The sequence below is a fragment of the Puntigrus tetrazona genome, chromosome 14 (assembly GCF_018831695.1).
Source record: "Puntigrus tetrazona isolate hp1 chromosome 14, ASM1883169v1, whole genome shotgun sequence".
Classification (NCBI taxonomy): Eukaryota; Metazoa; Chordata; class Actinopteri; order Cypriniformes; family Cyprinidae; genus Puntigrus; species Puntigrus tetrazona.
This window is the reverse complement of record NC_056712.1, coordinates 21,721,697-21,950,982: the sequence shown is the minus strand read 5'-3', so window position 1 is coordinate 21,950,982 and position 229,286 is coordinate 21,721,697. Positions and strand designations below refer to the sequence as shown.

Sequence of the window (229,286 nt, the reverse complement as noted above, 5' to 3'; positions counted from 1 at the left end):
TTAAAGATACATACTTGTATTACGCTTTGGACACACAAAAGCTGTTTATTTATTTCCACTACGAATACCCATGAAAAATGTACAGTTCATTATAAGGCTGTCACAATGGAATTTTCCTATCAGTCAGTTTTGTATTATTTTCAGTAAAATGTGAACAGCATAGTTCAATTATGAAACAGGGCTATCCATAAAGAGTGAAATGTAAAATGAGCAGACTACTCAAGACTACTATTTTTGCCAACAAATATTAATGAATTGTATACATTTATGTGTGCAAAAGTTATTCTAATTTTTAATTTTGGTAAAACACATTTGTGCTAACTTGACCATATAATTATGGAAATATAACCCCCGGACAACTAGCCCCATTTGCCTATATTATGACCTACTATTACGTATTACGTAGTTCCATGCATGATTTTATGTGTCGATGACAAATGCTTTCCTTTACCCTGAAACCCTTTAAACCTTTGAGAGTTTCTACCACAAGACTTTATTGAGTGAAACTGAGCTTTCACATACATACAAAGCAGAGACAAGAGAGAAGAGAAAGTTTACTTCCCACATTTACCACTAAAAGGGAAGGTGACATGCACCTTTAGCATGACAACAGTGCTCTGCGACACACTGTCCTTTCTGAATCTCATTTACATGACATGTAGTATAACTTACAGTTGCTATACAATACGTATGTGTAGTATGCCGATGTAGATTTGCAGTCTATTTAGTTGTTTTTCATTTAGCTATTTGTTTATTTTTATATGATCATCTTTTATGAATGTTTTAACTACAAGTATAAGCTCTTTTGGATATTCTACATTACAGTCAGAAGAGGGCAACAGTGTGCCAGTGCTAGCTTCCTGGCCTGCTTATAACAGTATTTTTTTTTTCTGTATCTGTGCACTATACATGTTTTTTTTTTTTTTTTTTTTTTTTTTTTTTTTTATGAACGACATGAACGCTTTTATTCAGATACAGTTTGCTAACCACAGCCACAAGCAGAAAGCAAACGAAAACGGGAAGCATGTAACAAGACAAATCTTTTACCGCTCACTTCACTTGTCCTCCACACAACGAGCTAGTGAAATGGGGAGGTTTAAATGTCAGTATGAAAGTAAAACAGCCAAAGTGCTGAATATACTTAACATTTGTACACAAATACACAGATACATAGGCCTATCAGTCATTATAAAAGAAAAAAAATCCCCTAAAATAGCCCATATGACATTTTTTTATATTCTATATATCAAGTCTTGTAAAGCCTCCATAAGTCTCAGAGTACAGTTCAGTGCAGTTTATGTTGAATTTAATGTAGTGTTATCATTGAAATGCTAGAAGTGGCCTTTACAATGACTTTTTTTAACTAAAAATGATTGATGTTGAAGATAAACCAAAAAAAAGTTAAATGAAATGGAAATTACCCCATCTTTTTTCTAAAGGCATGTTACTGATAATATTTTTTTTATTACAGTATCATAACATGAACTACCACTGAAACAACACTTTTATTGCTTAAAACTCTCCTCCTTAAAATCAACTGCAAGCTTGAATTCAGATTATATCTGCCATTAAGTAAAGTGTAGATGGATAGAACCAAGTCCCTGAACTATTATGCTTCATTAATCCATTCACTTAAATATACTTACAGTGTCTAAAATGTTACGCATGAGCACAGGCACCGTCACTAAAAATAGATTTGAATGAAAAGCTGACAGATCTTACAGGTTTGCCAAAACAAAATTAAAACCATGTAAAAGTGAACTCTCACTTTTGAGTAGATGGCTATTACAGAATTTGTATTTATTAGTGAATTTTTAGGTGTCCACTTTTAGGTGTCCACTAGATGGCAGCAATCACTAAAGGGAATCGGTTGGTTGACAACATCTGCAATATCAATCATGAGTTACATAATGCACACATATAGAATATAGAAAAAATAGAATAAAGCTCATAAGACATTAGTGAGTTTTTGAACTAAAATTTAACAAACCATTTAGGATGTCACACTTTGAGGAGCATATGACTGATCTAAATATGCAGGGCAACATTCGGTAAATTCACAAGGATTGAGAAAGCCTTAAGATTAAGTTTGCACATTCAAACAAAAAACGTCATTATGAAGCAAGGGAGCTCTCTTTTAAATAAGAGGGGGCGAAGGCTCTGGGAAAGGCGGTGCTTTACCATCTGTCTGGTGCTATGACTGACAGATAAATCAATAACTGTAGGCTTATTATGGTAAAGTCAAAGACGGCAAATCAGGGAGATTCAGAAAAGATCCTAATGAAAAGCAAAACCTCACCCAGTCACTGACCACACGTGCATCAAAGGCATAACGAGAGTCGTCAGCGCCATATGCTCAAAGCGGTATATTATACAGCCATTGCCAGAACAGCCGTCACTTTTGCCATTACAACTAATTAAGATTTCTAATATATTCAGACTGACTAAAAAAAAAAAAAAAAAAAGATCTATAACTAATCTGAAGTGTGCAAACAGTGGGTCCTTTGAGAAATTGTTTTTATTTTCACACAAATTGTGATTACAGGTCAGATTACTGTAAAATATGAGGCTATGTGGAACAAGCAATATTGCATCATTTTGTAGAAAATTTATTTTTTCTTTGAGACTACTATGTGGGGAACCACACAGTAGGTCTATCTTTAAAGCACTGCACTAACCTCGTTGGAAAACATAATGAGAATCAAATAGCCTGCTACAGTTGACTACACTTTTGAATATGCTTATTTAAATGCTCACATAGTCATACCGTCATAACTTTTCATTTCCTTACTAACTTACGCAAAGACCTTTAAAGAGCTTTCAAGGCTGATGACAGCAGATTAATCACAAGGTACGCTCATATGAGAACAAGTTGGTACTTGACAGCACTGGTCATGTCAGAAAAATTCACGTTATGTATAATTAATGTGGAGATATTTAAGGCTCAACAAGACACAGATCAAACTATGAATCCATCACACGTAAGTGAATATATCAGCACTGTGATAGGCTGTAAAATCCAGACCTCAGATGGATATTTTATCCCTCCAAGCTGAAAACAGGCTTGGAAACCCCTGGCCTCAGCGGTTCTGTAGAAGAGCAAATCTGAATATTATACTTCACCGAAAGTGTGAGGCATTTTGAAATGTGAGAACAAAAACAACAGTAAAAACAGAATATACTGTAGGAAAAACCTGCAAAGTCCCACGTTGTGTGAAAGGTATTATAACATGAGGTAAGGTGATGCTAACCCATCCGTGATGACCTGAGCTAGTTCACAAGCACTCCCTGTATCCCAGAATTCACTTCTCTTGCTGCATAGCTGGCCAGCCGTCACTGGGTACTCACTTTTCCATTTGGGTTTGTTCCAACATCAACCGGACAAAAAAAGAGGACAGGACACAAACATTAATATTTGCTTCTTTAACCACCAAGATGATATAAACTAAATCAAATAACAAGCTACAAAACTCGAAAGAGATATTTTGCATATTAACAGTTTATTAGATCGTGAATACATCATCAAAATATGTCATTTAAATGAAACAGAAAAGAAAAACAAACCATTTGTACCATTTCCCCTTTGCTTTGTGACATGATCTAACAGTATCAATCAGTCAAACCAGAGGTTTTCATTTGAGGTCCGTTCACACAATGAGTGTTTGTGCATGAGGGATTTGGTTTTTGTCTTAACTGCGGTGGCTAAATGTTCCCAAATGACAGCGAAACCTGAAATGACCTACATAACATGTGAAACATCATTAAAAAAATGCAGATTAATTCCAGATTGCAGAAAAATATAATTAGCTCAGCATAAAACAAGACAATCATAGAAAAACTGAAGGGTATAATGCTGCAGGGTATGAGCGTGTGACGCTTAACTTGTTACGCAGAGTCATATGACGTGTCATGTACTGTTCAGGATCATTGAAAACAAGTAAACGTGATGCACTCTAAATGAAAAAGTTACTTGTTAGTTTTTCGAATCAAACTTTTGTTGTTTAGGCACAGAGTTAGTGAAAAACCAACTGCTTCCGAGTCAAGTTTTTTTGTATTTTTACGCATTTCATTAGTATCACGAGTGGAGGAAGACAAAACGAAGCACTCGCCGTCTCTCCACGAGGGAGTGCTATAGACTTATAATTAACTTACTGTTAACATGCTTTCAGATCATCTTTGTGTTTATTATAGGTGCTGACTGATGTCTTGGATACAACTTGGGTCATGGGTACACGTCACGTTTCTTAATTTAGAATTATTTTTCTGAATGAATGAATGAATGAATGAATGTTTTATTCTCCTACACTCATGCCACAATGCATCTGCAAAATATTTTTATGTTTGCTGTTACTAAATATGTAGTGAAATCTTTACAGTGATTTCACCACAAGTATAAGAAATACATAGGTTACAATCAAAGAGAGAAAGAGAGAGCGAGAGAGAGAAAGCATGTTGACTGTTCCCACCAAGCTTGAAAAAAATGTACATTCTGTTTTGATGACATATGATGTCAGCTGAGTAAAGGCAGATTGGCACCACAGAGAGCCTGAGGGGCTGGTCCAGGAACAGAGGCCAAGAAAGTGGCTGCCTGCTTCGTACTGCTGCAGACGGAATGAAAAATGGTATTCGTTTGCTCAGGAAATATTTAGGCCAGACCACCAGCGATGACTCTGTAAAAAAACAGACCTTATCTAAAGTGTGTTGAAGTACACAGTACTTTACCCAAAAATGAATATTATGTTGATGGGGACCAGGGAAATCAGTTTCAGCTAAACAGATCTTATAGACTACAGTGTGTTGCAATGACCTTACAATGTAGTTAGAAGTTGCAGGAGAAAAGAAGTGGGAAGAGAAAATGAATGTAGAGACTTTGATGGAAAAAAAAGGAAAAAACATTTCTGGAGGACATTTTAAATATTTTGCACAACAAAGTTTGGAAATTACTCTAGGCAGGTTTGAAAATGCTAATTCCGTTGTATATCTCCCTCTGCCAAGGTGGAAAGTCGTTGAGGTGTGTTGTGCTGTAAAATACGGTTTTGAAAGAGAGAGAAACTTTTTTTTATCACACTGCGCCATATAGCTTGAGAATATGGTTTGACAGAAAAGGGACAATATTGACTTCCCCAGCAACTACAAAATGTACCTACCTATTCTGTGCATCTTTTGGAATACAAATTGAGCACACCATAATACGTTAAAATGGCAGAGGCATCAATTGGGTATTAGATGTGAGAAATCAATGCGCGGTGAGAATCAGAAATGAGATGTACGAGCACAAGATGACTATGCGTATGGTAATTATATGTCAAGAACAGCCTAGAAAGTGAGCAAATGTTTGATTTTTCAAGGATCATTTATATGGCTATTTAACAGATGAGAGAAGGCATTGACTGCTAATTGCAGTTCCCGTCTTCTTCGACGACTCTGATTTGTTCTTATTGTAGATTGTAACTCAGTGATGATTAACATACGTTACCTAGAATAGCGACTGTAGAGTTCAGTGAAGTTTACTATTTCATAATCAATGACGTTTTCAGCTAAATGTAATATGATAGAATTTGATAAAACTCAGACAAATCTGCAAGGATCTGATAATTGCAAGCTGCTGGACCCCTAAAGGTACAATGTTTACTTATTTTTACAGGGTATAGGATTTTATATTGACATAGCTGACCCTGTGATAGCTTAACCTCATCTACATTCAGAACTTGTCTTTTTTTACTGGGAGCTGTCCAGGCTGTTACTGAAAATAAGAACTTGTTCTTAATTAACCTGCCTGGTTAAATAAATAGAACACTTGATGTGTGTGTCATTTCAGATTTTAAAGAGTGTTCTCACAATCAATGAAGGCCACAATGTCAAGGTATTGTTGAATGCAAGTGGCCGTTCCTACAGCTGGGTGCCCTGAGGCCTGTTTCACAGATACCGCGTCTGTGGTGGGTGAGCATAGCTGTTATTGTGCTGAAAAACAAAATAAATAAAGTGATTTCTGAGTTTATTAGTTCCTCAAACAGTACCCATAACTGTAGGATGTCCCAGGTTAAAGATCACGCATCTCTACTGAGTCCCTTTTCAAAGCTTGCATTGGTGCAAAAGTCAACATTGGATCGTTACAGCCCATGTGGCAGAGTATACAAAGGAGAGATGAGGGTGCCATATGGGACAGAACCGCGGAGGAGGACTGCGAGGGCTGAGGGTACCATTTGGGACACAGCCTTTGAGCGGCTTTCATGCCCTTTAACTTCTGTTGATCAGGATGTGTAAGAGAAGAAACTCTAGCTCTTCTGCAACGCCAGCACTAAATAAACACACAAACACATGAATTTAATTTCCCATGCATTCCTTACCCAAATAACTTCCCAGCAGAGACATGAAGTAGCAATGATGTTTTAATGAAAAGAAGCCGGTGAGACGCTTATTTTTAAGCAGAAGTGCGACTGATGTTAATGCACAGCGCCACTGAAGATGACAGATTTGCTTTGTGCACTTAGCACTGGGATTTTTAAAACATACTTTAAATAGATTTCTTCTAGAGACGAAAGCTTATAAGATAGTTTATAATCAAACTTAATATAACCTCAGAAAATGCATATCAATAGAACACCAAATAAAACATGAACTTGTGATATTGATATGCTAAAATGGAGTTTGGCGTATATATAAAACGCACATGTTTGGCGTGCATATAATATGCAGTTTTCACACACATTTGATGCGAGTCTACTCCACAACCCAAATCCTACCCATTTTGTAGCATAAACATGCCAAAGTTAATCTTTTTTGTATCTATACAAGAAGTTTTCATTTTTTATTTGGCGTACTATTTATATGCACATTCATGAGATAGTGTGTAGTAGCATTATACATTGTAATTTTTTTTTTACATTGTGATTGTGTGATTGAGGCTTCCATCACTTGGAATAACATCGTAATATCAAGTCTTTCTTAAAAACACAACATTTCTTACAGAAAACAGAAACATTGGTCAATGACCCTGAATGTGCAATGGATTTATGCTCTTGTGAAAGCAAATTTAGATTTATATCAAAGCATCTACAAAATCACTGGAGAATCTTAAGCCTGAAGTCAAACATCCAGGCTAAATCTTATGACTCAATTGCATCATGAGTAATAAAATTACTGCAAATGTTAAAATGTCCTTGCAGCTGTGGTCACGTTGCATGAAGTATTATCGTACTTCAGCATCAGTTTAGCAATGAACATTCAAATTAGTCAAATAACTTCTTTGATAAAATCAGGTTCTTTGATCCAAAAGACAGATTTGTAACAGTTTAATGCAATGATGCCTTTAAAATCATTGTAAGCTGAGCTGTTTGTGCTATGCAGTGTGTTGTCTCCCCTTCAGCTCTTCAGGAGTTATGAGGAACATTGAGAAAGCCAACAAATCAAAAAAACCTCTGGATAGAGCTTTCTCTCCCTCTCTCTCTCTCTCTCTCTCTCTCTTTCTCTCTGGCCTCATGCTGTACTAATGCTCCATCACCTCTCTTTGAAGCTTTAGATGCTCAGCATGGCATTTCTTTGTACTGAATAAATACAGGAACCAGATTTCTTAGATCCACTGCATAAGGATGGTCTTTCAGCAACTGGAATCTCTCTATTTTCCATGTACCTATTAGCATATGACAGGTACAGAAGTACACTGTCATATTATCTTAAGGCCATAAAAGGATGTTTGTTTTATGCAAATTAATTAGGTTTTGCATGCAGTTACGATAACAAGGTAAACAAGTCCTTCCTATTTTGGAGGTTGGGACATAAACAATACAGATAAAGCATTTGGTACAAAGCACACTTTCTTCCATGCAATGCAAATGTGTTGAGCATACAAAAGAACACGAGCAAAAAAGAAATAAGTGAGATGTATATATACTTGGAAGGCAGTGGTATCTTGAGCAGAGCAGAAGAGAAGCTTTGTATTCAGAGAATTTATTTTGCTCCTTATTCTATACCGGTTGAATCATTTCAGCCAATGAAAATGTGCTTTTCTCATTATGTCTGAACTGATTGCAATACTGTTGATTGATGAGATCATTTTACTTTCAGTCAGTTAGAAAGCTATCAGAGGTCCAATTTGCATGCTTTAGGAGTGTTTCTTTTTCTTTGCACCCCTAAATGTTTGGCAGCAATCCCTACTTTCAGAAACTTAGATCATCTGACCTCAAGTACATTAATGAATCACTGCATCTCACTATGACTTTTATATTGTGCATCTAGTTATCCATTCAGTGTAATAGCTGCACAGTTTAATGTATTAGATCATCGCACTCGTTCATTTTACTTTTCCCAATTGTCTACATTGTTTTTAGCCACAAAGTATAAAAACTCATTTCACTGTTTTATTGAAATGGCAACATTATCAGAGCCAGACATTCTCTCAGAAATTAGGGAAGTTGCGAAAATTACTTTACCATAATAGTCGGTCATTTGCGTGATAGGCTACATGCCTTTTACGGTCAGAGTTTCCAGCTATTATGCCACATATCATATTAGTTGTGTATGTGTTGGAAGCAATGCAATGCAGGAGAAAGGTTTTATTTTAGATCCCTCAGTCTAATTCATAAAGAGAATCTTAGTAGAGACCCCTTATTATCATCTCCATTCATGTTTCATAAGGCATCAAAGATAATGTAGAAACACATATAATTATCTCATCAGCACCTCTCATGGTTTGGTGTTAATGAAAGATTTTTGTTCCAAAATTAAAATGTGTGAATTATTTATTGGCAGGATAAATGATGGTGGAAAAAATCACATTGTTTAGATGTTTTTGTCACAGACACAATTGTGTGAGGTTTGCAAAAGGAAAAAATGACTTATAATAATATATAAAACGATAACTTAGAACAAGAACCACAAACCCAAACCAGAAATATGGAATGGTATTTTGGCCAGAAGGGATGTTTTTTTTTGCTTGTTAATTGTCATGTGATTATGTAAACTATTTTGATCTTTTCATTAGCTATTTTGACTTTCATTCTCATGGCACCCATTCACTGCAAAGCATCCACCATTAAGCAAGTGATGCAATGTTCAATCAATCTAAATATGTTCTGATCAAGAAATAAATTCTTCTACATCTTGATTTTTTTTTTTGTGAATTATCCTTTAATTAACTGGCAAATCAAAAGGAAGATGAATTGAATTTCATATGAAGTCAATTTCTGTAAACCAGTAATACCATAAAAATGGTAAGGTCTATACATTTAATCGTAAGGCCTCCACTAGCAAACGAGAGGTGCAGCATGATGTTATATTCACACGTCTCTCTGTGACATATGGAGGTAATGGTCAGTGCTACGATTTCTGCTTTTGGTCCTTGTTACATTAGATGCCTCACTTTTTTCTCAAATGTGTTAGAAAAATGTGTGATCGTGAGTTGAATTTAATTCATTTCCAAGTGTAAAAAAATGTGCTGATTATTACAGCACATATTGAAATAAAGTTCAGATTTGTAGGCACCAGACTCTGGTCGCTTTTCGCAGTGTTTGTTTTTTTCATCTTAAAGTTCTGTAACAAAAGTTTAATATAGTTCTGTTTTCTTCAGGAGTCTTCATTGATGTCTAATCTTTGAGGTGTGGGCTGAGAAAACAGGTTTTTCATCTTTCGCTAACAAGGTTAACCAAAACCACAAACACTCACGCTTTTTAGAACTGGTAAGTGGAAAAAGCCCACCACAGCTGCTCTGTTTTTTTGCGGACCAATCTCTTGCACCAAGTCAGTCATTGTTAGCACCGTGAAGGATCCAAGGTTACAGCGCCTTCTATACATTTTGCTCTGAACAATTACTCTCAATCTCACGATATCACACAATCTCCTCCGGTTTGTCATGTTTAATGGCCAGGCCACATCGAGGGACAATGTCTTATTGCTCACTTCATAATTGGTAAATCCAATCTCAAAAAAGCTCTGTCTGTTGCCAATGTATGAAAAATACATTTTATAACTGAATTAATGTAATAAGCGGTATTGGGTAAGTTGCACACAAAAAAGCAATCCACTACAAATGACTACTTACTTCCTTACAGTGCTTTGATGCAACCTGTGTTGTTAAAAGCGCTATATAAATAAAAATGATTGATTGATTGATTAAAATTGTAATTTGATTATATCACTCATTACTACCTTTTAAAAAAGTAATCAGATTATTTATTACTTTCATGTTACTTTAAATTTTACTTTACTTTTCAAGTTGTCTACCAAAAAATATACTACAAAGTGAAACTCACAATTCTTTTAATAACTTTTAATACATTGACTAGATGAGTAGGCCTATTATCTATAGACTATATCCCTGATTCACTCCAAATATCAACAAAACTTTTTTTGCGTTATTTTGTAAAATAAATCAAATAGGCTGTGCTTTTTTGCATTCTTAGTCTCTGTGAATAAATTCCTGAAACAAATCATTAAAATGTCAGTATATCTTAAGAAAGCTGTGTGTCTATAAATTAGTAATGTTGAAAACAAATATTCTCTGACAAAATAAACCAACATGAGTTACAGTATTTCCCACCTTATCTATAATGTGATTACGCCCACCAGCATCGTGCGCTATAAGATAATCTTAATTTAAGACTTTTTTCACATTGCACAATACGTCATGACCTCAAAAAATACCATAGTGCATGAGTGTAATCTACTACATTTCAATTTTTGTATCACATAATTATGCATATGCATGGCTTTTCAGATATAGTAAACTTGCTTGGTAGCTCACCTGGTACAGCACTAAATGAAGTTCTGTGAAACACGATTGGCAATACTCTACAAAAGAGTTTAGATTGACGTGAGCATTTATTTTAAAATGCAATAGAGCATTAACCTAATGCACTTTTTTTTCAAGTTTCGCAGAAATACGACAAATGTGATTAATTTCAAGTTCTCAATGATTCTGTTCAGAAAATCTGGAAGCCCTTTACAGTGGATTTATTTCCCTCCAGTTTCATGCTTCACGTCTGCCAGCAAGAGGTAGCTTAATTTATTATACTCACACCTGTCTCTCATTTGCCACATTAGTCATAACTATGCAACAGGGCTAATTGGTATTCATGAATGTGCTTGCTGGAAGTTATTCATTATTGCGATACATTAACATGAATTAAAAAGTAAATGAACAAAAGGACATGGAATTAAAGGATAAATGGGACCTTTGGTCAGGCGCTTTGTATGGTGTGTGTCCTTGTCTGTTACCAACTCTGACCTTTTTCTCTATCAGATTGGATATAATGAATTTATGGAAGTGGATGTGAAAGAGGCGCATTTATCTGTACTTTGGTTTCGTCTGTGTTTCTGAGTAGAGAGCACATTTAATTTGGAGAACAGAGAAAACAAGACGATAAATTATCTTTTGTGACTCTAAAGTCTGTGGGTATAAATTTGAGTAATAAATCCCAACAGTGCAGGATATTTTTAAAGGAAACATGAAAAAATCTTCATTACGACTAATCAAATTAACCTAATACGCTACACTAACTGAATTCCTTTCTATTGGGTATAAAGGTGAAATTGGACTCCATGGTGTTCGTGTTAATTATAGTTTTGTGTTTTGTCTCTGAGGGAACACTGCTTTGGCTATCAATATGGTGTTTTGAATAGAGGTTTCATTGACACGAAACAGTTTATTGAGTTGGCATGAAACTTCCTTAGGTTTTGCTTCCTTTACTAGACAGAATAAGGAACAAGGATAGGATGATAACCAAAGCTCTTTCTGCTCATAAACTCTCACACGCACATAAACAAATATAAACAAAAATTTACCACGTTTTCTTTAAAAATGTCTCCACAGGGGCGAGCAGTAGCGATGGATTTCCTCGTTTCCCCACCAGCTTTGATTATAGACTAAACTCCAAACAACTCTGCGTGAAGAGCATTTTTTTTCTAAATAAGCCTGCTGCTGTCCTGATGAAAAAATACATACCGTTCACTGAAGTCACTTACATTCAGAATATATTCCAGACTGTTTTGCAACTGTCTGTATTTCTGACTTTCTCTTCGAATCAGTTTCCGTTCCTCTTTTTGAAAACTTGCTGAAATGCCACATGGTTCTTCCAGCAGCAACCACAGCATATCAGCAGGCGATGGTGTTGCGTGACATTAAACATTTCTAGATACGATGGAAGGATCGTTAATAAACAGCATGATAAGTACGGCCTTGTCCTAGTGTGGACTGTACGGGAGATTGTGTCATATGGAAAAGTGTTTAACTAGAGCACACCTCTCCAGCACCATGTGCCTCTGCTGGAAGGCATTCGAAGACTCTAGATAAAGTATCATGTGATTGCAGAAGGTGACTGTCATAAATCAAACTAGACTGGTACATGGGACATACTGTACACACATTTACACGCAAAAGCATGTGGGTGCTTCTTCAACTATGGCATTTGTGGCCCTGCAGATGGAAAGTAATCACACTTTAACCGCTCTAACAGTGTTCATCGGTGTGCACTTCTATTGAAAAGATATTTTTTGCCCAATTACTGTACTTATATAATTAAAACCTTTATTCAGGACACATTAAATTTATCAAAACAAACAAAAATAATTAGAATGTTAAAATATATTTATATTTCAAATAAAAGCTAAAAAGATAAAATAGATTTAAGTATGTCTCATGAATTGGCTTTTATTATAAAAGATTTAATACCTGGTTAATTGTTGCTTTGGCTAAACAAAGATACGTGTTGCCATGCCAACCATTCATCAGCTGGTACAGTTTATCTCCTTTCTGCAGCACGTGTCCATGTCTTTATTGAGTTTGAGATGAAGTTCACGGCAGTTCACTTCCAATCACGGCACATTAGTCATCCATCTGCCCCCTTCGAACTCACTCGGTCACCAATACATTAACCGTGCCAAGAATTCCACTGTGTTGGCAATATAGCCTAGAATCACTTCAATCTGTCTGTGAATTAATCTATCCAGCTATTCAACCAAGTCTGACCATATTAGAGCGGGAAAAAAAAAATAATAATCGACCGCCATTCTGAACGTTGGGGAGCCCTGCTTTTAACAAGCAATTTTCTTGATCAATCCACTCCATACGTCCTGTACTAAAGGACCTCTGATTCATCTAACAAGATCTCCTTTTCATCAACTCTCCTTTGTTAAAAGACGAGAAAAGGTTGTATTGTTCGCATTGTACCAATACATATGGACCAGAATGTGTTTTCATTCATTAGGCTTCTCATTGGTCTTTACAAATGACATTAGTGAGGGCTTCTTACCTTGCTCATGCAGTGCTTGTGTAATGGTGCGCTTTGATAGGGTGCTGTTGAGATAACAGACAGCATTCCTGTAGATAATGGCAGGCCACTGAGGTAACGGACCACTTGTGCCGACTGCCTGGGTTCTTCTGCTGATGATATCAGCTATGCTGCTGGGAAAAGGTTATTTCCATCTGCTTAAAGTACAAGAGCTGAGCCTGGCACTGCTGCGCTCTCTCTTTCTCTCACTCCCTCTTTCTTTCGCTCTCTCTGGAGGCACTACATGTTTTGTAAGATTGGATTCAGGGGAAAGAACAGGCCATATGGCTTTTTACTATGCAAACAAACAAATGCCTCATTTATTTACTATTCATAAGAGTGATCAAGTGATCAACGAGGGTGACAAAAAGACAAAGAGCTCAGATAAATGAGCTTAAAACTTTTATTTTGCTATTTATATTATTATTATGTTACATTACAGTACCTAATTGTTGAATAAAGATCATTATTTTTTTGTTTTATTTGCATACAAAAGTATTTTCGTACCTTTATAACATCACGGGTTGAACCACTGATGGCAGATGGAGCATTTTGACAAAATTTTTTATTAATGACAGTTTTCATTATTTGCCAGTCAATGGGATGATCACAAGCCTCCCATTTTTCATTTTGTCTATATTTATGTAGAACTAATATATGGCACATTGAAAAGAAAAACACTGTTAAAATGGTAAACTCATTATAACAAGACTGAGCACTATCAGTTTTCTGGTATGAGGGATATGATGTTTGTGACTTATTACATTAGCAGTTTAATTGTCCTCCCATCAAACGTTTGTCTCATAGATGTTGTGATGTCTGTCTATTTTAGTATCTGGAGCCATAGTGACTTGATTAACAAGGTAAACTACTCCCAGAGGCATGAAGAGTACCTACCCTAACTGCTTCTGCATTCCCTTCACACACACACACACACACACACACACACACACAAACAGCAGATCTCAGAGAAAGATGCCTTGGAATGCAACACATGTAACTTCAGAAATGTCATGCATGGGAGGATTTCATAAAGTGTCACTGATCCAAAATTGTTTCAAAATTAAACACACCAACATGAGGAAGTGCAACAAAAACTGACAAATAAACATAACTTTGATTTGGTCTGGGTTTGAAGAATCGATTAGCAGGAAAAATGATCAGGATTTTGGTGTGTCATGAGTGAATAATGGAATGATTCATTACAACAATTAATTGAAATGAACACAAATACAAACAACTGTAAAAAAAATTATTTGTTTGCTTCATAGATTCATTTAGAAAAAGCTTCAGATTACGACTGAACTCTCAGCCTGGCAGAGTTTTTTAAATTGGACATCCAGTTAAGCATCTATCTTCATTAATGACAGTGTTGCTCTCCATTTGCTTGTTTTGCTTGCCCTGAATGAAACTGCATTGAACTATGTTGCTTGTGCCAAAGTTGTTAAACAGGACAGCTACTTTCCCACAGCAAACAATCTACAGTAAAAATAACATCTGCAGTAATAAAGTAAATAAAAGGCACTCTCATCTTCTTTGGAAGAATACTGACTGAAAGAATATAATCTTATTGACTCAAACATTTTAATATGTTGAGTTTTAGTCACTCCTCCAAAATCACCAAGCCATTCAAGACAGCTCTATGTGTATATATATATATATATATATATATATATATATATATATATATATATATATATATATATATATATATATTCAGAAGGACTATATAGTCCAGTTTGGCATCCCTATGACCTTCTGAATGTGAACCGTAAACATATACTCTACTTCAAAAAACCGTTAACATGTCACACTGCCCATATTGTGTCTCATAATGTTTTGTTTACTGTCAAGCACTGTCTTGTGTGTACTATGTATACTGTTATGTGCTGTACATATTCTGTGGTTGGCATTTACATTTATTCATTCCTTTCTAAAGTGGCCAACAATTATGTAGAACACTTTTCCATTTTAAGCACAAGCTACTCAAACTGCAGAAAAAGAACAGAGAGAACAAGAATATTTTTCAACCATAAAACTCATCATGAAACCTATCTATAAAAAAATACATTAGATGAGTACATCCGATATTTTTCACTGATTCTGTCACATATTTCAGCTAGATCCTTCCCACAAAGAAATTGCAAGCTATTTGTTGATCCCAGAGGCTGAAAAGTTGGTAGGACCATTAACTCAGCAGGAAGTTGAGTTGGCGTTAGTTGGATGATTTAGCTTTTCAGCTGCTTTTGTAAATTAGGCTAACAGCAGAAAATATCTAAGCTTTTTAAATCGTATGACTTTTTCCTTCATTTGTGGAACATGAAACAGAGAAATATCTTCTTTTCTGTTCTGCAAAAAAAAAAAAAAAAAGCCAGTCATACAGGTCTGAATCAACATAAGGTTCATCAATGGGAGAACTATCGCTTAAAGTTAATGATATATATGTGACTGCAAATGTTGTGCATCTATATTAAATATCAGTTCCACTTTATATTAGGTGGTCTTAACTACTATGTACTAACATTTAAATAAATCATTATTCATTACGTGCATGTTCTTACATTGTAATTATGTTTTTAAAAATATCTATATGTATTTACATCTGTAATTAATTTCCGTAATTAAGTTAAGCTACCCTTAAAGCTACCCATAAGTACATAAGTAAGATGTAAGTACATAGTAGTTAAGGCCACCCAATATAAACTCTTTCCTGTTTCTTTGCCACACTGCACTTAATTTTAAGTGTAATTATTACCTCTAGAGAGTCTTTGCATCCTTATTGAGAAGGCTGATGTGTCAAAACAATGCCTTGAATGTTGTATGGGGTGAATCAGAAAGCATTCGTTTTTAAACTACAAATGTGATGTTACCACGTGTGTCCTTGACCAGCTTCGAAAGTGGTTTCTTTAATGGATCACATTTAGACCTGTATTTATTGCCGTCCACTTGGACGAATGCCACAAATTCCCTGTGCAAATAGTTTTTTTCCTTAAAACTACAAAAAGTACAAAAGTACAAAAGTAGGTATTCATTAGTATGTATTGCTATTTATTCATACTATCGGCTAGAAATTCTAGAAGCTTGCTAAAACAACTGAAGACTGATTATATTCCAAAAAGACTGATTATATTCCTCAGACTGATTAGTCTCTGTTTGGCGTTGAATACAGATCAATGGAAGACGTTGCACTCGAACACCTTTGGATGGTTTGACATTTAGAGAGAGATAATTGAAGGTCAGTGATATGACACATCATTTTATCGTTGCTGTAAATGCAAGGGCATAAGTTAGCCTGATGATATTTCTGAGGACTAATCAATGGCCATTACGCAGACACTTTATGGGCTCCTCACCACTAAGGCAATCAGGATCAATTTAGAGTGGCCTGAACTATCCTTCAATTCATTAATCCAGCTCAACATAAATTGAGCTCCAAACTCAATATTTGTGAAATATTCACCGAAACACTTTTTCCTTCTCCCAAGTATCCATCTTGAGGCAAGAGAGGGCATTCGATTGCTTCAAGGACTATACTTAGAAGAAAGGAAAGGCCATATACTGACTAAACACACAAACATAATGATATAGATAGAAGGACCTCTTTCCCATGCCCACCGAACTGTGAAATAGATGTAAGTCAAATAATCCGCTGCTAATATAACACTCGGCTGTAGTCGAGATACGTTACGTTGACATGTAACGTCACTCTAACACAACTCACGTCTCACACGATCTCTGCACTTGCCTCAACTGTTTCTGCAGATGGAGGGTTTTTCTCAAACTCAAAGATGCCTTATTTCCTTCCAGCCCCTTTGAAACAGGAAGCAGCCATCCTCTGCTCACAGGCACTGGGTGGGTATGGATGTTAAAGCATGCAAATGCTTACAGTCGAGGCAAACAAAGCAGCAGGAATTAAACAAGCGGCTGTGTGGAAGGAGGTAGAGAGGCCTGGGCGGCTATGTTATGGAATTCATGCTGTGAAAACGATGTGAAAATAAATCCTGCCAGCTTTTTTAGCAAAAGTGAGTCTTTCTAACAGAATTTAAAACTACAATGACAGAGAGGATCTTCTTTAAGTTATATTGTAAAAAGTCTTATAATTAGAGTCACACAACAATATTTATGTCTAATAGAGTCACAACTTACACTTGTGCTTTCACTTAGTCAACATTTTAGGATTTTGAATAGACTATTTTGAGAGCCTGTCTGTGTTCAAAGCAGAAACTTTGTGGCTGGTGTGTGATGACTGTTGCTATATAATAATATGCATGTCGGGGAAGCAATTTTTGAATGGGAGCTTCCTAAACGACAAGCTGATTTAAATTGCAAACAAGTGCGAGGAACCACAATACATGCAGTCTTTAGTAATTAATAATCTGCCCCTGTAATCACAAATTGTGTTAAGAGGAATAAAAGTTGGTGTTTTACTGCCACTCATGTTTATTTCAGTCGTAAACTGCAATGAATTGCATGTGTACATTTTTTGAGGTATGCATAAACGTAGATAAAGATTTTTCCAGAAACCCTATTAAATTTTATGTGCGATGCATGTGACAAAAATGGCATAGCAGTTGGTCATGCAACACTGAGAGATACTGTTTGATGAAAAATGTAGTAATTTAAAAAAATAACTCAAAAAATGTAATTTCCCTCCAAAAGATATTTTTGCCCACAGAATGAAAACCAATGGTCACCAAATATTTTAATTACCAACATTCTCCAAAATACCTTCTTTTGTTTTCTAACATGTTTCCTAAATCTGCAAACATATTATGTTATGTTTTTTGGCTTTAGAAGAGTCAGAAACTTACATACAGCATGCACCTTCAAGTTATTTTAAATGATTTACTCCATCAGAGGTCAAACCACATGCAAACAAATGTTTTGCTCAGAAGTGGTTGGATGTTCACTTCTATCTGCGGCTTATCAGCAGCTTGTAAAAAGTCTGTGCGTGAGAGAAATTTGTGATTTAGATGGAAGTGGAGTATTTCAGCAGCATTCAGATTTACAGGCACAAAGTGAATTGACTGCTTTGGAAACGCAAACATGATAAATAAAACAAAACAAAACAAAACAATATCCAATCAAACATCCTATAATATCCAACATGTTTGCAACGTTTTTTAAAAATTAACCAAGCTGAAATTGAAGTTTTGCACCTCTCAATTATAATTATAAAAATCATCCAAATGTTGTCAATTATATAAATATGCTCCTTACAAAAAGTACTGGCTTAAAGGACATTTCTTTTAAAAGCCTTTTGTGTGTTTTACCCTTTCTTCTAGTTTACAGAGTTACACACAAGATGATGCTTGGCAGACAACAAGTTATTCATTACCAGCTCCACAAGCAAGGAATCCAATGCATTTCAAACACAGCAACAGAACGAACTAAACTAGAGAGACCATGTGACCCACCATCCACCGCAGACACAGACAATCTATGTGTCTATGTGTTATGTATTTAGGCCACACTATTAGTTGCCAAGTACACAAGGAGGAGTACAGGAACCACATCCTTCTCAGAAAGGCCAGATGACATCTGGTTCATCTTAACACTGTAAGGCAGAATACTTTACAATTAATACTTTAATAACATTTCAGACAGCTGTGCAATGCTTCACATCATTGACTTTGCTTCCAGACAGAACTTCAAATACCAAATACCTAAACCTCGTTGTATTTACCATGGAGTAAGTGGCATAATTTACATGTCAATACACTGTAACACAAAGTTACATTTTGACAATCCGTCGCTCCAGCAGTGCTTTGTGAGCGCCATTAAACAAAACAAGACAACTCTGCGGTTCTGAATTATTAATATCTTTTTAATGACCGTCTTTAAGCAACCTCAGCGCACAAATCGATACAAATGTTCCACGAAAATTTTCCATTGACTTCATTCTTGATGATCTTCATTGCATGTCATTTGTTTGAACAATATCAAATGGCTTAATTCAACCAGCCAGATGAAATGCTCTCTCAACCTATTACCATAACTTAATTCATTCATGTCATTGATCAATTGCACTCGATGACAGAAAGAGGCAAATAGAACTGTTTAACGTTGTTGTTCCATCAAGCTAAAAATGAAGGCCTGATGTGAGGCATCTGGCTGAGATGGCATTAATTATAGACATCGTTTGGTGCAGATAATTGATGAAGTCAATAAGCTTTTGATTCCGGCAAAACTAAACAAATCATGCACTCAGAGCTGCACAATGCTCATAAAACAAGGTCTTTGCAGGCAAAAAAAAATACGGTTAAGATTAACATTCTTGAGAAAATGGCTTCAGAAGACAGACCAATTTAAATTTCCTATTAATTTTCTTGCTTAAAATCCGGACCGCACCCAAAAAAAACTAAAACGGAGGAATTAAAATGAAAGTGCCAAAAATAGGAAAGCATTCGGTAAACAGGTGTGAACTCCCTCAACCGTGCCTCAGGTAGAACAGGTGAAGCCAACAACACTTTTCACAAATCATTCCAAAACATGACTCATATATAATTATCATGACAATGTCTACACTGTTTTTGAGTTCCAGATAATATTTAAGAACTTGTATTTTGAGTTTATGATCAAATGAAACCCATGCTAACATAACCCCCAAATGGGTTGGACTAGATTAGGCATGACCAAGCATGAAATCAGCATGCATGGTATGAAATAGTATGAAGGAAATGAAAATACACTGAGTAAGGAGCTTGAGCAGTATTGATGGGGCTGTGGGTGAACGTACGACGAAACAGCTTTTGGAAACATGGCTCTGTTGCGTAAAAAATCTGGCGGCAATAAATCTCATGAATTCTGTCTCAAATCCAATCCAGGATTAACTTGTTTAGGTGAGTTAGAAGCCTACAGCACTACAGTCCAGCATTTGTTATAGAAAAACTTGTAAAAGGGCTTTGCGAGCTTGCGTCCATCTGTGAAACTTCACAGAACTTCTCCTCTGCAGTATTTCTAATTATCCAAGCCAGTGAACTCCTCCTGCTGCAACTCTCCGCTAATGCCATCTTTAGACAAAACTTTCTCAGTCAGTTCAGTTGGTTTTTTAATATAAATGTCCTGCAGATCCTGTAATGATGCTCAGACGTGCCTTTTCTAAGAGTATAAAAATGGCAGCGGGGCAATATCTAATTTCCAGATATTTCAGATGAATGGTGACCGAGGGCCATTCCCAAGCTGCAGCCCGCCTCCAGATATGCCTGATATACCACCTTTATTCCTGAGGTGATTTGTGCCTTCCCTAGCAACACATCTATGATTGGACTATGCCTGCGTTGTCCCATGTCATGACTGTGTGGCACACGTGACCCATATTTACATCCACTTGCCAAAAAGTGAGCTTTGTGCAAAAAAGAAAAAGTAAGCTTCTTTTATATGGGTGTTTGCAGGATATTGTAAACACAAGCTGTCACCGGTTAAATACATAAAATAAAAAGTATTTAAAAGCATTATGTAACATGCTTAATATCCTTCTGTAGTTTATCATGTAAATTACATTTTGATCAATTTTGTAATACAATCGCTGGAAGCTGATTTCACATTTAGCATTTTATGTGCCCTACATAATGTATAATTAACAATTTTCAAACTGCAGATTTGCTTGATGTCACAATTTATGGACAATTCATAACTTAAAATAATAAACCTTAATGCGCTAAAGTGCCTTTCATTTACAGATAACTTAAAAATAAACTACAAGACAATGCTTTAAGCTTAAAAAGAAATGTTAAGACACATACAATGTACACACTGTCTGTAAAACTCAACGGATTACATACAGCACGTGGAAAGTTTTCATTAAATCAGCTTGCCTAAACTAATCATAAATCTTTCCACAGCTTGTAGCATTAAGCTTAGTTAGATTCATGATGTCTTGTAATCCGGAGAATGTTATTATAACTGTAAAGTCTGACATATGTGTTTATAATGCTCACTTCTAGTTTTATAAAATATAGATGTTGACTTTCCCAAGCATAAATTATTTAAGAAAGGAATATCGAAGGCTTATGGATGACATTAAACACTTATAAAATACTACAGGCATGTTCTGATCTTTCTTTCTCTGGCATGACTTGGTCTTCAGATATTTTGCAGATAAATTCTGAGCATTGCCAGGAAACATCTTTCCCTTTGCAAAATGATCTAATCAAGTCGCATTCTTTCCCTTACAAAAACGAGAGGAAAACTAAAACTTGTGATCACCATCTGAAGAGTGTTTGATTTTCATCTATGAGAGACAAACAAAGCTTTGTGAAACCTCAATAGAGAAAGCTTAGTGATTGCTTCAAATAATCACATGATAACTTCTCTAGTAAACTAAATGCATACATTTCTCTTGTAAAAGCTAGCATTCGAGACAAGCATTTAAATGCATGTTCTGTTGACTCCTTCTGTTTAAAATCAATTTTCCCTTAATTTTGTTATCACTCATTTCTTCTTATTCTTTTGTCACTTGTATCTGTGTTTGTCATGTTGTTTTTAATTTGGTTTTATTATGGTTTCCTTACATGCATTGTGAAGTGGGTTTGCAAAATACCAGGAATTAAATTGTAATTTTTTTTTATATCCAGTGAGTGTCGCTAAAATTAATGCTGTATCATGCTGGAAATATCCCCTGAACCAAACCCAAACCTAAACCTACCCAATAGTGTTCACAATTGCCAAAGTAATATAAAAATATATTCGCTGATGCACACGTGTTATTTTTATGTCCTTATGCAGATTTTAGTTGTTTTGTTGCACCATAGTCAAACTGCCGCTTTTTATTGCCAAAGTGCAATGCCGTGTCACGTGAGCTACTGAGTAAATGTACTGAATTAAAAAACGTATGCATATGAAGCTGTATATGTGACGACAACATTCAAATTATGCAGGATGTTACAATTGTTTTGAAGTCATAACATTTCGCAAGTTATTGTGTGAAAATGAGCCTTTATTACTGACAAATGTATCTGTAAATCATACTTTTATGTGAAAAGGTATTCTAGTATTCATTTCGACTGGAAGCGATTCACATGTATAGGTACGTTCTTTCAGTTTTGCAGAAACCGGCACGCATTTATAACGTTTATAAGATTTATGCGCCAAAGCAAGATGAGAGACTGTTGTGTAAATGACCTCCTAAAAACCATACCACATGACCACATGCTTTCATCAGCACCCTTAATGCCGCACGCAAAAATGCTAATAAACTCCTTAAGCACGAAACATCTAAAATACTTTCTACTTATTTTAAATGCATTTAATGATATTAACAGCGTAAGAACTTAAGTAACGTTTAATAAAGACAGATATCATTGCCAAATCCACTTCTGAATAGAACCCTTTGAAGATATGCGACCCGATACAAGCTGTCAGCAGTTGCAAAGAGGAAGCAAAATGTTCTTTTTTTAACACCCACATGTTCTCTCTTTACGACACTTTGTGTGGGTAGAATTTTATCAAAACGTATGAGATCACGTTGTGCACAAAAAACTATTCACGGTTTCTGTAGACAGCTGATTTGCATTGGTTTCATGATACAGTGTATGCACAGTAATCAGAGAAGTTATGCACATTCAGAACTTTCTGAACAATCGCTACATTGATCATTTCAACAGTACATCTGATTGTAAACCTTCTTGCCGAAAAGCCGAAGCCTTAACACAGCCAAAAACTTACGTGTCATAACATAACAATATGAAAAGTGCAATGCACCTTCACCTTTTGACTCTGAGCAACCTGCCAGGCTCCCAGTGCTGGTGCTGATCTAGCATGCCTCCAACTCCATTACGAGTCACTTCCTGTCCACCTATAAAGCTCTTCCGCACCACTGCTCCCACCGTACTTACAAACAACGAACGTCCATGACCCCTGGCTTTGGGTGTGCCGGGAACCAACAGGGTTTAAAGGGAAGACATATAAAATGCAAATACAATGACATTGTAAGAGGACAGGAAATCAGGATGTTCTGCTTGCTTAGGTTTGTCTTCATATGGAGCTTGACGTAATTGTCTGCAGGGTCAACAGGCTATCATACTGTATGCAATTCGAACATTTGCTTAAATCACTTCTTTTCACCTAAAGGTCCAAAAAAAGATTTGAAGATGGATTCAAAACCTAGTAAGTAAAACTAAAGCAGCACATAACAGCATGCAACAAGCTCTGTGAAAATAATAAAAGATGGCAAAAGGGAAGAATCGTAACAAACTTAACTAAAGTTTGCAAATACTAGTTTATCATCGTTAGCATCATTTCAGGGAAATAATTATGGTGAAAAACACAGTATGAGTTTTTTCTGTAATAAAACTTGATAACACTCTCTAGAAAATTCTATATGAGCTGTAGATACAGACTGCTGACAGATGGTTTATGCAAACCAGGACAGACTGTCTGCTAAGAGATGTTGGAACGTATTCTATCCAGACAGCAGGCTGAATGAGGTGACTGTTCCGGTCGCTAGCTTTTGTGACCATTATATGCAGCAGATGATTATAATACCTTTATAATTTCAGCCTAAATTTTCAGAAAGCACAGTAGTGTAATACCTTATTGTAGAATATGGAAGTAGCATATCTGAGGACACAAACTTTCTTTTGTCACGTTGATCAGCTGAATCGTGCCATTGTCGTGACACATCATTTTAATGTTTTAGTTGTATGCGTGTTAGGAGGAGCCAATTTCTGTTTAAGAGAGTATTTTCTAATGTGATGTATGAAATAACATCTTGTTAAAGTCGCTCCACACCACCCTAGACATAAAGTGATGATTAAATAGGAAGTAGAGGTGTGACCAATGCACAGTATTAAGTATTAAAGTAATAGTTCAGTCATGAAAATGAAAAAAATGAAAATTCTGTCATAATTTTCCACCCCTTCAGTAGTTCCAAACCTGCAAAAGTTTGTATCCAGGCATTTTGGGTCACCAATGATTTCCATAGTATTTTTTCCTACTATGGAAGTCATTGGTGACCAAAAAAGGCCTGGTTAATTTTTTTTTTTTTTTACAGAACAAAAAGCTTTAGAACTACTTTAGGGTGAGTAACTGATGACAGAATTTTCATTTTTGAGTGAACGCTCTTTTTAAGTATTGGTTTTGCATTGTTCTCTTTTAATGCAAGCCGGCCTAGCTCAGACCTCATCCCACATCCTGTTCTTGTTCAAGGCAAGAGTAAGCGTCTCAACACAAAATTATCTGCTGCTGTTGTATAAAAATAATTGATAAACTAATAACTCGATTACTTTGATCAAAAAGGTGCTTTGTTTTTAACATCAAAGTTTCACTACTATCTGAGGAGATAGATAATAATGCTCTGTGGTTGGTTTTTGTGGAAAAGGGGTCACCCATTATTCTTCTCATGCCATGCTTTGCACACATAATCCACAAAGAGCTTTGTTTTTAAAGCACCAACCTGTAAAGGTTACAGATGCTCGAGCTAAACAGACTACTGATGCGCCCTTCTTGGACGTCTGACAAGTCTAGTATTAAACAATGTTAAACACAGGTCAAACAAGATTGATTTACTTAGAGACAACAAACAGATAAATAAATGACAATCACAACACTATCTGGCCCTCATGTACGTGAACAAAAACATCAAAAATTTGCATTGAACTCTGTTTTTCATAGAAACTTCAATGCTGTTCAATGCACTTGCAATTCAAGCAGTGCTAATTTAGTCTAATTGCTAATTCTGTTTTGCTGGGTGCATGAGATTCTGTGATTAGCACATTCCTTCCCATGCCTTGGGTATCACTGTCATGATGCACAAATCTAACGTGATGATGATGAGCTGGAGCAAGTTCCATCATGTTCTGTCATTGCTTCTTTAATGATCCTGTGTGACGTGTCAACAAAAAATGTGTTCTCACAATAGTATGAACATTACATTCTCAAACAAACGACACAAGCATTTGAGATATTATCTCTGAGTACATTAAGTTCTCCACCGCATAGTTTTGAAAATTTTAGAAAACATTGGTCGGCATTGGAAATTCCAAATCTGATTTGACCCATCATAATTATAATAACTAAAAATGTAACCGACAGTGGATCACTCTGATATTTGCGCAGTAAACTGCAGTCTGCATTCTTACATCTATTTGCATGATGAACTGTGACTTCTTGTCTTCCTTCCATATAATTTAATATTCTCACACATTTAAACTCCAAAATGACTTGCATGCAGGTAAGCTACATGCATGCTCGATGACAAAGCAGTTCTGATAAAACATTCTTTAGCATGCACTTGAAATCACATGCATTCTCTTTAGGGAACACGTCTGCATACGTGATCAGGACTTTGTAGATGATTACGAGGAAAAACATGATTACAATAGCAATTTTCATTAGGACAAAAGGATATTTTTATGCTTTCATGGTAAAAAATGATCCTATTCACATTCTTTCATCATTTTTAAACTGATGTGAAGAATTACATGAATGCAAGGAGGCAGTGCTATTTCTTCTCTATGTAGGTTCGCTTATGCAGGTGTTATGCTGATATCGCATGAAACAGATCTTGATAGCGCCACTTTCATAGAAATGAATTGAGCGTGGTAAGCTTTTCATGCCTAACACTCTTACTGCACTGTTTCCTCAACTGCTCTCAATCTTTTTAAAGCACAACCAACATATTAAACTCCCAGGTGCCGAAGGCTGAAAGATTTACTGCCATGCTCTAAAAAGCCTTATAGCTATATTCTGGAAAATACACTAGAAATGTTTCACATTCCATTTAAACTCTTCCTGGGTCACCTGAGGTCACAGACCTCTAATTTCAAATAATAAAAGTGCAGAAATTACATGTTCCTTTTTTCATGGTAAGACCATTGTATGTGAGATGGCTGTAAAAGGGGACTTGAATGCATGGCTAAAGCTAATGAATAGAGACACAAAGCTGAATACTACAATCTAACTGGTCTGCACATGGAGTGAAAATACATACTTTTAACTCAGAAATTTGGATGTTTTACTAATAAATACCTTAATTTGTGTTTTGAAGATGGACAAAGGTCTTACGGGTTTGGAAAGACATGAGGGTGAGTAATTATTAATTACAAAATTTTCATTTGTGGATGAACTAACCCTTTAGAAGTATTTTGCTTCAAATGCCACTTAAGCAATTATAATCAAGGACCGGATCTCTTCCAATTATAAATGAAAATGAAAGATAAATAACTAATCACATTACTGCAGAGTGCGAGGCGTATGTGGTTGGTACTCAGCAGTGCTGCATGCACAATTACCCATACGCGCACTCACCCACTGAGAGCTCACCTCAACCTACAGCAAACCCTTCCTCTACAGAGAGGAACTGCACGAAATGGCTCACTGCTATTTATAAATGTTGGAAAGGCGCCTGTAACATAGCAACAAAAACAACCTTTTAGTGAGCTGAAAAAACAGAATGCAGCAGGGTCAGGAGGTAAGACTGGGTGTGGCCACTTCGAGGAAGTGTCTGATAGACAGGGAAGTTTGAGAGAAAATGGGAGATATCCTATTTCCACAACACAGGGAAAGGAAAACACGAACACAATAAAAAGACCGAACGCGTTTCATCAGCTCTGACAAAACTGAAATATCTTTTCATGGCTTGTGCACATAAATTAATGCCCTTGTTTATTTCTTATCCTTAATGGATCGCCTCAGTCTGTGCAATGACCAAAACATTAGATGTAATTATTAGATATGGCTAGAATATGTTTCAATTGATTGGCGAAACAAACGGGAACCACTTTATCTGTCCCCACGGGCAGACAAAAATCTATATGCAACAATTTAAAATGAATAATGAAAATCAAATAACGTAGGTGAAAGGCTGAAGTAAAGGCGCATTCATAATGTATGTCCTCACACAAGCCTTTTATGAAGTCCATTCTCATCTTTAAATGTTGGAAATTTATTCATTGCTCTTTCATTTCAGAGTGAGACAAATATTGGTGAAGACACTGAGAGCGGCACTGTCGAGGGTACATCCCCACCCCAGGTCGACTCTTGAGAAATGAAGTGCTGTTTATTTATTGATAGTCCTATTTATTCTCATCTACGTCAGTTAATCATGACCGCTCCTGTCATTCTCATAAAACGCATTACAGATTCACACTTATTGTGCGACTGCTCCTCACTCAGTATAGCCTCCTCTCATTGGGATCTGAATTATTTTAGTCCAATTCGATAACATTTTTTTCCCATGATTATTTTCATCTCTGAGGGATACAATGCCTTTATGGGAGCTCCATGAAGAGTAAATGCCAAGGATTTTTGAACACCGTCCAGTGCAAATAACACATTGAACACTATAGTTTGTACAATTTGAGCGCTGACTACTGTTAAAGTCACCAAAGCATTCAAATTGACCAATGCAGCTTTTTAACAATTTATCCATGGTTATCATTCTATTTTTTAATTAATGTGCCCCTGTAATCCTTAAACTAAAACATATACAAAAAATATATGATAAAATGTAGATGTCACTCAAATGAGATTGCAGCAATTACTAAACGACAAACGGAATTGCATATTAGAAGAAATAATGCAGGGTGGGATTTGATTGGATAAGGTAATTACCTTATCCAATCAAATCCCGCCCTGCATTATTTCTTCTAATATGCGATTTCATTCAGACATGCAGACAAATTTCATGCCAATTGTAAATGGTAAAACAAATATATACTATTAAAAGGCTGAATCTGGTATAATTTGATACAATTTATATTGCAGACAAAACTGAAATAGGAAGTGAAATGTGTTTATCTCTCAAACGAGTTCTATACTGAGGCATAGTTTTGATTCTTATCAAGAGCTTGTGCTTTTGGACGTCGTTTAGAAACAGAGTAACTTAAGCAATAGGGTTAACTAGTAACTAAGTAAGATAAGTGCACATTTGTCCACAGTACACTTTGTGTGTTCTAAAAATAACATTTTTGAGCTAAGAGGAGTCTGTTATTTCAATGTGATGGACTTGGAAAAGGCTACCAAAACGACACTAAATACAGGTGGTGTTTGTTGACTTTAGGTTAAGCCTCCATGTAGAAACACCCAGTTGTTACGTGGTGTTCGCTGCCTCGGGCGCCATTGAAAGAATTTGAGGACAATCTACCTGCAACATTGCCAATGAAGGAATGCAATGCAGTTTTTGTCCTTTCTGCATTGTCTGTGATACATGTAAGGAATATTTCTTTTAATGAGAAAAAAAAACAATAAAAAAATTATAACCTTTGTTTGACTACACCAATGTCATTTCCTTGGCGGAAGAAAAACTTCATCACAATATAATAGGAACATTAGCCTGTTTTAATTTTTTTATTATGGAAGTATACTGAGAATGAATGAACGTTCCAACTCTGATCCAAGAGCGGATATTTCCCAGGTATCCTGAGAGAATGGGGGAGGAAATGACTCGACCATCTGTCTGCTACCCCAGCACATTTGCTTATATATCTCTCAACAACTGTTGCAGAAACTAGAGCAACACTGTGACACCTCACACTTGTTTATACTGTCTTTCCCTTTCCTGCATGGGCCCATTACTGAGCTCATCTTGGCTCCCAGACCTGCCTCCACTGTCATGCATTCAACCAGTCTTTTGTCTATTTCGTGGTATAAACTGCATCTCACTTTTCATGATGCACAGTACTTCTGTGACATCATTGTTTCATTCCCCTATATGTGACCTCACAATCATTAATTCCTGCCTGACCTCTTACCATCACTAGTCTCTGAAAATCACCATGTACAGTGAAAAATTATCATTTAATAACGATACAATAAAATTTACACATTTTGCATTCTGTATAATGTTTTTTATAACGCTATATACAAAGTCTAGTTACTACACTGCAATACCATTAACAATCAATAAGGATAATCCTTTAGCAGAGATATTAAGACATTTAATTTTTATTCCTTGAATATGTAAAAGTGGAAAGTGGAAATAGCAGCCTTAAAAACATAGACAAGAAAAAGTTCTACCGGTATATCAAGGCAGCTGCTTCAGGTGATATATTCATTCATGTAGTTCAAGCAAGACTAGAAAGTGTGTGTGTGTGTGTGTGTGTGTGTCTCCTTTAATGTGTATTCAATATCAGTAGCACCTTCATATAAAGGCCTTATAAGGACCAGACATAAGGAAGTCTACTGAGATCATATCATAACCATTAATGTCAAACCCAGCTCCAGTATATTAAAATCAGCTGATAGTTTCAAGGGAATGGCAACAAATGATTCAGTGCTTTTGAAATAGTTATGCAGTTCACGAAAGCAGTGAGTAATGCTGCATAAATGACTCTGTAAATGTGCTTACGGGGTTTCCTGTAGACAACCTCTGTTTGTCCAAAACAAACCGACTGCCTCTCATCCACACGCCATCACCCTATAAGGTGCTGATAAGACTGGAAAAGGAGAAAATTCACCAAAGACTCACAAGCAAACTGACTGAACAGGTGCAGATAGACATTTACAATAATAAATAATATATGTATACATATATGTCTGTATGAGCATGTGGTTTTTAACTTGTTAGTTTGCTCGGTTCTTCTGCAGGAGATGTAAAATATAATCTAGTGTCACAACAGTCTTGCAAATGGCAAGTTATTGTTACTGCATTCTGTTCGATGGAAACTGCAGTTTGGGCGCTCAAGTGGTATACAACAATCCTTCATTCAAATGCCAGTAATGGCAGTGTTTCAGCAAGGCGGGCCAAAGGCGATCAATTATGAAGTTCATTCATAATTGTTGATTTGTTATGGAACATTAGCTTTCGGAAATTAGAATACAGGAACAAAAAAACTAATTTAATATTTTCTTACTTCGCACCTGCAACTGTCCAACTCATCATCTTATAAACAACTTCTCTCCTCTAGGACATTTCCACACACTCCTCCTCTTCATGAGGAATTTAACTCTCATACTTAGAAAGTATGAATGCCTACAGCAAGATACAGTCCCTATGATGTTGAGCCAATACATACCAAGCCAATTAGAACCAACAGGAAAACACAGCTCCCACTGCAGTATTCACTGGTGGCCATGTGTCCATGAAGACCACTATCCATTTTTCACCAGTGCCCTTTATAATTTTGCCAGCCAGTATCTGGATTTTCTAACGGGGGTGTTGGAAATTATCTGGAAAATCACAGAGATATAAAGAAAATAAACAGTTTATTCCAGTGAATCTGTCCTCATGCACCTCAGTATTCAGCACTGAGACTGGTTACGATTAGTCAAAGAACATATAAGGCATGTCTAGTCCTACTCACTATGGAGCAAAGCCAACTGTAACAATGATAAGGTCACCGATTCCCAAAACCACAATATAGAGACTTCAATGTAATTTATTCTTTTATAATGAGTCATGGATTATTCCATGATAAAAATAAGCCTTTGTACAAGTTAGGACAAAAATCCTGTGTAATGTGAATATTTGTCCTATTTTTATTTTCCTGCGTTGCCAGATTGGGTGGTTTTGAATTTGATTGTATGAGTAAAAATTTGGGCTGGTTTGGGGTAATTTTTGTGGTCTTTAAACATCTAAATTGTATAGACTAATTGGTTTAGAAACAAAACCCAAATGTGCATATACTGCATCCAATCAATCATCATAATGGTACGATTCACGATTGTGCAGAGATCTGTATTATGTTCACAAAAGGCTTCCTCTAATTCTGCTTGAAGTTAAAGTGCGGCACGAAGGTAAGTGCATGACAGTTTTAGAACTATAAACAAATGAATCGATTTATTTACAAGAATGCATTAAATTGATCTGAAGTGACTGTAAAGACAAATGATTTCTATGTTAGATAAATGCTGTTTCTTTCAACTTTTTATTTATCAAATACATGCTTGTTTGCATAAAATTTGATATGTAAAACAATTTGGTTGACATGGTTATGTTTGACATTCTCAGTCTGTCTCACTTGAATAAATAAATAAATAAATGTTCCTGTTTAAACTCAGGATGACCTGTTTCTCCAAAGGGATTAAATTAAATTTATAAACTGTATCTTATCTAGCAGACACATTTTGTTACCCAGAGCACTTATCAGTACATTTACTACTCAGTCCTCAAACATTTTGTGCTTAAGAGCTCCACTGACAATGCATTCTGTTATTTTTCAGTTCATAGATCACTCGTACCACAGTTTTTGGACCATCCATCCAGACTGAACCCTTGGCGATTATGGTAACATTTTAAAGGGTTTTAAAATGTTTTAACCCTTTTAAATGTAGAACATGCAACTGGTCAAAGCATTAAAATTATGGACCTTTGTGAGCTGGTGGTAAACAAGCTACTTTTTAATTGTCTTTCAGGAACTACTTGTACCAAGCATTACATAAACAGAAGTCTCAAATAACGCGGAGACAATGCTTCACTGTACTAAACAGTGCTACAGTAACCTAACGTTAAAACATTTGCAATAATACAAGAAAATTATGAAAACAAGCAATGTTACCTTGGCAGTCTGAGGAAAATTAATTAATTTTAAGTTACTAAAATAACTAAAAACTACATAAACATATTATAGCCATAGAGAAATATAACAAATGTCAATCACAAAAAAAATCAACACTGGTACTCAATATTCAGTGGCTTGAGAAAAAAGAAGATTTATGGATTCCAACATAACTAATCATTAAGTTATCACAGCTTTATTCAACAACTGTACAAACAAGCACCACACCCTGTGTTGTTGGCAGTTTCTTCATTCAGTCTGAAACCACAGATGGCAAAACCAATTAAACTTGAAGCTCCCATGAAATCGCTAGTGTCTAGTGTCTAATGATCTTGAAGACCCTGATTAGCTGGTTCAGGTGTGTTAAATTGGGACTGCAGCTAAACTATGCTGGAAGGTGGCCCTTCAGGAGGAGGATTGGTCACCCGTGCTGTAATCCCATTGATTCACATTCCTACTCCTAAACACCTACTACTTCTCCACAATAATGTTCAAAAGAAGCCAACATACTGAAATTCACAGACATGTCCTTTAATATCTCTTGACACAGGCACATCTTATCTGATCTTTACCTTACATCCACATTGTAAAACACAGTCCATGGTCATCAGAGAGCACACAGAAAAAATGCACATCGACAAGAAAGCAACTAATCATTACTTATATCTCCATGTTCCAAGGGTACTCAAAGTCCATCTGCTTATTTTCATTCAGTCAGACTAATCATACTCTACAGGACAACTTATAGCAAGTGGCCAGATACACATGTCTACATGCTGTAGCTTAAACCTCTCTCCAAAAAAAAATGTGCAAGATTCACAATAAAGTTTTTTGTGTCATGTGGATGTTATGTGGATAACAATTTGTGGCTCCCATTCCACTGGTATTTTTCCCATAACATGGAAGACAATGGGGACCAGCAACTGTTGGTTACCAACATCAACATAAATAAATGAATACACACGCTAAATAAACAAAGAAACACAGGTTTGAAGGTGAGTAAATGATGAGTTTTCTCTTTTTTGGATGATTTTCATAATTGTTTGATTCATTTCATTCAAGTTATACGACAAAATTAATACGATCAAGTTATCAATAATTTGACCTTTCTGGTGCTGGAGTCAGGATTCTGTACATTCACATGATACATCGATATCACTAATTGGCACTACAACCTTTACTCTCTCTAGCATATAAAAACTGTTCTGACCTGCTTAGCAGGTCTGACCCACAGGAAGCAAAGCCAGCAACTCAAACAATGTTATGGGCATTGTTTCAAGAAATCCACAAATGAAGACGTACACTGAGTTTTATCTCTGGATCATGGACAAACCAAAGCACTAAAATGTTAAGCACAAAAACCCACAACCTAAGTGCACAACCTCAAAGGCATGCACACACACACACACACACACACACACACACACACACACATACACACTTATTTCTGTGAATTGTGGGGACTTTACAAAGAGTTCTATTACTTTTATTGTGTCCAAACTATATTTTCTGTCCCCTAACTTAAAAAAATCAGATTTTACTATCCTTGTGGATGCACACACACAAACACAAACAAATAAAAAAAAAATCCACAAATATTTTTTCATTCACCTCTGGTCTAGCTTAATTCCTAGCTTCCCAATAAACCTGGCATTGTAAACTATGGATATTGTTGGCTAGGTATCCTGTGTCAAAGCACTTACACGAATGAGTTTATTCAGGAGTTACAGAACAGAGACATACATAAAGCCAGAAACAATGTATAAAAACTGAAAATATATTTAAAACTAGCCTGCATGAACTGTTTGAAATACATTTCAAGTCTCAGTGTAGCTGTCAGAATGTTGTTACTTAATTCTGTAGCAGCAGTGCAGCCTTCATCTCGCTCTCAGCTCATTGGCTGGAAGTCAGCTATGATGTCATCACAGAATGTTATAAGGGCTCTGACAAATAGCCTGGGAGCCACACTTAACGTAACACCGCTCAGCAGTGTGACTGTGTGTGAGAAAAGTGCTCTAGTGACAGAGGAAGAGAGAGCAAAAGTGAGAGAGAGGGCGCGAGAAAGAGAGATAAGCATGTAAGAGAAAGCTGGGGAGGATCTACTCGTTCGTAGCAAACCTAAAAACCTTAAAAGCATACTGTAACTTTGCATGGAAGAAGTGGAAGTGGAATTCATTTTTGGAGGTTTGTAAAAAAAGAAAGAAAGAAATTGCATTATCTTTGCATTGATTTGCACTGTTTACTTAGTCTTGTTTACTTAATGTTTGCATTTTTAACTGGTTTACCACTCAGTGCACAAGCCTTTGTGTTAATCTTTTCTTAACTAATTCATTATATATCTGCTTTTCCTTTTCAATCTCTTAGGTCATGAATAACACCTCTGTATCTCCAAACGAGTGTCAAAATGACACGCAGCCTAACACTGGCGAACCACAGATGGTGCTGTTGGGCACACTCATGTCCGTTCTTGTGCTGGCCATCGTCTTTGGCAATGTGTTGGTGATTACAGCCATTGGCCGCTTCCAAAGACTTCAGACCGTCACAAATTGTTTTATTACATCACTTGCGTGTGCAGACCTGGTCATGGGATTGGTGGTGGTACCTTTTGGTGCCATTTACATCATCCTGGGTACTTGGCACTTCGGCAGATTCTGGTGTAATTTTTGGACGGCCACTGATGTTCTGTGCGTCACGGCCAGTATTGAGACGCTTTGTGTCATCGCTCTGGATCGTTACCTCGCCATAACATCCCCCTTCCGCTACCAGTCCTTACTGACCAAAGGCAGAGCTCGCATCGTTGTGCTGCTGGTGTGGATCATTGCCGGGCTCATTTCCTTCCCACCCATCTATATGGATGTGTGGATTTCCGATAGCGAAAAAGCAAAAAGCTGCTTAAACAATGTCTGTTGCTGTGAATTCCATACCAATACCCCCTATGCCATCCTCTCATCAATAATCTCGTTCTACTTCCCCCTGGTCATCATGATTTTTGTCTACAGCCGTGTCTTCCAAGAGGCAAAGAAGCAGCTGAAGAAGATATACAAAGTTGAGGGACGATTTTATGCTCAGAACAACGGCAAAATGCAAGAGGAGGCAAGCAGCCACTGCGAAGCAAGGACCGCCAAGAAGCCCAAGTTCTGTCTTAAGGAACATAAGGCTTTGAAGACTTTGGGCATCATTATGGGTATATTCACGCTGTGTTGGCTTCCGTTCTTTGTACTAAATGTGGTAATGAACACAAATGACATTGAATTGGATATTGCATTCAAAATCTTAAACTGGATAGGCTACGCAAACTCAGCCTTTAACCCAATGATCTACTGTAGAAGTCCAGAGTTTAGGTACGCTTTCAAGGACATCCTATGCCTTAACAGGTCACATTACCCTAATGTTAGGCCAGTCAATGGATATGTATACAGTGGGCACAGCTGGCAAAGTGAGCACCGAGGACGAAGCAAAGGCAGCTCAGAGGACAGTGACCCAACTGAGAAAGAGAAACGCATAACAGCAGATAAAACAGACTCTAATGGGAACTGCAGTAAAATGAATGCGTTGTAAATCAACAAGTGAGTTTTGACTTGTTCCAGTGTGACCTCTGTGTCAGGTTAAGCCTTCTCTGGTAAGTGACCAATGCTGGGTGTTTGTTGAAAAAAGGGACATTTGTTTTCCTCATTTACCTCATCGCTTTCTCTTATCTCGTTCTCTTAGGTTAACCTTTTATCAATTCAGTTTTAAGTGAAATGCTCAAGGAGATTTGACAGCAATGAAAAAAAAGATAGTTTGAAGTGGTTTTGAGGTAAAGGGACTTCCCTCCTGAGTCATGTTTCTGTCATCTTGCATAAAGGAAGTGAGTTTCAGTTTTAAATAATGTTTTCTTGCATTAGGTTAACAGATTAAAACAGGTAGCATTAAAACTGAAGCATTTTCCTTCAGTTATTCGGGCTCACATACTGTATGCACAAAGAAACAAGCATTACTTCACATAAAGTATCAGATTTACTCCTCCAAATTAGGCCATTTCTGATGATACATAGAAAAAATACACTTCATAAAAAGTCTTACACCAGCCACAGTTCTGTTCTAACTAGTCTTAAATACATTTAAAAATGTCTTGGTTAAATTTTTTATTTTTTTTTTAACTCGGTACAGAAACAACACCTCTTACCACAATGAAAGAGGAAGAGAAACTACATGTCCATACTAGCTTGTTTAAGGAAATTGCTTAATTATATAGTTCAGCCATTTGATCATATGCTTAAGCTGAGTATCCTTAGAAATCAACAGAAACAAACCATTGTATGCTAATGCACAATATCGCATTTTCACAACGTAAACAAATTCTCTATCTCTTGCTTAAAGTGTGTAAGATAACAGAACTTCTCTGGTGGCATGTTTTAATCTGCGTTATATCATTTCATTTCCCTCAGCAGTCCTGAATGCTGCCAAATCAAAATTATTTACCCTAGGAATGCTCTTAACATTTCCCAGTACAAATGGGCAAAGTCCATCAAGCTTCTGTGTAAATCCCTGAGATTCAATGTTTATCAAAGTCATTATGTGACTCCCTCTCAAAAAAAAAACATTATCTAGAAAGATAAATAAATTAGGAGGCTTCGAGTTTCCTGTCAGGTTCAGCTAATGCATGCAGTGCAAAGAATACAGCAATTTCCCTGTTCCTCGCTCACTCATATTTCTGACCTAGGCGTTTAATCTAATGTTCCATGCATATCATAAACTGCGTAAGTGGTAAAACGTTTCAATACTTGTCAGTGTTTGTGAACTATTAATTTAGGGCAAGTGTCTCTGTTACTGTGCAGCCTGTTTATGCGGTCGAAAACTGTGAACTTTGCTCTTTAGAATATCTCTTAGTATAAGTTGTGGCTTTTTGTGGTCTTGATCGATTTTATGTGCAAAACAAAATGCTTTGAGCATTTCAAACATTTCTACCCGTTTACTTTTTATGGATACAATGTGGTGATAAAAATATTTCTGTTTCACTGAAGCATTACATCAAAGTGCAATTTAAAATCAGCTTCTTAAAAGGGTGCACCATAAATCTGTCCAAGATTTTATATTGGAACCATAAATCAAAGATTGTTTATGTACCTGTAAAAAAAACTGTAGAGATTAAAAAAACGCTCTGTCACTGTAAACACTGGACTACCAAGCAACAACATGCATGTCCTTTTTCAGTAAACGAAAGTGACTGTGACGGCTTGGACAGATTTGTTAACACTGCACCCTTCTGGGAACAATTTTCTCTGCATGTAGATCACAGTAACCTCCTGTGTGAAACTCTGACCTAGACCACCTTGTGCTAATGAAATATTTGTGCAATCTTTGCTTTGATTGTGGCAATGTGATTTACTGTTGTGTTAGAATTTTATATTAATGCTGCCTTTTCTGTGGACATGCTTAACCTGTTGAGTGAAGTGTTTACATTCATTAATGTCTTTCATGGGTCACAAATTATTGGCATGCAAATTGCCAAGAATTGCACTTTCATTTTAGTAATTAAGCAATGCTCTGGAGTTAATGTCACGCTACAGACATCATATTGATGTCACCTTCAGCATTTAATGTGCACTAAGTATTTTTTTCAACTGCAAATTTAACAAATTCATACAGACATTTTATTGTACGCAAGGGACGTCTCCTTTTAAGTTGGCCACCATTTTGAAATCACATGCCCAGCCAAATACTACTTATTTTATCTTGATAACCACCTCTTATTGGACACTTTTAGTCAAATAATAAATGAACCATGAATAACACAAGTGGCTCTGTAAAGGGGATTTATGCTTATATATGCTTTTGCATAAAGCTGCATCGATGCAAACAGGTGTTCAGTGTCATACTGGCCAGTTAAATATAAACCAAAAAATTACTTAGTGCGCATTATAGTCCATCATCTGTGTCTGTACAGTTGAAAAGGGAACAAGGTATTTCATAGTCTCGTTTTGTTCTTAAAATGTTCTGTTTGAAACAGTTTGAAATGGCTACTTTGGAAAGCATACTTTGCACGGAAGGAGATTAATGGTCACATTTGTAAGTACAGACGCAGTGTGGACAGCCTCTTACTGATGCATGAAGATGTGATTAAAAATGCCCTGAATATTGCTTTAATGATATAAGAGCGGATTTCAAATTCATAATGCAAATGAACACACGGTAGGCAAAAGTTCAAAAACGCTTCTCACCCAACAATTCATGACATGTGTGGTGTATATAATGTTGTTCCAGTTTGATGTTTACTTACATTTCTTTGAGCTACTTTCGCACAAGATTTATCACTGTTTTGTTGAACTACAGTGAAGTACGTTCAACCATATTTGTCTATATTAATGGTATTTATGAAATACAAGTGTCATGCCATTTGTATTCTGTAATAAATGATGTATTTAATGTATGCCTGGATGTGACAAATCTTTTTTTCAATGTTTAGAGCAAAGGCGCAAAGCCCTTGGATGAATTCCTAGTGAACAAGCAAAACAAAAGGATAAATCACGGCCATTACGGCACAAGAAACAGCTTTAGGGTTTGCAAAGCATCCAAAATGATCCTAAAGTGTCTACTAAGCATAGCTGCATACATTTCGAATTCATTTCTGATGCAAAAATAGCATTAGTCTGCCAGTACAAGTGCTTTTACTGTATGACTTTATTAAAGTATTAGATCCGGCGCCCATCAGCCGCCTTCTCTCTATTCTGCATGTCATCAGAAGGCATTTCCCTCACCATTGAAGAGTAAATCAATCAGTGAATCGCCATGAGTATGATTTGTGTCCATCTGCGCTGCATGGAAAACATCCCCTTAAGAATAACTTCACCCTTTGCATGCGTAGCTGCAACTCAGCCGTGTCTATTTCAGTATGGGAACGAGCCCCTGCAGCATGTGATTGGAATAGACTGTGATATTGTAAAAGGTTTCCATTCTAAGCAGAGGTTTATTACTATATCAGATTCCATTAGAATTCATTCGCATTCACCTCATATGACTGTGAACAAAAGTGCAGCCTGGACACAGTAAATTAGGTGGCATATAAATGTCTAGTTGTTTGACCACACAGAACCTCTTTTGGCTATAGATATATATAGGAAGAGTGAGGCTATATGACATTAAAATGATACGTTAAATTGTACATTAAAAAGCCAATGATTCATGGCGATATAGTGGTAAATGTTCCCTTCATTGACTGGTTCATATGCCTGCTGTGACATTCAGAAAAGAGCAAAAAAAAAAGGAAGAGAGAATAGATTCATTTAATGAAAGGGAAATTAGACATAAATGGAACCACCAGAGAGGAAAATATAGGAAGGGTTTTACCCTGAACCCCATTAGTCATGATGAACTTGAAATGGACTGATGAATGTGTGTGATGAACATGAAAGTATAAAAGTGGTCTAACCCCTTAAAATCCCAATACTGTACTATATTAAAAATAATGCAGGTTATGGTATAATACCCTATATCCTATCTAATGCAACAGAGCATGTTACTGTGATCTTATAGTGATCAAATAAATACAAATAAAATAAAACACTGGTATGAATAATAGCACTGAAAAATAACACTGGTATGACAAAAATTAACTGAAACAGTGACAAAAAACATGTTATAATAATCTGCAGCAGCTAACCTTAGCTGTTACAAAGATTTAGAGGACGTGATTTCCAGAGGTTTGACATTAAACTAGTGTACCTGTGAGAAAGAGAAAACATCGGACAACACAACCTCACCTAACACCAGCAGGCTAAACCAAACAGACAGCCACTCAGAACAACTCATTCTTTGACCCTCTCACCACTAAATCAAAGTCTATTCCACCGTGAGAAGGTTTTATAAGGACACAAGATTTTAACCAGCTTAAGAACGGCCTGGTTATTAAATGTGATTTAGAACTACTGAACAAGAACCGCTGGTTGTTATTCACGAGTGCTCTTCAAACTGATCCGATCATTTACCTCAATTACACTTGAGCCTCGGCTGAGCTATACGCAGCACGTCTCAGTTATTAAATCATGCTCGGCTCTCCACCACAAATAAAACTGTTGCATCAGTTGGCGCTTCTTTAAAAAGTCTTAAAACGTCTGCCAGGCACACATACGGCTTCTCTGTCAATATACAATTTGGAACATAATGTCTTTCTCTGGATTCCACATGCTCATGTCACGGGCCAAATCTCCTTCTCTGCAGTATCTCAGCTCCTTAGAAGCTTCCCAGATAATGGAATCATGTTGTGAGTGCAAAAGTGCACCATCCTTTTTTTCTAAAGATTTTTAGAAAAGAGCCAACACTGACGGCGAAGAGCAGGTTTCCATACCTCCAGCAAAAGAGCGGGGTGCCGACCATGGCACCACACAGTCTAACAGCACCGGTCTGTGAGAGACCTCCATGGCTCACCCCAATAAAGTCATTCTCCTGCCCTGGGGGTTAAAACAGCACAGCATCAGAGCACGGTTTAATTCAGCCTCAGGAGTCCAAGAAAAATATCAGAAAAATACTAGTCAAACAAACAGCCCACGGCTACATGCCTTGTTCCTTTCCCACGTTTGATACATCTGCCGTTTTTTGCTATTAGCCTGCAGCACATTATATAAATCTCTAATTCCGACAGCAACATGCCACAGCTGTCATCATGGCCGTGCAGAACAAAGAACTTCCGAGCCATAATAGTGCCGTAATGGTCTGAACATGAGGAGTGGGAGACATCACCAGAGTACAACATAAACACTAGCTATCACTACAGACGAGCTGCATGACGCACGTGGACACATAGACGAAGACTAACGCTGCTGCATATGCAGCGAAACACAAAAACAACTAGCCGCGTACATAAACGACCACAGGGGACCTGAAATGAGACACCACAAAAGCACTCCGAGGAGAGATTATGGAGTCACTCACAGGAGCCATTTTCATAGTAAGAGCCGAGGGTCTCTCTTGTGCTTAATGATTTTGCCATTAGAGTAATCCAGTGTCTCATTTTCTCTCTCTAGAACAGAATGTCCGCTGTGTGGTTTTAACACTACAGTCGACCAGCTGTGACTCGCAGTAATGCCATGCATCTATGCATTTTTAATTGACGCTGTATGCTAATTTACACGGTAATGGAGAAATAACATGGTTTATACATGGAAAAGCTCAAGTTCACTTAGTTTAGAGCATCAGAAAACACGAAAAAACAGAATGAACTGAAATAGCGAGAATGTGCATCAAGGGCACTGGTTAGTAATAATTCAATAAATGTAGAAAAATAGGTCTGTGGAGATAATTAGGCTTTTAACTGAGGTGGAAAAAAAAAAATCAAATGTATTTCACAAAATAAATATATTCCAACAAAACGTTGGACTCTACCGATATTGTATTGTATTATCTTTCACTGGATAAAAAAGTTAAATATTGTCTTCTTTTGCAGTAAATAAAAAATTTAAATATACACATAATATAATTAGTGCTGTCAAACAATTAATTGTGAATTGTTTGTTCATACTAATGAGTATAATAATTATGTATATATAAATACCAACAGATGCATTCATTTATAGAAATATATTTATATATAAATTATATAATGAATGTAAATATACATGTAAATATTTTGTAAATATATGCTGTATGTGTGTGCTTTAATATATGCATAATAAATATGCACAATACAAATATGTAAACAAAAACTTTTATTTTGGATGTGATCAATCTTTTGACAGCACTAAATATAATAGTTTGGTACTGTACATATGTTTGGTCATGTCAAGAATATGTGTTTTAGATATGTCAATAAAATTGCTAATCAAAAAATACATTTAATTCAAGATATATTCTCTTTAAAAAAATGTCTTGCATTTCAAGTAAATGTGGATGTTTAAATGGAAAGGAAGATATTTATTTTATTTTTGTAGTGATGTAATAGTGTCTAGTGTGTGCAAAATTACAAGCATTGGTTGGTGACCTATATTAGTTTATTTTAGGCTTTTGTGTCACAAATGATCTTGCATTATCTTGAAGCACTAAATGAGGTTTGCTCTAATTAATGTAAGAGGCAGATGGAGCAGTGATCCGGTTTAAACTGGGTTCTGCATACAAAATCTATAAAGCAGGATTTGTTTGTCAAAATGGATAATCAATAAGGCTTCCATCTGTGGGGGTTAATAATGAATGACTTACATTAACTTTGTCCCTTTTTGTTCAAGGTTTTCAAAGTACTTCAAAGAGTGACTAATTTCCGGTCCCTATTGACGTACAGCACAAAAGACCTGCTTCATGCACTGCTCTCCACATTTCACAGAAATCTAATGCTAAGACCCTGCTTTTACTGTGAACCATTTGAGCGCATGAAAAGAGCGAATAAATGTAGATCCAAATCATCCTATGAGGTATTTAATCTACTCCGCTTTGCTCTTCACGCATTTCAATGACACGTATACACAATGCATATTAAAATGACTAAAGATGCATTTTCTCTCATTTTAAATTTGATTATTCCGCACATTTAACGCATTAATTCAATGTCATACCTGAAAAAAATTCAATTAATTAAGCAAAGTATTTTTTTTTATAACATGACTGTTTGGCATAGGTTAAAAAACAAAGGCAGAAACATTAATACTGCTTATCGTATTATTAAGCCTTTTGTTTCCACTTTAGATTCAGACTGTCTATATCTGACTAATACAGTCCTGAATGTAATATTTTGGCTTTGTGAAACAGGACTGCTATTATTTATTAGTGTAAATTACTTGCTGCTGTCATCATACGACCGTATGTTATGCTGGATGTCTGCCCATACTGATATCAGACCCATCCAGCGCTGTATCCCGATGGTATGTGTCATTCTCTCTCACTCCCTCATCCCTTTCTTGTGTTTACGTCTCAGATACAAGCCCTACAGCTCTGAAATGCAGAATGAATAAATGCCGGGAATTCATTGTCATAAAGCAGTACACAGAGGCCATACATGGTAACAGAAATGGAGACATAAGTGTCCGTGGAATTACTCAAAGAGACACTAAGTGGAGGAGGCTGGCAGGAGGTATCGCACTGGACGTCTGTTACATCATGTGGGGACTGATCGCCAGGAGTATCCAGGTTTTGCAATCGCTGCTTTGATGTCCATCGCACAGACTGGAGACACATAAAACAAAACATTTCACCAAAAGAAAATGTCCTGTAAATGCTGACATTAATTTTTAAGTCTTTTGTATTGTCACTGTAAAAAATGTTTGCCGAATTTTAAAAAGCGACCTCTCTGGACTTAGATTAAAGAAATCAGTTATTATTGTATGCTAATATGCACACGCGGTTCTACAGCAAACACTTCAAAGATGTTGGGAAATAATATTGTAGTTCCCACAAAAGTGATAAATCTGTCATCATTTAGTTGTCTGTGATTCAGTGTTGTTTTAAACCCCACTTACTGTACGTCCACTGAATGCATGCAAAATAGATTGTAGCTGTTATAAAGTCACAGTAAACCATGGCTTCATGGGGGTTATTGCTTTTATAAAGCGGTTATGCAATATATGTAAGGTTTCACGCGGTAAAATAGCAAATAAATTGTAATGATATTAATACAAACAATTTTTCTTCAGCCAAACACAAAAGTTTATCCTTAGGCCTCGTTTCTGTTTTAAAACAGAGTTTTAGAATGAAAACAATCCTCATTTACACTGGCGTTTCAACATGCGTCACATGACCATGACTGATGCGTCTGTGTGCTTGAAGCGGTCGAATGGGGGATCTACCTATACATCTATCTATGGGTACAACAAGCATGAGGTTATTGTTTACTCGGTCGTCAAGGATATGCGGAGAGAATGTGGGCAGTCGTGCCATTTTTTCCAAAGGGTCCATGTTGCTCCGTTCACACTGAAACGCATCCTCTAAGTTTTCAAACTAAAACGGGGTCTACAGCATTTTTAAAAGTCTCAGTTTACGACCACAAAAACACTGGAGTAGTTTAAACGATAGGAATTACCATAGCATAAGTTAGACATTTTAAACAAAAATGCACTATCATAATATATGTAGAGTAATGCAATTGCGTATGCTTGTAGAGTAATTTGGCTCAACCAATTATATTCAAGGACCGGAACTATCCATTTATACTATTTAAAAAAAAAAAACGGATATTATTTTAAGTGTTTTTTCTTCATTGTTCTTTGTTTTATTTCTCAGATTAAAGAAAATACTGGCTTGCAATCACATGAGTGATTAAGTAAATAATGGCAGACATGTTTGGGTGAACTATCACTTTAAGAAACAGAGCTCGAACTAAGAAGTTAACTGTGACTTCAGTTTTCTTCATACTACTGGATGCAGTTCAGTCATTTGATGTTTTACCATTGTATATAAAACAGACACTCAGAATCATTGATTCAGAGCAGAAAGCTGTTTTCAATTAAACGCTAGACCTTTGCACACGTCTTATACATCTGTTTTTCATCATTTACAGAATAATGTAGGAATGTGACAGGTAGAGTGATGTCATAGCACAGAAAACAGGTGTTAATGAAGCGGTTTATCCAATTTTAGTGTTTTATTTGCCTGGGCAAAAAAGACAAGCACAAGAATAGAACAGTCCCAGATGGGCTGTTGAATGGTCTTCCAATGATAACATGTTGAAATTTCTATCTTCATTTCACTTTTACCGTAGCTTGCAGCAACACTTTTGTGTTGCATCTTATGTTTTATTATAAAGAACCTATTAGAAAGAATCATGTCTAAACAGAGGATTTTAAACTTTTTATCCACATGGCTTTAAAAAATTACTCTTTTTATAAAATTAATTATTATATGAGGACAGCTGTAACACACTGTTTTTTTTTTCTTTTTGTTATAAATAAAATAAATACATTGACAAAATTTAAGACATGCCTTTTAGAAAAGAGTGTATAAGTTGACCCCTAAAAAAGCATGTCACTTTCCCCTAAAACACCTAAACAGATTTCTAATAACCTGTTTTTGTTTGTTTGTGTGTTGTGTGTTGTGTGTTGTGTGTGTGTGTGTGTGTGTGTGTGTGAGAGAGAGAGAGAGAGAGAAAGAAATAGAGAGAAATAGAGAGAGAGAGAGAGAGAGAGAGAGAGAGAGAGAGAGAGAGAGAGAGAGAGAATACTACTGGGTCTAATGACAACAGGAATCTTTATTTTTAAGAATTAATTAGCATGCATGTAATAAGCAGTAGTGTATTCTTGTTTTGTGGTCCAACAACATTTTCATGCTTCATTTACAGAACTAATGTCTTAGTTGAGATTGCATGATATTAATTCAGCAATGAACAATCAATGGGAAATCCCAGTGTGACGCAAGTGAGGAGGTCAGAAAACACACGCCAAATTAGAGGTGTCAGCCCTTCCTGAACATAACCAGCTAGTGTGTAACATCTTATAAGGGGTATAAAAAAGAACCCATCACCTTCCACACACACACACACGATCAGCTGAACTGCAAACCTTATCTGCAGATGATAAAACACGGATGAGGTCTATAATGACTATAGCTAATCATAATGAGTGCTCAATGAACTTAAAAGCAAGGGGTCACCGTTAAGATGTAATTAGCATCCTCCTGGTAGCCATTACAAGCAAAGAAACAATGCTGATTTCCCCCAGGAATCAACAGCCGTTCAGTGTGTTGCTAATATGTTTTTCCTCCTCTCCACTCAAGTTCATTAGAAGCAGACTGTGACAAATCCAACATTCTCCCACATATATTTTACTGGGTCCCTCCATTTTTTTAATCAGTAACATTCAAATAAAATCACACGGTGCATGTTTTCGTTTTTTCGAGATCAGTGGAAATCAACTGATCCACAGCTAAAGGTAAGGCTCTGCGTATCTCTGGCTGTGGTTTATGGAGTGAGACAGCCCTGGCATACAGTGATAAGAGGCACGCTGCACTAATATGGAGTAAGAAATTTATTGGAAACCAACTGCGGCTCATTAGAGGAGAACCTGTCTCCAGAGCTTTATTTGAAGTCTTTAACTTAGTTTATCAGTCCATGACACCTCACCGAAATACCTGCTGTCATAAAGCATGAGCATGCTTGAGATTAGTGAGGACAGTCAGTAGTGTGATTTAACTACAGCCCTATTTTTATACTGTTTGGAATAGGACTAATTACAATTTTTTAAGTTGTTGAAAGAAGTCTCTTATGCTCACCAAAGCTGCAATTATTTAATCCAAAATACAGTAAAAAAAGAAAGTAACAACGGATAATACTTTACACCAAATATAAGTTTTTACAGACAAATACTAAGCAGCAAAACAATTTTCAACAATCAGAACCATAACTGTGTATCACTAATAACAAAGCACAGAAAAGGCATATTAGAATGACTTCTAAAGGATCATGAGACAAATTATATTTCACATGCAAATCTTGATATGCATAATGTAAAAAAAAGTAATAAAATGTAGCATAAAGTCTTTTTTCACATAATTTCGTGAATAGTGAATATTCAGCTGCAGTATGCATGATTGATGCAGGCACTTGGAGCCGGTACACAGCACTAGCTTGGTTGCAATTCAGCCTTTTACTCAGCTGGGTATCCAATTCACTCTGCATGTTGTATGTGCCAGGTCGAAATGACTCCCATCCACTAAAACAATTACTGAGAGAAAGTTTTCATATAGCGCAGTGAGTGCTGATAATTGGAGGTGTTTGAGAACGAACGACCTGCATTCTGGTTTCAAAGCTCGGATGGTGTGGGAGTTGGACCTTACACTGCATTACAGTGGCAGAAAGCGCAGAAATTCATTAAGAACTTAATGTTCCTATTAATTTGAAGCCTGATGAAAAGCACTTTTTAACCAAGTCCCTTCAGAAAGCTTTTAGCCCTCTCTCTGTGCCTGGAATACATTATTTGTTGGCTAAAATTATGAAAACATGATATTTACCAGGGTGAGTTAGCCACGTACTCATTATGAGATATACTGAAAAGGATGGCTTTAATTAAATGAGGCAAAATGGGATGTTTCATTTGTAACTTTACGAATGTCCCTTGGATAAATAATTTCTAAGGTAATTAGGTTTCAGTGCAATTTAGGACCAATGAAGCTTAAATGATTAAGTACAGTGAAGTGTCAGGTCCTTTAAAATGACATTTTATAAATGACAGTTGTGTATCTTTTGAATGCCAAAAATCATCATTAGGACTTTCATTTGAATATGTAACGCATAAAAGGCTTAAAAGACCATATTTTTCCCAAGATGTGCACACAATAATAATTAACACTACTGTAAAACCATATCAGTACAGCATCAGAAATAACACATGCAGTGAAAAGACAGTTTAAATATTAAAATTCATATTAAAATAAAAAAGAAGCTTTAACACAGCAGGGTAAGAGGGCCTGTGATATTCTTTGTTCGAGAGAGAGAGAGAGAGAGAGAGAGAGAGAGAGAGAGAGAGAGAGAGAGAGAGAGAGAGAGAGAGAGAGAGAGAGAGAGAGAGAGATGCCTCTTAAGAAAACAAAGTCAATAAAAAAAATTAAAGTTAATTAATTATAACACTCACTCACGATGAAGCTGACTTCCGGTTTGAATCACGTGGAACTTCCGCGTTCAGAAGAAAGGTTTATTATAATCATCTATGTCATTAACAACATTACTAAATGATGATCGATTTAGACATGTATCCAGAGAAAATATTTCAAAAGAACGTCACATTTTAATATATTCAAATTAAGGACGTTACTTTAATCAATAAAATCCAGCTTTTTGTCAGCCTAATCACGGAAGTGCAATGAATTACATAGCCAATGTTTCCCTCTAGTGGAGGATAATGCTAGTACAACACAATTATTTATTGAGTGTACGCTTCAACAGCTGAGTTTTAAGACGATACAACCGATAGAGTCAAAAGATGCGTAACCATACAGTACATATCTTTCTGACTCATGTATAAGCTCTTCATGAAAACTCTTTTATGGGCATTTCAGGCTTACGATCTATAAGTGGTTAATGAATGAGTGTACGAATGAATGAGGCCTATCCGGAGAGGCCGTCTGTGTTTAAAGTTAAGATGATGTTTAATGGTTAGGTTTGACGTTTAAGAAGTTTGTTTCAAGTGCCAAGATAACTCTGACTTCATTAAAATGCATACATAAATACATACAGGCTGTGGGCCTAACTGATAATCAAGCAAGTCCGTTCGAGGTAAGATTAAAACTTTTTGTGATCATGCACATGCCATAGAATCAGTATTTTGGCCATGGATGTTAACAGAATTTCTTAAGTTTTAATTAAGTAAACGTTTTAAGAGCCCTTAGGGAGGGTAGACAGATAAAAAAAAAAAAAAAAAAAAAGGAACAAACAAACAAACAAAAAACAATCATATTTACAAATATAAAAATTCATTTACAATTATGCAGTATCTTTAAATTCACTTTGGAACTCTAATAGAAAATATATTATAGAATTTTGACAAAACATTTGACAAAAGGAAAAGAAAAAGTCTTATCGCTGGTCTTAAAATAAGTAAATTTGGGTCTGATTCACAATACAACGATCAAGCTTCCTTCAGACTGCTAGTCTCTGGATCGGTTTGTTCAGGAGGCCCTGCGTCCGTTTCCTCAGATGCGTTAGTATTCGGGTCAGCTTTCTGGGCTCCGTTAGAGAGTATGTGCTCAGACTCTGCATTGATTGTGAGGCTGCTGTTGGTCATGCTGGACTCGGTTAGAGTACTAGTGCCACTGCTGGAGTCTGACTGGTCTTTGGTGTGAGTGTCAGGTTCTGCCTCAGCTGGGTCCTGATGGTGTGCTTCTTCTGTGTCACTGGAGTCTGTGTATCCTGCTAGTTCCTTCCTTAAACTCTGCGCTCTTTCCATGTAGCTTTTACTCAGGTCGGCATCGGGTATGTAGTTGGCATGGATCTCTGCAAGCTTCATGTAGATTATGTACAGTGTGCTTAGGCTCTCTTTGTCTTCCAGAGCTGACGCCAGGGCTAAGTGGAAGTAGCCCATGGCATCGAACGCATCCTAAAGGCAGAAAAAGTAAACATAGCGTTCTTCAACAGTTACTCTGAATGATGCTGTTAAATTTATTTTTGTAGATACGTTGGACCTCTTTCACCGATTTCGCACAACTTGTGTTTATATGTACAGAAAGTTTCTCAGAAAAGATGAAACATCACATTCATATAAAGTTTAAAAAAAATGTGTAGGTGATAGCATATTTTTCTATTTCTTTATTTATTTCTTCATTTTTGCATGCGAAAACATGTTGCACACTTACGTTAGACAGGACTGGGCCTTAGTTAAATTAAGATGTTTAATCAGCTTTTATAAAAACGTTACACGTGTGCATCTTGAGACAGAACAATGGATCTGACATATTTTAAGATATGTCACAGCAAGATATTTTCAGTTGAGAAAGCTCAAACGTGCATTTTAGTTTGGGACTAGCCTTAAACCATGTCTGTGAAACCGGGGGTATGAGTCTCACCTTTAATCTGTATAGGGTCAGATCAGCCAGTCTGCAGTACACTTTAACATAGTACCGAATTTCAATGGCATGTTCAAGTGCACTGGGGCAGAGCGAAAGAGACTTCAGGTAATAGTTCTCGGCCATCTCATACTTCCCTAAAGAGAAGTACACTGATGCAAGACGGTGGAAGGATGCTCTTTCATTCAGAGGAACACCTGTAAGAAATGCACATAGCACTTAATATTAAAATGGCCAGACTTTGTCTGGTTATTGCTTTTCCTTTCAGGAAAGTATTTCATCTTTGAGAATAAATAGCAAGTTATAATCAATAAAAACATGTAAGAACATAACATAAAAAAATATTTCATGTTGAAATCTAATATGATTTATGCTGTAGGGGACATGTGTCTCCAGCAGGGGGCAACCTAGGATAAGCTCTAAAAGCAAAGGGTGCAGTCAAACTGGCTTTCATTATTATTAATAATAATAATAAAATAATTTCACATGATTCATAGTGAAAATTTGCTAAACAGTAAATAAAATTTCCAGGGTTAGCTAAAGCTTTTTTTAAACTGAGGAGTATTAAGGTCTTACCAGTTGTGGCGCTGACCTGCACAGCGAGTGTGGCGTATTGCAGTGCCTCTTCGTACTGCTTCTGCTTCATCAGGAGCTCTGTGAGTTTGCTCAGTAGTCTGAACTCTGAGTGTACATCCTTTATGCTGCGTGCAAATGGCAAACTCCCATCCTATTGTTTTGCAAAAACAGCAGATAGATTCAGATGATTACCATGTGATTCAGCATGGTTTCCTTGACAGATATCAAACTGTCTTGGTAACATCTATTTTATACCCAAGGTGAGGCCTACCCTGTAAAATGGTAGTGCAGCCAGTTGATTTCTGTGTCCTTTGAAGAACACATCTCCTGCTTCCTCATAAATACTCATAGCAAAGCATGGGTCATTCATCCTCAGGGCTGTCTTTACTGCAGCCTGTAGACAGTTGTTTAATTATGTTTAGTTATAGTTTACATTTAAATTAATCAGCTGTTATCAGTTGTTATTTATTGTCTACATACATGTTTTACATTATATTTAAATTTTAAAAATACAACATATAAACAACACATACATTATTTTATAAAAAGTATATAGTAGATATTGCCACCTAATATAAAGTGGACAGATGCTTTTACCACAGACCAAAAACAATTGTTAACATACTCTTTCAAGTGCATATGCAAAAAAAAGTTAATGCTAATCAATAATTAACTAACTCCTTTCGCAACAATCTGTATTGCTTTTTTATTTTATTTTTTTACCTGTAGGTACATGTCAGCCAGTTCATCTTCATGGATAAGATAGTAGATACGGCCCACTTGAAGCCATGTCTCAGACTCTTCCTGTTTTTTCCCCAAGTCTATGGAGATCCTTAAACTTTGCTTTGAATAATCAAGAGACTTCCTTGATGACCTGCAAAGTTGTTGTTGTTTTTTTAGCAAATTATACTTTAATTTGCTGATTCATTGGATCAAGTGTCAAAGTATTGGCAATAATGCTTAAAGTTACCCTTACTTCTCAGTGTTGAGTGAGAGATAGAGGTTGCTGAGAAGTTCCAGGTACTCTCCTTCCAGCTGTTTATTCTTTAGCATTCTGCACAGCCCTACGCAGTGCTCATAGTAAACAATACACTGTCCATACAGCAGCAAGTCAGCGTAATGCTGACTTAGAACTTTTGCCACAGCCATTTGACCTACATTTGAAAGGAGGTTGTTTTTTAATTCTTATACCTTATATTTTGTGACAAACAAAAAGTTTAAATCTATTAGGTGATCCCAAAAAGTAGTTAGACACTGTTGGACACTTAAGTCACACTTAAGCATGTTTAATCGAATTATATTTAAAATGTTATTATATTTAAATTATTATATTTAAAAATAAACTTTTAAAAACTAATTATAATGTCTTTACTCAGGATTAACCAAGTGCCCTAGCGGCATAACCACCAAGCGTAGTTTGTCATAATTATGATTAATATAATAATAATAATAATAATAATAATAAACATGCTCCACAATGTCTGACAACCATAAAGTGTTCAAAATTTAGAATTGATATAGAATATATATATATATATATATATATATATATATATATATATATATATATATATATATATATTTTTTTTTTTTTTTTTTTTTTTTTATAGGATACAAATATAATTAGACATTTTAATTGTGGCTTAAGAGTCCAAATACTTTCTGAGACCACTACTGGTATCAGGTAAAGATGCAACAATTTTGGATGCAATCCAGAAAAGTCAATTCTTACTTACTATGCAGATTGTTGGCACTAATAGCAATAAGGAGGCCCATTTCAAAGCATATTCTGACTTCCTGACTCCCTCCCCTATCCTTGTAGCTCCTGCCAAGCCAAAGCAAAGCCTGGACATGCTCCTGATCTGCTGGGCTCTCTGAGAGAAACTGGAATAGGTGCAGGGAATTGAGCAAAAAACACTCTGCTAGGCCCGAAGCCCCAACAGATAGAGACAAGCAGCCCAAGTTAGCCAATGCTAGTGCTTCATTACGCTTGTTTCCATTCTCTCTGGAGATCTGCAGAGCGCAATAAAAGTTTCTTGTTGCCTCCTGGACTCTGCCCTGTTTCCGGAGGCATAAGGCTAGGAGGTTGTACACTACACCACGCTGTGTTGGACTGTCTGTTTTATCCAAAGACTTAAGCATAGGTTGCAGAGTATTCTGAGCTTGCATGGGTTCCTCCGTTAGCACCAATAGCCAGGCCAGCAGTACAGATGCCTCAAAGCCCTCCTCTTCATTAATTTGACTTCCAGTCTGTGCTGCTTGTTGGGCAAAGGGCACGGCCTTCTCTAAAGCTCCATGCTGCTGGTAAACACTAGCCAGGCATAGGCACAGGTCCCTCTGAGTCTTAAAGTCTTCCCCTTGACTAGCTATTGACAAGGCCTGTTGAAGGTAGACCACCACCTGTGCCGGAAGCACTGAAGTACTTTCCTTCCAGTGAGGATTAAGCCTAACTGAGTTTTTGATAAAGAGTTCAATTTTCTGGAATGCATCATCCAAGGAATGCTCTTGCCCTGAGTCTAAACTTAAAGAAGCTAGCGTGAGGTAGGGCAAATACTTTTTATGATAAAGCCTGCACAACATCCAGTTGAGATCAACAGGGGCAACTGGCCTCCCTTCTTCCGCAGACATAGTTATGGTAAGGAACTGAAGTCTCTCTACAAAAGGTAATGCATCCTCTATTTTTCTCAGACGGAGAAAGAGACAGAGAGAGAGGTAGCACGTCCGTGCTTCTAGGTACTTGTCTTTTTCAATTATGGCTTTGCGCATGATTGGTTTGAGCAGCTCAAACTCATCCACAGAACAGAAGTTGTGACAAGGAAGGCACGTAATTAGAGCACTTGCCTTATCTAGGGTTAATGGTAGCTTGTCCATCATCTTCTGTTTGAGGTAAACAGCAGTGAGATTGGAATACAGGGCAATCAAAAGAGGTTTGTCATCAAAACCATTTACAGGGACCTTTAGAGCCTCCTCAAAGTACACTCGTGCTTGTGAGTACTTCAATTTCTTGGCACATAGCCGACCAAGAAGGAAGCAGGCTCGCCGGTGGGCCCAGAGCATCCTGCCTTTCTTAGCTCCTTCTCGCAAGTTTTCCAAATGTTGAAGCACCTCTTCCTCTGGAAGGCCATGGAAGAAAGTGTCCAGGAAAGAGTAGGAGAGGTCGTAAAGAGTTTGAAATGTGTCCTGGAAATATTCCAAATTTAGAAGGGTCAAGATTGGGTCACATCTTTCGGCTTCATCAGCCTCCCAGATACCCTCATCCATGAAATTTGGAGGGTCTTCCTCATATTCATCCATTTCTCTAAAGGTGTCCTCCAGGCTGAAGGAGAAGACCTCAGAGTCCCGGTCCAGATTATTCCGAGAAGCACAGAATGACTGCCGTGGGGACGAGTGGTAGGGAGTTGCATCACTTTTCTCAGATATGGTGCTTTTTCTTTGATCCACTGAAGATTTCTGCTCTGCAGATTACACAATGTCAGAATTGGTGATTGTACATAGAGTTGCAAATGGGTGTAACATTTCCAAATAAAAGATTGGAAAATTTGTTTTTTAAAATATCTTGAGCGTTTCCAAAATTTAGTAAAATTGTTTAACCTTTTTGCAACCCTAATTTATTATATATTGTTTAAAAAGAATATATTGATTAAAAATAATTAGTTTTGTAGGAAGGAAAAGAAAATGGGCAAGGTTTGACTATGTGATTAAATGAAGAACAAAATTGGTGATTGTTAATTGTTAATTCCATACATCTTGAAGTTGTAGTAAGACAGCTGTGATAAAAGAATGTAGCAAAATTTTGAAAGAAGAGACTTAAAAAGGGGCTTACCTGACTTTGGATGATTTCTTATGTAAGTGAAATCAGAGTCATCAAGTCTATCTGCAGTGTGAAAGAGTAAGAACATTTCTCAACCTAATGTATTCAACCCTTTATTGAATATGAACTATCTTTATTTAAACATTATTTGGGGTCTCCCAGAGAAACAATGTTTCATCTCTTACCCAGTCTATACACAGTGCTTATGTCTGTGGAGAAGAGATTTTCAAGTACATCAGACTGGCTGGGCTCAAAGCAGGGGTTAAGTTTAGACAGGGCCGCCCTTTCCTCCTCACTGAGAAAGACCAATTGTCCATCACTGTGCAAAGCCAACAAAGACAACATTATCAGCCACATGACTCTCATTCGGATAGCTTCATCACATCATCACATAACTCTACTAGCCCCCCTTCCATCACCCTCATCACCCACAGCTAGACAGAGGCACATTCACAAAGGTCAGCAGAATAAAATAGCGTTTGCCAGCTGGTCGCTTTCAATTGGTATGTTAGTATTGTCGAGAGGCACATATATAATTATATTATAGATTAATGGTTTTACAAAATGAAGAGAAGGTCATTCATTTGAACACATGCTAAGTCTATGAATATAAATAGTTGAACTGTTTACTTACAGAGGCTCAATACTCTGAGGTTTTACACTGGCCTTGTGAACAAATCCTATCTCTCCACTGGTGAGGTGTCTTCCTATGAACATGTTCAGAGTATTGAAAAGAAATCCCTCAATCTTAATTATGTCTCCCTTGCATAAGTGCAACTCATCTTTAACCACTGGGTAATGGTCCACCACTGCTACACAAGTCCCCACCACTGAAAGGGAAGCAAAAATTAAATTTTAATTTGTTTTATGTAGTGAGTATTTTATCTTTTATGTATTGGCCAAATTTATTCCACTGCAGTTGTCTAACTGTAAGCCAGATATTTGAAAGGAGGGACACATTTTTTGTGATACGTTACAGCATGTCACACATTCTGTTGACTGAATTCTAAATATTAATTTTATGGGTTATATTGACAATTGGTTTTCAAGATACTTAGTATCTAGAATCTCACCAGCAGGATGATTGAAGAGGCCTTCTGTAACTGGAATCCCTCCGGCATTTCCAGGATATTTCTTAAGGAACCACCTAGAAAAAAAAATACTTGAAATAAGTGTGTTTTTTTTTTTTTTATGAGAACAAGTGTAGAACAGAAGTAGTCATTGAGGCAGACAAATCTGTTGTTACTATTCTTTTCAGCTCCCAAAAAAACCTCCCATATTTGCGTGAGATTAGAAAATCAGTGTCACGTACTGATAAAATGGATAAGGCAGAGGCTGCATATCATGCACAGGCACTAGACCATGTTGGCCCGTAGACAACAGTGTACCCTCCCATACAGCCTCTTGTCCTATGTCTTTAACCATCACCAGGTCATTCCTCTTGTAGGTCAGCTCTTCTTCCTCCTCTTTGCAATCACTGTTGTATAAAGTCTTGGCAAAGAATGCACCTAAAACAATAATGAAAATCTTCATATCCCATGTACACAATGGTACACAAGCTGTCACTGAGGTGACATCCTTTGAAAATGTACTTTTACGGTATTACTACAGTATAAACCCTTTGGTTTAAATAAGGTACAAAAGTGTAACTTTTGAAGAGTGCTGTGACCATGGAATGGCAGCAAACTTCCTTGATTATTATGCTGGAATGGGAATATAGTTCTTAGTCATATAAGCCTAGAAAATCACAACTTTTCATTTTCAGCTGGTCTTAGTATACAATATAACTACAGCAGGTCAAGTTTTAAAATAGAATCTAGTCATTTATGAATGCCTTGCTACTGGTCTAATTGGATTTAATAATCTATGCTAGGCTATGAATTTACAGGAGAGAGACTTGGGATGAAAGAGGTGGTTTACACTGTAACACATTTCTTAGAAGTAGGATAGTTTGTAAACAAACTCCAGGAAATGTTGAGACTTCACTAAAAACTCCTCTCCTTGAAAATAAGATTTCAGTCTGTTCACATTTTTACCCAAACTTGTTTTTAACGTTTGTGACTTTTGAATTGGTTAAATAGCAATGCTTCAAAAGTGTACTTTAGAACAGAGCAGAGATGTGCAGAGATTGTCCTGTCAATTTGTCAGTTAAGTGTGTGTTCACAGGTGATTTTGTTGTGGAGGCTTGTTACCTTCCTGTAGCAGGAGTCCTAAATAGAGTGTAGCCAAGTGGTCTTCATCCACTGTTACACAGATCTCCACATCACTTAGCAATGCAGGGTCCAGCCAGAATGACTGGTCACAGAGAAAGTTCTCAAGACATCTTGCTACATATCCTAGAATACAACAGCAATGCTTGTTAAAATAAGATTTAAGGATTTTTACTGTAGAAGTACCAGAAAGTTGGTTCAATTGACTCTAACCGAGTGCCAGGTAGGTAGAGAACTTCCAAATTTCCTCGACAGTCTTAAAGGTGATGACAAAGCTGTCTTTCTCAGCATGAACAGACACTAGTCTTGCAGACAGATCCTGTGTGGACAGTATCAGCAGTCACTTAAAGAAGACTATGTAATCAATAGTAATAATTTCATCAGTGGTGCCAGTGCATGTTTTGTATGAATACTTCTGTGTCTGACCTTGAAGAGTTGCACAACATCCTGGCTGTTGCTTTCAACTACTCGGAGTCTGGTTCGTAATGCCTCCTGAAGCTCACCGTCAGGTGTTACACCAGATCGTCGCTTACCGCTAAACAACAAAATGACATCTGCAAAAAGCAAAAGGCAATGAAGTTAAGTATCCACCACAAAGAAACCGATATCTACGATCAACAGCATTACCATTAACAGGGATGCTCTAGCGATGTTGCATGTGATTTATTGTTATACAGTATTACAGTAGTAGTATACTTAAACATGTTTTTTCCTTTTTTTTTGCAGAAACAGCACTATCAGCGACCACATCACTAAAGGCATACCATTAGAGCAAGTGTACACATTAAGGAAGTCTGGCATTAGTTGTGAGAGTGTGCTTAACAAGTGTAGCCATTAAAGGCCATTATGGAGATAGAGGCCATTATTTCCACGCAGGTCTACGGGACACAGAGATCCATGATGCAGATACCTGGAGAGAAGCGTTCTCCTGCTGAAGATACTGTGCTGCTTCCGCTGAATGTTTCCTTCCTCCTCCAGTAAATCTCTCTGCTTATGCCTTCTGCCTCCACCTCGGCCTCAGCCTCTGCTTCCTCATCTCCAATGGCAAAACAAAGGAAACTGGGGTCAACAGAGCTTTACAGAACACAATTGCATTTGGTATGTAGTTCAGTGAATTTAAATAGTACCTCATAACTACTGCATGATTAAGTTTATGATCAATCTGTAAACTTATAGAAAAGTCACACAGAATGGCTGATGAATTACTGAATAATTAAGGACATAAAGTTCCCTTTTCAGAATGCACTTCCCATGTTTGAATATGTATGGTTATCACCATATACAATACTTCCTTGTTAAAAAACATGATACAGTTAGTACTAATTAGCATGTTTGTAGATATAAGAATATCCAAGATGTGTTTACAAACTCATAAAGTTGTGGACATAAACAGGAAGTGCAAGCCATATCATAATGGCTCTATAAATATCAGCCAGATGGCTTAAATAATAGCTTCTTCCTCATCTCCGAGTTGGTATGAGCTTTCCAGATTTGCATTAAAAAGAGAGGATGTTTCAAATGGTTGTTTAGTAAAATTTATAAAACACAAGGTACATTTATAATAGAATCATGTAAACTCTGTACTAGACTTTTTTTCTGAAACACTCATGCTTGACTCAAGAAATCCTCTTACCAGCTGTCATGGCGTCATTGGGCGAAAAGAGCTCACTGACGGCTGCTAAAGCGTATGGAGGGTCATTCCATAAGGCATCAAACTCAGCGGGTGATATCGCTATTGAAAGGGAGGGTGATGTTTAGGGGAGTGTTATTAAATTAGCTATATGTCAAGAGAGGGAGTGTGCGCATGCAAACAGAAACAAGCATGGTAAAACACCATTAACCCTCATACTGAATTGACCTGACATTTGCATTACAAACCCTAATGTACTTTCAAACTGATACAATCTTCTGTCATGACAGGACATATTTGCTAGATATTAGTCAACAGCCGATAGCAAACAATCTGAAATCACACAAGCAGCAAAACAATTTACCAGTAACTCACACAGCGACAACAGTACGTAATTAGTCACAATAGGCAATCACAGCATTACGCACAATAACAAGACACACAGACTGCACTCCTAAGGGAAGTACACATCCTGCATTACCTTCATGGGTAAATCTATTACCCATGACTGACAGAAACACTGTGATGTCTCCCTGGGAAAGTTACTCTCTCTTCTCATGGCAAAAATCTATGAAAGCCAGGGTGGGACCAACCTGAAAACAAGAAGCAGTTTCTGAGGCACGGAATCGGACAGCAGCAGCAGCAGCATGCCATGACGTACACGGCCAGCTTCAATCTCAGGTTCAGTACTGCCCCGCTTGACGATAGATCCACTTATCGATGGAGTCACTCCTCTCCCTCTCTCTTCCTTTCCATTTTCGTCTCCTGCATAAACCGCACTCTCTCTACTGCTCATTTCTAACTTCCATCTATTCTGTACTCTCCCCTTTCCTCTCTGCGTCCACTCGGCAGATGAGTGAAGCACGCTGAAGCACTGCTGGCATGTTTGTGTGGGCTGGTCAGTGCCTCTCTGTGCCAGGGGTTCTTGTGGAAAGTGAGCAGCAGCATTCTCACATCGCTGGCATCCGGGGACAAAAGGCCCACTGAATTAAAGGCCATTGCTTATAGCAAGTAAGCATTGTTTTTATTTGCTGGAACTAAATTTCACTTTTGTACTAGACATAATATTAGGGGGGATAGCTCGAGGTTGGCCATTCTAACATGTCTGGCTCTCAGAAAATTGCACCACTCTTAAGGTTAAGGTTTCTATCAGTGCAAAGATAGACTGAATGTAATGAGGAGTAAATACTACTCGCTCATAATGATTTTAATGTATTGCTCATTTAATAGAATCAAATAAATAAATATGTACCAAACTTGTTTATTATCCTAGAAAATTAAGACATTCTTTAGGACAAACTTGCTGCCTGGTCTGTTCATCTACTCTGTAAGCTTTTTAAAGCAAGAATGAAGAATAATCTCTGAATTTGGCAAACGTTTTACATCATCAGATGTTGAGAGGAAGAATAATCAGTTTACCATTTTATGCTCCTTTCACTGCTCTCTTAGAAGTTTGCTGGTCTCCCGGTTGGAAACTGATTTGTAGGGCAATTGTGTTAACTGAGCAATACTGAGTTTTCAGTAAGAATCAGTTTTCAGTAAGAATGCAAAGAATCAGTCTTTTAGAATGTAACCTCTGCTATATCCTTGCATTATATCGCGTTCTCAAATCTCACTGATGAATCTTTTTTTAATGTGCTGTCTGATTGTTTAAACTACATTAAATGTGTTTCACTGTCACCATTACTGTCTCTGTCTTGGGGCTTAACAAAGAGGGTATTTATCTATACAGAATAATCTTGCTCATCTTAATGTTTTGTAAAGAGAGAACCCAGTCAGATTCTAATTGAATCTGTGGAGATCTTGTGAGCAGCTTTAAACAGCCAGGAGGCATTTTTCAACATAACTCTTATACAGCATCTCTCTGAGTCTTCAACACTACAGTCAAGTGTTTTGCTGTGGGAATACCCAGTGTGTGAATAATACATTGACTTTACTACTTGAGGACATTTCTTTTATATATTTATCTGATATCTTTTCTTATTATGATCTCTTAAAATAAAAGATTAAATACAGTTGAATGCATTTTCTTGTTGTGAATGTTTGTTTATCCGCAGGTCAAAATTTGTGTTTGGGCTAACTTGTTATAACAACACAAGTTACCAATTACAAGTTAGCCCAAACACAAATTTATTTGTGCACATGTCAGTGCTTACAACTATGCATACAATGTTTTAAAAGTAGCTTGAACTGTTGTAGCTTGGCAGCACATTGTCTGTTAAATGTGATATAAAGAGGTTAAACTGCCCTATCCGTCTGAGATGGTGGCGTTAGCTGTGTTTCTTTGGGTTACTGGCTCAATGTGTGGTGAAAAGAACGGGGTAGATTTGTAACCTGAGTATAGGGTTTAGACTCTAAGTTTAGAATGGCGCCTAAGCCCAAGCAGCACATGCTGGTACTATTAAACTGAACAAAAAACAAGTTCTTAGAATCTATACTTAATGAAAAACCTGGTAAATTGTTATAAAAAAAATACAAGTGTTCTACATTTTAATAGACAGAGTCATTGAAATACTACTAGTATACTGCTTAAAACATATGTAGAGACAACCAGGAGTCTCAGTAACTAGTTAAAAAGTAAATATACTACATCTCAACCACTTGTCCTACTTCTATTCAAACCTTGATATATATTAACACAGCTAGTACACGCTCACTTGCACACTGAAAGAGAGAGAGAGAGAGAAAGAGCATACCTCTGTCCTGGTGACTCCGGGCAGTGTGTTCGTTCCTCATAGATCTGTCAGTATGTGCCAAAAGTTGCTTTCAAACTGACTAAAACCAACCATTATAGTCTGTAACGCTTTGTAAGGGCAAGGGGTGTGTGTGTGTGTGTGTGTGTATGCGTGTATGTCCTTGTGGCATGAGTTTAGAGCTTCAGCTGAGGGAAGTATGTAAACTCCTCCCCTAAATGATATGCCTCTTTTTCATTCCCTCAGTTTCTCTTTCTCTCTCTCTCTTTGAGCCCGGCTCTCTCACTACCCTCTTCTGTTGGGACTCTAGATCAGGTCAGAAGTTCTTCTGTTAGTTCATAAGATGGTAGATGACCATAAAACAGACAATCTTTAATGATTCAGCAAATGCAGAATATCTTTTTACTTCTCATCTAATAAGACTCATGATTCCACTGAATTGTCCTTTCTTTGAAAATCAACCAAAAGGAAAGGAATTCCACACGTTATTTTCCTTGACGAAAAAAAGAGAGCAATCCATCTGGTCTGACTTGTTTTTCATAGAACACAGCAAAATGCCTCTAGAGTCCCTATCAACTTCATTACAGTGAAAAACGCCCTCTTGCTCACATTCCAAAGGTGCTTTCTACAGCATATCCAGAAGTATGTTTTTGTTTGCGCGTGCATGAGCATTCCCATCATGCTTTTAGAGCGTGTAAGGATCTTTAAAAATTCTCCTTTTTTCCTTTAAATCATTATTATTTATTTTTCCAAGAATTTCCTATGCTTATTGTTGGGTTTTTATCTTGTTAGTAGGTCAGATAACAGACAAGGCCTTGGCTCATTTCTTGCTTTTCTCTCTCGGTTAAATATAAACCTTGGAACAGACTCCAGGTTCTACAGACTGTTATTTAGCTATTGCAAAAGTCACCCTGAGATGATATATGGCGTAAGACATGTGACTGGCTGCCTTAACTATGAAAGAAGACAGTATGTACACTAAGGTGTGGTTAATTCCTGCCACAGGTCTCAGATGGTCTGGGTAAATGGATTACATGCCACATCTGTGCTAGAGAATAAAACCCCCCACATAGGTGGAGGCCTCAGGCCATTTGCCCAAACCGTAGTCACGGCATTAACATGGCACACAAGACAAGCAGCTGATGGCCTCCGCAGCACATGTTCCAAAGCTTTTTGAAATGCCTTTGCTTTTTGTAACTAGCATATCACAGTGTGTACATCTAATTTGTAAATTACATTAATAGTTTATCCAAAGTCATTGAATCAGTCATAAATTAATTGTCGTTTTATTTTCATCTACAAAAAGGCAAAATAAATAATTTCTGAAATGAACTGATTGACTTCTCAAGTTGAACTTCCCTACTCAGTGTATCTCTTTGGATAATTTACATAAATATAAGGATATTCAATATATCCATCTCAATATACCTCAGCGATCAGTGTATACTTTGTTTTTAAAAGCATAGTTCATCCAAAATGAAAAAAGCGAGTCAGTGATTTGAACTTGGAAGCGGGGGACAATTTATTTATTTTAAATTTTTTTGTGAACTGGTTGATTCACAGACTCAGAATGATCTGATTCTCATTTCACTAACTGGTTTGAGATTCATTAACAGCTCACTTTTGCCTGGCACTATCAATAAATAATACATAAATATTGTGCGTTTACATAATACATAAAATTTGTGTTTAGTATATACATCATTTTAATCTGTGTTCATAGTTTTGGTTTAAGGTAAGGTTTTACCCCAAAAAATCCAGAGAGAATAAGTCATGTGAACTCAGGAGCCACGATCAACTTTTTTTCTTTTCTTTTGGATCAAACTGGTTTGATGTTTTTTTTTCAATTTTAAAATAACTCTTTTTAGAGTGGCATTGTATATTCTGTCCAGTTACTACTGTGCCTATAATTCTGGCACATTTACAGTACTTTTATGTGGACTGTATTTGCCATATATATACAGTATATATATATATATATATATATATATATATATATATATATATATATATATATATATATATATATATATATATATTTGACAGGTAATCCTTTAAAGGACTTTTCATAGAAACAGCATGTTGTGTAGAAAAAACTCATAACAGGTTAATAACGCTCTAGCTAGTGAATATACCTCAGGGTAACTCACAGAGGGGGTAGTTCAGGGAGGCATTGCGTTCCAGTGCCCCTTTGTACCAGTGCCCTAAGGAAGAGCAACTTCCTGTTGTTGTGGACTCTGTCATATTTCAGTACAATGGTAAATCCAGAACTCTGACCAGCAGTACAACCCACGATATCCGCTAAAATCACACAACACACGTACTCCTGGTACAGATTACATTGTGTGCACACTCCAGTCAAGATATGCAAGCTGTAAAATCAAAGCTATGCAGGTTATAAAACTCTGTGACAAACATCTATAATATAATACACCTCATAAATGATCCCCAATTATGCAGGTTGAGTCAACCAGTGTAATTATGCTAAATTAATAACTTCATTATAGGTTATAAACAGCAAACGCTTAACAAATAACTGATATCTGTCTTAGAATTTGACCTGGTTTCTAACCGGTGATCAAAATTGGTTTAAAAAATAATGAGATGTTTAAAATTGAGTATCTGCTTATCTAGGAAGTGCTCATCTCATACAGATGGGAGGGGAATGTAGAAATGCTGATGCTATGACAGGCAGAACAATGCTGACTGCTTACACTGTCTGTCTCAGACACTAACCTTATGGCCCTGTCAAAATATCTGACTGTCAGAATGAGAGTACTGCATGGTCAGGCAAAGAGAGGAGAGAGGCAAAGAGAGCAACCGGAGCGAGATAGACAGACTGAGAGAGGAAGAAACGTAGAGTGTGCGGGGCTCCTGTCACATCCCTCCATTGTGCCGTTTCCTCTTGGCCTTTGTTTCTGTATACACATGACAGTAAAATAGTTGTAACACAGAGAGCCTTTAGGTTAGGACACACAAAAGAGAATAACTTGCAAATAAGAGATTTCCTGTTAAATCCTACTCAGTCTCTGCCTGTCCAAAGGCCGAAACTTTTCAGATTTAAAAATTTGAGATAAGAAAATAGATTAATCAAAGTGTAGTTCATGGGCCTACAAGCCTGTGTTGTGCTGAACAAACACTGAACTTGAGAATGTGATTTCTTACTGTTCTAAATGGCACTGCCGTAAGGTTTTTTATTTATTTATTTTGTTTGGGGACTGCAGTGTATTCAGAATGAAAGTACTTTTCTTTCACAAAAGAATGCATGCCGGATTGATTTGTGAGGTTGTGCAATAAGCGCAAACCACCGAAACGCAAAGTGATGAAAGAGTGACTACTAGTGTATGTCAAGAGTAAAATAAATTGGAATTTGCCAGGTAAGAGTTTTTTTTCCCCTGACCTTGATCTGAGAGTACTTCAGTAACAAATCATTTCAAAAACTATTTAGTGTGAGATAGAAAAAAAACAGAGAATCGGTACGTTAGCATCTCATTTTTATTTCTGCTTATAAAACAGCTTGAAACTCTGTTTTGATATTTTTAGGTAGTTTTTTTTTAAGCGTTTTAAAAAAAAAAGCATAGGCAAAGACAAAAACATTCCCACCATTTTTGCTAATATAAGATTCAGTTCACCGTTGTCCATAACAATTAGGTTAATGTTAAGTTAATGAGTCAAATTTTAGATTTGAATTCTACTTATGATATATCATTAGTTTAGAAGCTGCTTAAATAATAAGTGAGCATCATTAATTTTTCATCTTAAAATCATATTTGTGAAGTTCTATTATGTTGAACTACAGTTGTTGTTTTTGTAAGTTAGTTGTTTTGGCAACGCCATATGTTTTATTTAACCTATATAAGATGATTATTAGAACATTATCGAACTGCCCATCATTTGTGGCCGCAGTTAAACAGCAGAGATCAAGCGTGGATGTCGTTTTTGTATTTTTCTAAAACATAATTCGGCTCTAAACGGGTTATTGTCACAGTAAGACGCTTTTGCGTGGTTGGCGGGTTCCTAATGAAGCCAATTTTGCCCGCTGTATTTACACTGTGTTTTTTCTAGCTCTGCATTAGAGGGCGCTATACATCAATATACAGTAAATGCAGTAATCCGCGAAAATCCACCCTACCCTTCAACTTTCCCCCCGCGTGACCTCGCACCTCAAATCCGCCGCAGGCGACAAGACAAAAAAAAATCTTGCGCTGCCTTCTAATCAACGAATCTGTCCCCAGCTTCGCTGCGCGCTCGCGGAGTAGATGTTGTGAGGAAACACGCCGCTCCGCGCGCGCTGACGTCACCCCGGCGAGCGCTCCCATAGATGCGAGCGCGAGAGTACAGTGACAGCGCCTCGTCCACTGTACGCAACACTGAGCGCGGCTCAGCACTATCTCAGGCTACACGCGAGAAACAGCAGCAGATCATGGAATGTGACTAGGCAACATTCCGCTTTATTTGAGGCCGGTCGTCAGCGCTGCGCTCACGGGGTGCAGTACTTTAAGACCACCGTTCCCATTATTACCAAGTGATCACTGCCCTCCTGTGATCCGGCAATCACGTTAGGAGCTTTAATATTTTGGCTAATTATTCCTCGAGTTTCTATTCCACTCTAACGGTTCGACTCTGACTTCAAGCTGAGGCTCAATAACTGGATTTTATCGGTGGAACAATAGGCGACCGCTGCTGTCTGGATATTAAATTTTACTCTTGGATTATTGTCTCAGCATCATGAGCACGAGTGGTGAGTAAATGCTTGCTATTGTTACCTTGGTCTGACTGCAAAGACTAATGAAACACTAATGTGAAATAATCGAAGCAGATAAAATAATAAAGTTTATCTTGACCTTGTAAAATAAGAGCAATTTGTCTTGTTCAAGCGTTTGACCTCTTGCTCCTTACCTGTCCCAAATACATTCTCACTGAATCGGGTATTTAGGATAATAATAATAATAATAATAATAATAATAATAATAATAATAATAATGCTTTCTTCTTAAATATGTTAATCATTTACTTCAATGTGACGTTTAGAAAAAAAATAATAATAAGTTTATTTTTATTGCTATTATTGTTGCTATTTTTCTTTTTTTTTCCTTTTTAAATAAGCCTTCAGTGCTCTGGTCTGATAAGGAGGATTTAATCTCTCCTTTAATCTCTGCAGAAACTGACTTTGATCATGAAAGAAATTGCACGAACTGTCAATTCAAAAGGCAGCACAAAACGATTCGGACAAACCTATGTTCATTTGGAGATAAAATGTGCGGAGAAATGTTATAAAACTTCAGTGTCTATTTCAATTCTCGTCAAATACGCTCGGATGCATTCATTCAGCTCTCATCCGTTCATCGTAATGAAATCATCATTACTGATTACATGCTGTAGAAATGTATCGGATTAAAAGAAGGAGACGAGCTCATATTGGTGACCAGCTCTCTTTTGATGCTTGTGATTCAGTCAGCTGATGTTGCAAGGGCATGACCGCTGCTTTTCATAATGATCCTTTTATGGGAAAAGTTGAGCAGAACGTTAAGAACAAAGGGTAACCCATGGGTAACACAGAGCTTTTTTTTCCCCCTGTTTGTTGTACCTACTTGGCAAATGCCGTGCTGTTCTGCGATTAGAAATGGTTCGCATTATTACAGCAAGCTGCTAAATTGCATTCTCAGCTGATGAGCGGATGGACAAGCTTTGCCCACATGTGTCCAACGCTCCGAACTAATCCCCCTACTATTCTCCCCTTAGTTCAGGACGCACAGCTCACGGTACCAGCGCACTCTGATAAAACAATGTCACATTAACCAATTGAGCTTGCCTTGTTCATTCTTTCAAAGCTTTTTGCCTGTCAGCTGGGGATGGGTTTGCTACCAGCGTGCTACCGTATGGAAAGCGAGTGTTTTCAGCTGCAGACAGATGGCGAGGGAATGAGTGCAGTGGCCGGGTTGTGTCTCATGGCAAAAAAGGTCTAGCTGGAGAGCTACCAGCAAAATGAACATGCATGCTTGGTCCACAAGAGACCTGGAGCGTTTTGTAGAACATGCACGTAATCAGATATTTTTGCTTTGTAAATAGGCGTTTTTTTAAAATATTTTTTTAAGTAGAAAGCCCCAACCAAATTGGACGACTGACATCAAGCCTCAAACTTACCTGGTAGCCACTCATGCAGGCATATGGCATTTGAATGGAGTGGTGGCTGTGCACAATGGCGTGTTGCACACTACATTTGGCATGATTGCCTTGAGCCAGTGAAAATGCCGAGCAATTACACTGAGGTCACTTGGTCTCTCTTCATTTGCTGCTCCCTACATTTCTTATGGTCAACTGCCATTATCACCTGCCCTCTATTTTCTGCACCGCTGAGAGAACAGACAAACAATTGAGTAGAGGAATGCTCTTTCAATCTGTTTTCCATTCCCTGTGCTTTCTGTCTGCCGTTGTTCTCCCGTTTGATCCTCCTGAGTGAATATCAAGGGTTTCTGTGCCTTGGAGATTCTAGTAAATGATAGATAGTGATTGTTTATTATCAGGGGCGTTGGAAGGATTCGAAAATAAGAGCAAGGGCACATGTTGTATAAGCCTGACTAAATTAATATTATTTAAGTGACATAACAATCAGCCAGTGAACGTGGCTGTGAGTCTAGCCTAAGGTTCCTGAAGTCATCCTATTCTGCTCTTCCTGTGTCAGCATTCACGGCTCGGCATCCCTCACATCAATCACACGCTAGCACACACATTTACAGAAGTGCCTCCGTCACCACTGTCCTGTCATGCCAGCCCTGTGGAGATCAATGTGGTGGAACCCAACTTGCCTTAAAGGTTCAAACCTAGTCAACAACACTTTCCGTACGACCGTTATGTGCAATCACAGCATTCTTTTAAGCCTTCTGTAAAATGAATGCACTTTTTTTTTGACAGTTTGTGTTAATAAAATGAGCATAAATCAATATTAGGAACAAACAAAATCATTTTAATTAACTGTCATTGTATTAGCATATAGAATTAGCTTATTATGTGGGTCGTGCTCATGAAAGAAAACATTGGATTCATTTACTGTCATTATGACAAAGCCCATTATTAATCACAAAAATTGCTTGGTAAATTATATGCAGGAGTGATTTGAAAAGTGGGTAGGGAGGGCACATGAATATGAATTAAGTGAGTGAAAGTTTGCTCAGTAGTTCAGTTTTAAAACGAAAAGTTCTTTATTGAAATCTTTAAAGGGATTATTCACAGAACAATGAACATTTTTTGTCATTAGTTAAGCACTCTCATGTCATTCCAAACCTGTTAGATCTTTGTTCATCTTCGGCAAACGAGTGGTTGTGTTACTGTCTGTGCACAGTTAGAAAGCTCTTCGATTTTATCGAAAATATCAATAAATATAATTTGTATTCCAAAAAAGGCCTTAAGAGTTTGGAACAGCATTAAGGTGAGTAGTTAATGACAGAAGTTTAATTTTTGGGTTAACTATCCTTCCATTCAAATATTTAATTTCCATAGAAACTGTTTTTCACCATAAACATGATTTTCACCAATGGGTGTGAAAAATATAATAATAGACTGACAATAGGTCATATAATAATGGGTCATTCGATTAAATTTTGGTTTTGCAAGGTGGGCAAAACTCTCAAAACTTTACAATCTAATAATTATTTAAATTAAATAAAAAGTAGTAGATATAAAGTGTAAAAATGGCCTGTTTCAAGTTATAATGGTGTCTTCCCAGATTAAATGCTATGCATCTGCCTTGATGTTACTCTGTAGCATCTATCTGCATAATGCATAAGCTCTACCTGGGAGTTGATTTGATCTGAGCTAATGTGTCAGCAGACGTAGACCCACTATGGCACCGTAAACACACTCTCATCCCATCTGGAGTGCAGTCCGGCCCAGCGTCAGCACCCATTTGTCATTCGTGTAACCCACCAGTATGATTTAGCAGCATTGGGAACAAAAGAGAAGCACCAGCATGCTAACTCTTGTCAGCATTGAATTTCCTACAGCTCCTTTGGAAAGATTTAATTCTCCACGCATTTCCCTTGGCTTGCATATAAGCTGTAATATCTTTGATGGAGCTCTTTCTATAGGACCACATAGATATGAAAGCCAGTAGATGGACACAGAGTGGCTTTTCACTCTCAATCCAGTACAATAACTGTGGGGCATATGCTAAAGAAAATGCTTTACAAAGAAATAATACTACTTGTAGTGTCTGAATGTGCTAATTGGATTGAGGTTCCTTGCTATTATAACAATGTACAAGAAACTGGTACTTAATTAAGATGCTTAGCTTTAACAAACATTTGTATAGAGAGGAATAGTTTTAATAACTACTTCAGCATGGTCTCTCGATCATTACTCAGCATTTTTATTTTTGAAACTGGTAATAATGATAAGAGTAGATTTTGTACTCCTCTGTGTTATTTATCTTCTCTATAGTCTCCTGATTCCTATATGTCGGAGTGATTTTGGCAGGCTCTGTTAATGGGCCAAGCTTACATCTTTGGTACAACATTTTGGTACCGTCTTCCAGCTCAGTGAGCAAAAATAAAATCCAGCTGATTCTCTGTTATTTTAAATGTTTGCAATCCAGCTTCCTAAAGCTACTCTCCATTAAAGAATCCTAGGAATCTTCTCCTGTTGAACACATAAAGGTAGATAATTCATAGAGTGACATTAGGGGCGTTCATCAGATGACCCTGACCCAACACATTTCTCTAAACTAAGTTGAAATCCCAAATGATTAGTAACCCTGAGAGCAGATCGAAGGCCGGAGCAAGTCCTTGAAGCCCTCAGACCTCATTCTGTCTGACCTTGGGTTTGGCTTATTTGAGTGATCATTTGTCTGACAGGGTCAGTTAGCTCCTGTCGCTGCAGCAGTGTTGGGTTGAATGTAACAGTAGTCATATATCATATTTGGTCAGGTTCTCCGGAGGCCCACATACTGCAAACAGGTCTTTGAACACCCACACATTTCTTAAGCTGGTTTTAGGGGAAAGGATTTCAGTTGTCCTTTTAAAAATTATTACTTTCAAGCAAAAATACAAATAATTGTAATGCAAAATAAATAAAGATTAAAAAGGAAGGATACACCAAAATTTTGGATGCCAAAAATTATTGGCAAAAAAGGTAATTTAATTTTTCTGAAAATATAGAAAAACATTACATGCAAAAACACATGCTTACCAGAATAGCATTAAAAAATCTATTGTATTTGACACTATTGCATAGAACATGTTATTGTTTTACTGTCCATTTATTTGTGTATTTTATTCAGGGGCCATTTTTGACCCATCGCCATATTTCTGCCCTTGTGAATGAACATCCAGCCAATCACAAGGCAAATCATACGGGTCTGCTATAATCTTCAAATCTCCTGTTGCTGCCACGATTTCTTTCATTCATTCACTTCTTTGCTCTGTAGTTTTCAGGGGTTAAATGCACCCCAGAAAAAAAGCAGAGGACAATTACGTCCTTATTTCAAACACAGCGAGTATCTGTTATGTCGCAATGACCTGTATCACAAGATCAAATAATCATATTTTATGATTTAACCTACTGTAACGCAGCGTAAAAACTGGATCAAAGAGAATAGAACCTCGTCATATACCTCATCATGCAACGGATCCAATGTGTGTTAAATGTGACTCTGGACTGCAAAAGCCTGGGTGTTGTAGCAGTAGCCAATAATACATTGTATGGGTCAAAATGATTGTTTTTTCTTTTTGATGCCAAAATCATTAGGATAATAAGTAAAGATGATGCCCCATGGAGATATTTTGTGAATTTACTACTGTAAATATAGGCTATCGCCCTTAAATTCCAGGGTCTCTCAATTAAACATTGTCCTCTTCTTATACACCATACATCAATGAAAATCTTATTTATTCAGCTTTCAGGTGATATATAGCCCAAATCTCAATTTCAAAATGAACCTTTATGACTATTTTGAGGTCCAGGGTCACAAATGCTCTCTTATTTGTTGCTTTGGATGAACGTTTATGCTAAGGCCTCTCTGATCTCTGTTTACACAACCTCCTTCACAAATTCCTTATTATTTAGATCGTGGACCCGATTAATCACTATTAATCTAAAGGTTTTTGCTCACATAACATATGTGTGTATAGTGTGTATTTTCATTATATAGATATGTATGTATATATTTGATAAAAATAAGTTATTTATATATATATATATATATATATATATATATATATATATATATATATATATATATATAACAATTACAATTATTTTATTCAGTATTAAATCAAAACTGACAGTAAAGATAATAATAATAAAATTGGTCCTTTCTGTTTATGAAAGAAATAACAAGAAGAAAACCTGGTTTCCATCCAAAATTTTAAACAGCACAACTGTTTTCAACTTGAAAACATATTTCAGCCACATGTTTAAACTAAATGCAGCTGATCCTATTTTGTATGGTTTTAGATAAGCTAACTCTGATTGTACAGAGCAAGTAATGAGACAAATTACTTAAACATTTAAGTAATCCATGCTGTTAACAACCACCAAGCACTGGTCAGTATTATTCGTGTCACAAGTAAGTATTCTGACTCTTATAGAAGCAGAAGTGTTACTTAGTCATTAATTCTAGCACTGGATTTAAAGGTCTTCACCCAGTGCTCATTACTGTGAAGGATAAGTGGACTCTGTCTGGCCACAAGCTCGTGTTTACACCTCTCTTCTGCCTGGCTATGGAGGAATTGAGAGCAGCCCTGTCACCTCCACTCTCTCACAATCCTGTGTGACTATAATCCGCGGGAGGCTCCTCCGCTGAGGGCAGAAATAGCAGCGGCCCCTTAGGTCCCGTGGTTATCACCTTACACCTTGGGCCGGATGTTAGCAGTCCTTTGCTATATATTGCTTAACATTAGTCCTCTGAAGTTTCCCAGAAGAACCAGATCTCTCTGAATCTCTTTTTTTGTATATCAAGCATTTAATTTACGAACTGAGTTTTTTGTGTCTGTGTGTGTGTGTGTGTGTGTGTGTGTGCGTGTGTGTGTGTGTGTGTGTGTGTGTGTGAGTACACGCAAACCAAGAGGCATTTGTGGCAACACATGTTTAAACTATTGAAAATGCAATAGGAGTGACCTATTTTGGGGTTTGGGGATCTTCTTGTTTTTATTTGAACTGCGAAGACTGTGAAGTCTGTATAAATAATAGACATTTTCTTTTTAAAATTAATTTGAATCTGGATTTTGTCTTCCATTATAGTATTACTTTCTACTAAAACATGAGTGGTATCATTAGGTATCTAATGTAGGTGCCATTAAAACCCTTAATCCTGTGTTCATGTCCTCCTATGATCTCTCTGCATGCAGGGATTACCCACCATCCTTTAGCACAGCGGCACCCATAAATGACAGATGAGTGATGCCTGAAAGACATATTGTCTTTTAACGGCATGTAGTTTATTCTCTTTTGAGCTGTCACCTCTGTTTATTTGAACATTATTGTATGTGAAAGCTCATGGGCCACTTTGAGGTACAAAGAAAGTCAAAGCTTTTGGGGAAGTAGCTCTAACACATTACCATAAATGCTCCTGGTTTTGTGATACTACAAAACATCTCGCATTTTCTCTTGTGTGGCTGTTATCTGTTTTTAACAGCATCACGACTGTACTGCACTCTACACTGACAAAAGACTGTGGGCTCAGAGCGTCTCGCAGAGCTGAGGGCCACACACAGAATTCAGAAAACAGCTCTGGAAGTCGGCCAGGCAGCGTGACGCTCTGCCAAAGGAATAAGTGCTTACAATATTACCAGTGTGAGATTGAGCCACTGGAGGAGGCATAACAGCAATAATGGATCATTGTTCTTCAGCTGTAGATGAAGAAAAGTCAATGAATCTCTCTATTCCAGCAGAATGACAATATGTGAAGCTATCTTATAGTACAAGTCATTGTTTGTTGAACTGAAAAATGCTATTTACAGCTATCAGATGCTAACTGATATGCTATGTATCCATTGCACAGGTAATTTTTGTAATATAATATATATTTTTTTATTTTTGTAGTTGATTAAATGATTTGTAGCTGTTAAATGTAATCTTTTGCAATTCTCAAAAGTAATGCAACGTTGCATTTTGTTCATTATCTACTGCAACACAGTTATCATTGTTTTGTTTTATTTTATTATTCGGACAAAATAATAAATTCAGTTCAAAATGCGTTATCTTTTAGTAAAAGATGTTTTTTTGTTGCAGAAAAAAACCTCAGATACTTCACCGATACATCAGTATAAGTTTTTTTGTAGACATTTCAATATTTTTTCTTTATTAATTATTCCCTCAAGCATACCTCAAAATGAAATTTTCATATTCTGTTCACTATCATTTTAGTTACATTTAAAATGGTTGATTAGCACCCATTGTTGATTTAGTTGTTAGTGTTTTATTTTTTGTTTATTTTGACAGAAAAAGTATTTTTTCAGTATCCACAATTGATTGGTTATCTGCTCAAATATGAAAATATTTACAGGCTTATATGCATTTAGTTTGTCTTTTGCTACATGCACAGAAAACTCTCATTAAAACCTAGTTCCCAGTATGCTCTACCAAGTCAGTGACTATTTTAATCCGTGTTCCTGGCTGTCGCCGGGATCTTTTTCTCAGGGAGCTGTGGGAACATGGTGCTGATGAATCTGATCGCAGGCCCGGCAGTTCTGCCCTGCTGCCAGCATTGTAACTGAAACAATGGAGATCAGGGTAGGGCATGTGCCCTTGCTGTTTTCAACATTTTCCCCCAGTTAAATCCGTTTAGACTAAAGCGATAGCAACACTTGCTACAGTGATTGCACAGTAATTGATTTATTCACTGGCTGAGTGTTTGAACGACTGTTATGCATCTTTAATAGGAGAGCAATCAGTACCAAACCTCCAGCCATCAATATACGGGAAGAAAGAGCGAAGGAAATTATTTAGGTAACCCTCCGGCCCATTATAATGACAAATGCAGAAATCACAGCTGTAGTACAGGTACAATAAATACAGTGCAAAATGCATCACTTTTGCCATAACACATACTAGTCTAGACAAACGCATGACCAATATTAAAATTCTTGCTGATACAGATAAGACTGTAATTATTTTTGTGGCTAATATTACAAGGTGACTACTTTCACTTGACCGAATGAACAGATTTTTAGAGGCAATTTAAAAATAAACATAAATATTTTTCTCTAAATTAAAACTAATTGGTTAAAAAGTCAGATTAGGCATCACAACATCATATTACAGTATGAAAACAGTGTTATAAACTATATAAAAAAAGAAATATGCTATTAAATTATTAGTGTTTATAAAGATAAAGTGAACATGAGATGATTTCAGTGGTAAGTATACAGGGGAGAATATAAAATAGAAATGAACATGCACATATAAATATCTGAATATCTGCAGATTTGGTATATATTCAGTATAAGTATTATTTATGCACTTTTATTCATTATTATTATATGTTCATTTGTTTTATCATTTGGATGTTTGTGGGCAGATCTCGGGCTCTGCTGTAAAATGTTATAAATCAAAAATGTTTAATAAAGAAAGCATAAAAAAGGAAATATTTTACAGTATGTTTGCTTTGTTAAATTTGCAATATTTGTATTTTATTTCAGTTCATTAAATAGTATTATTGTTAGTTAGCAACAACAATGTCAACAACAATGACTCAGTGTCAATGACAATACTAATAAATAATGATCATTCAAAAATGAAAAAAAAAAAATCTAATAAACAGTGTTGGCCAGTAGCTAGTTATAAATAATGCCTTGCAGTAATAATATTACTTTCCCTGGTAAGTAAAGTAATAATATTTGAAAGACTAACTAGTAATTTTTTGAGTAATGAACCCAGCACTCTCAATATATAATGTAACATGCATTACTTAACATTACTTAGTGCCTTTTTGTCTTTTTCCTAGTAGTACCCTATCAGCAAAGCTCATGCAGCAGTGAACGGAGCTCCGGACCAATCCACTGCTTTCGCTGCCGAGAGGTTTGCAAAGGAGAGGTGGTACGAGTGCAGCATGTCCACTTTCACATCAAATGCTTCACCTGCCAAGGTAAGCGTCTTTTGCCCATATGCTATCATTCTAAACTCTGAGCCATCTTTTAATTATTGTGAGAGCTTGCATACAGCCTTGGATTTGTGTCAGATATACAATTTCCAATAGATTCCGTTCAGTAATGGCACTTCATTAAGAACTAAAGCAGAGCTCTCTGCATCTGACCTAATAGCAGTTTGGCATGAGTGGTTAGAAGCAGTGGATTTCTGATTTAATGATGCTGGCTGTGCTCCTGGGGCTGTCTGAAGTAGGGACCTGTTGCGTAATGAGATCCTCTGGCCTCACATTGTCAAGACGGTAGCTTTAGTGGTGCCCCATGGCACTAACCTCAATTATCAGTGACATTAGTGACGTCAAGCAATTAAAATCTAAAACGAATGTGGATGTGATATGACCAGATACCATCACCTTTAGATTATGTTAGATTAAAAATGTGGAAGCAAAACCCTTGAGAGATAGGCTCATTTGTGGTTTAATGAAGGTTGCGTTTGTGCTACTTTTCCCTGCTTACACTCAGACTAGTGTTGCCACGTGGTCCCTGCGTTGCATTTAATGGGTTGCTGTGGAAACCGTGTGGAGGGGCACCCAGCCTCTGGTTGGCGGTTATTCTCAGCTGCACTATCAAACCGACAGCCAATGGCAGCCCCCCATAGCAAACCCTAGGGCATAGTTGTGGGGGTTGAGGGGGCTCATAGATGGAGAGATGAGGCGGGAAGCGACTGAAAGAGAATGGCAGTTTCTCTCCCTCCATTATGACATCACGAGTTGCCTTGGAGCACATGAAGTTACTCAACAATAACAGTCCTTTTCCCCTTTGCTTCCCCTCTCTATCAAATTCACCCACTCTCCTTATCCTTCATAAAAATTGCCTTGAGCAATACCGTTTTTCACCTCTAACTCAACCCCCCAACCCTTATCTCGCGATTCGCGTTATATGTGTGCGCGTGTTAGCCGCGCGCTATATGTGTAGGAAGTCCAAACGCTGCTTCGACAGCTCGTATCTCCAACATCGCTGGCCTTTCATTGTTGCGCGGTGGTTTGTTTACAGTTCTGTGATTGACTGCTCGGCTTCTGTGCGTGCTGTGAGTTTTGTTTGGATGGGAGAACCGAGTGTGCTGATGAGCCGTGGGGCTTTGAGGCCCGGTTAATTGGATAAAGGGGCAACATTTGTGGGGTGTTTCACAGGAATCCCAGCTCACGCAGCATGTGCTGTCACAGGTCAGAGGGGCCCCGTTGGAGTCGCAGTTGCCGGTGTTCGTAAACATGTGACAGCCTGTGTACCGCAGCTGCAGCTAAAAACCAAACGTAGCTGATTTGTATGATCATGGTGTTATTTTTTGATTACCGAGTACATGTTATTTATTACAGGTTTAATAGTTGTGACATTTCTGCAAAATATTGCTATTACGCTGGTTCTAGCTTGTTTCGCGAGACTTTTAAAGGGAAATTTCTAGAGCTGAGTGGATTACTTACGAATTGTAGTCTGTTATTGATTTAAGGAATACTAATGAAAAATGTAGTTAGTAATGTTATCTAGTTATTAATTTTACCATTACCATTAAGTGACATCAAAGAACTGTAAACGTATGAATGTGTTGTTAATTTATTAGGGTTGGTTGATAGAAACATTTAGGAGTATAATATAATATTATGAAAAATTGTCATTATGTATATAATATGTGATCATGAAACAAAGAAAAAAAATCACTGTAATCTGATTATAAGCATTTTAAAATGTAATATGCTATATACTAAAACATACTGAACCACCAATACTAAATGTAATGTGTAATATGTAATATGTTTGCTAAGTTAAAAGTTATTTTTAGTTCATAAAATAATATTACACAGTAAGTTAAATAAGTCTTAATCAATAATCAACCTCTGTAATCACTTTGTGTGTGAATTAAAAGTTGCTGGTGTTCATTTCAGTATGTACAGGAAGGTTTTTTTGTTTGTATGTTTTCCAAAAAAGGTATGTTTTTCAGTTGACCCTAGCTTTATTGATCTGAGTTGTGCTTTTATTTCAAAGGCATGCGAGATGTATGCTTTGGCGGTTGGAATGCATGACTGACTTGGAAAACCGGTGTAAAATCAATAATTTGTAATAGAACTGTTTGGTCTGGGCTACAATCAAGTAGATTACATTGGTTGGCTTTACTTGACGACATGCCTTTACAAACAGGAGGAGATGAAGAAAAGGATATGCCTTTGGATTATAGTCTAGTTAACTGAAACAGCAAGCACTTGAACACACATGTGGGCCAAGGTCATGTAGATACAGCTGAAGCTGAGGCAGTGAAGACAATTTCAGGGGGAGTTTACACAGGCTTTGGCCATGAAAAGAGGCGGACGCTGTACACACAGGTATGAGAGAACCAGCTGTTTCCAAGGACACACTGAGGGTTAGTTTGTGTAAAGGAGAGGCAGCCAGGGATATTAGCAGTGCTCACGTCCTGTGTATGCACACACATGTCCACAGTCAAACATAAACAGTCATAAGCTCCATTAGAAAGAAAAAAACATAGCGAGCCTAGTGACCATTTTAAGCTATTTTGGACGTAGTACTTATGCTAAGACTGCTTTAAATAGTATGTTGTCCTTCATTTTGACCTAATATTAAGGTAGAATTGCAGGTAGAGGGTAATCAGTGAAAAAATAATTCCAAGATGGTGGACAAAGTCTATGGACTGATATTTTTGTTGAGTTGCTAAATGTGTAGAGTGTTTTAAATTACATTTGATTATGATGCCACCTTAAAATGCCTGTTCTGTCTACATAGACGGTGAGGCGGCTTTTGCAACAACTCTAGAGGGTTATTTTTTATCATGTTGTGTACACACACCCTCTCCAATACACACACATGCATGCATCTTTATACATGTACATTTATGTTCATGCAAGGGCAAATTTTATTTGTTTCTGAACTACTATTGTGGGTATCCTGTTAGATGTGCAGGCACGGAAAACTCATTAAATCTCTATTTGGTTGTGCATTTATTTCCTCTTATTCTAATAAACGTCAGATTGAAGTCTAAGAGCTCTCAGCGGGGAATGGAAGTCACACACTTGTCCTGACCCCCTGACTCTTTTCTAGCTTTCTAGTTGGCTCTTCTCTTTATCTTACATGAATGCAAAGAGATAATGAACACAGCTGTGATATAATTGAAACATGGTGGTATTTGGACAGCACTTATAAAAGTATAAATGTCATTGCATTACATAACATGATATGAAAATAAGTGATACTTATAAAAATGGGACACACAGGTGTACTTTTAAAGCAGTGACATTTAAATTCTCATAATTTGCTGTAAGTGTGCTGAAGTACTTGTAGATATGGTGTTGTTGTCAAATAATTTACATTTTGTATGTATTGCTTCAATAAAATTACTTGTACATTACTAAATTATCACCCTAAACTTTCATAAATCCATGTATGCAGCAGACTGAGGGATTTAAATATATTTGAGAGCTAGAAATTAATTTTCACCGGTTTAAATTAATAATTTTCAGTTAGTGGCCACTTGCTATTTAAATCCATTTTAAATGGCTAATTAATTGAGTAGACAGCATGACAGTTGCAAAGATAAATACATTAAGAGAGAATATGTTTGAATAATCTTATCTTCTCTCAGAATACATTTTTCTGGTCTTTAAGCAAATGTGCTGCTTTTTCACTAGAAGTGTGTGGCATTTGAGCTGAATGCTTGACAGTATGTCTGAGTAAAACGTCATGGAACAATAAATATCCAGACCAGCTCCCCTACACTTTGTTTCTCTAGTGGGTGACTCACAAGTATGAGCACCATCCATAATCTGTCAGACAGGTTAGTTCACAGAAAAATGAATATTATGTCATCATTCACTCACCCCCGTATGGCTTTCTTTCTTCAGGGGAACATAAAAGTAAATATTTTGAGAAATCCTTCAGTGTTTTTATCCACACACTGGACGTGTTTGTGACAAAAACTGTCAGGTACCAGCATTTTTCGAAATATGTAAAATGAAGAGTAATGACAAAATTTTCAGTTATGGATGAGCTGTCAGTTATTGTTACACTTTATTGTTTCTCTCACCATTGCTTTATTTTTTAAATTCATTTAGACAAAATAGAATACAATTAATACTGACAGTTTATGTTATATTGGCCAAAACGCGTAAATAATAGTGATAATCTTTTAAGCAATCTGCAAATTTAATTTCAGGGTTTGCCATAGTCAACAAATTCTTCTCTGAGCTGTAAGTCATGAACAGTTAGTTTACAGTGCAAATCAAATAATGCTGTTCAGCACTGCTTCCTCTGAACAGGAGTGGCAGGTCATTAAGATGTCTGTCAAAACAGATCCCTTTTAAAAGCTGTGTAAAATGTTAATTTATTCTTTCTCCAGGCATATGCAATTTGTCTCATCAGTTTATTAAAATGAAAATTATATCTATCTATCTATCTATCTATCTATCTATCTATCTATCTATCTATCTATCTATCTATCTATCTATCTCTCTCTCTCTCTCTCTCTCTCTCTATATATATATATATATATATATATATATATAACTTAAGATTGTTTGGAAAAATAGATATAGATAGACAATTGTCTCATTATATATATATATATATATATATATATATATATATATATATATATATATATATATATATATATATATATATATATATAATTTTTATTTTTAGGGCTGTTGATCTATAAAACTAGAAATTCTTGAATGGTTAAGAAAATAAAGCAAACAAACAATTGACAATTAAATGACAAACTTGCTAACGTGGCTGTGATGGAGTCAATAAAAGGTTCAGTTGCTGTGTTGTGTTGTGTAGATCCGCTCTTTTCCAGAGTTGTCAGCCGCTAGAGAAGGAAGACAGAGCAGGATGGGAGCTTCTCGTAACTATGGCAACATATGCCCGTCCAATCATTAAGCCCATGCAATAGTTGCTGGGGAGACATTCTCCCACAGATGAAAGGACAGTGGCAGTATTAGAGACCGAATTCCCTATGAGGGTGTAGATAAGGTGTCATGGATTATCTTAACACATGTCAAAACGCCAGACTGGAAATCGGGCAGTCTATATTGATTTCGAATAAATGATTATGCGTTTATTCTACAAACTGTGGATAATATAGATTTGTAACAGGCAAATTGCTCTTTTCAGAGAAACATTTAGTCTAAAGCAGTGTAGATTAAAATAGTTCAAACAAGAGAGGTTAATCTTGGATTGAAGGAATGAGTATTGCCTGTCTCCTACCTGAAGGGTTCCCGCATCACTAGGCATTTTTCAGAGGGGTTAGTAGGTTAATGAAAGCAGCTGAAGGAGAGGCACAGCCTTGGAGCGAGACAGAAACAGAGCAAGACCTGCTGAAAACATTATATCTGTCTGTGTAAATCAAGTTTTAGAGGTTTAGCAGGAAGCAGGAAATCGCAGTTATGTGTGTGATATTTATATATCACTAGAAATTAAATAGAATATTGTAAGACCGTATAATACTACACTATATACTGTACTACACCACACAATATTAAAAATATATAATTTTTACTTGTGTGTTTTTTATTTAAAATGTATGTATTTTAATATACACATTTTAATATCAGTGGGGTTGTTTTGTGTGTGTGCATGACTAACTCTTTGTGAGCAGAAAAAAAATTACAGAATAAAAGTAAATAACAAAAAGGTGGAGTCTTTGTGGGTGCTGTGTTGTCATTTGTTACTGTATTAGTTACTTAAGTTTACTTATGTTTGGGACTTTAATTATGCCCTAGATAGACTACAGAGGATCAGTACTGAGGTGAGATGCCTAATAAACCATGGTCCCTTAGATTTATTTATCTGTTGTCAACATATGCATAATTTCTTTGTTGTCATTCTCTTGATTTCTTGCTGTTACTCACTGACTCCACAAAAGACCATCTGGTTGCTCAGTGGAGGGCCGTGTAGGGCCCTGAGGGGACTAATCGCTTCCTCTTCTCTCACTAAACTCTCACTCCATCTTTCATTCAGTCAAAACAGCACATTAATTACAGTTGATGAGTTTCCTATTAGCACCAGCAAGGTAGAAGAGAAGCGACGCGGTAGGTAGAAAGAGGCACAGACAGGTGTGGGCAGGAAGACAAGGGAACCGTTGTCATACAGAGCCACACGCTGTGCTGTGAATCATAGAGCATCATCTACAAAGCCATTACTGGCACAATCCTAAATTAATTTTAAATTGCAATGTACTATAATATGTAGTAGGGGTGCAACAGATCTTAGATGATCTGTGTTCAGTACAGTACAGAGCAGTCTCCACAGTTCAGCATAAACATGATGCATTGATTAACTGTTAAGTTTAACCATCATAGAGTTAAAGTCATTTATTTGCGAGTGTTTTGTCTTGCCAGTTTATACATTTAAGTAATTTCAGACCATTCAGATGAAGTCATTAAATCAGGACTTACAAGCGGGCAGAAAGAGAGAGAGAAAGAGCTGCGCGATTCAGACACCACATTTCAGCGCCTCCACAGATAGATACATACACACACAGTTAAGTGAAAATACCCTTTAACAGTAAGTTATGTCCATGCCTTAACTTAAAGTATACTGCTGACAGGGAAAAAAACTATTTATTCTTTAAAGAGACAGCAGCCTAGAATAACACCACAGCTTTAAAAAAGATTAGTCTGTATTTAACTTACGTAATAAGCGTTTGTTGTGTTGTTTTACACTTAATTATTACATTTCTGTACCTGATTACTACTGTTACTGTCTTTAAATAGCCTAATTTATGTTGTAGGAATGTTCATCTTGTAATTTGTGCAACTGTTGTTGTTGTATTACTGACCTTCATCTAATAGTTTCTGCTGGAGTATAGACATCCTTAAAGTAAGCTTTTTAGTAATAAACTTTTCTTCTTTTTTTTGCTGATCCGAAAAACGATCCGATCCTTGACTCAAAATCCATAGTATGATCCAAACTGTGAGTTTTGTGATCCATCGCACCACTAATATGTAGTGTTAATTACTGTTTTAAATTGAAATACTCAAATGCTCCAACTGAGTGAAACTAATTTTTACAAATTTTATAGCTGCATAATTATCTTTCTTATTTTACATCACAGTGCATCTTTGTATATATATATATATATATATATATATATATATATATATATATATATATATATATATATATATATATATATTTCAAAAATAATATATATTACCAGGTTTAAATTACATTTTGAATGTACACTTGCATTGATATTTCCTGACAGTTCAACACTTTTGAACCCTACTTTATAAGTATGAATAGTTTTAGAAATACGTACATTATAATATTTTTAAAAGAGAAGGACGACAGTGACAGAAAGAGTGAGACAGAGAAGGAGACATATACCTGTCTCTCTGACTCACCTCAACATGTGCTGAGGAAATAAAGATAATAAAAATGTAATTGTAACGCTTTATGCGATAAAGAGAAAATCTTCGGAACAAAACTGTGGAGGGATGAAGAATGAAGAGAAGGGGCAGTAGGAGTGTATCAAGGGTTCCAGGGTACTAAAAAGTCCTGAAGAAGGGAATTTTAATTGCATCTGTTGGCTGCTGATAAATACATAATCAGCCATCCCTCCCGCTGGTCTTTAATCAGTTCTGTTTTAATGACCACAGTTCTGAGCAGCAAATGCCTCAATACAGAGAATAAAAGAGAGAGAGAAAGAGAGAGAGAGAGAGAGAGAGAGAGAGAGAGAGAGGGAGGAAGAAACTCTGCAAAAGCTTCTATATGAATGACATTCCCAGAAATATAGCTTGAAACAAGCAAATGCGTCGATTCTTCTAAAGAATTTTTCTTTTATTTTAGTAACATTGTGATTTAAAGCAGGGATTTTTGATGTGAAGTACAATTTGATATGATAATCAGCTATGTTAAAACTCACTGTAATATTATGATAAACATGTTGCTTTAAAAAATTATATAAATATTGTTGGAAAAATATCTGTTCCGATAAAGATATAATATGGAAGAGAAACATAAACCATTAAATACTTTCATTTAAACTCACATTTATTTGTATTGCATTTGTCATAACTGTCAACGTTTTTCACAGACCCTATCTTATTTAATTTTTTTAATGTTGCTATGCTATTTTTATACATTTTTAATTCTCAAATATCATCTGAAAAAGTGAGCATTCCGTAATGCACAGTTTTAAGTAAAACTGGTATTTAGGAAAGCTTAACTGTCCATGTGCTTCTAATTTAAACATCTACAGAAGTTCCTCCAAGCCCTCAAAACCCCTAGTGAATTTTCAGCATCCCGAACAGGCACACCCTCATCAGAGCAGGATCCTGAAGCCAACTTGAACGCCACTCAACGCCAAGTCAATATAGACTTTACTATTAAAATCAATGCATATGCATATAACAGGAACATGGTCTTTGCATGTTGTCTAAAAGGGACTCGGACAGCCACACAAATAAGCAGTCTCACACCTCAGGCGTTTTGTATGGGACCCCGCTGTCTCTAGGGCAACCGTGGAAGGTTTAGGTTTCCTATGGCAACTGTGAAAGAGGACGTCCCTCCCAACAATCTCTCAGCCAATGAACCGCAGTTCTGAGCACCTTTTATCAGAACTGAAATGTTCTTCACTAATTACTCGACCAGTCTATTTTAAAAGCATTTAGATTTGTCTGATCAATCCATTTCAGTCAATCATAAATGCATTAGCTTATTATATTTTTTGTGGGGTTTTTTCCTTATCCCTTTATTGTAAAACTTACTTCAGGGCACATCTGTATTTTACTGCCGTAGGTACTCTATACCTGCATTATATCTGTAAATAAATCCATTGATATAGAAATATATTTAATAAAGTCTCTGTGAATAGGCGCTCATAGTGCAATCCGAATATTCACAAAAATGTCATTACCCTATCTGGCCTCTCAGTGCCTCTGCAGGGACCAGCAGTGACCGGTTCATCTTTCTAAAAGGCCTCTGGTTATATTGTTCATGCTGAGCCTCGAAGAGCTCCATCGTCTTCATCCTTCCAGTTGAGATCAGGATTATTGCCTTGTGGTCAGGGATACAGGAAGTAGGCAAGGCTCCAGAACAAAGCACGGGCCCTCTGGGTCTCTGTTTGTGCTGTATTACCCACGTGGCCCAGCATTCATGTCTGTTTGCTATATCTCAGTGAAGAGCTGTCGGTTTGGGAACTCCATGAGCCAACAGCAACATAGATGAGATAATGAGTCCTCATTTCACTTAGCAGCTATTCTCTGACATTCGGGTCAGAAGTAGCACATATTGTGCTTGAAATGGAGACAATTAGAGAAAAGTACCATTGGTATACTTCGAATCTAGCTGTATTATTCTGTTTATATATTTTTATACTGATAATAGCTGTTCAAGTTTGAGGCTGGCTTAACTGCTTAATTTTTGGCCTTGGTGCAGTTCTTGTGGTGTTCCTGGAATTGATCGATAGGCCTTGTTGATCTGAGCTTAATCACCTCAGTTTTTGCCCAAATTATTTACAAATGATTGTTGTTTTTTAATTAAACACCAAGGTGCATGTGAAAGTGATTCGCAAGTAATTTTTAAAAGGCTGGTAATTTGTTAGGCTAAGGATAATTCAGCACAGCACAAGGATTAAAAACATACCATCGTAGTCAACTACTATTTCAAAGATTTGACTAAAGCTTGACATAGCAACTTCCCAAACGACAAAGCACTTTGTATTTCTGCTGTCTCTTTTTTGTTTGTTTGTGACTGCTTTATAGTGTTTGTTTCATGTGTCGTGGATTTGGTATTACAGTTCATGTTTTTTGGGTATTTTTGAAGCAGAAATGTTAATGCTGCCTCTGGAAGTTATTTGAGTTTAAAAGGCATTGAGGCTTTTTTTTATTATTAAGCTTCAAATGTCATGTGCTCTAGAGTTTTCCTTTTTATTGCTGGGTTTCAATCCAGTTGGGCCATTTGAAGCAACATGCCATTGTTTTGTGGTTGTCTGAAATGCGGCTGCCTGGCACAGTGTCTATCTTATACACACACACACACACACACAGACACACACACACATACACACACAGAGACATAGACATTCACAGCAGGGCTATAATTTCCCTGCACATGTGGTTGCACTGCCAAAGACTCCAGATTTCTGAAGAAATCCCAGTTCTGCTGAAGCTGCTGGCCCACAGTGAAGATTTCAGTCTTAGTGCCTACTGGCAATATAAAGTTTTTGATAAGTCTTTTGGCCTCTTTTATTCCTTCATTCTGCTTTGATTCACATAAGCCTATTCCTTTATAGAGTTATACATTTGTTATTCCATTTCTGGAATGATAGCTTACTAGTAATATTCTTTTTAAAATATACACCCAATCACGGTATATGGCAATGTATAATTTAACATTATAAGCATTGTCATATACGAGAACATTAAACCATTGAATGTTTAGACAGACCTGCCTTCAGATTGCTGCCTACAATGCCAGTGCACCACTACTGGTTAACCATAAAGATGTTCTGCGAACAGAACTCTGTTTTTTCTTAAGATCTTGGTTCTATCTTGTGAAAGGATATTTGCTCTTATTGTGTATATAAATATAGCGAACCGTATTAATAAAAATAAAGTTTAAATTATGAAAAGATGTTTCCAGGGATTTTTGTAAAATGTTTAAGTAAACAATTAAATTTAATTGACTGATCTTCTGAAAATGATTCAGGGAAATTAATCAGTGACCAAATCTTACGTGTCTCAAACGAGAAAGGAAGGGTCACGAAGGGTTTAATGACACAGTTTTTAGGGCAATTAATGTCCATTTGGAAAATGCAGTAAAATCCCAATGTCATTGCAAATATATTGTGAAATTTTGATATATGCGGCTATTAATAGTCACAGAAGCAGTTCAATGACATTGTGATAGCATCAGGACAGATGAGCGCTCTGAGAAAGTCTTTTCACTCCTGCATTCTTATGGTTTCTATCAGTCAGAGGCCAACCAATGAGAATCATAGAGGCGTTATCATGATCAACGAGCATCAGACTTCATCTCCTAATTTACTATTATTTCTCCTAATGGCCTTTCTGAGTTTCTCACAGAATGACTTATTTCTTTCCTTTTTCACTAGAACTCAGGACATGCGAATGACTTAGGGAGGATGCTTGACTTTGAATTAATGATTTACAATGACACATTTTGCGAAAGGCAATCATTGCCAATTCCATGAGCCAATAACAGCCGTTATTGCAAGGATGATGGATGCTAAGGGCTGGTTTGACTATGTGTGTGAGCGCGCACATATGTGTGTGTAATGTAGTATCAGTATGACGTATGATTCCTGCTGAGATCAGGGAGATCTCCGGCATGCTGAAACGGTCACATCTCACTGTAATCCGTTTGTTAAAGAGTTACGTATATCTGTCACAATATGAAATTATGATATTATCATTGTTAAGACTGTGGTGCTTTAATAAGTGTTCTCACATGATATTTAGATTATATGTTGGATATTTTGTTCTTTCCAGTAAGAAAGCCGTCATTCTAAAAGCCTTTATACCAATGCAGGAGTTTTTCACATATATTTCAGTTGAAGTAAATAAAAGAATGTTTAAACATTTTATTTTGTATGCACCAATATAACAATATCAGCAAGATTTACGTTCCTTTAAAATCAGTAATTGAGTTTCTCACAAGCCAGCATCATTTTGTTCCTTTTTACTGTTTTTATGTTGTTAGTTGCGTGTAGTATGCATGCATGTTTGAGTGTATTCACACGTTTACTCAGGAAGATATTCTTCAAAGTACAATCCATTTCCCATTAACACCTAATTATTAGGAACATCTGAAACGAATCTTCTGGGAGGATTCATGAAAATCCTAAAAGATTTACTAGATTAAATTAGTTGTAATAATGATGTCAGCACCTTTTTTTGTTTATGGCAGAACATTTACGGTCCTACTGCGTAACATAATCCCTGTTTTTACTGTCAGGATGCCTTGTTACCCCATGGAAGACATTACAGTACATGTACAGTCTATCATGTTGGAGAACCTGTGTGGCTGTTGTCTCATAATTTTCACAGTGCTCCTCTTAATGCAGCACATCATCAAGCACCCAAGATTTTCAGTCAGTCTTCTATCTTACTTTGTGTTTTGTGTCATCTTCATTTGTCCCTGATAGGCAGTGAGGGAGCAATTGGTTTTTTTCCCTGTCTAATTGAATTCAGGTTTTCATTACAAATTACGGTAACGTTTTACAATAAGATTCATTAGTTAACTACATTAGATAACACGAACTGATAACGAACTAATGTTTGTTGACATTAGTTAATGCACCGGGAACTAACATGAGTTAGTTAACATTGAACAACTCTATTTTTATTAACTAACATTAAGAAAGATTATTAAAGAGTGTAATAAATGTAGTGTTCATTGTTCGTTCATGTTAATTAATGCATTAAATATTGTTAACAAATGACACCTTATTGTAAAGTGTCACCGAAATGATATAATCAGCAATCAAACAACCATTGAATTTAAACTTCATCTAAAATGAATATGCATTTCAGAATGAAGTGCTTGTCCTCTGTTTGCTGTAATGACCGCAGTACTTGGGCTGCATGAACTCCAGAAGTTAGTGTAAAATGTGACGATGTTCAACTCTGCGTCTTGATCGTCAGTGGAAGTAAGAGCCTTTGACCATCTCTAAAAAAAGGTCATGTAATAAGTGTCACAAATGTACTTATTTTATTAGAGAGCTGCAAATAGAAGCTTGTATTTTTCTGATTTGTTTTTACCATGGCTTTCTTTGTTGTATTGTTTTTGGGGTTTTTTTTTCCAAGGATCCAAAGATTTACTTAGATTTTAAATCCCAGATTTCCAGTGTGGCCATGACTCTGAGGAAGCTAAAGGCATTGTCATATTGTTTTGTGTATGTGTGTGTTTGATGTTTGTTGCTGTGACACTTTATAGGCCCAGCTGAAATAAAATGCTCAGGCAGTGCCTTTGCTCTTTTGTGCTAATAGAATTATCCTCAGATTACTTTTAAGTACTGCAGGAAGCCAAGCAGAACCTCATTCCACAACCATTTTGCTGGATCTAATTTATAAGGGGTGTGGTTTTAAGTTCTTTGCTTAAAATTAGTAAAATCAACAATTCATTTCCTTGTTAAAACAATAAGTGCTGTCAAACAATTAATTACAATGAATCATTTCCAAAATATAAGTTTAGTAAATGCAAGTGTACTTTGTATATTTATTATGTATACACCCCCATGAATGTATATATTTGAGAAAATGTTATATATTAAATATATTCATATATAATAGAAATGGTAGGAATATAAATATATAGATGTACATACATGTAAATATTTTTTTAATATATACTGTGTGTATTTACGTTTATACAAAATAAATATACACAGTATGCACAGATATATTTTATAAATAAAACCTTTATTTTGGATGTAATTAATCATGATTAATCATCTGACAGCACTATTAATAACATTTTATTTCAGTTTCAGATTTACTTATTTTTTAGTACATCAAGGTTATTTTTTTATTTAAATAATTGATTTAATTTTAAGTTAAAGTTTAGTTTATTATAGGTATAAAAATGGTTTTAATGCACTGCTCTGTATTACTCTCATAAAAGCCATTAAAATGGCTGTTTATCTGTCTAATAATTTCAAATTTATGATCAGCATACCAAAGGCATTTCAAATAGAGAGCGTCTGTAGCTTTTTATTGTTTCATCTGTTTAAAAGGATTCACCTTAAAAATTTCAAATTGAATGCAAGCCAAATTACTGCAGTGTTGAACCATGGTGCTCATATAGACATGACAAGTTCAATCCTGGCATGCAACGTTTCTCGTTCCCATTCTTTTTTCCTCCCTGTCGTTTCCTGTGCTATAAATAAAATGGTAAAATGATCTCATGTTGATTTCTCTTCCTGTCTCTCTCTCTGTCTTTCTGCCAGTGTGTGGCTGTGATTTGGCACATTCCGGATTCTTCCAGAAGAGTGGCGAGTACATCTGCACAGCAGACTACCAGCGCCTGTACGGCACGAAGTGTGACAGCTGTGGGGACTTTATCTCAGGGGAGGTGGTCTCTGCACTGGGCCGCACATATCATCCACAGTGTTTTGTCTGCAGCGTTTGCAGGTGAGCCCTCTATACAGATTACTAAAATAGACCCATCAGACAGATAAAATGTGAATAGTCTTGGTGGGATGCTGGTAAATGATGCTCATTTGCTAATGTGCTGATGACTGAATATCATTAATTCACTTCCTGACAGCTATATGCTCATCTATATACTAAAGCAATTATATTGCAGTTAGTTACAGTATTCTAATTTGATCGGCCAAGAGACATTTCAAGACCACTCATATATAATTTTCTTTAAAAACAAATTCAGTGTCTGTTATGGATGAAAACGTTTAGGCTTAAGGAATATCTTCAGTTTAACTGAATTTAAAGTATTTGATGGACCACATGTAGAAAATGGGAAGGCACTCTGACTTCTTGTGCCACATTCTCTCTTATCAGTCCTTAAAACAGGGCAAGTAGGGCAGTGCTTTATAAATAACATCTTCTGCAGACATACACTGTCAGGGTTGATGTCCACCCATATGCTCAAAATGAATGTTATAAAATTAACCTGCCAATACTGAGAAAAAATGTACTTGCCATAAAATCTTACCAGCCATAAACTGGTTTACTATATCCTGCCAGGTCACATGGCATAAATGTACCTTGGTGCACTTTTTAGAGAGACTCAAAATATGTACCAACAAGTGAAATGAAATGGCATGTTTGCATCAATAAAAGCATTTTTATATCAGTTTTGCATTTGTAAAAGGTAGGTTTAGGGTTGGATTTGGTGTAGGCCATATTTCCAACATGATAGAGCATTTTAGCAACAGTCCATGGATATTTCAATTCCGAACTGCCACAATGCATATTATATATACGCTATACGTATACAATATACATATTACAGTTGCAATACATATAAAAATAATGTTTACATATTACAAAACCAATACCAAAATATGAAGACGCATTGTTATTTTGTTTAGTTTAAATATTAAAACAACAGATTCAAATATATATATATATATATATATATATATATATATATATATATATATATATATATATATATATATATATATATTTCATAATTTTAATGTACTAGTCAAAGCCAATTTTTACTTGAATTTGCCGTTTGACGGGTATTTATTTTGGACCATGTGTGTAGGAATCTCTTTTCTTCTCTTGACTGAATTGCCCTAGAGAGTATAATACCACAAGTGGAGAAGGAGCGATCAATGCAGAACTGAGCAGGATATTGTAACATGAGTCAAGGCGGAAGAAAGCTGAGGTTTGGAGCTCAAAATATGCAATAATGCCCAGAAAGTAAGCAGAGAAGGGAAGAAAAGTGTAAATGGAGAAACCGCTGAGTCTGAAGGTGAATATCTGCCTCAGACTGAAAGGAGCAAATGAAGAAGTTAAAGGCAGTGGTGGAAAACACCATCTCTTGTCTTTTATATGTGGCCTATTCTCAGACTGACAAGCAAGAAAATGAGAGGTACTGTAAGATATCCCTGCAGGGACACATTATCTGTCTGCCCAACACTGAAACACTGTTATTTGAATCCCGTTTCTTTTTTTAGTGAAAAAAATGGCCTTAATGCAACTGGATATTTTCTACATTTACTACTATAGTATTCACATTTATAGCTACTTTTTTCTTTCCTCTTATCTTTTTCGTTTCTTTTTGTTAAGCTTGTGTTGACACTTTACTGGACTCTGGTGCTGAGAGTTTAGCTGTTAATGTGTTTCTGTTATATTCCATTTGTAATTACAGTGTGTTTGCTCTGCTCTGATCTAAAGGAAATTGGTTTCACTAAATAACTTGCCCGTCCTCTTTTAGTTCATTACTACTCCGAAAGAGAGTTTGATGAATTTATGTGGGTAGGAAAAGGCATTTTCATGGAGGACAGGGAATGCTTTGTTGGAATGCATTGCCAATTGGGCTACTAAATGGCCCAATGGGATGCTCTTGGCAGGAGCAACCTAAACATTTATCGGCCTGACCAAGAAGTAAACAGTCAACAGGAGAGCTAGATTATGTTACATTTAATATTTAGACCATCTGTGTGGAGACCAAGCTTTAGTTTAGCGGGCTATCATCCCAGTAGCACTGTAAATGATTATTCATAAGTCGCGTTACAGCCCTTAGGAATATATTGTATACTTTGATTATGGTCGATCTCATATTTCTGTACAGCATTCTAGACCTGTAATTGATATTTTGAGGAACTTTTACAATTCACTGAGAAGAACAGATTTATTTATTTAGGCTGCAAAAAATTCAAGATGCACTTCCTTTATATTCTGATACATGTAATTGCCAGAAAGTAAAAATATGTTGTATAAATAAAGATATATGTATACATATGTATAGATGTAGTACATTACCAGGCAAAAATGTGTGTACATATACAGTACATACAAATAAAATGGCAAGCTGACAACTCAATTTAATATATATCTTGTCTGAAAAAAAGACATTATCTTAAACAGTTTTCTATCTACTTAAATCTCATTTTTCATTGTTATCAGTACAAACCAATATTTATTAAGATATTACTTTTGTGCAGTACTTTGAGAAATTTCTTAAAGTAGAAGGCACAGTCTAATTTTAGTGTCCTGAAAGAGTTGGAATATTGTATACGTGTACAGAATAAACGCAGCAAAACAAGAAAACTGTAAATTTTTAAAGAGCAGGAAAAGCTGACAATGCTGTGTGTGTCTGGAGGGAGTGTGATGTGGCAGTAATGCCAAGGTCACGTAAAGACTGCATGGAAAGACACGCACAGAGCCTCACGAGGAAGCCCACACAATTTTCACGTATAAATATAGAATTAAGTAGGTTGTGTGAAAGAAAAGGAATAAAACACAGAGAGAAAGACAGAATAAAATATATGAGAAAGTAAGATTAGACGGTAGTTTCTGCTCTCATTGGCACCAGCTATACTGAAACACTGGAGAAACTAAAGGAATTATTCCACCCATGTGTCTGACACAGACTTTGTAAGTGCTTCTGTTGTCTGCCCACTTACCCTGTCATCTTTCACTCTCGATTTCAAAGACATCTTTGTGTGTGGTCTCAAAAGTGGAGGAGTTTGTCATGCCATACTTCACATAGCCCTATGAATAGCGTGTTGGTGTTTATGTGCAGAAGTGTGACATTTCTCTATAAATGCCCTCTTCTATAAGTTAAAAGTGATCGATATTAACAGCGACAGATATAAAGCGTGATCTGTTTTTAAAGGACCTGTTCTGTAATCTTGTAAAGTGGCAGAGCCGGTGCTTCTCTAAGGTCATGGTTCAATGTAAATGGATTGTTTTATAATTGCTGCATTAGTAGAGGAATAGACTACTGTAATAGGATTTGTCTCCTGGTGTAGAAGCTTCCAGTCATGCTGATTACTTAGAAGATAAAGCAGTGCTATGGACACAATGGATTATGCGAGCAGTCATGAGACATGGGGACATGTGTGCTAAAGAGACAAATACACTTATCTGCATAAAAAATGCAGCCTTTGGTATAGGATTTGACAATAATTGTGAGACCGACTATAATGAATTTCCACATAGGGTCAGGTTGAAAAGCTATGTTATTTCGGCATAACTAACATGAGGAGAGATCCCACCTTGTCCGCCTTCGTCCTTATTATCCACATGATTTAAAAATTTCATGTTGTTATGTGCTGTGAGTCACATTGTCCACATTGTCTTTAGCGTCAGTGTGTCTGAAGGGAAGCTCTGCTTAGTTATAGCTGTGCCATCATTACAGGATGGCTCAGGTCTGTGTTTAATGCTTGTGGGTAATGCGGCCTTCCTGCACTTTATTTGGGGTTAAATGTTACTTGAACCCTGTCGTGTCTCCTCTTACAGAACTCCTGCTGTTATTCTTTGAGATAAATCCTTATACTGTTGACCCCCATTACCATATTAGTCAGTAAACATACAGATGTTTTTTAAAAAAAATTACAATTGTGCTCAACATGGCTGCATGATCTGATCAAATATACAGTAAAAAGAGAAATGTGACAATTTAAAATACTTAAACAGTCTTATGTGTTTAGTTAAGTTTGTGTAGGTCAGGACTTCCTTCATTGTGAGGACCTGCCAACAGTTTTCTCTACCGTGCAATTTAGTCTTCTCTGTAAGCATTACAGATTTATTTGAGTGGATCATTTTTTATTTGGACTAATTTTAGGCTTTGGTTTACTTATGCGTGTGTGCTAGGTTTAATAACATGTTGTCTATCTGTCTGTCTGTCTTTCCCTCTCTAGGAAACCTTTTCCAATTGGGGACAGAGTGACGTTCAGTGGTAAAGAATGTGTCTGTCAGCAGTGTTCCCTCAAGCTGGTTAATTCCAATGAGCCAATCAAAATCCACGGGCCCAGTCGTGAGTCCCAGCCTTTAATTTAAACATTTGCCTATGTTTTTGCATAACATGTGGTCCACATATGTGTGTCTTTGTGTAGAATCTAGACAGTAAATCATATGCAGGTATTTCGCCAAGAATTTTTTTTTCTGTGTGCGTTTGTGTGAGCATGTTTGGATGTTCTCATTCATATTTCTCCATTTCTTGAGTGTTTTCAGTAGTATATATATATATATATTAATCCCGAAGGCTTGGGAGCTAAAAACCCTCCATATGGCTGTATTGGCTTGCATGTTTTTGACGGGAGAGAACAGACCCCTGTTCAACAGATTAAAGTGTGTGTAGTGTCTAGGTAAACAGGCAGTATTCTGTGATGTTTTAATAAAGGCCAGATGTCAAGAAAGTTCTGTGTCTGTGCTTGCTCTTTGGGAGTCTGAACATGATTTTTTGCCATGCCACCTGTACCTTCTAACATCAAAAACTGATTTAATATGAAATATTCAATCCCTCTCTAAGCAATGGCTAACTGTGGCTTTTTATTTCCATCCTCTTAAGTTCCATCCTGTTTGAAATCCTCTTATTAGTCTTGGCATTGCGTTGATAATCAAATTTAAGTGCCCGAGATTAGGTTTTTGAAAATCTGGCAACTCCTTTTATAGAAATACCTGTTTAAATAACAACAAAATCATATTAATTTTTCCCCCCAAGCTACTTATGAGTTACTAAACAAAAATGAGCCATTTTCTGTTACTTTTAAACACTAACAATCACAGGGAAATAGTGGAAAGAAATTGTTGGCATATAAGAGTGATCATCTGTCTCTCTAAAGATTGACCCGACTGATCATGAAGGTGAACTGAAGAAAGCCGAACTCTGTGTCACGGTGCAAAAACATAGCTGAACATCCTCCAAATAAAAACAAACGATGCACTGACCTTTCTGTGCTCAAAATCCCGTTACAGCCATACATCATATGCTGGCCTACTCTGCCTACACAGTTCAATAAAATGTGTGTGTTTCTGCTAACTTAACCTTAATACCGATTTATTGATTTGTATGTCATGTGTTTTTATAAACCTGTCAAGGCTCACTGGACACAGGAAAAACTTTGGAACCTAAATCCATTATATAACCTCTCTTCTTTTCCTCGTGGCTTTTTTTAGACTGTGCAGGTTGTAAGGAGGAGATCAAACAGGGTCAATCTCTGCTGGCTTTAGAAAAACAGTGGCACGTCAGCTGTTTCAGGTGTCAGACCTGCGGCCTGGTCCTGACGGGAGAGTACATCAGCAAGTAAGTCAACACTCCTTCTGTTGACCTGCTGGCTTTCATTCAGCCACACATTGTGTTGCTAAAAGAAGCCCTTTTAAAACTAGATTCAATCTGTTCATTTAATAAATATTTAATCACAATTTCTCTTTATATTTTACACTTACACTTCACTTCTGGTGATAGACCTTTGTATAGATGGATATAAAATATGTAGATAAATATAAAAAAAATTGTGTGGATTCTCTCTAACTGTATATATACTACCGTTTAAAGTCACTAAAGACCTGGAATAGTAATATAAAATCATAGTTAATTTAAATTGTGATAGGGGTTTACCATATTACTGTTTTATTGTATTTTTGATCAATAAATTCAATGCTTAAGACTTCTTTCAAAGATGATAAAAAGCCTTGCGGACCCAAGATTTTTGAACGATAATGTATGTACATATAAAATTGATTTACTGATAAGCAGGTGCTCCTTTTGTGGACTTTTGTGACAGTGATAATAATAAGTCACACAGGACATGGTTTTTCTGGTTTTGTGAAACCTATGCACCTGTATTCTATTTTTAGTAACAGAAAAAGAATGTGTTTATTCATGTGAGTCTTAATTTGCATGCAGAGACGGCATTCCTTACTGTGAGTCTGACTACCATGCCCAGTTTGGGATAAAGTGTGAGACATGCGACAGATACATCAGCGGACGTGTGCTGGAGGTGAGTCTACATCCCACCACAGGGCCAGTGTCTAATGTACCCACCAACTTAAACTCCCAGTCAGGAATCCCCAATACAGATCTGCCAATTATATGATACCTTACAAGGAAGTTTAAGAAATAAATACTTAGCAAGTAAATGCAAGTAAATAAATAAGTCAATAATTATCAAGGATGCATTAAATTGATCAAAATGACTGTAAAGTAATAACTTATAATGCCATTCATGCTGTTCTTTTGAATTTCTATTCAGTAGAGTACTGAAAAAAATGTATCAGGGTTTTCACAAACATTTTAAGCAGCAACGATTTTCAATATCGATGATAATAAGACTTTCAAAAGCATAAAAAATTAGTAACACTTCACCTAAAGTCTTTATTTATAATGCATTATAAAGGGTTAATATGGGTATAATGCATTCTAATTACCCATGATTGCGTTGTTTTACATTATAGATTGTCGTAAATGATTATACACCAATTTAATCTGCATAGTTTAACAATGAATTGATAAGTGTCATTTACTGTGGTTACAGTTATTCACAAGATCCAAAAAATCTTACTGACCCAAAACGTTTGAATGTGTAGTGTAGTGTTATTTATTACAAATGTAATAAAAGTTTCATTCATGTCTGCAAACCACCTGTAATACCTTTGTGGACTCCCTGTGGAGAATATTGAACTTGAGCAGTTGATTCAATATGTTTACTTACACACGTACTGTAGCATTTTTTTGTGATGAGTGACTCATCTTTGATTGTTATTGACTCTGAATTACCTCAGAACTCTGCGGAATAGACAGCGATTACATTGAGTTATACCTGAAAAGAACATGAATTGATCTATCAAGCAGGCCAGGCAGGAAGCCTCCGTTATAAAAAAGATCAAGGGCTAAGAACGAGGAGATGGATGAAGAAGCCCAGACAGACGTGGGAATAAAACCACCGTTTGAAGCACTCTTCTCTCAGAAATACACACTCTTTTCTCTCTCACAATGCTTTCACCATTTATGGAAATACACCTTTGAGAGACTAGTAGAGGATATTGCTTTGAGAGGATAACAAGTAAGGACTATTGCTTCTGATATTTATCTTTCTCTGTCTTCCTCCAAAAATATATATTTATTGTATTGTGTATATAAAACTATTTATATTTATATTGAAAAAGGTGCATGCAGTTTATTACAGGTGGTTTGAAATGGAGGTTACCGGTACTGCTTCAATGGGAAAGTTACTGAGAGAATGACTGATTGAGCTAATGAAGAGCCAGTGGGTTTCCTTGCCTTTAGTTTTGCTCTCCAGTGGCTCATCCTTCGGAGGAATGGTCTAATATTCTGGCCTTTGACGCTTCATGAGCAAAAATGGTTATTTTGGCAGGTACCCCTGGCACCCTTTCTTTTGTTGACTTGCTATTTTCTGACACTCCTGAGTAGGGTTGTGGAGTCATGGAGTTTGAGAGAGAAACCGAGGACGTGAGAGACTTTGAGTAATGCGTCGTGCGCAGGGGAAGTGAAACATGATGAGGTAGTTTACATACAAATACGAAAGGAGATAATTTGCCATCCGAGAGTTCCAAAGCTGATGAAGCTTAATGCTAATACGCACACATTTGAAAAACATTCGAGTGAGATTGTGTACTCACAGACACTAACTCATTCCTGTCGCTCTGTTTGCTCTTATCAGTCTGAGTGGCTGGTGTGAAGTGCTCCGTGTTCCAGCGAGAGCTCAAGTCAGGTTATTTATAGCTAGTGGGACACAGGCTGATTTATCTTTATCTGCCTGTTTGATTTGCACTCATTCCCCCTGGGAGACACCTAGTAATACCACATGTCTCTGAGCACTTAGAAACTGACAGCTCGCTGATTCCTGGAGCAATGACAGCATACACTATGTAGCTCATAAACTGGCCTTCTTTCGCCACCTGCTCTGTGCCTCCTCTCCAATATGCCCCTTCCTTCTCAGGGCTTCCTAATGAGACAACATTTGGTGTATTCAAAGCGTTTGTCTATAAATAGCAACTGTCATACTAGTCTAAGAACTTACATTTTTGACACATAATGGCCAGTTATTTTGCCTCTTTGTTTTTTGTCCTAAATAGCTTTAAAGAAAGCTGCAGTAGAATCAGTGGTTGTGTCTCAGAGCGGCTCAATTAGGGTTTTTGAACAATTCATTTGAGCGAATGATTCAAATGACTCACTGTAAAAGACAGGTTTGAATAAATAAAGGGATAAAGACAGTTTTGAATAAATAGTGTAAGTGACTGAATCAGTTTAGTAAGTGATTAAATGGTTCAATCAAACATTTCATAAAGACAGCCATATGTATTGTTGCTTAACCATTTCTCAGTTAATTTGTTTTGAACAGATCAGCTGCAAGAAAGTAATTAAATGATTCAATGTTTTCTTTACAGTCAGTAACATTTTAGTTCCAGATCTAATCTGTATTTTTGAGTGAATCAATTGAGTGAATGATTCCAATGACTCACTTATAAAGGAAGTCACTTGTCGCCGCAACATAACTATAAACTGTGACTATATATATATATATATACATAAATATAAACTGTGATATATATATATATATATATATATATATATATATATATATATATATATATATATATATATATATATATATATTACATTACAGATATTGCAGGTGTGACACATGAATTAATTTTTACACCATTCACTTGGGGCACATCTCTATTCTATAATTTTTTTCCTCAACTACAACTCTAAACAAACAGCAAAAATGTTTTAAAAAAGTGTCCGTTCTTTCCAGTTCCATCGACAAGCTCTTATTTTTTTAACTGGCCCAGGGGAAGAATTCTCTCAATTACTGATTCTTGGCACTGAAGGATCTGCGTAAGCTTTAAATGTGTGTACGGTGAGCAAGAGAGTCATTAAACGTCTGTAGAGCTCAAATGAGTCTTGAGCAGTATTAAAACAGCAATAAAGAAGGAGTGCTCTGTTGCTTAACACGAAGGACACTTTTGAGACAAGTATACATTGACCGTGTTTATTGCGCTCATGATAATGGGTTTAACAGGTGGAGCATTTATGTGATGTACGTGTTGTTTTAAAACCTTTTTAAAGCAACCTACAACATTTTCTGATCATTATTTGTCTCTGTCTTTCTCTGTCCAGGCTGGAGGGAAGCACTACCACCCCACTTGCGCTCGCTGTGCCCGGTGTCAGATGATGTTTACAGAAGGAGAGGAGATGTATCTCACAGGTGAGGGGAGGTTACAGAGGCCAACAGCCGGCACTTTCCATGAATAGGGTGCAAAACAGGGCCTGACAGCAAATGGTCAGGGAAAGTTGCTTAACTTTCAGAAAAAAGTGATTGTCAACCTCAGGTGGTCAACTACTCAGTATTATAGAGGAGTTTTAATTTCTATTCATTTTCAGTTAGCTTTGTAATTACTATAGTTTAAACGCTTTTAATTTAATTTTTAATAAATATTAAAAGTATTTAGAAACGAAACAAAAGGAGACCAACATTTCTAAAATGAATGAGTTTTGACGTTTTTCTTACAGACAATTCTTGTGACAGATCTTGTGAATGATAAAGTTTCTTTAGAATATTTTTACGGAATTCTCAAACTACACTTAATCTATTGAGATATTCATTCACAAGTTGATTCAAGGTCAAAAGTTCATCATTGTGACAGAGCAGATGAGCAGTTAGCTAATAAAAGAGCTCTTTTACAATATTACATGACAATTTTTCAACATTAGCTTCATTTCCAGAACATCATGAACAATATGCAAGATTCATGAGGGAGATAAAGGCTGTAGTGAGAGGACTTTAATGAAGAAACTGATGTTGTTCCCCAAAGAGTCACAGAGGCTCATCTTGATCCATCTTAATGCCCCATTCAGTAGATTTCTTCTGTGAAACTGTGTGATCGCTCATATGACTTCCAGTGCCAGCGGCTGGTGGACATTAGAATGCACCGCAGGTCTTTTTCTGTGTTTGTCTGTTCTGTTTCACATTCAGCGCTGAGATGTGTAAGTGTGTTACAGGCTAGCGAACACGCCTCGAGGTAAATGCATTTAAAAGTCAGCAGAGCCGGCCTTCAGCACATTACTATCATGCAAAAAAAGGGAGAGGTACGTTAGGAATAAGAAAGGGAGAGAAGGAGCCAGTCCGAGACAGAGCATCGGATTAAAAACCCATCAATCTGAAATTGAAAATACTACAGTTGAATGAATGCATTCTGGACTTTCTTCTCGTAGAGTGATTATGTTAAATGTATTTGCCTTCGCTTGAGTTATCCATCTGCTTCCAAATCAAACTCACCGATGAGGTCAGGAGGATTGTGATTGGCAGGTAGATGCCAAAGATGCCAAACTGAATAAAATATACAATAAAAATCTCAGTGAAAGTCCATTAGGTCCATATTTTCTTCGGAAAAGCCATGGTGCCAGTGCCTACTCAAAAATGATTTCAGTTTATAATATAAATCAGATTAGGACTGTAGAAGTATGATTTAAACTTACTACAAATGTTTTATCCTACCGATTAAAAGTTTGGGTTCAATAAGATCTTTTGATGTTTTAAACAAAGTCTTTTATTCCCATACTATATACATATGCTTTGAAATATATTATATTTTAAATGGTGCTGCTTAAGATATTTGTGCAAACAGCATTTATTTTATTTTATTATTAGAATTATAAGATCACTTTTGCTTAATTTAAGGTGTCCTTGCTAAATTTATTATTATTATTTTTAATCCATGTGGCTTAATTTTATAATTCCTTCTTTTTATGTCTAAAATTAATTCATTTTAAGGTGTCTTGAATGAACACATGGCTGAATTTTTAGGTTTTGTGTGTTGTATCTTACATTCTCCTCTTCTTTGTTTGGCTGTGTTTCTTAGGTTCAGAGGTGTGGCATCCTGTGTGTAAACAAGCATCTCGAGCAGAAAGGAAACTAAGAGTAAATACCTCTTGTTAAAATTTTTAAGAGTTATAGGAATTTCAGAATGCCTTGAGATCTCACTGTTTTCTTCCTTTTCTTAATTTTACAGCTCAGGCGCACATCAGAAACCTCCATCTCTCCCCCAGGCTCCAGCATTAGTTCACCCAGCAGAGTCATTTGTGTAAGTAGCCCATCGCTGTCCAGCCTCAGTGAAGATGACAGACCTGTAAATGATACAAAATCAGATTTTGTTTCTGAAATTATGATTTTAATGATAGATACAATTTAAAGGAACAGTTCAACCAAAAAAGAAGTCATGTTGATCTGTGACTGAATTTATTTTGTGGAACACAAAAAAACACCAATTTACCAATCAATGACATAAAAAGTGACAGAACATCAATTTTACGAACTGTTGTTTTACTATTACAACGTTTGACTTACACTAACATTAAAAGTTTGGGGTCAATAAGGTTAAACAGATTAAAAATGTTAAAAGGTTTCTATTTTTTAAAAAATGCTGTTCTATTTCTATTTCTATTCTATTCTTTTTATTCATCAGAGAATCCTAAAAACCAAAATACTGATCAACACAACTTTTCAACCTTAATAATTTTAGGAAGTGTTGCTTCAGCACCAAATCAGCATATTACAATAATTTTTGAACAATCCTGTGATACAGACGACTGTAGTAATGGCTGCTGAAAATTTAGCTTTGACTTCACAGGAATAAAATACATTTAAAAAAGCATTTAAATTGAAAATTTGTAATTTAAATTAAAAAAAACAAAAACATTTCACAGTATTTTTGATCAAATAAATACGGTCTTGGTGAGTGTAATAGGCCTCTTTTAAAAGCATTAAAAAAATTGACAGAACCCAAACGCTACAATGGTAGTGTAAAGTGCCGTGAAGATTCACTTCAAGCTCAAACGTTATAGGTTTGATTTTCTAGAGAATGCATGAACTGATTAAATGTGTAGCTTGAATGCACTGAAGGTTGCTTTGGATAAAAGCATCTATCGAATGCATAAATGTAAGTATTATTGGTCACCGAAAGATGGATGACTCTCGTGCTTGAGTTTATTGGCTTGTTTGTAATGTGTTCGTGCACGTTCTGCAGTGCTGCAGTCATTAACATCACATGTGGAAGTAATGGCCGGCCCGAGTGTGTAACCTTTGTGCTGTGTGTGTGATTGATGTATGCATAACGCAGAGTAAGCATATGTGCTGTCAAGCCCTGCAGGTCCATACTCTGCTGAAGGTCAAGCGTGAGACTCTGCACGTATGAGATTCGAATAGCGAAAACCTTAAAATGCTTTTTGGGGTTACTTGTAAAGCAAGGCACAAACCTAAAAGTATTAAAGGGATAGTTCACCCAAATATAAAAATGTGCCATCGTTTATTCTCTCTCCTGTCGATCCAAATTAGTACGGCTTCTTCATCCTGCTGAACACAAAATAAGAAGTTTTGGAAAATGACATTTTTCAAAATATTTTCAGATTTACAGAACAAAGTAAGTCATAAAGGTTTTAAATAACATAAGGGTGGGTATATGATAATGGTAGGTTCATGAAATAGTATTTGGGTCATGTTTATGCTTCCAAAATAAAAACCTTTATAATACTTACTCAAAAAAAAAAGTCATAAGCAGACTTCTAATCTAATCTAAAAATCTAATATGATATTTTTGTAGCATTTATCTGCTCTATTACAGTTTCAATCATGAGCTCAATTGTATTCTAACAGCACTTGCTTTAAAGTGTGCCAACCGTGCCGCAGGCTTATTCCCACACTTAATTGTGTTGTTGATGTTGTCGTCGCCTGTCATTATTGCTGTTTTTTGCAGGCCTGCTCATTGCGTTTGACGTGTGAGTGTGTGTATCTGTCGTGTGTCCCTCTCCTCAGGCAAAAATGGAGAACGAGATCCTTGATTACAAAGACTTGGCAGCGCTGCCTAAGGTTAAAGCCATTTATGAAGTGCAGAGGCCAGACTTCTGGTCCTATGAGCCCAGTCACAGATACTGCTCCGATGACAGGCTAGAGCGTCTCAGCTATGGGGAGGTATACTGCCCTAAAGGACCACTAGAGCCACTCTGGGTCTACTTTTAGCATGTCTCCCCCTGTTGCCAGATCTACTGGCCTGGTCCTAGCCGAGCTTAGCTTTGAGTTTCTCATTTGTGTTGCATTCGTTGGCTGGCTGTATGCTTTTATTTGCTGAAGCACTATGTTTGTGCCTTTCTCCCACTATTGATAGTGAATTTGGTTGAGCCACCTTGCTTTAGTTTGCTTTTGGAAAGCCCTCTGATGCTAGCGATTTATGTGATGTCGCTTGAAGGAGTATTTCACCTAAAAATGATCATTGTGTCATTTGCTCACCCTAATGTTTTTCCAAAACCGTGTGATTTTTGATGTGTGATGTTGATGCTACGCTGGTGACCATAAACTACTTATAATAATTTAGTTTGATGTAGTCATAAAAAAACATAAGTTTGGAAAGACAAGAGAGTGAGTAAATGACAAGATCTTCATTTTTGGGTGAACTGTCTCTAGAATTTATGCTTGCTGAGTAGATAATGTTGAGTTCTGTAATTCTGTAGGCGATACAAAATAGGTTGGTCTAATCACAGTGTCTCCTTCACCTCCGTTCCCTTGCTCTTTTCACATCCCTTACACATCAGATGTCTTGGAGGATGAGACTGAAGGTTTATCTCTGATTAACTGTCTCCTGTTTTTGTCTCCACAGTCCTTGGGCACGCTCTCCCCTTATTCTCAGGTAAACGTTTTGACCTTAAATCTACTTAAAAAGTCTAGTGGTCAACCAGTTATTTTCTGGCCGATATTTAGCATTTTTATGGTTATCATTATTGGTCATTTCCAAACCTGATTAGCCAATAAAATAATTTAAAAGCATTTAAAGAAAGTATATATATATATATATATATATATATATATATATATATATATATATATATATATATATATATATATATATATATATATACAGTTTATCAGTTCAAAATATTGGTTGTTGGCCTACTTGATCTGTAATAATCAACATCGACCCTGAAAGACAAATAACGGTAAACTCCTTGATGTTTCATGTGACTAGGACATGTATGACAGTATGGACATAAGGATGAGAAGATCCTCTAGTCCTGGGTATATAGACTCCCCCACCTATAGCAGACAAGGCATGTCTCCCATCATGCCCCGCTCTCCACAACACTACTACAGATACGGTGAGTACTTTCTGCTGAGCATTACAATAACCAAAAATACACTCTCATCCCTGATATATGGGATGCTGGTGTAACCAGCTTCCAGCTTCATCAGAAGACTATGCAAGTTGACCAGCATTCGTTGCTGGTAAACAACATGGATAGTGGACCAGCATTAACCAGCTTGAACCAGCATACTGGCCTAAGCTGGTCTTTTTTCAGCAGGAATAGCTTGAGAACTATACTGAATATGTAGTATATTGGAAAATATACTATATATTTCTTGCTTTGACTTCCTTATACATTTTATGAAGCGTGGTTTCCAGTTACATAGCAAACACAAAGAAAATCTACAAAAGATTTCACTGGAGCAGTACCCTTACAAACTGGACATTTTAGATACTTATACGTATATTTAAGGTGTAGTTATACAGCCTTCAGGGGTAAATAAAGTAAAGCTTTTTGAAACGGTACCAAACCAGTGACAGCTTTTGTACCCTGTGTAGAGTGTAGTGACTTATAATGATTTTAAAGTCAACATGAATCGTGATTTTTTTTAAATAAAATGGGACATTCAGTAACAAAAGGAGAAGTGTTATTTTCCTAATATTGTAGTATTTAATACGTATACATATTTAATAAGTAGTTTTTATGTTTATATTTTTCAGTTTTCATTTTTATTTTAGTTAGTAATTTTTCATGTTTTTTTTCTATTCTATTCTATTATAATTGTTATTTTTGTATTTCTACTTAATTTAGTTGTAGCATTTTCTGCTTCAGACCTTATTTCAGTTTGTTCAGTTTTTATTTGTTTCGTTATTTTTGTTTTATTTAAATTAATGAAACAAAATGAAATGAATTTTTTATAGCTTTAGTTAACAGTACCAACAGTGGCGAAGAACAGGACTTTATCCATCTGGAAGTTGTGATGTCAGCCAAAAAGTTATAAAATTTTGATGAAATACATTTTGTAAATGATGAGAATATGATGAATTATTTACAGCAAGACGACAGTACGATATTTCATGTTGACTTTAACCAAAATAAGCTATATAGGCTTTTCACGTGGGACATGATATTTTTGAGCGTGTCTTTGCCATTCCACCCACATCCTATGCACCCCTCTGTCTGGCACAGTATGTCTTTTCTTCTGTTTTGAAATGCATACTGTCCCTGCCTGGCTAATCTTGGATCATTGATCTGATGATCGTCGGTGTGATGATTGAGTGTGTGTAGTTAGGGCACACAGGACGTGTGCACTCATGCTCTGGTTCTGTTACTGTCATTGGCTTGGGGCTTGCTGCAGGCACTGAGAGTGGCAGAAGTTCACCCTATTACAATCAGCTAGATGCCCGGTCCAGCACGCCCACCACAAACCAAGCTCCCAAGCATTTCCATGTGCCAGGTAGGCCAGGCCTCGACATTCACCTCATTGGCTGCTGTCATCACTTTCATATTCATCCAGCAGTATATTTGACTATAAGTTAAAGTCTTGTTAATGTATCAAAGTCTCTGTAACTGTTGACTCTGTCTATACTATACATCTATAGTATGGCTCTACACCATTTCTGTGTTCTCTTGAACTGTTCCACTCTCGCCCACCTTACCCTAAAGGTCCCTGGAAACTTGAAGAGGAAGAACAAAAAAGCATTTCCTGCCCCGTTTACTTTGCTTTCTTCTGCCTGTCACTTACATCTCCTCAGTGTTTTATTTCTAATCTCTCCTTTTCTTCTCAGCCACAGGGGAGCACAATATCTACAGGAAGCCTCCCATCTATAAGAGACATGGTATAGTGTGCTCGGCCTGCCCCGGCCTGTTTTCCCTCACTCTCGGTCCTAAGGCAGTTTGGGCTCATGGGAAAGATGTGTCTGATTAGTGTTAGTGTCCTCCATAGCTGTCCTCCAGCAGACCCTTTAGCCTAAAAGCCTTTAAGAGAATTAGTGAGCAAATGAGGAAGAAAAACGCCTCATATTAAACTACAGAGTGCCTCCTGCTTTCCGTTCCTTGCATGAAAGAAGAATGTAGAACTGGCACGAGCTCATCATCCTTGCTTCTTACAGGAGGGTGATGAAAAAAGGATGAGGCTTGCTGAGGCATGATTAAAGCTTGCCATGCCCTCCCCCCTCTGCTTTAGATTGACTGGGAAATGGCCACATTAGATGCCACAGAGAAGCACCACTGAACTCTAAGTTAAGCTCAACCCTGTTGAGAAACCGCTGTTAGGAAGGCAAACCTGTTTAAGCATGAAATGAGCAAGCGTGAAAGTCTAAACATCTTACGGAGGTTCATAGAGTTCAATTGGCAGCCATATTGTTTCTCTGACCGCTGATGACATATAGAATGTTGCATTTTATGTACTGTTTATGTATTTAGGTAGTCCCTAGACTGCTTCTGTTAGTTATTGGTGGTGGATCATTGATAGATGGTTTTTTATGTGCATATCTATGTCTGTTCATTCATAAAATTACAATCTCACAACTTATTGTCACAAGTACATTGGTTAGTATGTCTTCAAAATGCCATAAACTCTAACCCCTTTAACTCAACAATAGCAATAGTACATCTTTCCCTTAACTGCATGTGTCTGTGTTTGTATTTATATGTGAATATACTGTATATATATATATATATATATATATATATATATATATATATATATATATATATATATATATATATATGTATGTGTGTGTGTGTACATTACAGGCTTGTGCCATTTTCCATAGAATTAATTATGATCATTGATTACAAGTTGATTTATGGGTAATAAAGTGCTTAACCTTTCACATAGGCTCAACAGTTTAGATCTTTTCCATGTCAATCCCTGCCAAAAAAGTGATGTATTTTAATGTGTGTAAAAATATTTTAAACTTCTTTGTTTTCAGAAACAAAAACATAAAGAAAATTAAAATAATAATAATAATAATAATAATAATCAGTGTTTTAAGTATTACAAGTAACACAAGTTTACTTATTTACTTATTCATAAGTTAAGTCATAATTAGATTACCCTTTTCATGCAACTAATAAAGTTACTTTTAATTTTACAATGGAGCGTAGCTACAATGAAAAGTTACTTTTTCAAAGTATTTCCAGTTTGCCTCTTTCATTCCTTATTAATTTCACTTTTGGCATACAAAGGCCTTTTTACGATTGCCAAAATTATAGCTTTAGACTTTTGTTGTTGTTTTGTTGTTGTTGTTCCAATACTACAGACTTTTTCTGTGCAGTTCTGACCTTTTTTGAGGGATACAATCTGTGGAATGAATCCAAGCATACTAAATGGTATTTATTGAAATGGAGCACGCTATTGCTTACTGACCATCAAATTAGCTAAAATGTTTAAAAGACAAGCACACAGCGTGCAGGGGATTATAGAACTTTGTGAATGATGTCTGTTTGAGTTCTTCAAAGCTTTTGGCAGAGATTCTGTGTAGGCCTGCCAATTAGCAAGGGCAGCGCACAACCACAGAGATATAGAGTGCATAAGGGAGATGAATTTGTCTCAGAGTTTTGCACAGAGCTGCACTAATGCTTCAGATTTATTTACTGGCCAGTTCAGATACTTGCACAGTCCATCAAGTTATCTCCTAGAAAGGTCAGAATCATCTCTGAGAGCTTGTTGGCTCAGTTTACGTTTTGTGTAGTCAAGTGTGTATTTGTGTTTATCCTCGCGTACAAGCCTGTAATGAACACTTTACAATGAATATTTTGCTACCCATATGGTGGACCTGCATGTGTAAGTAAAACGTGTTATGTTGTTGTAGATGTCTAGCTGTGTTTGTGCAAAAGACTCATACTATTGTAACGCAGATCATTTGCATGTCTGCCATATGGGTACCAAAAATCTCACTGAAGACTTTATAGGATGCAAATATTTCTTCCCTTATTCTTTTTTCCCTGTTTTTTCCCCCTCACCACCTTAAATACAAAATTCCTTCCACCTCTACTTTCCTCGGTCACCATTCACTCTGTAAGTATTCTCTCTCCCCGTGCACATCTGTCAGTCCACGTTTTGGTTTGTGTGTTTGTTCGATTGATCTCTAGTCCCTTGCATTCCGTCTTTCATCCCTGTGAAGTCTTTCCATTAGGGACTGTTAATATTCTGTGAGGGGTGTGCTTCTGTATTTGTGTTGAATCTTCTTGTGTGTGTTTTATATAGATGGGAGTTCAGTGCTGTTTTTGTCTGGTTTTGCTGTAGCACTGAAGGCAATTTATCAATATCTGTGTCGTTTCTAATAATACAAAGAGTTTTAAAGTGTTTTTTGTGCTTCTTCGATATTGCATTTATATGAACGCAGATGCTTTATATTGAGTGTTGTGGATTTTGCGAAAGTCATTGTGCTTTCTTTCTTTCTTTCTTATGCCCCCTTAACACCTAGCATTAGCATTATCCAGGCTGAGTTCCTATGTTTAGAGTGATTGGATAGACATCTAGTCTCCCACACAGTGTCTGATTTTTTTAAAATGGATAATTCAAAAATGCAAAACAGTGTGTTTGGCAACAATTGAATGTTATTGATCTTGTGTACTGCGTTTGCCTTCATCAAACCATTTTGCTAGTAAAGGATGTTAATATGGATTGGAAGTGAAGAAAATAAGGCAAGAAAACTTTTAAAGTGTCCACCTTAGAATGGACTAGAAGAGATATGAGTGAATTTTTTGGAAATAGACACAAGATTCCAGATGCAGTTCAGTGGAATAATGCAGTGAATATTGTTCAGGTGATGAGATTTACTTTTAGGAGCTGATAAAAGTAGGTCATGTTCATGATCACAAAGCATCTTGGGTGCACTTACAGCTGGTTTTTGATGTGAATTGTGTGATCACTGAAAATGCCTTCTGATGTTAGATGTAAAGGGGGTCTGATTGTACCGCTGTGTGCCGTTAAATCACAGGCTTTTCCAAAGATGTGATCCTAAATTTCTTTCCCCACAGACAATCACTGCAATCCAGCAACTAAGAGCAAGACCAGTGAGGACATTGTCCAATCTTCCAAGTTCCCATCAGCCTACTCGCCTGAACACTACCAGCACTCAGAGTCTGATTACTACCATTACACCAGCTCTCCTAAATGTAAGTGATGAATGTATAATGTATGTGTCCTATGTGTTCAGTTCACTGGCATCACGGCACTTTCTTGTCCTTCACACCAGACACGATCATTCCAAACGTTTCCACCAGTAAACATCATATAGTCTTTGAATGTGGAAACATTATATAAACTAGAATATATTTAGCATGTCATAAATATTTGTGACATGTTGCTGATAAGTCAAGTGCACAACACAGGAGAATTCCAACACACGGTCTTTAACATATTTATCGAACAAGAAAGCAGTGGAGATTGTAGGAGCAGATGCAGCACACAGAACAGGTGTGGAGAAGTAATTAACAACAAGAAACGGGAACACCGAAAACAAAAGGGTGAAGAAACTAAACAGGGGCCGTAAGAGCATTATATTGCAGTGCAATTTTCCTATTGAGCTGTCTCTGATGCATTGTGGTGATTTAATACAAAATATCTTAATTTGTTTTCACCTGTTTCCACTAAATTATGTTTTATAATAACCCATAATTTACAATAATAAAACTAATCTTGTAAAGAACATTTAAACAAACACAACAAAAGTTAATTTTCTTTTCTTACTGAATTGTTTTATAGAAATAGCCATTTTCATCTGATTTAAGTCGTTTTTTCTAAATGTGTGACGAGCATCTACTGGATAAATCTGAAGACAACTTCAACTACATTTACTAAAAGCAGAATAATACAGGAACTGTCGTGAAATGTATGAATATGCATGTATGTATATTCTAATATGCTTAAAGTGCTTAATATAAACAAGGGAACACACATTACATTATCAGTATTCGGTTAACATAAGCTTTGTTTATTATTAGCTGTGTTATTTGGAATGCCAGACTAAACTAAATCATAATTTTTCGCAGATTAGAAGTATGCAAGGTTTAAGTTTAGTAAGAGAGTGCTTATGTGTGTGTATAAATATATAACCGAAATTACAAATGCAACACTTTTATTTTTGCCATTTTTCATGAGCTGAACTCAAAGATCTAAGACTTTTCCTATGTATGCAAAAGGCCGATTTCTCTTAAAATTGTTCACAAGTTTGTCTAAATAAGTGTTAGTAAGCACCAATATCGTCCATCCACCTCAAAGGTATGGCATATCAAAATGCTGATTAGACAGATTATTGCATAGGTGTGCCTTATGCTGCATTCCAGGCAACGCGTAACCCGTGTTTTTCCAACCTTCTACCCGTGATAGTGCTTTAAACGGTAGTCAAACCTGTGACTTCCAACCCGTGAACTCGTACTACATTGAGGTACTCCTAGTTTCGAGTTCTGATGTCACATAGCCAGCAAAATAGCAATGGCAACCCCTACAGGTGCAGTGTTTATGTAAGTGGTACACTAAAATAAAAGGTATAACAGCTTCCCTTGCCTTATGTGCCATTTTTCCTCCTCCGTTTCCAAGTAGGAAGCAAGGAAAGCACCTTTGGCGATAGAAATAATTGTAGATAAGCAAGCCCCTTACGGTCTGCCATGCTGGTTTGTTAGCTACCACAGTTCCTTGTGCTCTGGGAGTTTGGCGTGGTTTGCCTTGCAAAGTTGTGAATCGTGGTTTAAAGTCATGCCTTACGGGTTCAAAAACCTGCCAGGAACGCAGCATTGGGCTGGCCACAGTAGAAGGTCACTCTAAAATGTGCAGATTTACTATATTGGGGGGTCCAAAACTCAGTCAGTATCGTGTTATTTTTTGCACCTCAGTTGCAATATTTGAGAGAAACAATATTTGAGAAAAATAAACCTTTTGTGTACAGTGAAAAAGTCTTAGATCTTCGAGTTCAGTTCATGAAAAATGGGGGCAAAAACAGTGTTTCATCAAAACCCCTTTTATGTCCTTTTTCACACACTTTCTAATTTCTTTCCCTCTCAGCTTTACGTGCTCCTCGCAGAAGGTACTCATCAGGTGGAGAAGAGGATGGCTGGAGTCACGGCCTTCAAAGAGTAAGCCAATAAAGCATCCTGTCTCTTTATATTCACAATGCCCTCTAACCTGTAATTAAACTTGTGTTAATTAGATAATGAGATAAAACTTGCCTGGTTTTGATTATATGTGATCACTCATCAAGTTACAGCCCATCTGTCTGCTCAGTGATTCACATCTAACATTTTTTTTTTATATATTTAGCCAATAAGTGATAAATCTTGCTATCACGGGGTGCTCGCTCATAATTTCTTTTGTTTCTGTCTTCCCATTTCTCTGCGTCTCAGATTCAGGGTGGTATCGGTAGGATGATCCTTAAGGAGGAGATGAAAGCCCGCTCCGGTTCCTATGACAACGACCCCTGGGGCAGCGCGCGGAACTCCCGCAGTGGGAGCAGGGAGATGTTGCACAGCATGGGCCACAACAACACAGTTAACGGCTGTAAGTGCTCCGCTAGAGCTGCTGTATGACGGCAGATTACAGAGATGTGTGCTCGGAGGGGGTTGCTGGAGGGTCATCAAAAACAGAGCGTTGCATATCGCATTGGTCACTGCATTTGATCCTTCAAAGCTACTGTTTGTGTTTGTCTAAGACCACCTTTTCCCTTTCCACAATCCTCTCTGGGGAAAATGCATGACGGCAACAGGTGCAGTGTGGTTTTGACTGCATGGGAATTGCTTCGCCTGTCTTCAGTGCGACTGTCATTATTCCGCGTAGGGCGATGTGGTCAATGAAGATGTGGCACCGAGCCATCTAATTAAGCCAGTGGAGCTCTGGGACGCTTTACAGTGAAGGCAGGCTCGAGTCAACGGTGACACAGCCAGCATATGCTGATACAGTACTGTGATGCTGGGAGAGGGAATTCTGAGGGGTTTCAGGGATAGTGCAGACACAGCAAAAAAAAAAAACTATTACACTACAGCGATGCAGTGCCGTGCACCTGTTCTTGTTCTTTCTCTTATGCTTATGTGTGCTCACAAACACACACACACACACACTTCTCTCTGTTGCTGTTTTTTCCTTATTTTAACACTCAGTGGGACCTTTGTATATCTGACACCCTAATATTTTAGTATATGCATGTTGTGTGTATGTATGCAGGCCGATATGCATCTTGATGCATAACCTATGATACATTAAAGATGCATATAGATCAACTACTAGTGCAATGAGATACAATTCACCTCGTTATGATGCAGGGCGATCCTATTTTTGTTTGAGTCAAGACAACAAGATTCAATGCAATGTATAAAATATATGGTATAGATGGTATAAAATTGAATATAGTACAAATAGTGTTCTTTTGTTCAGATAGACAGCAAATTATAAATTAGCTTAAGTGCCTTCTGACTTCTAACGCCTCAGTCTCTGTAGTGTTGTGATACATCAAACTCATGTAGCAGCAGTGATGAGAGAACAAGATTAAGAAATCAATCTACATGTAAAATGTTAGTCGTAAATTATTGGTCACTTTCTAAATAATAAATTATGCAGCGCAAAATAATTTGCATTGCATTGTTTTTTTTTATTTACAGACAAAATAAGGTCGAATTTTAACCATTTATCAACCATTTATCAGTTATCGTCTATGATTAGTTTATCTGTATTGTACAAACTTGTTATATTGGTGCATCCCTAGCTAAAATTAATTTTTTTAAGACATTATTTAATCTATATTAGTAAATCATATAGACATGTTCATTGCATCATACATTTTCAATATGTATTCGATTAACAGGGTTGGAAACTTTAACTCTCTTTTTGTTCTCTCATTTTTCCTTTTCCTCTTTCTCCATCCCTCCTCTTGTGCATGCGAGCGGGCTGCTCTCCTTAATTCTATTTCTGTTTATCTCATGGGGAAGTGCATGAAGCATCTGGAATTTTCCCTTCATCCCCTCCCTCTCTTTAGTTCCCTGTTTTCCTCCTCTTTCGTTACATGGATCTGGCTTCACTATTCCTGCTTTGCCCTCCCCCATATACATCGCTTCTCTTCACAATGCTTGGTACAGCCCATGCTGGTGTCCCATGTCTTCTTTTATTCATGAATAGAAATGGGTGGTATTTACTGCACAGCACATGAAATAGATCAAGGGGAAGTCTGGGAGTGACAACATAGATCCAATTTATACAACAGTTCATCCAGTTAACACACTGGATTACAGTGGTGACTTCCTGGAAGGTTTAGACAGACGGGTAATAAACACCTAATGCTGCTGATGAACAGACAGGGAAAAGTTTTCAGAGATTAATAAAACCAGAAAGTTATGACTGTGGATGATCATTATAATTGTAACAGGGTGACAGGAACGAGAGACGAGCAACTTCTGTCTTAATTTGTATATTAATTAAATATAAATGAAATACGCTACTATTCAAATGTTAATTTATTTTATTTTATTGTGTTTTTGAATAAATAATGCATACCAAGAATTCCAATTGGTCTGGATTAAAGCATTAAATTGATGTATTTAATAAACTAATTGGATCCGAGTAATGCATTTAATGCAATGCTTAATTCAGAATATAGTTTCATGTCTGGTTTCATAGCGAGAGTTTGTTCCTTTTCATCCATAACTTCCCTTTTGTTTCCCTCGCGTTCTCTTTTTTCTTTACACTGCCACGGCTTTTTTTCCATTCATCAGCATTCTTCAGGCTCATTGAGCACTTTGATGTGCCGTGTTTTAGTGTGGCTGGTGAGCAGCTTGCTCCCTGCTCTATTTGTTGACAGTTTTGAGACTTTCTCAGAGGTTCTTTCAGCGGTCCCAAACCTCTGATGGCAGACATACAGTAGGAAGCCTCAGTATCGGTCTTATCTCATTCCTCACCACGCACATGACAGTTAGTTTAAGGGGAAATGTTTTGCTGTATTGCTTTATTCACCCAAATTAGAAATTTGCATTTATTATTTACACAAAATACATTTTCATTATACGTAATTATGATGCTCTCTTTCCTTTAGCTCCTCGGACAAACTTTGCAGCGGAGAATGGTGAGTGATGAAGTTCTTTCTTTGTCTAAAAAGAAATATATAAAGGTTTTATTATAGTAAGAAGTCTAAAATTGACATTTAACAGCTGTTGTAGTATTATGTTTAATTATGTAAGTTTCTAAATCTTGTGGAAGTTCCTAAAGTTTTTCTAAATTTTTAACCTGAAGATCAGAAAATTCCTGAGAATTTCTGGGTGCTCTTGTTTTTAGCAAGATATATAATTCTCTAGGTTTTTGGCAAGGCTTTTAACCCCAGGGAGACTATGTCTGTACGCTGTAGTTAATTTGTTTTGGATAAAGGTTCTGCATAAATAAAAGATCAGATAAATATTTGCAGTGTCGTCAACACAGATTCAAGCCTGGTCACTAGCGCCCTCTTCTGTGCACTCATGTACAAAGCAGTCAAAAATTGAACAAATCTGTTCTAATATACTGGCATGATTGTTCTTTTTTTATTACTTGAAGACTACATATCCAAATCAGCCTCTTTGCCTGGATATGGCAGGAATGGACTGCACAGGGTAGGTTTCTAAGAAAACTATTTTTACTCGTGAATTGCTAGTAAAGTTACAAATAAATGGCACACATTAATTAAACATGAAATTATCTCCAATAATAACTGTTTTTATAAAGCACGCCTGAAACTACAAATACTATGCTTGTTTTGCTTTATATTTGTTTTAATGTTCATCAACTGGATAGAGGAGTAAAAACAGATTAGATATTTAGTTAAAACTTTATTCCACATTTTATTTGGCTGTATATTTGTTTTCCAGCCACAAAGTGCAGACTACTATCAGTACGACAGCGGCAGCGAAGTCAACTGGGGAATCAGAGGTAAGTAAAGGATTTTTTTTATTATTATTATTTTAAGGAGTATATTTAGGAGTGAATTTATTTGTATAAAAATTAGTTCTGACTTTCTTTTTCTTTCCCAACAGAGTACAAGGTAAGGAAGATGGTTTAGCTTTACCAGAGGATTAAAGGGGGCCCAGAGAGACACTAAAACATCCTGATACAGAGGCACCTCTGAAACATTAGCCCGCTGACTTCTCCAGAGGAAAGCCCAGATTTACAGTATGTCAGTCTAATGAACCCTGATGGGTCAAAGCAACGTCCTGCTGGTCAAAGCATGTGGAAACTAGAGGATGGAGAAATTAGTGCTTCCAGGTCATAAGGCCACCGTGTCCTTCCCCAGCTGGCCCTTAGTGAGTTAGAGACTGCAGGGGCCGTTGAGAGGGCAGGGGTTCGTCTGACCCCTTTGCTCCTGGTTGGTCAAGAACTATATTGTTCTGCTTTGTGCCGCTTCCTGTTTCGGTTGCAGCTACTGTGCCAGAGGCTCTGTGATTTCCTTTCACTTCTGCAAGTGAGAGGAAAAAGGAGGTCCACCAATGCACGGCCTGCCCTGAGAACAATGCTTAGCTTTCTATTACCAGCCTATGAAGGAAGTTTTAGTCAGGACAATTACATGTAAATAAATACATTTCAGTTTCAGTGTTCACGTAGTTTAAGTTTACAACGAAATGCACTGCTAACTTTCGTTGCAGGTCTACCCATATGAAGCACTTATTGTGACCACTAGGGGGCGTAACAGATTGCCAAAGGATGTAGACCGGGCTAGATTGGAGGTAAAACGTTTATGATATCATAACAATATGTCAGTACGATTTTTGTTTGGAAGAAAATAATACTTAATATAATTAATTCCTACTAAATTAATACTGTGACAGTAAAGAAATGTGCAATGTTACAAACAATTGCTTTTTGTTTACATTTTTAAATATATTATATTATTTTTAAATTATATTTAAAGCAGGAAACAATTGTTATATTGCCATTTCTCAACATTACTGTTTTACTGTATGTTTTATTAAATAATTGTAAATAGTTTTGAGAGTTTTATCTATCCATATATCTATTTATTTATCTATCTATCTATCTATCTATCTATCTATCTATCTATCTATCTATCTATCTATCTATCTATCTATCTATCTATCTATAATAATTGCTTGCTTGCTTGCAAAAAAAAAAAGAAAATAGTTGAATTGATGGATATGCCGAGTACTATGTTTCCTTCACATTTCAGCGGCATCTTTCCCCTGAAGAGTTCTATGAGGTGTTTGGGATGACGATGGTAGAGTTTGACCGTCTGGCACTGTGGAAGAGAAACGAAATGAAGAAACAAGCCCGGCTCTTCTAGTGCTCCTGTCCCACACACTCACACACACACACACACACACACACACACACACACACACACACACACACACACACACACACAGAGACCTGAATACCTGTTCCAGTCTAACTAAACATACACATCCTGTGTCTCAGACACATATAGTCATGCCTGGACTGTACCTGGAAATTGTGCAACTGTTCATTGTGACAGAGGCACATAAACGATCAGGCCGGCTAGAATACCTGACAAAGACATAAATAAATAACAGAAAACACAGAATGGTGGGAACATTTTAGTTTTTACTTGAGTGTAAAGTGAATACGTTTTATTTTGTTTCTGAATGACAAAAGTGAGGAATCAGGAATTGTAAGGATTTAGAATTTTGCCTTATGTTCTCTATTAATTTATGCACCAGCAAAGTAAGTGAACAGAATGTAAATACGATTAACGCAACTTTAATGAGAGAGGATGAATCATTTTATGTCATCAATCAAGTACATTATTAAGTAATATTTAATTTTAAAGGTTATACAAATATTTTTCAGTCCTTTTATTTCACTGTTATACAAGGACTACATAAGCTTAGATGGGCTGAAATAAGCGATGATTTGCTTGACAATGAATACCAAAGTCTGACTGTTATTTGTGAAGTTAGAAGATGAAATTGAGCGCTACGGTGCTGTACTTTGTTCAGGTCATTTACAAGAAGTAACGAATACTGAATGTACACTTTTCTCACAAGAAGACTTTAGGATTATTAGACTAATATTGATGAAACATACATTGTATATTGTGATGGTAGAAAAAACATATGACTTGTGTCTCATACAGACGAAGACAAAACAGATAAGAATTATGGTGCAATGTTTTTTTTCTTTCTTTCTTTTCTTTTGAAATGTTACGCTCTTAAAAAAAAGAGATCTGATGGTTAAGATACCACAGTTTACTTTCATCACTCCTGTTAGGATGGATTAGGAAATGCTGTGATACCTTAAGTTGGTTAATTACATTTTTAGGTCATTGCCAAGGTGATTATGTCACCTGATTTGGTAATAAAATGAATGCAGAGGAAGTAAACATGGATTGTAAGGCCAATGACAGGGATAACTTGTTCACACTCACATATTACTTGATGAAAAATACATTACCACAACACTGAAGCAAGTGACAAATAACAAACTGTAACCTTGATTAGGACCTAACATTAACTGTGGGGTCTTTCATGCCAAGGGATATCGACAGTAGTTTTTGTACCTCACTGACAAACAGGTGAAACCATCATGTTTTCTGCCTTTGTGTGTAGTGTTTACAACCTGTTTGCCCAATAGATTGTTATGAAGTGTTCTATTAATTTCATAGTGAAGGAAGAGAGCTAGAGTATAACCATATTTTTGATTCTCTCTTTTTTAATCACTACTGCTACCTTCCTAACTTTATTTATCTGTCAGTTTCAACAGACTATGTACATCTTATATTGCAATAAAAGTTTGTTTTCTTCTGTAAAACTGTGTTTTTGTGAGGCGATCAGTAGATATGTGAGGCAGTATATCGTCAAACCCGGTCAGAGGGAGCATTAGGACCCAGCAGGATAATGGAGGGAAGTCGGTCTGTGTAACTTCATTGAGAATCTTTCAATGCAGATAGTGTCTGTCACTAAGTACATAACATCGATGGGTGCAAGGGCTGCAATGTGTGTTTCCGAGAAGTCGGGGAGTTGTGTTTGATTCTTCTGATATGGAAATAAACAGCAAACGTGAGTAGCCTAAAATTACATCCAATACTCATTCACAAATGATTGCATCAAAAGTTTATTTACCTAAACTAACAACATCTAATAACGCTAGATGAGCTTACACTGTTAGTTTAGGATATATTTGTTTACTCGTCGCCGCTGCTGCTCTTGTTTCACACAGACTATGTAACAATGATTTAAAAGACAAAATAAACGGTTAAGTTCACTATTAGCGATGCTCGAATTAGCAATGAATCGTTCGAGTCGGTTCTGTTGAATTCAAGTAAAACCGTTCGCTAAACCATAACGAACGATTCATTCATTGATCGAACTGAACTGAACTGAGTCAACAAACTGACTGAAACCTCCTTTTCGGATGTGTACAATACATGGTCAGGGCTAACTGATGGGGCAAAAATATGTTACTTATTATATTTACATTTAGTCATTTAGCAGACACATTTATCTAAAGCAAGTGGAACAGTGGAAGCTAGCAAAATCAACAAAAGAACAACAATACACAAGTCCTATAATATATCTCGGTTAGCTTAACTCAGGAGGGAACATTTCATTTAAAAGTATGTTTAATTTAGTTAAAGTAAAATAGTAGCATAATATCAACTTAATAAAACAAGCTGAAAATAAATATTTAGGACTTAACGCATAATGGCACGTGATAACATATTTACTGAATTGCAAATAATTTCCAAATGATTTTTGTAACGCGTTGTACTGAAGAACTGATTTCCTTTACTCTTCCCATCAATCTCTTGCATCTTTACACTGAAGATCTGCTGTTGCCTATATGATCGAACTCTGACTTCAAACTGCTGCTCTCATGCGATGTTTCTCGTAATTTTCAGCAAGAATTTTCTGTTTTCAGCTTAATATTAATCTATTTCATTCAGACCCTCAACTTCAAACATTCAGAAGGAACTGCACCTGGGAAATAAGCCTGCTGTGGGTGGCACAGTGATTCAGAGGCTTGTAGCAAGATTTAGTTTTCAATTTCTCTTGGACCTAGGCTCTCAGATCTTTCTTTCTCTTGTGCTTCTTTGTTTATAATAAGTGAAATCTCTCTTTATAAGGAGCTGAGTTCTAACAGGACCCCTGTGTTGCAGTGGTAGTAGCCTACTTCTCTTGATCTCCTGAAAGTCCTACTGTTTTGATAGTTGCTGTTTTGGCATGGTGCAGGAATGAGAGCACTGCCTATTGCTTGTGGCGTTGGCTCATGTATTTTTCTTTCCCTCACTGAAACAATGAGATGAATCCTGCTGGCTCTCTCAGAACAAACCGGCTGCATCTGGTCAGGCATTGGTTCGGAGACACAGATTGCTGTAAATGTTTTTGTACAGTTCCTCCCCCAATGCTGCTCCCAAGTCTTCTACCTCTAAAAGACTGAGTTTACACAACATATCAAAGATAAAAGGAAAGATTAGTAGGTCTCCTGTTCACAAATCATAGCCTAGTCTAAACCCAAAGTTAATGACTCCTAAAAAGGTAAAATGTAAGACATCGTTAGTTATATTTTGAGGAGCAGATTAGTTAATAATAGCTTTGTAAGGGGAAGCTAAGAGCACTACTTTTGCATGCCACTGTCTTTGGTTTCCATTCTTAGCATGCACATTTATCTTACAATAAATGAAAAGCTCTTTTAACTCATGACACGATTCCTTAACCATCTAGGATTGTGTATAGCATCATAAAACACGCAATTTCACAAAACAGAGACAGCTAACCAGGTAGACACATGCAAGTAATTACAGAGCAGAGCTTGGCTTGGGTTCGAACAGTATACTCTCTTCCACTTTCTCCTAAGACATTCAATCCATCATTAAATCTGGCAGTATTTCTGTTTGCCACCCTGTTATTAGGTTTCCACAGGTGTATTTCTGAACCACCTGCCTCATCTGTTTGCAGAAGGCAAAGGCTATGTCATCGGTTACTGTTACTGTTTACAAGATACAGCAAAGTTCTCCCTTGCTTCCAGATTCCTGATCTATCAGAGTGTGAGTGTTAACACAAACACAGAGGATGGAGAACAGAAGAAAAAAAAACACATCCAGCAGACATCCCCTTCGGGGGAAGCATGTTGTTCTGTCACTATTTTTATCATACTGCTTAATGTCTCCCTGGTGTATAGGAATGTGAAGATCATCATGATGTTGTTGTTGTTTCAGTCAGTTATTAGGTTCATATGTATATAATGATTTGTTTTTAAAGGGACAAACATGAAAGATAATTGTTTTCATGTTGATCCAAATCTTCGTCTACCATACAGTGGGAGTAATTGTGGACCAAAATAACACTAACAAGCAAAAACAAGCAAAAAAAAATCTGAATATAATCTTTTGTGAACAGAAGTTCACTTTCATTGTCCAAAGCTGACTTTTCGAAGCTCCCAGTTATCGCAATGTATTGATGTAGTTTACTGATTAGATTGGGGGCATTTCTGATGGGTTAAGCCATTTGCTCTAGTGTGAATCATTAAACTTGGGATGGTTTTGAGAGTAGAGAGTAAAAAGATGCTAGAAGCCAGAGAATCAGGTAGGCGTGAAGGGGACTCTACCTCTCCCCACTGACTCGTTGAGTATGTGGGATTGTCTCCTCATGTAAGACTCTGCACTGAATCATGATTATTATTTCCCTCAGACCGTGAGCATGTGGAAGAGCTTAGGAGTGTCAGGAACAAAGATCATTTGTCTTGTAAATCTTATAATGAAACATGAATTTGCACTACCGCTCTCATCCAGAGTTCTTAAGATCAGCAAAATGAATAGCAACAGTGTTTTCTCGGTGCAGAATCTGCAAGCCTGGTCTGGCCTTGATTGTAGTATGTCACGGTTGCAAGTCAGTACAAAGCAACCTGTTCCCTCCGGCTTACGGGAATTCCACTTCGTATAAATACATGGATATGGGTAAGCAGGATTTAGTGCAATAATGCGACCGCCCGTCAGCCGTCAACTTCAACTTGAGCCCTGACAAGGGAAATGCACGGCACGCATGCTTTTGTGATTACAGAGTTGACTTGGCTTAGAAACATCTTTGTTTGCTTTGACCATTTTACGTCCTGGACCACCCATTCAATCTCCATGAGCATCATCTGCCTTCTTGCCAATGACAACTCAAGCAGTTGAAATGGACTAGACATTGCACACCCACCAGACTCTCATGCATGATAATGGAAGCATTTAACAAGGTGTGTGTCAGTATTTAAGGCCTTTAACAAGTCTCTGGCGAATCATAGTGCAAGCTGCTCTCACTGATCTCCATGGTGAAGTTGTGGAGCTCTGAGGTTGCCACAGTGACACCATTTGACACCGTTAGAAAACATTCTGTTTGCCACATGCACAAGTTCTTCTGGCTATGAAGAAATGTGCAGAGTGAGAAGAGCTTTAAATATAATTTGTGTGGCATAGTGGTTATAAAGTTGCGGGTTTGAGCTTTGCCTGGTACACAGTGGTGCCTTTGAGCAAGGTAGCTACCCTCAGGTTGTTTAGGGTGGTCTGTCAATGCAGCGTCTGTAGTGCAGGTCACTCTGTATAAAAGCTTCTGCTAAATGACCGCTGACTAGTCTAAGTACTAAATGTCTTGTGAAAGTAGGCAGGGCACTTTAAGTTATCAGACTGTACAGGTGCAGATGGTGTTGGCGTGACAAGCTTGATTTATCTACATGGTTCAGATGGAATGACTGTTAATCAAAGCAGAGTTTGTAGGGTTGACACGGTAGTGATCTACAAAACCTGATTTGTAGGTTGTGTATCTGAAGCTAAATCTTGCTGACTCTTACAATATTTATCGCTGTTTAATGATTCACCTTTTGCTTGCTCAGGAATATGCACTGGTACTCATGAGCTCTATTCCAAAACTAAGTGAGCTGTAGTTTTGTCTACTGCCTACAAAAACAGCTGCCTTTTAAATAATAGAACCTCATAAGTGATTAATGAATGTTCTAAATAGGCGACAACTCCACATGCCACACAAATAATGCTCATTACCTGAAACACATGGAGACTTGGCGTGTAATTTAATGTAATAGAGAAATCTTAGCATGTTGAGATCATTCTATGCTGATATTGTGCTTAAGAAATATTTCTTTGTATTATCAGTGTTGAGAGAGGTTATGTTGGTACTATTTTTTTGTGGCAACCATAAACATTTTTAGGGTTTTTAATAAATACAAAGTTAACAAGAACATCATTTTTGATATTGCTGATTAAAAGTAATATATTTTTTTTCCTTCACTATTGAATGGTAGTGTATATTACAAATTTTATTCATTCATTGGTCTTTCTTGAGCATTAGTGGACGTTTAGTTGTGCATTTCTCATTTACACTAACCTTCTTCTAGTGAAGGTTAGGAGCATGCATTTAGTATAGAAATTGCATATTACAATGCTACATCTATAAGCAGCTTACTAGATTTAAAGCAGAGCAGTGGTGTCAGTGCTCCACCCAAGCTTCTCAGCTCTGTGTCTGTCTGTTGACGGATAGGCAGAGGTCAGAGGTCAGGGTTTTGCCCTAGCTCTTGGAAGTCTTCCATTTTTCTGCATACCCAGACACACACACTCCAATTAATATCCCTTCCATGAGGATTCCCAGACAAAGCATCCAGTTATTCAGCAGCCACAATAGTGTAGAGGCCTGCACAGTCTTAATAGTGTCAGCGAAACACTGCATCTCTTTACCGTGGAAAAATGGGCTGAAGGAAGGCATAGCTGCAGCGTGAAATCATGGGGGTTTTCGGGTGATAAGCAATATGAATTAAGCTGGCAAGACTGAAGGCATTCTTTGTATTGGAGATGGGCTGACTCACCCTCTTCGTGCCATATGGCATGGGTTTGGTGTCCGGGTTTTTTTTTTTCTGCGGCTCTGACCTTCATGGGCAGGCTGCATAAAAGTGAGCGGCTTTTATTTCAACATACTAGTCACTCCTGACCCCTGCAGCTCACCCCGCTACTCTAGGGACGATTTGCTTTACTGTACTGGTGTGAGCTCCAGCACCTGCCTAACTCATTTATTCGCTGCTTCCACTCACTGTTTGTGCCAGGTCTCCATGGCTCAGATGACCTCAGATGGGCCGTTGGGGGATTTCCCACTGGCTGATATTAAACAGAGGCACAGACCATAATAAAAGAGAATTAGACACTGTGACCACAATTGTGACCAGATTTTAAACCTCAAGAGTTGCTGCTACTTGTTGGCGACAGTGTAACAGAGCCTGTTAAGCCTTTATGTGGAAACATGGAAGATGCAGAGGCTTCAGGATTGTTATCTTGACTCTACTTTTCCATCATGACCCTACAGACCTTACATCTGCTCCTATTTTGACCCTCACTTACTCTCAAACTAGATATTTGAAAGTGGTGAGTGATTTGATAACAGTTCCTACTTGAGTCACCTAGCCTGCATTCTCTCCTCCAGTGCAGAATCAGAGAATATAGTTTTAAAGTTTTTTTTTTTTTTTTTTTTTTTTTTTTACCTGAGGTCTAGTACTAATGTTAGTCTGATATAGCACCTAATGCATTTTAATATATTAACACTGAAATTAATTTCTAAAAAATTAATTACCATTTCCATCGTAATGTGAAATTTCTCAATACATATTTTTAATCATGTAATTCAGCAATTAATAATTCAGTACATTCAGTTTTCAAATGCTTTTTTGGACAGTTTATGGTTAAATTATATTGGTATAATTCTAGTTAAAAACATATTTGTTATGCTATTTTAGATGGGGCTGTTTCCTAGTGTGGTTAAAACCACTACTTTAAATTACCCTTTTTGCTGTCTTTTATACGTTACATCGTTTTGGTCAACTGGCATAGTGAACATAGTACATAGAGTAGGTTTATATAGTATATCAAACACTTTTGCTACAATAAAACAAGGACACTTCCTATTTTCCATGATATATAGCTTGTAAATGCTTACACGGTGTAAAACGTACACAAACAGACGCCTGGCACTGAGGACCCCCAGGCAAAGGGGTTTAAGAAGAGGAGTGTAAAGGAGTGTTAACATAAAAGCTTCCTGCTCCCCACCGAGCCAAAGTTTTGCCTTCAAAGCTAGTTAATGCTTAAACAGGTGAGTGGGAGTTTCAGGGTCCATAGCTGTGCCGCAGTGTGTAGATACAAGGAGCACTGTGACCTAAGGGAGGCCCCGGCCTAATGGCCAACTCCCCCCTGTTTCCTTCGAGCAGCAGCCAAACCCCATCACTGGAGCAGGGGTCATTAACCACAGCGGCTCCCCCCACACGGCACTGCAGCATTAAAGATGGGCTCTCGTGTTTTGCCTCTCTCTATTTGTTTTACTTGGTGTGCTCAGTGAGTGTTCTGAAGGCTCTGGAGTGTGCAAGATTGTTTTTCTTGAAGCTATTTATCCATGTTTGGATGTTCTTTAATGTGAACTGGCCAGGGGTGTCTGCTGTTAATGTTTCTCTATATGATACGCAATAATTACGTTTTGACATTAGCTGGTCTATGAACAAAACAGAAGAGTTCATATTTGAGGTTTCTAAATAGAAGAATGCATTAAAGAATTGCTGAAAGCTTCCAAAACAAGAGACTGTGAGTGAGCGAGCGCAGCTTTTCCTTCGACTGGAAATCTGCTTTATGACTCTTTGTGTGTGTGTGTGTGTGCTGCTTCATTTTATGATAACCTAAAGCATGTTCTCATCTATCATAAAGCAGCAGGAGTGACATGTAATTTCCCTTTTTCCACACAAATGTGCTCAGGCTTTAATACTGTATATGAGTCAGATCTCAGAGAGAATTATAGGCTAAGTTGTTCCACATGTTCACCTGCTACCTCTCTGCAGCCTGTCTCTTTGTGGTTTTGTGGATGCAGTGATAAGGGGTAGTGCAGGATTTTCTAAGTTCTAAATTGTAGATATAGTAGTTTCGGATATAGGTAGTAAAGGGTTAATTCCGACAGAATTTATTATTTTCTTTTCTCATTCCAAACCTGTTTGAATTAATTTCTTTGGTAGCACATAAAAGAAGATATCGAGAAATCTGTTTATTTTTTTCATCCAAACATTGGCGATCAGTGGTCAACAAAACGTTTGGTTACCAACATTCTTCAAAATATCACTGCCTGTGTTATATAGAAGACAGAAAGTCATACAGGTTTGGAACCTAATATGTGCAGTTTTTTTTTATGTTAACTCACTTTTTCCTGTCTCAACATAATGTAAAGAGACAACTAGAAGTAAGTTATTCGGTTGATTTCCTAGAGTGTAAACTACGTTAATCTGTTTGTTTGAGCAATCTGACATGTTCTTGCTCAACCGATAAACTGCATTTAGGGCTGGACTTCCTATTTTGTGAGCAATAGCTTGTCTGTAAAGAACAAAAAGATGAATGATTTGTTCAGAAACCATTTTTGGAGTCAGATCTTTCTAATGAAACATTAATGAACCAATCTGAATGATTTTTGATTAATCGAACTGATCAGGTTCTCAAGTTAGTCTCACTATACTAACATTCCTGTCTGTTCTCTTTTTCCTCTCTATCTGTTTTGTTACTAATGTTATTATAAAAGACTCATCCATCTTACTCATCTTACTAGAATTGGCTCAAATCCTAATAATGTCTATTATCAATATAGCCCCATCCTCACTCTTCAAATTCTTATGATATGTTTATTTTGTTTTCTTTTGACTGAACATGAGAGAGAACATTTTAGGATTGGTTAACAGATGTTCGACTGTAACATTTGACAAATACTGTAACTGTAGTTATCAGGCTCAGTAATTTGTGGCATGCACCCAAAAATGTGCTTCCCACCACGGCGTCCCATCAGACCAGAGGCGTCTCATGCAAACATCAATATTCCAAGGCGTCCAAACAAACGAGGTTTTGTGTTTGTTATCTCTCATTGTGGGAATTCTCGTGTGACATCATCAGTGTATGTGTGCGCAAACTTGCTCCTTTCTCCCGTGGAGCTTTTGAACGCTGATGATCTGAGTATGCCTGGAATTCTGAGGGAGATTTTCAGGGCTGAATGTAGTTAGAAGAGGATTACTGAGTCGTCACTCCATCCAGGTACCCTGATGTTAGTATCGGTCCAGTCGGATCAAGATAAAACCGTTCGCTCTTTCACCTTCATGAGTAACAGCGATGTTCGTGATGTCCTTCACATTCCAGTGACAACCTGTTTTCTGTTATGAATTCTTACCTTATGAACATGAATAGATAGATTTGATTATTTAGATTTGAGACATCACTGTACACACCTCCTCCGAGGCACCCAGGGTGACACATAAGATTGGTTGTGGTAAATAAAACATCCACAAACGGCACAAACATCTGTTGCACCACAGGATATTCATATCTGATGACAGTTGGGTGGTTCATGTTGGAATGGCCTTTTTCTTTTCACAAAATATATATATGAGCTTAATGATTGTAAAGCCCTCTGAATTAATTTATTTATTATGGGAGAATTGTAGCTCTTAGAGATTTGTTGTTGTATTCCTGCATGTATTGTGTGTGTTGGCTAATGTATTTACAGCCAGGTTTGTTTTCAGTGTGATAGTAAGGGCTCCATGTGTGTCTTTAGAAAGGACACAGAGGTCTCAGAGGTCACTGTACTCCGTCACTTTATCGCTGTTGCTTGTATCTCGCCCAGACGAGCGTCTGTAGAGTTCAGTCAGACCATGCCACTGGGTGTTAGCGATGATCTGATCTTCTCTGGCGATGATTTAGCAAAAGTGAAAAGTCACCGAAAAAAGTTTTACAGAACACAATGAACTCACATAACTGTTCTAAAGACTTCATGTCAGTAACATTTCTACTTCCTAAAAAAGTAAAGTGATGATGAGGTCGTTGTTAGCGTGGTTGGCTTTTAAGGTTTTGTTTAGTCATTATCATTAATTTGAATTAGTTTTGGTAGCACAAAATTTACATGATAAGTTCTTCACAAAAAAAGAAAAATCCATAAAGGGGATTGTGCTACTATGCTATGTTGATAAAACACCCAAAAAATGAAAAATTTAGAATTTTTTTTTATCCCGAGTAGCCACTACTTTTTATAAGTATGAGGCCAAAAATATTTTAATGTTTTTAAAATATGTCATTTTTGCTCACCAAGACTGCATTTATTTCAAAAAAATCAAAAATACAGTAAAAACTGTGATATTGTGAAATAGTATTACCTTTATAAAATAACTGGTTTTCTATTTGAATATATTTTAAAGTGTGATTTATTTCTGTGATGGCAGAGCTCATTTTTTTTATCAGCCAAATGTAATGTTTCAAGATAAATTCCATTATTTTAGTGCAGTAAATATATTAACTGAAGTTTATGATCTATGCTGCTGCTTGTTGATGTCAGTTATACTGAATTAATTATCTGAAGTCTTGATAATGTGCATATTTATGTAGAGCTGAATCAACAGAACTATTTTAATGATCCCATTTAAATGCAATAACTGTATATGATCCCTTAAAGTGCAGATGAATGGCTTCTCTTGTCTCAACTGTCTCTTATCTCCAGTTCCAGGCTGTATAGCAACAGGCCTGCAAAGTTTAACTACACAAACCTTTTGCATCTCATTTGTCTCGCAAGACGTAACATGTCCTCAAGGAACCGCCAACTGGGAAATGGACAGAAAAGTGTCCGCTTTCAGTGAGGAGATAGAACTGCTGATATGAGCTGCTTATCTGCACAGAAGTGTGCGTGTCTGTTGAAACATATGTGTATGTGTGTGTGTGTGTGAGAGAGAGAGAGAGAGAGAGAGGGAGAGTGGATTTTGAGAGATTCAGCGTGTCAGATCCTGCCGACTGGTTCTAGGTTTGCCTGTAGCTTAGAATAACGTCACTTTTAACGTGCTGATGTGAGTCTGTGCATGTCAGTACCTGACCGCTTTCTGGATGGTTGAACACAATGAACCCCCAACTCTTCACTTGAGCACACCGGCTGAATGACTCTTTTGTGAGTAACTACAGTCTCTAGGGGCACTATAACATAACGTAGGGAGTAGATACAGTCTGTGCACTTAGAAGAGACTGCGGGCAGACAGCGCAGATCAACAGATACAAATCAGAGATTGCCTCAGGGGGTTATGTAAGGCAGGGTTGCACATAGCAAAGAAAAATTACAAATGAGAAAGTGGCATGTGTTCATTTTTGATGTTAAAGTACTTTCTTTATCCAAGGTTACTGTGATGTAAAAATGCAAAAGGACATATAAATATTTAGACATTAAAGAAGAATTTAAAGGTGACATATGAAAATCTGACTTTTTGCAGATTTTAAGTGCTATAATCAGGTCCCCAGTGCATCAAGCAACCAAGGAAACATGAAACATCTGTATATATATAATCTTATAATCTATATATATATATATATATATATATATATATATATATATATATATATATATATATATAGTAATATACTGTTACTGTAAATTAGTGCTAGAAATAGTTACACTTCAACTTTGTGTTTACTTAAGAAAGTGCTATGAAATTAAATGGCAAACCATTTTTTTTCTCCTGAGAATGAACCTTAATTCACATGTTTTTTAATACTTTAATCTTTGGTTTCAGTGACATTTTCCAGTTATAAACTAGCATGAAAAAAAAGACAGTCAGTGAGGACAGTTGATCTCCATACTCTCCCCTGTGGGGAAGGGATGTGTGTGTTTACTCAGGGAATGTCCCAGGTGCTATAGAACCCCTCCGGATTAGATCGGGACTGGGTGCCTCCCCTTGCTTGACACACACAGTCATCAGTGAGCACCCCACCCCCAGACACAATCTAACAGACCAGAAAGGGAGGATAAATTCCCCTGCTATGCCTCAGTCACTTTTAATCTGGACACAGGAAAGACAGTGATAAATGTGAAGGAAATGCACCTATGAATGAGTTCATCAGCTGATTTCACCGTTCTGGATTGCTGTGACTTGTTCAGGAACAACTTGCATGACTTACATCTAGGAAAGAGATGGTGGGTCTGGCTGTCTCCTCAGCAGCTGTTTCTGGTAGGTGTTTTGTTACTCGCATGTTTGTCTTTTTTTCCTTGGGAACTAGATAATTGTATTATCGAACAGTTCTCGCGTTTGTCCAAATGGTTTCCGTAGAGGCTGAAGTGGAACGTATTGATTAGTTTTAGTTAAATCTAGTTGTTCCAATCTGAATTAAGCATAAAAACGTATTAGTATTTGTAGCCAGGTTTGTGCATTGCTTTATGACTAAAGTTCTATAGTGGCATCCCACTCATAAAATCCAGACTGTACAAGTTTAAACAGGTGTTTGTGTTGTCTAAGCAAATTATGCTTGTTAAATAAGACTTCACCAAGGTGTTTAGAGCTTTCTGGAGGAGTGCTGTGGTTTTCACAGCAGAGTATACATTACTATCTCTGGTAGGCATCTTAAAGCTCTTTGGCAGCACTTTTAATGAGGTGAGGAATGTTTCCTTGCTTTGCGGCAATGTGTGAGGTGCTGAGTGTTAAAGCACTGGTGCATTTCTGGGAAAACGCCCCATTGTCCTCTGAAAACACAGCTTTCAACGCCAACTTTACATTCCACCGCATGGCTTTTAGCTTATGTTGAAACAATACGACTGTCAGTAAAGTGCTTTCAAGTGAGCGAGAAAGAAAAATAGATTATCAACCATGATTTGTCTGTGAGATTTTGCAGCCAAAGATGAAAACTTCTCTAAAGGGGTCGATCCAAAAGAAAGCAACAAACACCCCTGCCATCAGGAAAACCTGCAGGTTAACTGAATCCGTCTTTGAGTGCCGGTGTAGATTTCTGTGTTCCCACTATGCTGTTTTGATGTGGTATTATCAGAGAGGGCCACATGTGCAGCTCTCTGGAGGGGAGTGGGCACGAAGCCCCGTGTTGTGCTTGGCTTTGGAAATGACCCTCCACAGGTGCAGCTCTAGATAAAGAAGAGCAAATGTGTTTGATCTCATGTAAGTGCATATCTCTGTAGGAATCATATATGCTTCGGTGCACTCATGTTGGTTTAAGCTGGTCCTAACTGACCTCAGAATACTTTTTGTTCATTATGATTTCCAAATCTTCTTTGTAACCTCACCTGACTCTTAGGATCTTTAAGGGAAATACATTGATGGCGTTTTTGCTAAATAAAACTTGGTTTTCAGAGTGTTTCACAAGGTAGTTTGACTAGGAGCATATATTTTGTTTTGGAAGCTGGTTCACTGCATGTGATTGTGCTCATTTCTATACTTGATTAACAAAACTACATTGCATAAAAAAGGTACCGTTATGTCCCATAATATGTACCTTTAATTTAAAGGCTACTTATTGTAAAATGGACACTTTAGAGGTGAGTAAGGTACAAAGGTGTACCTTTTGAAAGGAAACCACCCTAGTTACAGCTTTTGTAGCTTTTTTCTAAAAATGATGCCAGAAGATTTTACTAGTAAGCCTTTACTTTTCAGTTAGACCGGCATAAAACTAGCAGTAACTAGCATTTTACCCAAATGTTTTTCTCTGGTTGAATTAAATGTATTCTGTAAATTGTTTGACTTTAGTTACTATTAGATAATCTCTTATACAAGAACTTATGTGCAACATAACACATTTGCTATGCTGACACTTCACACTGCACCGAAGTGCTTGTGTTTTCATATGGCTGAAATCCTCAAATAATTTGCCAAGTAGGCACATGTAGCATATTTTTGGCACTTTCAAACCTTGTGCCACTTTAGTTGCTACACAACCGAGTCTTCTGGAGAAGGTCATGTTGAGGGCAACACGCAAAGTTAAACTCAGGTTTTTTGTGATCACAGGGGCCTTGTGTCAACAAGTCCGAATAGAGAAACACTCAGACTTACACACCGGTGGGAGTGCCTGTAAGGCAGCTGGGGACATGATGAAAGGAAGTGAGATGTTTTGCAGTACATTAGTCAATAACAAAGGTTCTGCAACTGTGGTGAATCAAAGAAGAAAAAACACTTGTCAAAGCAGCAGTATGCTGACCCAAATTTCAGATGAGTAATTTCTGTACATGTGGGTGTACGAATGTGTTTGTGTGAATTAGAGTATTTTTGTTTCTTTGTGGCTTTTTAAACTCCTCACCTTCCCCATGGAGAGATGTGATGCTGAAGCGTTTTGACATTTTCTGGACCACAGCACAATCTGACTAGAAGCACATCATTCATTAGGTTTCTCATGGGGATGTGGAAGAGGGTGGTGGCCGTTTATGTACAACTGAAGCACGGAAAATACAGAGATCCGAGACATTTTTCTATATGTGAGAAATCTTGACAGCGTTCATGTCATGATACCTTACACAGTTTGGACCAGCTTCCAAGATGGCCATTGCGGGTCTGTTACTGGAACATGCTGGTAAAGCTGATTATTGTTGAAATTGGAGTGTAGCCATGGTAAACCAGCATAAATATGCGGAAAACGGATATATCTATTACTGGAAAACAGATGGTTTGAAAAGGGATGAGAATCAGGCCATACAATATAAGATCTATTTCTGTCTCACGTTACAGTAATATTGCATTAATTTAGTGTATAATTATTCAAAACTATGATACAACGATTGTGGAATGATACAATGTACGGAATGTTTCTTCAGCACTGATTGAACATATTAGAATGATTTCTGAAGTATCATTTGACACTAAAGGCTAAAGTAATGGCTGTTTTGCATTACAGGAATAAATTTCATTTTAAAGTACATTCAAGTAGAAAGATTTTATAATATTTCACAATATTACTGTTTTTTTATACTTTTGATCAGATAAATGCTGCCTTGAGACCCCAAACTTTTTAATGAAAGTATATATAATAGCTCACAGAATTTATCCCCAATCATATATTTGGTAACACTTTATAATAGGTAACACTTGTTCACTATTAACTATATAGTATTTTACTATTGCCTCAATAAATTCTTAATTTTCTGCTTTTTAATAGTGAGTATGGTAATGGTTAAGTTTAGGTATTGGGTAGGATTAGGTAAGTACAATAAGGTTATTTAGAGTGAGGCATTAATATGTGCTCAATTAGCACTAATAAATGGCTAATATTCTAGTAGTATGCATGCTAATTAGCAACTAATAACAATGTAAAATATAGTGTCTTTTTTGGTCACTTTAGCATTTTCTCTTTCTGGTTTTGAAGGAATTCCATTTATTTAATACATTACTCGTGGAGGATCTGACAGCTGAATTTGATCTGAGTCTTGACCTACCACACCTGTTAATATCAGTATTGAGCCCAGAGGCCCTGAGGAGGATGCTTTGGCTCAGCTGACCCTCCGTCCAAGCCAGATTGTCCAGCTGTGTGATGGACATGGATGATCAGCCCTGTTCACACTCCCTCTCCCTCCAGCCTTTTGCTTGTGATCAATGTGGTCGCAATATTGACCATGAGCTCATATCCACTGGGACAGGAGGTGTTCACATGGCTTAATTACTTTCCTTGAACAAAACAGTCAGATTCCTTCCAAATCAGCAAACCTCCTGCCTGGGCACACACTGCCTAGGGTCGCTGACAAATCTGATTTTTATTGTTTCATGATGTTTTTTTTACCCTTGCAGTCCTGGTTTTTGGTTACATGATGTTACTAATTTGCTGACAGTGCATTTACTCAAACTCAAACACTCAGCATTAGTAGTAGCGGGTCATTAGTAATGGGTTTGGGAGAGAAATTGTGCTTTAGCTGGTGCGTTACACTGTGTTAGCTTCAGTTTATGGGAGGCTGTATCTGTTAGATATCCTAGGGATTTCAGCCCGCCTCCTTAAGAATAAAACTAGAGCACAGCAATGTCATTAAGTCTTTCTCCACATAATCTCGACATAAGAGACCAGAGGTTAACCCACTGTCTTAACTTGTCTTGAGGGAGCTTAGATGTCAGACTTTGAATGTATTTATTGAGCTTGGACCCTCCTTGGATGCTCTCGCTGAGCTTTCTAGGTGGGATGGGAAACTTGCCACAGATCAGAGGGTACGTCTTTGACTCTACACAGGGGTTTTTGGTTTCTCCTGCAAGGCGGTTTACATCCCACAGAGACCTGGATGAGAGCTTGAGAGTCCCAGCATGAAGTTTTGAGCTCCGAACCTGTTCCAATTTATAATTTTGCTGACCCGTCATCATCCCCCCTGCCCATAACTTATATTGTCTGCTGACATGTGTGTCCGTACTGAAGACACTCTGTGGAATATAATGTTACAAAAAGCCATGCATCTAGATCCATTCTGATTCAGTCATCCCAGCTTTACAAGCTTTTGAAAGTAAGAGACGGATGATTAATGATGAAGACCCGAACTGATCTCAAGCCCCTCTCCTCAAAAGCATCAATGAGCCCCTACGATCAAGAAACAGGAAAAATCTTTTGAAATTCTAGGGTTAGGGTCACAGAGTTCATATTCTCAGGGTTGCATATGTAATGAATTTGAACTTGATGGCTCAAATTTGAACTCAAGGAACTTAAAACTTGGTTAAATAAACAAGATCAAGTCATTGTATATGTGAATTTTAATATATTCTAAAAAACATAATAAATAGGACAAAAAAAGCATCACGTCATTGACCAAAAACCTGTGCAACTGATACTTGTTTTCATTTGCTCGTTCATGCTGACAGGTTGATGGTTGGTCTAATTAATCTGTTGTTTTGACAAGCACTGGCAGTTGTATAGTCTGGTCTCTATCAACCTCTAACCCTAAGCTTTGACCTTCAGCGATGGAGCTCTTGGTGACGGAGTTGAATGTGCTGTTGAAGCTGTTGGACCATGAAACTCTGAGCTGTGCTACAGAAGAGAAGAAAACCACCGTGAAAAACCTTCTTAGACAACTTCAACCCTCAGGTAAATAGCTAATAAGATCCAAGATTAATGGTTAGACTAGCAGTTGGTAGACCATGTATGTCTAATCATATTCCTGAAAAGCCACCTTCTTGAACAATTTCACTCTAAACCTAATCAATCACCCCTTCCTTCCTTCAAGAGAATGATTGTAAAATATTTGGATCAGCTTAGTTAGGTCTGGTGGACCACCTTGGATAAGCCTATTAGGCCCTGTGGTCACATCAGTATGACCATATTGAACCATGAACTGTTCAGTTCCAGAAGGGAACTGCACAAATATCTCAATTTAAACTACTAGAACAATATGCTTATACAATTTAGACAAAAAAAAAAAAAAACCTTTGGAGCAGAACATGACAAGACCAGAGGGAAAAACATCAGCTTGATGAGGCCTTGTTTTGCTCATAAATGAGACTGAAAGAGCTTTTGGCAGTTGTCATACGTACATATGTTCTTTCTCTTCTCTTACTCGTTATTTGCAGTCACTGGAAAAGATTATACATACATGAACACCTCAGTATACAGAAATGGGACCAGCTTTGTCGAATCCCTTTTTGATACGTTCGGTAAGTGGAGAATATCTATTAGACTTACATCTCTCAACATCCTCCAATGTTTTGGAATATTACACTCATAAATGTGTTTTCACATTTTTATAGATTGTGACCTCGGGGAGCTGAAAGTTGAAATGGAGGATCAGAAGAAAGAGCCAGAAACAAAACACACTAACCACACTGTCCCCAAACCAGTAAGAAATCTTCTCTCTGAGGATTACCCATAATGCTCTGTTCTTTAGACCCAACACTAATATATAGTGCCTCATTAACCCTGATGTCAGTGTGTAATAAGGGCTGTGCTCTGCAACGGTGAGATACGGCAGGAAGATTAATCATTGCTGTAGTGAGACCTGTTCTTCTCTTTCCAGCTGCATTGCACGTTCAGAGCCAGGTTGTTATCTTAAAGTCACGTCACCATCAGCCTTTCACGAGGTCCCCATAGATTCTATCCGCAGTCTTCCAGCAGTCAGATTTTTCATTGTGCATGTCAGTGTGTTTGTGTGCCATTATTAGCACAATAGTCCTCGATGGCCAGTTTCTGATGTATTTCTCAGCCGTCATCCATGTGGCATGTGGGTTTGGCTTTTGATTGGATGCAGCGGTCACATATCATTTGTTATTAGGTTAACTTGCCGAGGGGTGGAATGGAGCCACATAGCTTTACGATATTGTGAGGACTCGCTAAAAAGCAGATGTTAAGTGTGAATTAATGTGATGGGGCAGACAGATGGAATAAGTCATTGTTTGCCACATTTTTTTGGAGCAGAGCACAGCGGACTCTCCTCCCCCCCTGCCCAACACACCACCTCCAGAGGATTACTATGAAGAGGCCGTGCCACTCAGCCCTGGAAAGATGCCAGAATATATCACCAGCCGCAGTGAGTCTTGTTGCTGTATTTCTGTTGCTTGGAAAACATGGCATGGTCTATATAAATTCCTACAGATAAAATAACTTGAAGAGTGATGTTACAACTTTGTGTTCAGCCAAATATCTAGAAATGCTTTAATACAGATACCAATGGGATAAGCAAAATAATGTTATTCCAAGCAGAAAACTAGATTATTTTGTTTGCTCCACTGGCAGAGTATTTAGCTTGTTTCAAGGCAAAAAACAAAAAGTAAAAATTAAGAATTTCTAAATATTTTGGCTAAACGAGACAAAAAAATTGAAGCTACAAAAGCTTTTTTTTTGCAGTAAAAAAAGGGAAAATCATAATCAAGAAATCAGTTCCTAATGAATTATATTCCTTAGGAATTGCCTGATCTGTGAAAATATGTATGTTACATACCAGAATGGAGCTATATTTATTATAAAGTTAAAAAACATTTTTAAATAGCTAATGAGTAACATTATCCAAAAGCTTACAAAGTGGCATCAGGTTAAAAGGCTGTTTCAGTGCAAATGGCTATAATTTAAAATGCATAGATAAACATTGTTTTTGTCTGGAATAAATCGCACAATAAATTGTTTAAAATAATACCTAGAATGTGCATTTAGAATGTAAATAGGTTCAAATCAGGTCAAAGATCAAAGATAGACTGTTTGTTCCATTGGCTTTACTTCAGCTGTATTCTGGAGCCTGGAAACACACTTTCATGTGAGGAAATTTGGTCAACTCTGAACTGAAAATGGAGTTGAGTTTTTTTGTTTTTACAGTCAGCAAAGGGAGGGATTGCCTACATGTCCAAGTGAAGGCCAAGTCCATTAAATGATAGTTTTGTGTGGTTTTAAGACACAAGTCCAGTCTTGGGTACTACAGTGCTGATATGTACCCCTTTATTTAAATTTAACTGATTAGAAATAGTTTTGGCTGTTCTAAAAAGTTGAGTGTTTTAAGCTTCAAATAAAGAAATAGCAGTTTAATAATGATGCTAAAAGAAAACTGCTGTGCATTCAAGCTATTCTGTAAGAAGATGGTAAGTGATGTCAGTGAAATCACACATATAAATTTCACTTCACAGAGGTTTGCCAATTAGTGCACGTTGCTGTGCAACCTTTTGGCAAAGACTCAAAGTCCTTCCACAAAGCCAGCTTTTTCTCTCTGTATTGCAGGTCAAAGGAGCTCCTCAGATATGACAAATCTGAAATTTTTTCTACAAAATGTGTCATTATGCATCTCTTATATATCTGTAGGCAGCTCCAGTCCTCCTAATTCCATTGAAGATGGATATTATGAAGATGCTGAGAACAATTACCCAACTACGCAAGTGAACGGACGTCGCAAAAACTCCTGTAAGCGAGGGAGCCCTGATGCTATAAATAGCGTTGTCATTTCTTATTAGTAAGTATTAGTAAGCCATTATTTTTCCTGCAGATAATGACTCGGATGCTTTAAGCAGTTCTTATGAGTCATATGATGAGGAAGAGGAAGAGAAAGGCCAGCGTTTGACGCACCAGTGGCCTTCAGAGGAGAACTCCATGGCCCCGGTGAGAGACTGCCATATCTGTGCCTTCCTGCTTAGGAAGAAACGCTTTGGCCAGTGGGCCAAACAGCTCACTGTCATCCGCGAGAACAGACTCCAGGTGAGCTGCCAACAGCTCTGAGAGATAAAAATGAACTTTAATATTGGAACTATTATGCTACATGGACACCTCTGAATCTTGTTTTATAGTGCTATAAAAGCTCTAAAGACCAGTCACCCTACACGGACATACCGCTCAGCCTGTGCACCGTCATCTACGTGCCCAAAGATGGCCGGAGGAAGAAGCACGAGCTCCGATTCTCTCTTCCCGGTGGAGAGGCGCTGGTCTTAGCCGTGCAGAGCAAGGAGCAAGCTGAGAAATGGCTCCAAGTAAACACAGTGCTTTACTCACTCGCACGCTTGGATATCAATCTGTTATACATACACACAATAGATGTATCCTGCTGCCAGAAACAATATTGCACAAGAGGAAATTTGCTTTTGTAAAAAGGACCCCCTGTGTGATGGACTATGTTTACACTTGTAGGGAACCACTGATGTGTGTGTCTTTGTGTGATTACAGGTGGTACGTGACGTTACAGGTCAGGGGAATGGGTTGGACAGCCCATCATCTCCCATGATTCCTAGGAAGATTGAACAGGATAAGGTGGGAATCCAGCACACATTTGTCTTATTCATGACTCCTGTGCATCTTATCTTCATTACTGACATATAAAGCGTGCCAGTGATGGATTGGAGGATCTTTGGGGGATTCACTTTCTGTAAATGGTGGTCTCACTGCGAGTTGGTTAGGAAAATAATTCCACCTGCGATGCGTATGATGACTTTTCCTTGCGAAATAGCATAACATATTATTGACAATTGTACAGTGTACAGTTCCAAAACATTGTTAAATACTTTGTGTAAGCGTTCCAATCTTGTGCTTATTTGACTGCTGTTCAAAAAGATTCTTATTTTGTTTTACAGAAATTTGTGATTTTATTCAGTGAGATCAAAACTGATAGATTGAAAGTGACCAGTAAAAATTTCTGTTACAAATCAATATACTTCATCATCAAAGAATAAAAAAAATGGTTATCACAAAACAATTAAGCAGCACAACATTGATAATAGTAAGATATGTTTCTTGAACACCATATCAATGATTTCTGTTTGGACTTGTTTAGCTTTACCGTTGCAGGAATAAAATAATATTATTAAACGTATATTAAAACATAAAATAGTTACTAAAATAGTAAAATAGTAGTACAGTAATTTTGTACAATAATATTGCTGCTTTTCTGATAAAATAATTGCAACTTGATGGACATAAGAGATTTTACAACATAAAAAAAAATCTTACTGGCCTCAAGCTTTTGAATAGTTGTGCATATAAAATGTTGTTCTAAATGCATGCGATTCTGTCCTCTATCATTGTGTGTAATTACATCCCTAGTGCTGCTGTGAATGCCGGTCTGTGTGTGTAAACAGACTGACAGCATTTAAATGTTTAGGGCTCACTCTCCGTCTGTTTTAATTAAAGGGTGGTAAATTCTGTCAGAGCAGCCGTGAATAATGCGTTGAATTTAAGAAAGCTGATGTGAGAGGTAAAATCATGCTGAATGTTACGAAGTGTGTGTGTGTTTGTATGTCAGGAAACACGTTTTATCTAAATTCAGCAGTTCGTTGTGAAAGGTAGACTGTGCTGGGAGTGTGTTTCCTGTCTGAATTCTGTCTGGCCACAACAGCACCCTGTTTTTAAAATCAGCATATCCTATACAGTATTAGCCGCATTATAGTTTTAGAAATGTACTGCAAAAAAATTGGCATGTTTAGTTTAATCTGGCTGTGCTGTTGTCCCTGTAGTGCTGTTCTTCAGAGAAGCAAACCTCAGATTCTGACAGCATGCCAAGTGTTGAAAGTGCTCGCGATGGACGAGAAAATGGTGAGATCTTCAATTTATACTTCTCTTGTTACACCTTTCACTTTTCTTTTTTTTAACCGACTTACAATTCTTCTGTCTTTCTCTTTATTTTTCATGTTTGCTATGGCAAGAATTACTATTGCTTACATTCAGGGGAATTTTTTAAAACTCCAAAGTCAAAAAGCACAATTACAGTCAAAGTAATTCTACCAGCAGTATTTTTGTTTTGCCTATGAACTGCCTAGAAGAACCCTGGATACCACCCAAACAACCCTAGCAACCATGTAAAAAACCACTCTGATAACCAAACAGAGCTAGGTTACAAATTGTAGTCTGTTACTGATTCCAAATTACATGACAACAATTTTAGTTAGTAATGTAATCCATTAAATTACACATTTTAGGTAAAATAATCAGAGTATCTTTCTCATTACTTTAAGATTGCTTTTAACATTATCCCTGTTTATGAAATTGATTTAAATAGGATACATTTAAATAATACATTGCCAAAGTTTCCCAAACTGGGATTTGCAATTAAGTCACAAAACATATCATAAACAATAACATAAATCATTTAAAAAAAACTTCAATTTAAATATAATGCTTATTAAAAATTAAGTATTTTGTTTACCTTTATTGTCATGTAGGCATTTTAGAAAGGAAAATGAAAAACAACAAAAAATAAATGATTATTTATTGCTGTTGTGTGAATATATGTAATCAACTAATCAATAAAAAAAGCAATTTGTCTAATTACATATATACTTAATTTTTGGAATCTTATTATGTAATCCAGATTACACGCTATCAGTTACTATCCAGCTCTGCCGACATGTTAAAAACCAGTCAGAACATCTCCTCAACAGCACAAAACCTCAGAAAGCCTTAAAAACCACAGCAATTATCTCACAGCGAGAGAAAAAACAACCATGGCTCCTTAAAAACTGCAGCAGCAGTACACTGGCAGCCACTTAAAAAGTAAAGTGAAATTTTCATTAGCTTTGGCCTAATCCCTGCAGATTGTGTGTCTGTAAGCCATATATTTACATTTGTCTTCACTGAACCATCAAACGTGTGTTTAAAGGTAAACCCAAGCGAGGTGCACTGTCAGAACTAACGGGCACCGTAAGCCGAGTCGCAGGAAGAAAGATCACAAGAATGATCAGTTTCTCCAAAAGAAAGCCTCCACTGCCAGGAGACGTCCGCACGTCACTCGACCAGGATCCTCGGTGTGGTAGGACACACATCTTTCTCTCATCTCCCTTTATCTTTCTCAGATTACAATACCCATGACTCTCTCCACCTGTTATTTTCAACTTGTCTTCCGTAGCCTTTGATGTCAGACAGTGAAGCAGAATAAATCTACACCATGAAACAGAGGTGGGCGTATTGTAATAATTGCTTTAATTCTTTGTGTGTGTGTGTGTGTGTGTGTGTGTGTCAGGTTATGTAGGAGTGCTGTTGAATCAGTGCTGGAAGGAACACTGGTGTCGTGTGCGGGCCGGATCTCTTTACCTTTACCATGAGAAAGGAGAACAGCGGGTCCCACACACTACTGTGACTCTAAAGGGATGCGAGGTTGTTCCAGGCCTCGGGCCCAAACACCCCTTTGCCCTGAGGATACTGAAAGGAGGTGCAGAGCTGGCAGCTTTAGAGGTATTTTCTGTAACACTTTCACAGTGATGAATTATAGCAGTTAGCTCACATGCTACAAGCAAATTTAGTTTGTGTTTGAGTCTTTGTCCTTTCACTTCTCCCTGTTATGTCTTGTCATCATTTAGTCTAAATAAATACAAATAAAATGTACTCATAAAAAAATGCTAAAGGAGAATAGAGACATCACATCATTATAATGTACATTATGAAAGTTGGATATTACATTTAACAGCATTAACATGGTATCAGTTTGAATTTTTTTTATATTTAGCGAACCTTTCATGATGGTAAATGCTACCTCAGTGTAAAAACAGAGAAAACAATCATGCACAATGAAATATTCTACTTTGACTGATATTGATCAATGTAAAAATCCATAACTTTACCTGATGACTGAGTGTTATTTTAGAATTATATATACTACTACTATAGCATTTATTAAAATTGTTCATTGGCTTTTATTTTTAATGTTTATGTTTTCTGTTTCATTTTGGTTTGCATTTTAGCCATGTAGTAATTGTACATTTTTATACTTTTTTTTAATTTATTTATTTAGATTTAATTTTTTATTATATCTTAGTGTACATTTTTAAGTTCTACTTATAGTTTGTTAACTATAATACTGATGTAATGAGAATTCCTGTTATACTCCTATTATATAATTGCAGTAGCTTAAATGTTTTGTAATTCTTTTGTAATGTGATGACATGAAAACAGTAAATTATGTCCAAATGTTTGTCTGTGTGTTTAAAATATATTTTATCTCTGACTCTGTTTGTGCTTCTAACTCATGTTTGTTCCTCTGTGTGTGTGTTTGTTATGATAGGCAAGTTGTTCGGAGGACTTGGGCCGCTGGCTGGGAGTCTTGTTGGCAGAAACTGGTTGTTCTGCTGACCCCGAGTCCCTTCATTACGACTATGTAGATGTGGAAACCATTGCCAACATTCGTACAGCTGCCCGTCACTCTTTCCTGTGAGTTGAGGGTGAAGGAGACGAGCACTTTAGATTTTAGATCATCTTGATTTTGACCACCATGTTTCTTTTTCTTTTCATTTAGATGGGCGACCTCCACAGATTCAAGAACGTATGACGAGGTCCCTTTCGAAGCCATAGAGGTTTGTGGTCACAGATGAACAAACATTTGGTCATGTGCTTACACTCTAACACAATGGTTTCCAGCCTTTTTCTCAGAGGACACTTTTTACAAGCCATATGCTTCACAACGCTCTCTCCCAAAGAAAGCCCTTCTCAAAAAAGCACTTCATTTTATGTGCACAGACTTTAATTCAAAGCATATAGAGACAAACGCGCGACATGTACATGCATCATAGAGAGCATGGCAGTTCTGTTAGCCTTTAATAAGAAATCATATGCGCCCTTGTGCCTCTGTGTGCATGTGCCTTGACTGGACTTTAATGAAAGATGAGAAGTGTGTGATGACTCTGTGTGTAGTAATCAGGGGTTAGAGCAGGTTCAGTCGTCATGGCCTCTGGCCTCTGAGTGGCTTGTTAAACCCAAGCTGAACTTTCAGATGACCCGCACAGAAGCTTGAGTTCTCCATCTGTACATGCCTCAAACCATGTGATAAGGTTACACAATAAAAATAAAGACATTTTTATTTTTTTTTTTTTTTTTTTTCTCAAATCAAAGTAGTGGGGAAAAATGTAGATTTTTTTTTCAGTTGTTTATGTAACATTGGTCATTCTTTTTATTCTCCAACTAAAACAGTAAATAGGGCCAAAACTACTCTTTTTACAATATGAACTGTTAACTAAAATGTTAATATAATAGCTTATTAATATATTATAATAATAATCAATATAACCTTTTAGATTGACCCCTTCCCACACACACACACACACAATGTTAAAACATTTCTGCTATAATTATGACAGAACACCTTTTTGATTTCGGTCTTTTAGGTGAAAAAAATTTGATTAAATAAAAATTTAATCCAAAAAAATGTTTGCCTAAAAGACTGAAATCAAAAAGGAGTTCTGTTAATATTACATACTAATAAAATTTATATATATATATATATATATATATATATATATATATATATATATATATATATATATATATATATATATATCAGATTTGTTCATAGAAACAAACGTGAACTATTTAGTGTTAATCATTTGTATAATTGGGAATATGAGGGGCATTGGAACCATACAAAGCAGCATATAGTATGTAGACAGTATCTGACCTGGTACACTTTTTCCTTTCAGCAGGAAAATGAGAGGTTGAGGGGAAGAGCACAAACGAAGCGTCGTTCATCTTTCTCCAGCAGTGACACAGGAAAGCCCAGTCCACAAATCACCCTAAAGCGCCACGGCTCCAGTGAGTCCCATCACACTCTGCACTGTGCCGGTTGTGCTTATAACAAACACAGCTGTTGGATTCAGCATTCAGCATTCAACCAAAGTACAATGGTTTAAAGGTTTTATTAGCATCCCTCTGGCTGCTTGACTTTATTTTGGCAATTTTGAAAATGGCTGTAGAATTCTTGCACCGTCACATCAAAAGCCGTCGGAGAAATGTAACCTGAGCTTAACTAGACATTTTAGTTTGATCTACAGCTTTCTGCATTTTCACACTCATTCTCTCACCAGATAAGCGCTAAGAGCTTTGCCACCTTCCCACAGACTTCTAGGGTCTGATCTTTGACCTTTACTTGACATTGCAGACGCAAATCAATACGGGAGGTATGGGAAAACACGGGCACAGGAGGACGCACGCCGATACTTGAAAGAAAAAGAAGACCTGGAGAAAGAAATAGACAGTATCAGAAGCTCACTAATCTCACTGCGGAATAAGAAACGAGAGGCAAAAGAGAAGATGAAGGGTGCAACGGGTGAGACAGCTAGTTTTTTTTAATGACATACTCAGGGACTCTTTCAAAATAGTTAAACAAGTGATTTTGCCCCACTTTTACTAGCAAAATGCCTTTTTTATTGCTTTTTTTTTCTTGTAGCATATTGCAAATTTTAAGTCAATCTCATAAACGTATGTCCTTGTTTCTATTTTTATATCTATGTTTATTAGCGTTCATAAATTCTTCTCTTCAGAGGGTACCAGGTATATTGTTATACCACAGAACACTTTTAAAAGTGCAATTAAGACCGCTATAAATATTAGAAAAGGCATTATTACAATAATAATCACATTTAAAGTTGCAGGTTTTGCTATGAAAAATCAATTTCTTCCCTAAATTGTGCAACTAACTTCACTACTGTCTTTAAACTCGTGTTTATTTCAATTCTTCATGTTTACAATATGGTCGTAATGGATCTGCCAGATATTCATATGTAAATCATACTTTGTACATGTGCAGATAAGCAGAAGTTGGCTTTAGAGGAGCGTGTAGCCCAGCTGGAGGAAAGCTGTCGGGTGAAAGAAGGAGAGCGTGTGGACCTAGAGCTCAAGCTCACGCTGGTGAAAGAGAACCTGAAGAAATCTTTGGCTGGTGGAGAACTGGGGGCACCTACGGAGTCTAAACCTACAAACAAGGTACCGACTGGACCTGAAAAGCAAATATTAGAATTATTAGTTTGATCAAAATTGATAAATACGCTGCTTGTTTTGCTCAGACTCAAAGGATGGAGGCTCAGTATATCGAGTCGTATCTCCCCGTCAACTGCGCCTCTGAAATTCGAAAGCGTCCCCCCTCCATCTATGCATCCACTAAGGGAAATGTCATGCAGAAAGCGAAGGTAAACACTTCAGTGTTCACATTATGTAGCGCAATGCATTAAGAGAGATAATGGAAACAGAACAGTTTTCTTTAACAATAAAGATCGCGTTAAAACATTCAGCCTTATTTTAAGGCTCCAAAGAGTTTCATTGATCAGTTTGGGTTTGCTATTAAGATCTTATATGTTGTGGAATAGGCATGTTTGTATTTGTGTGCGTCACTTAAACCTTAATGCTTTGTTTTTACCCAGGAATGGGAGTCCAAGAAGGGGACTTAAACTGCTGATCAGGAAGACCCAGACATAAGACTTTGTGCCATGTCAAGGTTAACATGAGGACTTCCCCCAAGACAAACTGCTGCATATGCAAATCTTTTGAAACTTTATAATGGGGCTAGAATGACAAAGGAGCAGCTTTATTAGAGTACTTCTCGGTCAAATGATGATGTCCTCCATCTTGAGTTCTACATTACCAGCACAAAATATTGAAGGATTAAGGCTGTATGAGGAATAATAGCTTGTCTGCTGAAAGTGCAAGAAAGAGTTGTAGGTAGGTTGTAAAGAGGGTAATGCATGTGAGACAATCCACTTTATAGTATTTTAAGAGGAATGGTGATAGATTTGTACAGTTTTGTTTTGTTTTTTTTGGGCTTATACAGTACTCATGGGATATCTCCTGCTCTTAATCAAGTGGTGCTAATAATGGTGTAGATATGACAATTGTAAATAAGTTTAACACTTTCTAAAACTAGCTTCAATGTGTTTAACTGATACTGCTGTTTGTAACCTTTTTTTCTACCACCTTTTAAATGTGAGTAACATTTGCACTTTAAAATGTCTTTAGACATTGAGATTCTTTTAATAAAAAGGAAGAAAAATAAATAAATTTAAGGTTACTTACTATAGACTTGCATGGAAACGCATGACAGCTTATACAAAACCAACTCTTAGCCCAAATAAAAGTCAACAAATTTGCTATTAAAAAATAAAAATAATAATCATCGTTTAAAAGAACCCAAGTATGCCACTTAACTGAGGGAAGGGGAAATGAGTGTGTATTTTTTAGAGAGAGAGAATTTTTAAATGATATCTTAACACTGCTGAGGAACTGGTTTGGTATCTGATTTAGCATTCAAACGGTTTAGTTTAATAAAACGTTTAATGACAATAAGAAAAAAGCAAACAACTTTTAAAAAGAAAAAAAAAAAAATTCAATCCACAAGTTAGTTTAGAGGTCACACTCAGGGGGCAAGTCAACAGTCAGCTCACTGATCGTCTGCAGGAATGCCTCCATTTCATCAACGTATTCCACTGCTGCATAAGGGGGAAGAAAAAAAAATGAGCTGGACTTATGACCAATTTAAGATGCATTTCTGAATATATCCATTACCTCTGGGCATCTTTAAAGGTGAGAGTGGCAAACACGTGTCCATGAGCAGCTCTTCCACAGGTGACGCAGTCGGCCATATGGGTTTTCCCAGACCAGCAAGAGAGAAACGACTGAGGTACACTTCATCTGGAACACTATAGGTCTCAAACTCTACAAAAATTATCATGGGACGGAATTAAGAGCTGAAGTCAAACATTCGGTTTTAAAGTCATAAGGGGGAGAAAAAAAAGCGCAGGTCAGCCTCACCGCTTGGATTGTACGGGAAACACTTCTCAATTTCTGGCAGCTCCTCGCTAGCTGGCTGAGCAGGAACCTTACACTGAACAAAACGTTTAAAAAGTCAACATACAAACGACGTTCATACATTTTCTTTGCTGCATGTCACGAACAAACCTTGGCTTCAGCAGGTTTGGTCTTCTCCTCTGCTCTATGAGACGCTGCTGGAGTGGCAACAACCTTATTTATGACACCCAAAGCTTTTCGGCTGGACTGCAGGGGAGCGCCAAGACGCGCCTTTCCCGTCAGAGGTGTTCTCAAGCACTGATCTGAAAACGCGACGGACTTAAATTAAGGACTAAGTGAATAACGTTAGGGTTTTTTTTTTACATTTTGGAGTTATGAAACAAAATCCGTGTTTGTCTGTGAACACCGGCACTGACCTGGAGCAGAGTGCAGTCTGTTCTGGCGAGATTTAATGGCTGGAGTGGTAAGTCTGCCGTTTTCCTGATCCAAGAAAATCATGGTGTCCATGTCTGTAGCTTTGAAAAGAAAGACAACGAAATGTAAAACTCGCTTGATTCAAATGACGCCACTCGTGATTTTTAACGAAGCAATTCGTTCAGCTTGGAGAATTCCGTTTGTCATTTTAACATTAAACAAAAAAATATTCACGGAATATTAAATTACGTTCGTTTGATCACTGTATACAATCAGTTTAACTTACGCGTATTTTTTTAAGTTAAACCTTACCGTTTCTGTGTGTTTGGTCGTTCCTTCTCTACTCAAGTAAAACGATGTTGTTTTGGTTCCGAGTTTCCCGGCAGAGTTTTAAAAGGCAACCTACTTCCTGATTGGCTGATAGATTTTCTTCTTTGACCAGTTTATTGAGTGAGCGCGACAGTGACACCTTATGGCTAGAGTGAGAAATATGATGATAGATAATCAGTGAAATGTTGGCGGGGATGCACAAATGGCGTTCAGTATGAGGTGAAATCTTCAAATATATCACTTAAAATGGGTGGACGGTTCCATGGATGAGTAGATTGTGTGGTTATGAGTGGGAGATTAAGTAGATTCGTTACTTCTCACAATAGCAATTTGATTAAAAATGTAAACATAACTAGTTACAAATAAGCTAAGGTTATTATTGATACAGAAATATTGCATACTGTATATCGCAGTCGTTATTTATTTATTCATATATATTTTTTAAAATATTAAAATTTATTTACAGGTTTGTATTGGCGGAATCAGACTGTGGACCCCACTATACAGTCACACATGCATACACTGACCATTAATGTTTTTACTCAATGCCATTAATTATGGCCAGTGCTTATGGAGTTTACAGCATCCCTACAGCGCATTACATTTACTTAGAAAAACAAAGCAAGAAGAAAAACAGGTAAAGCATCGAACCTAGATAAATCAGTAATGTAAAGGCAATTGCGAAAAGCGTCATCCTTTGTGTCCTGCTACAGATGAGTCTGTATAGTGATTTATGTGTGTCCATATAATCTTCGCTCTCATTGTTTTGTAGAAACACTTGCTTCAATGCAAAAGCGTACCAAGCTCCATGTTATAGGGCACTATTTAACTGCAACTGATGGGTAATCAACCCTTTTCATTTTTACAGTCGTTTGTGCAATACTTTGTTCATTAATGGAGATGGGAGGTAGAATTGTTTATCCGTTAGAATAAAAGGTAGTAGAGCCAGTAGAAAATATTGACGAGGAGAAACACCATGGGGAAAAATACACGTGCATGTCTGTCGATGTTGTTAGGATTTTCGACACTCATCATGGATGCTGCTCGGCGAGACATTTGCTTGACGGAGGACAAACCGCACCCCTTTTCTTTCTTCTTGTCTGTGGCTTCATTCCCTTCGCATGTCACAGATTGCTCAGGCGTCTCCTGCTGAGTGGATTCTTCTGTCTGCATCTTTTTGGGTGATGTTGTATTTGCCAAGTGAGCCGTACCATTCGACTCCTCAAATTCTTTGAGTAGTTCCTGTGAATTTTTATATAGATAGATGGATATATAATAGGTCGTAACAAATATAATTTTAACCAATATTAAGAGGTTTCTCACCCTTTGCACATCTACTATGGTTTGGTGCTGCATGGTGCAGAAATGAGCGCAGGCATATTCCAGTAGAGCACCAAAGATGAAGGTGAAACAGATGCCGAGATAGACGTCTATGGCTTTGATGAAGCAGTTGGCATTGGGAAGTGAGGTCCTGGCACCCATCATCAGTGTGGTCATGGTAAGAACAGTGGTCACCCCTGTCAAATAAATGAGGATATTTCGATTATTTAATCTAGAAATGCTTTGTAGCATCATGTTTTGTAGCGTAATAAACTGTTGAAATCACTGGCCGATGCAGGTGCGAGCCGGAACGGAGGACTGACTGATCCAGAAAGACACCCATGACAGAACCACCAGCAGTGTCGAGGGCACATACGTCTCCAGAATAAAGAAAAGTACATTTCTACGTAGAGCGAAGTGCAGAACTAGCTTCGGGTAAAAACCTGCAACAGATCCAGAATATTGCAGGTGATTCTATGTTTAAAATAAAAAAAAGTGTGTCATTTTCACAAATAAAGTACTAAAGAATGCTGTAAATGGTTTCACATTGCATTATATATAAAATACTGTCATTTTTCCCTATTAAAAACCATTTAATAATCATGTTAGCTTAGGTTGATTAATTAATATTGACAGACAAAACATTGCATTATAACAGTATATTAGTAAAAGTTGCAGTTAATATGAACTGATATTAATAAATTATTATTCATGTTAACTAATATGGTTAACAAATGTTAATGTTTTATGTTATGCCTATATTTAACTCCTTGCCTCTTTTCCACCTGTGTCATGTGGTTTTCAGTACATTATAACGTAACATTTTGATTTTGGTAACTGTAGAAGATCAGTAATGTTTACATTATATCACTTTAAAATGTGTGATTATAAGTTGTAAAATATACAGACACCAACATGCCTTTGTTAGCTGATATACTGTCAGCATATTTTTTTTTACTGTAAATTTAGCAGATTTTTTTTATTTTTGCACTATGGACTGCAGTTTCAAAAGCTGTGAACACCAAAGCTCTGAATATGATTGTGATTAAATGTACACTGAGTATGAATTTTAGTCCATTAAAAACAAAAAACATGATCAAACCAAGTAGCATCTGCAGAAAAATGGAATAGTTGTGCTTGTGGTGCTTGTCATAGTTTTTTTGAAATGTCATTTGGATGATCTTTTGTTATCTAATGCAATGGCGTTCGTACATCTTTAAGTCTGGCTTAAGTGTTTAAATTCTTTTTTGGGATTTTGTTAACCATGATTGCGATGTAAGCCGCTTAAGAAAGACGTCTGCCAAATGCGTAAATATAAATGTAGAATGCGGCTGAAAGATCAAGACCGGCTGGTACTTTTTAGTAAAGCAAAAAGTAAAAGTGATTTTGTGTTGTTACCTGTTTCATATACAGCTTCAGAGACGCTTGTGTAGTAGCTCTCCACACTGTATTGCGCCAAACGCAGTGTATCTAACCCCTTCACCGAGTCATTCCCTCGGGTCCAGTAAAACACCACATCCTGTAAATTATAGCCCCCTGAACATGCATGCACACACATACAGGTTTAAGGGTTTGTGCAGCCTGCTCTTGAATAATCAATAGAAGAAATTAAGCGATAACCATAAGCATTTGTTTTGAAGCCTTTTTGTTTTAAATGCTCACAGCTTTCTAATTGCAAAGTACACTCTTGTCTGTCCATAGGATACTTGGTGAGGTCCATGTTGCAAGCGATGGTTGCTGTTATGCTGTGGAGAAAAGGAGGAATATTGATTGAACCATTTCAGTGGGAAGGTTCTCCAGCTGCACATACATCTGCCCGGAGCAGCTGTTCAGCCTTTGGTAAAAAGTTGTAAATTCAGAGTCAGTGTTTACCGAAGAGCGTAGAGCACAGTGCCGTTGCTGAAGATGCGGATCAAACGGTTTTCCACAGTCACATCATGGAGGAAAGAACGCTTAGAATCAGGGATGAACGTATCGGGGATCCACAGCAAAGAAACCAGCCGCCCATCCAGACTCAGACTTTCATTTCCAGGGAATACCAGGCGGGAATCTCGCCATCGTTGTCTGAGGAATATAGTGGCTGTGTAGTCCTGAAAGAGCATGAACGAAATTGATCAGAATCTTATTAATCTGTTGCCTGAAGCCTCTTATCCAAGCAAGTTTATGAACGTAAAAAGTACCATGTTAATCTCAGAGATGGCATCAATGCTGGCAATATCCAAACTCATTCCAATTTTAACTGGCCCCTCTGTGGAAACAAAGACACGGGTTTTAATTATTTAAATATCTGTGTGTTTTAATTCTCCATCTATATTTAATTAGCCTCACGGTTAAAGTTTGGCCTTAGGTATCGATTGTAGCCTTTCATCAGCCTCTGAATGGTGGGCTGCAGTTGTGAGTCATTCCACTCGGTGTAATGATTCCCATAAAATCCTCTTTCACTGGGAGACAGGGAGAAATGTTAACAAATGTGGATGTCCGGTGATTTTTGGTCTCGGTGCGTCAGATATGTATCTCTTTACTCACCCGTTTGTCATCAACAGAAATAGACTCGTCCAGAACAGAAGATGGAACAGCATTCTGTGATAATGTGATACAGATGAACAGTGGCTGTAAAGAGGATTTAAGAAAAACATGTTGTTAAAATCGTCCTCCATCAAGGACAGATTATGGCTCCATGACACCAGCTGCACCCCATAAACAGCTTCCAGAGGGATTACAATAAATAGGGAGTGAGTTTTGGTCATTTCATCTTTGTATTCTACATTTGCCTTTTGAAATATCTTATACTTATGGATTTATTATTATTTATTGTTATTTTTTATTAACAATGGTCCTGACCAACTTATATAGTATTGAAAAAGATACTATACTGTAGAAGTCCAGACCAGAAATGTTTTGGTTGCCTACATTCTTCAAAATAGCTACTTTTATGTTCAGCTGAAGTAAGTCAAAATGCTTTGGAACAATAAATAATGACAGAAGTATCCTTTCATGAATCAACCAAGTGATGCAAAAATAGGCATAGGGTTCCTGCTGTATTTGATGATCAAAAACTTTTCTGTACCCATTTGGTCATTTTTGATTAGAAAAAATTTAAGTAATTAGCAAATTGGTAATTAATTATTGAGCACTAGTGAATGAAATGATTAAAGCATTATTTTAAATAACTCAACAGAAAAATTTGCCAGCCAAAAATCTTTCTATGGAAAAAAATGTTTCTATTGTAGTAATTCATGACTTTTCTAGGCCTGGTAAACAGAGTTTTAAAATTCCTTTACATTACCATATTTTCAGTGATTGTGGGAAGCCTGTCTGCAATATCTGCAGTATCAATACAATAATCAGTAATTGTATTAATACACTGTTAAATGCACTGTTTCCAGGTGTCTCTCTGCTCAAGGCCCTGGGCCGGTGGTCCTTCTTGACCCTACTAAGTACCCGTAAACCATGCAAACTTTAATGTCCCAGAACTTAACCACAAGATGGCAGTAGTCCTCTCTGCCCACACACAACTGCACCACCAACAGCTTTTTTATCAATGTACCATTTTATTTAATGCACAACTTCCTGCTCGCTCTTCCTCTTTACTTTAAGCTTACGAAGTCAATTGCCTTGCCTCAAGACACACCAGCAATTACCACTGCAGTTATTGTCATGGGACCTGAACAAGAAGCAGTAACATAATGAAAGGCGCTGGACCATTTTTCCAAAGATCAGCCCCCACCAACCATCTCTCCGTTTCTTTTATTCTAAGTCTCTCTCTTTTTTCTCAACGGATTCTTGTAGATGAGAGCAATCTTTCAAATTGTCAGCGCACTTCTATTTCTAAATTAGTCACATAAAACAGACCTTTTTTGTGCCTTGGTGTGTGACAAAGTACAAGTCTTGAGATAATCACATGTCAGCAATTTCACATATACAGTAATTTAATCTTTCCCAGCTTTTTCACAAGCCTTCACAGTAAACTAAAATCACAAAATCACATGTATACTCCAGAAAGAAAACAATGTTCCATTTTCTCGTAGGCATGCCCCTCTCCTCATTATTCCTACTACATATTCTTTCTCATTTCCATCTTCCCATTCTTTAATTATTCCTCTCCTCCTCCACCTCCTCCCTCCATCCATCAGATGTCCTCATCTCTGTCATGCCGCATGAACATCACAATGACAGCATTTACCTGTGGAGATATGGGATGCAGATCATTGTGGCTTTACCCTTCACTCTTCTTCTTGGTCTTTTTCTCTCTTAGTGTCCAAGCAAAATGTATCCAGGTGTTCTCGATCCTTTTTTTGTCTCCTCTTTTTCTTGGGTCTTCTATGCTTTATTTAAATATCTTATTGTTTCTTTCTCTTTCAGCACGCAATGTGTTTTCTCCGTCCAAGCATGGCTTCCCTCACACTCGTCACTTGACTGGCTCAGAGAATAACCCCTCTCTGCATCCCCATTCCCATCCTCCCCTGTGACTCTCTCTCTCTCTCCCTCCCTTTCTCTCTCTCTCTCTCTCTCTCTCTCTCTCGTATATACATGTGCACAGCTGTGTCAGATGCCGTTCATGGCACCTGTAGTTTTATAGATGAATCTTTCTCATTGCTTGGCTCCCTATAAATCAATGTCACTAACAATCTCATGCGGCTTGTGACATGCTGCATTCTTCCAATCACTCTCTCTCTTCCTTTCAATCAACTGCCCCCTTCCAGTTTCAATCTCAGTGTTGATTTGTTCCTTGTAAATTCACATCACATTTTGCATCAGTGTCTTTCATCTCTATTGTTCCCCGTATCCCTATCATTTTTGTCACACCTGTTACTTTTGAAGATTCTGTGAGGCAATCTATGTCATTTTATTTCCCTGTTTCTCCTTTCTGTGTCTGTCTCCTGTCACGCTATTTTCTTCACATCTTTTCATCCTGCTTATCCATATGCTCTTTTAGGATTCCTCATGAGAGAGTGTTTGTCATTTTACCGCAGGGATTTTCACAGCTTTTTCTATGGCCATCTCTTCCTTTGGCTAACACATTACTAGAGGTCAAACCTGGCCCACATGGAAGTTAAGGAAAAAGTTCCACAGATTTAGAACACACATAATTTACAATGATTCTCTTCCCCCATGCATCTTGTGTGTGCATTGGCTAATTACATTTATAATTGCCCACACCACAAAAAAAAAAAAAAAAAAAAAACATTTTTTACATTCTTTACATTTCAAATGCCAAAATAAAATGCAAAATGTACTGCAAGAAAGTAAAATGCATTTTGGATAAATGCAATATACACTATATTGCCAAAAGTATTCGCTCACCTGCCTTGACTGACATATGAACTTAAGTGACATTCCATTCATAATCCATAGGGTTCAACATGACGTTGGTCCACCCTTTGCAGCTATAACAGCTTTAATTCTTCTGGGAAGGCTGTCCACAAGGTTTAGTGTGTTTATGGGAATTTTGACCATTCTTCAAGCGTATTTGCGAGGTCACACACTGATGTTGGTCGAGATAGCCTAGCTCTCAGTCCATCAGATTACAATATCGAGAAGCATGATTCATCACTCCAGAGAATGTGTCTCCACTGCTCTAGAGTCCAGTGGCGGCGTGCTTTACACCACTGCATTCAATGCTTTGCATTGCACTTGGTGATGTATGGCTTGGATGCAGCTGCTTGGCCATGGAAACCCCTTCTATGAAGCTCTCTGCACCCTGTTCTTGAGCTAATTTAAAGGCCACATGAAGTTTGGAGCAATTGACCTCTTCGCACTATGTGCCTCAGCATCTGCTGACCCCGCTTCGTCAGTTTACATAGCCTACCACTTTGTGGCTGAGATGCTGTCTTTTTCAAACACTTCCATGTTTTTTATAATACAGCTGACAGTTGAATGTGGAATATTTAGCAGAAAATTTCTGTTGCACAGTTGGCATCCTGGTTCCACGCTGGAATTCACTGAGCTCCTGAAAGCAACCCATTCTTCTGCATACAAACAGTCTGCATGCCTAGGTGCTTGATTTTATACATCTGTGGCCGTGGAAAGTGACTGGAACACCTGATTTCCTATTATTTGGATGGGTGAGCGAATAGTTTTGCCAATATAGAGTATTTTGGATGCTCTCTCAGTCTCTCTCAAAATACAAAGGTGTCAGTATGAGTCCAAGACGATTTCATATTGGCCAGTGCAACATGTGGGCTTTTAAATTATTAGTATTTGCTTGTTGATGTAAAATAGTTTTGGCTTTATGAATGCTGTGAATTCAGAGACCCTAATATTTTTGCATGCAGCTTTTTTTTACCTACTAGGGAGGGAGGTATGCATATTTGGATTCAGCCTTACCGTTAAATTATTCTCTTTTTCTAATTTTGCGTTTTGCACAAATTAGTGCAAAAAAAATAAATTTAATGATTCCATCTGGGCTTGGTTATGGCTTCATTATTTACCACAATGATCTACACAAGTAACAAACCTTGGGTTACTTCACAGGCTACAGTTCTTAACAACTCAAGTAACATCAATTTGACAGCAGTCTTTTTTCCCCGTCCATCCATGTCTTACTGCTTTTTGTTCAGCAGTCTTCCATTTTCCATTTTCTTTTTCAGATGGAAAGCTGCCGGAGAGGGACAGTGGACCTGCTTTAATCATACCCCTGAGGATTGACCGGCTCTCTATAATTGAAGCGGACTCCTCTCAGCGTCCTCGGGCTTTAAGCCCACACAACATTGTAAACAGAGGCGCTAGATTCAAACCGACGGCTAAATGAATGTTTGACAGCACAGAGACACACAGGTGACGCCTCAGTAAGCTCAATTATATAATCTCTGCTCTCTGGCTCTGGAAAAGCCTGGTTTCCTTCTTGGATTAATGTTTATCTTCTGGTGCAAATCAGAAAGAAAACTTTTTCAAATGACGCCTCCACAGCTTTGAAACCTACACGATGCCAAGGCCTATTTAAGAAGCTCCCAGCCTCTGTTTGCTTATTTGCAAGGATAATAGCGTCCAATAGGCACCAGGTGTGCCCTAGATGAAGGAATGGCCTGTCATCCTCTCATTTAGACCTGTAGACATCAGGCTCTGACTGGTGATCTACTGAGTGCCAGCAGAACAGCTTACACCAGCTTGTTGTCTGAGCCAGTGACTTATGCCTGAATCGAACCGAGAGCCCAAGAGGTTTATGGTAGGAAATCAGATGACCGCCACCAATCATCTCAGCACGTGAATAGCTATTTCCTCCATCCTTCGTTTCCATCCCAAACTACTTGATGGATTATCAACATGCCTGTTTTTTTTTTCACCGTCATCCACCACTCCTTTCATGTTGCTTTTAATTTACATTACCTTCATCTGTTCTCTTTCCATTTTTGCGAAGACCTTCACATGCTACCCGGACTTGTAATTGTCTCCTCTCTATCCACTTAAGTAGATCACTCCGACAGTTTTGTAATTACAGATCTGTGTGGCAGTGCAGCTCATACATTCAAATGACTTCATATGTGCCTCATGACCTCATTTGTCATCACCTGACTTATGGGCTGTGTCTGAAAGCCTAGGCAGCTGACTTGCTGCCTCAATGCCTTATGAGGCAATGACTTCAAAGACAGCATTTTTGCAAGAAGGCACCTTATGAAACTGATGTCGGATAGGCTTCTGAGGTTTAATGTTATACAACAAAATAGAATACATTTTGGAATGCTCCGTCCAAAGGCATCATTTTACAGGTTTCGTATGCATCCATGGCGTTTTCACACTTGAGTACTCTTTAAAAGAACTGAACCCAGACCACTTTAAGTGGACCAAGTAAAACAGGACCAAGTTTTCTTTGTGTTCACACTATCCCAGTTCCTGAAAGAGGACTCGTTTTTGGTCCACTTAAGCAGAAATGGTGCCTCAGACCTCTTTGTATTTAGACTGTTGATTTTTGGATTTGGCCCAATTCAGTGTTTGATGACTGACCTTGTGGCCTCCAAAACTGGAATGTTTTTATCTTTTGCACAGAAATATAAGTTTTGTACACCTTTGTGATGATTACATACACATTTAAAACAATTCAAAATAAACATGTAAGACTTTTTAAGACTGCACAGATAAAAATTAATGTCATATGAGTTGGCTGGGACAATGTCTATAATAACATTAAACTGTAAAATGACTGTAAAAAGCAGGATTTTGACATTGTTTGGAGTGTTCACATCGGCAAAAAATCTTGCGAACTGTGCTCAGTGTGAAAACACCCTTACACCCATTTATTCAGATAAATGTACCGAGGGAAAACATACACTGTAAAATATCATTTTCTAGCCTAGTTTTTTTTTGTCTTGTTTCTTGCCTTCTTTTTGATTTAGGTATTTTTAGATATTGACTGTAAACAAGACAAAATATCTAGGCTAAAAAATATTTATTTGCAGTGTATGTTCTACCAGCAAGACTTGGGAGGCAAGACAATTTGATACCTACCTAAGTGCTTCTTGGCATTAAGAAACACTAAAAGATTAACACTAAAACACTAAAATATTTTTTTCCCTGTGCTTGCTCTATACAAGTATCATTTGTTGACTATCACAATGTTTTTTCTTCATTTCTTTTAGTGTTTCTGAATGCCAAGAAGTTGCACTTTGGAATGACTTCATGATTGTTTCATGTTTGTGATCTGAGTTTGTTCTACAGAATGAAATGTCTGAATGAGGGCTCGTCCAAGACTGGTGATTCCATACTTTTTGCCAGGGGTTGTAAATGGGAAAAGTCAAAGAGGGCATTCCTGTCTCCACAAAACCCTAAAGAGCCAAATGCAGCTTTGAGCCTCAACCGCTTAGACAAAGTGGGTAAAAAAACTACCTGTGCCTTAAAGGGGGTAGAAAGAGATTTAGGCATGTAGCCGGGTCTGGTCCAAAAAGTAACACTGCAGTCCCCAGGGCCAAAGGGATACAATCATCATCCACTGAGAGTGCGTACAAATCCCCTATGCACTTAGCCAAAGCAAGGGTCAGAAGCAGAGCAGCTTTGAGGGAGAGTCTCATAGCAATAGAATTCAAGGGCTCAAACGGGTAGAGGCCTTTCAAAACCAGCACTAAATCCCACGGGGGCAATGAAGGTGGGCATATGCAATGCTATCTCCTCACTCCCCTGAGAAACCTAACCACAAGTGCATGCCTGTCAACCAGGGAATGAAATAAAGCAATAGTGGCCACCTTGACTTTTAGTATTGATGGCCCCCATTATCAAACCAGTGCTGCAGAAAATGTAATGTCCAACACGGGGCAGCTCACCAGGACAATGTCATCATCACAGCACCATTTCATAATAACTACCCATTTAAACGTGTACAAATGCCTAGTAGAAAGTGCAGTAGGCTTTGTGATCGTATCAGTCTCACAGGGAGGCAGGGCACTGTTGAGTGTAAGTATAGGAATGCTAAAAAAATATGGGCTTAATTAAAAAATTAATTATGTTGATTTGGATGATGCAGTAAAACTTAAATTAGCCAAAGCTTTTCTTTGTATTCACATATGCAATTCATAGAGGCATACTATATTAGCCCAACAGTTAGCCTACAGCAACAAATAATATTTAGAGCTATAACATTTACATACACCTATAGTAGCAGCAATGTTATTTACATTGTTCTAACATACATTAAACAGTAAAAAGGAGTTAATACTAAGCCAGCCATGCAGGTGCAGTTCACCGTCATTATATAGTTGTTTAACTTGCTTACAATAGCCAGCTCTTGTAAAGCTGTGTTTTATGTCCTTGCCGCTGGCTAGGCAACACGTCATTCCGTAGTGCACAAAAACCATTCAGCAAATAGCGATATTTGTTGTCCTGTACGTGACCGTACAAAATTGTATGCGTCAAGAGATTTATAAGCTTTAAACTTTTGTTTAGATGCTGGGTTTTTCCACAAGGTACACATGTCCGGTTCACCCTATCCCTTACCCACAGACCCTACGGTGAGTACGGGACAGGTAACCTTACCCCATTGATAAGAGTTAGCTTGTAACCCTTAAAATAATACAAGAAGATGACCAGATCCAGAATAATTAGCGCTAACACTACACCACTATAACGAAGTGACTACTGTCACTTTCCGCCACCAGTCAGCTCCGCTCCACAAAATATGTCATGCTTGTTTACTAACATAGTCTCAGGAAGCTCATGTGGTGCATCGCAATCTGAGTGTCCAGGTGTGCATCATTCAGATCTATGGATGCAAATTAGTCCCTCAGACAGATTTGTGCAAGGACCTGCTTCGGTATCGCATCCTGAACACGTGCTTGTGAAGCACTCGACTGATAGGTCTCAGGTCCAGTATCAGCTGGAGCAGCTGTAAAACACGAACACTTATCGAACACTTCAAAAGCATTTTTAATTTAAAAAAAACCCTTGCAAAAGATTAATGTAGCACAACAGTATAGCAGGACGTCACAAACAAGCATGCAACTGACCAGGGCTTTAGTGTCCCAAGGTACATACAAACAAAATTTGAACAACAAAAGTATTTATAGAAAACTGTTTAAGAATATTACAAGATATAGAGGAAATCCAGTGGGAAAGTCATGTCTATAGATGGGACAAATATAAAACACAACAGACTATAAAGGCCTTCATGTGCACAAGTTTAAAATAAGTAAATAGACTTCTTTAATGCACCACTACATAGAAACAGACACAACAATTAGCTATATAGCCAATGCCATGGTTTTCAATCCTGGTCCTGGGGACCCACTGCTCTACCCATTTAGCATATCTCCCTTATTTAACACACCTGATTGAGATCATCAGCTCATTAGGTGAGAGCTCCATAAACTGAATTGAGTGCTTCAGATAAGAAAGACACATAAAATGTGCAGAGCAGACACAAACATACCTGAAGCTGATTGATATTGCCTTGGTCTGGAGCGAGGTTTGCATACAGTATTTGTGAAAAATAAGCAAAAATTTTAATCTTAGCCATGGCTCAAAATTAGAGCACTCTGCTGTTTTATTTTTCTATATATTTAAAAACTGATTTACACTGGACAATTGTAAGGCACTATATGATGACACATGTCTTACCCACATTGACTTCAAAACATTTGTTGCATGATGCTGATTGCATTTTATATCAATGCGTTTCCCATAAATCTATGATTTATATTAATAATTTAAAAGTACTCTGTCCCAGCGATCCATGGCTGAAAAATGTAATATTATGATAAATATATGTCGAGATTTTCAGTAATGTTATGTATCAAAAGTATATTAAACACAGTGTATTTTTGGACCAGGAAAAACATAAGGATTAGCATGTTAACCTCAATGATTAATGTAACTTTAATGTTGAGAGCATAGCGAGAAGACTAGTCAGCTTCCTTTCATACTCTTATTCTGAGGATGGCGAGGGCCTCTTTGCATAAATGGGCTACACAACAGAGACTAGGTCATTAAACTTACCACGTTCCAGGACAAGGCATCCAGAGATTGTTGCATTGTAATAAACGTAAATAGAACGTTTGAAGGATCAAAGACAATCACACGATTAGACAACAGATCGCTTAACGGTGTATTTTTCTGAGAAAGTAAAATACAAACGACAGTCTTTATCAGCGTAAATATTGTACAGACCTATAATTATTAATCTATATGTTATGAAGCCCATCAGATAAGGGAGTTTTTCAACACTGGGTGCAACTGAATGAGTCCAAGTAAAAACATGTTGTTAAATATTATCTTTTCAAAAACGGATTTTTAAATGCTCATTGAAGTTTGAAAAAAAGGTGACAAATAGGATAGCAAAGATGGATCAGGTAGCAATATGCGATCCAATCAGTGCACTCTGACCTCAGTATTGTGCACCAATAATACATGCGAAAAATAACAGATTAATGAAGACTTCAAAATCGCACTAAACCAACGCACAACCTAGTTCTCAAAACAGTTGGGACAGGGGCATGTTTACCATGTTGTAGCTGTTTTTGTTGTAGGTTTGCTGTTGTAATTTGGTACCATTCTTGCCTGATATTGGTTTTCAGCTGCTAAAGAGTTTATTGATGTCTTTGACGTATGTTTCATTTAATGATGTCTTTATCGCTAAAAAGGTTTGGAATGCAGGCAGGCCAATTTGCATTGTCCTGCTGAAATATAAAAGGCCTTCCCTAAAATAGACATCATCATCTGGAGGGGAGCATATGTTGCTCCAAAAATATTGTATATTTTTTAGGATTCATAGTGCCTTCCTAAACATTCAAACTGCCCAGACCATATGCACTTATGCACCCCCATACCATCAGAGATGCTGGCTTTTGAACTGAACACTGAAAACACACTGGAAGGTTCCTTTCCTCTTTAGCCCGGAGGACACAGCATCCATAAATGTCAAATTGCTAGTCAGAATGCACTCAATGATGCCTCTGTAGAATGTGCACAGGTCGGGGGCCGGGGCTTTCACTCTTCTGAGTTTGCAGAGGAAGTAGTGATGGTGCTGTGATTTCTTGGCCAGTCCTGTTGCTTGTTCCTCCAGGAGAGGTCCTTTGTGGTGTTTCCACCCAGGGATTTTGGTCCTTTCTCTGAATATTTTGATGATGTTATGCACTGTAGATTATGAGATCTGCAAAGCCTTTGCAATTTGATATTGAGGAACGTTGTTTTTAAAGTATTCCGCAATCTTTTTAAGCATGCACGGGTTGGAGAGCTTTTTCCCTTTTATAGATAATAGTCTCAATTATCTTAATTAGTTGCTAGATGTTCTCCCAGCTGAATATTTTCAAAACATGTCGCTTTTTCAGCCCTTTGTTGCCCCCGTTCCAACATTTTTGAGACCCGTAGCAGGCATCAAATTTGAAATGATCTCATTTAGTGGATTACATTTCTCATGTTCGCTGTGGTCTATTGTGAATGGAATATTCGCTGATGTGATTTGAATGTGTTTTTTTTTTTATTTCATTTAAATTTAAACACTTAGCCGTGTTGTAATTAACACACTAGTCTGCTAGATTAACATCATAACAAGAACAATCCCATAACAAGCGCTCACTCTATAGGCCCAACCACCATAAGCTTATAAACTTTATCATGGAATGCTGAAGGAGATTGGCAACCGTGCTTTTGTTCAATGAAAGTTTACGTAAACACTCAGACCAAACTTGAAAATGAAGGAACAAAAGTGAGAAAGTGGGATGCTTCTGAGCTTTAAATTCTAAGATATAGCTCTCCATTAGCTCTCCAAAAAAAGAATGTACCATATAAATTGGTAATTGAGATGCCAGAGTTTATGCTACAGCTCAATGTATATTCAGAATGATAGCTGACCTAAAATGACAAATGCCCACATGTGTTTCTCATTTTCCGTTGTTAGAATCATTAACACTTTTACATCCTAGTGACAGTCAAACAACTATAAACTTTTACTGTGTGATTGATGCGTTGGATAGTAATAATATATTCCTCTATGCCCGCTGTGTTCTCAAAACTCTGGCTGTTTGATAATACCTAGAACATCAAATTTGACTGTGGGTGGCAGATCCTTTTCCTGTTTAGCACCCAAACTCTGGAACAGTCTCCCTAAAACCATTCAGGAAGCAGACACACTCTGTCAGTTTAGATCTAGATTAAAGACCCATCTCTTTTACACATAACACACTAATATGCTTCTTATATTCAAATCCGTTAAATTGTTAGGCTGCATTAATAAGACCTGCCAGAACCGGGAACACTCCCCATAACACACAATGTATTCGTTACATTGTAAAAGAAGGGCATCTACACCAATATTAGTCTGTTTCTTTCTTATTCTGTTTCTCAGATCATATTCCGATCCTATGGTGGATCAACACCAAAAGATGACCTTCATCAGAGACCAGAACACCTAGATGAGCCACGTGGTAAGATCACGGGAACCAGACACACACTCAAACACAATAATTCCTTTGCACAATCTGACATAGCTGCGCTTAAAATTGAACTGGAAATAAAGTGCTGGTTGTCCGAGAAGCCAGAGAATCTTTTCTGTCACAGATACGATTTTGGTTCCTTGCTGCTGTGGCCTCTGGCTTGCTTAGTTGGGGACGTTTCATTTCTAGCAATTATCGTCGATTTGATTACACAGATTCATGTCATTATACATTATTATCACTCTGTTCTCCTATTTGATACTGTTCAGTGCTTTGACACAATCTGTACTGTTAAAAGCACCATATAAATAAAATTGATTGCTTGATAGTGAATCGTGAAAGGGACAGGTTAATTTTTAATTACATTTCAATAATTTAATAAACCAGGGAACTCAAACTAAAGTTTAAAGAGACAGTTTCCTTGAATGAGCAGGCTGTAAAGGCCGTTTCAGTATCTACAAAAGCAATAATGAGTGAGAACAGAGCTTATACACTATACACAGTTGTAGAGTGGTGATTGGATGTTGTTTCATTAAAGTAAAGAACTTACATAAGAGCTCTTATTCCACAAAGTAAAGAAATTCATACTGTTTTGGAACAACAGGGTGAGAAAATGCTGACAAAACTTTTAAGTTCCAAAAATACATTTTCATTTTCCAGTTCCATAGAAGATCATCTACAATATGTACTGATCTATTTTGAACTGTTAGCGTCCCACCGCATCACCCGTGGTACATTCCGTGCTTAAATAATTTTTACAGAAATGCTAAGAGGTTTAAAGAACCCGCAAACCATTCAACCGCAATTATTCTGATGTTAAGAACCTGTAATAAAATATCAAAAATCTTTAATCTTCAAAAAACCTCATAGCCACCTCAAGTACTGTGTGAAAGGGTTTTCATTTCAGGAATCCTAAGAACCATTATTGTATCAGTCCACACACTTTAAACTCTCACTCGCTCATGCAAAATTTGCAGTACTTACCTTTTTTGGGTTCTCAGTTCAGTCTTGGGTCCGGTTATGAACTGTAAAGGTGTGCTGGTTGTGAGGATGTGCAGATTCTGTGCCTGTCTCTCTCTTTCTATCTTCTCACTCTCTCTCTTTCTCTATATTTTATTACTCTGTCGCTCTCATTTACCCTCTCGCGGGCAGGATGTACTCCAGTGTTCTGTGTTCAGCAAGGAAAGAGAGAATTTCTTGTCTGCATGCCAGTCGTAGGGATGATGCGGATGAGCACATGGCATTAGCATGACTTGGTCTACGCCACTCACGACCCTGTGGGCAGTGAACCAAAAATGAGTTTATAGGATATTTCTCATATTAAAAACAGTCAGATCATCAGCTGTGTGACATTTTTGACCATTTTATCTTATGATCTGCAATGTTGTTGTTTTTTTGTTTTTTTAAGGGGAAAAATATAATCTAGAGGTTAGTAATCTGCTTACAGCCACTGAAATTTTGTAAGAACAGGCTGCTGAGAGATGGCTGCTAAAAGTGGTGTGCTATTTAGTAAATATTTTATATTTAGATGTCAATTTCAATTATGCACCTGATTCTTTCTTTCCTTTTATAACAGGCGACAGACATCCTGAATAAATAAACAATAAACCCGGAATCAGCGGCACTTGGGGTTACCAAAGAACTGAACTGGCCAATCAGGATTCATCGGGGAAGATGATGTAGAAACCACTCCCACATCTATCTTCAGTGACGAGAGGCAAGTGGAATTTTGCCTCATCGTAAACTAACAACCTCTTCCCTTATTTAATATTTATCTCTGGGCATATCTATTTTACTCATTTCTCCTGAGAGGTTTTTCTCTATTGTACTTTCCTTCTCTGTACTCATATCATTTTTTTCTGTCTTGTGCCTTAATATGTAACCTAAAGAATTTGAACAGAATCAAAACTCTTAAAACATCTATCAGACGTATTAGCTTTAGAGCAGACGGTCGGTTAAAGCTTGTGCTGAAATACCGTCGATGCAGTGGTTCCTTTGGCAGCAAGTAATGCCAAAGGAAAAGGAATTTGCTTATGGAGAGAAAGAAATGAATAAAACATTGGTAAATAAAGAGGTGAGAAAATGAGCTGTGGGATTTCAGTGCCGGTGTCCTGAAAGTGTGTGATGTTAAGCAGCTGGAAAAGGACGTGTGCAGCAGAGCTCTACCTTGGGCACACTATTGACACCTTCATTAGTGCTGCATAAGAGATGCATGCACATTTTTTCTCTCTCCAGTGAACAATTTAATTGACCGACGCAGAAAAAAAGCTTAAAATTAAGAAAGCAAAGCAATATGATTTTAATATACAGAAACATTAAAAATCAATATATTACGTAAAAGCATATACGACCAAACACTTCTTTATGTGTGTGTATAGCAAAATACTTATATGCGTGTCTTACTTATATATACTTATATGCAACATACTTATATGCGTGCCTAATAATGCGTGTCCTTTGTTTTTCCTTGCAATCATTTTCTAAATTGCTTATTAATTACTCATCACGTGGATTATGTGTTTATAATCTGTTTTTTTATTCGGTGCAATCACCTGCATACTAATGCACCCCCCACCCCCTCGCTATCAAGCACACCAGCTTTATTTACTTGTCTTTCTGTAATGTAAACATCTGTATTCTCCACCTACTAGCTGTTTCCTATCCCTTAGGCTGTACGCTACAGGCCAGGTCACTGGAGTAGGAGACAGTAGCCTGGCAACCACAAGTCAAGGTTAAAAGAACATAATCTCATCCATTTTGTTGACAGTTTAATCTATTATTTTATCCCTGGTGAAATGCTATTCTTCTGGTCTCTCTCTTGCGCTGTTTCAGTTCCTAGCAAATCCTTTCGATTTGTAATGGTTTAGGTTGCATTACCCATGACTAATGACTAATGCTGCAAAACTCAATAGCAGTATAATGAGGCAGTGCACTGCTTCCCTAGCACTTGTAGTGTGGTCTTGGGTCTGTTAAGACCCCATATTTTTGGTTTAGCTATGATATTCAATTATATAATGTATTTAACACCTGGAATTTGCAACCTTGCTCTTTTTAAATACGAGTAACAATTATATTTTTATTCGATTTGATGTCATTAAAATACTAATGCTTTTTTTTACTTATAATTTATCTGCTACTGTACGATAAATCAGAGATTGGTGATTATATAAATGATGTAAATAATAAGCGATAATATTAGTTAGATTAGTTGCTGTGCACGAAAATCATTTTTTTCCCTCAGTTAATTTGTCTTGCTGTCAGTCACGTTCTATCTAATGTAAATCACGATCACGAGCGTAATGAGGGAAGAGGGCTCGGAGACAGCCCAGAAGCATGAATCTATTTGACAGTAGGAGCGGCGCACCATTCATTTCCATAGGAAAGTCCTTTTCAGCCCCACTATGTGGAGGCATGTTGGTATATTCTGATGAATGCTGTATGTGGGGGCCACATCTTACCTTAGGCTAAGTAAGTGCACTAGAGTGAGGATACCAGCCTGATCAGCATGCATCAGTGCATACATGCTTCTGGACTCATGACGTTGTTAGATAATTTAAAGGTCAGCGGGCATTGCTGAAGACGCAACATGTAAGAAGGTGTCTTTAAAAAGTGTAAAATTGTATTTCCATTGATATGTTCTATATATGTTTAGCTATTTGTAGATTATTATGTGTCGTAAAAGCAATAAATGGGTCGTATTTTGACATTCGGATGGTTGTCACACACAGTACTATGTTAAATAGCAAATTAGAATGAGAAAAATGGTCGACTGGTGACTTGATAGGTTCATTTAATTAAAAATCATGAGGTTTAAGTCTCAGATCTTCAAACCCATCGTGGTCCAATGAATATTGATATCCTTAACTATCATTAACAACATTTACCAACTATGGCCGCAAGTTCCACTAAATTATTGCTAACGATGGAACTATTTTGGACCGTAGTTGTTATTTGAAGCATACGTTTTGAAACCATTTCTGTTCTTTGAGAATGTAGTATCTTGTATCTAGAGCTTAGAGAAAATTAGTAAACCCGGCAAACAGCAGGGTGCTCACTTCTGGGTGTCATACGTTAGCTATGCTAGCAAGAATGCTAACAGATAGCTGTCTTCATTATTGGTAAGAATGGATTGCTGGGTGTGCGGTCTCTTGTTCATTGTTTGTTTTACATAGGAAGTGTTCTCTGAGGCATCAAACAGTTTGATAAAGCAAATGAGAATTTAGCTGACACATGTTGTTGACACATCAAAATAAAAAAAAAATAAAAAAAAAACACTTAAAATCTGTTTCCCACTTTGCTGAACAGTATTTTATTTGACACCATCCTCTACTGAGCAATTAGTGAATTACAGAGAAAGCTGTATTTTAACCACTAGGTGGAGCAGTAGATATACATCCAGGACATAATGCTGACTGCTGTATGTCTCACTTCTAACCGGCTGCAGTGATCAGATCGGATGATTAGATGGATATCAGGGTTTGAAGTCCCGACATCAACCATAAGCCTTACACTCAAGGATGTGGTAAAGCATCTGTGGGACATTGTATTTGCTTATGAAACATCTCAGCTGTTAGCTGTTGAAACTAATAAACAGCCACGATGTTTGAAACCAGCAGCCAGCAGAGTTGGGGCCAAATGCCTCTTAACACTCAAGAAGTTTTGTTTTTGTCATGTTGACATGTCAAATATTTTAGGGGGAAATAACACAGAACAGTCCATTACACTAAAGTGTTTGTTGTCTCTCAACACTATTTTCACTAAATATTCTATATAAGCCCTGGTACATGTCAGTTCATTTAGAGCGCTGTGCTCCCCAGATATACAGAGGCTAGTATCATCTGGAAGAGCCCAAAAGGGTGAATGCTGTCATGTTCTGATGGAGTTTGACTTTGGACTATAGACATGGAATAACTGTTGTCTTCTGTTGACATTTTTCTGCCATTTTGCTGAATGCACTCAATGGATCATTGCTTCTTTCTCCTGTCATAATATGGACTTCTTTTCGTTTAAGGACCAGGAAGATGAAAATGGTACCTTTTCTTGGCATGTGTTTTTTTTTTTTTTTAAAGGCTGTTGTGTTTTGTTTGTTTGTTTTTCAGATTTAGTCAGTGTTCGAATAATACGGACTGCTTGTCTTTCTTAGAATGATTGTCTGGGTAAATTCACGGAACAGTGATTCAGTTTGAATCAAAGCGGTTGAACTGAATAAAATATGTGCAATTTAAACAAAATGTTGTTATTATAATTTTATATGAATTGTTACATCAGCTATATAAATGTCTGCTCTTCGTGGTAAATGTTTGAGTTTAGTATTTCATTTTTATTAAATACTCGTCCCGTGTTTTTATGTACATTTTGCATGTTCTAATCTTTACATGCTGCCATATTTTCAATTTTGTGAATTTGCGTGAGAGAGAGAGAGCGAAAGAGCAAATAATAATAAGCGTTTAAGTGGTATTCAAACTTAATCAGGTCAAAAGTACGTTAATGTGACTTTCTAGGAGAAGGTTAGCTGGGCTTAGGTGTGCAAATAATTCAAGGACGGCCTCTTTATCCTTTGTCTCCTAGCATGCGTCTAAAGTGTGTAAGACTATTTACACACAACAATAACCTGGAACTAGATGGTCTTTCCTCTGCCTGATACAGTGAATCAGAGTTTCATCTCTCTGCCTGACATCTTGACGTTGAGTTTACTAAACATTGCTAATCAGTCAATACTGTTTAGCTAATAACAGTGCCGCGCGTGGTTGCTGTTTTGGTTTTGGCGTTGTAGAAGTTGGCAGCAGGGAGCATTGCCCTTTAGGGGCGTTAGTCTCATCCAGTGTCCCCCCCTTTAAAATACAACGTATTAAGACAGAAAAATCAACAGCCTTAAAGCTTGAAGCTTATCAGTTCTGTCAACACCTTTTAACAGTTTGATTTCAGTTCATCTGCCCCTTCCCCCGAAACACGTCATGGTCCTGATGGATTTGTTCATGTCTGTTTAGCGTTTACTCTATCAACACTGCACAGAACCAGCTGGAATGTGCCCGACTTGATCTCCTCCTTGACATAACCCTCTCCCACACTAACACTGCAAAGCAATTCTGTGAATTTGACCCTATTTTTGGTTGTTCCAAGGATTCTTCGTGGCTTACAGAATGAATAAGCATATTTGGTTTAACTGAAATAAATCCTAAGGTTTATAATGATAACTTACACAAGTGTATACCATAAAACTGAATTGACACCACAGGGGCCTTCGACATTTTCTAATTATTCAAAAGAGAGAGTCTTTCATTTTAATGTATTTGTTTTATGATATAATTGCATTTTAAATTATTGATATTTTTAATTTTTTTTGTTTGTTTGTTTGTTGTTTGCAAGGCTGCGTTTATTTAATCAAAAATGACCGCAACATTGTCAAATATTATTACAATTTAAAACAACCGCTTTATGTTTTAATGTATTTCTGTAATGACAAAGCTGAATTTCCATGTGTCACACGATCCCTCAGAATTAATTTTATATGTTAATTTGGTGCTCAAGGAAAACATCCAGTTGTGCATTTATTTGAAATAGCTTGTATAACATTATCAGTGTTCATACTGTCAGTTTTAATCAACTTAATGTAACTTTTGCTAAGTATCATAATTTATGTTCATGTATGGTGAGTACGATAACACTTTTTTAATAAACCTTTTAATCTTATAACATATGAAGCATTTATAACAAATTTGTTACAGTCTGAATTTCTTTTGTTTGTTTGTTATTGAATGTCGGAAATAAGAATAAATGTCAGACCGAGTAACACTGTGGACAAGGCATCAACCCTGGATAACTAATAATTATGTCTCCATTCATAACATGTAAAAACTCCAAGACATACAGTATGTTCGAAAAAGTTATTGTTTATCTAAGATAATTAAGAAAGACATGTCGGGACCGCAACATTGTACTTTTCTTGTAAGCCAGTAAAGGGCACCACGACTGACTGTTATTGGCTGGTAATAATGTCATAAAATCTGTTCTTGGAATACAGCAGCAGCATCTCGAGCACATTGTTTTGGCAGATTCCGTTTGAAAGACAGGTGTGTGCCACACAACAGGCAGCAGGTGTAACAGAAGATTTATAGATTTTAATCACATTATACTGTTGAGAAATAATTCTGCCCCAAGGCTACAGGAAAGAGTGCGGTTGATGAGTGGATATTGAGCGTAGATCCAGTGAAATAAGTCAACAAAATGCATTAGTCAAATTAGTCAAACACAAATGTACATTTGTGATGATCAGAGATTACTGACCTGTTGCTGTAACAAATCAGAGGGAGTGTGCACCTGTGTGGAACAGATTGATGTCTTTGTAGACTTTTTGGTTTTTTGTGTGTTTGCTTTGTTTTTTTAATTGTGGTCTCATCTGTGCCTGCATTCTTTCGTAACAAATTATTTTTATGTGATTAAAAAAACAACAACATGAGTGCCTTTGTTGCTGTTATATCTTTTAAATGAATGTTTTCTGCTTTTATTTTGAATTAACGAAACAGCTTACTGTGAAATATACGGGAGGAGATGGCCGATTTAAATATAATATTCATCTGCACATCGCAGGACAGACTTTTTTCACTTGTAAATTGCTTTGCACCTGCTAAATGAATGAATGAATTCATGCAGACCTTTATGCATATACAAGCCTATACAGAATAACATTTATTATCATTTGATTTAAAATCTAAAGGTGTATTTAAATTTCCAGGGAGACTTCGATAATTGTAAATTCCTGTCTAGTGAGAAAACATTATAAAATCTCTATACAGATGGGGGAAAAAAAAAACCACGGAGCATTTCCAAATGACAAAATAAGCAGTTGGTGATTTGCATCATTACATCAGTGAGAGGGTGTAGAGTTTTCACCCAAAAGCCACCTTTCCTTAAATTCGCTTTATTGTTAGGTTTTGTAAGTGTTCCTTGTGTTTTTTTTGGCACATTTAAGGCAGACGGTACAAAGTAGAACAAGTTCTTCTTCCTTACTTTCACCTGCCACTGCCGGTCGACTGGCATGGAAATGTATATGATATGCAACATAATTTATGCACTCCTGCATAAATACAGTAGCAAAATAAGCAAGGATATATGACATATGCAAATATACTACTAGCTAAATGCATACCTTTCAGTTATAATAACTTTTTTCTGCTGTTGATATGTGTGTGCGCGCGAATAATGTTTCTCTTTTTTCCTTGAAACATTTAAGGTTCACAGGCCAACAGAAATGATCTCACAGATAAACGCAGTGGCGCAAATGATTCTTTGGTTTGCTGAACAATGACATGTATTTTGCATGTCACCTTATCAAAGGAATGGCCTTAGTAATAAATCCACAGATTGAGTACTATATCAGTTTCCCCATGTGAAGAGGAAATTCTCTCGGGCAAGCATTTGCTTGAGGGCTCATTCTTTATGAATTTGCGCTTCTGTTTGCGCACATGAAACAGAGTGTGGGGACGAAAATCGTGAAACCCAGATTTGATTAATTGTTAAAAAATGGAATTCCGCGATCTCCTGGGGTGTGTTGCGCGAGCTGTTATGCAAAACAGTTATATGATCTGAGGTGAGGTCTTCATGGTAAACTTCTACCTGCTTAAAGGTTCCCTTGAGTCAGAAAAGACTGTCAGAAACAAATGAATTCTTTTTTTTCTCACAGGGTAACTGATTTACTGATACAATATGTCCGTTGGTGACCTTAACAACTTGGTGAAAGTTGCCAAACAAAGTTCTCCATCAAGTAGACATTTTGTGCTTTTTTTTTTTTTATGGATATCTTGAAAGTTCAAACACGTGTACACACACACACACCACTGCTGCTCTAGAAAATGCTCCGGGCTGTATACTCCACTAACAGAATCAAGGGTCAGAAACTGTTCTGTTTGTCTGTATCATTGTTTTTGTCTTAATTCTTTAAGAATCAGCTAAAACACATTTCTTAAAACACAAGCACTCTCTATTTTATTTCTATTTTACTTTCTTAATATTTATTTTTTTTAAATCCTGGCACACTTACACTTGCACTTTCTATTCTATTTCTACTTGCTTTCCTTTTTTAAAGGGGCTCTTTAGACTAGTGTTCTCTATTCTTTTTCTATTCTATCATTTTCAGTTTGTTTAATTATTAAAAAAAAAATACCCTCCAACACTGTCATTTTTTATTCTTGTTTTATCCTTTGGACTTGTTTTCTTTTTATCTATTTTAAAAATGACCCTCTAACACTAGTGTTCTGTTTTCTTTCTGTTTATTTTCTTTTTAAGCTTGGGAACTGCTCTGTAACACTAGCATTCTCATTTTGTTTCTATTCCATCTACTTGTTTTCTCTTTATTTATTATTTAAAAACCAAATGTGTTCTGTGTGACACTAAACGAGACTTATAGTATTTACATATTATTACTCTTTTGTTAAATTAATTGTTTCTTTTGCTTTGGATAAAATTAGCTGCTAAATGTAAACGTAAATACTGTATCTGTGAAAAAATTGATAATTGAAAAATGAAATTAAGGTTGTTAAAGTTTTTTTTTATTATTTGAAAATAAAAATGCATTCAAATTACTATTATTAACTCTTATTAAAACACATAGGCCCGGTTTTATAGACAGGGCTTATTCTAAACCAGGATTAGGCCATAGATCAATTAGGACATTTAAGTATTTTTTTATAAACTTGCTTCAGAATAAAAAATCTCAAACATACATTTTAGTCTGGGACTAGGTGTAAGCCTTGTCTGTGAAACTAGGGGATAGTGTTTAAAACAAATCTTTAAATAAACTGTTTTAAAAAGTCAAGTAAAAAGGTATTTAGTAAGGATTCAGTGCACAAATCTATTTTGACTTTTATTTTGACTTTTATTTTATTTTTGGCCCCATCCGTGGCAATCTCTACAATAATGGTTATCACTATGTCTGTGTCAATCATTGCAGTTGATTCGCGGAAAGATAATTTAGCAGAAATCCTTCCCAAAACTTGGCAAAGCATAAGTTGACTGTTGGTCCTTTTAGCAGCATGGAAAACAAAACATTTATTCAAATCATGAATGGGATATATACAGAAAACTTTACATTCACTCACTGCGTTTCAGCATGACTGCAATGACTCTTGTTTTTATCTGTCGTAGACCTTAGTAGAGCTGTGGCAAATCACAGTATGTTTATATTTGAACATATATTTAAAATGTCAAACCTACGAATTTATTCATCCCGGCATTTATGTTTTTTGAAGCCACTATATATGATATTTCCATCATCTCACTGTCTGCACATGAATGTAACAGAAATCATAGCAGAACATGAAGGAATCTGTCAACTATCAGTCATCTCCTGGCTGTATCAAATTTTCTGTTAACTAAACAAAAATATCAAGCTCTTATCTCGAGCGGCTACTGTGCTGTTTTACAACATATTATCTCTCATGTCATCATCACATGAATACAAAGGCTGACAAATTTTAAGTATAAGCGCTGTCAAAAACCATGGGCTCAGCAGTAGCCTACATAATACGAAGTGAAAGTCTCCAGAGAAAAAAAAGGAGGAGGAGTAATGACAGTTAAAGTGACCTGGTGAAACTAGTTCTATAGTTCTTTCAAGGTCATCTCTTTTTTTCCATGGACACTCTAAATCTGAGTGTCTTAAAATGAAAAGGTATTTGATATTAATAAAGCACAAACCGATTGTAAAATAACATCATTTAGCTGAAAAACACAAGTCAGTTTTATTTTAAATATATTTTATTAAAAAATGAAGCAATATACACCCTTAAAGACCTCATAGTAAAATAAAATACACTCCAACATTCACACATACCCAACTTTACAACTATACATAAAACACATAAAATACAAAGACCGACAGTATCACATGACAACACCAGCATACAGCAGAAGAAAATCTGCTTCATCGTATGTATTCACACTGGAGTTTCTCTGCCCGCAACAGAAGTGATTCGTCTTTACTGCTTCACTACAGGTGTTCGAATTCAGTGTCAGTAATATGAGTTAAGTAAGAATTAGATAGGTGTGTAAAATGGTTCGGTGTCAGCAGCTGACCCCAGGTCAGAGCTGCTGGTTACAGGGGCCTTTGCTAGAGTCAGCCTGTCATATCTCATGCTGACTAGGCCATTCCTGTGGGAATTCATTCGTATCTTGTGCCCACAGAACTCAAAGGAGTTCAGTTAGGCCAAAAGCAGTGTACAGTTTCAGGAAAACAACAGTTTTTTATCTCGCCCCCAGAGTCTGTGGTGTCAATTGATCATTCAGTCTTTTTTTCTGTTTTGGCTGTCACCAGCTTCCCTTCCTACACTTCTGTGCCCTCCCGAGGGTAAAGAATGCCCGTCGAGCTCAAACCAGGGTAGAAATGCCCATTAAACTGACTGAGAGCCGGCCCGCTGTAGCCTAAAGCGGAGTGTGAGGGTGACGGGGAAATGGGGGGCGGCGGGGGCAGAGGTGACGCCCACTCGGACACCGTGGAGCTGGGGGAGTAAGTGCCAAACCCTGTGGGTTGTGAAGCTCTCTGCGCTCCGTCCACCGGCAAACTGAGTGCAAAGGGACGACTCAGGGGATCTCCTTCCATGTCGAGAGAACCAGCTACACCAGACATCTCAGTCAGGAAGTTGCTCAAGCATGGTGACGGACCCGTGGATGCGGGTGAAGGGCCCTTTTCAGGCGAAGTGGAAATGTCAACAGCTTGATTTTTTGGGCTGCCCCTGCCATTACTGTCTCCTGACTCTGAGTTCAGATTCCCTCCAGAACTGATCTTCTCTGGGAGACTGTCAGACTTTCTCTTCCTTTTGCGTCTGAAGTTGCCGTTGTCAAACATTTTTTCACAATTCGGATCTAAGGTCCAGTAATTACCTTTACCTTTAAAATCAGAGATAAATTACATTAAATACAGTCCGATGATCAAAAAATATCTAGTCATTATATAGTGTTAATCATTTATTACAAATTATATATATATATTGATATTTATATAAATAACATTTAATACTGTGTAAAAAGCATTTTTAACTTAATTTAATAACAATCAAAGAGACACAAACACTCACCTGGATCATCTTCATCTCGTGGAACCTTTTTGAAACAATCATTTAGTGAAAGGTTGTGACGAATAGAGTTTTGCCATCCCGCTTTGCTCTTGTTATAAAAAGGAAAGTTGTCTGCCACATACTGATAAATCTGACTTAGAGTGAGGCGGCGATCTGGTGCACCATGTATGGCCATCGCAATAAGAGCTGAGTATGAATACGGTGGCCTGACCAGCTTCATAAGATCCTCCTGAGAAGGCATGGAGAACCAGCTCAGTTCACCACCAGGACCACCTGGTCCCCCAGGTCCCAGGTACGGCCTCTGCATACCATAATGCTGGGGGACAAAAGGAGGTCCTGCAGGGCCAGGCGATCCACCCAAATAAGGAGCGCTGTTCATCCCCGGGCTGTTGAACCAGAGGTAGGGGTTAGGCGATGAGGCGGCGTAGTCTCCGAGCTCGTACGAGGAAGGATTTGTACGCTGTGGACTCGGCAGTGATGGTGGTGGATAGTAGCTGTCGCTGTACAGACTCAATTCTGGAGGCTCCTGTCCCAAGCTTGGGAACTGAGGGCCACATCTTGTCGGAGACTGACCTTGAGATTCATAAGATGTCATTGTTTGGAGATCCTGAAGTGTTCCACTTGGAAAGTCTCTCTAAAATGAGCCGTACTTCTTTTTTTACTATATTTAAGAACTTTAAGATGTTTCCAGCCAGGGTTGTCCTGCGAGTGTCCTCTCTTAGTGCTATTGTGCTTCCTTCTGCTGTATCAACATCATCACCTGTTGCACCTGTTTTATTTATGCATATGTAGCACCGCCTAAGTCCCACCTTTTTTCTAACCTTCCACGAGTTTAGGCTCTTCCTGACACAGCCCCCATAACCACCCACCCACCCATCCACAAACCAGCAGCACCACCATCACCTGAAGGCATTCACAGGGTTTAGCCTGACACACTGGAATTTTTTTTTTACAGCCATCTAAAACTCCTGAAACTGTCCACTACTATCAATTCATTTCCCTTATAGAAAATGTTGGTTGTAATTAATTCAGGCATACAGAAACGTTTTAGCCAGGAGATTTTAATATAATCACAAACTGTATTGCATTTATTATTGTATAACATTTATTTATATGTTTTCATTGTTTCAGCTGGCTAAGGGACGTAAAGGTGACGTTATGACGTAAAATAATAAATTGATGTTTTATTAATATTTTCTTTGAAACAAACTATTTTGAAGAGCCGATTCGAGTAAATAAATCGGATGTCTCATTACCGCAGCCATTTTGATAATTTAAAAGAAAGCGAAATTTTTATTCAACAAGGTACAGCATTTGAACGTACGCGCGTGAGAGCCGTTAAATCTACGTACCGCGTGCCTTGCTCGTGCAGCACATCTCTGGATTAGCCTAACCGTCAGCGATTGGAATAAAACACCAAATATTACAAACTGTCTGCAGGTCGCTACATTACCAAGGTAATTTGCTTAAATTAGTACTTTTTATCCACACTACATGTGTATTCATTTATTAGCTCAATGTAAAACAACGTGCCTTTGGCCTGAGGTAACGTTACATTTGAATGACAGAAAACGAATGAACGAAAAAGGAGAACTGAATAGCGTTATGCACGTGTAAAACGTGGTTTTATTTAATTTATCGCGAAATATATATATTAACGTTGAGGGTTAAGAAACAGCAGTCCAGGGGGAGTTACGGAGTTTGCTGGTTTTTAGATGTCTGACGATATTTCAAGTGTCCGGTCATGTGAGGACTTCAGTCGTGAGAGGTTACAACTAAATCAACATTTGGAGAAGATGACCGAACAAATGGAGAATGTTTCAGGTAGATAGCAAACAACTACCGCTTTGAATGTAATAATAATGCTGTGAATAAAAATGTAACCATTTTCTTTGTCCTCAGTGAAGCTGTCTTGGATGGCGTATGATATGGTTGTTCTCAGAACCAATCCAGATCTCGCTGAATCCCTCAAAAACCTGGAGAATGAGTTTCTCAACTGCAAAGCTGTTATTTGTGCTGATGGACAAGCTAAAAACGATCATCCTGGTGCGGAAGATACTAATATTCTCCAAGAAAAAATTTAATGCTTTAATGTAGAACAGATGATGTTAATGTTGCTCGAGCTAATGGAGTTAGATGTGCCAGAGTTGTTCGGTGCCACCAAATATTTGTAATTTAACATGGTTCATTCACTCATACAAACGAATAAAGATGTCAACAAAGCAGGCATGCTGATTGTGAATCTGATTTCTGTGTTCTTCCAAATGGGTTTAGTGATTTATTGTGTTTACAAATCTGGATAAAGTTATTAAACCTTTTGACAAATCTATTAAAATTACTTGAGCTTCATGAGGATTGTAAAATGTGTTGAATCTGGTATGCTACTTAAGACTACCTAAGATTTTTACATCTTATTGTATTGCGTCATCCATTTAAGACAGAAAGAGAGCGCATAATTGGTAATGTATAAGTTTAATTATCTTACCTCTGTGTAATGGACTTACAGATGGAATCCACCAACAACAGCGAACACGGTTCCTCAGATGGCCTGGATTATATCTTGAAGCAGTTGGATTTATTGTCGGAATTGATTGACCAATTGGAAGGTAAAGTTTTGTCATAATTCAGTGACTGTTGGGCCAAATCCCAACATTATTTTTTAACAGTATTCTAAAATTACCTTATGAAATGTAATAATAATATACTTTACAGTTTGAAAAATCATCTCCAAACACTCATGTTTTGACAATTCTGAAATGTGCTGGCAGTTTAATAGTTCCTCTTTTTTTTTTTGAGTGTTGGCAGAAATTCTTCTGGTGGCTTTGAAATGGGTATTGCATGAGCAAATTTTGAAGAAAATGTGGCCCCCTTGCCAAGGGTGGCAGTTAACGAGGAGTCAGCGCTAAGACATTAATCTGTGCCCGTCGTCAATGCTAACACAAACATATCAGCACTCAGAACATCCCACAAATCCTCCAGGGCTGTCAATTATGAGTTTATTATGTCATAGAGCCATTAGGTTTGGCAAGAAAACATGTTGGCTACATCTATTGCTGAGCCCTGCATATCCAGTTAAGTAGGACTAAACATCGTTAAATATTTCGACAGTTACTTGTGGATTAGACCTTCTATAGTTGTATAAAAACCTGCTATAGCCGTAGATTGATTACTGAAAAATGATAATAAACCGATAGATTTTCCTTTAACGTGTACGTTAACAGTAACCTTTGCATAATACATAACAGAATGCTTCTATTTATGCACTTTGATTACAGTAAACATAACCTGTTGGAGCTGGTTATGTTTCAGTCACATAGAATGGAATGAGAGGGTCTCTCCTTGTGTTCTTCTTGCTGTATGTTCAACCACTACACCCTTTGTTTTCAGTGAAGATCCAGCTGCTGCAGTGTAACCTGACCGTGTGCTTCACACACCCTGATAACATGGCTTGTCTCCAGGCTGACGTGGAAACCCCAGCGTGGGTAAGCCGCCAACAGACGATGGAAGACTAAATATGTAACTCCAGAGAAGTGCTTTTTTACTTAAACACGACAATTTATTACAAAACACTAAAAGCAAAAGAAATATTTAGTTAAGAGAAGACAAATGTGCATTTTAAAGAGTTACATTATAGTAATATATAAGTACATTTGCATCTGTCCTTAAATCTAAAAATGTTTCTTGATTTTAACAATAATTGTTAAGTGTATACAATTAAACCGTATATGATTTGTTAATTTAGTCTTGCAATACTTTTTCCAATGCTTAGATATCATGGTGTTGTTTGCCAATTGATTGCAATTGTGCTACTTCACCAGACAAAGTTTCTGAATTCCATCAAAGTCTGTTTGACGCTGGAATCCAGTCGGCATTATTTAGATTGCTTTTCTGCTTTGTGGGTCAGAAACCTGCTGGGTGCATGAGGCAGCACTGCCGATGAAGTCCGGCTCCACGCTCCATTCCATCTATGAGAATCAGTGGGGTCTTCATATGGTGCGTGACCATGTCCATGACGCTGGAGAAATTCTAAGACACACGCACACAGAACAAGAATTTCAAAGAACAAAAATCAGCACTGCTGCTGATCTTAAACACAGCCTTCACTCTAACCCTAGTTAACCGTAACTAAACCTTGTCAAAACTGTTGTATAGGCATGCAGCAGCTGTCTTCTGTCTTCTAATTGGAATATTTTTTTTTTCAACAAGCAAAATGCCTACAATTATGTAAATACAATTTTAAAAACATCATCAGGTTGTGGTAAACATGACTTTTTCTGTGCAACTTATACTTTTAGTAATATTTTAAGGTAAACACTTAATATACTGAAGCAACTTATTTTATTATCTGTACACACACACACACACACACACACACACATACATATATATATATATATATATATATATATATCAAATATGATGAGGAACATTCATATTATGTCTCTTAATTATTTTGTATATCAATATAACATTACCAAGATATTATAGAGTAACAGCATACTTACAGAAAAATGCTTTTAACCTTAGTTATGTAAAAAATATTTTAATTACATTACAAACTATCAGAATTTTAGCTTAGTTTTTGATTATTTAAATGTCAGCATTTAATAGCATATTTTCACTCTGTTTGGGCCTCTGATTAAAAAAAAAAAACATATCATATGTGATACTCAACAAATTCAGGCATGGCAGGGTTAATCAGGAGATTATTTGAGACTGACGTTTCTGTCAGAATCAACAGATGCTATTACCTCAACACCATTTAGGCCCGTGCCCAGGGAATATCCTTTGCTGTTTCCAAGGAAACGGATCTGGATGTTGTACACTTTTTGCTGGTACAGCATCATGAGTGTGTATGGCTGCTCTGTGCAGCCCTTTGAACTGTCTCTCACCAAGAAAGTGCCATCCTATAGAAAGACAATGTGTGTGTCGCCTTGTTTCTGTTATGTCTTTCTCTTCATATACAAAGTATTTTTATGACATCTTTAAATTACACATTTTCTAATAACTATTTGAAGAGATGCATTTTAGATCATTTTAAAACATTCTACTGGTGGAACTCACTCTATTCATCTGTCTGAGTGAGACTTCAGCTTCTCCTCGTGACATTTGCCCGACATACCACCGTGGATCCATGTCCTAAATGTGCATAAAAACATTCAGTCTTTACACTGTGAACTAGCACGTGTCTGCATTTAGTATTACATCAGGAAGCACATTTTATAGATTCTATGATTTAAAATAACCCACGAGGCATGTAAGCAATACTAGGCTTGCATTTCTTTTGTTTTGCTTCATTGTTAAACACACCGCAGGACCTCGTGTAACAACAGCGCCATCTTGTGATTGTCAAGTCTAACTGCGTGTTTTAAATTCCTGGATGGTTTGTGGGATTGTGAGATGCCTGTTCTCATGATTGTTTGTGGTAATGTGATTGTACTCACCTGCCCCATCATTTCTACGGGTGGAGGAGGAAGGTCATCCCTCTGTTGCACATTAAATCTGCGTTGGAGATTGAAAATCTGTAGGTCATATACTGCTCTTTGACTTTAACAGAATGAAAGTTGTTGATAAAGATACGCACCTTTGTGCGGGTAAAATTGCTGATTTCGGAGCCACTTGATTTATTGCTGTGAGGATAAGAACGATATGGTTTAAGTTCAAATGTTTAGTGATATGGCCATACAATTCAAAAGGTAGCACAAATACAAAAAGAAGGTTACCTGATTTACCAGTTTCTTTTTTTGATGGAGTAGATGAGCCAGGTTTCTTACTCCGATCTATCATTGGCATACCAGGTTTGCCTGTGGATGTGATTCGCAGAATGTTCAGAGATGATGCTTTCGTAATAGAGGGTTAAGTTAAATTCACCTACATTGACTGGGGGGGATGAAAGGCCTGTGTGGAGAGGGATCCGGTCGTGATGGAGGCTTAGATATCTGAAAGTAAAGACAGTAATCTTATGCACAACCCTAGTTGCAGCGTTTATTGTAAAAAGAGCCATTTAGATACATTTAGTCTAATGCGATTTATTTACGTTCAAAAGCCCTCTGGGAAGAGACGTTGACTTGTCTTGATGTGGCCTTGCAGAACCACGTGGGCCGCTGTCTAAACACAGCCACACGACAGAACGGGTGAGTGAATTTTACCGACTGTGATACAGAGGTTCTTTCATTTATGTACATATCAGTGATTTGTGTTATTAGTGTGAATTACCTAAATAATCACCATCGCCAAGAGGCTTGGCAACACGAAAGTGAGGCGGGAATTCAGAAGGCGTTTCGGTAGGAGGTGGTTCATAGTCATCCTCATCATCCTTATCATCCTCAATTTCACATGATGCTGCGCATATGTAATTGTCTTCAAACTCGTTAGCATTATCCGGCTCTTCATAGTCATTGTCACTTTCATCTTGGTCCTGGAAATATACATACATATTTTGCATTTAATAGAAAGTGTGTTTAGGGGACTTTTTTAAGTATAACATTGCATTATATAACATATATAACTTACAAATTCATCAGAATCCCAACCTCCTGGATTAGGTTCTGCATGTTTTTTTAAAGAAATAAATGTAGAGAAATTTTAGGTAAGTGCATATAATGGGTTAAATAACTGCAGCTGTTCATGTAGCTGTACAAGAGTTACCTTGGTTTGGAGGCATCCGATGATCTGATCTAGTCAAAGGATTAAAAATGCAAAGGATTAAAAATGACAAACTCTCATGCATGTAGAGGCAGTTCAGCTTTGTTTATGAAGTGTTTCAAAGCGTGATCTTGCTTACCTATGAAACAGAGTCTTCTTTTGTTTGATATTCTGATTGATATCTCTGCAGATCTTTGTGATAAATCTTCCAAATAGAAAAACAGAAGTAAATAAATATAGAGCAATGTAACAAGAGAAAGATTATCACAGGCTTAAAAGGCCATTTGAATATGTATTGTAAAACAGTATTAACAGATAAACTGTGTCTTAGTGGTGACTTTTAGGTGACTCACTGATAATTCTTTCTGCAGGCTCTTTTTTTGTCTTGTAATTGACAGTTTCTTGCTATTGTCTACATTATATAGTATATAGTGTCTATATATATATATATTGCCAGTGGGTTTAAATCCCAACTAACAAAATTATGTGATATCATTTCCTGCCAATGCAAGTTGCTTCAGCTATATACATCTGCCAATGCAGACATAGCAGAGCCAGAAAGCACATGCCCTTTATCCCAGCCACTATGTATACTTTTTTTGTTCTTGTTGTTGATCTCAAAACTCACGGTATGTGCGCTGCAGGGAATTTCTTAAGGTCCTTATCAGTCATGCTCTAGAACAAGATAGAAACATGAAGTATTTATTTAATTATTGACTTGTCAGAGCATACTTTTATACAACACTCTGTGAACGTGTTCGAGAATCGAATGTCGAATATTGTAGTGTATTTGTCATAGAGAAATTTACCAAAAATTTTGCACCACTCATATTGCTTTTCTTCACCACTCTGTCACACCCCAACAGTTTCATCTGAAAACAGAAAAAAGTGTGATTGCTGAAAACTGACCCACAGTTTGCGTTTAATGAACTTAGATATTAGGGTTAGCATGTTCACAGCAGCATGTTTAATACAAACACTCAACTCGAAAGCAAGTTGTTGTTTTTTTTAATAATACAAAATTTCTAAATCTTTAAAAAATTACGGTGCATTTGACCGAATGATTGCAAAATACAGCAATAAATTAACTAGGTTAATTAGAAACTTTACACAACTTTCAAACAGACAGTTCAGTAAACCACATTGCGTGGAAATCTATCAGCCACATTTGAAGAGCTGAGAGCGTGATCTTCAAAAAAAAAAAAAAAAAAGGATCTCTAAAGATTACACTCTAAAAGAACATTCAGTCTCATTTGGCGTTTTACCACCAAATGCATCATTGTTATGAAAACCTCAGTAACATATTTAATCAACAAGCGTGCTTAATTTCAAAATGAACACGACATGAGGGTTACATGAGAAACTTTGTAACACAGGCAGCCGCTTTTAATAAACGTAATGTGTCTTTGTCAACAGAAAAATAGGATGGATTTTGCATACTTACTTTTTTGAGATAATCAGCCAAGTTTCCAGAGTTCCAGCAAAGCACCTCTGACTTGGATGGTACGCTTTCAAAACTCATTGCGATTAGATTGGTTGTTCTAATATAGTGGAAATTGATTGTTCTTCAATTGCAGATGCTTCTTGCTGTTGAGTTTTTGTTTTAGAATCTATGATGATGGCTATTAAAGTATACCGCTTTGCTAAAAGCTGCAATGCGCTTTTCTTGCTTGTGGCGAGTTGGTCTAAGACTGTGTGTGATGATACTGTTGACACAGAATAGCAGGCTCTCAGCCCTGTTTCCTGTAACTTTGTATAGAGGAAGTGCCTCATCACCAAAGATGTGAAAGTCAAAACTTTCTGAGCATGACTATATATCTTTGTATATAACTGCACTTTTGATGCACTGTAACGTAAACGTATTAAACATACCGTAATAAATCTAATGTGCACGTTTAGTTATTAGCAAATTACATGTTAAAAGCAAAAGGACACTCGTAGATTGGACACATCAAAAGCAAATGGCCTCACATGTTTTTTGCACGAGCAAATAACTAGGCCATGACCACAAATAAACGACGACAACATAAAAAGTGCAGAAAGTGCAATGCTCTCCGTCATTGTAGATCCGCACATCACCGGGGAGTATCTACGTGTTGTCCATTGCATTGTCCAAACAAAAAAAGGAAATATCTTTCAGGGAACAGAACAGCATGCAATCTAACACCAAGGTGAGAGCTGAAGAACACTCATCAGTCAACCACAGGCCAGCAGGACTGACAAAGTGAAGTAGCTGCTTCCCCAGGGTGCTTTACATAGGGCTGGCAGCTTGTAGCCAATAAAAAGCAGAAGGAACTTTCGTTGCAAATGTTTTAGGTGTTAAAGATATCTTAAAGATGACCACACTTAATGTTTTATCACCATTTATGGTCAACCGTATACTCATTTGGAGCTAAATGAATTCTTGATAGTTTGCTATAAGGTTTTTTATATATATATATATATATATATATATATATATATATATATATATATATATATAGGTATTTTTTTTTCAAAATGTGCTTTATTGTTTTAAAACTTGACTCTATGCATATAAAATCTAAAAGTATTTCGCATAGTTGTAAATAAAACAAAAGCAAATTGTAGTGAAGACAACACGATTCCAATCGTTCTACTTCAAAATTGCACACTTGACAGTGTCACGCAATGTTTCTCAATAATATTTTCTAAAATATACTAATGTTTACCAATATTTTGCCAGTGTAGGAGGCACAAGGGCTTATCGTGTAAAAGAAAATCAATAAACTAGTGTCAGAAGCCTCTAATGAATGACAAATAAGTCGGGCAGTCGGTACAGAGTGTGGCAGTTCTTCTGATGAAGAAACAGCGCATTCTTTGTCTTTGTCATGCGCAAGTGGAATCCTTAAGCTAAAAGGAAATAGGTCTTTTGTGGAGTGGAAGAGACTGGGATCACTGTTAGTGCTGAGGTTTTGATGTGGCTAAACCAAAGGGCTGCGCTAGATTACAACCTAATTCTATCCATATGAAAGGTTGGTAAAATAAGAGACAAGGAGGAGCTGGGAACGGGGGTCATGGCTGTAATGACAACAACATGGCACTGTATTTGAGGGGATGGCCACTTTGTTCCTTATTCATCACAGCCCAGCAGGGTGGCCTGGGAAAAAAACATGCTATCCTGAAAGGCAAATAGGCATTCTGTGAATGGTTTGTTTCTGTTGATTAGAGTACACTGAGTAAAATTTCTCCGCAGTTGTTTATTTATTCGCATATGCTTTTATATGCTATTTTTATTGAACGCAAGGAGAGGCATTATTTAGTCAAGTAGCCTACTTTTTTTTTAATATCAAAAGCGAAATGTTTCTCTTGTAAGTAGCCATGGGAAGTAAACGAACTCGCTGCATCCTAGCTGTATTCTGAGAGCGCCACCCCCTGTCCTCTTAAGTCAGGACCCCCGGTGGAGCCAATATATCCCATCATTCATCAGGCCAGACAGTTTGGCAGATTTATGGCCTGTCCCACTGAGCAAACCGACTGCGCATCAAGCAATAAGCAAATCCGCTGATAAACTTTACGAAAACAAATGTCGCGATTAAGTCGTAACATTCAATTCGATAAAACGGAACATGCTGACGCGCGAAATAGCCAAGGCCTGGTTTTACAATTTAAATTAGCCCTCATCCTCGTAACGTGACTAATAATGGAATTTAGCTCCTTCCCTTTGATTTATTTACATGCATCGCGGTGACTTCCGCAGGTGTGACTGTGTACACCGACACAGCGGTAGCGCGGATTAACATGCCTAACACCTTCCAGCGGTGGCGTGTTTCCTACGGTCTTTGTCTACGCTTTTGTCACCGGGGCAGCGCACCGTCCGCACTGGTCGCATATCAAAGTGCCCCAGAATAGGCAAGAGAGGCGCCTAGGACCAAGTGTGACAAAGTTAATCCCTCAAAAAAGCGCTCGTTAAATAAACGCTCTTTACTGTGGTGCCGTTTGAGACCCTTGTTATGACTTTTATTATTAATTTCTCTCAAAGGTCTCACCGACGGCGCGTGTCTGGGACGCAGAGCTCAAAAGACTGATAGGAGCGTAGCAACTATCGTAACTGATAATCGCTTATTTAATTAGGCCGCTTATTCCGTCCGCGACATTCTGCGCAACGGTTACAGTTAGGAAGTTTGCGTTGCTTAATCGCAGACAGTGCAAAGAAAATGTTCGTGGATGTTAATTCGTAACCTTGTTTTAAAATCACGCAAAGCCTTGGAATCGGAGGAAAGACGGGAGAAAGGTTTTGTGAGTTAATGTTAAATAGATTTTTAAAATAAATTACACTCAAGTAGGCTATTTTTAAGCGTGTTCGCGTGTTCTTTATCTTGGACTTCAAATTTATTGGGTTTTTTTTTAGTTTGTTTTTGTTTTTCAAACCCCCGAATGACCAGAAATTTTAAACACCAGCAGTTTTCATTGATATCTAAACTATTTAGCATTTTCATTCATGTATATTGTTCGTGTTTCTTTCTTCATAATGTGTTACCTATATTTTGCAATAGATAGAAACTGCATTTTCATATTTCTAGATTCCATCTTAGATGTTCATAATAAGGTTATTGAATACACAAGCATTGACCACAATCATTTTCAATTTCTTCGTTTTATTAAAATATTTGAATATATAATTATATACAGAAATAGCAAATAATAATAATGAAAAAAGTGCGTGTGCAGGTGTTCTCGTGAGAACAGAGTTCGTTAAGGGGGTGTTTTATTTTGGTCCTCGATGCCTGCGTCTTTGGTGCCCGTGGCCTCCGTGTCTCCGCGCGCAAACGTGTTTGACAGTGACCTGAGAGCAGTTCTCGCACTTCACCGTGCAGCACCAGTGGAACTTACAATTGCAGCTGCTCACTATCTCTGTGCGCCTCTCCTCCACCCGCAGACCGCACTCGTGGCACAGCCTGCGGCAGCTTCTCCTCTCCCACTGCGTGAGACTTTCCCCGTGCTGCACGCACTCTCTACCCTCCGTGCCGGGAAGCCCGAGGCTCAGGTTCTTGGCACAATAATCCGGCGAGTCCTCCAGGTATATGAGCTCGGACCGGGCGATTGAGCCGAAAGGGTCCGCCATGGCCACCCGGTTGTCCGCGGTGTTGCCCGCGCGCATTCGTCTCTTGTCCATTTCCAGTTTCTGGGCCTGGTCGTGCTTCACTTTAAGGTAATTGCCAATCTCACGGAAATCAGAAAGCTGCATCCAGCACGTTTGCATTGTGCAACTTTCTGACATGCCGTGGCACCTACAGATCCTCTTCATGGTAGCCTTTACAGCCTAGAACAAGCAGTATTGTTAATTGTCAGCCTTTTCTTTATAGGTCCTTATAAACATGCCAAAATTTTTCCAAACATCAACTAAAAAGTTAGTTGGCAAAACAGTTAAGAACAGTAGTGAGTAATTGTGAAGAGGTAACATAACTGCTTAGTCGCGTAATATACTTCGCCATATCGCTTGCGTGATATAATTAGCCTATATCAAAAAATAAAATAGGTAAATAAAAATGGCGCCCTCTGGCGGAGCTGCATGATTTTCGTGTTTTAGATTCATTTAATAGGACTACTGTTTATGCGTCAGGTATTCTTACTGCGGCCAAAAAGTAGTATTAAAACCTTGATATGAAGCATATTTTTCAATCAAGCTTACCAAACGTCCAGCTTCATTATTATGAAGATTAACTGCGGCGCGAGAGTCCTGTCCAGTCTCGAGCGCATCCACGTACTGTTTAGAAATCCTCTCGCCAAAATCCACATTGTCGCTACATCCTCCCCAAATCCAGCCACGACCCCCTGAAAAGAACGGCATTGAACCCATTAGATAAACGCGTCGTGACTGTACATGTATTGTTTTCTGTTTAAAATGAGCTTCTTAGCTTTTTAATATAAATTATCGAGTTCTTACCGAGTTTGCCGTTTCTTGAACTGTCGCATCCGCAGTCCTCCAGATCTCCAAGACTGCAGTTTCTGGTTAAAGTGTACATGACGCCAGCTGCGCTTATCGCGTGGACAAATGACGTCTCCCTCGTCGCTGAAGAAGTCGAAAGAATTCATATGTAGTTTTTATTTTTTATTTTTTTATTTAAGAGACAAACGGCTGTCACGCATGAACACCTCTTACCGCTTCTGAAGCCTTTGTGAGTAGAAAGCTGAAGTGCGCTGTCCGGGCAGTTCCACCTGTCCCAGGTAAACTGATGTTTGCACTCGCGGATCCCGCTTTGCGCACCCACCTGCACGCTGCTCGCATACGTAAGATAAGCCTACAGGAAGAAGATAAGAGAAAGATTTTGTAATAGGATAAAATGGTATTGTGGTCTCTTTTTTTCCAAGCTGAGAAAATAGATTACCTTTGGCCCAGTCATCAGCAAATTGTTCATTTTCCTACGGAAGCAAATGCAAAATAAAAAACGCGTTATGAGCGGTTATGTTTGCATTACAACAACTGGTAATAATTCGCTAATACAGCCTTACCACGCGTGCCCAGGGAGAGCCTTGTCGCATATAAAGAATATAAAATAACAAATGAAGATATAAGCCATTATCTTAGATCCACAGTGATATAGGAAGGAATGTACGGTTTCGAGAAAGTGATGCGCGTCCGTGTGTTATATACTCCTCCCAACAGGGGCCAGAATACCTTTTGTTACAGGATTGGCGTCAAGCTATTGGTCCACAGTCACCGGCCAAGTCAAGGAAACGCCTCCAACGCACTTCAAAGGATATCGATACACTTCAGCTTATTCTCTCTCCGCGGGCAGGGTCCCAAAGTCGTTTGAGCTGATGCATTATTCAGGCGATTTTACACCGTTTATTCACCAATAAACATTTGAACCAGATGTCAAACGTGCGCAACGAAATCGACCACTCGGAGACTGAAATTAAGTTTTAATTATTTAATGTGCCTCCCACGACAAAATAAGTCATTTTAATATATATATGTATATATATATAAACACAATGTGATAGTTAAAAAATAATTGCCTTAAATAAGTTCCATAAAAACACAACAATTCAAGCTCCTTGTGAAACATCGCACACTGTCAAGTGATCTGTGCGAGAGGAAAAAAAAAAAAAGATGGTGCAAATATTCAAAACAATCTTTCAACGTAACAGTAAGTAAATAAATCCGTGTTCCAATGGCGAAAAGTGCAAACAATAAACTTATTAGAAATCAGAACTCAGTACGTGATCAATTCAATTGACAGTGGGAACGAAAAAGCCCTTGCGTCTAATATAGGGGTTTGAATCCTTATAGCAATGTGCAGAATAATATGCAGCAAGAGAAACGCTTAAAATCTCATATAAAATATATTTACATTGGAAATATACACAACTTAATATTTTTGCAAGCACGAGTTCATCTGTTACGCGCGTTCTGTCTTCTTCGCGAATTGTTGTGCGGCCGGCGGTTTTTGTGCCTTTTCGCGCAAAAATACTTGGTCACAGTCTGAGTGCATGTGTCACATTTGACCGTGCAACACCAGTGAAATTTACAGTTGCAGCTGCTCACAGTCTCTATCCTCCTCTCTTCAACTTTCAGACCACACTCGTGGCAGAGCCGCCTGCAGCTTCTCTTCTCCCACTGGGAAAGATTCTTTCCGCTTTGCAGGCATTCCCTGCCTTCCGTTCCGTGTAGTCCCAGGCTGAGGTTTTTCACGCAGTAGTCTGGAGAATCTTCCATGTAAATGAGTTCCGTGCGCGCAACGGTGCTGAACGTGTCCGCGATTGCGCCGCGGTTGTCCGCGCTGTTACCGGCCCTCATCCGAATTTTGTCCATCTCCAGCTTCTTTGCTTGATCGTGCTTGATCTTCAGATAGGTACCGATTTCTCTGAAATCGGCCAGTTGCATCCAGCATGTCTGAATACTGCAGCTTCCGGACACACCGTGACACTTACAGGTCCTTTTGAGAGTCGCTTTGACAGCCTGGAATACAAAAAAAATAAAGTTTCGCATTAGCCATACGCGGCCGAGTGCCACAATAAAAGTGCTTCGTTTGATTAGAGAAAGTGGATAACGAGGGAATAATGATTATACTCACGAGTCGACCAGCTTCGTTGTTGTGCAGGTTGACTGCAGCGCGCGAGTCGTGACCATTTTCCAGCGCGTCCACGAATTGTTTAGCAATTCTTTCTCCAAAGTCAACATTGTCACTGCAGCCTCCCCAAACCCAACCGCGACCACCTTTAATATAATAAAACGATCTAATGTTATTGGTCTGGACGCATTAAGTAACTTTAATTAAATATGAGTGTAGTTCATATTAATAAAAAATGTTTAATATCTTACCCATTTTTCCTATCTTGGAGTCGTCACAGCCACAGTTATCGAAGTCCCCCATGCTGCAGTTCTTTGTCAAAGTGTACATAACTCCAGCAGCACTTATGGCATGCACGAAAGCTGTCTCTCTGCTGGCTAATAAAAGCAAATAACGATGCAAAATTATTATAACATGTTCAATTCGATGCATTTCCAAAGCAAAACGTGAAAAGCTGGAATAGTTAGTGTTGCGATATAAGTTTTCGTGCAAAAAAAAAGCAATTATATATTTTTTTATTCACACATAAGTCTGCGCAACTTTATTTTTTAAGAGTGAAAAATGAAAGCAGACATCATAATCCGATTTTAACAGCGCTTACCACTTCGCAGACCGTTATGTGTGGATAACTGCAGCGCGCTTTCCGGGCAGTTCCACCTGTCCCACGCGAACTGATGCTTACACTCTTCAATGCCACTCTGAGCCCCAGCCTGCACACTGCTGGTGTATGTGAGGTAAGCCTGATGGATGTCAAACACGAACATTATCAGACGGTGTCCGATCAGACGTTTCTAAGTAACAATGTAACATAAACAGGAAAACTTAAATTACCTTTGGTCCTGTCATCAGGAAGTTATTCACTGACCTTAAAAGAAGAAAAAAAAAAGAAAAAGCGTAAGTTTTGCAAACAAACACCAGTGATAAACAACTGAAATATGAAAAACATTCGTTAAAAATGTCTGTACCATGCTGTTGTCGACAGTACGTGACAGCACATGGACATCACCAACGATGCAAAAAGCTGGCAAGGGTTCATTGCTGCGTGCGCGAGCCCTGATTCTTCGACGCTCCCTTCTCGCGGAGATGCAAGGCACAAACACTGAGGCGGATACCCAAGAAGAGACAGAAGACGAGTGACGCAGCGCTCCAGCGAGCAAGGCATTTATACCTGTCGCCGACTTTGAGTGACAGGCATCTCCCGACCTTTGACAATTCGCTGTGAAAAGACGTCGAGGAGGTCGCTGGAGTCGCACTTCAAAGCATTGACACTTTCGCTAAACCCTTCATTCCAGCTTCCATTAAGCGATCGTTTCGGCACGTTTATAGATGAGCTTTTTTTTTTTTTTTTTAACCCTAATATCAGTTGTTTTTTTCTTAGTTCGAGGTAGTCGCCGTCCGTTCCGAGTCATTTTTAGAGTTTGTGTATTTGAAAGGCTGTTTAAATAAACTGGACTGTCCAAAGCCATCAAAGTCGTTCGTCTAATATCCATTCATCGCACTCGTTGAAGGTGTTGTGTAGTGTAGCTATTCATGATGCTGAATGTTGATTCCGTATTGGACGTGTACCACTGGACATGCTTTTTTTTTTTGCATCAGAATAGACCTTTTATCTGCCTTCTTAAATAAGGGTTTATTAGTTCATTAAAAATAGTAGTCTCTATACCACATCTCATATTATAAACAGGCTGCAATATAGCCATCGTGCATCATTTCAAATTTCTGTCGGTTTGTTGAAGCTTCTCGACTTTATAGACGTTCTTTATTCGAGGCTTGGTTTTTCACGTTTCGGGAAAGTGTTTTACCGGGAAATGACACTGAAATGTAAGGGGCTGCTCTACATTGTATACAAAAAGCCATAAAATCATTCGGCTCCGTTCGCTAAGGGCCATGCAAATAACATGTAACACTTCTACGGCTCTGACACTGTGGTGTTAATAGAAGACCAGCTGATCCCCTGGGAACAGCTCTGGTGTGAAAATGTCTGGAAACGTAGTGGGATTTATTAAAGAGTGCAACATATCACAGGTAGCCTACTAATCTGCAAATAAATACATAAATGTATAATTTGACCCTATAGGACTCTTGATACATTTTAGGTTGCACATGTTTAAGGTTTATCAAAAAATGTGCTTTATGTTTTTTTTTTTTAAGAGACGTAAATCATAGTTTTTAATAACAGTTTTTTTCATAACTTAGTGCTGATGGCAATTCAATCAGGTGTCATGTAAGACGAATTAAAAACACAGCCTAACCCAATTCACACCGAGTTATTATTTGTCACTGGGGGATCAGCAGCTGAACAATGTAAACAAAGGGATAATCATGAGAACGATTATATTTCATCATTTTACTTTCGATGACTTTTGCGATTAAATAATACACTATATGGAGATGTGATTTTTTTTTTTTTAGAAATTGTTGCTCGTGGAAGATTAATTGTTGAAACCACGTATTGACATCTTCGAATCAAATCGTTAGCCACTCAAAATCCCTTTTCAAAGCGGCATTTATTTGATGGTCGGATAATGGTTGAACCGAGGCCGCTGGCTGGAAGACAATGGAGGGACGCGCAAGTGAGGATAATCCCCACTAATTGGACATCGGCATCATCAAGTCTACAAAATGCCTGAAACCCAAATTCCCCACACCTACTTGTTAAAAAACAAACCCGTATTAAACAATGATCTGGTACAAGCAGACCGCCGTGCCCTAAACGTTCTGTCGCAGGGACCTCGGAATGGTTTTATGGAACCGAAGGCAATGGCACATGGCTTACACGCTTAAAGTGAAGCGACTTACAAATATGGGCAACGAAAGAATAATCACCATGTAATCGCTAAAATGACTAGAAGATCATCAGCAAAGCATAGAAGATCGCGACATCTTTTACTTCTCATATCAGGGAACACGGCTCACCTTGCTGCACAGATGATCCATTTTGACGAGTCACTCCCAGAAGCTCAGGTGCGGTTCATTAGCCGTGTTAAGGCTTTTTGCCTGTTATTTTTTTTTATTACCGTTGATTTTGAAATGTAAAAGGCTATGAAAAGTTCTTTGAGAAGCGTCATAAATGGTATGATTTGACACGAAGAAAGTATTTTTTTTCATAAAATGGTCAAATATTTGGGCCTGAAAGAAAATTGACTAATAAACATCTGCATATTTTTTTTTTATTATTAAAAAAATTCTAAGCCCCATTTTTTTTAGTAGTTTTATTCGTTTAATGAGAAAAAAAAACACCTCCAGCAAGAACTTTAATAGGCAAAGTAAAGTTAAAACATTTTTTGGACGTTTTTTTTATGCGCCTCGAAAAATAACGCGTATAAACAGTACGCCAAATAAAAACGAAAACCCGGTGTTCATACGCATAAATCGACTTTTGGCTTGTATATGATACGCATCCGCCACAACCCTGCCCACCAAGCGGCATATACAAGCTAAAGTCCGTTTTTGCGTAACAATTTTTCGTTTTCGTTTTTACGTGGCGTACTATTAATATGCACCTTCACTAGATCAGGTTAGCTTGTTGGGTGTTTGCTCGAGCAACGGGCTATTTAAGCCAATTAAAGGCATTTTGCTTTTAATTTGTGTTTTGTTAACTCTTCATCAGCTTACTTTATTGGATTTGGTTATGCCGGATTTCGAGAAAGATAAGTTGGTCATAAAAGACGACAGGGGTCGGAGAAGCACCGTGGTGTTCTGAGAGCGGGTAGATGGGTGCCAGGAACAGTGACGCCAGAGCGCAGCCGCGCTTCTCAATAACATCTCAGCAATAATTGAGTTCAAAGGAGACCTAGGCGCGTCCTCTAGCACCCCATCAGCAGGTGTTAATTGTAAAAACAAGAATGGCCCTGTAAAATACACGCAGTATCGGATAATCAGCCGCGGGTACATGACTTGACGTGAAGATGAACTATATTATCTCATTGGTTGGATGATTTCATGCCGTCGAGCATATCATCAACGGTTGCTTTAACGCAATGAGCAATAATCCCCTAAGTGGCTTCAGGTGTGACATAATCGGGCTATTATTAATAGTGGCGCCCCTGCTGGTCACAACACGAAACAAACTTTTTATTTATTTTACGCTTTATAATACACACGTTTGGTCGTCAAGTTTACGCCAGGAGGAAACTTTTACTATTTTTCCTTGAAGTAAAAACGTAACTAATCCTGTAGTGCTGGTAAAATGTTATGATTTCTAATACATATCTTCAACTTCTACTTTAATAAGTTGCATGCTATACCGTAGCCTATATATTTATGTAGTCAAGTCTGACAGGTGACGCAGTGTGTTTTAATTCAAGAGTATTGTTCACAAACCTGTTTGCGCTGTGACAACTTACCCCAGCATCGTTGTGTGGCTTACAGTACCCTTGAAGGTCTGGGTACAACATAATTTTTTGCAAAGGAAATTAATACTTTTATTCATCAAGGATTTATTTATTTGATCAAAAGTTGCAGTAAAGTTACAATATTTTTTCCAGTAAATACAGTTTTTTTTTTTTTCCTATCCATCAGTATTGTTAAAAAAACACAAAAACAGTAAGTAGCACAAATGTATCAACACTGAGAACAAGAAGAAATGTTACTTCAGCACCAGATCAGTACGTTAGAATGATTTCTTAAGCATCCTGTGACACTAAAGAATAAAATAATGGTTGTTTTACCATCACAAATAAATTACAATTTAAAATAGAAAAAACTTAATATAATATTTTAATACTTTTTACTGTATTTTTGATCAAATAAACGCAACCTTAGTGAGCAAAAAAACCCTTTTTTGTTTTAAAAATCATGTACTTGCTCCTAAAGAAAAGTCTTTTTGAGTAGAGGAGTCATATTTGGTATTTTATTTGATTTACATTTCATTTGTCTTTATTTCATGAAGAAACCCTTTTAAAAAAATAAAAAAACAAATGCACTAAACAGAATTTGGAAAATATCTATTTAACCCTGTCTCAACTCTTCCCCCTTCATCACACTCCCATTCATAGGCCCCAGTGACTCCAATCGCAATGGTAACCATGCATCACATGGGGCAATAGCACCCTTTAAACATAAAAAGGAATTGTAATATCTGCCATGTTAGTAGAACATGTCTTGTGCTTTTCTTCTCCTTGTCTCTTAGGTCACGGGGTGGCATCGCCTTTCCTCTCCTGCTCGATAGCTGAAAACAGGAAAAGATTAAATAGAAATGCTTTAGAAAAATAAATGCCTATGCGGTGCAAGTAAAGGTTCTTAAGAGAGGGAGGTGGATGCAGGAGCGTGGCATTATTACAAATAAGATGCTTATTCACATGGGAAATTCTGCAAGCAGGCTTATGTCTGTACTGCAATGCTGATGGAGGACTTTGAGCTGACACCCATCTGCTGACATAAGAAGCTAAAAAAACCGACTGAGCAGAGTGAGAGCAGAAGGAAAACGGAGAAAGGGATATGAGGTGGAAGAGAAAGAAATGGCTGAAACAAAACGATTAATAAAGAGAGAAGGTAGACAGATCACTGCAGACGGGGGAGAAAAGAGAGACCTACACCACACCCAAACTGATTAGACACACACCGAATGCTGTAATGTAACAGACACTCACTCTCTTTGGTGGGCAGAGGGTTCTTCTCTTTTGTCTCGGTCTTCTTCAGCTTGGTTTTGTCGAACCTGGCGATTTCTGTGAGGTCTGGCTTGTCAGACATGATCGCTGCCGGCGAGAGATGTGACAGATGTGACTTGCAGAGCATTGACCTTGCTTTTGTCTTTTGCAGCGTTTCATAAAGCGGTTGTGCGCCGCCGTGCATTCCCTTTAATTCAGCCGTTTCACAGCAAGACCTTAAAATGTTTTTTTTTTTTTTTTTTTTAAATTTAAACTGCTAGGTTGTGAGAGTTATTTCAGATGTTGCGTTACAAAGGCGCTCCGCTTTTGTGAGAAGTCAGTCGGATGCTAAGGGAAGAAATGCTTCCGCTCTCTCTGTGCATGTGTGTGATGGTAGCATGTAGCACACGTGTGTTCCAGCATGCATGTGTCGTGTTCCAATGCTAACCGCCCACCTAGCCGGCTCTCAGTGCGTCTTAACATCAATCCCCCCCCTTTGCTTTCACCAGATGCCCTTTCTTCCTTTACGTTATCTTTGTTCTTTGTTCCATTTTAGCGTGCAGGCACCCTTTTTCCTCGCATGCTAGACTGCGGTGTCTGCCTCGTGGGAGAAATAGCCATCCATTTTTCTATATCTCTCTTCGCTCTGGCTGCCGCACCTACAGCCGATGTGGATGTACCGTCGCTAAAAACCCGCAAGCACATGCAGAGAAAGGAGAACGGTTATTGTTGTGATGGATAAAAGACTTACCGAAGAGCACAAAGTGGCTGTATCCACTGGCTGGTAGGCAGAGAGGAGGACGGGGTGTCTGCTTAGATTACCCAGACTGCGTCTGCTGGTGTCTGTGTGTCCGCTAGGGCGTGGAATTATGAGGAGAGAGAGAGAGAGGGAGGGAGGATGCTGGAGACCTTTAGTCAGCCTATCCCTTCTAGCCCATCCAGTTAATATTCATGCTCCGTAGAGAACAGACATCCGATGCCGATACGTGATTGAATGATGAATTAATAAAGATGGAATGTGACAAATAGAGTGGACACAAGGGCATGTGATGGTTAGCAGGGTCCCGTCACACCGTGTGGCAGCTGTCGGGGGCTGGGTGTCATACTGCTTGAGACCCTGAGTCATGTCTCATTTTAAAACGTGCCAAGGGGAAGCACCATTTAACTGTTCTATAATTACACGTGTATCTATTAAATGTTTAAATATAGCTGTAGGTTAAATCATAGGAATGAATGGTAAATCTGGTTACGTGAAGCAGTATTGTAGATTATATGCATGACTTTGAGGCTGAAATCGCTGGTGATCCGATATCTTCTCATTAATTGGCTAGATGCAGTCAGTTACCTACTTAGTCATGGGATCTCACATTAGCGTGACATCATGTCACTTTTCAGTCAGACTGGTCAAGAGGCTTGATTTTTAGATGGGTGTTACGTGACGCTGTGTGTGAGTCAATAAGATTTTTTTTTCCTGGTTCAGTAAGGATATTAAATTGATCAAGAGTAAAGTAAAGTAACAAATGCAGCATAAAAAAACTTCCTTTAAAAACTTTTCATTTATACATTCATAGGCCTATATGCGGCTAAAACAGAGCTTTAATCAAATGTTATTAATTTTTCGCACCTTCAATGTATTTGCTCATTTATTTTCTTTATGCCACTTCTCTCTCCTCGTCTGTTCCCATTGATCACTTCATTTTTCTTAATTTATTTAGGCTGGATCTTTTTCCTTCATCCGTTTGTCAGTTTATTTACCTGTCCCCCTTACGAGAATCTTTACATTCGTCAAATGAGAACAAGCTCAAGCTTAAGTTCATCCGTTCTGAGAAAATATTGAAAGTTCAGTCCATGAGCACAGCTATGAGAAAATACAGATTTTCGTACAATTCTGAGAGTTTGAAACAGAAGTATATACAAAAACATTCACATGCATTTATATGTACAAATTGGTTTAAGATATATTTACTATTATTTACTATATATTACACTATTGTAGAGGTACGTTTGGGACATGTCGTGACCTCGAAGATGCCACGAACAACTTGTAATAAATTTCTTATGTTGAAGGAAAGACATATTTTTCTCATGGCCACAAGTTTATTGCGTGAACAAACCTGTGTGACCAGAGATGGATTGATTATTATTTCCGTAATATTACTTGCAGCCCATGTGCATAATGTATATTTGGTAGACGGTAGATGCTGGCGTGACATTAGACCAGCAGATGGCGATGTTTCGTTTTTTTCTCGTTGTGACTGGTGCCCTCTTTGGCAGAATAGTGCAATGCAGGAAAATCGCACATGACATTATGAAAGCATTATTAATTTAATTACAAGTTAAAATATTAATTTACTGGCCTTCCATCTGGGGTGATTCCATTCCTTCGGCATGGGAAGCTGGGATGGGCTCCAGCATCCCTGCAACCTTATATAGGGCAAGGGCTTTGGAGATTGGATGCGTGTGCGTGTTATAATAAGACTTGAAATAGTATATCTTAACTTTTAAATAAACCCAAATACCTATCTGATTTTGGGACTGCACCTGGTGTTCTTAATATATCGGAAGGCCCTTTATCATTTTGAGAAAGATTTAAAACATTTGATAATTCATTTCTCATCAAGTTAAGTTCTATTTCCTATATATATCTCAAACTATATACTATATGTTACTATATTAATAGCATTTGTAATCTGCAAAACTCAGTCAAACTCTTTTTGACAGACTGCCATCTGCTCTAAGAGCTAGCCTATTTATCATGCTAAATGGCATTTGTATAGTACAGCTTATCCGTGCAACCACCGCATCGTTGCAAATCCGAAGATGAATATCCTTTCACGCGTCTCATTAAATCTAATTTCAGTGAGTTTGCGATTCCTCTGAGCTGGAGACATCAGGACGCGCTTGCTGTCTGAAGTCCGAGTTGGCAGGAAGCTGAGAGCTCCATCCATAACCTTCAGTCTGGCTCCAGCTCCTTCCATTAACCTTTGAGCTGTAAATGCTAGCAGTTAGGAGGTTTGGGGCCAGAGTCCATTGATAAGGTCAGTCAGACATCCTATTTACCTCATGAAAAGGCCAGAAGCAAGGCAACGGACTTTCCTTCTCTTTAGTGTGTTGTCAACTTGCACTAACTCACTGTTGTGTTCATCGCTCAGATCAGCTTCTCACAAATTCAAGTTGCTCTCGGGGTCGTAGAAGATTCGCAGTTGATTATATGGCATGTGACCACACGGTGGCAGTATAAGTTCGCTTATTATAAATTCATCAGCTTGTGGCCGGAGATGCAAGGCGTCAATATTTCCCTTCCGAGCCGAAGAACCACATGCTTCATTATATTAATCCATGGCCTTTTCTTATCCCGTCCCAGCCATTAGTTATTTATTATCATTATTATTATTTATTAGTATGCAAATCTGACCTTATTTAGGTGTATTGTACAGCCTGTCAAACCATATGCAATTGCTCTAGTAACCAAGTTCCACACCGTTTCATCAATCCTCATGAGCAGTGGGTGGCTCTGCACAATGAGCTCACTCAAACGGAGGCAGCGCTCAAGAGCTCTGTTAAGTACCTTGGATTTGAAAAATGCATTACTCATTGACGCCTTCCAATGCGTTTTTGTTAGTAGTTGTGATTTTTATATGATTAGTTGTTTTTTAATTTTTATAATAGAAATGATCTAGACAAGAGATGCCCTAACAAGACCCAAAGTTGTCCCATGGTGACATTTTTGGCCCACCATGCCAAATAAGAGAAGTAGCCTTTTTTTCCATTTGTAATTTTATTTAATTGTTTTTGCATGAAAATATACAATCAGAATTTTATTGGTCACTGCTGGTGCAGTGCTGATTTTTGTTCGTCTGAAAAGGCCAAAATGTATTTTAGAACTTTTATCATTATATTTTATTTTTATATATATATATATATATATATATATATATATATATATATATATATATATATATATATATATATATATATATATATATATATATATATATATATATATATATATATATATATATATAAGATGTAAATAAAAATAAAATATAAATCTTTTAATTTTAAAAATCTTTTAAAATAGTATAAATACATAGAAATGAAATACTTTTGGCAAGTTATATTTTTGGCCTTTTATGCGCCCCATTACACCATTTTTTATGTTTCGTAACCTTTGCACATATTGTGACGCATTTGGTGTTGGTGATATCAGTGTACCTTACAGTTCTAATGTAAAACCTTTTATTTTATCGCTCTGCAAATTCTTTATTTTATTTTATTATTCTGCAAATGACAAAACTGAAGTAGTTATAAGAACTTTTATTTTGTTAGCAAACGGGCCATTTTCTTGCCATGTTCAGGAGTGTTTTTGAGATAAATGAGACAGGTGAAGCGTACTCCACGTTTCAACCGCGTACCGCTGCGAGGCTGTGTCCAGTAAGAGAATTATGATGTTCTGACCTGACAGCAGTCAAGGTTACGATGGAAATAGAAAAAGGCCAGTGGTATTTACTCATGAGGTTTAGAAACAATAAAAGCCTGGCAGCGTTTAAGAGATTATAGACATCCCCACACATCAATGGACAAACCTCTCCCATTCTCTCCCTGTTCTCTCTTTCCCTCGATTTTCTGCTCTTTGACGCTGGGTTCACATGACATACCACCGCTGGGATCACTGGAGCGGAGCTTTGGAACAGAGCAATGTTTCCCACATCAGTGAGTGCAGTCTGCGACCACACACACACACACACACACACACACACACACACACACACACACACACACACACACACACACACACACACACACACACACACACACACACACACACACACACATACCAAAAACCAAGCTTTCGCGGTTTAGTTGTCAGTTTATTTGTAAAGACATTATTATGAATGGTCACACAATGATATGCACATAAACTACAAGTGCATTCAATAAAAGTGCACGAAGATGAATAAAAAAAAGGCCCTGGGGTGATCTGAGGACTTTATCTTGCGAAATCTTTTCAATTAAGGGATGTAAAAAGTGCTGAGTGCGTTATGTAACAGGTGGACACAGACATAAACACACTTTAGAAATGTCTTCTATTTATCTCTGCATTCCTAGCCTAGTTGCTTTCTGCCTTGTGAGTGTTCACAAACTGACATTAAGTGGCAGTTGGATACTTGTTATGCCCGATACGTAGGTGTATTTTCCGTTCATTGGTATGTTGTCAAGCTCAAGGTTAGACACAAATAGTGTCGTGTGCACTGACATGGACTGTGGATATATGACTGGCACAGCAGGACTCAAGCTGTTAAAACATTGCAATGAAAAAACACCATGACTTTTTGTATGCAAAGCTGTTCAGCAGGATGGATGGTGCAATTTATCTAACTTTAAATTTTTTTATCTTAAAGCGCCCCATTGTGCCATTTTTAAGCCTAATAATATTGCTTTGGGTGTCTCCTACGATAGGTTTACATTTTTTTTTTTTCTCAAAACGTGTTTAATGCAGTCGTCCATAAAATTTAAATCGAGATTGGGGTGTTTTCAAACTACTGGGTGTTTCTCAATCATGCAATTAAAATGATCCCCCTGACCTAATCCCACCTCCAAACCTACCCTCACTATGGCGTCAGCCAATCAGGAAACATGGTCTAAAAATGCCCCGCTGGGGTAACTTTCACAAGGTTCGTTCGACTTGAAGCGGCGCTGCATCCAATGATCGGTGGAAAGTATCGCGAGAGCGTTCGACAGCTGATGCTCGTACATGCGATCTCGCGTTACTGTGATGTCAAACATCGATGGGCGGACGCTGCAAAATTACGTGTTTGTGGGCGGGGTCAAGTTGTTGGCAAAGGGATTCGATTAATAAATTAATAAATTAAATTATATTTAATGATAGTAAAGTTTTTGGAGAATGTGAAATGTAAATAGTATAATTTAATAAAAACAAATCAATTAATGTTTCTGTTAAAAAATCTAATTTGTGAAATATCTTTTATAAATTTTTTTGCCACATTAAAATAATATTAAAACCCAAATGCTACTGTTTTTGAACAATAAAACAATAATAATAAAGAAGTGGAAAATAACAAAATTAATTTAAAGTAGTATACTTATAAGTATAGTAAACTATACTGCCGACTGAGCTTGTACTGTACTCAGAATATAGCTTTAATCATATATACAGATTCTGTGCAACATGGTTTTCAAACCAAGTATGGCGCTGATCTTATCAAATAGTTGCTTTTTAAAACCAGTGGAACAGACGGTAAATGGTGCATAGTCTGTATATAAGGTCTTTCTGCAGAACTGGACACACATTCTTCATGTTCCACCCAGATTTGAGTTTATCTGGCCCAAGCAGCCTGTGAGCAGAGACAGAGATAAAGAGGAGGGGTGGGAAAAGAAAAAAAACAGGGAAGACCATACACCTGTACATGGAGAACACACACTCTCAAGGCACCTTATCAGGTTCAGACACAAACTACTATCTGGAGCATCAGTGTATACTGCTCGTTTATTTTGGGGTGAGAGAGAGAGAGAGAGAGAGACATGATAAAAAGGGCAGAGAAAGAGAGATTTGTTGGCATATTCTGTTATAGTCTCAAAGTGTTTTTTGCTCATGTCTGCAAAAACAAGGAGACCACTAACTAAGGGTTCAAGATGAATAGGGAAAAAGCGGAAACTTTTATCATGTTGTCACAAATGTTCTCAAGCGTTTCTATAAAAATCCACACATTAATGTTGCATTTTGTATATAAGCATGTTTATATATATTCTCATTTTTATTGCACACCTAATTATGACGCTCACCAAGGAGCATTGCTACGGATGAATGTGTTTACACTGTTTTTGCTGACATAATCATTTCTTTTATAACATACACCGGCGGCTTTATGAATTAAGAACCACTGCTTCGTGTATAGTGTTGGCTTATTGCTTTGTATATTTTGCAAATGGCCTATATTTTTCTATATAATTACACAAGTGGGTTTGTTTATGTAGGCTACGTGAATGTTAGTAGACATGTAATTGCAAATGAATGAAAATTAGTTGGCGAAGTTACAAAGTTACTTGTAGTTAGTAGACTGTCTAAAGTGGACTAATAAAATAGTGTAACCATAATTATTACTGTACGTTAGAAGGTTAGTTAAAACACGTAGTATCAAGGCAAAATGTCATTCTGTTTTCCTGCATAAAGCAATAAAATTATTTTTGAATATTACACACCAGCGTTTGAGGTCTATGAACTGGCTAGCGCTACAGGTGTCGGAGCAGGAGCACAGGAAGTGCTTAATTGTGTACAAAATATGCTATTTCCGGTATTTTTCTTTAAGCTCTATTTGTGATTCGGTCTGAATTTTTTTTTTCTTCGGATGCACAGCTCACTCACTCACTTGTTTGTAATAGTTTCTCACCCCGTAAAACAAGATGGGTTAATATTTATGGAAAGGCTCTTGATATCAAACCAGCAAATTGTTCCTGCCGCTTGTCTGCAATGAGGACGAAAAACACCTGCACGTGCAGCTTGTGAGTATCTGCAAGTTACAGGTAAAGACATAAAAAAAAAAAGAAAAACACCAATAACACAACCTTTTCTTGTTTGAGGCACCCATGGAAATCACCTGAATAAGGAAATAGATATTTGAAACTAGCCATGACGGTATTCTTTGAAAGGCCAATATCGTATAGTACTGCCTTTTGAATACCGAAGCACTCCGTGTCTGTTAATCTGTAAATAGTCTATTGATGACCCTAGTTGTTATAAGAGTTTTTGTTTAACGTAGGCCTATAGTCTGTGTTATTTCATTGCAGATGTTTATTGATATTTTAGTGTAAACATGTAACAAAAAGATTGGATTTAACATATATTTATATTTGATCAAATATTAATCTAGCATTTTTGTAAATGTATTTATTTTTTTCTGTTTCGTGGCTTTGATTTGTAGTGAAGTTGGCAGCATAATTTGTATTATTATTATTATTATTTTTAAAATCTTTAATGGCGAATAATTTTTAATGCTTTTTAAGATTATTAGGATAATTAAAAAGCAACACGCTGACAAATTCAGGGAGTCCAAAAATTGACATGCTTATTAAAAAAAACACATAACTGAAAGCTTGGGCCGTGGCAAGGCTGTGTGGGGAACTGAGACTGATTCGTGGTGCAGGGGTTCTGCACAGCTGGCAGATTGTTGGCTCAGTGGAGATGAGCAGCGAACTGACCATCCATTGTTTGTGTGTGTGTGTGGCTGTGGCTGCGCTGGTAAAGACAAATGAATTCAGTTTACAGAGCCTCAGGTGCTTAGACTCGGCTCACCATATCGCTGCTCCGGAATTTTCCCTCGGCTGCTCACAGGCCATTCCTCAGAGAGAGATGGTATTGATTTACCCCCTCCTTTCCAGAGCATTGTTTCAATATTCTGGGTGAATGATAAAATGCATCTGCTTTGTAAAAAGGCTCTCCGTTTGCTTTTTGCCGTGATATGGCATTTATCTAAATAAATGCTTGGATGTAAAAAAAAATACATGGATGTAAAATTGGTTCATTAGAGGTCCCTCGTCTTTTTTACCCTCTTACTTGAAGAAACTGAATATACATTTGCAAGTACAAAGACATCAACCTCTGTAATCTGTTGATTTAACAGAGGCCTATATTTGAACACCGCCATAGCATGAAAAATCAATGCGATTCTGGCATCATACACAATGCGATGTGCCAAGGTTTGTGAAGCATGACTTACTGGGGGTGGGGTCTGTACAAGGCGCCATCCATTATAAAAAGACATACTTTCTCATTTATATAAAGGCCACTGGCTGCCTTTAATGCCTCAGACACAATGGCCCTGAGATGTGCCATTATGTACTTATCAGTAGGATGTTATGATGTAGCAGGGGCTCTGAGGGACTCACTAGGAACCCAGAAAAGGGATTGTGTTACTCGTCTTCTTACATTTGTACAAATTGGACAGCGCTTGAAGATAAACACCAAAGCTTGTTTAGCTGTGTGTACATGTGTGGTATGCACATGTTGATGTGTTTGTTTGCAAGTGTTGGGGAGTAATCGCAGGTTCTACGACGCCTGTCCTCCACACATTAAGTGACCGCACACAGTCTCTCCGCACTCAGTACTCTCTTTTCTCATCCGTATTTCCTTCACTGGCCGCCTTCCAGTACTGAGGAGCCTTATAATTGGGTGAAATTGAGCATTAATAACATTGAGCTGCGGTATTATCTAAAGAAATAAGAGGAAGATGGACACTTAGTCACACTGAGGCTGAAAAAAAAAAAGGTTTGGCAGCTCTCTGTCAAGGTTCTGTTCTGGGTACTTAAGTCTGGTGTCATGCAATGTTACCATGTTTCTGCTGTTGTTGTGTTCATGCAAGGATTTTTTGATTAAGTAATTGAGAGTTGACAAGGCAATAGAAATGAGCTTTGCCCCCCAGTGATTTAGTTGTAATTTTTTTCATCATGCACTCGCCCTCATGCCATTCCATTTTTTTTTTCTTTCTGTTGAACATTAAAGGTTACATTTTGAAAGAATGTCCTGGTTGTTCTTTTTTTGGCAACAAATGGGAATGAGGATTTCTAGCTCATGCATCAAAAGTAGTTTGTTGGATTTTTTTTTGTGTATTGAGCCCCCGCAATAAATTTGTGTTTATTAGAAATTCAAGCCATTGTTCAGAAACCTCCCCTCCAGTAAGCATTTAACTGTAACAAGTAGATCACTGAGTCATTGAGTTGAAATTGAGAACCTGATTAGGGCATGAAATATTCAGATAAGTTTTGTAAAATGAATTAACTGATTCGTTGAACTGATCCAGGTCAACAGAATGATTCATTCATGAATCAACCACAAATCTAACATTAAATATAAGACTTCAGAATACTTTGACTCATCTGAACTACTTTTATGATGCTCCTATGCTTCTTTTTTGTTGCTTAAAAGCTGTTGCTGTATGTAGTTGTCATGCTTTTGAAAAGACATGAGTAAATGATGACAGAGCGAGTTAACATAATTGTATTGATGCAACGATATTGCTTTTGTTTTGTTAGTTTTGATCATTAGGGTGCTTTTTGTCTGTTATCCAGTCATATGCTAATATAGGCAAAGTTTTATTGGGTCGTTTGCAGTGCTGGCTGGTGAAATATCCCCTTGTTAAATACATTTATTGTTAAAGCAGTCAATGACAGAAGCCAGGAACTAATTGTGACTATGACATCTTGTCATGTGATATTTTATAGGTCCACTGTTGGTGTCACTCTCTGAATGGATGGCAACAGAATACCCTACTTAAGCTAATTAAAGTTACTTCAACGTAAATGACTTGGGATATATATCTCTTACTGACAGAACACTTTAGATCATGGCCTTGGCCCAGATTTTTCTTACAGTAGCATTACGTATTATTCTTTGCCTTTAGGTTAATATTCATTGGTTAAAAATCACTTCCACATTTACAGTCCATGCACGTGAAATTTCACCTTCCAAAAAGTTTCTATAAATTAAGAGTGGTTGTATCTCCACTACGAGGCCTATTGATTGGATTAGAAACGTAAATGAGACAGGGGTCACCTCTGAGGTGCAGGTACTACACTGACAAATTACCTCCTTTAAGATAATTTTACCCTGTTCATTTTGTGCCAGGTCTTTGTTTTAATGGGATTACATGCTGCCCAGGCCTTTTGATAAAAAACGAGACACCATACATATAACCTGAGCAAAGGGGCTCGTAATTGATACTATAGATAGGGTTGATGGGATTCTTGGGTGAATCGCACCCATTCTTTCTTACTTTTGTGTTTAAGACCTCTTGATAAGACTCTGTATGTAGTATCGTAAAAGGAGCATTCTCTCTATCTCGTTTGTGATGCCCTCCTCTAAACTAAAAGATCTTCACCAGTGGTGGTCGTTTGTCAGCATACCTCACTGTCACTGTATGACCTCAAAATGTCTTCTCCACAGTCTGGGCCTCCTGCTGTAGGAGGAGTGAGCTTCCTAACAGATGCACTGGGTGGAGCGCCATTCAGCATCCCACCACCAGACCAAAACTAGCAGCTGATAATGGCAGAAGTGGGTCAATATGATGTTACCTGGTGCTTCAGCAGAACTTTTTACACCAGGGTTTCCTGAGGAGAAATGGATTAGGCAATTACACAGCTGAGGCTGGGCTCTATCTTCTAAGCCTGTTAGCTTTGCCTGTGCACAGGTTTCTGCAGATAAGTGACCATTCTTCTTTCTCGCAGTAAGTGCTGTCAGTGCTACAGGAGTCTCTCTGCAGACCCAGCTCTCGGACTGCAACAGTTTAGAGGCTCCAGTCCCATTTTTAATATATTCTTTAAAGAAACGGTTCACCCAAAAATGAACATTCTGTCATTCATTCACCCTGATGTCTTCCCCCTGATTATATAGTTTATGCTGTGCCACTAGCTGTCAAACTTCATCATATGATGTTGTTGTGAGGAATAGACTGAAATTTAAGTCGCAGTTTATTATTTCAAACCTGCAAAATGTTTGATTGCAAGGCTGCAAAGTGTTTTTTTTAATTCTCTCTAATGTGGGACATTTATCATACGTTTTCAGAGCTGAAATTTGTCATACGTTTCGGGAACTGAATTTCCTAAAAAAATGCACATGCATATGTATACTATAAACATATTTGTAATCCAGCCTCGTGTTTAATAAAGAATAGGCCTTCACTCTTGAGGGTGTTGTGAGTTTAGATTAAGACTTATATTAAGATTTTAGTCTTATTTTACTTAGCAAGATGCTAAGAGCATCTTGGCTTGGTTTGCTTTTATATTCTTACTTGAGAAACAAAAGAAATAGTTTTTTTTTTATATACTCTCTGTGCTTTATTCAATAAAACATTTAAATACTCGTAGGAGTTCAAAGTGAAAGCAGCTTGAAGGAATGAATGGGCTTTTTGAATACCTTGCGTATGAAGTCATGGCTGAACAGTTAAGAAACACAGCAAGTTCAGCACAACAATAGCATTACATTATGACCACTTTCCTGAGAAATTAAACTTGGCACAAATGTCTCTTTGCAGAAAAAGGAAAAACATGACTAATCCATAGGATTAGTACAATTGGCTTTTTCTAAAGTATCCACTCAATAATCCTCAATTTCTTTAAGCCTAGTGCTCTTTCAGACAGCTGTGGATGTAAAAAAAAGAAAGAAAAAAAGCCAAATTGCTTGGCAGTGGGCAGAAACGAGTAAGTGCGTCTGTGCCGTCCAGATTGGTCTACATGCCAACAGGAAGTGAAGTCTTAATGGCGCCTCTCCGTTTATCTTGTCCCCTGGCCTATTGAGACCAATTACCATGACCAGCCGAGCCTGACAAGGAGATTTCATGCATCAGGGGGCCAGGAAGTCAAAGGTTTCCTGTACTTTGGGGTAAAGAAATGATTCGCTGCCACAGGACACAGAAGAAAACAGGAGTAGTGATGGAAATGGAGACAAAGCGAGACAGTAATGTCGTCTCCGCTTTTATCCTTACTTCTTTCAGGTGGCAACCAATTTTTATATTCTGAGACAATTTCGTGGTATCTATAAGCACCGTGCTTTCAGAAACAATCGAATGCTCTTAATGGGGCTTGTTTCCATTCACCTTTGTTACGTACCTAAAGATTCCTCTGAAGCAGTCACACTTCAGCTCAGGGATACTTTTATACGTGCAGTGGGTGCAAAGAAAAGAGCAGATGTTGTTTATGGCGTAAACAAAAGCCCTCAGAGATTCATTGCATTAGAATTCCCGACTGTCCCCATGTGTTGTGCTTCAGCCTTCACTTCCATTCTGTCCACAGGGGCTATGTCAGGTCTCCTATATAGATGTTACCGTGTGCTGCTATGAACCCTCACCTGCATATTGACTTTAGTACAGACTGACTGGAATACAGACTGGAGTATTAAGTACTTGAGTGATTATGTGTCAGTGCATATACTTTTTTATTTTTAAAATGAAAAGCTTCATCCAGAGGCTATGTGTGGAACATGCTTAGCATCTCGGCGAGGGTCTAAAATTGTTACTCGCCATGTGCCAAATGGGAGCAAAAATCAGTGTTATTGATTATTTGGAAGTGATACCCATCAGGTGGCTGACAGAGTGAAACACGGCACTGTGTTTGTTTACACGCAAGCAGCTCAGTGTCTTGGGAGTGGATCAATTCAAAGTGAATGTAGCTCCACACAGATTGTACAGCAATGCAAGCGTTGAGTTTGGAACGCTTGTAATGTAAAAACACAACACTTACCAACAATCTTTCCAAAATTGTAATGAGAGTAGTTTATTGTTCGAGATTGGTTAAGTTTATAAGCTTTGGGGTCTTTTGCAGTTTGCTGCCAAAATGAAAGCTCTATAGATTAATGTTTATGAAGCAAAACAATTAGGACAGATATAAATATAAATATTATTTTACTGTTGTTCTGTATTGTTGGGAAGGGTATTATAGTATTATTATATTTATGTACATTTGTTGTTGTTATTATATAGGAAAAAAATCTTAGTTTTTCCAAAAGAAACATTTATTTGCACCTATGATAGTGTTCTCTGTCCGTGGAGCCCACTGACTTCCATTATATGACTGACAGGCTGCAATGGTTTGAGTTAAAAATCTTCTTTTGTGTTCTCGTGAAGAAGTCACCAAGTCGCAAGTTTTTATTTTTGTTTGAACTATACCTTTAACAGGTAGCTTTAAAGAGAAAACATATCATGAATAAAATTATTGGACACAATTAACAAATCATTTACTAACCTTTGCCTCAATTAACTCCTAATTTGATGCGTATTAGTAGTTAATAAGGTAGTTGTTCTAACTTTTACCTTTAGCATCTTGTTCAAAAATGACTTAAGAGTTTTGATATTTTTTTGTAGTGATCTATTTTCAGGCGCTGCAAAATAGCAAGGGTGCAGCAGGTACAATGATATGGCAGCAAAGCTCCTTGATTATTACGCCAGAATGAGAGTATAGTTCCTAGTCATATCGACCTAGAAAATCACAACTTTTCATTTTCCGTCGGTCTTGGAACACAGCGTAACTACAGAAGTCAAGTTTTAAACAGAAATAGAAACTCTTTGGTCATTTTTGAGTGCGATGCTACTGATCATGCTAATCAGATTCAATGATCTATGCTATGCTGCAGCATAAAAATGCTAAAACCAGAGCCAGAAATTGGATTCAAAAACTCTAGGGGAGTATAATAGTGGTGTGTGCTTTTAAGTTTAGATATCGAGTGGGATTAGGGATGTAGAACATATCCTTTTATTATTAATATTAATAATAGGCATGTTAATAGTGAGCAAGTGTTACAGCCTATCAAATGTCATCAAGATTTTTACCTATTAAAAACTTCAGTTTGTGTTGAAACTTTTTCTTTATTATTATTTTGGCTGTACTTTGACTCACAGTTGAACCCAGTGCCCTTACATTTAAATATAATTTTTCGCAGATTTTTTTTTTTACACCTTTTTGAATACAAGCACATACCGTTCCCAATGCAGATACAAGAGCTATGGCAGATGCTTCCATCGTCAGGTCCATCTCTGACTCACACACACTTGGCTCACTCTTTGGTTGTTATGAAATATCGAGACAGATCTTCAACCAGCTCGCTGTTGTTTGTCAGTTTTCGCAGTGGGCTCCGTTACCATGGTAATTCAGATGAGTGAAAGCGTTGCGCTAATGTTTGTTGGTGCAGCGGAGGCGCGGAGGCAAAAGGAAAGTAATGATTGTGGCCACAGATGTTTCCAAATGACCCGTTCATAACCGATTTCCTCTTTGCCAAAAATTCAGATAGGCCGTTTCGTTTCTCTGTAGCGAGGGGCAGAAGAAGTGTAAAGTCTGCAGGGAAAACCACTTCCAGCGAGTCAACACTAGATTTAATATTCATCCGTTGAAGGGGGGGGAAAGAGCTAAATATCTTGCTTTTTGACAGACAGCCAAATCAGAACAGACAAGTCCAGTCTTTCTGTCTCTGACGCACACACACTCACTCCCTCACAAATACACTTACATATCGCTTTAGCACCTGCCTCGGGCCTTCTTGAGGGCTTCCAGCCTGCATAGCAATGGGAGACTGACAGCATGTATCCACTAGAGGGGAGGTGAGGCTGAGACTCTCAGAACTGACTTTGCATGAATCACTAAAAAGACTTTGTTTCCACCTGCACCTCAGCGAGAGAGTGATTCCTTGCCGTGACTCCTCCACCACCTCCCACGTATGTGAACAGATCGTTGTCAGTGTTAGGGAGTAACTGGCTAAAAGTAACGGCGCTACTACCTGAACTACATTGTAGATTTTCCAGCAGCAAGCTAATTTTTACAGAACAATGCATTCAAGCACACTGCATTTATCTTAACACATTTTCAAATATTATAAGTATTATAAGTTAATCAAAACATTTAAGTTGATACTTTATTTGCATTTATGTGTTGTCTATAAAACCACTTTTGTACATTTATTTTTGTGCAGACATTATAATGGGACATCTTGAACATCTTCAACCCCTGTACTGAAATAAAGCGGTTTGTCTCTGCCCTCTCTATCAGATGTCGTTTGCTCATTTGTAACCCTGGAAACATTTATTCTTGTGAAGTGGTTTATTCCACTCCTTGAAAAGTTTGTTGTGCCAATCCGTCTCTGCTCTCTACATGGCCTTGTAAAGTCAGGTTGTTTTTAGTGAATCTGTTCAACCTGGATGCTCCCCTCTCTCCATATGTAATGTAGCATTGGAAAGTTTGAATCATTCTAGTGAACTGCTTCATTTTACTTTGTCTTCTCTCTGTTATGAAGCCTTGGGAAATCAGGTTCATTAGTAAATTGTCTGAGACTATCCATATGTCATAAGTGGCATTGGAAAGTTGCAGTCTAGTGAATCAGTTTGTTGTACTATATTTTTATATTTTTGTACAATTTATTTAATTTGTGGTTCTATTAATTTCAGGGTTTTGAGCTTTTATGTATTTTTGTAGTTAGCGTGAATTTCTGTTTGATGCTTTTTTTTTTTTTGTACTGTGACTGAGATTACTCACTCTCACTGTTTTTGACACATTTATGATGTTAATTATAAATCTATATTTAAACGATATAGCCTCCTTGAATATTTTCAGTGTTATGTTAGTGCAGATATAGTCTTTGTAATTCTAATCAAACCGGTATTTCATATATGCATGAAATAAAAGCCAAGAGTGCCCTTCAAACTTGACAGGTACTCACTATAACTTTCAAACACACACACACACACACACACACACACACACACACACACAAACATTGAGGATGAGAATTTTTCTTATGCTTTTGAACCCAAGGATGGTGAAGAACTGTTATAATTTTTAATTTTTTTTCAGAGGGCATCTCAAGGAAGCAGTAGGTGCTGGACTGCAGGTGGTGACCAGATAAGATGCTAGATGGGATTTAAAAAAAACGGAACTAGTCAGGCTATCTGCTTCCAGTCAATGCACCACATGATTTCAGGCTGAACCACTCTGAATTGCAGTCATGTCAGTTTGATGGGGAAATGTTTAGGAAGAGGACTGATTTTTCTGACACATCATATTCAAGGCTGCATTACATTCTGCTCGGAGATGCATGTTCAGATCAGTTCTGTCTTCAGTCCATCTGTCTGTTGCTATGGAAGCTATTTGAGGCTGTATAGTTAAAGAATTCTTTAAAAGTATATCGAGTTGACTTAACTGAGAAAATAGGTAAATTTTTTTGCGAGGAACTGATGAGCTGCTGTAGAAGTATGCATGAACTATGAACTTGAAGGTTTTTTTAGCATCACAGAAATAAATAGCATTTTTAAATATGTACAAATAAAAAGCAGCTTTAAATTGTTAGTTTAAATATTTGACTTTGTTTGTTTTTGTGTTTTCGGCGCGCGCAAGTATTGCGACGCATCAGATCCATTCGCAGATTTCATTGAAAACAGACAGAGGTATAAAGTATTGCTGAGCAGACGCATCAGATCCATTCGCAGATTTCATTGAAAACAGACAGAGGTATAAAATCACTTTGTGCTGAGCAGAGTGTGAGTGTAGCTTAAACGTGTGTGCATGTGATCAGTCCCAGATGGTAGTTTGTATATAGGCTATATATTTATTTTTGTTCACTAGAAAAGCAGCAATGTCGGATTTGTTTAATGAGTCATGAGGCCATTTCTCTTATCCACTCTTCAACATTGGTCCAGTTAATAAAAAGAATGATGCCCATATCTACTGTGAGAGGAATCATTAGAAGTTTAAAAACTGGAACAGTAGTAAACAAGCCTGGACGAGGATGTATGTAAGTTTATTTTGCCTCCACGCACAGTGAGGAGGATGGTAAGAGAAATAAAAATTCTCCAAAGCTCACTGTTAAAGAAGCAACAAATGATAGCATCTTGGGGTCACAAAGTATGCCAACAAGCTCTTTGGGAGCGTGCAAGGAAAAAACCTTTTCTCAGTATAAAGCGTTAGTTTGCTAAGCGGTACTGGGGCTTCAACTGGGACCGTGTTCTTTGGTCAGATGAGACCAAGATAGAGCTTTTGGCAACAGACACTCTAAGTGGGTATGGCGGAACACAAAAGATGTATGCAGAAAAGCACCTCATGCCTACTGTGAAATATGGGGGGAGGATCGGTGATGCTGTGGGGCTGTTTTTCTTCTAGAGGCCCTGGGAACCTTGTTAGGGTGCATGGCATCATGAATGCTTTGAAATACCAGGACATTTTAAAGCAAAATCGTCATATAATGATATGGCCAAATCTACACAGAAATGGTTCACCACACACAGAATCATCCCCGACCTCAACCCCATTGAAAACCTGTGGAGTGAGCTGAAGAGGAGAGTGCAGAGGAGAGGAGTCAGGTCACTGGATGATTTAGAGACATTGTGCAAAGAGGAATGGTCGAAGATCTCTCTTTCTGTGTTCTCTAATCTTGTGAAACATTATAGGAGAAGATTAGGTGCTGTTTTGTTGGCAAAAGGGGTTGTACAAAGTATTAAATATCAGGGTGCTAATAATTGTGGCACCCATATGATTTGATGTAAAAGAATTATTTCTTAATGTGGGATTTTTTCCACTGAATAAATGCACTTGAATTAAAGGATGGAATTTCCTCTTTTTTCCATTGTGGTCCTATGTTATTTAGAACAAAACTGATACACATTTTATATAGGCACTGTATATATATATATATATATATATATATATATATATATATATATATAAAAAAATTAGACTTTGAGCCATCACAGTCAATACAGAGAGTGTCTCAAGGCTGCCAGTCACAGGTTGAGCATTAAGGCTATATATCCTTTTGGCTTATCTTTATCATGAGGCATAACGGTGCTATGTGTAAAAGCACATTAGGTTTTCTCAGTGCTGCATATGGGCCTTATTCCCCATCCTCAGAATCGTTATTCAGCCATTACATTTAATTATCACGGAGAGACTTTCTTTAATACAAGTGGCCATCAGTTCAGTACAGGGCACATGAGAAAAGAAACGCAAGGCTGCCTAAATGATCTTTTCCCCCTCCATTTCCTTAGCTCAAGTGCCTCAGTGCTGAATCCGATTGTCTCGCTGTTTTATTTCCCCTGTGGGTCTGTTGCCGTATTGTGGGTCATTTGTGTGGCTTAGACTGCTGAACTCAGAGGCATGCTGGGCTTCATTGTCGACACACACACACACACACACACACACACACACACACACACACGAACACAGAGCATATCCCAACCACCATCAGGAGAACAGATGCCTTCTCATCAAAGCGTAAACGCCTCTGACGGCTGGGCTTTCCATCACAACTCATCAGCCTTTTTTTTTTTTCCTTACTCGCACACAATGTGCAATTGTGCTTTTTGTTCATGCCAGCTTGAGATAGGAAGGCCACTGATTGACACTAATCATTGCTTTATGCCTCTCGGCATCGCTGTGATTTTGTAAAACATATTTAAAGTGCTGAAAAAATCCTCTTTAACAAAAAAAAAAAAAAAACAAAAACCTGTTCCCGTTTCTCTCAGTTCTCAATGTTTGGATGGTAATTTTTTCCTTAGGGTGCAATCTGTAAGAGAGCATTTCCACAGCTTCTACATGACCAGTCGATTCACGAGGAGACAGGAGTTGCATCAGTTTTATTCATGTAGGCAAAGACGAGTACATAAAAATGGGCAGCTAAATTTGTAATCAGTAAAACACTCTACTGTGAAATTCAGTTTTTAAAAAAGAAGGATTTACAAAACAGTGATGGTGTCATAAACAATTTGCCTGCCTGGCAATATGATTCATATGAAAGAGCTACTCTATTCAGTGCCTGAATAGAATTCCTTCAAAATCTCTATGTATCTTTTCTATTTTTTTTCTGATAACACTTTACCTAAAGCCTTTACATATTATTAAAGGGTATTTAATAATAATTATTTTAATAATAACATATTAATATGAATTTATAAATGTAATATTGCATTAACCGTGGTTATAAGGTTTTTATGATGTTGTACAATGCATTTTAATGTGCATTATAAGGCATAATTAATGCATTACAAGTAATTTAGGTAAGTAAAGTGTATGAGAGTGTATTGTGTGCATTTATTATGTATTAATACAAACACTTGCCTGTATACATTTAAGATTAATGTTATGTTTACAGTACCTATTAAATATATTTATATATGACATAAAATATATTAAAGGAGTATTTCATCCAAAAATGAAAATGATGGTCACCCCGAAGCCATCCTTGGTGTATATGACTTTATTCTTTCAGACATTTTTTTTTTTTTCTTTTAAAAGTGTGTCCTGGCTCCTCCAGGCTTAATAATGCTTGTGGATAGTGGCCATTATTTAGAAGTTCTGATTTACAGACCATGGAAGAACTCAAAAGAAGACAGTCATATACATCAGGATGGCTTGGGAGTGAGTAAAATATGCCATCATTTTCTTTTTTGGGCGAACTATTCCTTTAATATAAATGTATATGCATGTAAATATTTTCAAAATATATACTGCATGTCTGCATATTTATATATACATAATAAACAAATACAGTATACATTTGTTAACATTTGAAACTTTCGATGGATCAGAAAGGTTTCTAATTCATCCCGCAGACTAGAATGTGTCAATGTGGAAGTTACCACACATCTCCATGTACAACAATTACTGTCTTAATAGGGCTAGTGTTTCTCGGCTGTAGGACACACTCTCTCTTGTTTTGGACTGACGAGTGTGTGTGTGTGTGTGTGTGTGTGTGTGTGTGCGTGTGTATGTTTGGCAGCAGGCAGAGAGATAGAAAGAACAGAGGGTGAGTGACACAGAGAAACAGAGTGCTTCACTGGAGGGGTTGTTCTTTCAGTCCGGTCAACCCATGGCCTACTGAAAATAAACCTTAGGATGAAAAGCACATCACAGCAAACTAATTGGGCAGGAAAGATCAAAATGGCCTGAGGGACCAATTTCAGAGAGGCTAGAGAGCAGAGAGAGAGAGAGAGAGAGAGAAACGAATGGAGAGAGCAGTATGAAAGAAAGAAAGCAAAGGGTAGATAACAGCAGTGGAATGCAAAGGAAAGAGGGACTATAGAGTAGAAGAGGGCAATATTCTAGCTTATGTCAGCAAACATGGAGTTATCGGTCATTTGTACTGACCCTCACAGCTTTTTAGCCAACACTAAGTGATGGAAGCGAATCAAATGAAATGTATAGAAACACTCCAAAGCGATTGTCTGTATTGATGATGGAAGCGTTTGCGCTTCGTTCCACTGATCTTTCTCTCTCTCTTGAGTGCCTGTCTGCTTGTGAGCTGCCTGTGGGCACAGTAGAGAGAAAGATGACAGAATGACCGTGCTTAACAGGTTGATTGTGCCTGACGTGCAAGCATGTATTGTTTTAAAGAGACAACAGGCAGTGATTAAGAAATGATGAATACTGTGTGCTTGCGTACGTGTGCAATCAGTGTCAACGATGATGAATGAATATCAAGTTCAGACAGATACATGTCCTGCAGAAATATAAATACTGGGCTATGAAATCCTACTTACAGTTTTTTTCAGACTAAGGTAATTATTGCTGAAAGCTTATTCGGAAAGTTTATTCAGTTCTGTATGTTTATTCAGTGTAGTTTAGTGCTAAGTTTTGATTGTGGATTTGTCCTGCCCTATTTAAATTGTTTTCCATTTCTGTAAAAATGTTTAGGCTTATTTTATTTAAAGTTTTAGGTTACACAGTTTTATTTAATTGATTTACTTATACTAATATTATTTAATATTTAACATTAATATTTATTGCATTCAAATAATGCATTCAAAATTCACTTTACTGAAATAAACGGAGAGGCCTACTGAAATGGAATGGCGTGGACGATACCAGCAGACTTTGAAGTGATCTCCAGCCGAGAGTAATTGTATAGACCCTTGTAATCTTTTCTTGGTATTTCTGAACAAATCAAAGTTTCTTTATTAAAAATGTGAAAGGTCCGTATTTGAAGATTACAGGATGTCAATCCAGCGACAAGTTCATTATTAGAGTTACGTTTTTTGCCCTCTCTATTTCTCCAAATTTTTAACCAGAAACTGTCACGTTTCTCAGGGGGTGAGAATACAGTTGATTAGAAATAGAGAAGCTTGCTTTTTCCGTAGCACCTGTGTGGCTGATGTGATACCTCTCCCCTTTTCTGTGATTCTATCTCTGCTCATTATGCAGCAGCGAGGAGCGTTGTGTCAGATAAAAGCAGAGCAGTAATGGAGGATAATGACTCGCTCACAGTTCCAACTGCCTGTAAGCCAGAGCGCTGGGCTTTGAAACCGAAGCCCAGTCCCTTGACTGCTGTAAACAATGGAGAGGAGTTAGAGAGACCGACAGAGGGAGAGATGGCAATGAAGGAGAATTAACCCCTGAGATTGAGCGATGTCAAGGAGCAGAAAGAAGCAGTTCCCTCAGGTGGTGTCAGTAAGCCAGGCCACCGAAGGATTGTGCTGTTGTGACATTGTGAGCACACAGAGACAAAGTGTGAGTGTATAGTGCAATTTGTTCCGTGCTGAAGGGCCGGACAACCAGCTGCTGCCAACCAATCACTAACCTTTCTTATCTCAACCTGCTAATTTAATATTGAGGCTGTTTTCTGCTACTGAAAAAAAAACAGGGTAATTCTGACTTTTTCCACAAAATTGACTTTTTCCTCAGAGTTGCATGATAATTGTTTATATTTTGCAGTTATGTCTTATAACCGTTATTAATTTATATCTTGCAATTGTGAGAAAAATGTCTGATTTTAAAACTGAGTGTGCAATTAGCTTTCATTCATTTATTTATCATTTTGGAGATACACATTAATACGTATACCACCACATTTTTTCTCACTCCCAGTGAAAATGGTTAAAAAAAGATGTGGCTAAATTATATAAATGAATACGTTAATCAAATTTGAAATGTGGCTAAATTAGAGGACCAAAAAGTATTTGATCAAAATATCAGTAAAACAAAAGTAATATTGTAAGATGCTGCCATTTAAAATAATGCTTTATATTTAAATGTATTTAAAATTGGAATTTAGCATGAATTTATTACGATGATTTATTATTATTATTATTATTGTTATTGCCATCACTGTTGAAATCCATGATGCACAAAAACAGAAAAAAGTACAAAAAGATTTAAAACAAAATGCCGTTAACATTCTATTAATCAAAGAATCCTGAATACAATTATCACTACTGTATTATTTTTATTAGTTTATTTGTTATTATGTTATTTTTTTCTACTCAATTCTAATTAACTGAATGCAACCTTAGTGAACATGAGTCTTCTTTAATTTCTTATTTATTAATTTATATACAGTATGTCTGAGTTTAGACTTTACAAACTTTATTCGTTTGTAAAAGCTAAAATTTTTATGCAGTGTTTACACCATTATAAAAATAGTAGATCACACACACAAGCACAAACAACACTGGCTGTACAGGGGTGCTATGAGTGTGTGTGTGTAAAGTACCAAAGTGGCCTCTCCGCTTTGAATGTACAGAGAGAAGAAAAACACCTGAAAGACACCTGAGCACTTCTGAGCAAACAGAAGAGGAAGGGCTGTTCGACTCGGCGACTGGCTCAGACTGGGCCTCTGATTGCAGTGTCATATATAAAGACTTCAGATGGCAGATGAGTCCTTTGTAAGAGGGGCATCGTGGCTGTAGTCGCCAGCAGCTCAAACCTTCAATTATCTCGCACAAAGCATACAACAGTATACCTCAGAAAGAGCTTTGATGACCGTCTGGATTGCTTTGTGTGTGTGATCCTGACTTCTGTGTAGGTGAATGTTTTTGAAACCTTTCTTCTAGTGGAGACATCATTTTATTTGTGTGTATCCTTTAGTTTCACAAAGCATGCTTTTAAAATGGAGAAAATAGGCAGATAAATTGGGTTAAGTGGGAGAGAGTGATACTTGTGGTGTTTTTCCAATCATTATTTTTTTTTCTCATTTTCCTGGAAAAAAGATATCCTTTAAGTGACAAAATGTACTTGAGAGGCAAATTATAAAATATATTAAGACTTATCTATGTAGATAATGGATTCGCACTAAATCACAACACTGGGCTTAATAGAAATGGTCTGCAAAAAATACTGTTTATTATATTGCAGGTAATGTAGTAACTAATATTTCTCGCACAAACTGATAATTTCACTTCATAAGACCTCAATATGTCATACCAAGCTACAGGGATTCATTTTGTGTCGCCCTAATACAACTTTTTGATGGTACAAATGATATTGGCCATTTTATGAATGACAAAAGAACAATGGTTTCTGCTATAAATCTTCTTTACTTCTCTTCTGAGGAAATTCTACATTTTTGATGACCTGAGGATGAGTAAATTACTGGCAAACTGTCATTGTTGGGTTTTGTAATTTGTGAATTGTTTAAACATTTTTGCTATGCAAACAATATTTCCATATTCCTTTTTTGTGGTGTTTTTTTTTTTTTTTTTTTCAGCGACGAATGAATCTCATCTCGCTCATCAATAGCCTGTTCATGTGAAACCTGGCAGATGAGAATTAGCTCTCTATAATCACGGCCACCGCTAACAACCTCTCGGTATCTTGACAAGAAAACACTCAATATCCTCACAGGACCGGGCTCCTCTCTCTTCTCGAAAAGCCTCATTCCTCTCACAGCCAGTGATATAACATCCTCCTCTTGTTCATGTTCAGCAGAGTGTGTGAAAGCAGAGCGGCGTAACCATGTGTGAAGGCCCGTACCATGTGAAAGAAACTTGTATGATTTACCACTTGAGTCGCTGATATGCGTCAACTGTTGCAGTCAGGAGAGAGTTGAGGGTTCGGACAGTCAAATCTTGCAGCAGTACTCGAAGTGAAGAGGATCGGAATAATTGTTCTGCTTCTTCTTTGTGTCGTGAATGAGGGCAATTTCCCTCCATTTCTGTCCGTCATTCTGAGCCCATCATCATGCATCGGCATGACTCTGTGCACAGCCCCATAAAGACAGCTCTCATAAAAATACCTGAAGGGGGGTAAAGACTGGGATAGACCCCATGAGCCAGCTACACTGAAACAGGAGCGGCAAATTATAGTCTATAGTACAGTTCAAAAGTTTGAGGTGGGTTTAGTGTGAAAGAGTATTAAATCTTTTTAAATAACTCTTTTCTAGCCGAGTATATTTTAAAGTGAAATTTATTCCTGTGATGCGAAGCTTAATTTTCAGCAGTTTTTATTCCAGTCTTCAGTCCTTTTACGAGCAGAATTTCAGCTTTTTGTCTATATAATAATCATCTATTTTACCGAATTTAATACTTTTGTTTGAATTTTGTTGAATTTAATATAGTTTGGGATCTGTCTATCTATCCTCTTGTCTAAAGGTTCAAAAAACCTTTCAGACTCGTCTTCTTTAATATGTCAGGCTTTAAAGGGTTAAGAAACATTTATCAGTTTGAATACAGTTGTGCAATTTAATATTTCTGTTTTTAATATTTTTCTGAAATTTCTATTCATCAAAAATGTATGAATGTGCTTGAAAATAAGCCAACTTCAGCATCTTGATATCAGACGACGGCAATGAGGCTAAATTGCTAAATAAAAAAAATTCCCTGATTTTAGGTTTCCCTGCCATGAGATACGCATAACAAAAATGGTAGCATTTATTCAAAAACCTGAGTGGAATAGTCTGTCACTATGGTCCATTTAGTAAAAACAAAGAGGCTTTAATAGATATTATTATTCGGCAAGAGTTTCAGTGCCTTTGTAAGCCTGTTAAGCGCCGTCTCCAAATGGCATTCGTATGCACCAATGGATCTTCGTCTCTCATATCCAGATAATAGAAGCACCTGCATTCATAGCGTGATAATGATAATTCTAATAATAATACTCTCAGGCATTTTGAAGCGTAATGAATTGGTTTTGTGATGTTTTTCTGCATATTGATATTCCTACTTTCCCTGTGCTGGAAATAATTTGCGGTTGTTATTATTAGCTTTAGAGTTTTTTTTTCTAGCAAGCTAAAGCAAAGGTTTGCGTTCTCCGTTACATTTCTGAGGTTTGCTTCTAGACAAAAAGAAGTTGTAAAAATCATTTATGGTCCATGCTGGTAGTTGCTGTTAAAGGAGAATATGCCGATGATGATCCTGATGTCTCTTGTGAATCCCGTAGCATCTTGTGGCTCATGCTCCATTAGCTCATAAAGTTTTGCACCATTTAAGGACAAATCTCTCACCATAAGGGTAATTATGGTCTTTTAAAGACAACATAAGTGTAATTCACTTCCCTTATGTGCTCTGTGTTCTCATTTGTGCTGTTTGTTTGTAGAAAGCATAATTTTAGACAATCCTAATGATGCCATCCTTTCTTCAGTCATATTTTTCTTTTATCTTTCAGCATTTAGAAAGGTGTTGAAATGATAGCAAAGCTGATTTATCAAAAGTCACGTTTTCTGACAGCAGTGACTATTTTAGTTTTTTTTTTTTTTTTTTTTTTTTTGGTCACCAAAGCCTGAAATATGATATAATAAAAAAAGACTAACGAACCTGTTAATAACCTTTTTACATACGTTTTCTTTTGGGAAAATGTTATTTTTTTTGTGGTAGTTGAATGGCAAATTAGGATGCAATTAAGTTTTGAACAAATTTAAATAAATTAGAAAGTTTGAAATCATGGTTCATGGCTGTGACATTAGCGTGACATTTTCATGCTTAAACTTCCTGTTTCAAAAGAAAATGCCCCTGTGTACCAGTGTTATTTTAGTGTTATTTATCTACTTTTTTTTTATTTAACATTTTTTTTTATTAAAGCTATTTGAAAAAGCTATTTGTACTTTCAATTTATTTATTTTTTCTGTTTCTGTCATTTTTTTAGCTTAATTTCAGTTAGATTTATTATAACATTTTATATTTAAATTTTTTAATTTATTTATATATATATATATATATATATATATATATATATATATATATATATATATATATATATATATATATATATATATATATATATAAATTTATCTCAGCTTTATTGTAATGAACAATTGGTCAACAATAACGACAATGCACTGCACAGAAACGCATTTATAACAATTGCATTTATCTGAAGCAAAACTGCTGTATAAGAAAAACTCTATACCACATTCAAAATCTTCATCGTTATTTGTGTTGCATATGTGGCAACTATGGGTGGTGACAAAATTAAAACCAATTAAAGTGTCCCAGTTCTGTCAATCAAATCCCGCATCCTTATTCTGCCCTCCTTTTGGGCTGCCGAAACAGAAGCTAGCATCTGTGAAGCGCCTGACTCAGTGTTTCAGCCTTTTGCTGTGATGAAGTTATTTGTGGCAAAGCCTTTGTTTCCACGCCTGAGCAGCACTGCGAGCAGAGGGGAAGACTTTCAAGAGCACACAAGCTTTCATCTCGGTTTCACTGCGAGTGAGAGAGAGAGAGAGAGAGAGAGAGAGAGAAGAGAGAGAGAGAGCAAGCCAGAATGAGAGAAACTGCGAGTACTTTAAATTGTTGCATTAAAAACAGTGCTTCCAGCCAAATCGATCAAGTTTACAACACAGTAAGGTGGAGTGTTTTTTTTTTTTGTTTTCACTGGTTGATGTATGCTCTGTTTTCATTTCACCTTATTTTATTAACTCCAAAAAAGTATGGAAAATATTTATTTATTTCTGGTATATGCATCATGTCTGTATGAAACTATTGTTGTACCGCATGACATACTACAATCATTGCCTTAAAAAAGGGTAATTTTTAAGAGACATACTCGCATGTTTGTTTGTGAAGCGATTTTGCTATAATTATATGTATTTTTTAATTCAAAGCAACATTTTTATATTTCATTTTTTTTTTTTTAAGAATGAATGAAGGTTGTCAGAGTAGTCGTTTAGTAATTGTACACCCCCAAAAACAATTTTAAAACTATTTTTATGTATGTACGTACAACATGAATAGATACTTCTTAATAGTCAGATGGTGTAGTTGCATTCATCCTTCCACTAGTGAGCCAAATTCAAAAAAAATTGAGCATCATTTCACTGTCATAACAAAGCTGGCCTTCAGTAAAAAAAAATGTTTTTGAAGTAAAGTAACAGCTTTCATGAAAGAAAGGAACCAGAGGGACAAGTGGGATAAGAGAACCAACTAGCAGAAACACTACAAAGGACAGAGGACATGAGGCTGCTGTTGTCGCTGTGCCTGTAATAAACCTCTTCAGTTTCTGTCGTTTTCCTTTTTGTTGTATGATGCTCCATTGATGAGTGTTGAGGACCGTATAGCAGCTACATCAAAGCACCAGTCTAATGTGGACCTCCAGTAGTAAGGGATCCAGCATAATGGCTGATCAGATCCAGGCTACAGTGTGCAATGAAGGGTTTATTTAGCCTCTGTTTATTTTCTTCCCATCACAGTGTTTGTTTTCATCTCCATTTTTTTTTTTTTTTTTTTTTTTTTTTTTTTTTTTTTTTTTTACAGAAACCACCTCTGGGGTTATTCAAACAGGCTCTGGAATTGATGAAATGCATGGAGGAGAAAGAGACTGAGAGTAAAAGTTATCTGTGGAGGGGTGAGGTTTCTGGAAATCCACACAGCTTTATTCCCCGGAGGGTCCTGTAAGGGTTTGTTCACCCCCGCTTCCATTCCACAGCTGAGTATCGGCCTCATGTGTCTGTCCTTATCCTGACCTGGAATTCCTTCTGAATTATTCGGCTCCTACGTGCCTTTAAAACCATGGGGATTATGGTGAAGCCTGAATTTTGATAAATGGAATTAATGGCTTGAGGAGGACTTAAATGTGCTGTTGCTGTGAGAAAAGCAGTCGCCCTCATCGCTGTTATTAGATGACGGAAGAGATGCTAATTTCACCCTCTTCTCCAAGTGTGATCTGGGAATGGATTTGAGATTGAACTGTTCTCAGGATCCCAGGGGCGCTGTTTATGCTCATAGGCAAGCTGAGCCTGAAGAAACCCATAAAGTGGCATAGAATATTTCCTTTTGAAGCAATCTAAACTTAATTCTTTGGAGACCCGAGAGTTCAGCTGATCATCATGAATGTTTTTCACTGGGATGCAAAACCAGAAATGATCTAGTTTCTCGTCGCCTTAAATCACTGCTTTTAGTAATTTGATGACACATTGGCATGATTGGTTTCAGTTATAGGGATAGTTCACACAAAAATGACAATTCTGTCATTAATTACTCACCCTTATATCGTTTCAAACTTGTAAGACCTTTGTTCATCTTCAGAACACAAATTAAGATATTTTTGATGAATTCCAAGAGCGCTCTTACTCTCCTATAGGCATCAAGGATCCCAACATGATCAAGGCTTAGAAACATAGTTCACCCACAAATGAAAATTCTGCATTTCTATTAATTTTCTCTTTCATGCATTGATGATTTGATATCTATACAGTTTTCACTCTAGAAAATTTCAAGAACAAATACAGAGAAATTGCAAGTAACACTTTAGATTTAACATGACAATTCGAATGATAACAAATCATTTTAAATTGTACTTAAATAGTTTTTGTTTATAACTTGTAGGACTTACAACCTGAATTCCAGAGATGTTGGGTAATGTTTTTATATTTGAATAAAAAAAACAAAACAAAGGCACTTTCAAACGACATGAGCCAGTATTTCATTCACAATAGAACATAGAGAGCACAACAAATGTTTAAATAGAGAAATTTGACACTTTTCAGCTGGGAGAACATCTAGCAGCTAAATATGTTAATCGACATCAGTTTTGTAACATGATTTAGCTAAGGGAGAGAGGCGGAGTCTCTCAGGTGCTTTCTTCCATCAAACACAAAAATGTCAAATATGGAAAAAACTGTTTTCATCTTTTGTTTTCCATGACATTAAGAAAGTCTTACAGATTTGAAATAATTTAACACTGAAGGAAAGAACTACAAAAACTTAAACATTTCAAAGCGGTCCCTCTGGTTCTCATATAACGAATATTAAGCTGAATCCCACATACGCACTCATGCATACACAGATGTATAAAACCCACTCAAGAACGCCCACCCGCATGCTGCCTCTCTACTTTCAAACATACATGCACACATGCTCTTGGCTTGTTGATGTCTAATTCCCGATGAATAGATGGAAGTATGTTCAGCGATTGCTCTGGTGCCCTAAGCGTAGCCCCTCATACAGGTCCACTGCTTTTTCTAAGGGTGGGACAGCCTGATAAGAGCCCTAACCCTTCCAGTGACCGAATTCTGTATATCGGAGCGATGCAAGGAGCTCATCCTGCTCTAGGCTCCAATGGTCTGATAAAGTCGAAGGGGAACACTGGAGCCTAATCAGTTAAAGCCCTTTATTTCAGTGGAGAGGCCAAAACTGTACTAGAAACTTTGTGTTTTGGCATTGCTGCACACAAAGGCCATTATATTTGCAGTTGCATATGTTGCAGATTGTTTAAGCAGGTCTTTGCATCTGCAAAAGCTGATCTATGCAAAATGCTGTTTTCTGCTGCTTGCTTATAGCTTCTGAAGTGAGCTGAGTCACAGGACAAAGGTTATTTTTTTTTTAAGAGATCAAAATCTCACAGTTCAGTTTGTATTCCATTACATCGTGCTTTGAACGCCTTATCACACACTTTACCTGGTTATGCCATCCCATCTACTGTAGCACTTTAGTTTTCAGTACTTTTCACAGCTGTGAAAAGGAAAAGACATTTTCTAAAAACAAATCAGTTAAACGGTTACATTTTTCAATCTTTCTCTTCATTTTCCTCTTCTTTTACTTTAATTGGGATATGATAAATGTGGACAAAACAACGCGGCATAATTTCTGAATTTTTAGATCTCTTAAATATGTAAGACCTTGAGTGCTTTTAAATGTATTATTACAATTTATACAATAATATTCTGTATTGTAAATATAATCGCTGCTTAAGGATTGTGCTAGGTACAATGCATGTCTTTCAGTATAATCGCAACCTTGAATGCCTTTTTTATGAAATAGTTATTTAATTCATAATAGAAATACTAACAGCACGATTTTATAAAAACATTGTTTCACTAAGCAAATTCCATCCTTGTGATACAGAATATACTATGACTAATCTCTAACATAACAGGGGAAAAAAACAGCTATAGGTGCTGCAGTCTTTTTTCCATGATATTTAGGAGAGATATGCAATAGGGCCATGTAAATAATCTTCTTCCCCAAAAGAATGAGGCTCTTAGCACCACATCAATGCAGCATGTCGATTCTGACCTATCAGCGTTAGCAGACATTTAAAAAGCAGTTCAATTGACACCGTGACAGTAAAGGAACAAATTTAGCAAAAGATCAATATGGACTGATTGATTGTCTAATGCCTTAGACACGGTGCATTGTGTAGGTACACTCTACCTAGGCATTTTTTCTCCCTTTTCTTCTTTCACTCTCTCTTTTTTTTTGCTTTTTTTAATTAAAAATACAGTTCTGCTTCATAGAGTTCAAATTCTCCTCTCTAAACTTTTTCCTGGATTTATGTTAATATGGGAAGTGTCTCTCTTTAAGCAAACCCTAAAGATTTAATTTAGATTTTGTACTATTTTCCTTTTACTTAAAGTCTCCCCATTGATTACAAATGAGCCTCATTACCTACCGTACACTCAATCTGTCAGAGAGAGAGAGAGGTGAAGAAGGAGGTCAATTTAACAGACTTACCGGCACAGTGCAAAATCCCCTAATAATCACTCAGTTCAATCATGCGTCTGAAAGCCATAAAGAAATAACAACGATAAAAAGGACTCAGGCACTGAACTGTGAAAATCCTTCTAGTGTTTAAAAGATAGATGCCAAACAGGCTTCCCCAAAGTATTATCTAAGATCTTATCCACGACAGCGGGCATTTTGCTGGTGGGATTACTGGGACTTTCTCACAGGAAGAAATTTATTAACACCTGTCAACATCATGAAGAGAGACTCGGGATCGATCAGGAATGTATTTGGACACTTAAGCCACACTAACAAATGTCTTTGTGCTGTGTAACTAACTCAAGTGTCATTGATTTTAACAAAAATATATCATAAAGCACTTGAAGCATAGTGCTGCACAAAACAAAGTTCATAATGGTTTAAAAAAATATATACTGGTTCAAATGTCACTGTATCTTAGTGGGTAGAATTTATTGGAAGGATGATGTATGAAGGTTTAAAGGAACAGTTCACCCAAAAAGGGAAATTCTGCCGAACACAATATTCAAAACCAGGCCATAGTATATTATTTTTGGAAGCCAATGGTGACCAAAACAGCCTGGTTACAACCTTTTTTCAAAATATCTCTATTTATGTTTGGCAGAACAAAGAAATTCATACAGGATTGGAACTACTTCCATTTTTGGCCGAACTATTCCTTTAAAAAAAGGTCTACTTTGCGTCAAACCTTAAGGGTCCAAATACATTTTGGGACAACAGGGTTTTTACCTGCAAAATTATGTATTCAACTTCACGTAGCAACAATCAAGTAGAATTCGGTAATAATGAGGAGATGTGTTGCTCTGAGTTTTGTTTATCCCCCTGACAATGTGACAGACATTCACAAACAAAGTGTTGGAAGGATTTCTCTGTGATACTGTTTTATAACGAAGTAGGAGCTATTTTTATTGGGATGTTTAGTTAGGTGTTTTTATCTGTGTGTGCAAAGCACACAGTTGCCCTTTGGTTTTGTAATTCTCTCACTAGGCAGATGCTAGATATAGGCTACGATGCCTTTCTCTCTCTCTCTCTCTCTTTCACATTCTCTCTGACACATTTAGACACATACATGCCCTACACGAAAGGTTGTTTCATTCATTATTTTGAGTTTGTTTCCCTGCATGTATTGTTCTGCCTTTTGTGCTGTGGTTTCTGCAGGAAGTTGCAAGATGCTTAAAAGGGAAATGACATTTGCGCAGCTCTTCGCCATTGATTAGGCAATCTTTACCAGACCCTCTTTGCAGATTGCACATCATAAACATCTTATTTATCAGTAACCGTCCCAGGCTGATAAAAACAACAACCAAAAAAATAGAAAGATGCAGAAAGGTAATACTTTGCTTTTTGTATGATTGGCACTAAACACGTTAACATTAACATTGGTTGCTGCACGCATTGCAGCAGTTTGAAACAGAAATGTCAACCAAGTGGTGCTAAAAGGTTAATGCACTTAACCAAAACAAACATGGCATAAACACTTTTGCTGAAGCAACCGTGCCATTACGATGGTGAGATGGCAATTCAGCAGTGTCCTGATAGACCCGAGATTGATTAAGGATGGATGCTTAAAATTCTGGATATAATTGGCAGAAAACCGAAACAAAAATGCTTTGTAATGATTATTTATTATTTTATTAAATAATAAGTACTTTTAATTAACTTTAAATAATATTGAATTAACCCTTTAACCTTCACTCCTAAAAGGAGCTAATTCAAAAAATATTTCTTAAAATTCTTAGTAGTAGACTAATACGATTAAGATATCAGTAAAAAAAAAAAAAAAACCTTCCCACAAGCTACAAAATAACCACACTTTCACTGAAATTAACAAAATGATATTAAGAATGGTAACACATTACAATATGGTTCATTAGTTAACATTAATTAACCACTAAAGTTAACATGAACTAAGAATGAACAATAGTTGATTAATTCATTTATTAATCTTGGTTAATGTTAATTGCAGCATTTACTAACGCATTATTAAAATCAACAGTTGTGATTGTTACTAGTTGATGCACTCTGAATGAACATGAGCTAACAGTAAACAACTGTATTATCAGTAAGACAGCTAATAAATGTATTTTTCATTGGTTGTCCATGTTATTTAACACATTTACTAACGGAACCTCATTGTAGAGTGTTACCTTAATATTAAATAGCAATACGGTGTTTTTGTTCAACAGAATCTGATACGTTTTTTAAAATGAATTGTCCAAATAACGTATAATCCCACAAAGCTATTATCATCAGAGCACGTGAGAATGGCATCACAAGAGCATGTTACAGCAAAGTAGCGCTATTGCAAACAGGAAGTATACTACATAAAAACGTCCTATTGGTGCGTTATTTGAGTGGATTCTTGCTTTTTGAGCTTTGTTATTTGAGCGGGCTTTGAGCATGAGCTACACAAAACCCAAATTATGGTGCAGATAAGAGTACAAACATTAATTTGAAAATGTCCTTTTGCAGATAAGGGTGCAATTGTATTATACGCTCTGATGGGTCGTATTTAGGGGTATATTATTTGGAGGACAGGTTGATGCTGTAGAGGTGAGCTAGTGAGCAAGTTTACTCTGGCAGAAAAGCCATAGCTGGTAATGAGATGCAAATGTATTAGTTCATAAATAATAGGCTATGTATCTTGTGCCGCTACTGTTTCAACTGGATTTTTGGTTTTTGGAGTTTTACCAAAATGTTTTTCCAATGAACCGAGAGATTATTTGATGCATCGGGTACCATGAACTAACATTTAACATTTTTACAACTAATTTTAAACTAGGTTGTTTTACAAATTTACATGTATTATATTGTTTACAAGTTTATATTGTAGAAATGAATCTAAATTAGTAAATGCTGTTGAAGTATTATTTGCTATTTCACATTAGTTATTCCATTAACTTTGTGCAGTTTGGTTTTAAAGCTTGACGAAACTGTTGATGCAGGCAACGCACAAAACACCATTCATCAATCACAAGTTTTTCTTCACCTCTAAAACTCAAAAGTGACATTGCTCCTCAAGCCATTCACAACACCATTCTCATAATGCACTAGTACAAGAGTAAGTGAAATGGATGGCATTATGCTTTCGGTCTGTGACTGACTACCTACAGCATTCCCTTCCCACCTTTCCAATCCGTCTGTGAGCTGAAAAATTCATGAGGGCATCCACACCATGTCCATGAAATATTCAGAGCCTTGTATTGTTCCCAGATTTTTTTTCACCCCGTTTCGTCCTAACCACCAGCGCTAGGAATAGCCAGGTGAGCTTTTCAGAATCCATTTCCTGCATGCTAATAGAAGCTCAGGAATGAAGTTTGTATTTTTCATTGCCTAAGGTGGCTAGTGGAGTTTTATCCATAATTCCCCATGTAAAAGCATAACATTTCCCCACCAGGGTCGGCTGGTAATAAAAAAACTATAGGAAGCGAGATGCATGCATATCTGTCTTGCTACAGCGAGTGTATGTGTGTTTCCACTCGTGCCTGGAGGTCTAGATTAGCTCTAATCTGTGCAGTGTGAAAACCTGCTAAAATGGAATGCTATTGATGTCATTATTCCATTGAAATCATGTCTCAAAGCTTTTTTAATGCTGCGGAAACATGCTCAATCCACTCAGACACCCCGTCTCAGATGCACATTCGACCTGATGTGAGGAGGTCAGCATTCAGAAGCTATTATTACTCCACTGGCCTTTAATAACTTCTGAATCTGAACCATGGGGCGCTTGAGACTCATCATTGTCCATTTCAGCAGCTCATTTTCACCCTGCTTGCCTCACCCAGGCCTAACCAGAGTGTTCAAGGAGATCATATAAGCATTAATTGTTGAGGACAGTTTTAATCACACAGTGAGGTCATTATGTAGCAGTGGTCACTGCAGGAGCACACAGTATGACTGAAGGAGAGCACTGGAATTGTCCACGAAAATGCAATTAGCAGCCCCCTCGCAGACAAGGTTGTGCTTTGCTTAATTATTTGAGGGTCCGGTGGGGTCATTTTTGTTCAACATCTCCTTGGCATTTAAAACAGAATATATTGCATTTGTAGTCCCTGTGAAATGAAAGTTTCTCTTAAACACAGTTCTGACTGAAAAATGAAGTCGAGGCGAAACATATCGAAGAGCTTGTCTCTTTATTTGAAAACAGTCAATACTGTTTAGTTTTTTTCATAGCCCATATCTTCCATGGCGCTTCAAAACACAGCATTGTGTGTAGAATTGGTTGAGTTCTTTTTGTGGCTCACATTGAATTGAGCATGGAGCACACTATCGAGTTTTTTTTCAAGCTGGCTGACTTCTCATGTGCTGGGACAGTAAAAAAACTACATCGCAGAGCAAAAAGGACACTGGCAGACGAGACCGAGCACCAAATACACATAAGTGAACAATGTGCGTTTTCTTGGAAAGATGTCAGTGCGTATGATTCTTCTAGTTCATGATAAATTCAATGCTAGGAAAATTATTGAGGGAGAATAGTGAAAAAGTTAATAGTTAATAACTTCAACTATTTGTCCCGCTTGAAAAACATTATACTGCAGTAATGCGTCTTTTATATAGGTGTTGTAATGTTGTAATATAATTTTGTAGCACACTAGCTTATAGATAAACTTAAGGCAGACATATTCATACTTTAAACCACAAAATTTAAGGAGTTCAGATTGCAGGCTCTTTCCAAGCCGACTTCATAAACAATTCTGTCTGTCATCTTTAGGAGTAGCACTTATGAAAAATTGCTCTTAAAAACAAGTCATTTTTTACATGATACTTTTAAATTGATTCCATGCTTCTGTCCTGCCTCAGTGATTAGGTAATTAAAGCTATTTAATGGGCCAATCTCATTTAGCTGATTGATATTGTGACCGGAAACCACAGCTCCTGAGGGACCAGCATACTGAATGCGCTCACCTTACAATTAAACATGCTTATGAATGCGCATTGGAAACAATAACCATTAGCACAGCCAATTACTGAGGCAATCATCTTTTTCTTTTTTTTTTTTTTGGTGTAATAATCAAAATATGAAGTAATTAATGCTAGATCTGTGGTCATGATTTGTTTACATGAGCGAGAACAGTTTTAACTAGATTAGGCCAAGACGAATGTTAATGTTTATCAGTGTTTATAAGAGAAGCGTGACAGGAGTGTGCTATTAGTGTTTTTTTGGTTGCTGTCACATTGTATCATGGAAATACTTTATATTTTATGTTCTAGAAGCTTCAGGAGAAAATATAATTCTTTTTTGTGTAGTAAAGATATGGATGTTCAGGTGGGAAAAAAGTAGCTTTATGTAGTCACAGAATCTGTTCTGACTGCTTTGAATGACATGTAATGAAACCATACCTATGATTTATATCTACGATTTGTGTTTGTTTTACCTCATGAATCAGTTCCGTCTATCACCAGATACAGTCTGGTTAACGAGTTTATGCTGCAAGGATATCCACGTTATTGTGGAAATGAATGCGTTTATTGTTGTCTGACAAAAGATGAAATCTCCAGGGTTTGGTTGGGTTTTTAATGGAGAAAAG

The 229,286-nt window shown here is 37.3% G+C and overlaps 12 protein-coding genes and 1 long non-coding RNA gene across 36 annotated transcripts; 5 read left to right on the top strand and 8 right to left on the bottom strand.

Moving 5' to 3' along the window:
• The first annotated feature begins 33,672 nt into the window (after nt 1-33,672).
• On the top strand, nt 33,673-38,108 carry adrb2a (adrenoceptor beta 2, surface a). Its single transcript, XM_043257161.1, has 2 exons — nt 33,673-33,883; nt 34,064-38,108. Exon 2 carries the CDS (start codon nt 34,067-34,069, stop codon nt 35,255-35,257), a length of 1,191 nt encoding a protein of 396 aa, XP_043113096.1. The 5' UTR covers nt 33,673-33,883; nt 34,064-34,066; the 3' UTR covers nt 35,258-38,108.
• A 7,747-nt stretch (nt 38,109-45,855) lies between these two features.
• On the bottom strand, nt 45,856-60,239 carry sh3tc2 (SH3 domain and tetratricopeptide repeats 2). Of its 5 annotated transcripts, XM_043257109.1 has the most exons (19): nt 60,068-60,223; nt 57,853-57,964; nt 57,375-57,473; nt 56,652-56,777; nt 56,168-56,295; nt 55,955-56,060; nt 55,724-55,867; nt 54,844-55,039; nt 54,605-54,678; nt 54,166-54,361; nt 53,717-53,850; nt 53,544-53,594; nt 51,457-53,175; nt 50,697-50,874; nt 50,444-50,594; nt 49,992-50,114; nt 49,721-49,871; nt 49,145-49,341; nt 45,856-48,678 (listed from the first exon to the last, which is right to left on the bottom strand). In XM_043257109.1, exons 2-19 carry the CDS (start codon nt 57,875-57,877, stop codon nt 48,211-48,213), a joined length of 4,266 nt encoding a protein of 1,421 aa, XP_043113044.1. In that variant the 5' UTR covers nt 57,878-57,964; nt 60,068-60,223; the 3' UTR covers nt 45,856-48,210. The 5 variants fall into 5 exon arrangements, with proteins under 5 accessions (XP_043113044.1, XP_043113043.1, XP_043113042.1 ...); XM_043257108.1 differs by lacking the exon at nt 57,853-57,964 and having other exon boundaries at nt 60,068-60,239; XM_043257107.1 differs by lacking the exons at nt 57,853-57,964; nt 60,068-60,223 and adding an exon at nt 57,965-60,052.
• Nucleotides 60,240-64,254: 4,015 nt separating this feature from the next.
• On the top strand, nt 64,255-116,434 carry ablim3 (actin binding LIM protein family, member 3). 8 transcript variants are annotated; one of them, XM_043257089.1, is made up of 23 exons: nt 64,256-64,805; nt 74,004-74,144; nt 88,121-88,304; nt 92,513-92,628; nt 93,771-93,897; nt 94,501-94,594; nt 97,741-97,828; nt 99,483-99,541; nt 99,633-99,704; nt 101,432-101,587; nt 102,270-102,299; nt 102,636-102,765; nt 104,051-104,149; nt 104,481-104,531; nt 107,701-107,820; nt 109,706-109,776; nt 110,044-110,197; nt 112,716-112,745; nt 113,210-113,265; nt 113,521-113,581; nt 113,686-113,693; nt 114,292-114,372; nt 114,834-116,434. In XM_043257089.1, the coding sequence occupies exons 1-23, from the start codon at nt 64,793-64,795 to the stop codon at nt 114,945-114,947; spliced, it is 2,055 nt and encodes a 684-aa protein (XP_043113024.1). In that variant the 5' UTR covers nt 64,256-64,792; the 3' UTR covers nt 114,948-116,434. The 8 variants fall into 8 exon arrangements, with proteins under 8 accessions (XP_043113028.1, XP_043113027.1, XP_043113030.1 ...); XM_043257090.1 differs by having other exon boundaries at nt 64,257-64,805; nt 74,007-74,144; XM_043257093.1 differs by lacking the exon at nt 104,051-104,149 and having other exon boundaries at nt 64,255-64,805.
• A 100-nt stretch (nt 116,435-116,534) lies between these two features.
• On the top strand, nt 116,535-143,591 carry afap1l1a (actin filament associated protein 1-like 1a). Of its 8 annotated transcripts, none has more exons than XM_043257084.1 (19): nt 116,535-116,682; nt 132,342-132,467; nt 132,950-133,033; nt 133,127-133,215; nt 133,788-133,902; nt 135,159-135,257; nt 135,340-135,548; nt 135,638-135,817; nt 136,011-136,094; nt 137,294-137,372; nt 138,436-138,585; nt 138,796-139,007; nt 139,834-139,979; nt 140,065-140,122; nt 141,242-141,353; nt 141,700-141,867; nt 142,348-142,523; nt 142,604-142,726; nt 142,958-143,591. In XM_043257084.1, exons 1-19 carry the CDS (start codon nt 116,664-116,666, stop codon nt 142,982-142,984), a joined length of 2,256 nt encoding a protein of 751 aa, XP_043113019.1. In that variant the 5' UTR covers nt 116,535-116,663; the 3' UTR covers nt 142,985-143,591. The 8 variants fall into 8 exon arrangements, with proteins under 8 accessions (XP_043113019.1, XP_043113022.1, XP_043113023.1 ...); XM_043257088.1 differs by lacking the exon at nt 116,535-116,682 and adding an exon at nt 127,439-127,651 and having other exon boundaries at nt 133,791-133,902; nt 141,245-141,353; XM_043257083.1 differs by lacking the exon at nt 116,535-116,682 and adding an exon at nt 127,439-127,651 and having other exon boundaries at nt 141,245-141,353.
• Nucleotides 143,592-143,745: 154 nt separating this feature from the next.
• pttg1 (PTTG1 regulator of sister chromatid separation, securin) lies at nt 143,746-145,193 on the bottom strand. The gene is made up of 6 exons (XM_043257103.1): nt 145,065-145,193; nt 144,755-144,853; nt 144,489-144,640; nt 144,342-144,414; nt 144,096-144,245; nt 143,746-144,019 (listed from the first exon to the last, which is right to left on the bottom strand). Exons 2-6 carry the CDS (start codon nt 144,843-144,845, stop codon nt 143,934-143,936), a joined length of 552 nt encoding a protein of 183 aa, XP_043113038.1. The 5' UTR covers nt 144,846-144,853; nt 145,065-145,193; the 3' UTR covers nt 143,746-143,933.
• Nucleotides 145,194-145,526: 333 nt separating this feature from the next.
• LOC122357645 (gamma-aminobutyric acid type A receptor subunit pi) lies at nt 145,527-161,357 on the bottom strand. Of its 5 annotated transcripts, XM_043257102.1 has the most exons (10): nt 150,586-150,833; nt 148,929-149,012; nt 148,731-148,843; nt 148,583-148,650; nt 148,275-148,492; nt 148,065-148,147; nt 147,801-147,938; nt 146,693-146,845; nt 146,406-146,599; nt 145,527-146,324 (listed from the first exon to the last, which is right to left on the bottom strand). In XM_043257102.1, the coding sequence occupies exons 1-10, from the start codon at nt 150,609-150,611 to the stop codon at nt 146,007-146,009; spliced, it is 1,395 nt and encodes a 464-aa protein (XP_043113037.1). In that variant the 5' UTR covers nt 150,612-150,833; the 3' UTR covers nt 145,527-146,006. The 5 variants fall into 5 exon arrangements, with proteins under 5 accessions (XP_043113037.1, XP_043113036.1, XP_043113035.1 ...); XM_043257101.1 differs by lacking the exon at nt 150,586-150,833 and adding an exon at nt 161,240-161,357 and having other exon boundaries at nt 145,527-146,599; XM_043257100.1 differs by having other exon boundaries at nt 145,527-146,599.
• On the top strand, nt 146,195-148,232 carry LOC122357648. Its single transcript, XR_006252508.1, has 4 exons — nt 146,195-146,282; nt 146,446-146,580; nt 146,701-146,870; nt 148,104-148,232. It is a non-coding gene; the product is annotated as an uncharacterized LOC122357648 (long non-coding RNA).
• A 9,629-nt stretch (nt 161,358-170,986) lies between the features above and the next one.
• On the bottom strand, nt 170,987-173,079 carry foxi3b (forkhead box I3b). Its single transcript, XM_043256431.1, has 2 exons — nt 172,321-173,079; nt 170,987-172,132 (listed from the first exon to the last, which is right to left on the bottom strand). Exons 1-2 carry the CDS (start codon nt 172,913-172,915, stop codon nt 171,570-171,572), a joined length of 1,158 nt encoding a protein of 385 aa, XP_043112366.1. The 5' UTR covers nt 172,916-173,079; the 3' UTR covers nt 170,987-171,569.
• A 149-nt stretch (nt 173,080-173,228) lies between these two features.
• On the top strand, nt 173,229-176,361 carry syce3 (synaptonemal complex central element protein 3). The gene is made up of 6 exons (XM_043256433.1): nt 173,229-173,777; nt 174,036-174,144; nt 174,223-174,366; nt 174,827-174,926; nt 175,708-175,802; nt 176,225-176,361. Exons 2-4 carry the CDS (start codon nt 174,036-174,038, stop codon nt 174,913-174,915), a joined length of 342 nt encoding a protein of 113 aa, XP_043112368.1. The 5' UTR covers nt 173,229-173,777; the 3' UTR covers nt 174,916-174,926; nt 175,708-175,802; nt 176,225-176,361.
• On the bottom strand, nt 175,815-180,690 carry lcp2b (lymphocyte cytosolic protein 2b). Its single transcript, XM_043256430.1, has 15 exons — nt 180,410-180,690; nt 179,775-179,837; nt 179,594-179,640; nt 179,105-179,170; nt 178,969-178,997; nt 178,834-178,868; nt 178,537-178,738; nt 178,358-178,428; nt 178,196-178,259; nt 178,044-178,124; nt 177,905-177,950; nt 177,765-177,822; nt 177,385-177,459; nt 177,072-177,227; nt 175,815-176,346 (listed from the first exon to the last, which is right to left on the bottom strand). Exons 1-15 carry the CDS (start codon nt 180,485-180,487, stop codon nt 176,221-176,223), a joined length of 1,197 nt encoding a protein of 398 aa, XP_043112365.1. The 5' UTR covers nt 180,488-180,690; the 3' UTR covers nt 175,815-176,220.
• A 2,961-nt stretch (nt 180,691-183,651) lies between these two features.
• LOC122357535 (protein Wnt-8a) lies at nt 183,652-185,342 on the bottom strand. Its single transcript, XM_043256935.1, has 5 exons — nt 185,313-185,342; nt 185,087-185,225; nt 184,871-184,996; nt 184,616-184,758; nt 183,652-184,246 (listed from the first exon to the last, which is right to left on the bottom strand). The coding sequence occupies exons 1-5, from the start codon at nt 185,340-185,342 to the stop codon at nt 183,692-183,694; spliced, it is 993 nt and encodes a 330-aa protein (XP_043112870.1). The 3' UTR covers nt 183,652-183,691.
• Nucleotides 185,343-185,873: 531 nt separating this feature from the next.
• On the bottom strand, nt 185,874-190,324 carry wnt8a (wingless-type MMTV integration site family, member 8a). 2 transcript variants are annotated; one of them, XM_043256793.1, is made up of 7 exons: nt 189,918-190,324; nt 187,967-188,217; nt 187,833-187,866; nt 187,603-187,741; nt 187,253-187,378; nt 187,005-187,147; nt 185,874-186,889 (listed from the first exon to the last, which is right to left on the bottom strand). In XM_043256793.1, exons 2-7 carry the CDS (start codon nt 188,161-188,163, stop codon nt 186,323-186,325), a joined length of 1,206 nt encoding a protein of 401 aa, XP_043112728.1. In that variant the 5' UTR covers nt 188,164-188,217; nt 189,918-190,324; the 3' UTR covers nt 185,874-186,322. The 2 variants fall into 2 exon arrangements, with proteins under 2 accessions (XP_043112728.1, XP_043112730.1); XM_043256795.1 differs by having other exon boundaries at nt 187,967-188,100; nt 189,918-190,323.
• A 1,507-nt stretch (nt 190,325-191,831) lies between these two features.
• On the bottom strand, nt 191,832-193,497 carry tmsb2 (thymosin beta 2). The gene is made up of 3 exons (XM_043256736.1): nt 193,341-193,497; nt 192,593-192,697; nt 191,832-192,171 (listed from the first exon to the last, which is right to left on the bottom strand). The coding sequence occupies exons 2-3, from the start codon at nt 192,690-192,692 to the stop codon at nt 192,134-192,136; spliced, it is 138 nt and encodes a 45-aa protein (XP_043112671.1). The 5' UTR covers nt 192,693-192,697; nt 193,341-193,497; the 3' UTR covers nt 191,832-192,133.
• Between the last annotated feature and the right edge of the window lie 35,789 nt (nt 193,498-229,286).

What these genes read in the sequence shown, in the direction of transcription:
- adrb2a (XM_043257161.1), top strand. Translation starts at nt 34,067, where the DNA reads ATGAATAACACCTCTGTATCTCCAAACGAGTGTCAAAATGACACGCAG.
- sh3tc2 (XM_043257107.1), bottom strand. Translation starts at nt 58,025, where the DNA reads ATGGCATGCTGCTGCTGCTGCTGTCCGATTCCGTGCCTCAGAAACTGC. An exon ending in AGGACTCCTGCTACAGGAAG is followed by an intron (nt 55,040 to 55,723) that starts GTAACAAGCCTC and finishes TTATTGTTTTAG; the next exon opens with GTGCATTCTTTGCCAAGACT. An exon ending in TAGTGCCAACAATCTGCATA is followed by an intron (nt 50,875 to 51,456) that starts GTAAGTAAGAAT and finishes TTTCAAATGTAG; the next exon opens with GTCAAATGGCTGTGGCAAAA.
- ablim3 (XM_043257089.1), top strand. An exon ending in CGCTCTCCCCTTATTCTCAG is followed by an intron (nt 102,300 to 102,635) that starts GTAAACGTTTTG and finishes TCATGTGACTAG; the next exon opens with GACATGTATGACAGTATGGA. An exon ending in GGAGTCACGGCCTTCAAAGA is followed by an intron (nt 109,777 to 110,043) that starts GTAAGCCAATAA and finishes TCTGCGTCTCAG; the next exon opens with ATTCAGGGTGGTATCGGTAG.
- afap1l1a (XM_043257081.1), top strand. Translation starts at nt 127,615, where the DNA reads ATGGTGGGTCTGGCTGTCTCCTCAGCAGCTGTTTCTG. An exon ending in TCCCTTTCGAAGCCATAGAG is followed by an intron (nt 140,123 to 141,241) that starts GTTTGTGGTCAC and finishes TTTTCCTTTCAG; the next exon opens with CAGGAAAATGAGAGGTTGAG. An exon ending in GAAGATGAAGGGTGCAACGG is followed by an intron (nt 141,868 to 142,347) that starts GTGAGACAGCTA and finishes GTACATGTGCAG; the next exon opens with ATAAGCAGAAGTTGGCTTTA.
- pttg1 (XM_043257103.1), bottom strand. Translation starts at nt 144,845, where the DNA reads ATGGACACCATGATTTTCTTGGATCAGGAAAACGGCAGACTTACCACT. An exon ending in TTTCCCGTACAATCCAAGCG is followed by an intron (nt 144,246 to 144,341) that starts GTGAGGCTGACC and finishes TAATTTTTGTAG; the next exon opens with AGTTTGAGACCTATAGTGTT. An exon ending in ACCTTTAAAGATGCCCAGAG is followed by an intron (nt 144,020 to 144,095) that starts GTAATGGATATA and finishes CCCCTTATGCAG; the next exon opens with CAGTGGAATACGTTGATGAA.
- LOC122357645 (XM_043257098.1), bottom strand. Translation starts at nt 149,149, where the DNA reads ATGACCAAAACTCACTCCCTATTTATTGTAATCCCTCTGGAAGCTGTT. An exon ending in CCATCTCTGAGATTAACATG is followed by an intron (nt 148,493 to 148,582) that starts GTACTTTTTACG and finishes ATGCTCTTTCAG; the next exon opens with GACTACACAGCCACTATATT. An exon ending in ACTGTGCTCTACGCTCTTCG is followed by an intron (nt 148,148 to 148,274) that starts GTAAACACTGAC and finishes TTTTCTCCACAG; the next exon opens with CATAACAGCAACCATCGCTT.
- foxi3b (XM_043256431.1), bottom strand. Translation starts at nt 172,915, where the DNA reads ATGACATCTTATGAATCTCAAGGTCAGTCTCCGACAAGATGTGGCCCT. An exon ending in ACGAGATGAAGATGATCCAG is followed by an intron (nt 172,133 to 172,320) that starts GTGAGTGTTTGT and finishes CTGATTTTAAAG; the next exon opens with GTAAAGGTAATTACTGGACC.
- syce3 (XM_043256433.1), top strand. Translation starts at nt 174,036, where the DNA reads ATGTCTGACGATATTTCAAGTGTCCGGTCATGTGAGGACTTCAGTCGT. An exon ending in ACAAATGGAGAATGTTTCAG is followed by an intron (nt 174,145 to 174,222) that starts GTAGATAGCAAA and finishes CTTTGTCCTCAG; the next exon opens with TGAAGCTGTCTTGGATGGCG. An exon ending in AGCTAAAAACGATCATCCTG is followed by an intron (nt 174,367 to 174,826) that starts GTGCGGAAGATA and finishes ATGGACTTACAG; the next exon opens with ATGGAATCCACCAACAACAG.
- lcp2b (XM_043256430.1), bottom strand. Translation starts at nt 180,487, where the DNA reads ATGAGTTTTGAAAGCGTACCATCCAAGTCAGAGGTGCTTTGCTGGAAC. An exon ending in AAGAAGACTCTGTTTCATAG is followed by an intron (nt 178,998 to 179,104) that starts GTAAGCAAGATC and finishes TCCTTTGACTAG; the next exon opens with ATCAGATCATCGGATGCCTC. An exon ending in GTTGGGATTCTGATGAATTT is followed by an intron (nt 178,739 to 178,833) that starts GTAAGTTATATA and finishes GTATATTTCCAG; the next exon opens with GACCAAGATGAAAGTGACAA.
- LOC122357535 (XM_043256935.1), bottom strand. Translation starts at nt 185,342, where the DNA reads ATGAACAATTTGCTGATGACTGGGCCAAAG. An exon ending in TGCTGATGACTGGGCCAAAG is followed by an intron (nt 185,226 to 185,312) that starts GTAATCTATTTT and finishes TTCTTCCTGTAG; the next exon opens with GCTTATCTTACGTATGCGAG. An exon ending in ATAATGAAGCTGGACGTTTG is followed by an intron (nt 184,247 to 184,615) that starts GTAAGCTTGATT and finishes TGCTTGTTCTAG; the next exon opens with GCTGTAAAGGCTACCATGAA.
- wnt8a (XM_043256793.1), bottom strand. Translation starts at nt 188,163, where the DNA reads ATGCCTTGCTCGCTGGAGCGCTGCGTCACTCGTCTTCTGTCTCTTCTT. An exon ending in GTACTGTCGACAACAGCATG is followed by an intron (nt 187,867 to 187,966) that starts GTACAGACATTT and finishes TCTTCTTTTAAG; the next exon opens with GTCAGTGAATAACTTCCTGA. An exon ending in ACAACGAAGCTGGTCGACTC is followed by an intron (nt 186,890 to 187,004) that starts GTGAGTATAATC and finishes TTTGTATTCCAG; the next exon opens with GCTGTCAAAGCGACTCTCAA.
- tmsb2 (XM_043256736.1), bottom strand. Translation starts at nt 192,692, where the DNA reads ATGTCTGACAAGCCAGACCTCACAGAAATCGCCAGGTTCGACAAAACC. An exon ending in CCCTCTGCCCACCAAAGAGA is followed by an intron (nt 192,172 to 192,592) that starts GTGAGTGTCTGT and finishes TCCTGTTTTCAG; the next exon opens with CTATCGAGCAGGAGAGGAAA.